The 288,358-nt window shown below is 37.2% G+C and overlaps 8 protein-coding genes and 1 long non-coding RNA gene across 28 annotated transcripts in view; 4 read left to right on the forward strand and 5 right to left on the reverse strand.

The window, feature by feature from the left end:
* Nucleotides 1-34,332: 34,332 nt before the first annotated feature.
* ZNF281 (zinc finger protein 281) lies at nt 34,333-39,562 on the reverse strand. Its single transcript, XM_051625539.1, has one exon. The coding sequence runs from the start codon at nt 39,499-39,501 to the stop codon at nt 36,862-36,864; it is 2,640 nt and encodes an 879-aa protein (XP_051481499.1). The 5' UTR covers nt 39,502-39,562; the 3' UTR covers nt 34,333-36,861.
* A 562-nt stretch (nt 39,563-40,124) lies between these two features.
* Nucleotides 40,125-106,507, reverse strand: KIF14 (kinesin family member 14). The gene is made up of 31 exons (XM_051625156.1): nt 105,408-106,507; nt 104,773-105,027; nt 103,359-103,446; nt 101,214-101,309; nt 100,097-100,149; nt 99,734-99,764; nt 99,275-99,382; nt 98,046-98,162; nt 97,311-97,429; nt 96,758-96,930; nt 96,264-96,411; nt 96,095-96,158; nt 95,703-95,887; nt 94,857-94,959; nt 94,480-94,640; nt 93,492-93,639; nt 92,639-92,791; nt 91,927-92,053; nt 91,254-91,347; nt 90,127-90,265; nt 89,319-89,419; nt 86,865-86,959; nt 86,033-86,254; nt 85,696-85,880; nt 84,953-85,111; nt 84,278-84,397; nt 81,847-81,921; nt 81,081-81,219; nt 80,570-80,941; nt 41,700-41,741; nt 40,125-40,309 (listed from the first exon to the last, which is right to left on the reverse strand). The coding sequence occupies exons 1-31, from the start codon at nt 106,505-106,507 to the stop codon at nt 40,125-40,127; spliced, it is 5,157 nt and encodes a 1,718-aa protein (XP_051481116.1).
* Nucleotides 106,508-110,241: 3,734 nt separating this feature from the next.
* On the reverse strand, nt 110,242-136,560 carry DDX59 (DEAD-box helicase 59). Of its 7 annotated transcripts, none has more exons than XM_051625173.1 (8): nt 136,517-136,560; nt 116,806-117,635; nt 115,154-115,321; nt 114,511-114,600; nt 113,857-114,108; nt 112,841-112,993; nt 112,229-112,357; nt 110,242-110,561 (listed from the first exon to the last, which is right to left on the reverse strand). In XM_051625173.1, exons 2-8 carry the CDS (start codon nt 117,622-117,624, stop codon nt 110,298-110,300), a joined length of 1,875 nt encoding a protein of 624 aa, XP_051481133.1. In that variant the 5' UTR covers nt 117,625-117,635; nt 136,517-136,560; the 3' UTR covers nt 110,242-110,297. The 7 variants fall into 7 exon arrangements, with proteins under 7 accessions (XP_051481133.1, XP_051481138.1, XP_051481132.1 ...); XM_051625178.1 differs by lacking the exon at nt 136,517-136,560 and adding an exon at nt 119,398-120,275 and having other exon boundaries at nt 112,328-112,357; XM_051625172.1 differs by lacking the exon at nt 136,517-136,560 and adding an exon at nt 119,398-120,274.
* A 251-nt stretch (nt 136,561-136,811) lies between these two features.
* CAMSAP2 (calmodulin regulated spectrin associated protein family member 2) lies at nt 136,812-216,053 on the forward strand. 4 transcript variants are annotated; one of them, XM_051625018.1, is made up of 18 exons: nt 136,812-137,530; nt 146,872-147,131; nt 177,469-177,630; nt 178,285-178,368; nt 182,809-182,841; nt 186,995-187,136; nt 190,258-190,397; nt 198,082-198,175; nt 199,202-199,295; nt 201,681-201,751; nt 202,269-202,338; nt 203,095-205,300; nt 206,427-206,563; nt 207,121-207,341; nt 208,370-208,469; nt 210,474-210,589; nt 211,830-211,948; nt 212,748-216,053. In XM_051625018.1, the coding sequence occupies exons 1-18, from the start codon at nt 137,392-137,394 to the stop codon at nt 213,051-213,053; spliced, it is 4,494 nt and encodes a 1,497-aa protein (XP_051480978.1). In that variant the 5' UTR covers nt 136,812-137,391; the 3' UTR covers nt 213,054-216,053. The 4 variants fall into 4 exon arrangements, with proteins under 4 accessions (XP_051480978.1, XP_051480980.1, XP_051480979.1 ...); XM_051625019.1 differs by having other exon boundaries at nt 136,813-137,530; nt 208,397-208,469; XM_051625020.1 differs by lacking the exon at nt 182,809-182,841.
* A 1,710-nt stretch (nt 216,054-217,763) lies between these two features.
* LOC127387064 (uncharacterized) lies at nt 217,764-221,088 on the reverse strand. Its single transcript, XR_007890041.1, has 2 exons — nt 220,854-221,088; nt 217,764-219,999 (listed from the first exon to the last, which is right to left on the reverse strand). It is a non-coding gene; the product is annotated as an uncharacterized LOC127387064 (long non-coding RNA).
* WDR47 (WD repeat domain 47) lies at nt 220,962-245,281 on the forward strand. Of its 3 annotated transcripts, none has more exons than XM_051624963.1 (15): nt 220,962-220,979; nt 226,243-226,409; nt 227,919-228,002; nt 228,551-228,635; nt 229,888-230,690; nt 233,181-233,307; nt 235,522-235,700; nt 235,811-236,068; nt 236,754-236,829; nt 238,010-238,167; nt 240,457-240,626; nt 241,513-241,683; nt 242,038-242,169; nt 242,960-243,178; nt 243,867-245,281. In XM_051624963.1, exons 2-15 carry the CDS (start codon nt 226,252-226,254, stop codon nt 244,007-244,009), a joined length of 2,763 nt encoding a protein of 920 aa, XP_051480923.1. In that variant the 5' UTR covers nt 220,962-220,979; nt 226,243-226,251; the 3' UTR covers nt 244,010-245,281. The 3 variants fall into 3 exon arrangements, with proteins under 3 accessions (XP_051480923.1, XP_051480922.1, XP_051480924.1); XM_051624962.1 differs by lacking the exon at nt 220,962-220,979 and adding an exon at nt 221,300-221,392; XM_051624964.1 differs by lacking the exons at nt 220,962-220,979; nt 226,243-226,409 and having other exon boundaries at nt 227,953-228,014.
* A 557-nt stretch (nt 245,282-245,838) lies between these two features.
* CLCC1 (chloride channel CLIC like 1) lies at nt 245,839-260,557 on the forward strand. 3 transcript variants are annotated; one of them, XM_051625470.1, is made up of 12 exons: nt 245,841-246,018; nt 246,786-246,926; nt 248,656-248,751; nt 249,600-249,707; nt 250,630-250,851; nt 252,028-252,168; nt 253,290-253,383; nt 254,439-254,536; nt 254,618-254,764; nt 255,317-255,604; nt 256,117-256,408; nt 260,277-260,557. In XM_051625470.1, exons 2-11 carry the CDS (start codon nt 246,795-246,797, stop codon nt 256,387-256,389), a joined length of 1,599 nt encoding a protein of 532 aa, XP_051481430.1. In that variant the 5' UTR covers nt 245,841-246,018; nt 246,786-246,794; the 3' UTR covers nt 256,390-256,408; nt 260,277-260,557. The 3 variants fall into 3 exon arrangements, with proteins under 3 accessions (XP_051481432.1, XP_051481430.1, XP_051481431.1); XM_051625471.1 differs by lacking the exon at nt 245,841-246,018 and adding an exon at nt 246,495-246,515; XM_051625472.1 differs by lacking the exon at nt 260,277-260,557 and having other exon boundaries at nt 245,839-246,018; nt 256,122-256,232.
* GPSM2 (G protein signaling modulator 2) overlaps nt 257,904-288,358 on the reverse strand; it is a 37,560-nt gene continuing 7,105 nt past the window's right edge. The window contains exons 1-15 of one of the 5 annotated variants that reach the window (XM_051625463.1): nt 286,443-286,498; nt 275,128-275,442; nt 268,960-269,181; nt 267,754-267,889; nt 267,006-267,148; nt 266,364-266,487; nt 265,966-266,081; nt 264,778-264,933; nt 264,356-264,464; nt 263,912-264,041; nt 263,267-263,337; nt 261,223-261,399; nt 260,259-260,421; nt 259,910-260,127; nt 257,904-258,502 (exon numbers count right to left, since the gene is read on the reverse strand). In XM_051625463.1, coding sequence (XP_051481423.1) covers nt 258,338-258,502; nt 259,910-260,127; nt 260,259-260,421; nt 261,223-261,399; nt 263,267-263,337; nt 263,912-264,041; nt 264,356-264,464; nt 264,778-264,933; nt 265,966-266,081; nt 266,364-266,487; nt 267,006-267,148; nt 267,754-267,889; nt 268,960-269,181; nt 275,128-275,189 — 1,992 coding nt within the window. In that variant the 5' untranslated portion in view covers nt 275,190-275,442; nt 286,443-286,498 and the 3' untranslated portion in view covers nt 257,904-258,337. Of the gene's footprint in view, nt 258,503-259,909; nt 260,128-260,258; nt 260,422-261,222; nt 261,400-263,266; nt 263,338-263,911; nt 264,042-264,355; nt 264,465-264,777; nt 264,934-265,965; nt 266,082-266,363; nt 266,488-267,005; nt 267,149-267,753; nt 267,890-268,959; nt 269,182-275,127; nt 276,759-286,442; nt 286,499-288,358 lie in introns of those variants that run through there. The other 4 variants (XM_051625464.1, XM_051625466.1, XM_051625465.1 and 1 more) reach the window with 4 other exon arrangements.
* Nucleotides 287,624-288,358, forward strand: part of AKNAD1 (AKNA domain containing 1) — a 12,358-nt gene continuing 11,623 nt past the window's right edge. For all 3 annotated transcript variants that reach the window (XM_051625460.1, XM_051625462.1, XM_051625461.1), the window contains exon 1: nt 287,624-288,358. This exon is cut by the window's right edge and continues 360 nt beyond it. In XM_051625460.1, the coding sequence (XP_051481420.1) occupies nt 287,645-288,358 (714 nt within the window). In that variant the 5' untranslated portion in view covers nt 287,624-287,644.

Genomic DNA, 288,358 nt, shown 5'->3' on the forward strand with positions numbered 1-288,358 from the left:
ATTTTAAGTTGCCTAGTTGTTCTCTCTTTTAAAAGTGAAAATGAAGATCAGTCACTCAACCTGAGCGATAGAGTCATTATTTGAAATCTGAATACATATATAAATACTATTGGAACTACATGTTTTTAAATTACTTCCCACCAGCAAAAGAATATATTTGAACTTTCTATCCAATTTCTCTATTTGAAGCATAAGCACCTGATAAATGTGTAAGTGATATACCTTCAGAGACAGCAAAATAAGTAATTACTCCTGGGGGCTATAAGCAGCTAAGTAGCCTGGCTCAATTGTCTTGTCATACCTTATACTCTCAACTCTTTTGTTCTGGTATCCACAAAGCTTTATTAAAGTAGAGTTCAGTCATTTGCTCACTGCAATTCCAACAAACTGAGCCAAATGAACCATGTTCAGCCATCTGGAACCCCTTCCTCCAGAGTTTGCTCCCTTTGGACTGCAGAATCAGTCTATTATCCTGGCATGACATGATCCAGAAACTTGCTACTGCTACAGGACCTCAATTACAATTCCCAGTTCGGGTATTGCTGTCAGGGATTCTGCAATGCAACAGACACTGCATTTGTACCTCACATTACTGCAAAGCTATTAAAGCCTTTGCACTTGGAATTCACAGACAACATTACAGGGGCTACAGACCAGAGAAGAAGTCTGCACTGCCTCAACCAGGTTTAAAGGCAGCCAAGAGCACAGGGGAGGATCAGTAACTCTACAATCAGATGAAGGCAAGGCAAATAGGCAGTCCTCCCCTCTGCCCTGCAGCCAGTTACTGCAGTGATGGCACAGGGTACTCAGCTGAGAACGAGATCAAAGGCACAGATCAATACCAACCCTCCTGGTAGCACTAAGCATTGGACAGATTAGTTAGAAAAAAGGGGAAAAAAAACCCCACCTTGCGCTGGTAACCTGTCCCCTGCTTTTCCCCAAAACACACAAGGGATTTCTAGTGCTGGCAAGTCAATATCCCTTAACCACCTCTGACACTTGATTCAGGGGAAGATGCATGGCCCTCAAAGCTCTTCTCCTACTTGTCAGCCCACAGAACACTCTCAAGTACGCTCAACAGTGGGAGAAGGATGCTCCCAGACTGAGAACCTGATCTCCTGGAAAGAGGACACTGGTTATGCTGCTCCTTCCTCTGCCTAAAAGAGCCCCTTTTGTACTGGTATGCAGGTCAGGGAAAACAAAGAGGGCAAGATGCTGTGGCCAGGCAGCACAATCACAGCATAAATGAAACAATAGGAGTTGACCTAAATATTTAACATGCTTTACCCTTCTGTTACAACAGTAGATACTTATTAAAATCATGGCAAGCAAACACAAAGAGACATTAAGCTGGCAAAATTTTATGAGTTGTAGTCAAGAGAGGTCCTTTCAAACCTGTCCACAGTAACACCAAAGAAGCTTTTCTTTCTTTTTTTCCTGTCAATACCAGCATCCCTAAACCAATCCAGGCTAACGGCATGTAAACCCCACATGAACTCAGAACTCAGTGAATCTTACCATCAAGCATTAGTAGGAAAGTTCATGAGCACCAAGTTGATAGCCTGATTTTTAAAAAAAAAAAACAAAACAGCCAAACAAAAACAAAAAACAACCACAACCACTTATTATCTTAGGACATACATTGTCAGGACAGTTTTCTTTTATTTGGCAAAGTAGGCTGTATGTTAGCAAAGTGTGTGCTATTAATCTTTTTTGTAAAAACAGGAGGGTTGTTTTTTTTTTCTTTTACAGAAGATAGTTTGTCTGGTTATCCACATCGCTTCAAAACAATCACTACACAGTGGCTCTGGCCTCACCAAATAATTTGAAAGCATTCCCTAAGATAAAACAATCAATACAGTCAGCAGCAGGCTTTACAGAAAACCCAGACACCAAAGCTCAAAGATCCAAACCCAATCCTGTTCCTGGGGACTCTCTTCTCAGAAAAGAAAGGCTGCTGCACCAAGGAAGCCTTTCTCCCAAGAGGTTCTCCTGTCTTACTTTAAACAGGAACTAACTAGTTGCGTATTTTCTTTAATGTCCCTACAGAATATAATTACGCCCTTGACCTATAATTTCAATCCTTGACTTAGGTGTTTTTATAGGTAAAAGAGCTTTACTACATTGATAAAGAACTTGATACGAATATTATGAATAACAAGACATGTGATTCTTGAACCGTTCAACAAAGTCACATAACACATCCACACCAAGTCATGTAGAATTTTAAAAAAACACCCTACCAAAAATTACATTTTGCATAAAAGTACAGCAGTTTACTTGGTATCAAGTACTTCTAATAAAGTATTTGTCCAGGCATCCACTGGCTTTTTCTTTTTCCCACTAGGTAAAATGTTATGCCAACTTCAAATCCTTCTATTTTTGTTTTGCAAGTAAAAAATGAACATGTATTAAAGGCTATTTTGTATTCCATTTTTACAGAATAATAGGTTGGTGAGGTTTGGGGTTTTTTCTCTGGGGGATACGACATCACCACAGTGACCCTGTAAACATTTAATATAACTGAAATTTTTCATATGTTTTCGTTTTTGTTTAACATTCCATTGTGTGCTTGCTTTCTATACAAATTCAATTCTTCCTCTAATTAGTGTCAGCTCTATGTGTATTATGCCAAGTTGCAAGATATTTCATGTTCACTTTAAACATCAGGCTCATGGAGAGACACAACTACAGAATGATCCCAACTAAAAAGATTAAATAAAAACAAAGTTCATGATATGAGAAAAAAAGGTTGGAAACAAGCTAAGTGTGTCATCCAGATTCCAAAGCTTGATAACAAGTCCAAAGAATCCAAATCCTATCTTACAGATTAAAAATAAAACTGAAAAACTTTTGAGTCAATTAAGAGATGATTTGTGTTGCATTTTTGGAAGAAGTCTTTGCAAAAAGGGCCATCTCGGTGGTATATTCCATTTCTCACTCTCTACAGGATGATAAACAGACACAAAAAGACAGCAAGAATTGTCACTAGCCCTGTGTATAAATTGTAGTGGCATTACATACATGCTAATACAGCCTTTCCATTTTATTATAAACATATAAGTATGTAATGAATACCTGTACAATTCCTATTTGAAGACAGAAAAGTATTGTCCTTGCCATCCCCATTCTGCAGGTGATGTGCTGAGGTACAGAAGGACTTCTGGCTTATTCAAGCAGTCTCTGATCAAATCAAGTTTCCAAGAGATGTCCAAAATCTTAGAGCACTGCTTTAATCACAAAGAACATTGCTTCTTCTGAAGCTTTCATTCCAACTTCACCTATGAAATAAACAGCAAAACTGGATTTTACAAGCTGCCTAGAATATTTCATACTATGTTTCGATCACTTCATTTGCCTTAGACCTAACAAGAAATGTGAATAATATCAAGTACCAGTTCAATAATGGAAATTAACAAGGAAGAGTTTTGGAGCAGAACTGACCCATCCTAAATCAAGGAAAGCAAAATACCTACTAAAGCTTCAGAGGAGCTTTATTTAATTAAGAACTACAGAATTTGATTCACAGTGATCATTACATGACAAAAATTCAGCCACATCACATTTCAGCCATACTCACTGGACATGGGTTATCCCTCAGCACCGCACATGGCAGTGGTTCAATGCCTCAATGATGGAAGAAGGTCATAGATTACTGTGACCAGTTACCAGCAACAATCATCCAACAAACCACCATCTCCAAGGTCAGCTCTCAAAACAGGTCAGTCAACACTCTATGGCAGAAAGAGAAAGCTGGCAGCAACAGAACAGCTCCCATTCATCCCACCTTGTCTCTAGAACCTATTAATTCAAGCACAATTAAGAACAAATTAATGCCTGAAATGCATTTAACAATATACCCCAAAACAAGCTAAGGATATAACCCTTGCAGCAGCACTATCCTCGTAACAGGAGGTTTTCCTGAGAATCCAAAGAAAACCTGAGCAATTAAATATTTTAATTCCATCTAATGGTACCATAGTACAGTGCTAATTTTCAGAAAAAAAAATACAGCTGTTATACAGAATTTTGTGCCAGAACCTTAAAAAAAAAAAAAGGCATTTAAAACTTTCACAGGTAGAAAAAGAGAAGGGAGAGTGCTCCATCCAGCTGCCCTGCACAGAAATCACTGAAACAAGTCTATCTACCCTTAATTGCATTTCTTCTGAATACAGAAGGTGAGTGTCACACTGGTGAAGCCCTATGTTCTCACAAAAGTAATACACCAAAATGTCACAGTGCAATTTTTGAAGAGTGTTACAGTTTTGTAGTAAGACCTGTTTGCATGAAGAACACGCACAGACTGCTGAGCACATGATACTGTTTGCATGTTATTTATTTAGGTGGCAAATTTCCAATGCTTGCATGCAACACTGAAGATGCACATTTGGATTTGTTTTGTTGAGTTTTTTTTCACATTTAGTCCTCTAACTTTGTTCTGTATTGGAGAAGCAAGATGGTTTATTGAACACAGGTCTTGCAGTCAAATTCCAGGGCTAAGCACTATATCCTCTTATGTGATGTGCCATGAGTCCCCAAAGACCCTGTACTTCAGCTGCACTTCTATAGTATTCCCTACCTCCACAAAGCACTGTGAAAATAAACACATGAATGATTGATAGGTGCTCACATATTATGACAGGAAAAGCTATATGAAGCAGAAAGAAAATTAACATATTCAAAGAGAGGATTACATGTTTCCCAGTTTTTTCAGCATCTGGGATAATGCATTGCTCAAAAATAAAACTGACATTCAAAATACAAACAAGGAAAAAACTATTTTGCTGGCATACATCATAAGCCTTCATAAAATTAATGTTTTGGAGTTTTAATTCATTCAACAAAAGTCTCTTCAGAATTAGGGAGATAAAAGTCCCAGGGAAACAGATTTGCCACAGAAACCACTATTCCTGCTGAATTTGTTAATCAGGTCCCCTCACTGCTAACTAGAGGCACAGAGAGCAGCTCTGCATGAGGCTGACAATGGTGGCAGTGATGAAGTCATGCAGTATCACAGCTTTTTAATCACTAAAAAACCCACCCCATTCCTTTTTTATTTCTCCTCTGCACAATGCTACCATTTCAGGGTACAGGCCTATTGGCAAGCACCGCCAGATCCATAAATTAATTGCTGTTTCTAGGTTAACGTTGACAGGAACTAACAAAGTCTTCAAAAAGATTATTTACTTTGTTTTGGAGCTGACACAAAATTGCTACATAGTGCATTGCAGGAGCACAGTATGAGCAGATCCAGCACTGGTCAGATAGACGGGGTTTGTCACCTAAACCCTACTTATAACAGGAAGGGGGTGGGAAGAAGAGGAAGGGAGAGAGGGAGGACATGAAAGGGCGGAAAAAGAACTACTAGAAGCACCATATAGTATTTCTTGTGCAGATCTAACCTTTGTTATGTGTAGCAATGTAACCTTGGGGGGGATAAAAAAAAAATAAATCAGTAAATAACTTGGGGTACTTTATAAGTGAAGAACACAACAGCACTTCTCTGCACTCTCATCTGGTACACTCAGCTTCATTCATCATTATGGTCTCCTGTCTCTCTCCCCTAGTCAATTGGGACTCAAACTGCGTGGAGAACAGCTCGTTTATCCATGGGGGAATGCAGCATGCTTCACATTGCTAAGGAGCTTCCTGTGATTCTCCATGCCAAAGTATATTATCGCTTTCTTGTGACTCTCAGAAAATAAGAAGGCATTTTTAAAGCCCCTTTAACATTTGTTTGTATTAGAAACACAGTGGAATAGTGATCCAGGATGCTAACAGACCTCTGCCAGCACTATCACATGCATTCTATTTGCAAGCTTAATTCCACAACAAACTCTGGAGTCTGCCTGTAGAATGGAATTACACACACAATGAGATGCATTTAATCTATCACAGGTTACCAACAGAAAGGTGAAAAGCAGTTGGTAAGGCCTTTGGAGATAATAAAGTCAAGGCCCCTTTCTCCAAAAACACTATGCAGGCAAGGTCAAGAAATAGCAATTGGGCAAGTACTCGCTGGGGCAGAGGAAAGGAAAAAATATGCAGCCTTCAAGCAGTAGCATTGACAATATGGCAAAAAAAGAAGAAATAAACATATATCCTCAAAAAGAAGAAAACCCTGGTAAACACAAATAAGTTGTATTTCAGATTATTTCACTGTGATCATAAAAGTGATTTGTAGCAGTAATAGCTGCTAAAAAGGTTGTTCTCCAAAGCAATCTGGCTCGGTCAAAATGCAGAACATTTCTCTAGTACATCCTACTCACAAAAATAATTACTAGAATAACTGAAGACAAACCATCATTGTAAAGTCTTTTCTTTTTTTCCTGGGAAGTTATTAATCAAAACCTCAGCAAATGGCAGACAGCCAGCAAAGGCTTCTGCAGAGTCTGCTCTGCCCCTGGTTAGCAGGAGCTGCAGTGCTCAGCCTGCAGAGTGCAGCAAGGGTTGATGCAGCTGATTTAGACTTGTGTTATGAACTGCCACTCCCTGAGCTGAGTAAGAGAATGTCTGATTTTACACAACCTGACATTTGCCCAATTACTGAAGTTCTGCATATAGAATCCACGTGTGACACTTAAAATCAGTAGCCTGACTTCTGTGTCTGTTTGCATAAAGCATGCAGCAAAGCACAGAACTCTAATGATACCGTTACTTACGTTCACAAACTATTTCTATTGTAATCAATAACGACGTGTCCATTTTAACAAGTTCCCCACCTCACGCTTCTTTCTCCCTACACACACGAGACAAGGTGTGTGCAGGCAACGCAAGGACAGTGGAGACAGTGCTGCCACCTTTTGGTCACATAACAGTGCTGGGGAAAGTCATCTCGTTTTGTCACGGTAAAACCAGGCGTATTGAAAACCGGGTGGGAAGTTGCAAGCACAGCAGGGACCACTTCTGACATTATGGTTTTGGACCTCAGTGACCACGTACATTATATACGAAACAAATGACAAAAAATTTTTGCTTATACTGTTTATCAAAATAGTTCTATATATGCAACTTAAAAGACTTTGAGGGACTTTGAACAAAGGTTATTAAGACTTGAGCTTTAAGTCCAAGGACAAACAATTAGTAGTAAAGCACTTTTGAATATGCAAAATTCAATTTTTTTGCAAAAAAGAGCAGGAAGGATCAGAGACGGGGTGGAAGGGAAAGAAAAGGAAGGCTAATCAAGAAAGTCTGTACTGCACAGTAAAACTGGAAGAGATTTCAAAGGCATATGCTTATTAGTGAGTAATTTATACATATTTTACACTTTGCTTTTATATCTATTTTATAGTGTGCTCACCACTTCTAATCTGTTCTCTTCTGTAAGTCTATTCAAATAGGCAACCAGCTGACACAAAATTCTAAGCTAAAATTTTTATTGCATTGTACAGTGAGTTCAAAATTACAAGAAAAAGGCTTTTGCACATTGCTAATCAAAAGCCTCTTTAGCCAAGTAATCCATATCACAGCCCACTGTGTGATTCACAGAATAACTTCTTTTTCAAGTGTTGATTTGCAGGCAACTTATCATCCAGAAATGGCAAGAAATTGGTTTCTTTTCAGAAACGATTAAATAGCAGCTTCCCTGTAACATCCTGTCAAGGGATCCATACTCAAAAGTTTACATCTACTCATACTTCAGTCTCAGGCTTTCCTCCAAGACCAAACAAAACAGTGAAAGACAGATATCTTCTACAAGTCTGTGTGGACTGCACTGACACTTATTTCAGAATCACCAGAATTGTCCATGCAAGTAATTTTCAGCTCTGAGTGACCTAGATCTGCGAAACAGTGCACCTTATGCCATCATCTCTTGAGCTACCCCAATCTTACTTTCTTGCTCCTTCCTAGTCCTCCCCTCTATGTTTGCTAATTTGAAATTGTTGTTTAATATCAAGTTTTAAATTTTATTTTTCCACCTCCATTTTTAAGTCAATTATTGAGGTCAATGCTGGAGAACCTGGAGCCCCTGCTCAAATCTTCAACTCTGATGCAAAGTAAATAATTACGAGAAAACAAATCAGAGGTTTTAAGAAAAAAATACCATGTCAAGTAAGCATCAGACCCTAAATTTCCTGTCCATGTTGGAAGGTAATAAACCGTCTTCTATTATGTTTAAATGCTCCCAGGCTCTAAATAATCCATTGAGGTTCGGGCTTCCAAAAATTTGAGTTTAACTTCTCAAATTTCCAATCATCTTTGTAACAATAGTTCTCAGCACTGACAAATACTGACTCATAAGAAACATTCAGGGTTTATCGATTTGTCCTAAAGCAGTAATTCCAGGTGGTTCAGATTAGTAACTAAAACCCTACTGTATTAAATTTGTACATACTGCAAAAACTACCTCCATCTCACACAGTTTACAATGTAATGGTTAAAAAAAAAATGCCTGGCATAACCAGACAGGTGCAAAATAAACTTTTTTTTTTTTTTTAAATGCTGGCAAACGATGGGCAGCAAGACACTACTTTCTCTTGCCCATTTTCTGTGCAACTCTCACTGTAAATTAGGAAAGGAATGGTTTGGGTTGGATAAAAAAAAATAGTGGTGAAGTGAAACAAATGAATAGCTGCAGAAAACAACCAGGACCTGACACTCGAGTGCCTTGTGGGGTGCTGTTCATTGCTCACCTCCTACAGGACAAGCTCTGCAAAATCATGAGAAATCAGAGTAACCATCATCATAGTACTATATTGAAAAATGTGTACATAAGTCTGAAAGGGAAAAAAAAATATATATTATATATTAAAAATTATATATATATGTGTATATATACTCTTGCCATATTGATTCACAAATTGGGGGAAGGAGGGAGGGGCTTTTCCTTTGTCTTAACTGAATTCACAACATAGGCATGTACTGCTGCTGACAACCCTCGCCACACAGCACAAAGAAACGCTGTCTCTCTGTGCCAGGAAGAATTCGTTCTCTCCATGAAATGCAACTGGAGAAAGGGCACATGGTATTTCCAGCAGGTGACTCCTCCTCAGTGTCAGGGGAATGATGAGTGACCAGGCTGGCAATTGAAACACCATGCTCTCCACCACTGCCTCCCTTGCTAGGTCTACATGAGCCATTGGCATTAAAATGATCATGAAGTGCTAAGGCCTCAAAAAACTCCCAAAGCAAAGATGCTGCTACTAGGGACACAGCCCCTGGCTTACAGTCACAGAAATTAATAATAATGGGGATTAATCTCATTCAAGGAGTAAAACAACAGTATTTCCACCAACGATCACATCAACAGGGCATCTCAAAACATCCACAGGACCAAAGGATAAAGCATTTACCTTACTTTCACATGGTTTGAAAGGACAAAACCAAAGGTGTGGAACAAAGTCATAATACAGTCATACGCATTTGCCATTGAGTACAGCCTGATACAGACCAAATGTATTTTCCTGAAATATTTTTACTTCTCTTCATTTTTAGCTACTTGAGGCACAATTTGAGGATAGTCCTAAAAACATTAATTTACTATTGGTTTAAATTCTTTTTCCAAGTCTTTGAGTTACATCATACTCCAAGGAAGAAAACACTCTGCTAAAAGCCCATAGTAACAGTCCTTTTACAAGCACTGTAGGAAACACAATTTCTATATCCTGCTCCCTGGTTTTATATTAATTTTTTTTTATATGAGGTAGCATAAACATTATTGTATTTCCTACCGTGTTTAGATAATATCCTGACTTGCTGAAATTATTTTAAGATCTTTGTAAAAAATTGTACCTTTGTGCAAATATTGTGACTTCATCCAGGAGACGTATTTCATTTCTGTGGCTTTGAAATTAAACATCTACCATAAAAAAAAAAAATCACTTCACTAACTCGAAAGATAAAAATTAACCTGTGCTTGTACTGGACTAACAATTAAGCACTTAGAATAACAGAAGAACCAACTGAAAATAACCAAACTACAAGGCATTTTATAAGAATTATGTCAAATAAATTGCTTCCTGCTACAATCATAGTACATCAGCTTGTCTTGCTTTTCTTTCTTCTTTTTACCACTCCAAAACTCATTTAAAAACAAAAACAGTTACTAACTTGTCACACTTTTTTTAAAAATGCAGTTTGAAAAAAATTATCAAGGCAAAACAGTCAACTACATTAATTTTTGATTAAGAAGTTTTGATTAATTGGCTTTGTAATTTATTACGTATACAGATGAAGACAGAAAGGTTATCTTCACCATCCCAGTATACACCTTTCCCTCCATTTCCCATACCACGTAGCTATTATATAAAGTGGATTTTGGTGATTTGGGATTCTTTTTTTCTCCCCTCCCCCCCTTTGGAAGCTTTTTTTTTTCCCCAGAGATGATTGAAAGCAAGTTGCGTAAATTTTAAGATTCACAGTCACATCAACATTGCTCCCTCAAACCTTTTGTTTGACTTCATTAACCACTGTACATTAAAACATTACTTACTTTATTTTCTAATCATATGAAGTTTAAAATAAGAACAGAAGAGGCAATATGATCATTCTTATTTACACTCTTGCTTTTGACATTAAGGATTTCAAATAGAGAGGAGAAAATATGGCAAAAACTGCCTTCTTGTCTGCGGAATTTACATGCTTTACATAGTTTAAAAATATGTGGCTTATTAATGACTGATTCTTCAACCTCTCCAATAAGCTTTTTATTAACATGACAGTCCTTTACTTGCAAGTGTCAAGTAATTTCATACTGTACATTTATCCTTTATGATGTTTAATATAAAAGATAGTACAGTATTTATATCCCTCACAATAAGAGAATGGATTGTTTTAATGTTATACAGCCCAGTTGTGATAAAGAAAGAAGGAACCCTACAAAATGATAAATATTTTCATTAAAAAACTTTAAAACTAAAAGTTCAAAGATATGTTCTCCTCTCTTATATCTTGTCAAAACATGACTTAGGACCCAAAACTAATCTACTTTCAATTTTATTCCATATTTCAGTGCTGTCACAGTACTCAGCAGAGAGTATTGGAATACGATCATTTTTTATTTTGTTGATGTTACAGACAGCTTTATTTCACAAAGCAATCTTATACTATGTCTACCACTGGCAGGTCACAAAGGTCAAATAGTCTATCCTTACAGGTAGAGAGCTTATTAAATGGCACGTCTATTAAACCCAATGGACAACATAAAGAAACATTTCAGCAAAATATTTTTAACATAGTTTGGTGAAGACACAGTCAAAAGGGTATTAAATAATTTGAATCAAGACCAATAAGATTTTTTTTTATACACATCTTCAAAATTTTGCTTCATACAAGGCATTTCAAACAGTAGGAGAAAAACCTGGAAAAAAATGAACTTTGTCTGTACAAATATTTACTTTCTATTATGCATTTACAGCTGCACATTTAGGGCTAGGTGGCTTACCAAAGAGAAGCTTCTGCTTTCTAGGACTGTTATGTAAACATGCTATTTAAAATCATAACGTAATTTATATGGTACCTTTTCAAGCAGTATTTGTAGGTATGTTTTGCATACTAACCCGGATCCTGGTAGGAAAATTCATCAAAAGCAATATATTCTAGTTATTTATTTTCAAATTACATAATTAATCACATGACTGTTTGTGAAAAAGCCAATTACATAAATCAGAAAAATAAAAGAGAATCTTCATACAGTATATTACAAAGTCCATATAATTCTTTTTAAGAGGGTGTATGTTTTGAAAGATTAGAGTGTTTATATAATTGTGATTTTCTTTCTCTTTCTGGCATCATTTCACTAATTGCCAGTTGGATCTTGCTATTTCAATATCTGTATTTGCATGACTGCATTTACAAAAGAATAATAAAATAATGACATCTTTGAATCAGAAACCTATACACTCAGAAGTTCGTCTTTGGACTTAACCCTCGCAGCTCAGAAGATATTCCAGCTGCATTTCTAAATTGTATGTACTTATTTCTGCATAGCTAAAATTCTGAATACTGGTATGCAGCCAGCGGTCTCTCATATACAGTTTATTAGATACAATACTTGGTCTACTGTTACCAGAAGATTCACCTAGTCAGATAATTAATAAGATACAGAAACATAAAACATGAGTTGTTAAAGTTTACAATTACCTTCCCTCACAGCTCCATTCTAAATGCACTGTCCTTGCTTTAACACATAGTAAATCATCTACCTAAATGTATTTGCACCCAATCATTTTTTAAAGTCACAATCTTTGTAGTGTCAACTTGTCAAGGGTCAAAGGGAAGAACAGGCAAGATTCCCAAATCAATCTGCTTGTAGAAACTGTCTCATTTCATTTCAAATTACCTGCTGTGGCTGAAGCAGGCTATGGACAAACTGCCTTCCTCCATAAACCATGACAGCACAGGTCGAACTTATGTGATCATTCATAAGGGGCCAGTCATGCTGGGTCTGTCATTAACTACTTTTAAACTGCTGTGCAGGGTTAAGTGATCTTGCAGGGCAGCAGCAGATATAAATACTATTTGGACAGTTTAATGTCAGGTGACAACTCCTCTGAGACTAAAACCATGTAACCCAATAGTAGTGTTATTGATATAAGGATTAAGGTACTTTGGGACTGTTTCTTGCACTCACAACTTTTCACTTGTTTTCCATATTATTAAGGTATCAAATGCATAACATAACACCCCTTAAGAGGCTCCCTAAAATATTGGCAGCAACACTCACTGTCTTCTGTGGAGGCATTCCCAGTAGGTTTAGTTTTGTCCTTGTGAAACTGCCCAATCCAGCAGAGGATACTGCTCATCCAAGAACATAAATATATTGCAGCAACTAAAAATAAGTCAGGCTGCGTGATTCACAGACAAGGGAAATTGTTCAGAACTGACTCTCCTCAAAGTGAATCTAGACAGATACCAAAAGTCCATATTAAGCAAGATTCCAACTTTCAGACATGGGTGTGGATCTGTTAATTGAACCTGCTACATAGCTAGCCACTAGGCATACAAAAAGATCATTGTATAGATTAATAAACTATACAAGTAATTACTGCATAACTCACTTTGTGTTTCGGTCATTTCTCCTCTGGTCACCATTATACTGATTCTCTCAAATGAACGAGAAAGGTACTTGCTAATAAAGAAAATGAGCCATCATCTTTTTCTACATCTGTGGGGAAAAAAAAGCCACAGAACTGTTCATCCAGTGAATTAAGATGGTTTTGGTTTAAAAAAAAAAAAATTCTTAAAGGATTCTATGATTTTTCCTGATTCTTTCTGCACCATTATATTCTTATTTAATGATTACAGACAGAGATCCAGTATCCTTAATGCATTTGTCTTCAGTCATGAAGTTGATGGGTATTTTTATAAGAACATGCTGGAAAAGACCAGTAATCCAATTTGCTGAGTAAGATAAATTCTTGCTCATCTTAACGTGCACTACTGACCAGCATGATATATATGCAAAACCATACATGCAATGGCACACTCACACAAGAGAGCTGATTTATCAGTGTTTCATAAAGCACAGCTGCCAGGGCACTAAGAAAGAAGAAAATCTTAATCTAACAAAATCCCAAACTCCAAAGCCACTGTAACTTAATGCAGGAGGAAGGAGGGATGAAGAATGTATATGCTTTAAAAAAAAAAGAAAAAGAAAATATCATACACTTTGTTAAGAATTGACTTTGAGGCACACACAATGACATTTTGGAGATCAGCTTTACAGGGGGAACGATGAGGCACAGCAGCTCAGCTGGCATTAGCGATTGCCTCACCCTTTCTACTGAAGTTTGCCCACTGATCACTTAGTGCTCTAACATAGCACCAGGCTTCTCACCAGTAGTTTTTAAAGGACAGCAATATATATCCACATCCACCACTCACGTTCCTTGGTGTTATTTGCCCTTATGCCCCAGCTTCTTCCTTCCAGCTCCAGGCTTCTCACTTAAAATTCCTGACTCTCTGCTGAACAACAGCCGAAAGGATGTCATCAACACAGGAGGATGGGACTAAACAGCAAGTCACTCTTCCTTCATACCTGTGTGCACAACCCTCCACATATGCACAGCATGTATTCAGAAGCTATTTGATGCATCCACAGGTGTGGAAGGCCTAGACTGCCTCAGTCTAGTTCAAAGCCACAGTGAATCAAATGGGAAGGAGACCTTGTCCATAAGGACACAGTTTCCATGCCCATCCCCAGCACTCCAGGCCTGTCCACCTATTCGTTGCAGGGAGGCTCCAATCCACAATTCAAGAACTGCCCATGTGTTCCATTTCTGAGGACTGGGTAAGGCACCTTACCACTCTGGATCAACCTTCAGGTACCTGTCTTGTGATAGACACAATGATCCAATCTCACTTCTTTCTTGCTCTGCTAGATGGAATCACATACAATTTTCAGTTCAGCAAATTCAAATTGCAAACCCCGCTCACTAAATGGTATCTCTACTCAGACCTCTCTCTCAGATCAGACCCAGTTTGCCCCTTACATACCATCTTGTAATTACATTGCTTTGCACTCTCTGCAGTTGTTCCTACCGCTGGCAAGGGTCCTTGCCCCTTGCTGTCAACCTCCAGACTCATTTTTAACATAGACTCCCAGAAAGGCCACTTTTATTGTCTTCTCTTCCTCTTCATGCCTTTGCCCACAGGGAATCCCCATTTCCACCTCAGCTGCCTCAACAAGAGCCACCAGCCCAGTTCATGGTTGTCAAAGAATAAAATATCAGCTGTGGCCACCACACACGTGCAGGTGGGTCCTTGACTGCTGCACTTACTGCTGTGACCCTCTCAGGTACAGTAATGTTATAGTTTCCCAAAGTTTATAATATTTTATTTAGAATAAAATTTCATAGCAATTATTAAACGAATCAGTGACCTTAAATACGTCAGTAAGAGCATTTTAGTTAAGAGAAAACAAAAACAGGAATGTCAAAATTGACAAAACTACTAATTTTACACTTGAAAACAAATGTTTCCAGATAGAATGTTTCAAGCAGTCAAGTAAAATCTTAGGCTATTGACTTTATTTTAACAGTTATTCGCAACTGAAAAGATAGGTATGACAATGTATTTTAATAATGTCAGTCAAAATAGTGGAGTTCTGGCTGTGCTATCATGTTTTTAGCCTTTTGGGGACAAGCTAACACCTTTTTTGAGTTTATAAATCCACTCACACGTAATGAATACTGACATAAAGTGAAATAATAATCCAAACTTATTCCTCTGATAAGAGTAATTTGCATAATTCAGGAAATAACTAACTTTACATTGGATGAAAAAAATTACACTTTGTTAAATTATATATCTATTACAGAAAAAGAAAAGGACATTAGGAAAAAACCAAGACTGATCTCTGTGTGTGAGAATCACAGACATTCACTGCACGGGCCACACAGGTAACACATTTCCAGCTATTTTGTCTACTTCATATCTGATAATAAAACAAAACAAAACACTGCTATGGATGATTCTTGAACTCTGAACAATGGTTTAATGTTAAAAAAGACAACAATGCCAACACTTATAAGCATAAAGAATATGATTTAGGTCTGCAGCTTGGGTTCACTCAATGTGTTTCAAGTCACTTCTATTTTCTACTCTGGAATCTTTGGAAAATCTCCCAAATATGCATATATTTTACCTCCTCTACAGTGATCTTCAGTGCAACAGCCACTGTTCTTTTGGCCATAAAAGCAGAAGAGTGCTTGCTTCAGATTATTTTAGCAAATAATTTGTTATTAAGGCAATCTTCTGCTCAGGAGCTGCAAAGGGTCTGCTACCCTCCATTTCCAGTCTTGCTTTCTAGAACAGCAGTAGAAGTAAAATACCTAACATAAGAGTGCTAAGTACTCCATTTGGAAAAGGGAACGCAGCTCCAACAAAATCTTATGAGTTTATAAATAATACATGCTTACTACTAAAAAAGCCTGCATTCCATAAACAACTACATCAATAACTACTTGAGACAAGCTCAAATGCCATCAAGAAAGACAAAGAAAATGAAGGGAAAGACAAATACTATGTGACTGCCTACCCATCTGGGACAGCTATGAGCAGGTTTTTCTCACTTCCTGTGGTACAGTTTCCTAACCTGTGTAGCAGAGGGAGGCTAAGGACAATTTGGTTTTATGAGGAATCTTGACCAAGCAGGATAGAAAACACATTCTGCTATATGACTCTCCCCCCTTAATTTTTCTTTACATAGTGGTATCAAGAAAATAATTTACCAGGTTCACCACATTCCTGCAACTGCAGTGGTTCATTTTCCAAGACTTATTCATGATACAGCAGCACAGCTACTTCTCCCTTACCTAGGGCAGAAAAATGTGGCATCTAGAGCTTCAGTTCAGCTTCTCCCCAGGCACCTAAACAGGAATTTAACATATTCTTGACAAGCATTTATTGACAGAAGTTATGAAACTCCATCTGCAAAATTATTTTCAGTTAAAAAAGTAGAGTTGAAAGGATAACTAGCTAACCATTTATACAAAACATATAATTAAACAATTAAATTTGTTTGTCACCACAAATTCAGTTCAAAAGCACTACCTGAAAGCTATAATTTCTGCAATACAATTCATCCCTCAAACTGTAAGCCACAGAGTGAAAAATTACATCCAGTATCATAATGATACGGAAAACAACCAACCCTGTTATTGTAGGGATGCAATGATTAGCTTAACCTACAGATATACCTTGCAGCATTGCCTAGTTGGTGGAAATAACAGCAAAATAAAAAATCCCTCTGAGAATCCTTGAATTTCTAACAGTATAAATTAGAGTAAAATTTGTGCAGAAGATACTTCAGTCAACCCCAAAACAATGGGACACGACTCCACTGAATAATAAACGATTGCAGGAATTTTCACGACCTCTCCATGAATGCCGTCAAGTCTGTAGCTCCTGAGGGTTCATTCCTTGCCAAGTCTTTTTCTTTAAGGAAGAATGATTACAGGATGCAACAAGTTTCAAACCTATCCATATGCAGATGTCAGCAAGCATGTACCTTGTTAGTCAACGGGAACAAGTACAGTCGCTTAGATAACAGTATTCAATTACAAGGAATATTTTAATTAAAAACAGATGGCACAGGCTTGATTGAGAAATCAAGTTGCTTGGCAGCTTGACATTAATTTTTGCAAAAAAATTTATTCCCTTAAAAAAATACTGAAGACAACTTCATGAAAACTCCTAGTTCACTGCGGTGTATCTTACATGATGCATTTGAAAAAAAAACAAACAGAAAAAAACCCAAACAACAGAAACACCGACCACCACACCCAAAACAAACCAAAAACCTGGAAAAAAAACAAAACAATAGAAACTAACAACAAAAAAGCATCTTAACCATTACTGTTTTCCTACTGGAAAGAAGGGAAAACATCTGTTGACTATTTTGTAAATCTGCCTTAAGATTTTCATTCAAATCGCAGAAGGCTGAACTTGATTACTTTCAAGGAATGAGACAGGCTTTCTTCCCTCTCTCGGGAAGAAAAAAAAAATCATTGGAAAGAAGATGCAACGGAAATAGGAGATTCAGAGCCTCCGGAGTGAGCAAAGAGGAAGAGGAAAAGGAGCACACGACAAGGGAGGCAGCAGCTTTCCCTCCCCGGCCAGCCCTGCAGAGCAAAGTAGGGGTAGAGTGACTCTGAATATCAGGAAAAACCCCTTTTCTTTCCCAGGGGAGGGTAAAACGCCCAGGCTGCTGCCCCCCGGGCTCTTCAGCAGGTTGTACAACTGCAGCACTTAGCACCTCGTCCAGGTCCTTGCAGTCCTCCAGATCTCCATCTCAAATAGCAGCATGCAAATAAGGATTAATTCCTCTCAACCTAGCACAGGGGCTCCCGCTTTATACGGGAAAGAAAGGTACGTTTACAATTGAGATGTTTTATTTAGCTGTTCGGGTTAAACACATTGACACTGATGCTTAAACAAGCTTTAGAAAATAAAATCCATTGTCACAATAGGAAAAGCAAGTAAATACAACAAAACTGGAAAAAAAAAAAAACAAACAGCCAATTTTCCTCTGCTTAGGATTTTTCCAAGACCACTGTTTATATCCTCGTACTAAGCTTTCCCTATTTAACAAACTGATAAAAGTTAAACCAGCGCAGACCCATGTGTAGACCTTACTATTTTTGTTTTGATGGGCTGGACAAAACTATGAATTACAGGTACGAATAATGCATTTATTTTTAATAAAACAGACCTTGAACTTTCAAAAATAATTTTGAGATAACTAAAAAAAACCCCTTCCATTCAGCATCTAGTTGGAGCAGGTTCCTTTACAACACAGCAGTGATTAGTTTTTCCAAGGAGAGGGATCCCAAAAAAATATTAGGCCATGCAAATTAATGCTTCAAAGCTACATGCTGCAACAAATAAAGAAAATTGCAAACACTGATGTAACTGGGGGCAAGAAGGTAACCAGAGTTTTTATTCAATCAGTTTAACATGAGATGCTGAACTCTTCACCCATGTGAGTTTAGAGCCAAGCAGAAGTCATCTAATTTGATTTTTTTTGTCAATAAAAATTTTGAATTTCCACTACCTGCGATGTCAGGCTGCTTTCAGAAATTAATATTTACTTCAGTCATTCAGTGATGCCTCTGGATCACCCCAGATAAGATATTTATTCCAGCCAACAATTTACCTATCCCTCACTGCCAATTTTTGTGCTTAAGCTCATGCAACTTGAAACTCAAAGCTACTCTGCTCCACAGTGGTTACCTCTGCCGTGCACTGCAAGACCACCTCCCACAGCTAGAAAGTTAATGATATAAAATCCCTACGATGCTGTCAAAGGAAAATAACAGTGCCAGCATGCTGCTAGCAAGCATTTTCTTCACATGAAACGTGTATTATTTTTAGAAAAAAGTTACAGGCACACAAGTCTTAATTTAACTAAGAATTTAAATGCAGATTTTCGTTGCCTGAAGCCGAAAAAAGATAGCTCTTCAAAGACAATCACAATCTTGTACATAAGCCCGTGATACAGGAAAAGAAGAAATCACCCTTCTCTGTGTGTTAAAAGGTCACAATAATAGTTGGACCACCAAAGAAAGCAAGGACAAGAACTATTAGCACACAATGATTCAGGATATGAAAAGGCAAGTGGAGAAAAGCAGAAAGCAAGGCGGCAAGAATCTAAGCAGAGGAAGAGAGAGGAAAATCTCAAATTCTACATTTGAAAACCTACACATTTAATACGAATGTATTAAATCTGAAGGGGAAAAAAGTAGCGTTTAAAGGCAAATAACAAAACAAATTTTCAGGGATTCTTCTAGGTGTCAAAGGTGTGAAATAACATAACTAATAACGCTTCTATTGATATTAGTAATTAATGTCCAACCAATAAATGTTGCCCTTTTTGTTATTCTAAGTATCATAAGCTTTACTAAATATTTAGGCTCTAATTTGCACCTTGCAAATTTCGACCTTCTCTGCAAAGAGATCCTTAAGAGTCATAGCCAGAAAAACTTCAAACCAAGTATTTTGATTGCACCCAGTATTTTAAGAGTTAAGTATCCTCCCCTCTGTTTCAATGCAAGATCATGTTGCTTATATATAATATTGAACTCAGTCCATGCTAATTTAGGCTGTAACTACTTGTTTCAGAGACGGATATTTTTCCTCCTTCCTTTTCAGAACAATGCAGAAAGGAACTAGAAACTTAAAAAGAAAAAATATTTGTGATGATTGAAAAGTCTATAACACAGGTTAAGCAAATTAACACTTAATATATCTCGTATATTCAGGAAAAAAATGTGAATTAATTATTCCTTTATTACATTTTTCCTGTATTGAAAAAAAAAAATCATTTTGGTGCAAATGGGTTGCAATTAGCAACCCTGAGAACTGTAAACTCAATAAAAGCCAGTTTTAACTTTCTTTTTACTGTTTAATTGAAATAGCAATGAAAAGATCAGGTACTTCTAAAAGAGCTTCCATCTAAAAACATGGAAACCAGTCCTGTTTTAATTAAATCTGTTTTTATTAGAATCAATGAAATATAAAAATCCTAAATTAAATGCAAATTAGCATTGCGTTTCCACTATAAAGAGAATATTTTTAAGGTGGGAAGAAACAGGAGACTCTAGCAGCAATTACTACGCAGAGTATGTAAGTATGTATACATTAATCTTTGATTGCAGCTGTTACCTAATTCTGTCACATGAAGCTTCACATGGTCAGTATATATTCCCTCATCTAGCATTCTGTCTAACAATTTCCTAATAACTTTGCCATGTTTCATAGAATTGAAGAAGCTTTGTAAAACTTTTTATTTCAAGGAATGAAAAAAAAGACTAGAAATATGAAGCAGCTAGGCAAGTGTCATTGAATATGTTCCCAAAGGGGAAAAAACATTGTGTTTTCTCACTCAATCTAGTTTTGTGTGTACTTGTCAGTCTAAGAGGAATGAGAAGTAAGGCAAGGTCTTGAGTGACTTTTCTGCAGTTACTTTGCATCCTTAAAGATGTTTATTTCACCAAACGTTTATCTTACTTGCTTTTAACTTTTCAGCTTCTGCTTACAATTCAATATACTGCTTAGATCTGTATGGTTTCTGATGCTCTACCACATAGATACTTGCCACATCCACATACATTTGACTCCTTTGGGCATCCCTGTAAAGACACGAGGGAATTTCTTGGCTGCATTAAAAGGATTTGAGAAAAAAATAAATAAATAAAAAAAAAATCTTCCATGAGCAGCTTCGAAAGTCTGTGCTATAATGCACTGACATGAAAGGGCACAGCAGATTGACAGGCAGCTTGAAGGAAGACTGAAAGGAAAAGAAAGATACATAAACAACACTTTGCTAATTGTGTAGTAAATACAGCTTTTCCCTTGCTACTTTCAGACAGAAAATGCTGCTGGACTCCCATTACCCATGCTTATTATTGTTCACATTGCTATATAATAACTTCACATTTATTATGCACACTACCAAAATACCTATTGTAAGATAGTGCAAGAAGCACAACTTGAAGCACATAAGTTCATTTCTCAGGAAAAACCCTCCAGTTTTATGTCATTTCCTTTTGAACGCTCAGGACTAAGTGAGTCTGTGTTTTATTTTTAACACTCACAGAGTATTTCCAGTAGGTGAATTCTTGGTATATAATGATAATAATCGAGTGCTTCATTTCAGATGCCTTTGTCTCAGACAATTCTTCCATTTCCTTTAAAAAGAAAGCAGCGTGGTGGTATTTGATAACCATTCAGTGAAGCTGCTGCTTGAATTAAAAACAAAATTCATGTAAAGCTAAATGCCACCTATCCTTCACAGGGCTATTCTTTGGGACAGGAAACCGATAGAAATAGGAAAAGGCTTTTTCAAACACAGCCCATCTCTTTTAGAGATGGAGTACTCTTGCAAAAGGGAGGAGCAGCATGAAGTAGAGACCTCATCCCACTCCCCAGGTAGCACCAGGGGAAGAGTGCCCTTGTTTATACTTGCCTGTAAATGCTCAGTTCTAGAATTGTGTTATGCAGCCACTAAACACGAGCAGCCAAATGAACAGCAGAATTATTGCATATATTTTATCCCTGTTTCTGCAAATGTTCTTCCTCTTTGACATCTAGGCAGCCTTTCAGGTGTTCAAGGTCCCTCTACACTTGGCGAAAAATTTGATGCCATGAACTGCCACAATCCAGGGGTAAAAGAAGGTTTCTGCAATGGGGTCCCCCCTACCACTGTCTGGGGGACTTGGGAACATCATCAGAACACAGGACAACACGGACTGAAAGTAGTAACACATCTCAGAGGTGGCACCTCAAAAGAAGAACTGGCTGTAGCTTTTGCTCATGTTAAGTGTACCTGACTGTAGTAAATTCCATTATTTTCCTAGTAGTAATAAAGATACTGAAGTTTAATCAGCATTGATGGTTGACATAATTCTAGAGATTTTTATCTCTTAAGATAACAAAAATAATTCCATGGTTTTGTTTCTCATAAGTCAATTGCTAGGCTGACCTCAAACAGTAAAATTAAGATAAAATTACAGTCTTGTTTCCATTAAGCAATGTTAAACACTCTTTCATCCTCCCCTTCTAGCGAACAGCAAATGCCCCATGCTAATAGATCTCTGCTGAAAACAAGAGCAAAACAGCTGGGCAAAATCATTACTTGAGAAACATAGTCGCTTCTCCCAGGTCCCTTACACAAACCTATACACAGACGTGATTCCAGCCCCCTGCGCCCGTTTCTATAAATAAGAAAGAAGAATATATGTCTGTTAATACCTTGTACAAAGCACATGTCATTCAATCACTGCTGTTATCAGTGGACAATCCCATGAGGTAGAGAAATTTCAAAATGCTACACAGCACAACTCTTTTCCTTACAAACTCTAACACTAACTACAAAATCTACTTTGCTCAAAATAGTTAAGACCTTGGGTCAAGGAGACAGTGGCATTAGCACTCAACAGAAAATGTGCTTCTCTACACTAAAATAGCCACTTAAGCAAGAATGTGGAAATGATTTATCTTGCAATGTTTGAAGTTGGATCTTTACCTCAGCTATGTCATGACTGCACAATCAGTCAGAGGAAGACTGTTACACTTTCATACAAAGAAAAGGATATTCAACTCTTCACTATCAGTATCTAACAAGTAATATTACCTTTCAGAAAATAAGAAAAAGCATAAATATCAGCTAGCGGAAACACATTTATAACAATGGACTTAGAGACCTTCAGTGTGCCAGTCCCCAAATACAAATCTGTGTTTAATATTAGAAAGGTAATGCAATTTCACTGAAAGCTGTTGCATTTAAATAAAACTGTATTTTTAATCCTAAATATTGCAGTGCTATATTAGTGTAAGATAATCAGAAAAATGTTAAACTAAAAATTTAAATTGAAGCTTTATTAATAAAGTCTTGTAAACAGAAACATATTTTGAGGCAATGAAACAGCCAGGTAAGTTTGATTTGGGATTCAGTGATACTGCTTATGCATTCACTATCCTTTAACAGCTGTACAATCTATAGGCAGTTTTATAAGTAGACTTTCCAATTATGCACATTCAATACTAATAGCACTTAAGCATTCACATAGAAAGTTGCAGGATCAGACTCCGCAGAACAACCAGATGGTCTTCTACAGTTATAATGTATTTAGTAAGATCACAAAATTAAGGACTTGTGAGATATTTTTAACCAATTACCCTATTTTCCATAGACCTAATTACCTTTAGAAATCCCCTTCCTTAAGAAATCAATTAAGCTGCTAATATGAAAAGTTAGTAGTCATAACTACGGGCACAAGAGCTTCTACTGGAATTGAGAAAGATGCCAACTTGTGGAGATCTGACTCCAGGATCTGTTTTGCCTCTATAATTTTTACTAATATAGTGTCTAAAAAAAAAAACCTAAATCATTGTATTCCTGAAGAACTAGAAAGTTCTCACATTTATAGACATTCTTTCAGCAAGAAGACCAGAACTGGAAGGAATAATTGGGGAATTAGGGAAGTTTAGCCAAAAACTGTTAGATTTTCTTCTCTTGACCTGTCAAAACTGTGCATATCCTCAAAACCAGTGAAATTCAGATGGTCTTTAGTTGTCCAGTATTTTCAAGGTTTCAGTCATTATTCAGAAAAGTAGCAAGATAGTGATTAAGACAGCACGATCATAGCCATTCCTAACCTGTACATAAGGGCTGGATATTATACATTCTGTGCTTGAATTGCAGTATTTTTGAGAACTCATGGTATTCTTTATTTTAATAGTGCAAATATCAAGACAGGTCTATATATTATCAATGAGGATGGCACAAGACTTCTTGTCAGAAGGGAAAAATCCGTGCATAAATAGAGCAGTGATACTCGACTTTTAAAAGGTCAACTGCAAATGAAGCTCTCTGCCATGACTTCACTTTTATATTAATTCAGAAAAAAAGTCGGTGTAATGAGTTAGAAAGAACAGGCATTACAACTGAAATGATTATTTCCTGGCATACTATACATAATGACATATGTTTGTATCACTTACAGTGATGTCACACATAAATCAAACTACTCATGTTTATGTTTTGAAGAGAGTATCTAAAACCATAAATACTGCTTTTAAGTGAGTATATCAGAGAAAGCACCAACGGCATGACATGGAGGGAAATGAATGCTTGGGCCAGAGGCAACTCCATTCTAAAGGCATAGAAAATATGCCAGCAGACTTGACCTCCTGACCTGAAGTTTTAGATAAAGTACCACAAAAGAAAGGGAAAAATCAGTAATTAAACTAATGAGGAAAAAAACAGGGAAAAAAAAAAAAAAGGAAAACCATGTTGACAATCAATTTGAATTGAGTTTGTCACAGAAAAACACTAGCCCTGTCCTGCTCAGAAGCCCCCACACACACCTGTGCCAGGATAAGTATTTTGTCAGGCTGCAAAGAATAGGATGAAGAGAATCATTTATGTGAAAAATGAGCCTTCTTTTTTATTAGAGACAACAAGCAACCAAGGACTGCAAATTCTCCATTGCAAAGATAAATAAATAAATGAATAAATAGATTTGTATATTTATATTAAAGAAAAAGGTTTTGGAGGGCAACAGAACCCGCTGGGACTTCCACGTACATAACCACACAACTTGCTTATACTGCAGCTCATTCAATTAAATAGCCTTCAAAGGAGTAGATGTCTGATGGATTATGGTATTATAACTGGATAATTTGCAGCACTAGCTCATCCATAGGAATATGGAACTTGCAACATCAGATAAACTAGCTATTGTGTCTGGTCACATAACTTGCCTGAGGCAATGTAATTCCTGATGTTTCAATGGGAGCTGTAGAATGTCCAGTCCATCTCCATTGCTTTTAATACTACTTCAGCTGATTTACTATACCGTAACTAACAGTGTACAGTTTGCCTTCTACAACACTAACCCAAAACCTTTCAAGATCTTGTTGTCAGTAGCTTGTGGTTGCAAAGCTGATGACTCAGGCCGACATTTTCATTAACCACATTTGACACTCTCAGATTCTTTCTGGGCATACACACGCATGAAAATAAATACACACAGTGTTTATTCAGAAAGCTCTGCTCACTTCTAAGAAAAACGCTAATAAAAAATACCTTGTCTTAACATTGCAAAACAGGGAGGAAAAAAAAAGAGCTTTCTCTTTGGAAATCTCTGGTACCCCCAAAGATGACTGAGTTTCAATAGCAATGTATCCTTTGTGTCAGGGGTACACTGCTGCTTATTCTCAAGAAAATCTACTTAAATTAATCCAGATAATATAAACTTCTGAGAAACCATAGTTGGCCCTGTTCCTCCAGTATGTTAGAATATGTGCCTCCTACTTGCTGAGAAGGGTAAAACCAAGCTACCCATGTAAATGTCAGTTAAAAAGTTACATATTATGACAACAGAAAGATGTCCAAATTGCAAGTAACAGCTCTCTGGATCTCATACAGAAGAAATAAAACCTATTACAGAGAACAGGAAATAGTGCAAAGAGACAAGAACTCTGGTGAAACTGGAGCAGAAGGGAAGAACAGAACATGTAGCTGGTTGCAGAAACCAGTCAGGCAAAGAATGCAGGAACAGAAAAAAACAAGATTAGGACAGAAGAAGTTAACACATAAGAGATGATGGAATTAGTAAAGCAGGAGCCAAGAGAGAAAAGAGGCAAAGACCTGTAGAGCAGAGAAACCTGAATGAGATGACTGTGGTAATTTACTTACTGAGTTAAGAACTGCAGTAAGAGAAGCAGGATTAGAACAAGGTAGAAGGAACAAGGGTCAAGTCTGAGATAGCAAGTAAGAGTCTGTCTGCTAGAATGAATGCTTCCTAGTCCATGATGAAGATCAAAATAACCAAGTACACCATTATTAAGATATCAGCATCTACCTGTGAAAACAACTAGTAAAGATATTTTCTCCACTGGTCCTGTTTCATGGAGGGTGACAACCAGCCACTATCGTCAGTTACTCTGCTAGCTCAAATGATAATAGCCCTTGTCATTTAAGGGCTTTTGATCTGCCCCTGAACTAGAACATGACTAGGAAGTTCACCTTGTGGCATTTTGCCTGTTTTCTCAGCTTGCTATTTTAAAAAAGAAAAAAACACAAAACTAAACTAAACACAAACCACCCAAACTAGCAACAAAAAAAACAAACCCAAAAAAACCCCCAAACCAAATCAACAACAACATAAAAAAACACCCAAAAGACCCCCCACCCAGGAAAAACGTATTAACTTGGGAATATGGCTTAGTGCTGAACTTGGTAGAGTAGGGTTAATGGTTGCACTCAATGATCTCAAGGGTCTTTTCCAACCTAAGTGATTGTACAGTTCTATATACAGAAAAACTGTACAAGAATATCAAGATTACAACTTGAAGCCATACATTTGTCCTGAGGCTATTTGTACCTACACTTTGAAATATATAACACCTTTCTATTGCAACATCTCAGGAAATCGGGGATTTTCACCAAAATTTTTAGGGCATTTACATTATGTATACTTGACAAACTAAGTACACACAGGGCATGCACTGAAGAGAGTTTACAAGCATGAAAAATACATCTGTAAGCATAAACCAACGAAGACTTACTGTTTATAGAAGCCAGAAAAGTTGAAGATGGAAATACCGAGTTACTCCAAACAACACCCTCTGATAAACCCCAAGGACTGTGATGAAATCAAGTCTAACAAACAAAATAAGTGTAGAGCACCGAAATGAAAGGCCTATAGCTGGTAAGCGAGAAAGACACCAACATCAGTTAAAAGCCATTACTTACAACTAGTCCTACAATAAGTGTCCAAAAAGTATTAAATATTCCATTATCATTGATAACTTAGCACCACATGGAATCCCAGGATACACTGCAACATCATTTAGCATTACTGCCCTGATCCCGAGACAGCCAGACTAGACTCTCCAAAGACGACCCAAATTACATTGCTGTAATATCCAGCTTTGATTAAGCCTTGAAAAACATCTGGAATACAAAACTTATGTTCCTGCTGTCATCCATTCACTGTATACATTTTAATCCTCATCCTTTTTAATCATTTTTTGCTTTCTGTTTAAAAAAATAAATCTGGCTCAACCAGTCAAGATAATATTTTGCAACAACCAAGCCCGTGACCAGAGCAACAGCTAACAGCAATGCCTGAAAGAGCCTAATGCTGTTACAACTTATCAACAGACTGATAAGATAATGCTCTGTGCCTGCCTTTCTCCAACAGAAAGATTCCAAGTTAAAGTCTGAACCAAAAACAGAAGCTGTATTCTCCCTGCTTTGCTTTTTTCTTTTCTCCTGCATGAGCTCTGAATAAGAGCAGCCTCAAGCAAGGCTATTTAAGCTAAACCTTAGTGAAAAGAAGAAAAAAGCAATTACCATCTCTCAAATCATATGAGTGTTAGCTACATGTTTCCTTATGGTAATCTTCTACAGTTAACAAGAAAGGAAAAAAGGAAAGTAGAATACAAAGAAGCTAACAAGATTTTACTTCAAAATGCTTTCACTGTCTTCTTCATATTTACTAAAAGACTAAGGACAACTTGTCATGGAAAATGCCTACAAATTCAAGCAGGCTCAAGTGTCCAAGTTAGACATCTGAAAACACACTTAACTGCTTAGTACTACATAGTGACAGGATTCCTACCATTGTCTTGAATTGTCTAGCCCATTTGTGCCATTAAACAATGTACTCTCAGGCACCGCACTGTACTGCTTTCTAGAGACAACACTGTCTCCTCAGCACAAAATCTGCAGTTGCTTTTTGGCACAGACCAACAATCGAACAAAACTATAGAGGGTACTCTTGTACTGTGGAGCCCAGGATATGGCCTTAGCAGTGCTGAGTAGACTTCTTGAAGGCTGGAGATGCTTTTCCTGATGCAGCCTTTTTTTGCCAAGAGCATTTTTTGGCTCTTGTTTAGCTTGTTGTCCACCAGGACCCCAAAGTCCTTCTCAGCAAAGCTGCTTTCCAGCCCATTGGCCCCCAGGAAGTACTGATGCCCAGGGTTATTCTTCCCCAGATGCAGGACTGCGCATTTCACTTTGCTGAAGTTCAGCCTGCTAAATGCTTGGCATGGCAGCTTGCAACTTCTACTTCACATTAGCACATTAAGATAAAAAAATAGAAAACATTTGTTTACCGTAACTTTCCTAGCATGTGCAGAAACTGCATAGCACTTGATCTTTACTAAGAATTTACCTCACTCCTTGGTATAATTTTTCCCCCAGAAAAAAAATAAATTGTTTCTGCTTCTACCCCCCAAGGAATTTGACTTGAAGTTGCAAAAATAAAAGGCTCTGGTATCAATTTGGTCAGGTCCTAGCTTATAAAGTAAGCTTTATGGCTGTCTTCTTGTTTGAAGAGGAGAACAAGTTAATTAAATCTTTCTAACCAAATATTAACGTACTGTTCTACATATCTTTTGATCTTTGCATATTAAAGTCATTTCTCACTGCACACAAGGTCTATTATACAGTATTAGCAGATTGTTTTCCTGCGTTACATTTTAAGGACTTAAGATATTATCTAGTTACTGGTATTCCACTCCTTCAGTTTACACAGCTGTGAAATAACATGTTTATACTCTAAACTTATCTTTTCTTTTTTCTCTTTAAAATGCTGTCCCTTTGATGAAACATCTCAAAGAGGCACAATCCCAATCAATCTCCCTGATTCAGGGGCTCACCCAAGGTGTAGCTTTATGGGGGAATAATATTTGCCATTGAGGAAACAACATGCTCTTCAAAAGAACACGTACTCAGGTCCTTGGCTAAAAAAAAAATAATTAAAATATATATATATATAAAAATAAAATTACCAACAACCTATTTCCTGTTTCTACTTCTTTACAGGATTTAATAAATAAATCATTATCTGATCACAGACCACAGTTCAATACCCGACTTCTTACAAAAAAGAATTAATTTCCATTCTCTACCTTGAGTGAACACTTAAGTGTTTGCTCTGCTACACAGGCCTCCCCTCTACAAAAGACAGCACAACTCAGATTGACATTGCTGAAACCTTGAGAAAGTCCTAAACTAGCAGGTGGTTCCATTATTTAAGAATGACAGATGATTCTCTAGAGCTAAAGAAAATTGCTGAGCACTGTAATTCAAAAGCCTCTGCTGAAGTTGGATGGAGCAACATGGTCTCCCCATTAGCAAAAAGCCACAACATTTATGTGCTTTCTGCAAAACATTTTGCTTTTTTATACAGGCCACCAAGCAATTTGAGCCTTCTTATATTTCAGCTCAGTGTATTACAAGCCTACAGTTACACATAAAATAACTGGGAAGTGAATGATGTGAAGATTTGTGATTTTTCTAGATTCACAATTGTAAGATGTTACTGGTAATTTTGAACCCCGCACTGCTGTGTATCCAAAAATCAAAACAGACTACTACAGAGTATCTTAAGAAACCAGAAAGCTCTTTACTGGTCACATGGCATGTCTAGTTTTCTTCTTTTCCCAACTCCTTGCCACACAATTCCTGAATAATATTTATACTGACAAGAAACTCCATTTCTAGATTTTCCAAACTGAGAATTTACAATACATTTTCTTATCTTTTGATTTTGTTCACTGATGGGAAAAGAGGGATCTTCTGCTTTATTTGCGTCCTTTCTGGCAGAGAAATAATTAAAAAAACAGAACAGTTCTTTGAGAAGCTTGTGTCAGCTTCATTGTCAAGACAAAGGTCACTGCATTCCTATTCATGATGACCTACAACTGTACCCATTTAAAGACTTCATTATGCTATATGAGAGAAACCTCTTTCTCAGAGATTTCAATTTAGCTTCATTGTAAAAACAACAGAACATGCAAGCACCAGAAAACAGTGTTAAAAACAGTAAAAAATTGGTAACTTTAGCTACTAGCACTCTTACTCCATTACATCTGTTCTTAAGGTGACTTGTGTGAAGCATGATTTACCAGAGCCATGTAAAACAAAAACCTACTCTTAAAGTGCTTCTCCAAACTCTAAAATAAGCAACCACATTTAGTGTACCTACACAAAAATTATTACAATCTCTCAAAAAAATCTAAGTTCCAGCATCTCGAGATGAGTAATTGGTTTAATCCTCAATCTCCCCAGATTAATACCACATGACTATTATAGAAGTAAACTCAGAAGAAGTTTTAATTCAGAAAGCTCAAGAAATAAACTTTTAAATCACATGTACATTTCATGCAGCCTTAACTCTACACTAAGATCACCAAGTGTACATGTTTAGTGACTGAACATGTCACTGGTTTGATGGATCAAGTACATGAACTGCTTCATGATTTAATTTGACCTAACTTTATAAGGTTGACAAAACTCCTAAGCTACACAGGCTGAATATTTTTAGTGACACATCTCCATTGTTTACATTTTAATAACCCTCCGGACTAAAGCTGGCCAGATCCGATATAGCAGAATTTAGGCACAAATATCTGCATTTCCTTTTCACAACATGAATTCATATTTGGAAATGGTAGGTCCTTAAAAAAACCCTAAGCATTCTAAGAAACAGAGATTGCTGTGCTGCCTCTCACATTTCCAAATAATCGACCACAGCCCAGCTGCAAAAGGGAGGCCTTGTTTTCTCTACTAAGATGGTGTGATTGCCTACTGCCCCTTCAGACATGATCGGGTCATGAGCTTCTACGAGTAAATATGTTACCACTAGCGTGACCAAATTCCAAGCAGATAGCTCACACAATATAAATGCCCTCTTTAGCTGAATAAACTTATCCTTATTAGCTTTGTTTTCCAGTATTAACAAGCTCTAAAATAATGCATTTTTCATTCTAGATATTAATTTTCTTTAATATATAAGAAGATCCATAGGCATATTTTTGCCCACCATAATTTACAGCACCTCAGCAAAACACTTAAGGTGTTTTATTACACCTATACATATTTCCCCATTACAGGAACAAATGAAAGAGTCTAAACCTTGTTGCTCATGGAGTTACATACGGATTTCTTCGTGTTTCTTTCTACTCTTAAAAATAGGTCTGGTTCAGTCCTACTCATCTCAGAACATGACAGCATCCAAAGAAAATCCCATCTGGAAGATTTTTTTCCCCACCAGAAAAAAATATTCAGAATCTTTGAGCAGACTGAACCATCCCTACCATCATCATTGTAACTTCTGGCCACATTTAGCACCCACATATATCAACTCTAACCTTCTATTCACTGGGAAAAGAGCATAAACAGAGAAGTACTATAGACTACAAAGAGAAATCCTAGGATTAAAAACAACCAGTCTTTTGCCCTTTGAGGAAAATAATGAAATCTGTTTTGCCAACAGCACTAAGTAAAGCTACTTTCTGAACAAGAATACAGTAATACTCTGAATGGTAATAACCTCACTTTAGATAGAGCAGGCTTTACCATCAAAGGTGGCACGTGCTACTACAGAATATCTGATGCTTGCAGCAGATCCCACATAATAACCATTATGTGCCTCATTAGTTCCCAAAATGTTTTGCTATTCGTAGCATTAAATAAGAAACTACTTAAAATACATCTCAAGGTAAGAATATATTAATATAATTTTAAAAACTTACTAAATTAATTCTTAATTCTTTCTTTATTTTGAGTCCGGCTAGATAATATTTTATCAAATTTCAGACCAATCCCCAAGTACAGAGGCAGCTTTCTAGTGTGGCATTATACTATTACTTAGGACAACCTTGGGTTTAAAATTGCCAAATCCACTGGAAAGTCAAGAAAAACAAAATAATTTTAAGTATATCAATAGGAAAATACAGTAAGATGCTATATAAAAAAAATTTACATTACTATAAAAATTATGAATCAAACATTATAAATTAAACAATGTCAGAACTAAATCTTCCTTTTAATCCTCAATTCAACCCATTTGTATATGTATTATACAAGAAAAGGGAAAAAATAACCTAGTGATTGAGGCTCCTGAATGTCACTTTAAAGAATTAAATACCCTAATTCCTCAATTTTTGCCCACACACAGTTTGAAACAGCAGAGATCTTACAGAAAGGAACTCACGTTCAATCAGTGTGAAAGAGATGAAATTCCAGTACCTATGCTCCTGGTCACAGGTATCAAAATGAAACTGGACATAATAAAGTGAATTTTTAGCATCAATCTCTAAAAAAATCCTAAGATTTGAATGCATTTATTTTATTTTGTAATGTAGCCAGACATTATTGTCTGTGAGAAAAGTGTTGAAATAAAATTGGGTTTTAACTGCAAGTGCAAAGGAGGACACAAGAAATATGTTTTGAACATGGACAACAAAGTTTATCATAGCTGTTCATTTGGTACACAGGGTATAATACCCTGTGTTCCAAATGCTGTGCACAATACTGCATCTTATTTTCATAAGTACTTGTACAAAAAAAAAATTTGCACAAAAATCACCTCAGGAGACTATTAAGTGAAGACTCTACAGTTTATGTAAGAAGCCAGAAAACAAATTCCAGTATGAGAATATGCAATATATGCCCCATATTGGACATGTTAGAAGAAATTGCCACTTCAACCAACATACTGAGCAATTGTAGTAGCTGTATCTGTTACCCTGAAGGAGCCATCTTGGAGATACAGTCACCAAACTTTCAAATCTCTGCATGTAAAAGCATTTAAAAAATAATCTTAATTTATTATCAGGTTTTCAAAACAGTGATTCAATTGGACAACTGAACAGTGATTTAAAATGGATATCCATCACCTAGTCTAAAGTCCTAGCTTGGGGGAGAATTATTCTGGTTTACTTTTAAAAGCAGCATGGGATGAAAAGGCCAGTGGAAGAAAACAATTTCTTCCTTATAATCTTATTTAGGAAATACATGACCAATTTTTTCAGATGTCTTCCAGCAAAAGATAGTACACGAGTGTGAGACAGACAAAGCCTGGAAAATTCCAGCTCAAATGGTTAAGGATGGTAGTCAGCAGGGGCTGAAAACCAGCAGGGGCTGTAAACAGCATCTTCGATTCTCAAGTGACCCGACTCCCTTCAACACTTACAATAAAAACCAGTGAGGTAGTAACTTACACATTCTCACACAACTTCTCATTTATAACAAACATTTCCATGGTCACAACTGCAACTTGACATGAACAACACTGATTTCTAGTTTGTGGAAAAAAAAAGCAGAAGCATCACTCAGACAAAGATGCTGTTTTTATGCATATAATATTGGGGAGCAGGGAGAGGGATCCAAACAATTGAAACAATGAAAAAAAATCACTAGTGAAATACATATAATTATTCCTGTATCTTCTCAAGGTCTCCATGAGGCATCAGGCAGCTTTTCTTCATCAAAAAGCTGTAATTGTACTCTCCTTTCACACCGTTGTATTTTAAAATATTTTTCATTTCACCAATTTCTTACAATTTCACCCACTACTCTTAAATCTGTGACCAATTTCAGTAATTCAGGAACTACTACAGATATTTAGCTAGCTCTTAGGTTATCTGCAGGCAGGTCAGATGTACTTTTAGGGGCTTGGGACATCCAAACACATTCAGAGTTCACAGTACCATAATGTACTTGCTGAAAACAAAAACACGTTACATGAGCTACTACAATAACAATCGTATCATTTTACGTGCAATTTTATATCACCATGTATATTTATTTTTCTTTATGCTCCTGTTAGTAGTAGGAAAGAGGTTATCATTCCCCTCCTAGAATAACTTAAAAAAAAAAAAAACACACCAAATCCAGGAACTGCAGAGGAGGAAAAAAAAAAAATTCACAGCTGTTTTGCCTTTTTTTTCCTTCTCTCACTGCCACACCCCTAAAGTTTTAGTCAACTTACTGTGTAGTTCTTTCTAATATTTAGCAGACACACACATACCCTGATTTCTACGCATTCTACCATATCCTTAACCTTCATTATTTAATGAAAAAATAATTTTTACTCCATGTTAAATTAGGAAGAGGTCTAGTTCTGTTCTATTTAGAAACATTTTCTAATGACTGCTAAGCTGTGGAAAGAACATACAAAATTCCAATAACATCCCCCTCAAATATTCTGAAATAATTCCTAGCAATGCTCTCAATATTAAACATTTAATAAATCTGACATTTACTTTGGAAAGGTTTCATCCTTATTTGCTTTTCAGCAAGCAAATAATTTTTCCCTTGTCTATGTCAGTGCCTTGATTTAAATTGCTGTCTTCCACTCTTCAATACTCTACTTTTCAACCATTCTGAGACATTCAGCACTGCTACCTACATTCACACGCGAAGTTGAACAAAAAAACAAATTCAGGAAGTCCAAGAACTACCTTCAGATTACCTTAAATGGTTTAAAATGCTTTGTAATATTTTTACTAGGCTTTTCTCACAATGTAGAAATAAGAGCAGGAGAAAAAAAAATCCAACAAAACCAAACAAAAATAAATCAAGAAGACTTTCTAAAATCTTTACTTTGAACAAAACTGTATTATGTGTCATTCTGGATTTCCAGCAATTACAGAAAGTCTTTGAAGTTAACAATATGAAATTTATATATTTTTAACCAAAATTGCATCTATAAAAACACAGGTTTAAAAATACGAGGTTGTACAAACAGTTTAACTTCAGGAAATTTGTTAAGTTTTTGCCTTGGAAGCTAAAGGTATGAGATAGAACCCTGATTTCTAAAACAGTGCATTCAGATTATCTGATCCAAAAAGAAACTTAAGGAAGAAAACAAGCTGAAAACATGCCAGTAAGTCATATTATTCCTTCTCAAATTTTTAACTCCTAACATTTCCTTCATATTCTCAAATGTATGGCTGGATAACAGAAGTGATATCTTTATGATTTTCTGAATAATGGGTTTTATTAGTATTAAGTTAAAGCGAATGGCCAGAACAATACATATGCAACTTCTACTACACACAATATAAAGAATGTAAATTATAACCTCTGTGAAACAAAAGGTACTGAAAAAGCCAACACAATGGTTATGGACTATTCCATCCCTGATAAAAGGCTGTTAGAGAACAGTTGTTGTTTGCTTGTTTAAACTGAAATGTGGTGAAATACATAATCACGTATAAAGAAAAAGTTAATGGAGTTATATGGATTCTATGAGAACAAACTCTAGGTTAGTAAGGAAAAAAAAACAGTTCATTTAGTAAAAGGATATTACAAGTAGGCTCAGGTTTCAATTTTTAGTGGTGAGGGACAACGGGAGAAATTACCCAGGATTTTTGTAACAATTCATTTAATAATACACCACTTTCATAACAGAAGTGTTTAACACTTGCACAATGTTAATAACTTTATTATACATGGAAGCCTGTAATAGGCTGATTACACAATAAGACTGCAAACAACCACTGGTACTTTCCTGATACCAGAAAAGTACATAAGACTGAAACATCACCAAGAGTACATAAAAAACCATCAGCATAAACATCACAAAAATCACATTAAAAAACTAATCAAAAAATACATTTGCAAAAAGTGGTTTAGAGCAGTGCCACTGCCTTTCAGCAGCTTTGAATGGCCACCAGTAGCAGGTTTCCGTGGCTCCACAGGCATCGATCAGGATTCACATATAATAAATAATGTACCACAAAATATACATAAAGTAAGGCAATAATTCCAAAGAAAAGTTCTGTTGATATTAACAAGCCACTCAAGTTCTACTCTTGTAGTTGGTCATCACCAGAAACCTTTGATGGAATTGCAGCCTTAGGCCCTAAAAGCCTGCAATGATGAACTGCTGCAAACCCCTACATCCGTAAAGAGCTCCAGTGACACCAACTGGCACACTGCTGGGCACAGGGGTCCATGTTAGCTGATCCTGATGCAGGACAGGGGCCTTAGTATGTACAATTGGGAGTATATTATTTCTTATCGTACATGGAAACCTTGACATAATTCTACAACACGTGGCTGTTCATTGTTCATCATCTGATGTCATTAAGACATCAGAAAGTACATAAGATACGCGCTTTCTGGAATGTAAATATTTTAAAATACTAGCTATTAACTTTGGGTGAGAGAATGAGTAGGGAAGCAGGAGAATAAAAGGTGTAAATTAAGAGGGGTGAGAAAAGCCCAAGATGAAGTCCAGAGGAATCAGGAGCACAACAAAAGAGAGGAAACCTTATACACTAAAGAATGTGGAAAAGGGGAAGAGCAAGAGACTTGTCTTTTTTGAACCACATATATAAAAAAAAAATGTATCCCAAAAGCATATCTGGAGTATGACTGCAGCTTCATGTTACGGTTCTAATGACAGGAACCAGACACAGACGTCTCTCACGGTTTGTGTCAACAGAATCTCTTTACAGAATTACAGTCTTACACAGGAGTTCTGGGGACATTACTGTTTATATTAAAGCTACCATTCTGGGCTCTTCATACAGACCCAAGAATATTTGCTTCACCTGCCTGGAATGAGCATCACCTGGAAGAACAGGAGTACTTTAAAAGCAACAATATTTAGGTAGCAAAATTCTTTCAGATCAGCCCAGACATAAGAGACAGCAATTTGAAATGTCACAGATCCCTTCATCATATTTGTCACCATTTGTAAATCGGAAGTTCCAATACACTAGTGGTGCATAGAATTCCCATGCTTCATTACACTTTCCTGAGAGTAAAGTAATTAGAATAAACCTTAGTCCTAGGAACAAAGTTAATTTTTTGCATTTTAAACTTTTGGGCTATTCCCTGATGACCTCCATAACGTAAATTTGATTGCTAAACATTGTCACTTGAACAAAAACACTATTTTAATCTATTGATTTTTGATTAAAAACCATAATAAACAGATCTAAAAAAAAATCACACTAACAAACTAAATATGAAAAGTTGCATTGAAAGGGCATGTTACATTATTCTTAATAGGACCGTGTAGAAACATTCCAATGGCAGTGTTGTCAAAGTAAAACAAAATTACATTAATAAGACCCCACAGCCTAGTCACAGTTGGGACCTTACCTGTAACTCTGGCTGGTAGGGGTTTTTACTCGTGTACTACATGGCTCACTTACATCAGACATCATATTTGTATACCCTGAGAAATCTGAGACTGAAGTCCTTACTCTATGGTCCACTTCTCCATTAGAGTTAGTGATAAAAGTCATTGGCACCCTGCTGCCCGACTTAAACTGAGAACCAAACGCTTGTGCAAAGTTCTCGATCTGGTAGGTTGATCTAGGCTCTATGTCCTTCTGAGGATCTATCTGGCTAGTTAACTCCTGAGATGGGATCTGAAAGCTCGTTGAGGATTCTAAGTTTTTCTGTTCCTTCTGGCCAGTCAGTTTCTGAGATGTCGACTGGTAGTTAGATGAAGTCTCCAAGTTTTTCTGTGGATCAATGAGATCATCCAGCTCTTGAGAAGGAGTCAACTGTTGATGCGTAGCCTCCAAGGCAGACAAGTAAAAGCCTGGTTGAGATCCAAGCAACATCCCAAATGGAGGTTTTGGCAACGCAGTTGGCAATACTGAGGTAACAGATTGGCTGAAGCCACACTCAAGTGGAGATGTAGTGTATATCTGTTTGTCTTGAAACAGAGTGTGGTTATGGAGAGTTGAAGACAAGCTAACAAACTGGAAACTGGGTCCAAAAGCAAAACCAGTGCTATTGGTTGTTCTTTCGAAGGCTTGTTGGAGGTATTTGGAGTATTCTTGCAACATGCTTGCCTTATCATTTGAAACAGTTTGAGAGTTGGGGCTCAAGTTTTCTTCCTGAACTATCTCTGAATGTTCTCCTGAGGTGTGCAAGTCCACACGCTGTTCAGTTATACTGAAAGGATCTTCTTTCTGGCTTTCTGATTTGTGAGAGTACTGGTCTAAAAGGCTCTGTAAGACTTCATCAGGAATACCGGACTTGTCGTGGCAAGACTTTATTTCACTATTTAAAGATGCTGAATCAATAAGAGATAATGGAGTTTCATTATCCATAACACTAACACCTGCTGACTGGATGACGGACTGCTGGGAAGTCATGTGTCCGACATTAACTGAAAAGGCACTGTTACTGCTTGCAGTCTGTAGGTATCTTCTCTTCTTTGAAAACTGCATGGCATCATCATAATTGCTACTTATTTGACCTGGTTTACCACCTGTACTTTGGAGAAGCCCAATAGCTTCTACACCAGTATTGGCTACTAGGCCAAGAGAGCCACTCTGTTTCCCCGACAGTGGTTTTTGCCCCAAAATATCTGGCAGTGGTGATACAAAATTAAGGTAATTTTTGTCTGTCTGTTTTCTGCTTCCTTTTTTCAAGACCAATTTTGGCACCTTTTTCTGAAGTTCTTCTATGCCTGTGCCAACTAGACCACCACTGGAAGACACAATAGGAATATCAACTGCATAATTTGGCATGGCCACATTACTTGTAACTTGAGATTCAGTTACTTTGCTGCTACACTTATTTCCTTTGTTTTCAGTGGATATACTTTTTGTTTTACTTTTTCTCCTTGAGGAACTTATATTTCCCTGAGACAACGCAGCCAAGCTACTCATGTTATTTGATGATCCAGGCTCCATTCCAGCACCTGCTTTACCTATGGCTTCACCACATGTTCTTCTGTGCTTCAACAGTCTATCAGTCCTTGAAAAATACTGCTGACAAGTGTCACATTTATATGGCTTTTCTCCACTGTGTGTCCTCTTGTGTCTTTCCATGTGGTACTTCTGGATGAACTTCATACTACACTGGTCACACCCAAAAGGTTTCTCCCTACTGTGGATCTTCTCGTGTCTCTGCAGTAAGTACTTCTGGATGAAACCCATGCTGCACTGGCTGCACTGGAAAGGCCTTTCCCCGGTGTGAATGAGCACATGTCTGCGCAAGTGGTAGGAGCTCCTGAAGGCAGCGCTGCAGTGCTCGCAGACGTGAGGTTTCTGACTGGGGGACGCAATGGCACCTTCCGCATCTCCCACCAGGGGGGGTTTGGACGAAGCACTTGGCTTCCGCTTGGCTTTGATTCCCTGAGATTCTGGCTTTGGCCTCTTTGCCTTCTTGACCTGGGTATCATGCTTTGGCTCACCCGAGCTCCCAGGGGCGCCCTCGCCTCTGCCACTCAGTAACAGGTCTCGGTGGGGATGCTGGTGCAGGTGGTGAAGAAGGCTGAGGTCCTGAATCACACCCTGGCCGGTTCCTTCCCCACCGCTGCTCCCCAGGCCGGGGGGCCTCTCTTCTGCCGCTCCCCCGAAGAGCCCCCCGTAGTGGTGATGGTGCTGCGGCGGCTGCTGCTCCTCCTCCTCGCTGGGTTTCTCTTGCTTGATGCTCACTAGAGACTGCAGAAAGCCCCAGGGGCTCCTCTGCGAGGAGGGAGCGGAGGGGAAAGCCGCCGCCGGCTCCTTCTTGAAAGTCATGTCCTGAGGGGGAGGAGGCGCCGGGGGCTCGGCTGCCACCGTGGAGGAAGCGGCGGCGGAGGCCGGAGGCAACACGCACTGCGGGGGGTGCTGGGCCGCGGGGGGGGGCGCGGCCGCCCGGGTGAAGCTGGTGACCGGGGGCAGGCGGTGGTTGAACATAACCATGCCGGGGGGGAAGGTGGGCTCCATGGCCGCCGCCCTCTTGCTGCCGCTGCTGCTGCCGCCGCCGAGGAAGCCGCTGCCGAGTTTCATCCCCCGGGAAGGCGGGCCGGAGAGGAGGCGCGGCCCAGAGGGGCTGCGGGACCCGCCGCCCGCCCGCCGGACACCGCTGGCTGCCTCGCTGGCGGGCGCCCGCTCAGCGGCTGCCTCCCGCGGCGGCCCGGCTCCCGCCGCCCGGGCGCATCTTCGCCACCCCCACCCGCAACGACGGGCGGCCCCCGGCCCGGGCTGCACTTACGGCTCCCGCCGCCGCCTCCAGTTAAAAATAACGCCGCGTCCGCTCCACAATGGAATTAGCAGCCCCTGCGCCCCGCACTGCACATGCGCGGCGCACAGCACGCTGGGTACGGCCCGGCCGGCCGGGCAGCGCGCGGAAGGACGCGCAGGCGCCGCGGGGCCGGGGGGGCCATGTTGGGGGCGGCAGCGCGCGGGGCCTGCCCGCGGGGCGGCGGGTGCGGCACCGCCCGGGAGCGCCGGCCGGGGCAGCCCGGGCGCTCGGCCCCCCTGCCGCGGGCTGCCGGGAGCCCCGGGCAGCGCCGAGGCGGGAGGAGAGGCCGCGCCGAACACGCGCTTCAGACGTGCCGCCGCGTTACTAAGAATAGAGCCCCCGACATCCTTCCTGACATCAAAGAGCGTGGCGGTTTCCACGCGTGGTGCTAAGCGACCGGTAACGCGCGGGACTGGCGCCGGCCGTGCCGGGCACGCCTGCCTGCGCTGCCAGCTAACGGGACCGGCAGCCACCGCCCTTCCCTCCCCGGGACGCGCTCGGGCTCTAATTGCACCGCAGGTGCAGGCTCACACATGCTGACGTGATTGCCCAACCAAAGGAGACACAAAACACCTGAAACAGGCAGCGTCTGCGTGCTTAGCATGACTAAGTACTCCTTTTAAATGGTGCCGTTTCGGAGATGCTAAATGTAACATTTTAAAACAAAGATCGCAGACTGCCTGTTGCTACTTTGATCTCACAGCAGTGACATTAGTTGCATGAAACGCTACTGAGTCAGTGAAGCTACTCCTAGGGCTAAAACACTAAATCCGAAACAGAATTCTGTTCTAATCTTGCCACTCCAGCAAACTTCTCACACATCACTTCCACACTGATGGTGCACAAGGCATTGGAAATCTTCACCAACTATAAACTGGGAAGCACATCCACCTGGCTCAACTCCTTCCTGGCTGGGAATACAGCACCAGCACATCAGCTGGCCCCTGGCCAGCAGGTACACCTGACCATCAGCTCATGATCCTCTGCTCCCAGCAGTGAACCCCAAGTACAGGACTCTTTGGGACACTGTTACAACAAAACCCATCCTGCTAATAATGCTCCCTGTTTTAGTTACAAGAACTTATAACAGAAACAAGAGACAAGTTCCATTATTATGAAACAGCTTTCTTTTGATGAAAGCAGCCAGGAGATCTTTTTCAATATTTCTCTAGTAGGGGATGCCCCCTTGGATGCCAATAAAACCTAAGTAGAATTCTGCTTCATTTCTAACTATTGACTTTGAAAGCCTCTTATATTTGTGCAGTTTTTTACATCTGAATTCCAAATTCTATGAAAATGAAAACTTCAGAATTACTGTAAGGAATCTTGGAATTGAACATACTAACACTAATTTTTATCATTAAGTTACTGGGAGTAATGGAACAAAATGGATAAATGCCTTATGACTTCCATGCTTTACCTGTATAAAATATTTCCCCTTATGACAGTTCAACCTATAAAGATCAAGTACTTTCCATAAGCCTAACTGCTGCAAAGCCTTGGGTCGTATTTTAGAATCTTAAAAATAAGTAACTGATGTAAAGAATAGAATTTGGTGCAATTTCTGTAGCCAACAAAATTTTTAACTGAAGTAAAACTTGTTCCTTTTATATTTTAAATAGTTTCCTTTAAATAGCATGTAAACTAACAGTTCACTTTAAAATGTAAAGTATGAAAGTTTAGGACTGTCAGGTTTAGTTAAGTGTTAAAAGAAAAACCAGGAATTTAAAAAACTAAAAGCAGCAGTAAAATATTAGTCAATGCCTATGAGAAATGAGTCTGTCCCTTTATTCAGGGTGTCTGTGTTTAATGGTAAGCTGGGATGCATATAAGCTAGTCCAAGCATGAAGGGCAGTAGGACACTCATATGGAAAGCCAACTTTGTCCCTCAGTTATCAAGATAAGAAACCTGTCATTTCTCTCATTCACTCTGTCAGCCTTGAGATACTCCAAGCAGACTTACCTCTGTGTTGTACACCCCATATATCAGGAAGATGAAGAGACCCTGTAAAATAAAATGGAGGGAAAAAGCTGTTAACTCTAATCATTTCAGCAGTAGAAATACCTGAAATAAACTTTCCTGGGAACAGACAAAAGAAGACACACTTCATCAAGGTCAATTTATTTTTCTATTTTTCAACATTATAAGCTGTACCTTGAGCATTTATTTGATAACATGGGGGTGCATCACCTACAGTGTTTGTGGTATTCAGCTGTTTGGCAATGAAAAACTTAGCACCAATAGATCAAAAGCATTAATTAGAAAAACTAATTTTATAATTTAATGGCCTTCTGAACAAAACTGCAAATAAAAATTTAAAAAGTGAAAACACAAAGATGCTAAAACAAATTCAGAAGGAGTAAACATCCCTAATTGTACTTTTTTTAAAACTGAAATTAGGAAAACATACATTACCAAATTCCACACAAAAATATATCCCTGCATATATATTGGCAAATGTATACATCCCACTTAGTTATTTTAGAAATTTAAATAAGTAGTAAGAGATGTATATGAGGACAGAAAAAAGGCATATTCCAAGTAAGCAAATAGTATACATGATTTATCAAAGCTCTTTTAACAGCTTGCCTCAAATTGGTCTATTATCACAGAATCACAGTATCACTTGAGTTGGAAGAGATGTCTAGAGATCATCTAGTCCAAATTATGAGACAAAACAAGCTAGAAACAAACAAAACACTCACTTTAGTGTTTCCAGGATCTAAGTTAACAGTGCAACATGTTACTGATTCCTGAAATCTGCAGGCAGAATCCTGAAAAATACAGGGAAATAACTAGGAAGAACAGAATAGCAAACGGAAATAAAATGTAAAAATAAAGTTTACTGAGAAAATGCTTTTCTAACTCACATTCACCATGTGTTTATAACCTATTTTAAAATTTATTTGTAAAATGATCCTCTTTTGTAATATTAATATTTAAACTGGACACTTAAATATATCAAAAACATAAACCATCACTTTGAGACAGAAAGTCTCATCTGAAAAGAAGCTACATTTGAGTACCAAAGAAATTACAACTTTTTAATTGAACATGCAAATTACTTGAAGATAGCGGGATTAATTCTGGATTTCTCATCAGCAAAACCACTGTGTTATTAGGCAGGGGAGCAGTAAGAGATATCTTACATATATAGTATTTTCATGGATTACCCAATGTCAGCAGAAAATCATTGAGAGAGATAGTGTTTTGCTTAATTCTTTTTGTTTTCTAAAGAAGCCCAAATCTAGTACTTCCTTTCAGTTATTTACAGATTACATCAATGACCTCAACAATAAGTAAAAACAGATTCAAAGAACAGATAACTAAATTTTTTAGTGTAACTTCATATGAAATATACCACAATTATATCATGCTGATCATTTGTAACCAGAACAACCAGAATCCAGAAGCTTGACAACTCAGATAAGTGAATTACTCACATGAAAATTATTTGTAGAATAAAATCACAGTTCTCTCTTCAAATAAAGTGTTAGTGGACCATTCTGATAAGAATCTTTCTCTAAGGTTACAGTCAAATAAGTTTAATTCTGAGATTAAAGTAAATATAGAAGCTATAGGAAGATGAGCACATCATAATTGCATTGAACGTAGGCAATGGGCAGCTGATTAATAACGTGATTCCACATACAGCAACATAAGCAGCATCACAGGTATTTTGTAACTGAATATTCTGCAAAAGAAGTTGTAAACTAAGGCACTTATTACAAAGCTTTTAAAGAAGGGTTAAGTTTATTATAGAGTACTGAAAGCTGCCAGTGAGAGCTTTTAATGTTAATGCTAACGAAACAAAGGTAAATAGTGTAAAAACACAATTTGAGCATTTTAATGTATTTATCTGATCAGAGCCTGCTTTATACATACATTAAAAAATCAGAGGAGGTGTGAAGTGTAGACTCTTATTTCCTCCTATCTTCATTTAAAGTTCTCAGGACTTTAGGGATTTCCCTCCTAGGCAATTGGCTGGAATGGGTAGATGCCATAGGGAGAGGCAGAGAAGAAACAGCTGCTGCTAAGATCTAGGGGAAAAAAAAAATCCCATTTTAGGCTGCTTCCAGAACTGGGAGCAAAACCACACAATGTTTATTATTAAGGTGCTTTTGTAAGTGAAAAGCCTTGCTACAATATTATTACTAAAAAAATACACATTCAAGCCTTCCAACATAGTGGAATGCTTTGTTTTTAACCTAGAAATGAACAAATGTTTTTAATTGCTTCTCAGTCTCTTCTGAAATTTATTAATCTCATATAAGTACAGGTAGACAAACTAGTTAGCTACTTCAGATTGGATATACAGTAATCCTACTGAAAATTCAGAAACACATTATTAGACATTCCAGATCTTAAATTGGCATGCCAAATTTTTGCTTTTCTTGAGCTTGATATCAGCTCATTTAAATATTGAACTGTTAAAGATATGAAGTGCTGTGGACATACTTGTCTTAGTTCTTAATCTTGTAGACCTCTGGGATATTTTTTTGGTCTTCTTTTGTCATTGTGGTGGTGGGTTATTTGCATTAACATAAATAAGTTACGCTAGTAGAACCAGCCCAACAAGAATTTTACTTATTGCTTCAATGAGTTATGAGGTCTTGGCACCCACAATTGATAATGAGGGGAAATTTTTCCACACAACACTGTCATCAACAATTACCTGTACAGTATAGCTTGTGGTCCTTCTGAGATGAAATTAAAGAGGTAAAGATCCTCATGTGGTTTGAAATGTAAAAAGTAATATTGTCTTACATAATTAATAGTTCAGTTTCTTTAACTCATTATTTGCAAAAAATAAGAACTTCTTGGTTTCTACAGTAGGCCAGGCTGTTACTTGTAGTGTGGTTCTGTGAGCAGCTGCCTCAACCGTTCAGTTGCTCAGGCTGGTCAGATGTTCTTTGGCTTCTGGGAATTAAGCAGTGTTGTGATTGAGCTAGCAGTTTTACCCGCAACTGTTTATTACATCTGTTGTTTTGGGTTTTTAAAATAATATTTAATTAAGAAATATAGAAGGAACTTGGGTATTTTTTTGTGTTCTGATAGCCTGTATGAACCCCAGGGGAACTGTAAACACATTATGCAAAGTAGCATATAAACACAGAATAAAGCCATCTCTGCCTTGAAAACATCACAGGCTTCTAGACAAAAAAACTGGCTATGTATGAAGAAAACATAAAAGCACACCTGTAATTTTTCAGGTCTCATGGGAAAGTAGAACATGTTCTTGGTAAATGTCAGCTAGAAGGTGAAGATCTTTGGCTGAGCTGGAATCCTGCCCTTTGGAGACTGAAGAACAGAACTGCTGCCTTCTTAATTACAGTTCTATTTGTCACTCTATGCAGGGCGTAAATGTATTGCTCAGCTTTTAAATCTGGCAAGTCTTAAGAGAATTGTCCTTGCTATCTTGAATAAATCAGTCTATGGACAGTTCTAATCTTTAGCAAGTTTGTCAGGATCTGTTCCAATTTGGGTGGTACCACTGAATGTTGATACTCTTATCAGGAGTTCATTCCGCTTTAGGGCAACAGAAACCTGCATGGCAATTATCAGAAGTTTCTTACCCTGATTTTAACATTTGTCTCTCAAGCTGTTGTGATTTGACATTTCTTAAAAACTTCCTTTCATTCACTTCCTTATTTCATTCACTATTAAACAAGAAATTACAATCAAGTTTTGGTGTGAAGAATGCGTGTGGAATTACTTCATCCTTCTCCTGTTAATTTTTAAGCCTTTGATCTTTCATTTGTTTGACATAACTAAAAAGGATTTTAGAGTTCTCAACTACTAAAATCTGTACTGGGATACTTCAAAAATTCAATTAAAAAAATAGCAAAATATGCATGTAAACACTATATAGAAGAACTGTAGAAGAACTAAAATAAATTAAATACTTTCTTAGTAAATTAAGACCTAATAAAAAAAAATTAAACATTTTAAAGCATGAAATGAAAAAGTTTGCATTGCAAGAAATTTTCTGCTTTATGAGAGAAAGATAGTAGATTACATGCAGGTATACTGAACCAAATCAGCTTATTTTTCATAAATAACTCATGGCAATGGAAACTGAAAATTACAAATATAACTAATTTTATTCACACAGTCTTCCTGTAATCCTAGAACAATTAAAATTTGTCTTGGCAAGAGTAGATTAGGCGTTTGTTTTCAATCCAGACCAATGCTAGAATCTATAACTGAGGAAACTTGTCATATATCAGGGTTTATGCAAAGGATACAAAATTCCAAAATGACAGGATTTTTTTACCAGAGTTGAAGAAGTTAACTGTTAAAGGAAAATTTTCTACCAAGTCTGACATTTGAAACATGACTGTTGTGAAATTTCAAAGTCACTGTCGCATAAGCAACTACTTCAGCTCTTGTAGTTATCACTTGAATTAGTATTTGCAGACTTGGCAAACAGGAGGAGACAATGTGACTTCAGATTTTCTGCCTATAAAACTAGAAGTGATAAAATAACAAGCAGAAATTCTGTAATGCTAGCAAACTAACAGATCCTCAGAAATTTGGTAGTAATGAGCTGTCACAGCAAAGGCCCTGAAGCAAATCAGCAGCCTACCCTGTAAAAGATTTTTTGGAGATTAATTCGTCTTTGCTTCAGTCGAATATAGAACCAGATGATACTTCCTGAGTTCAGAGCCATGTTAAAAGGATTACTTCCATTGATGACAGATGAAGTGGAGATGGGTTGGTGGATTATCACTCTGTATTCCACACCAAGAACCTCTGCAAGAAGTGAAATACAACACTCAAGCTTTGTTCTGTACACGTTGCCACTTAGGCAAATTCATCCTATAATTATAAAAAAGAAAATCAGCAAATAGCTTGAAACAGAAAGTCTGTTTCTTACCCATAGAATCCATTCAAAAAGTGACAATTATTTTGAAACACTAGCTTCTAAAGAAAAGGAACAGCAACAAAAAAAACAAACTTAAGCAGACGAATGGCCTATCATAATTCTTAGAACTTAATTACAGAAAAAAACAAAACCCTGCTGTGGTTACCAGGGATGCTACAGCACCTTTCCTTCTCAGAAACACATGGTGCTAAAGAGCCATATAGGAAATTTTAGATGAAATTATATGCAGTAGAATAACTGGGATCTGGTACATCAAAAGAACAGCTCAGATCCTCCACAGCCTTAGCAAATTAGCATTCCATGTTGCCAAATGCAAGGGTACCCTGACGTTTGTTTTAGATAAAGTCAGCAATAACCTCTCCGCACAAAGGTATGTTTAGAATGATAGGAAATTTTCGTGTTTAAAAAAAAAAAAGGTTGGAAGGGACTTATAAAGGTCATCTGTCCACCTTTCTATTTAAGCAAGGACAGATTTTTAGGTGTCAGACTAAGCTATCATATAGCAAATTTCTGACGTGACTCAAGTATGTAATCTGACAGGTTTTTTTAACCACATCACCAAGGTCCTGTTGGAGAACCTAGATAAGCCTGTGTTGATGTACTTTTTGAGGTCATCAGGGTCCTTTTTTCCACCCCTCTTTAAAGATGGCAATTTGACCTCTGCAATAAGTCTGTAGGCATGATAGTCTGGGCTATAGGATTCATTTTCATTTTCTTAATAGAAATTTAGCATACTATTAAAAGACTTCCTGTTTCTTCTTTTCAGAGTTACACTTTACAAATTGAGATACTCTTTCATAGCATACTGACTGCATGTGAAGCCAAGATGTGAGGCCAGAGGGGGTTTTTTCTGATCAAATTAATTACCATAATCATACCATCATGACATACATGAAATATCTAAAGATTGATTCTGCTCCTATCACAGAGATAGAGGAGATTGTAACACTTCTGATTTTTTTTCAGTAATCTGTTGTTCACACACATACATCCAAAGCGGTTTGAAAAAAAACTAGCACTTAATCAGAGCTTGGTCTTGCTAGGCCTTTGCATCATTACACTGTGATACAAAAAATGTGTTTCTGTGCAATATTGTACTTAGAATACTGACTGTTGGGAAAGAGCTGCGAATTTCATTCTACCTGTTCTCTTTTTTCTTACCTACTTACCAGTTTATAATTTCTTCTAACTGCCACCTATTCCTTGTGCTTGTCATCAGCTAAAAAAATTACTTTCTCTGTTATTAAACCACACTTTCTCATTACATAAGAATTTTTCCAGGTATTTATACTGAGCTAAAGAACATACAAGGAAGTGGATTGTATTTCACCCAAAGAGTTAATCCATGCTCTTTAAAACACTAACATCTCTTTAAAACCTTTTGTATTGAAAAAATTTTGCATTACATTCTCATTCTAAAGGTTGGTCTGCTCCTCTGAAAATGAGTTAACCCACATACAAATAAACCTGATTGTAACATTTCATGTTAAATATGTGCAAGAAACGTTGATTCACACCGCATTGATCTATACTCTGTATTTCTTACATTTACTAATATTTCACAACGTGTTACCAATTTAGTCTAGACCATCCACAGACATTACAATATTGTTAAATATGAGGAGAGAGGAGAAAAATCTGTCTCTTAGGAAATTAATCATTTAGAATTACAATGGTGCAGTTTATACTATAAAGATCACTGTGAGATCTCTATAAGAAAGCTAGAATACAGTCAAAGTTTAATCCTGGTATTATTGTCATTTCCAGTTTTTGCAAACTTTCCAATATTTGCAAATGTTTCTCCACCTTACAGAAACAAACAGGTACATGGACTACAAAAGATTGCAAGGCTGTTACACATGCTGGAAGCTCCTGTGGATTACCCTCCTTTTTGCTATGTAGTAATTTAAAGCCCAAGGTTACAGCTTCTCTGAATCCGTAGAGACCAGAAAAAACTTCAGTCAACTATACTTAACGTAGTCTCTGCTTTTCTAAAATTTCTTCTCTAGGGCTCCTTACAATTAATAGGCAGACCCCTATAAACCTACAGCCAACAGCAAAACACCAGAGTTTTGCCTATTTAAACCAATAGAATCTCTTCGACAGATCTGAAAGCATTTAGAACAGGTGCTCAGACTCTACCCTAAGCATTTTTATTTTAATTAAAACTGTACAATAATCATGATTGTGATCAACAATTCAATGTGTTAGATTTTTTTTTTTAGGCCATGACTCTAAATGGAATCTCTGTAGAAAATATTCCTTTAAGATGTCGAGATATACATACACTTACACAAATTCTAGACGGAGTGCTATTCATCCTAGATTTCATTACTAGCCAAAAAAAACCTCATAAAAGCCTTCCATCTAAATTCTCTCCAGTCAGATGAACTCATGATAGACACTAGAGCTAATCTCCTTATTATGTGACTGAACAGTTTTGCCACATCCTCTCTCCCATTTTTCATGTCACATCAATTTTGTTTGTATTAGATGTAGAGATACACTGTACAAGAAACAGTATTTGAGACCTCATTCCAAGTACATCTTTTCCTCATGCTTTAGGTTCCTGATGCTGCTCCCCTCTATTAGCAGAGGCCTGGTTGGGCTTTCAAATGGGAGTTTTACCTGAGTACAGAGAAGACTTTTGACACACAACAGTATAGTTACTGATAGAAACTCCCTGAATGATTAGAAAAGGGCATTAACACAGGACAGTCCTAAGTGCTATCTCTAGCTCCTCCAGTGCTAGGTCAGTGAATCCTTTTCTTGAATAATACTCACCTTTTCTTATTAGAAGAAGATCACTGCATTTGTGGCCTTTCAGATACGACTGTTGCCTCATTGTTCAGGCCAGAGCAGCTGCCTTAAAAACAAATACAAAACACGTTAATTAAAATTCCTGGTTTTGGGAATTATTTGAATGCTACCTCTTGCCAGATAAGACACATTTCTATTGATTCTTAATTTCTGAGACAAGTAATAATCACTTAGGTCCAGATTTGCAGAAGTCTTCAGACATCTCCACTGTACTGATGTCAAAATAAATCTCAAAATTAGACTGCTCCTACAGGTCTGGGAAATCTTTGATGGGTCTGTGCTATTCAAAACCATATATTAACTTATTGATTATATGGCTGGGGATCTGAAACTCTTAGCAAAATGAAATAGGGTTGTGGGATTTTTTCCCGTTTCTCTGTCTTTTAATCCTTGCTTGCAAGATGGGATCTGGTTTTCATAATAATATGAAAAAAGCTAGTAATATTAGTTTTGTAAATTCCAACTTAGATTTTCAAAGGATAATAATTCAGACTAAAACCCAGATGTTCCCAAACCAAAGATCTAGGTGTCAAATATGCACTAGATTGTTTTGAGAGAGAAAATTAGAAATTTATTCTAAGACTAAAAATGTTAATGTGAAAATACTTTCCAAAGGTCATGCTTACATTCTCTTGATTTTTCCATAGCAAATATGCTCAGTTTACAATTTGATTTCTTTTATGAGCCAACACTACCACATGATTGTGAAAACCATGATGGTTCTGGTTGCTTATTCATAATCAAGCTACCTCAACTATTTAGATTTATACTGTGTGTTGGGTTCCACATATGCCTTTGAAATTCTGCTTTCAATCATGTGCTGTTGCAGTTAGAGTAAAAAACACTATGTTTATGTGCTTTGAATGATTTTTCATAGTTTTTCTGCATACTATGCAATGAAACCTTAAACTGCTCAGCTGATGATGGTAGTTGACCTTCAGAAAAAAATTGAGAAACATAAATATAAAACTGTATCTCAGGTGTAAACAATAAAAAGAACTTGTAGCACTTCACCTTACAAAAAAATCCCAATTAACTGTAAGGCTGTATAAATTAATAACTTTTTCAATCATTGTCTGAAAATAGGCACTGAAATTAATTGATACTTGATGATAGGCACAAAAATCCAGATGTTCACAGTTTTCATGGAAAAATAAACAAAAGCAATTAGGGAGCTAAGTAAGAAAAAAAAGAACACTTAAATTCCATTTAGCTTCTTTTGATTTTTTTTTAAGACCTCATAAAAATATATTTTTAAATTGTGAATTTTAAAAGGTGAGCATATTAAAACAAATTATTTACACCAAAAAACAACGCACATTTTCTAGGTTCTTTCTTAAAAAATAAAAACCACGAAAAAAACCCCTAGAAATTAGATGCAAGTTCATGCGTAATTTCTGTTGAACTGAGTTTGTTTCTGCCCAGCACGAAATAATTAATAGTTCAGTTAAGTAAATTTAAGACGGTAAGGGAAAAAAAAAAGTCTATTTCCACATCAGTTTGCAAATGAGAAAAAGTAATCTAACAACATATTTTATGAAAGCAGTACTTTAAGTTTTATATTTTAAAGAATCATCTCATTTGCCTTTGCATCACCTTTTTCAGTTCTCATTGACCATCCATAATTATCATGGAACACTTGTGCCAGCTTTCCCACTCTTCTCATTGTGTCATCCTCCTCAACATTACACATGTGGTTAGCAAGGAAGGGAAAACAGCCACTCCAGTCGAGACTGATGGCAACATGGGAACAAAGTTATCAGAAAGTCTTCGAGGAAAGGAAAGGAACACAAGAGGAAAGGAAAGAGTCAAACAAGAAGAGGAGCATAGAACTGTGAAGTAGGAGACTGTATCAGGGTGATCAGACAAGTGTGATAAAAATAGGTTAGAACAGATGGGCTAAATGCCAGAAACTTCCTCCCAAACGTAGCCAGCTGAACAATTGTTAAAAGATAACTGTGAAAAGAATCAATGGTTCCACAGCTTTCAAGATTCAATACAGGCTATGAATAGGATATCTGCATAGAACACCACTGGAAAGCAAAAAGGAACAGAGAAAGAAATTAACTAGTTTTCTACAAGTGTCTTCCTTTTCCAGTTGTTTGTTGGGTTTTTTTTACACATTACCAATAATTCCATGTTTAAAGACTCAGCAGCCATTCTCATTTGGCTGTGCATGGCACAACTTTGAATTTACTTGAGCTAACTAGAAGAGCAGACTATAGTGATTCAGGTTCCTTTTGAAAAAAAATTATTAGATCAAAGACTCAATAAATATGTAAAAAAACTCTCAAGTTTACTATTATCTAAAATATTTGTACAATAATTTCAGGGCAAACAATGCTCACAGGGTCTTCTAATAACAACATGAGGGGTTTTTTTTGTTATTGTTCGTTCTTGTTTTGTTTTTGGTTTTTTTTATTCAGTTAAGTCATATTAACAGCATTCTTTTTACGTCAGATTTAATGCTTGGAAACACCCAGTTAGTCTGGAGAACCTGCAGACATAAACAATGCAATGCTGAACGAAAGAGGAGATTTCATATTCTTACCTAATAGCAGTTGTGTTTTTTTCATGTGCCCCCCAAATATTTTACATTTTTCTTCTAGGAAGTATTTTTCACCCTGAAAGGGTAGATTTCATTACATTTTAAATTAAAGAGACGTATTCTAATAGCAATAAGCCATGCCAGCATGTGCATTACCAGACTTACTTGGCAAGTCTTCCAAGCAATCAAAGGCACTTGGTCTTCAGCCTGTTTCTTTGTGGCGTACCCAGGGCATGCACCAATAACCTGCAAACATACAGCTTCGTGTGGCTTCTTTCTACCACATATTAATCAACATGGCACTCATTCCCCTACAGCTAGAGAATACTGAAAAACAAAGATTTTGTTTGCAATTAAGAGACCACTGTGTCCCTAGGGTCTCGGGAGAACCACAATTTTCAATCCAAAGAGGTAATACGTTCAAAGCTCCAACCAGCATTTAATTTTGCTAACAAGCCACTTCAGATGCAACATTGTGTTGCAGCGTTGTATTAAAAGCTGATCGTAAACATAAACAGGGGGAAGTCGATCCTACAGTACATTGAAAAAAGGACAATAAAGAAAAAATTATATAAATAATTTTTACCACAAAAAATATGTTAACATTGCAGTGCTTCAAGAGCACTGGATGGACTCTACTACATTTACTTTCTCAATTTATAAAGTAAAGTAATCCTAGCAAAAAGTTGCCTGAAATTAAGAGTGCTAATTCTTTGTCTGTATAAACTCATTCATCAATACATGCACACCTTGGTACACAGTGTGTTTTGCCTGAGTCTTCTCATATTTTGAAAACATTCTCTGGTATTCCTCGTAATGGATTGGTGCATTACCACACACGTATACACAATATGCAATACTAATTACATTGATGACACAAAACATTTTCTTTGGCTGATAGACTGAGAACAAAAACCCTGACTTAAATGATTACTGCATTAAAAATAATTTGATGTTTAGCTCATTATGGAGCATGTGTAAGAGCTACAGTGCATCTGTTCTGGAACTTCAGGGTTTCTATAGAATCCTGCATGATTTGTTTATGATGTGGTAATGATTGACTGTCAGTTACTAATAAATGGTAAATAAAAAAAGTAACCTGTGATATTAAAGTACTACATTAGCTACATTGTGATTAAATTACAGTAACATCACCAGCTATAAAGCTTTATAGAATCTCCTCAGCCATGCAGTAATTCTCCTAACTATACTATTATGTAGAGCACAAATATTTCTTTGTAAGTCTGAAGCAATACATCAGGGAAGCATTTACTGCTAAAGCTAGATTGAGAGTAAATGCATCTTGGGTTGCTATGAATAAAGCTTTAGCTTCTCATTACTTTATGACAAGACACAGAAATTCACTTTACTTTTCATTTAAGCTTTTCTGCTCCAGTTTATAGATGTATGCCTTCACGCTTTTATTCCCTTCTCGCTTCAGCCGTACGTAATAAATGATTATAAATTTTCACATTTGACCACCTCTCTGCTAGCCTCATGCTTAATGCACAAAGTTAGGAAGCTGCAGGTAAAAATTTCACAAACACTTTTATTTATGATGTTGTCCTTGGTAACGGAAATTTCAATGTACTGAAATGAAAAGTATGATTAAAGGGATACGACGTCCTGACAAGGATAGTAGAGGGCAGCCTTCTATTTCCCACTGAAAATATATAATACTTTTTTGACATCAATTTCATAGAGAATAGACATGGGCTAGTCATGAAAAAAAGACACAAACATGTTTCTAACTTCAGTGTTGTTGTGCTGTCTTAAATTAGACTTATTCCAGAAATATTTTGTCAAAGTAGCTAATTTTGTATAAACAAGATATTGTGCAGTAAAAAAAAAAAGTTAAAAAATTTTACACAAAATTTTAAAGATAAAATACTCTTCTTCTGTTAAGAGAGATATTCTTTTATCATTTCCTCATGTTACTTTTCCTATCATTTTACCACTACAATAGGATTTATTGCTTGGAGCTTCTGTCTGGTTTTGATTCTAAATTCATCTTAGCTAGCTCATATTATCATATACAGCTGAAAGTTTGACATGCTTGGAACACTTTAGAAGTAGTACCCTAATAAAGACTGGTTCATTTTTAATTAAATCCATTTTGTCTTCTCTTTATAAAAATACAAGTTTAAAAACTAAGAGTATATGGCATTAAGAGTACTGATTCTACCTATGGGTGAATGGGTGATTTGAAATAACATTATGGTTTCATTACTAAAATGTATAGTTTTAGATTCCATGAAAAATAAATTAATCTAAAACCTGAAAAGTCATTTTTATCTTCTTGGGCAATTTTTAAAATAAATCACTTTAGTTTACTATCTTAGTCTTAGAAGTGGCACATATCTTTGGCAGATCATATTAAAATAACTTTATAACTTAAAAATAATAATAAAAAATATCACCAAACATCTGCTAGAATTAAACATACAAATATTCTATTCAGTTTCCAATAGCATAGACACAAATATAAAACATTCCTTTGAAATTTCATGTTTATGAAATTAAGAGCTGAACTACCGCGTTCCAGATAATTTAATTATGTTTACATATAATTTTAAAATATTTAATACAGCATTTAGACTTTTTAGGAAACAGACAAACCAACCTATGTAGAGGAAGGGGGATAGATCAGATGTTTTGTACATGAAAAAAATTAACTTTTCCACCCTAAATGACTACTTCGAATCCTGCTTGGATTGGTACAGACTAAAACTTGCTTTTATGCACTGTATATTTAACAACACAAAGATCTTAGCTTATATTCACTGTCAGATGCATCAGGGTACAATTCATAGTGAATGTTTTCTGTAACTAGCATTAACTAGCACAATTAGCAGCCAAATAGTACTGAGCAAACTATTCTTCTAATCCTGTGAATTTCATAAATAACTACCTTAGCAGAGCAACTTCAGCAAGTTATACCTTTTCTTTAACAGCAATAGTGATTTAAAGTAAAAAATCTGGAATATCATATGGGTTTTAAAAAGTTACACTTAGTAAACTCTTGAGCCATTGTTTCCCAAACAAGTGGGCTTTCTACAAATGGATAAACAATTTGATCTGTTGCAGATATTCAGTAACTACGTTAATAAGCAAAAAGCAACCCAAACCAGCATCATACCTTTCTCAATAACAGGAGCCGCAAATATTTTGTGACAGTTTCCATTTGTTGGCTAGCTATCACAGAGCCCTGAAAAATACATTATGTCTTATGTCAGTTATTAAAAAAACACCACAAATTATAATGAAAACAAAATTACTGGCCATTTTCATTTGAATGTCTATCTTAATTCATTTCAGATTTATTGTTACTCTGAGGTTTTACACCTTGATTTTTTTTTTTTCCTCCTACCTTACCACACAATTACAAGCTACTGTGGTCATTTAATCACTGTCATTATAACACCAGCAGTCTACATTGCTGAGCATTCTGCATAGTGTCCTTACTTCGCCATACTCTATTCTAAATGCATTTTAATATTTGCAGTTTGAAACCTGACAAAAAAACACCCAACACCTTAGAGTAGGCATGTGGGATCAATTATGCGAAATAAAGCATACAGGTTAGAAGTACCACAGCAGAGCTCACTTTCTTTTTAACTTGCTAATGTCTCTGACCCCTCTGTTCAAAAGCACTTTAATCAACATTTATATATTACTTTTTTTTAGCCTTACAATTTAACAGGCTGTAAAAAAATGTTTAGCAATCAATTATACATATCAAGTTGACATGCTGCAGGACTGAGGGTCATTTAAGCCTACAGCTACATCTGAAAGAGTTTGGGAAAGCCACATGGGGAACAAACTAGCTTTTCCCTTTTAAACTTGCAAGCAAAAGGACAGCTTAATTAAACCCAATAGAGAGCTTCTCCTCAGCCTTTCTTAAACTCATAGTAATAGCACTAACAACTGTTCTTTTGGGGCTCGAGAGCGTTTTCTTTATGTCTTCAAGCTTCGACTGTGCATACATACAGTGCCAATAAGAAATGTCACAATTAAGTGATCCTATTAGATGAATTTGATTCTGATCGCATGGCCTAATCCAGTGCTGGAACAATAACCTAAATCTGGACCTGGGTACTGATGTCTGGTATGAGATATGGGTCAGTGAACATAAGTGCTCTATTTGTAATCATAAAAAGAGAGATAATGCATAGGATGCTAAACTACTGCTTTGCCTCCCCTTCATCTTATGGCAAAATTGATGGTTCATATTCTCTAGAAGGATAGGGAGAGGATGTGTCTGATTAGAAATCAGAAGTTTGTTTTGACTATGCATCTTTTAAAGAGATTTCTTTCCCCTCTTAGTACTATTTTCAGGAGAACGTCAGTAATAAGAGTAGATTACCCACTGTTCAACTAGGGTACTGCTTTTAGGAGAGGGAGGTCTGCTTCATTATTTTACTAATCAAAACCACTACCCAACCCATTGTAAGTTCTTAGCCCAGCATGGTTTCTCAGACAGCTCCATCTAGTCTTAGGTTTCATAAACATACCAACTTTTAGTTTTTTGAGAATCTCCAGGATGTCATATTCCTTGGAGCTCTTTGCTCTCATCTGCTAAGCTAGCTGGAAAAACAAACAGCTTTGCAGCTTTCCCTGTCACTGTCTCTGATAGGGAACAAGAAACCTCATTTTACAAGGGTTTTACTTTTGCTAATATAAGTTCCATAGCATCTAACAAGGTGAATCACACTCTCTGTTCAGGACCTTCTTGGTAAATCCTTGTGCCTAGTTAAAAAATAAACAAAAGGCCATTTTACTAACATCCTTGTTTTCAGGTAAGTGCTTACTCATAGCACAAGTCAACAAGTAAATGGGAAATACAATTTAGAGGCTTGACTTCATTCTTCTATACTGCAGTCTTCAAAAATAGGATGACTAGAATTCTTCCAGACTGGATATAAAGTGAGAACACAATACATAATCTAAGTGCATCCCATCTCTTCAGAGAGCCTCAGCACAAATGCTGCAGAGCTAGTCAATGTTACAAACACCTCAGATTCCACCTAGCTGACGTTTCAGGGTTGGAAAGGTCCAGGGAAATCTAGACAGATGGTAGCTCTGTCCAAAAATCTTTCACTAAGTAAGCAAGTTGTGCAGTTGTACAAGTTAAATACTAAAATATGTTTTGGTTTAGAAAAGAAGACTTGAAGAATATTTTTATTGCCATATATTTTGGTGGTTCTTAACCTGAACTGAGCATTTGTCTGAATTACTACTGAGACATTGATCTGACTTCAACCTGAAGTTACCAAGGTTTTATAAGACTGCAATAAAGCTTTCTTTGCATTAAGCAGCCAAGCACATAAACATTTTAATGAACTGGTTTTACATGGTTCATTGAGTAGCTCCTAGTCTCCTATAATACAAATCACTTCTCCATCACACTCAGCCCCTTCATACAGGCATTTCTTAGTGTACAAAATGCAAATTGAATAGCAGTTTATGGAAATTCAGCAAATATTACATTCTAGTCAGTATACCTCCCAGTAGTGAAAATGTTTAAGCTGTTATGTCATGTAAAGAAATCTCCAAAAATCACAAGCAATAAAATAGAACTTGTAAAAAAGCAAACACCACAGGTATCACCAAGCAAACTGTAAGGGACCACCATGAAATAAGCTACAACATGGAACTGCAAATGTTTTGGACAATGAGCAACAGTGTTGCCATGGAGTACTAGGGAGCTAAATTGTCATTAATCATAGAACAGACAATATCCCAAACAGATATTTATTTTATATTTACCTAAAGGTTGAAATAAATCATTGAAATAAACATCAGTGTAGACCAAATCTCTTTGGAATAATTAAATTACATTAATGACAAGCATTTTGTTGTATTCTAGTCAACCTTTAAAAAGCAACATGAAAAATATGAAATATTTATTGTTATGTTTTCAAATAGACTTTACAGTACGTTATGTATTTTTGAGATTAAAGATTAGTTGTAACACATGATTTAATAATGAATGCAAATTATAAATGAATATTTAACAAACCATATCACGTTTTATGTCTTTACATATCCTTTGCCATTACTGTGACTGAATGAGAAATGGCTCTGTGATGTATTGTCCTGCTGCCTAGGGCCCTGGTGTTTTCACCTTGATATGGCCTTTAAAATTAATTTGTTAACATTTAAGAACTCATTGTACGAATTGACATAAAGCATTCATAAATCTGTTTATGATTGAATGAGCCATGCACTAATCAGATAATATTTATTTTTTAAATAATTTGTTTAGCCAATTGTTCCATGAAAAAATATTTGGAAATGTTTATTTCCAAATTGAGTTTGGGATTAAGTGGTACTAATGGTACCATAAAGATGTTATATAGTGTTAATATAACCTGAGTATTAAAAACATAATGAATTTGCTATTTATGAACCATTAAGTTTTACCTCAACCCTAGAATAAACTTCCTATCGTTACAGACCTATTAATAACTTCTGTCTTTTTTCTTTCTCTTTAACCTTATTCACTTCTTTGCTTTCCTCTGCATGGTCACTAAGTTATATTTTGATACTTGTAGGCTGAATTTAAATAAGTTTAAAAAAAGGAATATTTTATTCTGGCCAATAATTGTTAGCATTTTGTTGACAATACAGATATTACTACTGACACAGGAAAACAAAGAAAATTTGTTTACTTTTCACTATTAGTTTTTAATGCTGTATCTATCCGTATTAAATTTATTTTGATGTTGCAGATAAAAAATGCAAAGAAATACCAGGGTCCAAGCTTCATCATTTTGTTCATTATAAGTGGCCTAATTCAGAATTCAACTTAAACCAAAATACAGCCACTGTGTGGGAGTTTTACTAAATTCTCTAGCAAGTTTTAGTGACTGAAATAATAAATCTCATGTCTGCCACTGCTCCACTGAGTTAACCACATAGATCACTGTCCTAATTTAATAATCTAGGAACCAGGGTTATTTACAGTAAGTTATAAAAAGAATTTGACTGTTAATGTTTCATATTTACCTAAGATTCTAAATATTTAAGGATTAATAAAAAAGGACCCAAAAAATTTAGAATTCTGATGAGTTTTCTTCTACTCAGCCTTTCAACTCAAGATTTACAAAATGCTTATGTCCAAATAGGGTGTTTAAAGAAGAGAAAATCAGATGTTTGAGGAAAAATATAACAAAATATTAAGAATGGAAAGAGGAAGACAAGCCAGGAAGGATGAGATTCAAAAGGACTGAAGGGCTATGACTAAAGGATATTAAGAAACAATGAAATTATTACCCTTAGGTGAGGAAGAAATTAAAAATAAGAATGAATTTGTTAACGAGTAAGAGAATTCTTACAACAGCAATCCTTACTCTATTCTCCTAGTGTCTGCCTTTTCTGTCTGGACTGCACTATCACAGAGGTTTGTGTGTTCATTTCTTTTTTGATTGTTTACATATTTTCTCACAATTCCCAGGCATCCCTTCTGCTTCCCATCATCCTCTTTCAGACATTTCTCTCTAGTAATTTTTGATATTATTTTCTTCAGATTTCAGTCCCCAGTGCCATATTGATCATCACTGGTCTCTTGTGTTCACTTCAAACTATTACTGACTTAAACTGTGTTACCTTGCAAGACTTATCTCATTAACAATTTGAGGATCTCTCCTATTTAGGATCCATCTCAGTTCAGAATTTTTTTTCATCTTCTCCTTCTTGTGTATTGGGGAAGGTTGCTGCCATCACCAATTCTCCTTCACTTCACAGCTCTTGAAAGAGATCTAAGTGTATCCAGTACTTCATCATGGACTAAAAATACAACTGCTGCTAAATATGTCTTATTTTACATCATTAAAGTCTTTTAAGTATGCTTAATAACTCAGTTCAGACTTCACAATTATTGGCATGAGAAAGCATGGTAGAATCAAGTACTAACTGTCCACTGAGATGGTATATTTCCATGTCCTTGTTTACAGCAAGTTTTGCGATGATGTACTGACTGATCCCAAGTTAACCACAGAACAGTAAAGATAAAAGGTGAGAAAGACAACTGTGTGAGGGTTATTCAGTGTTTGCCCTTGTTTTCATTTTGAAAAGCTACTGTTCTCATGACACACTGTAGCTCTGTGCTCATCTCTTCACATGCCAACACAAGCCAAAACTGAACACTGGACGACAGACTACTTTTCACTCAATAAAACAGCATTTCACTTCTCCATAGTATGTCTTGTGACCCAGGATACTTTTGTTCCAGACCTAAATCTAGAAGGTAACAATCTTGTGTCCCTTTTTTCTCATTTTTTCGTCTCCCATACTGAAACTCAGACTCCCCTCAAACACCTTGTAGCAGTGTTTTATGTGTTGATTGATGGAACAGTTAATACACATGATGCAAAGCATCATACTTTAGAACGGAAGAATTTAAAAAGCCAAAGCTCAGAGATAGCCAGTGACCATCAGACAAGCAGTTTCATAGATTCTGACTCAACTCCCTGCAGCCTGCTTAAAAAGCACACATTAGGTACAGCCTAATGTGCAAGGTAAGTGGTAAGATATTATGCATCGCTGTACACTAAAGCCAAGATCATGAAAAACACTTCACCTGTGACAACATAAAATTTGAGTTAAGGTTCACACAAGCTAACATTATAGTATTATGCTCATATTACATCTGTTCTGCCACACGTCTAGTTACAATCTCTGCTTTGAAAATCAGCAGTTACGTTTGTGGCGACAGAAAAGGAAAGAAGCAAAATTTAGAGACGTGAGAAAACATTATTTAAACTGATAAAGGAAAAATAATGGGCAGTAACCCAACAGCTGCTTCAGAAAGCCATGTTTTCAGCATTACCACCTGGAAACTTAGGAATGAAGAAAACAAAAACAATTCCCAACAGAAGTGTAGACAAAGAGGATAACCCTCCCATAGGAGCACAGCATGATAAGTAGCCACAGGGAGAATCACAGTGATCAGTCAGAAAGGCAGGAGAGTTATTAGCTTAGCCCTGAACCTCCTACTTAATGTGGGGCCAGTGGTGATAGTTAACAGACCCTAGCTAAGGTGACAAGCTTTGGACCTGCTTGAGGAAATCCAATTGCGAAGCAGCCATGAGGAACAATAAGCTAGAAACAGATGTTCCAGCTACCAGGATGTGCACACATTTAACCTGAATATGTAGAAAAAATATTATTTTCTATAGATAAGTGATTTCATCTCCTTCTACAGCTCAGGTACTGTCAGATCTCATTATCCACAGCTAAAGGACTTCCTTCACATTTTGGAATAGATCTTCAATCCAAGCAAAACTGTTTGATAGCTACTGAATGAAGAATTCAAGGCACTAGATTGGTATTCTGGAGGTAACTTTAGTAATCAAGCAAAACCAGGCTATACTTATGGGAATACAGAAAGTTAATTTCACTAGAGTTAAAATAATTGCTAATACCCATTTAACCCTGCATAAACCATCAGGAAACCTAGCTTTCTTTCAGCTGTCAATTCATATTTAGCAACTTATGTTGATTACATTTACTTCTACCAATAAATATCTAGACCACTGCCAAAGTGGGACAGGAACAGGTTTCTCAAAAGGAGTTAATTACACTCACGGGAATTATGCCAAATAAAACAAACAAAATGTCAAAGTCCTATGCTAGTCTTTTGTGCATCTCTGGGCTCCATAGCATATAAAGGAGAGTAAAAAAATCCTATGGGATGCTAATATCATAAATACAATATATACTCTGGTGTACATTTTTCTTTGCAGTTCTATAAATCTAATTAACATTCATGAAAACTATATATGTACCTCAGGAGGAGAATATGCCCCACTATGTTGATTTTTACAAGAAATTTATTATTCTCAAAACACCATATGTCTGTTCCAGATTTCAAATACATCCCATTTTAGGGACATACAACATCCTTAAATAGTTACTTCTAAATTTGTTTATGGTTCTACATTAAAAAATAAAATAAATCAAATATGTATAAGAGAAACGACTACCATTGACTCTGATTTGAAAAACCTATCTTTGAGCACATGGTGAAATATATTTGCAAGCAGCATTTCTTTCTAAGACTTTCTTATCTTCTAAGCCTGCAGAGCTTCAGGGAATAAAAATGAATTAAACTACTCTTCAGTCTCTTAATTTTATGTATTGACAGTAAGTTAAAATGATATGACTGTGTTCACTTTTGCTGTCATTTCCAAAACAAATAATCTCAACAATTTCCAAAATAGTAAGTCCTGAGTTAAAGTTTGTTGATCTTTTTCCCGTAGTGAAGGTATAGTATGAGAAATTACTCTGATATTTAACTTAAAATCAGTTACTTTTCTCCATTAAAATAACATCATAGGAAGGAAAAAGAGATTAGAACATAAAATTTAAAACTTGACTATCTCAACAAAAAGGTATCAACTTAGAAGGACACAAACTCCACAGAAAGGTATGAAACCTTTCTTCACTCTTCAATTCTTTCGACTTCTAAATTTTTTAAAAATCAGAGGTTAATGATAGCAGTTTTCCCTAATTTTAAGCACTTAGGGTTGACATAAGAATTTAGAATTTTTTGTTAAATATAGCTTTGCAGTGCAGTGTTTCTGATAAACACAAGGCAAATTTTTTAAAAAATATGCCTTCAACTTGCTTTAAATAGCAATAATTTGGGGCACATCTGGAGAAAAAAAAAACCTTCATAATTTGGCTTCTACTTTAGAGGAACTTGGTCAAGAGGCCAGGGATCTACCTCTCTTTTCACATAATTGAACTTTTAGTTTCCACCACCTCAAGAAGCTACATGCTTCTCCCAGCTGAACAACAGTACAACTTTCCTAAAATTAAAAAAATAATAATAAAAAAATTGTATGTTCAAACCTGTAGTGAATAAAACAGCTGCTTCATTTGCTTGTAGTAGGAAGTTCTGTTTATTCTATTCTCATTTCTGTCATCATGCACTTGAAAATGGTATCGTTATCAAGGTTTTTTAAGCAACTGTCCTTTTTGTTCATGTAAATAGGTCCCTTTTATTTCTCATGAAATAAAACATCATGTTCAAAGCAGAGTGTAAAAAATTAAACTAATCTTTGAAATCTAAGTAAACTGCCAAAATAAAATGAAATCTGTAAAAATGTATGTTTAAAGCCAAGTATAACTTTCATTACATCTATGTAATATTTGCTTACGATTCATTCAAGTAGCAGAAAGTCTTGCATGCTAGAACAACTGAAATAAGGCTGGTATCTAACAGCAAAGATGCCAAACATGAGTTTCTTGGCAAGTCCAACAGCTAAAACAGCAATATTCTAAAGAATAGGTGTTCCTGCAGGAAATCAATATAGATTTGGGGATTTCATCAGAGAAGAAAACCATATCTGTTGTATACCATGAATTGCAGGGTTCATTCCTCCATTTCTTCACTGAATGCTAAACAGATGTTCTAAAATATATAACCAAAAATATTCAACAAACCAGAAAAGCTTATGTACCACCATCTTCAAAGATGTGCTATGAGGACCTCTAAGAGCAAGGAAACTACTGATTAGGAAAAAACACCAAAAAATAACATTTCTCAATTTTAATCAAGTTTTGCTTCAGTACGATAATATGGAGAACGTAGTCATACATATAGCCATAGAATAGAATTGCCATTCATAGGGCACTTCATGTGAAATTCTTTATGCTGATGAAAATGGGAAGTTGTCATTATCCATATCTTGTACTTAAAGAAGCTGAAAGATGGTGCATTCAGGTAAGAAATGTCAAAATCTCTACCCTGAGTTTTGCTAGCTCAGAGAATCAGGGGCAAGGATAAGTAAAATCAAGATATACTAGTTTCTATAACTATCATCATGCAAGGAAGACATCCTGTTCTCACACGATTGTTTTAAGCTGCCTTGTCACCTCAAATACCTGCTTGTATTTGGATCTTCTAGAGACATTCTTGGCACCTCACAGGCAAGACTTAAAATTCAAACATCTGGATCACACCAAGATGCTTTAGTTGTTCTGCAACCTACTTTCCATGAACTGCAGTGATACATCTTACATCACAGATCAAAACTTGTGTTACTAGCATTAGTAACACAATCCGATCTTCTAATGATGAAAAGACTCTCAACTCCAACCTGTTCAGCAGTTCAATGCCTTATTTTGAACAAAAGTCCAATGCAAACCCTTCCCATCAGCCTGGAAACTGTGCCAGTACATCATTTCAAAACTGGATTAAAACCAAAAATAATTCTGATGCTTGCCTCTCTAGATTCCTCCATAAGTGGGGTAAAGAGGAAAGTTAGTGGCATGTAAAACACAAAGCAAAACATTGTCTGAATATCCAGGTTTACTTCATTGACCAACAGGCAAGTTTGAGGATTACAAAGATGCAATGAACAGCACTTTGTGCAGCCACATTTTAAATAATTGTGGTTATGGTAAGTTCAAAACATATGAGGGAATCTCCTTCACAGCAGTTCACTCCAATGAAAGCCTGCCTAATTTGACAGGGAGAGAAAACAAAAAACCACCACAAAAAACCACTACCTAGGTGCCATAATCTCTACTGAGTCTACCACGAATCACTGGAATCAATATACAAGGAAACAAAAAGAAAGCACATATCAGCTCCAAATGTCCTTACTTTTGTGTGCTTTGATCAGACTTACATTGTTATTTGTTGTGCAATCAAGGTAAGATGCCATTGTTTTAAACTCACCTCAAAATCTAATTTCCTGATCTAATCCTATTTATTGCCAGTGTGAACATTTTTTGCCCTAAAATGACCCAACCATTAATTATTAAATAGGCACTACGTCAGTTTACTGATGCAGATTCCTTTAAGCCTCCAACTAAGCACACAAAAAAATCTTCCTAAAAGCTAAGTGAGGGTCTCACCCACAGAACCTACTTCCTTCAAAGGAGAAAGTCATAAACCAAGATCAAGGCAGCATAGTAATTCTGGAAATTTATAAATTTAATCCTAAATGCCTTCCTTTTACATCAGAAAAGGAAGATGAGTATTAAAAAAAAAAAGCTATTAGATTATTCCCCCAGTAAAGTATTTCTTAACTTGATGATCTGTTGCTTTGTGATATTTGATCATCACATGTTTCATGGAGTATTGCATGAAATAGAAGCAACACAAGTAAAGTTCAGACCAAAATATTATATATCTGTATTTGAAATGCAGATGCATGTCTGTCACAGATGATTGGTGTGTTTAAAGTACAAAGTTGATTGGCACATGCTTTCACTTAATGATGGTAATTACAAAGAATAACAACTCCAAACCACATCTGTTCAATGTAACAATCGTGTTGCGCTATGCAGATTACATTGAGAACTGTCAGAAATGCCAATTTTACCTCAAATCATGCATAAGCACATTTGTAAGACAAGAAACAGATAAATAAGCATCAACGCTTTTCTGTAAACACTTGTTGAAGAGAATAAAAGCTGTTAGCACTGAAGGAAATGATATAACAGTGGATGCTTTCTCTATCAAGCTTGGAATAAGAAATCACAGGAAAAGCAAAAGTGCAAGTTGGGTCTCCAAAGTACAAGTTCCTCTGTAGCAAATCAAAATGTGGAAAACTCAATCACCACACTTCACATGAACAAAATTCATCACACATCTTTCTTTTTTATCAATTCTCCCTTAAAATCTTCATTTTACATGGCTCTAGAAAACATGCACTTTTTAAAGTTTTACTGAATTCAAATATCTACAATACTGTACAAAGAAGAAAGCACAAATCTAAGTTGAGTAAGCACAGGTACAGATTTAGAGGTTATTTTTCCACTCATTCAAGATTATTTTAATGTTCCAAGAAAATAGTGCTTTCAGTACTGTTAATTTTATTTATTGGTTAATTATTTTTTTTTTATTACATAACATTCAAATAAAAATTGAAGCTAAAAGCACTAACTGAAGAAAACTGTAGTAACCAAGTCATAAATACTATGAATTTTTTTTGCTATATCCTAACTGTAGGGGACTTTATTCAAAAGCTGTTTAAGATTCAGGGTCATGTTTTTTCTATAGCAAAGGAGCATAGAATTATAGGCAGGCAGTCATATGATCTCAGACAAGTCATTAATGTAACATGACTGTTTGCTTTTGTATGACAAAAGACATTACACGATACAGCTGACATGCAATATAATTGCAGAATAAATAAATAGCTTGATTTTAAAACAAAAAAGGTTTTTAAATATGTTCCTCAGTAAAATATATTCACAAATGGAAAGAAAAAAAAGGGTTTTTTCTTAAAATCTTTGTAAGTAGTTTTTCACTAGTATGCCTTAGCTGACTCTAAATAAACACCAGAGGAGCTCTCGAAGTATTAAATAAAACATATATATTATGTATAACATAGAAAATATTTATTAATACCATATATAATAGAAACTTGAACATTTTTTTTTGCTTCAAGTATTTGCAAAATTGTCTACACTTGTTCTTCTGAGACTGCCACAGCAGATAAACTGCATACTATCTCAGTGGATCAGGTAGACATCCTGCAGATTTAGTCAAAGAGACTGCCTGTGTGCAACATTTGCTTTAGAGCTTAGCTTTAATTTGCCTGAGTTAGCTTATTTTGATTATTGATTTTTTTTTTTAATTATTTGTAATACTGATAGAGCTGCCTCAGGCATTTAAAGCAAACAGATAAAACAAAAATTACTTACATTGCATAAAGAAATCCCATAAATAGACTATTTGCCAGCTAAAGTACTGTAATCTACAAAATGTCCAGACATCGATGTACAATGGTTTTCATTCTCTCAGCTTATTCAGTTTCCTATAAAATGAAGAAAATATTTTTGTAACTAATAAGAGAGATCTTACAGGACATTAAGTCTCATATCCTCCAAACCATTTCATTACTAGGCAATCCTCCTCAAATCCATGAGTTTACACACAAAGTTTGGATCTAACCCTTATTTTGTGTAAAATCCAAATAGCTCTAGTTTCTGTTAAAACTGTATGACTCCTGTCAAGCTACCTAGCCAAGCATCTGATCATGCTGGTGATCTGAGTTCCATATAAGCAAACCAGAGAAATACTTTTGAAACAAATTCAGAACTTGTAAAACTTGCATTTATAAGTGCCTATAAAATCTACTGAACATTAAAACAAAAATGGCCAACTATCAGGATTTTATACACATTAGCAGTAAAATTAACAATCAGTGATTATTTATTGCAACTGTCAAGCAGAAACAATGATATCACTGAACCAGCAGGTTTGCAAACTGTCACTGTGTGAGCCAGGGTTGAAAGTTCTTTACTAAGGAGTGCACCTGCCCATCAGAACCATTGTTTAACCCTCTCTTCAGGGTACAGCACAGCATGCTTCCTCATGCAGGAGGAAAGGATTCTCCAATATAATATTCTTCATCACAACAATATGTAAGCCTGAACAAATTTTCTCAGAAACAGCTGCTTCTATGGTATCTTGGCATTTGAGTAAATGATTTGCAGAAATTCCACAGGGAAGGAGGTACTTTAAAGGCTGCCAGAGAGTGTGATAGGGCTGGAAGAAGAGTGAAGAGGCACAGCTGTGACAGCTGAAAGCAGGATAAGCTGCCACTGATCTGTTTCTATGCTTATCACAACACCCATTAATCAATTCCAATCACAGCAGGCCCACCAACTAAACTATACTCCACCTCTCAAAAACTGACTACTCAGCCTTGTAATCCTCCTGAAAAATTGTTCATCTGAGAAAATGTCAGAGGGACAGTGTATTTACTTTATTTAAAAAAAAAAATATTCGCACTTTTTAAAAATCAAGCAACAGTTAAAACAGCCACAGGCCTTTCTTCCCCAAATATTCAAAATTTCACTTACTTGATTTTTTTGTGTAATTTTAAATTAAAAGAAAGCATTTAACTTCTGCTTGCTCTAAGTTGTGCCATTGATGATAATTTTAGTGAACTTAAGGTCAACAGTAGACCAATAGTTCAGTATCTTCAAGACAACCTAGAATATAGATTATTTTTATTCTATCATATAAAAAGAGTTTCTTGAAATACAGTTCTCATTAGGTGAAAAAAATCAAAACTAGAACCACATTTAAAATTACAGTACACTGCAGAATGCACCAAATGACACTAGCTGAAACATGTTTAGTTATGTTCGAGTTGATAGTAGGTTTCCCATTATTTTAACAATTTCCTTTAAAAAGTACACTCCCATGGACATGAAAGCTATCATGAATTTGAGTTGTGTTCTGAGGAAAGGGCTGAAGGAACACCACTGCCCACTACTTGCATTCATCACCAGCTCATCTGGATGTGCAAGTTCTGCAGGCTTGGAAGGAGTATGCTAAATTGTTCACTACCTAAGTTGTAGTAATATTTGTTCACTAGAACAACTGAGCAGGCAGCTCTAACATGTCTGCTTGTTCACTGATTTTCTAGTCATTAATGCCTTTTACAGTTCCTGCTTTTGTTGACCCCAGGTCTGTCCACACCAAAACAAAATTGCAGATTCAGAGAATATAACTAAATTTAAAATAGAACAAAGAAAAATATTTCTACCTACTGCAAGTTCCACAAGATGTTAAACAATAACATGGGAACACCTTTCCATAGATGGGAGGGCAAACGTGACTGAGTGCCACCTCTAGGAACAAGAAGTGGACATAATCTGAGTTTCTGACCCCCAGTGCTCTCTGTTACAGAGAATTCAGTTGGGTGTTGACAGGCCAGAAGCTTCAAGCTCAACTAGGCATCAAAGAAAGCACTTAATCAGAAGACTGGCTACTTAAATCTACCACTTGGAAGGATTAAGTGCCCTTCATCTGTATCTTTGCCATGTCAGTTTAAAGCTTGGAAGGAGGTTTTCAGAATAACCAAACAGATATAGAAGGTGGAGTCTCTGTACTATCTAATGGTGTCTGTGCACCAAAAGAACGTGGCAGGTTTTGGAAAATTTCCTAATATAATACAGCACTCAAACAGGTTCCTTATTTATAATATCACTTATAATAGCATAAAATTTACTTGTATGCTCATTATTAAAATTACTTTGTCAATACAAGACTAAGCTATATGTATTGGCATTGCAGAATGTACACAGTGAACATGCTGGGGATATTCTGAACTTAGAATCAAATATAAGTGATAGGGTATTTATAACTATTTTTCTAACACTATGGAAAACTTGGTAACTATGAGAACTGCTAGTAATTTTAATGTGTGTTACCCTCCTACATTTTGTCACCTTCATCATATTGGAGATGTAAGAATTAGTTTTTTTTCTTCCTTGACTTCCCTTTAGAATGGTTACAACTCTTCTTCTAAATGATATTTCTAGGAACAATAGCATATTGTAAAGATACTACCTGTATATTATAATGGGATTTGGAGTGTCAGACTCTGCCTTAATTTCAAAAATCTTTTTCCCTCCCTCCCAGCTGTGTTCAGCTCTAAATTGTTTGCGACAGAGTTTTCCTCTACATTTAGAAAATGCCTACCAAATAGCAAGTATTTACACAAACTATAGAACACATCTTTACCGTAAGCAAATCCCTGATATAGCCTCTGCAGTGGCTGACTGAAAAACCTTTACCCTCCACAAACTACTTTTGCCATCTGATTTTGCTGTTACACTAAAATAGAGATGTGCATATATTTCTCATGTAAAAATAAAGAAGAGAAACTGAACAGAAAAAAAAATTGCTTCCAGGAGACAAAGCACAGGCTAAAAAACTACAGAGAGCATCAATCAAAAAGTCTGCCTACTCTTAATTAATAAAGAAAACATACTAGCATTGAAATCCACTACATACCAGGTTTAGAAGAATTTAACAGGAATGTAATAACTCGGTCATAAACCACCATTCTACATGAATATGGCTTTTATTGACCAGTTATGAGAATAAAACCAGCATTCATAAGCTGTCAGAAGAAATTCACACAAATACTCAAATATTACAGTCAGATTAAGTGACTGCAAAAACATTCAATACAAAAGCTAACTTTGGGCATTCAGAGTTATGTTTTCAATTTTGTAGTAACACGTTTTACTATTGCATCCTATTGTGAATATACAGCCCAAACATAAATGGGAAAAGGAGCTGGTGCACTTCATTGCCTACTAAATTATTACGTTCCTATTGAAAATGCCCGGCAGATGACTCCTTCCACACAAGACACGGAATATTAAGACATTTTTGACAGGGGAATTTCTCTTAAGCAGTAGTCACCCTAATGCTGTGGAACTGCAAACTAGATACATGGCTTCAACCTACTAACACCTACACAAAGGAGAGAAATATTCAGTCACATTATTTCTTTAGCTTCAAACAATATTCCCAATTTAACTTAAATGTACCAGTCACAATAACTTATTTTTAGGTTTATCAGCTTGTACACAACATTTTCACTACTGGTTACAAAACAGTTTTTAAGATATCATGAACAACAAATTCTTGAAATAATTTCCTCCTCCATGTTTATAACATTTTATCTGAAAACTCCAATTACCTGAGAAGTCAGAAGAAAAGCCAGCTATGCTGCTTTTCACCTCTGTGCATTTGTATAGAACAGGTTACTGATGTCTTTACTTCTCTGTGCAGAGAATGCTGGTTAATGCCCTCTCAGGACACAGCTTCACTTGGTTAAAGTGCATCTCACAGAATGATCTTTATTCTCTGGACATCATAGTCTACCAATACAGCATTGTCACTGTTATGTGTCTTGAATGTGTTTTATGTATTATATGTCTTACTGAAGACTCATCTTTCCTAGACCACTGCTGTAAACTAATAGCATGGCAGTGTAGTCTCAAGTACAGTGAAAAGGGGCCATTAAATGGACAGATTAAACAGCAGGTTTCACAGGGGTTCTAAGTGCTCTAAGAACAGCCTCACAAGCTCATCTAACAACACAATTAATAAGCACAAGCTTCTATATTCAAATAATAAAGACTATTTCACTTACAATATAGAAGGATACTGTCTATAGCAGGTTTGCAGTCAACCAAGTTCCTTTACAGTGTTATAGCTGTATCCCTGAAAAGTGTATACTAACTTAGTTAACCTCTTGCAACAACTTACACCTAAGTTATTCCCTAAAGGTTAAAAATACCACCTTAACTAAGCAGATCCTCCTGAATTTAACAATCTATTTATTCAATAAGAGCTGCTCATAAAGATACAATTAGACCACTGATTACCTTTGCAGCTGGGAGATAGGAACCAGCTAATCTAATTGAATACTTTCTCCCCCATTTGTTGAATGAGAAAGTTTCTCACCTTTACACAAAGCACTGAGATCTATGAGAAACATTGTAGATTCTTGTAATTGCAGCTACAAGAGGACATAGTTTTATGATGACTTAATAGCATCAGAAGTTGGAGGAGATAAAGCCATAGCTATTATAAGTATATTAGTACCCTGCAAAGAGAAATCCTCTCTTTAAATTACATCTAATGAAGAATCATAGAATCATCAAATCGCTACGGTTGAAAGGGACCTTATTGATCACCAGGTGATCCTACTTCTGGGTTACCTACTTCTAGCTTTCTAAAAACAAAACACAAAACCAAAAGAGTAACCCCAACTTTAAGTGCAAGACTCAATATATACATCAGGAGACATATCCAATATGGACTTGCCTCATTTGTCTGCAAAAAGCGTATTTAACATTGCTCATTAGTTGAAAAAAAACAAAAAAAAAAGAAAAAAAAGGATTTCTAACTGTTGCTTTCATTTCACATTTACTCATAAGTCTTATTAACCCTTTTATTCCACTGCAATGCCACTACAATACAAACAATTCCAGAAGAATCCCATACTACCAAGACACAATATAACGTTTAAGTTTTTGCAAGCAAAATATTTGAGAAGCTGGATTGCATCATGCCCATTTTTATGCTTTTATTGGACATGTGGGATTGTGAGTAAATGTAGAGTGCTTATTAAACAAGGAATCTCTCCCTCAAAAAAAAAAAAATCCTCACCCCCTCTGACTACCTCACTGATTTATAACCTCACTTTCATAAGAAGCAAAGCCAAGGATGGAGAAAGACAAGAACAGTGTATCTCAGATCTTCTTAGACATTTGGATACAGCAGCAAACTGTGATGTAAGGAGTATTAACAAACCCTAGGGATTATTTTAAAAGGGAAAAATGTTACTAAATAATGGAGTTCCCCTGAAGACATGAACAGGTTCTCCTAGTAATATTTCTCCTATTAAAAGTAATCCTAAATGAACCTGTTTCATCATTAAAACATATTTACAGCAACTTCTATTTTGAAAAGTTAACCTGTTAAAAAACCAAAAGATTGTAAGCTATTTCTTACCTACCAGTTATAACAGGAAGCAACGCAATTTCAGAGTTCCATTCCAAATCTCATCCTCAACCCACTATGTGACTTGGACAGACAAGGAAGAATAAGGAGCCATCCAAGCCCCTGTGTAGCAAAACATGAGTTTACTTGTAAGATTTTGGAGGCTAGAAGTGGCTGAAGAATGAACTTGAAGTTTAATTAATTTGCTTCACTTAGTCATCAGCCCTCCTATCTTTACATTTTCCAATACTAAATCTGAGCCAATAAAATTACTTTTTCTGTGCTATTCATGTGAACCTCACAGGAAAAGTTATCCCTTGAGATTGATTACATAATTAGGCCCACTATTTTAGGAATCCAGTTGTGATATTGATAAAAATTATTATTTTGCTATAGTTGCATAAGCTTTTATATGCCTTTTTTTAATAGTAACTTGAATGCTCTGAAAAAGCTAAACTAAATGTGAAAAAATAAGTTTAGGGTACTAAATATTTTTGCATATAACAACAGCTATCTTCATAATTACAGCTATACTGCAGCTATCATATAATTACTTAAGTGAATATATAACAGAGTATTATCCTGTAAGCTATACAATCAGATTTTTCTAGAGAAATTAATGTTTTACGAACATGGTACGAGTGATAACTTTTACGTAGTGATGATACTCCTTCTATGCCTGGCTAGGAGACGCTGCCTAAAGGGCTGGTAACTGATAGACCCTTGTGAAACACTTCCATCTTGTGGCTGCAATAGGAATAATACAAACTGCCGAATAAGTTGCGACCTGGAATACTAAAAGCAGATACAATCTTCTAGTTAACAGAAAAGCTTAATATTTGACCAAGCTTTTCCACCACCTTACCAGAGGAGAAAGAAAAAAATAAAATATTAAAGCTACCACATGAAATATCTGTCTTCTTGAAACTACTCTTTTCAGGAACCACATGGTATAGGCCAGCAGAACTTTCCTATAATAAAAGAAAGAATCTGAAACTGTCAGTCTAGAAATTTTTGTTTCTATCCATCTTTTTCTGAGAATGCTGTTCAAGGACTGGGCTGACAAGTGGCAGAATTAAAACAGCTAAGAGAATTATGAAAGAAATATTAATAATTGACAAATTGTTTTGGGTAGAGAATTACTGATTCAGCCCTAGCAGTGGGAGACGTTAATTTTACAGCAGAACTATGGAGGGAAGTATTCCAGCTATCCTGAAATACTTGTGGGACGTAGCAGCACACCAGCACAGAAGAACACCAGCAGCTCTTGCTGCTGGAGTATTTTGGGGGTCCGCAATCTAGCAAATGCTACATCTAGAGCACTCCATATGGATACCCCAGAAAACACAAAGCTAGAACCAACTCCCTGAAGTCTCTCTGGGCACCCCACAATTCAGACACCCTCTAATGACAGCATCAGTAGAGGGAAAAAGTACAGGTTCAGCCCTGCAGCATTAGCCACTGCTGTCTAAGATCACTAGGTAGAGGCACAAACAAAAGTTTTATGCAAACAAGAAATAATTTCTTATACTTCATTGTATTAGTCCATTGCTTATCACTTTTGCTACATACAAAAGTCACAGTACTACCTGGATTCCCTCTCTCCTGATAACCAGCAAAATTAGAACAACAAATACACTGCTACACAACAGGATGAATACAAAAGAACACCTTTGCATACTTCCTTTTGGATGGTGTTACATGCTCACAGGGTGTGTGGGGTAACGATATTATAAGAAGTTCACATGTACTATACACACCTCACAACTTGATTAATCATCTTGTGGAAAGAGTCAAGTTTATGATATTAAACTTGCATATTACTGGTCATAATCAAACAAGAACTGAAGGCCAGCTAAGTTAACACCAAAATAAGCTCTTCTGATTTTATCTTCACTAATCAACTACTTAAACAAATGCTTTTAAGAATTTAAGTTGGTATTTTAGGGGTAAGAAGCAGAACTGAAAGAATTTCCTTTTAAGGGGACAGGCAAGGGGCAAAACACAAGACCAACAAATTGAGCCCTATTTATCAGCTTTGCTATCAACTGTTGAGGATGGCTTAGGCATTCAAAAACAGCATTTGTTTTATTCCCCACTTACCCTTCTGACATTGTGAAGTCCCATATGGTCAAGCATTCTTTAAAAACACTTAGGATGCCTACTTACAGCATACTCCAGAACTAAACTGCAGGACAATTTACTTCTGAATCAAAGTATCTGACATGAAATATAATTTACATGTTTCAACTTCACATGTTCTCAACTCACCTTACTTTTTTTGGTCTCCTCATATAAATTACTATCTGTATATGGCCAAGTCGTGATACAAACTACCAATAGAGAAGTTCAGATTTGTTTTTTTGGTGCTCAAAGTCGATTCACATTTTCTTTCCCTCTCTCATGTCTGTTGATCATCGTAATCTTCAATACTTGACATTTATTTAAATTGCTACAAGTAACATTTGAACAAATTCACAGACTTTAAAATATTTTAAATAAGAAAGGAAAATACTCAAGGTCAATTTGTTTAAGTACATTTTTTTACCATGAATGTTTTTCTCTATGCTATACATAACTATATGAAAAAAAAAATTAAACTGCTCAGACAATAGCGTATACCAATGTAAGTGAAGTATTAAAGTAATGTTATTAAGCTACTACAGTTGTGTAAATATTAATCAAGTAATGCTTGCAGTAGGCTTAAAGAATCTGCATGAAAGATGTCAAGTACAGTTTCCATATCCATGTGGGGGGTTGTGTTGTTTTTTTTTTAATTGCAGACGACTATCATGAGTTTTTTCTGATACTCTCCTTCCTTTTCCTCAACTATTAATACATCTTTCTGATTACAATTTACTTAGACTTGCTTTTATTAATACAGATATTAGAAATTAACTCAGATTGAAAGATACCTGAAATAACATTTCTTATGCTGTCTATGGTGCTTGCTGTTGATGAAATGTTAGCTCAGGAGATCTCTTTTTCGGTTTTGTCCTGTTTTCACTACAACAATCAAATTATATTAATGTTTATTAGATTATATATACCATCTCTTATTCTAGCAACAAATGCTAACCTGAACATAAACATACTAAGACAACAAGAACAAGCAAGCAAAAAAGAGGGCAGGAAAAAAATTCAAGAGTAACCAAGTCTTGTTACATATACTGACTTCAAGTCCTAGAAAGAGCAGAAAACTGAAAATATTACAATTGTTTAAATACATAAAAATTAAATTAGGATTTTTTTAAAAAGCAAACAGCCCTTTCTTTGGGAAAATGCATAAACAATCTCAGATCCTACTGAACATCTAAATGGTAATTAAAATGCTGTACTAAAATAATGATAATAACAACAAACTTTAAAAAAAAACTAACCAAACACCCACCTTATCATGGAATCAGAAAAGCTGCAAAACATACAAAAGCAACAGGACTCAGCTAATCACAGTATATTGAAGTATATAAAGAATGATATGAAATTTCCTGCACACAAAATAATAGCTTATATTTGCAGAGATGAATCAGATGTAGTCTTCTCTTCTGCCTGCAGATGCCATTACTGGATCAAATTACATCTAGACTGAAGCTTATTGTTGTTTCTTCATCTGGAGTATTCTCATAAGTCAGTGAGTGCCAGAAGATTTTATTTATACTTATTTTCTAACACAGGTATATGTTCTTTAAAAAGTAAAGCTAGAATGTGCTTTTTAAAAGTACATTTAAATATAACATGTCTCAGTAAAGACAAGCTAACATTGTTTGAAGGCTTCTCAAATAATCCAGTGTTCATAGTCTGAAGTTATACTTCCTTCTAGGACTGTTATCTTTTTTCAGGACCTGAAATAAAGGTGTTTTGTATTCCCAACTATGTATAAAAATGAACAATTTAGTGCCTAATCACCAGTAGACTCCCACAGCTTTACCAATTTCCACAACAAAAATAAACATATTTTCTTTTTTGCAGTGGTTCACCTCATTTATTCATGCTGGATGACAGTGAAATGTGCAATTTTATTTTCCTGCTATCAAATACATAAAAAGAGGCTGAGTTGTAAAAAGCAATAAAGTAGTAGATAAATATTCTCAGAATTATGTATGCTTATTAACATAGTACTATTTTCCCACTCAAGTATAAAACTGAAGAAATACCTATTTCTTACTAATTGCTTTAAGTGACCGCGATTATGAAGATAGTTTACTTCAGTAGTAAGGTTTTTCTTTGTTACATATTTTCAAATGCAATAAGGGTAGAGAAGTTTAATAATAATCCACCTTCCCACTTTATATTTAAAATTGGAACAACCCACTCCTATTTTACTTTTATGTTAGCCAATAAAATCAATGAGTTTAGTACATAAAGTACTAATTACTTTTTACCCAAAATCTGACTGAATAATAAGACAGTACATTAAAGGAAACAACCAACCGTAGAAAAAAAACCCAAACCATAACAACAAAACTCACTAACTACAGATTATATCAGTGCATATAACAAAGTAAAGCCATCATAACCTCACAACCTCATAAACAACACATCCTATTCAGGCCTTTAAACATTGCTTCATGTGCACGTTCCTGACTGTTCACTCAACACGTCTTTCAGGGATGCACAGCTCGACTGTAGATTTGAGAACCTCTGAGCAAAACCAAATTCAAAACCAAAAGTAGTGCCCCCATATTTAGCTCTTAGCAGTACATCAGAACTATAGTGACAAAGCTTCACCCAAATCCATAAAAGCCCCATCCATAAAGGCGTGTGTGAACAGGCTCTGCTGGTACCTGTGGCTGCAGAGGGAGAAACAGTAACCAGAAAACGTTACCCAAAGAGAGAAGTGCACATGCTGAGGGGTACAGCACATCAAAGTCTCTTGGATAAGCCAACACAAGCCTCCACATCAGAGCCATAATCTCTCATTTTTTGCTCCAACTCCACAGCTATGAGTGATTTTTGTGCAGATGCAAATGAAGTGTGAAGGAGCAAGTGAATGTACTACATGAATCTGCTGGAAGTAAATATCTTAATCCTATGAACAGCAGTTAATTAATAAAAACTGTTTTAATAAATATTGGTTGTGAACCCACTCCCATCTCAATTGCCCAAAGATATATTCAACACCAATATATATTCCTGCCAAAGTAATTAACTGTGACATACTAAAGTAAAAACTCTACTTAAAGTGCATTCTTCTGTGTATTAGCACTATCTACCAGAAGCAATCCAGACCCTGACTTTACAGCCAGATCTGCAACAATGTAAGATGGTGAAAATATCTGGACTGTCCTGCACAGCCCTTTATCTCAACAATATCAGGGTCTGCTTCATCTCACCCCTATGCCTAGGTAGCTGATGCAAATACTGTCTTCAGCCATGTGTTTCTCTGCTGAACTGGGCTTAACCCACACCTACGTCCAACTTCTTGGTAAGACTAGTAAAATAACATACCATCCAAATCAATCCATCCCAAAATCTGCCTGCTATGGTCCCAATTCCTTGACATTCATAATTTATAAACAGACTTAGGTATAGTTATAAATATACCTTATGGTATATTACACCAATAGATTACTGGAGCCTCAGCTAGGCTTGTTGATGTATTAATGCCATATGTTATGAGAGCACTAGCTCACTCTGATGATATATAGTCACTGTATATATCGTAAGAACGAAGCACTTCAATGATGTATAACTATAACAAGGGCACCAAGCTGAAGAAAATAGTAGCAGGAGTAGGTTCTGTTAACATAATACTCTAAATTGTGAATATAACAATGTGCATAAGAGAAAGACTGATTAGACATAGCTGGCATGGAGAGGAAAAAAAAAAACCACAACCGAAAAAACCAACAACAGGCAAGCAGCAAGAAGCTATTAGCAACATTTTCACTCATCCTGCAACAGCTAAATTTGATATGATTAAGGGTGCCCATCTGATATCTCAGTTAAAACTCTATCAGAAGCCCACTTCTTTGCATGGTGTCTCTCCTGAGTTTCAGAAAGGCTAGAAACTGAAAGTCAGTTTGAGCTCCAAGTTTGCGTTTCAGCCTTAGAAAGAAGAAAAAACAAAAAAAAATGACAGCCAAAAAAATTATTGTAACACACAGAAGTACAAAACCCAAGATATTTTCTGAGCAATGTTTCTCATTAAATGCAAGAACAAAAGCAAATATGATTAATCATTTGTGCAGATGGAACACCATTAACACACTTGCATAATTTTGCAGTGGGGACTTGGGATAACAACACTATATTTAGTAGCAGAAACTGGAAGGGATTTGAGTATTGTGACATTAATAGGTATAAATTAACTAATGAGTATCCAGTCTCTAAATGTGTACTGTTAAGTGTCTTAATAGAGGAAAGAAAAAGTCTTTTCTTGTTTGGTTTCACTTGTGAGCTACAGAAAACAGTTCTTACTACTTCAGATTTTTAGGCTATGGTATTTCTGCAAGGAAGCAGTACTCTCAGTGACATAGGAAGGTCTCAAAACCCAGTATACACAGAAGGAAACAGACATGAAATTTACATTTAGGGTTGTAAAAATTGTTCATCAGTTACATGATCTAGTTATACTTTTTACAATGCTCACACTTCTATGCATGATTCAGAAGAACCATTTATGTTTTTACAACTTTCAGCCAAACACCAAATAATACATTTACAGAAGTGAAAAATATACAAAGTTTCTCTTCATTTTTAAAGCACTGAAATCTGAACAATGAAAGACACTTGTTAACCCTTGAGCAGACTTCAAAGGCCTAGGAAAGCAATAAAGCAACATCACATAGCATGTGAGAAGGAAATTATAGCTAAATTAAAAACTGCTAAATATTTCTGAGGGCAGCACTGCACTGCAAGACATTTTTTGACAACATGGTAAGGCATATGAGTATTAAGAAAAACATGTGGGTTATTGGTTCAGCATAGTTGTTTCCCTGTTTCCTTAAAAAAAAATCACAGAATAACAGCTTCAATTATAACTACAGTATGGAAATGTTCAAATTAAAAATATTATTGACTCTCTTTACTGTAGTCTTTTCACAGAAAATAGTTCTAAGAGCCTGATATGTTCTCTAAGACTGAAATTATCAAGATGTTGAGCACCTTACCTCAGAAGAAAAAATAACTATGATTATCTGGCTTGGAAGCTTTGATGTATAGGAAAAAACTTTGGATTTATCTTACAAATTTCTCAGCCCTTTTGACAGTCAACTGCGCTAGGTTCAAGGCCTCCTAAAACCAATTATTAAAGAATAAAGACTCAAATTAATTTTCATCCTCACTATTAATTTTCACTGGCTTCAGCCAGAAGACTAAGGGTAAGAGGTTAATCAGTGACTACAGTAAAAAGCACAGGGAAGTAGTTGATTGGGATCAACAGCCTCATGGGATGACTTACCTATTATTTAGAAAGAGCTATGCTTCTAATCCACTGTGAATAGCACTGAAAGTGATTTGAACAATCAAGGGATAATTTACTAGCTAACAACAAAACTCAATATGAACTTACTTCAGATCGAGTTGAAGAGCACCAGCATTGGTACTGCCCAGATTTTGCAATGGGCTACAAAACAACAAAAAAAAGCCTTCATCAAATAAGGTTGTAAAGTACTTGTATCATCTCTCATAGTTTTTCCCTAAAGAAATTAATACAAAGATTGTATTAATGGCTGAGGCTGAACATAATTGAGATTTAAAAAAATGAAAGCCATTTAAAACACTTTGAAACTGCAGTAGCACTGCTAGATTATAATGCAGCAGAGGTGAAGAAACGTTAACAAATAAATTGGTACCCACCATCATCTACCTTTCCAGTATCTAAGATAGGAAGGCATTCTTCTTATCTAACTGTATGCAACATAAATACATGTTACAAATGTCCTTCAAAGGAATCTCCTTCCACTGTTACACAAGAGTCCTAAGTCAAAGGTTTAAGATGAAGAGATGTAAGTGTCCTGCAAAGAGTTTACTGTTTCCTAGTTATTCCCCAACAGTTTTTAGTTTCTCTATTCACATTAGGCCCAATATTTTTTTTACTTACTGCATTAAATTCTAATAAGCTTATGTAATAAATACTTTTATTAAAACAAAAGGCACTGTATTTTGAAGTCTAACAGATCCTTAAGGAATTACATTTTTTCCTGTTAAATTTTTGGTATTTCTTATATAACCATGTCACTTACTTTCACACCACTTACTAATATTAGCAATAAATTTTAGCTTTTGTGATATGTTGCTTTCCCTGAATTTCTGGATAATAGTATATTATACCCATTGTATCCTACCAGGTGAAGGCTCAGCAGTAAATTGAAGTGAAGTCTGGTCTTTGTGTGTGTGTTGTGCAATCTCCTTCTGCTTCCAAACCAACTTAACTTCACCTGATGCAACCTGCCCTCCTCCAGTCTCAGTAGTTTCATTACGAAGAATTTGAGATTTCAGTGATGACTGTCCTTGTTCAAGTTCAAAATTCATAATAAGGGAATCAACCAGAGAGTACAATTCATCCAAGTTCATAATAGGCATGGCTACTTTCTCAATAGGATTGTTTGCAGAAGTAGAAGACAAGGCAAATACACTGCAATAGTTGTTAAAATATCCTGCTATAACACAAATCTTTTCTGTAAAGCTCCTGAGAAGGCTTGTGTTTCTGTACGACTCTATGAAAAACAAAAGCAAAAAAGAATCAAATGCAGCATTTTGCAAGGAGAAACCAAGTAGCCCTCCCTCTCTCCTGCTTTACAGGTCTCCTTTAATCCACAGGTTTCTACCAAGTCACATAATAACCCAGATGAATACCTTGTAAAGTAGAAGAAATTATTTGACAGACTTCATATAGGCACTGCTCCAATTCCAAGTATTTTGCAGCAATGTTAGTGCTTTTCTTTATTTCCTGATACAAAGATTCTTCTTCTGGTAACTGAGATTCTATTTCTTTCTGTATGAATAAAGAGCAATTTAATTAAAAAGCCGAACACATGACCGTATATTAACTATTCAACATGCCTAGTATGGATTCAGTCACATAAAACAACACTGACATAAAATGAAAGTGATGCCAAGTCACAAAACCTAAGATAAAAGAAGTGCAGATTGTTGACAGGAGAAAAAAAAAAAAGTGCAAATGTAGCTGTAAAATCCAGAAAAAGTTTGGTTCTTGGCAAGTAAATTAAATCATCTACCGTGGCTTTTAATTTGTAATATCAATAACTATGGCCTTAATCTACTGCAGTACTTCAAAAAAATTACACTAGCATTTATGAATTTGAGGCTTTCAAGTTAAAAGAAAACAACACAGATGCTCAGGCTGTTCATAATGAACACAAGATGACAGGTAAGATACAAGTACCTCCAGAAATATCTTAAAATTAAAATAAAATAGTTTTTAATGGAAATGCAGCAGCCAGAAAAGTTAGCATTCCAATCACAGGAATGCCATTGAGACAGAAGGAGTTATCATACAACTGTAAACATATAGAGGATAATTTAAACTATTCCTCTTTGCCAAGTCCATCCTTTAAATTTAAATCCCAGAGTCAAAGCACACATGTTGTGAAACACTTACCTTTCTGCAATGAGAGATGTTATTTTCAAGGAATCTGGCTAATGTCACAGCATCATCCTTTATTCGATTTTGAACCTAAGAAGAAACTTTTCATTATATTGTACACTTGGTTCGAAAAAGTACCTTTGTATTTTACAAGGATAACTGTGAACACTGGCATACTAATGAGAAAATATTCAAAAGCAGAAGTAACATTTTCTGCAACATAAGATGCAATTCTTCAAATAAGATGTGAACTGGTAGAAAAAATTGTTAACTATATCTGCAAGGTTTTAAGTAATCTCTTAATATGAGAGGATCGAATGAGACAACTTAAGTATTCATTTAGAGGTTGTTCTGTAACTTTAGTATCACTGCCATTCCAAGTGGAAGGGGTAATCCCTCGTTAGTACCCTGGAGCATTCTCTATCCAACTTCACATTAGTGTCACCAGCAATGAGCACATACAGGAAATGTGCAGCTACAAAGGGATATGCTGCAGGTGACAGCATTATCTGGAAAGCAGACTGCTCAATTCCTTTTGCTGGAACCAAGAAGCATTTGGGATCAGAATATAAAAGATTTTGGGCAGTTTCACTGTTATCCGTAGGATTAAAAATGACAACTGTGAGGACCAGAATAGGAAGAAATTTTTGCTTTCCTTAAGACTGGTTTGAACCCAGGTCATGTATTACAGATTTTTAAGTACTAACAAGTCCTTTGGAAAGAAACATTTTATATAACCCAGCTTATTAAGGATATTGTCTTATTGGCCACAGTTCCGCAAATTTCTCAACTTTGAAAAAAAATAACAAAAATAAAAAGAAGAGGCAGTAGACAGGATTGTTCAAATTCAATTGTCCTTGCATGTTGTCCATAAAAAACATTTATTCAGACTACAAGAGGCAGAAGAAGCCTATATATCCCAACACTGAAAGGAAACACATAGAATATATACATCTAGTACCTTGCTAAAGAACATTTCAATCTTTCCAAAGTATTTCCTTGGAACTCAGCCAGGCTTTCTGTCAAAATGGCTTACTCAGTAAGAAAGTGGTAGCTTGCTTAATGGAATTGTTGTACAGTCACAAATATTTTTAACTATGATGCTTAGTCCTTTTACTTTCCTCTCTATTTTGCATAACTCCCTATAGTGTCTTCCTCATGATTTGTCACCTAAGCATAATAAAAGCAAAAAATAATAGGCTGTAGCTGAAAAAAAGCCCCTTCAGGCAAATACAACCCATTACTGAATTCAGCATGTAATGAGGTCTGTTCTGCTTCAAGTGCCAAAGTATGCTAGACGTACCGATAATGGTATGTTTGTTTCATGAAAAAGTAACTCCTCCCCACAAGAAATCAGGCTTCAACATACTAAAAAACACCCAAATCTATTTGATAAAATATAACTGCTAAACTGCTATCTGGCACAAGGGGTGGAAGTATGCACACATCTGCTTATTATGAGATAGCAGGAATATCTCTTCTTAAAAATTACAAAAATAATTAAATTGAGGTCTTATTATGAGAGATAAAAGCTTCCCATTTACGTAATTCCTTCTCATATTATAATAAACTCAGAAGGTGACAGGAATAACTCATTAATATAGTATAAATAATTTCCTTTACCTTTGCTAGGAAGTGTAATAAACAAATTGCTCAAATTTAAATACCACTGCTGCATGTCAACCTGGACAGTATGTGAACATCAGCTGTGATTTCTATGAATTGTATGAAATCAAGCATGACTTCATTTCATACAATTCAAGTTCTGACTTGTGTGCTATAAACAGTTACTTTAGTAAAATAAGTTCTCTCTAAAGTACCCAGCTCATGGAAGTGCTTCAGCATACACCAAGCGCTAAGCACATGAAAAGACCAGTTATGAAAAGGTAACACTGAACTATTTTAATATCCACATAACAGGCTGTTTCAGACTAGGACTGTAAGAACAATGACAAAATGAATAGTTCAAGCTTTCTATTAATCTTCATGACAATAGCAGTGAGTGTAGCAATAGCAGAGGTGATTACTAATAAAATGTAAAATAAAAATTAACAGGATCATACAATGTTGCATAATAAATATGCAATACTTTTACAAAACAAACTTAACAGAATATAGAATAAAATGTCCACTCGCTCCTTTGCAGCAGTTTTCACATTCTCCCTCTCTTTCATGGTTACACTGAAAATTTACACAAAATGCCCTCCAATGCACAAATTTTTCTAAATAAACATTCAATCTACATACTGATGAAAGGCTAAACATTGTAAAAAATGCTGCAAGATTTTTGTCAATATTCCCACTTGGCACCCATCTCAAACCTGTGTTACTAATCCTGACTATTCCTACTGTAAACATTCTAGACAGAACTGTTAAAAAATAAAAGGACATGCTCAAGTACTTCTAAGATACAGCATTAGATTTTTTTTGTTTTTTTCCATCTCACCTCATTTTGTGGACATTTTGTCATGAGTTCTTTCTGCACCATTCTTGCTCTTTCCTGGACAGTATTAACAAGAAACTCCATCCCTGAGCCTACTCCATCATAAATGGCAAGAACAAAGTCCTTTTAAAACAAAGGTTCAAAGAAATAACTATTAAAGGAATTTATATTACCTAAAACAGTTTTTTCCTAGTGGGCAAGAAATGGGATTTTGTTCAGAGCAAATAGTTCAGTGCTGGTCTATTGTCAGTCACATGTCATTCCTGGACCACAGGGATTCAGCACTTAACCCTCCTTTTCCCAACTTTCTTCAGACTTCTAAAAATTCTATGTAGTACTTAATCACAGATTACTGAAATAAGTATTGAATTTCAGTGAAATAGGTAGACGTGTACCATCTCAGTGCAGATACAATCCTAAAAGCATGGTACTTCTTTCTCTTTATAGGTCAAAATTACACAGATCTGAAGTGCGTTTTTTAAGGGTGAAACACCCAGCAATTTCAAAGGTATTAACACATATATTTTCACCATAAAATCAGAATTTTAGATAAACTCCAAAATTAATTAATGCAGTTGATAAAATTATTATTTGTAAAAATTTGCTTCTGAACACAGTTATTGAAAATACATGTGATGTCAACATTAAAATCACTATTTCTAAACAATATTTTTTCACCTGTAGACTACTTGCAAGAATGTTGTTCTCTTCAGAAAAGGAAATATCCGTTCTTGTGACTACTGCAAAGTGTCCTATGTATTTCATTGTTAATTTTACTGTTTGATTTACTTTGCTACATGCTTCTGTTACCATCGAGGATATATCTGAAGAACATCCCTGAGAAATAAAGGCATACCATTAATTGAAACTAGAAAGCATCTTTGGTCAAAGAGCACACACTTCCTATAAAACACGAGTTTGTAGCACACAGTAGCTTGAGGCATTTTCAGCTTTACATCTTCCTACTTCCATTGGCTTCTCTTCCACAGCTAAAAGAACATACATTGCAATCATAGAGAAGAATAGTATAATTACATGTACACAGTTTAAAAAAATTACTCTTCACAAGGCTGTAAAGTGAACAAGATATATTTGCTCATCACTAATTTATAAGCAGCAGCATTTCACAATCCAACCTAGCATTTGCTTTTGTCACTGCTTGTTCGATTTTCCCTTTTTATTTTTAGAACCTGTGCAATTGTCAGACCCTGGGCACAGGAAGGTCTGCATTGCTCTGACCTAGCATATGTAAGTACCAGTTTAACCAGCAGACATGCAACCTTTGCTGTTCATCTTCCTTAAATGTGTTCATTTGTCATTGCATATGTTGCATATTTAAATGCTTTAAATAAGTCTGTAGTAAATATTGCATTAATGCATAGAACTTGCTCTTCAGAGATTAATTCTTTAATATACTTTACCTGAAATAGTAACTGTAAATAGCCTCCCAAGTTGTTAACTTCCTGTTTTATTTCTTCATCGACTTGTACAGACACATGGCACTTCTGGACATTGTTATGCCAGAGCTTCATTAGAACCACCACTTGGTCAAAAGCAGAGGTAATTCTGATGCTATAGGACCGAGCAGCATGATCAAGTGAGAAAACTACAGGAGAAAGAGATCTATCATAAGGTTGCCCTTGCAAATTATTGCAGGAATCTTAATTCTTCTAATAGACAAACATATGAATGATTGTGCATCTGTAAGACAAGTCATTAGTAATGCTTACTTTAAACTGTTAGGAAAATGAGACTTACAGTTTTCTTGACATTCTTCATCTTGCTGTTCATATGCTTTTGAAATGGCAGAAACTCCAGTAACAATTATAAACAAATTACTTAGGAGACAATCTGCTATGCTTTTTCCTCCTTCATGATTTTGTTCCAGTAAATCTAAAGCTGAACTTACAGATTCTTTGCAAATTCCAGGAAGAAATGATTCAGAAAAGTTGGGGCATGTGCCAGACTTACTCTGTGAACCTGTGTGTTGTAGAAACAAAGCACATTTGGAAGAAACTCTTGAAATTACTGAGCAGTCAGCATGTCTTTAATGACTATTTTATATTGCTTCTTAGGCAATATTCAACTACTCAAAATAGCATGATAGAAAAATGTGTATACAAAATAGAATTCATACAAATTCTACAGTAAAATTCTTTAACAGGAATTAATTTTCTTCAACAATCAAACCTACAGAGAGACAGAAAATAACAAAATTCAGCCAATAACTGAATGCATAATATATTTCGAAAAACTAAAGCATCCAGTACATCAGAAAAAACATTTGTCACATGAGCTATCACCTTTCTCCCATTAACCTGCATAGTTAAGTGGAGTAATGTTTTAGAATTTAGTAAGTGCTATTCAGGAAGTTTTTGCCCTAAGAAATACTAATAAAAAATACAAAAAACCCCAAACAAACCTAATGTTAACAGCTTGACATCATAAATTTAAAGATAGCAACCTAACATTCTTTATTTTGGTTTCCAGTCCACACTATTTTTAAACTACTAGAAGCATACGCTTTTTATACATCTACTAGATTCAAGTTCTCAGTATGAAATGAAGTGTTCTACCATATAGTAACTACCTGATATACAGGAAGTTTGTGTACTCTGAATTGGTTGCAATTTAATTTCAGATAAACATCCAGAAATTCTCTTACTCTTCATGAAACTTCTGCTTCTAGGAAAGGACGGAAAAAGCTTTAGAAGAAAATAACATCTCTCTCCATTCCCACAAAGTTCAGTGAATATTAACAGACATAATGCAAACAAAACAAACATCTATTTTTAATTAATGGAAGAGAAAACATAAACCAGAGTGAAAGCAAGACATTACGGCCCACAGAATGGATCCTACTTACTTTCCTCAAGCTCTTGCTGCTATAAAGCAGGATCTTGATTCCATATTTCCATTTTTAAGCTTCTGATTTACTACTGGATTATTATCTACTACTTGAGACAACACACATTTCTTTCCTACCTACTGGGACCATAGAAAGCAGACATGTTGGTTTGGTTTTTTTTCATCTTGCTTGCTGGGCAGAATCAATTGCTTTTGGAAAGCCAGATGGGAGGGATTTTCTTCTTGGTGTAAGGCAAAGGTTCTTTAAAGTTCTCCATTGCCAGTTAGACAAGCTAACTTAGCTTCTCTAGGTGCTTAGCAGTCAGTGCCCAAGTTCAACTCTTTACAAGAGACCTGTTTAAGAAGCCTCAGCAAGCCTTGAAGCTGTTAAAGAAAAAGCTGGAAGGAAGCTCAACAGGGGCCCCCCAACTTTCATTGTAGCTGCATTTAAGATGAGCCTCCTGCCCTTGGACCTGCCCAAATGCTGCAATTGTGTCATAACCATTTCTATGCCTGCCTATGCATGCCATTGATCTGGACCTGCAGGCTTGACTTCCCAGTTTGATTTGAGACCTTATCACAACAGCTTTGTCAGGCAATCACTGGACTGCAGGCTGACCGTACCAACTGCCCCTGGACTTAATCCTGACTTACTGAGCTGGTTGGCCAGCTTAACCTCAGCCCTGCCTCATCATTACATGCTTACCTGTGGATCTGGACTGTTGGCTGACCCTGGTTACCACTGCACAACTACTCTGCTCACCTCAGGTACTGTGGGACTAAGCCATTTTTCACAAAGGCCCTGCCCAATCTACTCTGTTGCCACCTTAAACCCCTAACTGCCCTTCCCTTTTGAAACAGTCTGTCCTTTATACTCCACGGCACTACATGAGGAGCACCAAATCTTAAAGTAGCACATAAAATTCAATTTATTTCGCCAACACATGCTAATTGCTGTCTATGCAGGATGAAATACTAATTTCCCTTTCCATGTTCAGTTCAGCTTCCCTTTTTGCATTTTTTAAATAAAGCAGAACAAAGCCAAGTACACTTCTGAAATTCAAGAACATGTAATACTATTTCCAGAAAGCAGCATCAGACAACTATTCCAGCATTATTCTACCATTAGAAGAGTATTTAAACTAATAAAAACCAAACTGTTTATCCACTGCATTCTGTTCAGATAACTTGTTTACTTGGGATGGTCAGGAATGCTCTCCGAAACTTCAGAATCAGATAAACTGACATGTTTTCAGCAGACTACCAACAGTCATACAGGCTGCTACCCACCAGCAAAACTATAACTAAGGATCCAATAGCATTTACATTATAAGCCACAGCTTGCAGAAGTTTGCAGTTCAGCTTAAAATATTGTTACAAGGCTAAAACCTCAAATACAAGGTCCCAGAGTAGCTACAATTTACTCCTTAAAATACAAAGCTTTTTGTGAAGAAAACATTTAAAACCATGCATTACACTGCACTGATGGTATCTAGATACATAATTTGAAAGACTTAAACATGTTTTGACAAAATATACTTCTGTGTTTGGAAGAACTTTTGTTGTCCATAAGAAATATAAGAGAATGAATGAACGGAAGAGCTCATGAGGTGGCAAAGTATATGAGTTCAGCACGGATGTGAACAGATGTCCAAGTGTCTATTTAAAATAGCTTGTGTTACTGAATACATGGGTATCTATAACCTTAACCTCTGGGTCCTCTGCAGGTTAAATTAAAAGTCTTGTACTACAGACAGTATCAATTTTCTGAGACAACTTTCTGAAACAATAAGGAATAGCCTTTAATTACCTGCAGCTAGTTGTCAATAGTCATACATACCTTCTGGCACTCAAACATAAATTGCATATATGCTATACCTAATCTCAGAAACATTGCTGGTAGTCCGCTGTTTAACTGCTTCAGTGGCCATGCAATTTTTATTAGCAACATGTTGAAAACTAACAGACATTTCCTAAGTGATGCCAGTAAAGCATAGGAAAGTAACACATTTAAACTTTCCCCCTTCTCACAAATGTATAAATAACTTTTCATTTAATTTTTAACTTTGACATTACAGTAAGGTAAAAGAATTAAGAAATAAAATACTATGTTAGTAGTACAGAAGCAGGTTTAGATAATTACACAAATTTTTTCTTTGTCTTAAGCATAGATATGGGAACTACAAATTATTATCACCTTCTTCTGGAAATAAAGGAAACTGAGGCATCTGAAAGGTCAGGTTCCCATTCATCAGCAGGGTCATAAAATACTTCAGCAGCTTTATTTCTATCATTACTCTGAAAAAATACAGAAAATACAGGAGGAGGAGGGTTAAACAGAAATATTGCAATAATAAGGTATATAACTTATGAAGGTAGATAAACATGTTCTACCAACAGTAAAACAGTAGTTTCAATGTTTTTACTTTTATTAGGATACACAATCTTACACACTTATACACAAAGCTGTTCTTTAAAATAAAACAATTATTTTCTTCAAAATTAAAAAACACCATGAGTTCCTCTAATTAAAAGCAATGGAATTAAAAAAAAGGATTAATGTGCACTTTAAACAAAAAGATTAAAAATGCCTCTTAAAAACTCCCACTGAAGAACCTAAAGCACATACAAACAGTAACAAATTCATTTACCAAAACAAAAAAAATAGATAAGACATAATGAAAATTCAAGTGCTACCTTTAAAAAGTCAAGTTTTCTTCTAGAACAGATAAACAGTTGAACATCCAGCAGAACCACAAAGCAGTCCTTGTTTTACTACTTCACTGTGTACAAAATTACTTGAATAAAGTAATTAATTTCTACTGTCCTCTTTCTGTGAGATGGACAATTGCATGTATTTGTGTTTAATAAAAAAATAATTGTTTCTTCATGTTGAAGATAAAATAATATAAAAACTTCCCAATCTTTTCCTCCTGTATAGTTACAAAAATCTTATCTTGGAGAAAATATTGCTGTTTAGTGGTTTTTCTTCAATTCTTACTGACCTCATAGACTTCTTTCATTGCTGCTAGTTTGCATTCAAATTTCTCTAGGCTCCAGAAAGTTGCTATTCTCAGTTTGATGTTACGAACCTGCACCTGAACAGAAGACGCTGTTCCCGTTTTATCATCAATTTTGTCGTACCTGGGAAATTGACAAAGTTTAAAAAAAAAAAAAGGCAAATACATTATTTATATCATAAAAATAAACAAGGTACTTGTAAGATAGAATTATGAAGAGAATAAAGAATATATAGATAGAAAATTCCATTACAAAAGACAGAAATTGCTTGAAAGATGTCTATCATAAAACATACATAAGTGTAGCCATTATTTTTATGTAAAAGAGAAAGGAATTCCTACATTCAGAGCTACTTGTAGATATTGGCATACAAATTCCTGGCTCTCAAACTTAGGACCAAATACATGCTATGGCATTCTACTGGCAGAGTTCTTGTTGAAGGATGTGAAAAGACAAAATCTGATGAACACAGCAATACCTACACCTACTAGGCAATTCTAGTTTACCTGCATTTACTGTAGCATTTTTTTAAATGATAGTTTCTTCTGCATACATGAAACACCTGACCACTACATAGGTCCACTTCTAGAACACACTTCAGCTAAAATTTGCAAGTAGCATGGCATAGCAAGTGATCTGTGGAATGAAACAGTTTGTCCCAAGCACTCAATATCCATTACATGCATGTTCCAAGGTTTTTACTTTCACCTGCCTCCACTGTGATCCTCTGAACCGAACCTCCTAGTGGTTGGCACATGTTCCCCAGTTTAGTTTTGTCCAAAAGGAATGCAGTTAGTGTGCTTTGGGACCATTTTAATAAGTGAACCAAAGCAGGACAGACATGAGTATCACAAGATTCACCTCCAAATCACATTCGATCCAAAATTAATTGTCGGTAAATATACCTTTAAAGCCTTGATCTAAAATTCAATTCACATTGCCAACTATCAAGGCTAAACTACACACTTAATTGAAGTTAGTTTGGAAAAGTGATTTGCCATGTTCAATTTAACAAACTTATGAGATGAAATACAACCAGCTCCAGCCCCCAATTTATATATTAAAAATCATAATATATACCCCCTCATAATTAGCTAACTAAAATACTCACCTACAGAAAACTGTGTTTTTCCCTAATTCATTACTAATGGTGTTGGCCTCTTTGATCATCACAGATAGCTTCAGAGAATTCCAGTTAAGTGGAACTAATAAGGAATATAGCACATAGTTATGAAGTGGATCAAAAAATATGGTGGAATAAACAATGTGCTGCAGCAACTTCAGAGCAAAATGAAAAAAATCTACAACACAAAAATTTTAATGGAATTTAGCCAACATTTCTGTGAATTCCCAATAAATTGGGAAAAAATTACCCTCCCAGCCAAGGTAACCCTTCATAAAAAGTCATAACTATATATTAGACAAATCTGAGATAGGAAACTAAACAGAATCAATTCTGTTACTCCAGTTTACCCAATGAGTTAACATCTAATGAGTTCAACTTGATGGGAAGAGAACTTCTAAGTAATTGGGGTAAATAGAGACAACAGGTATATCCAGCTAACCACCTTGAGGTGTGACTGAAACTGAGCTTTTAGCCCTGTCTGATGTATATGGCTTTTGAATGGAAAGGATCTTTGCAGTCAAAATGCTCTTCCCGTTCAGGATCTTTTAAGAAGAGTTATAGGACGATAAAAAGCTTCTGGATGTGTATGCACTAAATCCAAGCTCACCAAGCAAAAGAGAAGCTAGCATTGCCCTCACAATGTTGTGTACATACGTACTAGTCAGAGTTTTATTCGCACTTCCACGGTTCTTCTGAAGAGCTTGTATTTCTTCAGCAATCTTCTGCTTCTCAGCTTCCAGAGCTTCAAGTATCTTTGCATGATGAATAGCATGGTCTTCTAGAGCCTGGGAAAAGGAAAAAATAATAAGAAGAATATAATCCAAAATTCTTAATGCTGTTTATTTAAACAAAAATTTTTGTTGCCATCATTTTATGGAATCTCAGAACACAAATTTACATCTGCTATATCAGTATGAAACCCTCCATCTTCAAACTCTAACTGTTTTCTGGTTTGCTTAGACGTTGACATTCTTAAAATAAAATCCTCAAATTAAAAAGAAACAATTTTAAAAATAATTAAGTCATACGTGTTGCAGCAGGCAGGTATCTGTGAACACCAGCCAAAAACCAGGCATTACTTATATTAATGCTCAGAGGCATAACTTCAGGTTCAGGTCACTGAAGCTTGGTACATGAAAAAAGCAGTCCACATTATTTAAGAAGTAAGATCTGCATTAGTTTATCCCCAAATTTAATCTGATATTGTACTCAAAGTATAAACAAAACATCTTTTCTTTTGCATGAAATGATGTAGTAAAATGTTCCAGATACGTTACACCTACAATGTTTTACTAAAAATAACAAAGCACAAAAGAGACACAAAACAAACCACAGTTCATCACCTAAAAAGTACTTTTTTTTTTTTTTACCTGCTTGGTAGCCAAGGTCTCCATTTCTAAACGCTTTTTATTGAAGTGTAGCTCTAGCTCAAGATTTTGCTTTACCCTCTCTAGCTCCTGTATTTTAGTTGCAGCTTTTTGGTTATTCAGTTCTTGGATTTGCTTCTTCCGAGATTCTTCTCTCTAAACATAAAAAAGGACAGATGAGAGGAAGTAAACACTACTTCTGCAGCATTTCTGATCTATCCCTTAGGCAGATACTAAGATTTACTTTCACTTCAATTCATCTAAAATATGCAGCCACTGTGGACTACTCATTCCAGTATCAGCAATGAAAGGTTACAACCCAGCTCACATGCAACACATCATGTCTTCTATAGCACATTTTAGAAATATGATGTTTCATCATTATTATAGTTTGACCATGATGTACTAATCTATGTAAATTTATGTATTGTAGAAGCATTTAAAAGACTACAAAAGCAGCATGCAAATTTGGAAAAAAAAAAGCCACATGAACTAAAAAAATGTGGTAATTAAAAAGTTTCATAATAAGTTAGATTTTTAGGGATTCTTCTTCATATATAAGCTACACCTGTATCAAAATCACACTGGATTACCTTTTTAGTTCCTAGCTAAATCTATAAACCAAAACCCCTAGAGTAATTATGAAGGGAATACCTATTTTACAACTTCTTGTAGTAAGGGTGACTTACTCTTTTTACAGAAGAATGAGGCTTGGCATTCACTAAAATACTGTTGTAATATGCCAGACAAAAAAAAAAAACACAACCCCAAAACAACAAAAAAAACAAATAGAAATTGTGTACTACAGTTTCTGTTTCATTTATATGTTTTATGTAGTAATACAATGGCAACTTACCACCTCTGCTTCTAGTGATTTTATTTTGCTTTCGTAAGCTTCTTTTTGTGAGGTCAGTTCTTGCTGAACCATCTCTTTAGCAATTTGGACACTTTGCATCATTTCTTCCTTGGCTTTGAGTTGTGCCTCTTCAATTTCTGCTTCAAGCCTACAAATAAAAGTAGCACACATTCAGAATGATGGCTTTAATCTCTTGTAGGCTGCATAGAGATTATAGTCTTTTTTTCTTTTACCATGACAGAAGCCTCCAATTTTAACAGTAAATATATGAGGGTTTGGTTTGGGTTTTTCTTAAAAAAACTTCTGTACTTTACCAAGACATTTTTTCTTTCATAGGGAAAATGTAGACACTGGTAAAGATTGAAGACATCCAGAATTTCTAAATCTACTTGATTTCTGCATTTATTATTCATCTTTCACAAAATTAAGAACTGTAATACAAACTTACTAAGTCACACTATGATGCAGACAAATACAATTTAGTTCAATGAATCTTGTGGTTTAATAACTCTCAGGAATCAACCAAGTACAAGTAACACTTAACTGTCTCTCAAATTCTCCACCATCATAGAAGACCGACGTTTTAACTCCATGCTCTTATTTTCCTAAGGCACTTGCTTTTCTAGCTTTAAATCTCTCTAAAACATGCTAAGTTGATCTCAGACTCATTGTGTGCTTGGAGAGAAATGTAAGCTAAGAGATACAATACTTTGAAGACCTCTGGAGCTCGGTGTTTCTTTAAAAGGGGTCTACTTTCTTGACAACTGGACTAGATGATGATCACCTCTCAGGGGTACCTCACCTCATTTCAGTTAAGTCTGGGACTTCCATTTCCATTATGAATGGATTTTAAAACAACCTTGTTATTTTCCAACTTCTCATTATTGCAGAATAACTAATAATCTTTAAGTTTCTTATTTCTTGAACTTACTACATGGTTGCATTAACAAATGAATTTATTTTTAGAACAAGAAGATACAATACTTACTGTGTTCTCTGTGCAATAAGCAGCTCATTCTTTGCAAATTCAAAATCTTTTGGACCAACATGCAACAACGTAGTCCCACAAGATGGCCTTTTAACTTTCTGAACTTCTACTGGATGATTAAACCTGAAATAATGGTCACCCCCAAGGACCACTCGATCACCCTATTTAGAAAAGGGGAAAAAAGTGTGTTCTATAACTTTCAGATCTAGAAGCAAATTTTGCAGTTCTTAGAACATAAAAGGTGGAGCTGGAAATAAAAGAGAAAGAGACAAATCTTTACTGTTTCAGAGTCTTCTAAAAAAAACCCTGCAAGTCTGAAGTTGTAACAAAGCTAAGAGATCCACACATGTATTAGTCTTACCAAATCAATTACTCACATGATGCAGAACTGTTGGTTCTAAAATGCATTTCCCATTCACGTATGTCTTTGCTTCTCTCAGTGGGATAATACTCACTTTACCAACAGTATTTTTTATAACACTGAAAACAAAAAACATTGCAGCATCAGTAGCTTCTGTTCATCAAAAATGATGTTTCTTAATATATTAAAATTAATGCTTTAGATAGTGTTCTGTTATTATTTTTCCAGATGTGGATTGTCTTCATACTACTAAGTTACAACATGCATAATTAATGAGCAACAACCTATGTTTCGGAAGATAATCTCTATTTAAATCTGAGAAAAATGGCTAAAATGGCCCTGGCATCTGAGCATTTCTTTGATAATGCTTGATTCCCCAACATGCCCACATTTTCTAAGCTTTTAGTAATCTATCAGTTAAATTTCTCCCTGCATTTTGTCCATGTATAGAATATCCTTTAAGCAATATTTCTGCAATCTGGCAAAGTAGCTCTCTACTTTAAACTAAAAGTAAGAGCCATCAAGGCATTTCAGTTTCCACTGAACTTAGTGTAAGAAGAGTTATCACACAATATCATTTGATCAGGTCCTTTTCCAGCATTTCTGCAAGAACAGAAAATTTTGCTACATAAATGAAAAAAAAAAAAATATCTTTGTTAACTGACTTCTAGAGAGAACAGAAGCAAGTTAAACCTTAATCTCTGAAAAATACATAAGTTACCCCTAAATATTATTTTCCTGGTTGGAAAACTACATTTTGCAACTGTCAGAAGGAAGAGTGAGTTCAAAAGAAAATGAAGGGTGAGGAAAAAATATTTCATGCTCTCACTTCTAGTAGAAAAAAAGCCAAAACTTTACATACCAATGATCCTCAGCAATTAGTACTCCAGAAAGCTGGATATCATGTTTTGAATTTGGTGTATACCTTCCAACTGTAGTTTCTCCTTCTTTGATCATATACAACAGCACCTCAGAAAGTTGAGGGTCTTCATTGAGATTAACAAGGTTTGGTAAATGATTGTCCATTTTGAATGCAATTCCTGCTTTCTAGGGAAAAGAGAGCTCTGTGTAAAAAACAACTTACTTTGTGCATTCAACTATTGATTTTAAATTTTACTAAGAAATCACAGTAGTCTATTACAGGAAAAGCATTAAGCAAACCAAATCTTACAACTGTTCTCATTCTTCTGAAAGGCTTGCAGAAGTTCTGTTTTCTGTACCATCTCCTACAGAAAGTGAAGAAAGAAAAGGTACCTGCAATTCCCTTATATCTTCTAATTTCCTTTTTTCTGCTTGCTCAAATTTTTCTTTCCAGGCCCTTCACATATTAATTAAGGGGAAAATAAAACAACATATTAGGAGAAAAATTATAGCATGTAATTTTTACCATTTCTGTTTTAAAGAAAGACATTAACAGCCAGACCTTTGCATTTCTGCTATGTCTCTCTCCTGCTGGTGCAATTTCACCCTCAAGGATGTTATTTCCTGCAAATAACGTCTGTATTTTTCAGGATCAGTGTTCATAGCGTTTTTCTGAGCTGCCTTCAGTTTTTCAATTTCAGCTTTCAATTCTACATTAGACAAAGCAGACACAAAGTACACATTAAAACATAGACCAAAATAGTATTTAGACATTTCAGTGCAATACAAGAAAATTCATCCTGTTATTAAATTAAAAATGAAACACCTTTCTCCATTCCAGGTTCTCAAGTACAGCCTAAGACGTCTTCAGAATTTTGGAAAAAAACAACTCACAAAGAAGAATTATAGTTAAAGGAAGATACTTAGGTTGTCTTAGCCTATTTGACAAGCGGTCAGTCAACACAATAGATTATCAGTAATAACAATCTGATTGAGCAATAAATTAAACACACACGCAAATGAAAAACTTTCAAAGACTGCACATGTCAACCTCACCTCTGATTAGCTTGGCATTCACATCTTCATTTACTTTAGCAATGTTGAAAATTGAACAAGCTTGTTTTGCATAGCGAAGAGTGCTGAGTGTTTCTTCTATACTGCTGGCAGCTGGGCTTACTGTGGCAATCATAGCAGTTTGTGAATTTCCACCAAGACTTTCCTTTAACAACCTTCATTTGACAGGAGAGAAGTCAAACCCCAGCCCCCACATTGAAATAAAAATAAAACTTCTCAATCTGAACGGATTAAACACAAGACACCTAGGGTCTTGCTACTTATTTGAGAGTGATTGTTAGCTACTGAAAAAAAATAAAACCAAGTCCTGTTTTTTTTCTTTTTATTATACAACAGACTAATTTCTTCCCTCCATAGGTCATTTGGGAGAGAGAGACAGAGAAAGAAAGTGATGCCTCCCAAATAGAAGAGGAATCCACAATCTGAGGAAGCCTCTACTTCTGTATAAAAAATTTGGAACATAGCAAGTTCTGTACATATTCTATACATATACATATTTTTTATATATATACATACATATACATTCTATACATACCAAGTAAGGACAGATTCCCGGTAAGGAATAAAAGTTTTCTTTCCATTTAGAGATTGTTTTGCAAGTGCAGAAATAACCTTTCCAAGGGTTAACAGTGATTTATTGATACTCACACCCTCCTACACAAAGCAAAAATGAAAATAATTATAATACAGTTGTGTTTTCTTGTGTGATATTATTGACTGTACTGTTGTTTTTAATTGTGCTTATTCATTGTATGGTAAAGCTACACCATATTAAGCATCATATTAAACATCAACATTTTAAAAATTACAATAAAATGCAAGAGTATCCCAGATGATCTTCATCTGGAAACAACAGAGAACCCTGACTTTAAAATATCAAACTTACGGAGGCATCTTCAAAAGAAGTCTTTTAATAGAAACTCTGTTTATGTAAATTCCCAAAAAAGGGACAAGCCCAAACTCCATGTGATATCTGAGTCACAAATTTCAAAGTCAAAAGGACAGTTCTGCCTCATTCCTTCTAAAGGATCATGGGGCCTGCACAGCACAGGGAATGCTGTCCTCAGCAAGATCTGGCCTGCCATACCACACAGTCCAAACAGCTCCTTAGGGCCATCCACTCTCACTAGCAAAACGTTATGCAATACTTAATAGCATAAGGACTACGTATCCTTTTTAACTACAGTTCTTGCCCAAGAGTCCTGGTAGATGAGGATACTTGGAGTTCAGGGGTGTTCTTTCGAGCCACAGATTTCCAATTTTGGTTTACCTTCAGCCTTTCTCCAGTGGTCTGAGCTCTTGAACAGCATTCACTACCAGCTAGATCAATTAGATTTATGTGACTGGTAAGCCTATGATCACATTGTTCTTCATCCACAAATTCTACCTGGAAAAAAGGGAGATATTTCCATTAAAATTAAAAAAAAAAAAAAAAGCCTGAGGACCAGCAGAAATCTAACTAGCTGTTCTCTTCAAATACATCAAAATTTGACACTTCCATTTACTTTTTAGCATTATAGTGTCATGTACATCTTTTGAAGGAGACTAAGCTCAGACTTTCAACGATAGTATCAATTATTTGCAGTTGAATAACTGTATAAACATAAGCTGCATAAACAACAGATGAACAAACTTTGGGTTTGGGTCAGATGTTTGACTATGGCAGCCACCCAATACCCAGGGAAATCAGTAAGTTGTTACAGACTTAGACCAATGAAGATCAGGTAAGTAGTCAGTGGAAAGCCCCCAGACTAGTTCTGACAGAAATTATCTAGTGGGGAGAATAGTGAGGGGAAGAAGGAAGGAGAATAATCAGGAACTGGACTCAAAAATTAAACTGACCAAGAAAAAAACCACCAAACTAAGTTATCTGTGAATGGAGAAAATTGACAGACTGTAGAATTCTGAGGAACTCTACCTATTTCACTTCTGTTTTGAGATTCATCTCACTAAATCAGGTTTTGTCTCTCACACATCTGTCAACCAGATGAGTTGCAGTCCCTATATTCTGGAGGCACCTGGATGAGTGAGGTATCCTGAAGCAAAGAAACATTTACTCCATGAACTGAGTTGAAACTGAGCAGAAACTGCAACTCCCACCATTGTCCCCGCTTATCACCTGCAGGAACTCAGCACAGCTATCCACCTTGCACAGCCTAATCTTTTAAAAAGTTGGAATGTGTTGGCAGCAGCATGAAATTAGATCTAGTCTCAATTGAAATTCTAGTTGCATCTCAGAACTCACACTTAGAAGCTTGAATCTATTACTAGATCTACCAGTCTAGATAAATTTTTATGTCCTCTGTAAATATACATTAGACAGAAACATCAGAATCTACTCACAGCATGTAAAATAAAACAATTTTTGCTGTGTACAAAGCCATGCTAACATGCCCTGTGCTTTACTCATCTTCAAGTATATTCTCACAATTTTTTAAACAGCACATGAAACCACCTTTTACTACCTGATTTGAATGGATATAAAGCACTCAGCAATACCTTGGTTTGTGTCATGACAAGGGTAAAGACAGAATGAGATCTAGAGCTCTTGTCATTCATTACTGTAGAAGCTGTTGCTCTCTGCTTATTTCCTAGTTCAAGCCAACTCTGTAAAAGACAAAAGTCAGGATGTAAAACCAAAACCTTCTTTGGGCAGTTAACCGAAGACTAAAATGTCTGCAAATAAAGGTATTAACACAAATTAATAGTCTATAAGGGAGGAATTAAAAATTAAGAGATAACCACGTGAAGAGAGTGATCCTTGCCTGTATACATCTACTTAGTTCCATTATATAGGAATAACTTTGTTATCCTTCTATAAAATCAGCTGAAATATCATAAGACTACTGGGCAGTCTCATAAGCTTTTTCTTTCCAACTGTGGAATTTAGTTTTCAGAATTAAAAAAGCAGCAAGTAGAAATATCTTTATTTCCTTTTGGTAACCAAGTAGGTCTTACCTGGATATCAGAGTAAGAATTGACAACATTCCTAAAATGGGGGAAAAAGAAAAGTTTGAGTTCATACCACTTTCATTCTACAGTTTTCCCTATTGCCTGAGTTCTCCATTTTCCCCAGTTACACAGAAAATACAACTCGTCTTGAGACTTCCACACTTACTTCACTAGAGCAATACACTAAAGGAAATATGCCGGGTCAAGCTAGAGATGGGTACGCATTTTTTTAAAACTTCGCGATACTAAGTTCTTGACTGATATACTGGTGAGCACACAAGCTTTCACAAAACTTAAAAATAAGAATTAACACACTCTCTTTCAGGATTACACCATGCATCTCTTGAAAAGAAAACAGTTAAGACTTACACTGTCAGGCCTTCCACATATGGTCCTAACACTGGATGTTCTCTTACACGAAGCTGGTGAGAATAATTTTTTAAGATAAATTATTAGGAGTGCATTAGTTAGACCTAGCACTAAGGAATATCTTAACACTAAAAGAAAACCTATTCACATCCCTAGCTTGACATTTATCATCAACAGGATTTAGCATGAATCAACTAGTACAGTATTTTCAGGACAGTACCAGAACTGGATTTTTCCACCTGCCTGAGGAATCACAGCAGACAGCATCAGACCGTTGCATGCAGAGCTAACTGCAAGAACACACATCTTATACAAGGTATTTTACATAAGAAAATATCTTTTCTGCAACATAAATCTATTATGTTTCCCAGGTAAGTTGCTTAGCTCTGAAAGTTATTTTCCATCTTGGTGCTAATTTCTTAAACACTAGTAGTTTTCTGTAGCTGGTCAATGTAAAAATACAGTGGAAACGAAGAGGGGAGAAATTCTCCCTTTGCAATTATTACATTTTTCATTAATATACTATGGATTGCAATTAGATATGTAGAGTCAACAGCAAACAGATATCCTAGTAGATAAACTATACACAGATTTTCAGAAAGTGAAAGGACATTTTGGTGCTGAGAACTGAAGAGACTGATGGATCAAATACAATTAGACAAATACATTTTTCTTTCCCCAAAAACCACTGGCAGCCTCCTGATACCGTCTTTCTTCCATTTTAGAACTCCATCTCAGTTACAAGATTGTAACTCAAATTATATTGCACAGAAAAGTCTTAATATAGGAGAACTACATAAATAATACTCTAAGGGAGTTTTTTATAAAGGGTTCTAAGATCATCTTCATTTGGCAAATAAGTAGAGGTGTTAACAATTTCTGGGAGATTCTACTGAACCATTTTGTTGGGGGTTTTTTGCTTAGCATTTCTCAAGTGCCAAATATTTTGCTTGAAGTCATATAGTGATTTTTTTTTTACTTGAATTCCATTATTCATAGCAATCTAAGGTACTTAGATAACAAAACAATGATCACTCATCATTTTTGCATTTTTGTTTACAGATTAGATGCCACTGCTTTGAGATTTTGCATATGATAGTTTCTGTGAGGAACTTACTTGTTTCTTCTGTCCACTTTCAGCTTTAAAGACAAGCAAGTCATGAATTTTCTCATTGTATACTTCAAAAAAGCTCATTTCAAGATGATACAAAATCTAAAAAAATTAATAAGAGTTAACATAGTCCAGAAAACAATTTCACCAACTTTTTTTTTTTTTTTAATTAACCTAGATTTCCAGACCCTGCTATTCAACATTACAAGCATTTTTACCGGAGGAGCATTCCAAGAGACCTCTTATTGCCAAAACAATTTTTTTAATCCATCTATAGCAATTCCCAGATGATAGCTATCATGCTTATAAATATATATACACATTCACCTCAGAAGCACATGAAAACATAGTTTTGTTTGCTCCTGCAGTAGTTCAGTAGTTTCATTCCCTTAGAGACCGAACTTCTACGGCATGACATGTAACAGCCAAGGCACAGACTGATGTCAACATCCTAACATGGCACAAAATGAACTAATGGAAAGATACACCTTGATTCTACCTATAGCAATTTCAGGAAGTACTGAACACCAAACATTTCAAGAAAACACACCCCCTTCCTCTGAAGGCATCCAGGTTTTTGTGTGGTTTTTTTTTTACATTAAAATGGAATTTAATTTAATGGTCAAGGAAGATAGCAGCAAAAAAAAAAAACCCTAAAACATCCAAGTCCAAAAAAAAGATGGAAGCAACTTGCAGCAACAGAATGCATAGGCAATGGAATAACAAACATAAACATACCTAACAGGTTTGCATTGTTTAGAAGTTATACTCTCTAGTCAAACTTAGTAATAAATAACTTTGAGATTTCTCAGTGTCTATCAAATTCACTGCAGGATCAGAATATTACATGTTCACCATTATTAGGATCCAAAGTCAAGAATTAAAGCATTAAAAAATAAAACAATCTTCATTAGCTAAAAATATAAAAGTTTGTCTGCATATGCTCAACCAAACGTTATGGTTCACTGACCTGAGAGTCAGTCCTTACACACATGGAAAAACATACAAAGAGAGGAAAGAATACAAAGATCAGCCTTTGACACCAGAATTCTTTGCATCAGATACCGCTTTTCTAAGAAAGAGTGTAAATATAAGCTTCTGACTATTTTCAAAATTTTAAGAGACATTCAGAGTTTTTAACCACAAATCATGATTAGTGTTATTACTACAAAAAGCTTTAGGTGCACAATTCAAATCTCAGGTACTGTAATCAAGCTGGTTCTTCAATAGTTATTCCGTACCAGAAATTCAGTCTTAGAACACCTTTAAAAACAGCCAGACAGGAAAACAAACATACCTGAAGAACTCCCACAAACAAAACCCCTACCCGCCTGCATTCTCAGTCCCGGTCTTTTTTTAAAAGAGTAGGTTTCTTTAAAAAATTGACAATTTAAGTTCTGTCTCCAATTATGATTCTTTAAATTTTTCTTTCCCACACTAATTGGGGTAGAAACAGAATGTAACCCCTTGTTAAAACACTCGGGAAAGGATGACTACTTTGTTGCTTTTAAATCCATATAACCATAGCCAAGGGACAAGACTTCAAAACAAAATACATTGTGATAAGATAAAACATTCCACACCCCACCCAGAAGACCACTCTTTCATATAGTTACATGCAGATAAAGATCTGTTCTCAAAACATTATTTACAATGAAAATTTTAAATTATTTTTTAAAAATCCAGGTGGAGGTAGCTGATTTTTTTTCAGGAAGAATACTGAGCTAGAGCACTGAATTAGAACACTATGTGACAATGTTTAATTCACATTTTTTAGTTCTATTTTATATGCCTCCATTGAAAGTAAGGAAACCCTTAGGATTTATTTTTACCTCTCCTCACCTAAATCTTATCTAGTAAGACATGCTATGTAGAGGAAAGAATCCTAGTCTAGTGACACATCAAAAATATCATGTCCATATTTCTTTTTTACTTTGTCCTTAAGGAAGCAAAACAATGTTGATTTGGACTATTTAAGGAACCCTGTTAATCAGAGTTACTTGCAGAAGTAAGGTTGAATCAGCAAAAGAATACAGACTTGATTGAATGGATCAGCACTAAGGTTTGCAAATGAATGAAATGGATACCAAAATACTGTAACACATCAGTTTCCTTGCAATTCAGTGTAGGTCAATAGCATAATCACACTACCTGTTGCTTGTCCATTTGTGCTATTTGAGTGAAAAGATCTTCACAAAGTCTTGGAATTATTCCTTGGTCTTCATCAAATCCCATCATCCTGTAGTTAGAAAACCCACTAGTTCAGTTTTGTAACCCTCTATAATTAGTTTTAATATTTCCTATATATCTCTCAAGTTGAAATGCCATATGCTTCTAAGTTATACAAGTAATAAGCAACAGAAATAAACCTGATCTAAGCTTGTGCTTGTTTGACTCCAGCGAGTTGGACAAGATAATGTCCAGAGGTCTTCTTTATTTCATCCATTGATAAATGGGTTGAAAACCTATTTCAAACTAAAACCCTACAGCAATAGAAGAGTAAGTTGTACTATAAACAGTAAATCTACAGATGATTGATATCCTAACACAAATGCATTTTATATTCTCTGCACTCTGCCAAAGCCTCTCTCCACCTCTGGCATAGAAGAGAGTCATACAGCTGCACCATGTTGTTGTCAGCAGAAGTTTGTTGTGTGGACCTGACCTGATCAAACAATTAATACTGCTGTTAGTTTCAGCCTTGCTGAAAATACAAAGGGGTAAGTGATTGGCCACCTAGAGATAGAGGACAAGCAAAACACACAACAAAACTGCAAAAGAGAACAATTGCAACACTGAGCTTATCTTTCTTTTAGGCCAAGGTAAATAAACATTACAAGTTAAAAGAGAGTTCCCACTTAAAAAGAAAATCTTACCATTGTATATATTCAATGATAAATTTACTAAAATCATAAAATTGTGATAAGCTGCATAGAAACATTTCTGATCCTCAACATTTAAAAGTATACAGTACTTCATGGGAATTATAAAGCTCATAGAACTGATTTTAATAGATGCATGGTTAGAAACAAGAGTCACTAGACATTCTAGATAAAAATACACACAAGATATATAAATTTGGGTATAAACCCTCAAAACATTATTTTTCTGGGTAAAGATTAGATTTCAAATTAGCAGTGTCACAAATATATGGATTTATTTATTTACTTATAGTTCTGAAACAGTCAGGGCCAGAATTAGAACAGTCTCATAAAGCTATTTTCCAAAAAAATTATAATATGCTTTAGAAGATGTCAATTCATGTACAAAATAACAGTGCTGTTCAACAGCACTGAGAGAGTCTTCACTAAAATCCCTCGAAGGAGCTTGTATTTACTTCACTAGGCATAGAAAGGGTTAGTGTCAGATACATAAAAATATTCTACAGCTAACCTTCTCCCAATTATTAGAAACATTACTTTGTTGTTTTTAAAAATTTTTTTAAAAACATTTAAACACAATTCAGTAACTATTACATCTATTTCATATAGTCTCTTTTCATGACTTCACATTGCATTACAATTGGCTCCTACAGAATTTTAACAATCAGCTTTTAGAAACTTACGTGTATGATTTTCCAGAACCAGTCTGTCCATAAGCAAAAAGACAAGTGTTATATCCCTCAAACGCTCTTTCTAAGAGTGGTACTGCCAAAGTTTTATAAATCATTCCTTGGCTTGCAAAATTAGGATGACACTTGTCAAAAGACCAGAAAGAGAAGTCATAACTGAAGATATAAACTTGGTTTGTAGCTGGATTTTGTACAGTTGTCTCTGAACCACTCATGGAGATTACAGGGAATGAGTTTTCATTTTCCTCTCTGAATAGAAAGGGGGGAAACAAAAAAATTACAAAGCATAAACCACATAGCTTAAGTTAGTAGTTTCAATCAACTGCCTTACAGAAAACAAAAGGTTCAGTAATCATTGTTAAAAAAACATTTGATGAACATACTAAGTATTCAAGCTCAAAATACTTCAGCTAATGGATATGTAAAAAATGGCCCCAAGCACCTATAAAGTGAATTCAATCTCTTAACAAAATATTTATCTTGATGTTGCATGAAATATCAGCTAATATCAAAGTATGTATTACATCCTTATTGAGTCAATGATTAGACAATTTAAACAATACAAAGTAGAAATCAACATACACTGTAAAAGCTACTATCAGGATAAGAAACAAGCCTAGGACACAGACCTGTTATTGAAAGGCCGTACACGCACTGCTACAATCACTTTACTGTTCTCCACTTCGAAAACATCTTTCTCAGAGCTATGCCTCTCTGCTGGAGTTCCTGTGTTCTCCTTTGGTTTTGAGCTTCTAGTCATGGAAGGAGAGCTGGAGACACTAGTAACCTTTCTGGCTATTATTGGAAGATGAGCTGTTCGTTTATTTGAAGCAGACAAAGACGATTGATCCTGAGAAGTGCTGTTCTTTGGTGTGACATTAAACCCTTCTGTTGAACCTTTTGATGTTCTTGGTCTTTCTGAACTGTTTGGTTTTATAATCAAGTGTTGCAACCTTTGCTTTCCAGCTAGCTTATTTATATCACCTTTTCCATGCAGCTGTTCTCCTGGTATCCTATTAATGTATTTTGAGGTAAGTAATAGTTCTGATTTAAGATCTTCATTTTCAAATTTTGTCTTAGGAGTATTTGTCCTATATTTTAAACACATGCAGCTATCATTGTGATGGAGACCATCAACAAAGCCAGTGAAATCCTTGCTGTTGAAGTTACACAACTTCGTACTTGACTGACCCTCAGCTAACTTAAAGCTTGGTTTAACATCATGGCTATCATTGTTACTAATATTTGGTGGATGCGCAGTCTTGTAATTTCTTTGTGCAGCAGAGTCACTATTTTCTATCGGAGGCACAGTATTCTCATTAATTTTCTTCTTCTCTATAGAGCCAGTCCTCATACGCCTCCGGAGAGTGAGTTTCTCTGTTTGTGTATTTTCCATGCCTCCTGATGTGTTCGTACGCAATTGTTCACTACTGGACCCTGATCTTTTGCTTAGTCCAGTTCTCCTCTGGAGTGTTAACCTGCCTTCAGGTTTAAATGTAGTTGATGTGTCATTCACTTTTTTACAGGCTGAAATGATGTAGGTCCTATTTACTTCCTCAGTCTTATTCTGAGAACATGAAAGAAGAACATCCTTTTCTTCTCCTGACACTTGTGATTTCAGTTGCTGCCCAGAGGTTTTGCTGCCAGTATTCTCTGAAGAAGTCTTCTGCAAAGTGGTAGTATGTTGTGCCTCAGAGGCACCTCTTGAGGGAACAGTGTAAATAGGCATTTTGTATTCCAGCAAGTTGATACTAGGTTTTCAATAATTACTACACCTTTATTAAAAGCCCATTTCTAGTTTTTTTCCTCTTATGGAATCTGGGGAGATAAAGCAAAAATTAATTACGATGCTCACATCCAGTGCAAGTTCTGTTTTCGAGCACAGAGGGCTCTTTGCATATATTGCAGTAAATATTTGTCCCCAAACACCCAAACATTACTAAAAATTACTACCCCATTTCACCTTCAACACTCAAATAAAAGCACCATTCTTCTATATTTGAATGACTGCTTTCTTCCAAGTGGTCTACTGTGAACCCCAAAGAAAAGGAATTCAAGATAATTCCTCCAATCACTCAACTGTTCAGCTCTTAGTATTTCACAACTAACAGACTCCATTAGAAAAATAAAATTATTGTTTAATTGGAAGTCTGTGAACACAAAGCTGATTTTTTCAGGATTTTGATAAAGAATATAAACCCATTCTCAGAACAAGACAGTTAATAAAGACCACTATTACAATATATTTGGATGTTATTTTACTTCACTATAGCACATACACACCTAGCAAAACAAAAAGATACCTAGCCTAGGGACAGAAGAAAAACTGTAAAATGTATTTTACATCCTTTCTACACTTAGATATTTAGAAAGCTGTATACATCCCAGCTGTATAGAAAAGTGTTATTTCACTGTTGCATATGGATTATATTTATCCCATTGCTACAGGTTTGACATCACTACCCACTAGACTTGCCAGCTGCAATTCATTTGCTGTTAAGAGTCAACAAGAAATCCCCTGTCTTAGATACTTCAACAATTACATATATCATTAACAAAAGCAGCAGATTGTCAGAGGGAAAAAAGAAAAGCAAGATGAGAGCTGCAGAAGCAACCATTTAGTCATTGCTCCAATACGAGTTTATTTTCATGCTACACTTTCAAGTTGCAACTTTTGGAGTACTCTCAGAGTTTATGCAATTATGTGTGCTTCTACACATGGCATGACTGCACAGAGCTTTCATAGCTCAAAAGTTAAGAGGAAAGTTTCAAGACTTTGCTCAATCCAGTTTGAAACAGGAAACTACTTAGGGCACACAAATTGTAAAAATAAGCACTTTGTGGTTTCATCTAGCAGTCAACAAACAAACAATTCATGGCTCAGCATCATGTTTCTTGAAGTGTTTTCTGAAAAGTCTGTCATTTCCATTCAGCTTTCAAATAAGTAGGGTAAGAACAGAAGTTCTCCCCTGCGATTGCCACAGCTGTGCCTTGTTAACATACTAAAGCTTTCCTGGAGAAAACATAAACCTTCCCACTGAAAATGCTTTCACTCTAAAATAAAGGGTTCAAGACTTGTTAAAAGCACACTTGTTGCTCACTTTTAATATATAACAAATATGAAATAGAGATGAAACCCAGGTGCTGAAAGCTGGGTGAAAACGCAGGAAAAACTGATGTTTTACGACCCTTCAGTAAACCTACCCTCTCCAGACGAGCCCCCGCAAAACTCAAGACAGCCACAGATAAAGCACAGGTGGTGTTTTCCTCCCACCGCGCTGAGGCGCCCCGGAACCCCGTCGGGTGGCCGAGCCCGCCCGAGGCCCAGGGAGAAGCGACAGTGGCGGCCGGTCTCGCGTCTGAGCCCGAGAGGACTGCGGGACAAACGGCGCCCAGAGCCCGGACCCCGCGCTGCCCGCCCCGTTCTGCGGCTCCCGGCGGGAAGGCCCAGCCGTGCCGCAGCCAGGCGCAGGCCCAGGACACCCACCGGCCGGCTCGGAGCGGGGATCCCGGTCCCGGTCCCGGTCCCGTCCCTCCCCTCAGGCAGAGCCGCCTCAACCGCCGCCCTCGCGCTGCTGCAGCCTCGGCGCGCGCCCCCTCGCTGCCCCGTTTGAACGCGCGGGCCCCGCGGGGATTGGCTCCCGCCCGGCTGCGTCACCAGGGGCGGCCCCGCGCGCCGCCGCCTGCCCCGGGAGCGCCGCGCGGCCCCGCGAGCCCGGGCGGGCCCGGCCCGTCCGGGCAGGGGTGCCCCGAGAGCCGGGCGGGCCCCGCGGCTGCCCTGCCCGGAGCCTTTCCTACCCCCCAGGAAGGCCCCGCTGCCGACGACCGGCGGCTGGCGGGCAGGAAGCCCGGCGCAGCCCCGCTCTACCCGCCGGTCCGCTCAGCGGGGTACGGCACCGGGCTGGGCTCGGGAGGCAGCGCTCACCAACCGACCCCTCAGAAGAAACGGGATTACTGAGAAGTTAGAGGCTTGCGTGATGAAAATATCAAGTGCCACTACATGAAATCGCCACAAGAAGTAAAACGGGTCCCTTGCTGAAGGGTGTCCGCACTTCAGAAGAAATGTGGAACTTAGATACACGGCGGACAACCGACTTACTACCAAAAAAAAGCTTAAGAACAAATTCCAGTAGAGGGAGACAAAAGACAAAGCACGGGGTAGAGCGGGTGTGGTTAAAAACTTGTGGTTTTCCCCATGTGAGAATATGTTAAACTAGTAGCAACAGTGCAGAAATAACAGAAAATAGTAGAAATAATAAGTTTCATATTTCAGATTACCAGACTTGATGGTAGGAGTTTTTCATTACTACATTTACTACATAAATGTGTTATTGTTAAAGAATCCTTGGGACCAGTGCACCAGTTGTCATCTGTCTTGCAGCAGGAGAAACCTACTGGTTTTGTTTCTAGTTGGGGGAAAAAATCATCAGCTACTTAGCTTTTAAAAATTAGTTTGCTAGCAAGTCAGCATCTCCTGTTGCTGTCCTTTGACCAAAGAGTAAACATACAATGTAGAGGGCTAACATCCAACCACCTGGGACATCTCAGCCTGCCAAAAAGGAATGGTGTATCACAATAGCATGAAAGGTCTGATGAAACCAATTTCTCAAGCCTCAGTCTAAAAGAAAAGAAAAAAAACAGTTTTGATGGTGACCTCTCTCAGAAGGAATTCAACACTATCTTAATATGGCTTTGGTCTCATTTCCAGAAAAAAAATGAAACAGCATCTGGGGGCAGAGAATGGCAACCTTTATGCTCACATGTGTAGCAAATAAGCAAATATGATCCATTACACATTAACTGTTTTTCATGACATAAGAATACAAATTTCATATTTATGTGGTTTATCCTATTTCTGTGTAATTAAGTTATACTAGTAACTGAGTATTTCTGCTACTGCAAAGTGCTCGAGCAGGACTTGTAAATGGTCCACAGGCACTAAAGGAGAAACTAAACTTTCAGTACAGTTTACAAACAAAACTTGTATATACAATCACAAGAAATCCCCAGAGAGCATACACAGGATTCTGAGAAATGTTTCCTGTGGAAGTTTTCATGTAAACTAACAGGAAAAGATTGAGACTAACTGTGGCCAACTATATTTTTTTCTTTTTTTTTTTTTCAAGGGGGAGGGAGGAGTGTCTGTTGCAAAGATCTTACCTCAATATAATGAAATAAAAATCACCACCATTACCAATCATGTGTTTCACAAGAAGTCTGAAATGATGATTCAGCAATATTAAAACAAAATAAAAAGTATCTTCAGAGTTTATGTCGCAAACAAGATCAAAGACTATTGGTTTTGAAAAAGGGTTTTACATAGAGTATTTGTACAAGGCACTACTGTACTTCAAACACACAATAGTCTGCATTTCAAAATAAAGACAAGATAAAAATGAGACTCCTTTACAAACTTAATATTTAAACTTCTTTTAAAAAAAGATAATATGCAAGACATCAGAATTCCATGTTTATTTTTAATAACACTTTCATTATAGTTACATAACTATAAATATATATTACCTCTGAGAATTATTTTTGTCATGTTTTTTAATAATGTCCATAATATTATCTCCTGTTACAAGGCTATTCTGTAAATGTTTAAGTCTCTGCTGTTCCCTTCTCTTTTGGTCATGAAGATAAGGGGAATTAAGCAGCTGTGGGGGAAGAATGGTGCCTGTTGGTTTTACTCTCTTCACAACATCCCAAAAGAGCTTCTTGCTGTTGTTATTGATAAAAGTAATTGCAGTTCCACTGTGACCCAATCTCCCTGCTCTTCCAACCTGAAATAGCAAAAACTCATTTTTAGTTATCAATATTAAATGGAATTCATCATATTCATATATCCTTGAAGTTTATTTTCTGTTGCAGAACAGCAAGTAATTTAAGCAACAACTCCAAATCTCCCTATCTGATCCTCTAAGCACAAAGTTTTATTAAACTTCCTGAGATCAAGGTACACAAATCTGAAGCTTTTGCTTAAATGTATCTAAAGTAACTTGCCTGTGGGACCTATCAGAAGTCTATAACCTATGGGCAAAAACTTAGGTCCCAACAAAATGTTTCAAAAAGCACCACATAAATCCACGTACCTTGTATCAAGAACTAAACATACAAGCATGACCACAAAAATGTCCTTTGCTTCCAATGTTCTAGTAACTTCAAATTATTTATCAATATTATCCAAAATGCTTGAACAAATTAGAAAAGATTCTCCAAAGACTCTCTATTTAGGAACAGATAGCATGTTAATATTGGTATAGTTTTGATGCTAGGAAAGACCATTTTTATTTATTTAATACTTGCTTGAAACTGTAGCCAAGAGATCATTAAAAAAACTGAGAAGTGCACTGCATGCATTAATACAGACTACTCCAGGAGTGTGTGAGCCTGGATGACTTCCAAAGGTCCTTCCCACCAAGTCAGAACAGGGCTAACTTCAAAGCTAGGCCAGTTCGTTCAAGGCCTTCTCCTATGGAGTTTTGAGTGTCTCTAAGCACAAAGGTCCCACAACCCCTCTGAGCAGCCTGTTCCACTGCCCAACTCCTCTCGCTGGCAAAAACATTTTTTGCTGTTGACAGTCCAGAATTCCCCTTGCAGCAAGTCGTGACCATTCACTCTCATCCTTTCACTGTGCATCTCTAAGAGTCTGTCCCTGTCTCCTCTGTAACTGCCCATTATCAAATAGAAAACAGCAATTAACTCTACTCCAGCCCAAAGAAGCACATTTTCCTGTGCCTTTTCACATGTGTACCAGCCCCCTGCCTTTGTCAGGACTTGCTCCAGTTTCTTGTCTTTTCTAGAGATGGTCTCAAAACTGGATGTACTAGTAAAGTACTGTGGATTCCTAAGTGCCAAAAAGAGGGAAATTATTAGTTCTCTTGATTTGCTAGCCAAACTAGGGTCTCTGTACATACACATAAATACACACACATATATGCAACACACACTTTTTAAAAGTAAGAAATCCCCAGCAAAATTATCAGAGGAAATACCAGACTAGGAAGATGGAATGAAAATAAAGTTCACGCCTGCTTTCCTGCTTGTATTACACACATATCCCACTCCATGGATGAGCTGCCACAGAAAGAGGGAAATTGGGCTTTTCTTCACACCAATAGTAAAGACACAATAAACTCTACTTTCTGTAGACTCAAAATGATAGAAGAGAATACGAACTAGGAAGAACAGTACTGCAAATATGACTGATATGAGAACACTGTACTAGGTTTTAGTAACTTACATAGGAGATGCAAGAACAGCATTCTAAATTTTAGTAATCTACTTAAGAGACTTGTGGAAAAGATATTCAGCACTTTCCTTTTCTACAAAAGCAACATTCTGAAGAGAAAAGTAATCTTTATGTTTACATTTAAATTTAGATTTCCATAGGTGGATGTCATATTTCAGTATACTTTTCAACTAGTGCTTTCACAGTTCATTTATTTACCTGATGTACATATTCATCCATACTTGAAGGCATATCAAAATTTACTACCAGTTTGACATTGACAAGGTCAAGCCCTCGTCCAAGGACTCCAGTACTTACTATAACTTCATACTTCTCTTGAAGTAATCCCTGGCAAGGGAGGAATAAACAAAAATTAATTATTTCTTATATTTTGCACCTCTCAAAGCATAGGTTAGGGTTAGTTACACAGTACAAGAACACAGCCAGTGGGATTATTCTCTTGCAGGAGAATGGTCCCCCTGTATTCTTGATTTAAATAGGAATATAATTCACAGAGCTAATTAAAGAGAGATCAAACCCACAATTTTAATTAAAAAAAGAAAGTGATTTAAAGTTAAATGCATATTAAAATTCCCATTTCAAAGCAAACAACCTAGCAAATAGTCCCCAGTATTTATCTGCATTTAAAATGGCATTATCTACAGTTTTGTTTGGTTCCATCTGTCTCCTCTCTCCCAGCAAAACTCCAGTTTTTTACTGCAGAAAAGCAATAAATGACAACTTTCAAATTGATTCAAATTAAGCCACCTTTAAAAAAAAAATGGCGATTCTAAATCTGTCAAAACCCCCATAATTTTAGGAGGAACAAACCTGTAGTATTTCTGTTCTTTCCACCTGAGACTTTTCAGAATGCATAGCTGTACATTGCAATCCTGTAATCTTATGAACAGCATCACTCAACAGATCTGCTCCTAGCTTACAGTCCACAAAGACCAACACTGGAGGCTTGAAGAGTTTCTTATCCTGTAAAATTAAACAGTTCTTGTAAGAAGGTATTACAACAGTTTGCTGCTCATCAGCAGCAACTTGGATTACATTTCTTCTGCACATTATCTCTAATATTAACAATGCTTTCTTTCAGATGAATAAATGTTCTTAGACTAGATTAAGAAGGAACAAGATACCAGCCATGAAACTACACCAATCCATACATCATAAACATATAATGATTTGTAGACTCAGAACCCAAGATTATATCACTACATACATTTTTAGAAGCCAGAAACTTAGTTTCTTCAAATGTTACTTAGTAATTCTGAATTTCAAGTTCTGAGGTTCAGTTAGAGATTCTTACCTACTTCTTAGATAACCTCAGCCAAGACTCCAACATTCCCTGCCCCCTAAGTACACAGATTAGTATTAAAGTCAAGAAATAACTAAATTAGCTTTCTCACTGGTTTCTTTAATGACTTTTAAAATTACAAACCACTCCCAGGCCATAAAGCATCTATTCTTAAATTGTCACAGAACTTCCTTTAAAACTGTCAGGACTTTAAAGAAAGTCCTTATCCCTCTACCACTCGGATAACCAGTACAGATATTGGGGATGCCCCACTGTGAATCACAAAATAAAGTATTACTTTTTAACTTGTATCCCACCACAAGAACCTAGGTTGCTGCTGCACAGTAGGTGCGAGCAACAGGATTGGAGTTACCCCGGAAATGACCATTAAAGCTCCTATAACTACTGAGCTAGTTAGTACAGTTATATGCTCAACCTCACTCCACCTCTTCACTACATACAGATTAGAATTAAAGATAACCTGACAGAGATGTGTAAAGACATGAACTTTAAGCTGTTCTTATGAGAAAAGTATTACACTTACATTCAGTATTTCAAACAGTTTTTTCTTTTTAGATGGCTCTTCTACCCACAAGATAATCTGGCGGACATGGGAACATGGCAGGTTCTTTTCTCCAACTGTTATTCTTACAAAATCATGCAGAAGTTGATTTGCTAAGTGCTCAATGCCCACTGGAATTGTGGCTGACACCAGTATGGTTTGATGTTCATGAGAGATGTCTTCCAAAATATCCAACACTTGCTGCTGGAAACCCATTTTTAACATGGTATCCACCTAAGTGAAAAATACCAGATTTGTACCAGATTTTTCTATAAACAGCAGAATCCTGAAAATCAATTGATAGAAGAACAATAATGTGTATAATTGGCATGTAATAATCCAAATGCAGGAGTATTTTCAGTTAGAAGAAAAGCTAAGAGATAAAATTAAAAACAAGTTATAATTAAAAACCAGTTCACACTGGTCTCGCAGTATTATCCTGTCAGGTATTTAAGTCTATTATAGCCAACAGAAACATGTTCTTCAAACACATTTTAAATGGTGTTAAAATATGCTTTTTTATTTTAAGAACTGTATTTTGTCTTTATAAGGAACACTCTGTGTGTTGAATCAGCTTGACTAGCCATGCACATTGCCTCTGTATAGGCAATACAGCCCTAATAATTAAAAACTTACTTCATCCACCACTACAATTTTTATGCCATGCAGTCGAACAGAACTTTGCTTTAAAATCTCCAGAAGTCTTCCAGGTGTTGCTATTATAACCTAAAAAAAAAAGAGACAAACAAACAACAACAACAAAAAAACATGACTTAGAAATTCCCTGAAAGGACAGATGACTGTCCTACAAAAATGGTAAAGTTATAGGTGAGAAGAGCATTAATTAGTGAAATTACTTGCATTTGAATAAGTCTTAAAAGTTTTATAGATAACTTAATAAATTATAAAGCTTCAAAAGGAAATGGACCTTATAGAACTCTAACCAAAGTGTCTAAACAGAAGCAATGCAATCTGCACTAAAAAGAAACTATTTTTGTTGTCTAATAAAATTATATATTTCAATTTTTGAAAGCAGTCATGTCATGCATGAAGTTCTTCAAAACCAAAAAGCTATTACATATTTAGTCAGAAGTCAAAATGTTAATAAAATATTTGCATTTCTGTAAAATTTTCAAGAACTAACAATTATTGTAGTAGTTTGGACTCTGGAAAAACACGTATTTTTGTTTTCATACACATCAACAGTAACATCCCTCTTTTCTGTCAATGTCATGAAAACACAGCTCTCCACAAGATCTCTACAAGTGACAGTCCTTACCTTAACACTTTGCTTGAGACGGTGAAGCTGTGGTGGCAGTGGTAAACCTCCTACCAGGAGAACTGTTCTCATGTTTGGTAAACCAGCCATCAGTTCTTTAGCTTGTCTCTCTATCTGAACTGCCAACTCCCTCGTTGGTGCCAAAATAAGGGCAGATGGAGTTTCTGTCTAGAAAGAGGGTGAGAAATCTGTTGAACGTGGAATTGCTTTATTATTTAAATAACAAGCTTTCAAGATTAAACCTCCCAATATTAAAATATAAAGTATACAGTGCAGCTACTGTGGATACAATTAAGACTGTAACACCTCTTCTGTCTAAAGACAGAAGGGAGAAAGGGATCATACCTTTCATGATGCAGGCCAAAGAAGTCTATACCTCAATTACTCAACTCAAAAATTAATGCATGCATAAATACACTGTTAGAATAGCTTCCTGACCAAAAAAAGAAAAGGCCCAGAAAGCTAGTAACTAATTTATAAAGACTGCTTTTTTCAATTGCAGTTATTGCATTGAATCTGTAAAATATTCAGACTAAATGCCATATGAACTCAAAACACAGAAATGCTATTTGACATGAGATAATTTTAAAAAAAAGTTTTTACAAGTTTTTATATTATAGGAAGATACTATTTTCCTTTACTGTCTTGCACACCACTATGTAAAAACAAAGAATGATAAAGATTATGTAGAGAAATTTAATATTATTCATCAAAGCTCAAATTTTGTGCACTCTATTATAAGCATATAACTGTCTTGCAGACATTCTCAAAACTAATGCTATGGTGCTTTACAGATTAAAAGAGTTACTTAAATAATTGCTAAAAATAATCATTAAATAATAATTACTCAAAATAATTAGTTACTTAAATAATGTTTAAATTATTCATTTGAAAAAATTACACATTCATGTTTGTGTGTGTGAATATATATGTATCTATAAAGGCACCTAAACAGTTCAAAACAACATCTAGAATTAGGTCCAAAATTTTCTAATACATTCGTATGCATCCCTTTTTAAATAAAACCACTGAAACAAAAAGCAATGCTGCACCACACACAAGGTACAGAACACTATTTGTTTTTCATCATACATTCATGTCCTTACAAAACAAGTGTCTTCTGATTTTTTTTTCCCCATAGCATGAAAGGGGAGACTGTATAATTGGAGGATTTCAGAAAAATATATTTTACAAATTATATTATCCCAAATTCCTGTAGTTTTTTGATGGTCAGCTGAACATATTCCAGTAGAAATTACTCCGAAATCATGCAAATACAAAAAATAACCCCCTTTCAGCCATCTGATAGATCAAGATATAGGAACAACTTCTTGCAGAGTGCCTGGAATTATTTTCACTTTCTAAGTCATTTAGGAAGTTTACCACAGAATTGAGTTAGCTTTATTTAAAAGCAGAAACTGTACACTACTAACAGGGTTGCTCTATCTCCTGACCAAAGTGAAAAAACATTCAAAGTCATTAAAAATAATCAACACCTCCCTCCTCTCCAAGAACCAATGCTCCATCACTCAAAAAATAAAATGTATCACTGAATGTCAACAAAAAACATTGCAATTGCATTGCCAGTTATGTTGGGAATCCAAGAGCCAGAGTTGCAAACCACTTTCTCTAAACATACAAACTTTCATTACCTCTTTCAAAACCTTCATAGTAACAGGGAGTAGAAACGCTGCTGTTTTTCCCGAACCTGTGTCTGCACTAGCCACAATATCCCTCCCTAGTAGTCCAACAGGGATCATCTGCATTTGGATGGGAGTTGGGACTTCATAGCCAGAATTCTTTAAATTATGATTTAAAGTTTCAGGAAAACCACAGTGTTCAAACTCTACAATAGGTCTTGGAACTTCCTGTCCCTGTACAGCAATACCTAGCTGCAGTTTAAGGTTCTCAATCTGCTCGTCTCGCAAGCCTAAAATAAAGGAATGATCTTTGTAGAAATAAGGTGTATTAAGCAGGTAAGTTTCTGCCTGAGATTCTGCTGCTGTGAGTTGATCAGATTTTAGCTTTTTTTCCTCTTCTTGAGCTTGTAGAAGGTGTTTGGCTTTACATTCCAAGCTACAAACATCTTCATCTGTTTTATCACAGATGTACTCTCCGTAGCGTCCACACACAACACATACAGGTTCTCCAGGTTCTGCCCAACGCTGGGATTTGCTGAAGGATTTTATGGGTTCTTCTGAAGAGCTGCCTTCATCAGTATTTTGGTTGTCCTTTCCCAAAGTTGTGCTAGCAACACCAAGATCTTCAACTACAGTTTCTGCGTGTTCTTGTACAACTTGATTCAAACTACATCCTGAAGCAGAAGTTCCTGTTCCAGCTGACTTACAGTCGTTAAACTCGGTGGTCTCCTCTAGCCAAGATCCTCCAGAAGACAATTTATTTTTCTTAGTGGTACAACTTTTATTCTCATCAGCAGTCCTCTTCACTTTAACAGATCTTGGTAAAAACATGCTTCAGTACACTAGAAAGAAAATTGTTACAGCTGTTAGAAACTACTACTATTGAGAAAAGTACATTTCACTGTTACCACAAAAAAATAAGTCCAGGAAATATATTTGCAAACCTACAAACCAACTCTCAGTCTCTGAAAAGATCTAGAAACACCTTGTTTTAAAATTATTTTGGTCTTACCAATGTTGATGCAATGTAAAGAAATACTAACAGTGGAAGTTTTCAGTATTAGACATCTGTATTTGAATTAAAACTTGATTTTCATTATGTCTGGAAGTCACCCTTTTTGATAGTCACATATAAACCTTTGGACAGCTTAGCTGTTTCGAAGGTAAGATACAGAAGCAAAACATGCATTCTTCTAAGCTATGAAAAAAAACCCCAAAGAAACAGAATCATCAATTCTGAAAAAGATGTGAAATTTAGTGCGGGTCACATCCAAGACCACTCTTTTTATTGTTTTTCAAAGTTGACCCAAATATAAAAAGACTTACATGACCAATTTACCAAATCTCTACTGTAATACAAGGAAGTCGAATTAAGTGTCCATAAATAACCTTTTATATTCTCAAGCTCTCAGCAGTTGACTCTCAAAGTGTCAGATGTCCTCACCAATCGTTTGTAATGGCACAATCGCCAAAGGCGGTAGACAAAATAGTGTCATTCTGAGTGAATCGTACTACCAGTCTCTGTCAACTGCTCTTTTCATCAGCTTTCTAAAAATACATAAAGCTACCTCTGCGTTGTTCTTCTGTGTAACTCAGCAGCCCTGGGGCCGGCGAGACCCCCACGGGTGGGACAAGCTCTGCCACCGGGTTCAGGAAGCCCGGGCAGACCCGAGCCTGCAGGGAGGCTGCTCCCTCCCCTTTCAATCAGGAGCCAGATCTCACCGCATTAATTTCTCGCGCCTGACGAGCACTTGCCACAACAAACCTTGTTACAAACCGAGTAACCATTCGGGTGGGTGGAGCACACCGTGCTGGCCGAGAGCGCCAGGCTGGCGAGCCCGCCGCCCGGAGCGCAGCGCGGCGGGTGCCGTCCTGCCGGGGCCGCTGCCCGCGGGGCTCCGCGCCGCACGCCCTGCCCCCGCCCTCCTCTCCGGCAGCGCCCACACACCCCAGGGGAGAGCACGACGGCGCGGAGCCGGTTCTATCCCCCCGCCGCCCTGCCCGCGCCCCCGCCTCACGGTTGCCAGGCGGAGCCCTGTCCGCACCTCCTCCTCGCCAGCGGCGGAATCCGCCTCAGGCAGCGCTGCCGACCGGCCGGCCGCGCCGCCGCTGCCTCTCATCACAAAATGGCGGCGGCCCCAGACGGGCAGCGCCGGGCGGGCGGCGGAAGAGGGAGCAGCCGCGGGGAGGGCGCGGCGGCGACGGGACGAGCCGATAGAAGAGGAAACACGGGGCGGGGGCTCAGGGCCGCACGGGAAGCAGCGGCGCGGCGCACCCGGCCAGAGGCGAAACCTGCCCGGGCGCCCGCTGCTTTCCGGCGGGAGAGCCGCGGCGTCCCGGGGCAGGTCTGCGGGGGGAGCTCGCCCCGCCTGCCCCTCCCGCAGCTACAGCCCGCGCTGCCGGGCGCTACACACACACACGTATTTACATCACGGGGAAAACATGTTATTACTGCACACGATGGAGGCACAAGGTATGTGAAGTAAGTACCCAGCGCGTGCCTTGACCTACTTACACCACTTAGAAAGGTACGATGAGAGCGCTGTTCATACACTGCAAATTGAATTAGTTATTTTTATTCTTTTCCATAATGCATAAGCATACCTTATTTATGCTGTGTCACAACGCACGAGAACACCAAAGTTGGTCCCGTTTTACTACAGGGCAGGAGAGACTTCCGCTTAAAGCTGTGCTCTGCGAGACAGCCGAGGCGCGCCCACTGCAGCAGCGCCACTGCCCCGGGCGAGCCCTGCTCGTGGGCAGCAGGACGAAGGCTTGGATATGCGTCCAGAGACGGCTGATGGTTTTAGCTGCTTGGCCATTGTCAACAGGGTGGTCACCGATACTCCCTTTCTTTCCAAGGACCTGCCTCGCCAGGAGGAGGTGATCCAACCTGTTCCAGGTACTCCCTCGCAACATCAGGACCCTGAGGTGGTGTCACTGTGTCTACACCATTTGTAGGAGGTCCTGGTTTTAAGCACAAGCAGGAAGATCAGAGCATTTCCAAAGTAAAAGTATGCCCTATTGCCATAAATGATTTGGTGATGGGAAAGATACCTTGCTGGGAGCTATCTGGGTTGGTGTACTCCCAAGAACTCCAGATACTCAAAAACGTATTGTTCCTTTCCTCCCTCCCTCCAACATTGATTCCATTAGCCTGAAGGCATCCACATTGATGAGGAGCTTCATTTTCTTTCTGACATATTACTTTTGTTGGTGACCATCACTACTGTTTCCTGCTAAAATGGAGAGTCCATAAATACTAGCAGCCCCTTAGAAGCAGTTTAATGGCAGTCCAGAGAAACAGTTGGAGGACCCAGTGCAAATGGGGTTAAAACACAAAGCTGGGGGCTTTAAAGCAGCTGGCTGCAGCATTCCGTAACATTTAAGTCCAGTCAGACTTGAAGTATGTATGCTGTATTTCTCTCTCACAGGTTGCCACAGCAGCAAGACAAAGTTAGTGCAAATACAGAGTTTTGGTCTGTGTGGGATTTTTAATTACTTGGTACAATTGGAAGAGACGAGCTTCTGGAAAGATTAAATGGGCATTTCTAGGCATGAAAAATTGTCTGGCACGTTTCACCCACACTCCATACATTGTTCATTCTCTGTGAAAATCACCACCTTTCTCTGATTCAGCCTCTCCCATTCCCCTTTGTTTGCACTAACTTTATTTTCTTCATTTTCCCTCCCAAAGAGCTTCTAACATAGGCTAATTTCCTTTTCTTACTTCCATTTTTACAAAGTCATTTCCTGGAATTCAAAACATTTGCTAAATAAAGAACAATTCAACAATATTCAATATGATACAAAATGCTTCATACTCTCTATAGATGAAGTCCATATATGAAAATGTAAATATCCTATATATATCAGCTATTTTTTTTTTTGCTAACAGTATATTTCTGTGACAGAAATATTAATCTAATGGAAACAAGTGAATCTAAAGAAAATTAAAGTACGTTTTTATACAATAAAAACACCATCGTTTTGTTGAACATTACAATTCTGCCCTCACCTGCCATAAGAGAACATTTTGCACATTTTGATTACACAGAAACATTCGGCTCTTAAATAATACTATCTATCCTGTAATACAGCAACCTGGCATTTTTGTTCATTGTACATATTTCTACTCTTCTAAGCTGCAAAATGCAGGAGTCTAGCATATGTATTTCTGTGGAAGAAAGAATGTAGTCAGTGGGTGTATTCCATGATTCACTTACGGATGCATGACAGGTAAAATTCAGACAGACAAATGCAAACCTAGGCACACAGACAAGTATCTTGATGTTGAGTACAAAACGGCAGGCTCTGAATTGGCCATTACTGTTCAGAAGCAAGATATTAAGAGGGGTGACTTTGTTAAAGCACTGGTTCAGAGTGCAACAGAAGTCAGAAAAATAAAGTTATATGCTAGGAAATACTAGGATAGGTATACAGAACATTAACTGACAGCTCACCTATATGAATTCTCCTTGTAACTGGGGTTTCCCCATCACTCAGTTCCCCTGTCTGAGAAAGGCTACAGTAGGTCTTGAAATTAAGTTTTAGAAAAGGACTCCTGGGATATTCAGAGGTGTGAAAGGGCTCCCATGGAAGAAAACTGTGTAAATTCATCAGTCTGAAAGAGAGATAACTGAGGAACCTTGAGTGGCTCATAAAGGCTGGACAGCTATTAGTAGTTCCTTCTTTCTTCCAACAAAATGACCAGGAGTCAAGTATTTACAAAAGAATTTACAACATGGATTTTTTTTCAGCAATTGCTTTGCTGTCTGTATTCGTAAGTATATGACGTTCTCCAAATTAATAGCATACATGTTGTGCATTGAAATCATAATATGCTTTATAGTAAGTGCTCACAACTAAAAAGGAGTGCAAGCTTCCACAGAATGTAGTATGTTATTCTTTATTTACATGAAAAAGTGTATCAGGATAGATGTTCCAAAAACTCTTCTGGAAGAGATACAGTGTTTTGTGAGCTTACTAAAGAAATAAATTTTTTTTACTTTTTTTTTTTTTTTTTTCCCCTGGAATAAAGCATAAGCATTCTAGTCCAGTCACTTTTCTAAGATTTTTTAGAATGCCGATATGTGTAAGAGTAGTAGATAGCCCATCCTCTCAGCTCTTGATACTGCTAATCAAATTTAAAGCAAGTTACATTTTAATAAGATTTCTGAACTTCAAGTTTTGTACCTTCAGAGTTCACCAGATTGTACCAAATGTCCCCAGACAAGATGCTCTCAAATATCCTACTATAGTTTTGTCTTGGTATTCTTGCTTCTGGAAACTAGTTAATTCAAGCACTGACTGAATAAAGTTGGGTTTAAGTCCTGTTAGAAAACCATGAACAACAAGGACAGTCATTATTGCATGTTCTGGACAATCTATCTGGGAATGTCTGAATGGAAAAATCTTAGGATTTCCAGGTAACGTTTAAAAGAAGAAGTAGAATCTGTGTTTTATAAATGCACATTGTTATTTCATTTACTTACTCTTCAGAGTAACTTCTAAGATAAATATTAGGAGCTACAGAAACATAACAATGCACACACAAACGTGTACAAAAGGATTAATACATGTTGACATAGATCTACTACATAATACAGCAACAGATTCTTTCAACTTTATGCAAATTTATCTTAGAAAAAACAAGATAGTAACTATTGATTAAAAGTAAAAATAAATAATTAAAACAGTAATACAAGCACAAATTATAAATACTAAGGTATCCCATTTTTTGGTCTATTTTAAATTGTATCAAGAAGACTTGTCCATATTTACTCATGGTTTCTATATGAAATATACAGAAAAAAAGTGTGGTATCTTAGATTCCTGCCCTCACTTAAAAACAGATGCTTTGCCCTACGACATCTCAGAGCCATCAACCAACCTTTCCCACCACTTGCAAATAATAATTTAGTAAATCAAGACTGGATTAAAGCAGGACACTGAAATACCCCTATTTCCAGGCACACTAAATCCATAAGAAACAAGTGTTCTGCATACTAGTTCAGAGATGGTATCACAAGCACTTCAAGCAGCTGCTTGACTGTAGCACATGCCTTGGCTCTCCACAGTGATACCTGCCAGAGTGACCCCATTAACTAAACACTGTACCAGAACACAACCTGTGGGCACCTCTCCATCAAGCTGGCAAGCAAGGTGCTCTTGAGTTTCATACAGTTATTTGATTGACAGATAAATACATCCCAAAGGGTTCGTGTCCAAAACATTTCAATACAGTGCATGATAAGTTTCCTTTGTAGCAAAAATATCCTCATGTCATATCCAAATTTTCCACCTAGAGTGAGGTCCTAGTGTATGCAAAACTATTGAGAATGCACAAATGAAGAGCTCAAATAGCACATAATGGGTCTCTCCCACAAGGGGCAAATGTCAGTACTGACACACCTGAAAATTAAAATGTGCCTCAAAAGAAGATGTCTCATCAAGAATAGTTTTGGGTTTTCTTTAGGCTATTAATTATTTTAAATATCTTAATATGTATCCTATGTATCATTATTCTAAACTAAGGAATCCAAATGCCTCAATGTTGTTATTTTTATGTAATAATGAAGAGCATGAAGTTGATGAAGATGTCACTTGAAGAATAAAAATTCTAACTTTTTAAAACTCTTTTTAAAATCATGCCACAATATATGTAATTTAACAAAACATCCGCTGTTTGAGTGAAGGTGTGGAGGAATGTCTCCCACTCAGAAAGTATGGAAGTTTGTTTACCTGCGGATTGGGCCTGTGTCTGCTCCACTTGATGATATGAAGCTAAATATTTTCTGTTTCTTCAATGTTTAGGAATTTTGAAGTCACTCAGCAGGTTTGTAGGTAGGTGGTCAACAGCAGCTCTAACCCAAAACATACTTAATGAATAGTTCTTTGACTGAAGGAATCAGTGAGTCAATGACTCCACTGGTTTCTGAATTACAGCTTTAAGGGAACCACACAGGAAAAATCCAGATAATCTAAAAACAAATAATGGTGGTTAACCATTAGCCAGTCAATTCTGCTAATATTCATATAAAATGTCCTGGTTTAGTACAGGTATTGCATGCAGCATACTTATTCCGTGACCTAGTTTTTCTAATTTTGCTTAAGCTTTTGGAAAGTAAATAATCAGTGAAAGAAGCCTTGGACTAAGATTTTCAGGCTTCCTGAGCATCCAATTTGTTTCATCTTAAGGAAATATTGGTCAATATAAGTCTCCACAAAAATCTGTGGTAAAATTGGAATTAAAAAAACCAAACACTAATTAAATGTGAATTCTTAAAGCATTTTACTAAGTCTTTAAAAAAAATAAAATTAAATTAAAAAAAAAAAAGGTGAACCACAGTCCTGCCCTGAAGACCCAGCATTAAATGCCACAGGTCCACAGGGAAATAGCTGTATAGGGCAAATCACGCAAAAATTATGAACATAATTAATATATGTGATTATATGTTCAAATACCACATATAATATTCACTTCAAGAACTTAGGATCACCATAGCCTTAGTGTAACTGTAAAATCTACAGCAAATACATTTACCAACTTCTTTGTACAAAGACGCAGAGTAGCTTTTTCCAATTATAAGGCATGATTTTAGGATATTCAAGTAATATAAATTGACTTACAAATCACTATGAGACTTACAGAACAAGGATTTGCTAAAAAGAAAGCAAGGACAATTGCAAATTTCCAGGTAGTTCAGTAACCAGTAAAATGGAACCCAGATTCTTAGAGAATTCTGGTAGAAATTAACAGGATTAAATAAATCTTGAAATACAACTTCATTAAAGGTGCAGAATTATTAAATAAAAATTCTTTCCTTTCACAAAAGGATGGGAGAGGAAGAAAAAAAATAATCCACAAGAGACAACAGGAATAATTAAGGTCCAGCATGACCAATGTGTGGTCAATGTGTATTGCCACCTGTCCCCTCAATAAACTCTCCTTCCAATTGTATCACTTCTTAAGAGATGAGGACGGTTATAATTAATCAGCAAGTATGACAAACATAACACTGCATTTGTATCACTGGGAGACAGGTGGAATAAGCACAGTTACAATCCACTAGTGTGACAGACTGAAGTAAAAATCTGCATCATAAGCCTTTTTAGTAAATGGATCATAAATTTCTCTTTCCACTTCTAAAGCTCCTACCAGCATTGCTAGTTTTGAGACCAGAAACCACTGTACCAAGGAATGGTCTGGAAAACATGCAAGAGAGCTGCTAGAAACTACTTTTTACCAGTTGCCCTGTTAACATCTGTGCCAATATTAGTCATTGGGTTTAACCTTCCTACTTCCCTACGATACATTTGGTCCCTCTTCTGTCTCTAGATGAATTCTTAAATTGGCCTAGTTGAATGTCTGACACAAAAATTAAGGGACATGGAAAGGTTTTCACGGCAGCTACAAAAAGCCAACTCACTGCTGCCAGAGTAAAAGGCAAATTCAGGATGTCCCCACTACTGAGTGACTGCCAGCTGTGAATATTGCCTTTGGAAGCATTTGGCAGCTGTTGCAGAACAGAGGATCCTTCCAGTCCCTGCACCTTCTGCTAGTAGAGGGCTTGGTGGCTACACAGCTCCAGGAATCAGGCCTCAAAAGCTTTATTTACATCAGCCTTCACCGCTGCTCTAAGAGACTGTTACTGTTGGATTTTAGCCTACAGATTTTTAAATTTCTCAAACGTCATTCTTTGTGTATAGAATATTCAATGCAGCCCTAATAGTTTAATTTTTAAATAGACCTTGTGGATATTTTCTTTCCACTGACTCATCCTGCAGGTCTTTGATATTAATTTTGCAGACCCGTGGTGTACTTGGCATTAATTTCACTAGCACATATCTTGGCCATGTGTTAAAAAAGACATTGTTCATGACTGCTAAGCAAATGAGAGGATAAAAGAATTGTGAGTTAGTTTACAAAAAAAAAAAAGTTGCACCTTCAGCTAAAATCCTTTCCAAAAGGATTGGAATGCAATATCAATATTTGGTCATCATTTGTCCATGACTTTTTAAACAGAAAGGTATACTAGATGGCTTTAATTTCAGAGGGCAAACCATTTTTTACTCTTTTCTCCAAAATGTGTGCATCAATTTAATTGTTCCTTCCTTAGATGTGTTTCTTCTCTATTTACTTCATGCATAGAAAAGAATGAGTGAAAATATTGTTAGCATTTGCTATGGTTAATGCTCTTCCTCCCCATGACATCCTTTTCAGAAACTCTAAAAACCATAAACCTGGGAAGCTGTAAAAATACAGCTAAAGTTTCTTGCCAGTTCCTCCCTTCTAAATAATGTACAGCCATTTGTGACAACCCAGAGCCTTTTTCTATCACCTGGGAGGTCATGGTTTTCACTAGCTTTAGAAAATAACATAGTGGTAAAGAAGCAATCTGAACCTGGTCTTAGCATGACTATACTTCTGTCCCATGAATTGTAATATGCAATATACTGTTTATGCTGGCTGCACTGCTGGCCTCAGAAATTATTCATTGTGTCATTTACCTGTGATTTCAAGAACTGTTCAACCCCTTTAATTATTTAGAAAATAATTTTCTAAACATTTTGATGTAAAAATGAACTAAAGTACCCTAACAAGTGGTAGAACTTTTTCTGAAAATGTATTTCAATATAGTTAATCATGCCATGATTAAGTCAATACCAAACCAATACACTACTCAAATGTTAAGAATTTAAATCACTTACGTAATCTGTAAGGGAAAACACCTTTAAATTCTAGTAATTCCATTTGCTTCTCTATTTTTCTTACTTCATCAATGAAAAGAACTATCATTAATGTGATAATATATTTAAACTAATTAATCCTTGCACTTGGATATTCATTCATGACAAAAATGAACTGTCCTCCCAGGCAAATGCTACTGTTTACATAAATGTATTAACAGTCATCCTACTGAGAAAAAAAAAAGAGTAAGTTACAGGTTGAGGAATGACAAAGTAACAGGACTGAACAGAAGGTCTCAGCATTATTTATACCAATCTTCTGGCATAAAGTTCCTAGCCTGTGAGGGAGTAAAAAAGGCTTTAGGCTATTTCTCAATGTGGGAATACCAACATCCCATGCATCAGTCCAAAGACAGATGAGGTAAACGAGGAGAGAGCCAAGTGTGTGCAAATCCAAAACTGACCTTACCCTCAGCCTTAAGGGTCCGCATCTGAATACTTACAATGTCAAAGCTTGGCTCTACTTACAGGTTTTTCAGGTAGCTCTCTTACTTACACTCTTCTGAGAAAACCCAGTTCAGACAAAATTACTGAGCTCCTACTTCAATTCTAGCTAAATCAATCCTTCCTGGTACCAGGATATCAATTAAAAATATCCCCTCAAATCCAACCAGAGAAGTAGAAAGGACTCATCTGAAAACAGCTTCCACTCCATCCCCTCATGGAAGTACAGCCAAACTCCCACCTACCTAAAACAAGATGAAGACATTCTCAGAACATGATTTGTATCCTCTGATCAGGGAATGGCACTGTACCAAACAGTGAATATTGTAGGGATCTTTCTCATAAAGATTGTCCTTATAAAGCTCTGTAGGGAAGTACAGTATTAAAGAAGTAAATACAAAACTACAGTACATTTATCTTAAGGGATAAATATGAAACTCAGTATCAGTAATTAAGTTTTACTGTGTAAAATACAGAATGTTGTTTTCTGTTTTAAGCTGGATATACCAGCAAATCCAAGAAAGGAGTGAGAAAACTGAGGACTTGAAAGCACTGAATAAGTGAAAATACTAATAAACACTAATTATACGAGACTTTTGTATTCAAGATACCCAAAAGAAATGAGAATACATCACAATGTTAAAAAAACCCACATAAATCCTTTAACTCTTTCTTGAGCTTTTGCTTCTTTGAATCACTTGAAGTTGTTAAAAATGCTAAGCAGACTAACTTCTCCACTTCTAATGACGTGATGGCACTAAGTTGTCCATCTGTGGTTTAACTGCACAATTCAGGACCACAGACTGCTGAAGTTAAACCAAAGGATTTGTCCTTCTGAAATTCAGCTAGTTTTCTAAACTTTGCTGTGAGGACAGACAATGCATTAGCTCAACTTGATAAAGCACAATATCTATTAAAAAAGACAGCAGGCCACAAAAGTGCAACATATCTCTTGCTACCACCCTTGAATGACTGCTCCCTATGCTTTTTATTAGAAAGATTCAGAGATGCCAGTAACCTTACAGCTGGTGACTGTAATAACAGAGGGGTAACAAGACAGAAATAATGAATGCCTCCTTGTTAAGCAGTTTTGTTTGTGCTGTTCCAAGAAAGCTCTGCCAAGAACTTTCCATGCAAACCTTATTTTTCTGGGATTTGTAACTTGGCTGCAAAAAAAATGCAGCATGATAGATAATGCCCAGTTCAAAATAATTCAGATTACAAGTTTTAAAGGACATTTTTAAGTTTTGGAATAAATTAAATTTACACTAAAAAAGGTAAACAATTCTACGCTTCATATATATTTTTAGGTGCTTTATTAAAAAAAAAAACACAACAACAACCAAACAAACCCTCTGGTTAGCAAGTTTGTACCTCAGATCATTATTTAATACTAAAAAGTAAAAAAAACATTGAAGTCTGAAGTGTTGCAGTGTGAAAGACTTCTGTGGTGTATGGTTAACATTCCACTGACGTGTATTTTATTTTTAAGGAAGACTGTATTAAATATATATGAAGCACCCATGGAATTTTATCTGCTAAAAAATTCAGTGGATTAAATCTGTGCTAATTCCTAATACAACTCAGCTGACTTGGGTATAAGGCCAAGTTGTGTACAAACTGGCTAAGTGATTCTTACATACGATTCTTACAAAACATAAGCCCAGAATTTCCATGTCAAATTATGTGGGGCTGTTTTTGTTTTGTTTTAACCAAATGATTCAAACCTTTTGCAAACATGTAAAAATCCAATTTCGGTGTTCCCTTTTTCTTTTTTGGCACATGACCCATCAGGACAGGGTCATTTTCTACAGTTCCTTACCAAAGCAGTATTGTTTCCTGCAGTAAATAGCAAGATACATTCAAATTAGATTTCAGGCACAACACAGATTGCAGCCCAAGCTAAGGAAACTGTCTTTCAGGCAATAGCCAGGTATCAAGAAGCAAGAAGGCTATGAGCCTGAGCTGTGAAAAAATGGTGGCTTAGGCTTGTGCCTAAGAGGAAGAAACCTCCCAGCAATGCAAAACTAAAAGAGACAATCAAAACATATCAACAAATTGTAAAACTGTTCTGATTATATTTGGTGAGATCATTTCAAAGGCAACACTGGAACAGGGCCAGAAAACACCACAAAACGGAGTAGCTTAGAAATATTTCTGCTCATTTTCTTGATTAACTGGGGCTTTCCCTCAGGAAAGTTTGCCTAGAGCACATTATCCCCCAGAATATCTCTATCTACTTTACAGTTCGAGACAGATTAATGCTAATCCTATGGAACAACAGTTCCTCTGAGATGGTCTGCAATTCAGCCAAAAATTCTGGGTATAAAAGGATTTATCATTCTTGAGGAGTTCGGGTGAACTGGAGTAAGTCATCACACTCAGATTCTCATTTTGTTCAGCTCTAGAGTAACCTAAACTTGCAGGGGAACAGCTCCCCTTGGCATTAACTATGTAAATACTTTTAAAAAGAGCACCACTGCACTATAGAAGAACCTGAGTGAGGAAAAGACATGGCTAGCCAGACAAGAGGCAAGCAAGAACAAAGAGCTCCTATCAGATCAGTGGAACTTGGAGCAAACAGACAAGGTAGTGAAGACTTCTGCAGTACTGACACTGCTGTGCAAGAAGCTACAAAGGTAGTCTGTGGTTACAAAAGGGTGTTGGCCCTGTGAAGCACAACATGCCTTCCTTTAATGATTAAAGAACCAGCAGAAGCACAGACAGAGCCACCTCCATGCAGATGGCTCTTAACCTGTTGATACACAGGAAAGCTGCTCTCTAGCAGCAGGGAGAGGATATTTCTGTGGGGCTGGGCTCTCTTAAGTAATGAAATCAGAGCACTGTAATAATATCAAATTCTTTTTTATTACTGTTTGCCTAGTCTTAGAGTATCTAAAACTTGAGCATTCCGACTCTGAGCTAAGATTGTTCATCACTTTGTTCTGCATTTTGACTGTGATATCCTGGCCTCTGACTAGAACATCTACGAACTGCTCCAATATAAACAGCATTTATAAATCTCATTTTTTAATCCTCCTTATTATTTAATCCTTATTTTTTAAGTATCCCACCTCCAGTTCATCTCATTACTCAAAGTCAAATAATATTCCTAAATATACCACTACAATACCACTTAAGACCTTGGTGGTAAAAGATAATAAAACACAGCAGTGTGCCCTACACCTTGGATACACTTCTTACTGAGCCAGTTTTGCTTCCCCATCTCATCTCATGACCATGACTTACTGCTTTTTCCACTTCTGAAAGAGCATACTACCAGCTGGGACAAGGACTCTGAAGGACTCTGAAGTACCCAATTTCAGAAGTTACACTATGCATAGCAAAATACTCAGCCAAACAAGCTGGACCTGTATCAACACAAGGGTTAATGGCAAAGAAATCTGTTTTCTTACCCTACATTCTCCAATCAGGCAATTGCTTCCTCTCTCTTAAGAACAAATAGAAAAGGAGGAAAGAGCGCTATGCAAACAGAAGAGACTTGCCAGACCAAAGGGAAACTAATAGGTAGATCATAGAATCATATAATGGTTTGGTCAAAGATCATCCAGTTCCAAGCCCCTTGCATGGGCAGGGACACCTTCCACTAGACCAGGTTGCTCCAAGCCCCATCCAACCTGGCCCTGAACACTTCCCAGGTATGGGGCATCCACAACCTTCCCAGGCAACCTGTGCCAGTGTCTCACTATCCTTACACTAAAGAATTTCTTCCTTACGTCTGATCTAAATCTACCTTCTTCCAGTTTATAAAGATTACCCCTCCAGTGTAAAACCATACACACCAACAAGCTCCCATTCTTGTACAAAAATCTCCAGGGATTACTTTTGTTGGTTCATACACTGAATCAACACAGTGTCTACTAGCACACTCTTCCCCAGGCTAGTTCTTGCCTCATTTAGTAAATTATCATCCATGACTGTTAAAATAAACCCTGCACTATCAGGGATTATGAAGTATTGTGCACAAGTGGGAGTCCCAGCTGTACTTTGTTTCAGACTGCTTCCAGGGCAGCAGCCATCACAACTAGGGTTCAAACATTCCCTGAACAGAAAGTCCAGTGATTTGAAATGGAAACTACACATAGGATTAACCTAAAGCTTAAAATCCTTGTTGTAGCCAAGTTTTTATTGATAGATATATATATGCACATTTAATTTAAGGCAACTATTAAAATAATTGTTTCTCTTTCCATGTTTCTTATGTACAGTGAAACAGGGGAGTATTTAAATCAAATTATACTACATGAGGCTTAGACATCCCATACATTTGTGTATATTGAAAATGTTTTCCAATTAACTATAAGGTATGCATCTTGCAAAGCTACTCAGAAAATAATATAAACAAGTTAGGCCAAAAGATAATTAAATGTAACAGAGTTCTAAGCACTCAGGTTGTGATGACCTGACATAATCATAATGTCCAAGGCCACCAAGGGTCACAATGCATAACTGGTTACAATAAAAGTCTTCATACACACTTTCCACAGCCACTTTTTAAATGGTGTACCACCTATTTACACCTGCTCCCTAAAGTAATAATAAAAAATTCCTAAATAACATGCAGTTTCTCTGTAAGTTACGAAAAACAGAGAAACTGCCTAAAAATTCAGTGAAAAGCTGGATTATGTTTCAAAGAAGAGACATAGAAAAAAACCCACAACAACCTTCCTCAGGTAGTCTCCTATGCTATTCTCTTTCTTTCCTCTCCTCATTTATCTTCACTACCACCCCTCCCAACATTAGTTCTAGACACCAGAATTTTACTGTTCTAGCATAGCTTTCTCTCCTATTTACTGCTGTTCTCATTCAGACACACATGGGCTTCAGTGGAAGCTGAAAGCAGGGCCAAAAGATGGGAAAATGAAGTCTATTCATGCTCCACTAATAAATCATGTGCGTGCTCAAAACAAATGAGCTTTTATGAACGTTCAGATCTTTCTTCACATGTAGAAGCAGAATGAAAAAAAACCCAGCCAGTCACTTGAATGGAGTATAGTTCAACAGCAAAAAGTGCACAATTTAGTATTCACTCTGATTCAGACTTAGTGACGAAGTACTGCTAACTCATTTAAACTTCTTATACCTGAATGCACAATTTGAAAACTAGTTATGCCCATCTTCCTCTGAACTGGAGCACAAATAAAGCATTATCTAACAGCTACCATAATGGTAATAATATTGCATTTTATTTTTGTACAAAGTGTTTTTCTGAGTATAAATTTCCCACCATAGATTCGTTTTACAGTGCAGCTAAGCTAGCTCTAGCATTTACATTCATAAAATCATGCATAGGATTTTCCTTAGAAGACATGTTAGGCACTATGTGGTCATAAAAAACATAGTACACAGATTTCACTTAATGAAAGAGAATAGGATCTATTCCATATGTTTTAAAGTGTATAATAAAAAATGTCAGTTATGGTAATGTATTCACTCATGGACAACCTAGCAACAGTGGAATGTCAAGAAGAAAGCATTGGAATTAGGGAGCCTTGCACAGCACACTTGGGAAAAGAAGTCACCTAAAACCTCTAGCACAAGTGCAATTCCAGGAGATGGTCAAGGGGGCTCAAGATGTAGATTTTTTTTTTTCCCCACTTGATGGACCTACGTTAGGTCAAAGCCAAGTTCAGGAAATAAAACCTGTAGCATCCACGTATTAAGAGATGTGACTGTTAGGTATCACATTTGATTCTCATTGGGCAGCTTTCGGGTTGTGCAGATTTCAGTAGTAAATGAGCCAAAATAGCTATTACTCCACCTTTTTCCTTTTCTTGATTTTTAACCGTATCAAAAATCACTGAGAATCCAAGTAAAATGTCATACAAATCTTTATTTTCCCTTTGACCCATGATTCTACTAGAATCTGTAAAGTTGGCAAACTGTCTTCCCTTTTAAATGCCTCAGCACTTCGTGATTACAAATTAAAGGAAGAATTTGAAAGACAATAACTATGTAACTGTTCTTGTACTTTTGTATCATCCTGAAACAGGAAAAACATACTCCCTCCAAAACCATGCTCTGTGAAAACCCCTAGCTTGTACAAACTACATACATGCATTTCAGTAATAATGCCAAAGGAATTTAATAATTCAATCACCTGCTTGGCAATACCTATTTACAGTTATAATTTCTTAACTCTTACAGTTTTATTGGTTTTACCATTACTTATAAATAAGTTTAATAAAATACTGTAAGTTTAAGAGGCTGGAGTATCAGTAATTTCATTTAACAAGTAATCTTTAGGCTGCAATAACGTTACAGAATCATTTGTGGATCACCACACACCCAACACAAAACCTGCTGAAGTCACCAAGCACGCTTCTTAAGGATCACACCCAGACACGACTGGTTCTTGGTTTGTATATTGACAGTCTGACAGGACCACATCAAGTTGTGCTGCCTCTTTGCCAGAGGTTACATGCCACAGGGCGCACCCCTCCCCTCAACCATGACCATTTCTAGAATGACTGATATCCTCTAAACTTTGTCCGACACCAAGACTGAAGCATTAAACGGCAGGATAGTTGCTGTGAACTGCTGTTTTTGGATTTGCCCCAACACAACCAGCTAATCTGAAATGGGAAGTTTTACTACCCTTTGTAAGAAGTCTGATGTCTGTCCACTAGCACTGAGCTTGGTATTGTTAATGTAAAATATTTTACCTTTATCATCAAGCATTGTGAATAGACATGAACATTCTCTGCAACCTAGCGCCAGCCTGAATTTAGCCTAAGAGCATCTACTCTACACATAGCCTCTTCAGACACCAAGTAAATCTCAAACCAATTGAAAAAACATACATAAAATTGTTAGTCAAGGCTCATTCCACTATCTCCCAAGCTTCACACTATTAGCAACAACTGTCACCAGACCATTATTCATAGCTTCATGGTCATAATTGTTCCTATTGCCTGACACTGACTACAGGCTTGGTACACCCACTATTTAAATGGCTAGACACGACATTGAAGAATCAGGCCTATGATGTAATTACAGAATAAAACTGGTCAAGTGGGTTTCTAATTTGGGGTAGATGGAGGGAGGGGAATGGAAGGGAAAAGGTAGGTAAGGAAGGTAATAAATAAATAAATAAATATGTGAGCTGCTTGTTATAATCCTTAACACTCTGCCTTTCCACTTGGAATGAACTTTAAAGTATAAAATATTTTACATCAGAAAGATTGTGTACAGAAAAGAGTATTACTATTTAAAATATTTAAAGATTAATAAGCAGGAGCAGAGAAGAATGGGATAACTCTTTCACTTACACATATTTCATGTGTATGCATTCACTTCTAAGATCAATGTGCAAATTAAAAAACCACTTTGATTGCTGTCATCACAACACAGCTTTTACAGATTTTGTTCTGTGATTCTGAACAGGTTTCATTGATACAAAAGCCACACCCACACATTTTTCTGCATTTTAAATTAGACCAGTAGCAATGTCCATGTGTGTACCTGCCCATAATCGTAACTATTGCCATTTTTTAGATGCTGTCTCTAAAAAAAATAAAATAAAATAAAAGAAGCAGGGGGGGGGGGAAGAAAGTAACTGTTTCAAGAAAGAAGGGACCACAGTTTTATTGTCTTCAGGTACGTCACTAGTCTCAATGTATAATACAGTACATACATATGTATGTTTTATAGGAGTACATTAAATTTAACTGATGACTCCTTATTCAGATTATGCCTCATTTCTGTAAAAAGGTGTTTCTAAAAGTTTTGTATTATTTTATAGGGATTAGTTTTTAATCTTTTGATGTCTCAAACTGAAACCTATATCCATCATAGCTAAACAATGGCCTTAGTTTTCCTAAACATGCTTTCCTGCAGGTTGCTCTAATTTTTAGGTATTCTCTTAGCCATAAAAAATGCATTGGGATCTGGATCTCTATATATTTTTATAGTGCTAATAATTTAATGTTTTAAAGATTATGAATTCCAGGTGTTTGTTGTTAAATATACACAGGAGAGTGATACTCTTCCTGAATAGAGAGATGATTTCCAAGTCTCACCTGTACATTAATTTGGTACTATTATTCATTCCTATTTCTGCTGCAGAGGATCAGGAACTTCAGTCAAAATTGTCCTAAAGGAAGGATTTCTGAACTTTCCTCCTCCCCTCCCTTGTGCTGAATACCACCACCAGCAGCTCCTGGTTTTGTAGGTACCACTTATGAGTGGTATGCATGACTATTTGGGAATCCCATGCCAGAGAGCATGTGGGGAAACAGCAATAACCTCTTCGAGTGACCTCCACAACCTTTCATTTACTCATTACTGGTAAATATAGATTCATGTCAGTAAAATTGTAAAGTACACAGAGGTCTCATAATAATATTTGTATTATTGTGCACATGAAGTGCTAGAAGCATATATAGCCACATAACAATGGAAAATCTCTGTCCAGATCAATTCATAGTCCAGTTCAAACCCAAAGGAGTAGCAGTTCAGATATTATTTAAAACCTTACAATGTCATGCTAAGACATGCTAAGACTGTACCTAAATATTCTTTACCAGACTCAGTGGAGAGTTTGGGAAAACACTCATAAATTACCACAAAGGTAAAAAACAAACAAACAAAAAACCTCAACAAGTTAACTAACAATTACTCTAAGTCAAGAGAAGTCCTTTAGTGACCCTAGAAACCTCAGACAGATTAAAAACGAAGTACAAAAAGAAACTATTATTTTTTGGCAGAACAACTTCTTTGAACTGGCTCACCATACAGCTGGTAGAGCTCCCAGGCTGGCACAGAAGGAGGGCACAATTCTACATTAATCCATCTAAAAAGCATTTGTTGCCCAAAAGCACAAATGTAGCATCCCTTGGGGCTGCTGGTCACCCCACGGCACGGTGCCCGCGCAAAGGGCAGGCAGGGCGGCTGGTCCCCCGCACGGCCACACCCTCAGACCCGCACCTAAAGCTAACTCATCCAAATCTGATTGAACGCAAGTCGTTCATCACCTAGTTATTAGTTTCTACCCTGCCTAATACTTTCCACACAGGCCTCGGTTAAAGCGATGTTAACCAGCCCAGGTACTTGTGAGCGAGGCAGCAGATGGGCTCTAGGTTCAGTTGTTACTACTACCTGTTATTACAGGTATTACGTGAACAGGCCCTGAGAAGGCTGTCATCCTTCTACCCGCGCACTCGAGGAGCTATGTACAGACGCAGTTTAAGTCAGGAGGGAAAGCACACCTGGGCGGGAGGAGCCCGCCTCCCCGGCAGCGCTCCCCGCTCCGCCCCGCGCGGCCCGGGCCGCGGGGCTGCCCCGCACCGAACCGGCCGCAGGCTCCTCAAACATCCCTTTCGTGCCAGGCACGGCACAGCCCCAGCGCTGGGGCCGATCCCAGCCTTCCCAGATGACGCCGCAAAAAGCCAACGGCTGCGCGCGGGAAAGCCCGCCCGGCACGGCTGCGGAAAAGCACGGCAGCGGGTGGGCCCCGCGGCCGAGGGACACCGCCCTTCTCCCCGCGGCCAGGCACCCCCCTTACCGGCGGGAAACCCTCCTCCCCTCCGCCGCTGCCGCCGGGTCCAGGCCGGGCCCGCCCGCGCTCCCCCCGCCTCCCCACCCCGCCCGCGGCGACGCGCGCGCCCCGCGCCAGGAGCCCCCTGAGGCGCCGGGGCGGCCACGTGACCGGAGGGCGGCCCCCGGAGCCGGCCCCGCCCGGGCGGGGAGGCGGCGGCGCTCGCAGCCCCGGCGCATGCGCAGCTGCGTCTCGCCCATCCAGTGCGGCAGCCGCGGTGGGAGCCGCAGCGGCAGCGGCTGAGGAGCCGGAGCGCGGGGCCGGGGGCGGCCGGGGCAGCGCCCGGGCGCGGGGCAGCGGCGGGGGAGCTGGCAGCGCTCCCGGGCCGCTCTAGGCCGCCGGGGAGGCGAGGCGGCGCGACGGGCTGCGCGGCGTTTTAGGGCCGGTCCCGGCGTTTTGACATCTCGGAGCCTTCGCTGGGGCCGGGAAGGGCCGCGTCCCGGCCGCTGCGGCGGCCTTGCCGGCCGCTCCCGCCGCCTTGCCGGCCGCTCCCGCCCTGGGCCGCAGGGCTGGCGGCCGCGGCGGCCTGGGGAGCCCAGCCCTGGCCAGAGGGTCTCCGCGGGGAAGGGGCGGCTGGTGCCGCCGGAGGCCGTTTTTCGGAGGGTGGGGGTCGGCGGCGTGAGTGAATTGAGACAAAGAGCGAGGAGGAAGACGAAGAGGACACTCGGGCTCTGCCACATTCCTGTGCAGAGGAAGGCGAGAGGCGGCGTTAGCCCTTTACGGACAGCTGGGTTCAGCTTTGCCCTCAGCTGCTGCCGGCGTATTTACAGACGCCTCTCCCGGCCGCGGGAGGAGAAGGAAGAACCATGTAAGTTCCCGGTTGTCAGGGGTCCTGTGAGAAGATGGGGGATGCCGCAGACGCCAAGGAGATGAAGAAGACTTTCATTGTCCCTGCCATCAAACCCTTTGACCATTATGATTTCTCCCGGGCAAAAATCGCCTGTAATCTCGCCTGGCTGGTGGCCAAAGCCTTTGGGACAGGTAGGTGGCGTCTTCTTCATCCCTTTCTTTGATGCTGGTTCCTGCTTGGTTGCTTCGCTCCTGAGGACGTGCGAGCCTTTTCCTGAGGAGCTGGGAAGGGGGGTAGGAGGTGCGTAGGAAAATATTTTGGTCTGTTCCCTCACCTTTACGTTCTCTTACAACGTGTGAGTCGTTTTGGTCTTCTTTTGTTTTCCTTTTATTGCCTGTAACCTTTTTGTAGTAGTACTGCTGTTTCCATTAGTGAGTAAATTTTGTGTATTGCAGCTAATATAATTTTATTTGAGGGACTGAACTCAGTAAATAGTTTTGGTTTTATTTCTTGGGTCACACTTCTAGAATGTGAAAAAACAACAGCAATCCACGTTTGTTTGTTGTCTCGTCAATTTTCCTAATGTTGTTTAAGAGCTGAATTGGGGGCTAGCAATGGAAATGGATGTGTGCTGTTAGTTCTGACATATGTGACAGTAGCCTGTGGCCATTTGAGTGGTTAAGCAGTAAGAAGGTTTTCAGGATAAAGAGCATTTAATGCCAGATTTTGGCCTGCACAATACTGAAGGCTCTCCTTCTCAGTAAACGTAAATGGAATTGATTGTAATGCCTTTGAAAGGCATTACTGCTCTGTCTTTGAGAACCTGGGCCTTGAGGAATACCAGACCTCTTACTCTCTGCCGGAAATATGGCAGGATCTTGAGGAATAGCAGGTTTACAGAGGTCTTCTGAGGGAAGCATTTTTAGAATTTACCAAGCTGGTTTGTTTGGTTTCTTGTTTTAAATGTAGTTGTATCATTTATTTTTCTGTTGAATAAAAGTAGGATTTTTCTTGGGAAGATGAGATAGGTATTACTAACTGTCAACACTTCTATCTCTATTCTAGGGCATTGGTATTTTTACCCCTATTCCTAGAACAACAGGAAAAGGTTCCTTTTTCTGGAATTTTGCACCTTTTTTATTTAGGGACATTGCTAGGTATTGGAACAGGGTTAAAGGTATGCCTAAGCTACTTTCAAAGTGGTTGAACCTAGTGAAATTTCAGTAAGGTTACTAACTATTGAAATGAAGTGCATGATCATCACTCTAAAAAGTAAAAAAGATCTAAATACTCTTTCCACATGAAGATTTGTCAATAAGTTCTGCTTGCTTTGCTTTGTGAAATCTGATCAAGTACATAATATTTTTATGCATGGCTTTGTTAGCTATGCAGACATGAGAGGTGAAGCAGTAGTAGTGAAAATTCTTGGAAGTAAGTACTTGATTCAACATTTAAAGAGATGGTTGTATTTTTAGGTAGCTTGGTTCTATAGGTTCTACTCATGGGGTTCTAGGTGTACAATGCTTGTGCAGTTATATAACCCAGCATTCTGACCTGAAAGCCTTTTTCTGCTGGTGTTTCACAAATACTTGATCTGTAGTTGAAATGTCTTGACTTATATTGGTTGAGTTTCTATTGGATGTGTAAGCTACTTGTAGGATACTTTTCTGCTACTTTCTCTAGAAGGTGATCCAAACCAAACTTTTTTTCTTTTTTTCTTTTTTTTTTTCCATTATTGGGGTAGTTCCAAGATGCACGAATCAAACATGATTAGAGAAGATAATAGCTACATCTGCCCTCCAAATACTGGCATAATGTAATACTAGGAAGAGAGGTAATTGTACACAATAGTAGTGTTTCTGACCTCTCAGTTCTTCCACTAGGTTAGTATCACTAGTAGCCTCAAAGAAGAGTTTGTGGCTGAAGTAGGGAAAAACAGTATACAGGACTTCCATGTCTGCAATACAGACACTTCCTTTATACTTGGAGCAAAGGAGGAGAACTGACCTTCACCTTTTTCCACGAAGGAAGGAAGTTTGGATTTGTTAAATTACTTGTTTTAGTTCTTTGGAGTGGATCACGACCTCACTTGTGTCTTCTTGCTATTGCTGTGTGCATTTGTACAAAGGAATTATGAGGGATAATTAGTTTGTTAATGGGTGCTGCATTTTATTTCTTATCCCCAAAAAGTTGTAATTCCTGAAGTAGAGAGGGGAAGTGAAGGATTTTTTTTCCCTGCCCTCTCTGAAATAAATTAATGCCATTAATTTTAATTTAAAAAAAGTAAGTTGTTGCAATCATGTATCCATTGCAGAAATAGAAATCTTCACATATCAAATGGACACACCTTTCAGTGGACATATATTACATTCTTAAAAAAAGGCTTTCAAATAGGTCTTGTTTGTTAACAGTTAGTAGTGGCTTTTGCTGTTTGATGATTGATATCTACATCCAAAAGCTGAGAGACCAGTTGTATATTGCTGTTGTCCTCAGTGGAGCTGTAAGAATAGAGTCTGGCCTGCAACACAGGAAAGTCAAAGTAAGTTGTCTTACTAGTAAGGAGTCTTAAGAGAGTAACAGTTATGTTGAAGGCATCTTATATGAAGAATTAAAAAAAAACCAAACAACTTATTGAAGACACCATTTATATTTAGCTGTTGAGGGAGCTTTTGATTTTGTGCCTTGATATTTTGCTGCAGGAAAACACATCAGTGTTAGGAGAGTCAGGTTTTGTAGTAATACAATTATTTAAACGACACAAGTTACAGTAACTGAAAGGGGAAAAAACTAACAGTAAGTGTGAAGTATAAAAGAGGGAGTGCTGTCCCAATACTGGAAGTTAACTGTTTCACTATAGAAAAACAGCTTTCCAAAGAAGTGGTTGAGCTGTATTGTTATGATATGCTTCGACTTAAAAATATAGCATGACCTTCTTCATGAGTAATTTTTAAAAGGTCTTTATGTTGCATCCTTTGTCTTTTTAAAAACTTCTGAAACAACAGAAGTCTATGTCATTGTTTTGAAGATTTGCCTTCTCACTCTACTATAGTCATAGAAAATGTGGCTGGAAAATTTGTTACCCATCTGCTGTCCTAAAGACAGGCTGAGCTAAATATACATTGCTCCTGACAGATGTTTGTTTAGCCTGTTTTTTGAAAATCTGTAATTATAGAGATTCCAGAGTATGTCTTCTAGTCAGTTTGAATCTGTATTTATCTCTAGATTTTAGAACAGCATAATAATGTCAGTAGTTTTTGCTACATTGTAAACGCATTACTTGTGTTACTCCCAGTGAATGTGAGAATGGTGAGCTTGATAACACCTTCCACATAATAGAAACAATGTCTCCTCTGTTCTGCAGTTTAGACAAAACAGGCGTTTTTCAACTTCATATTCGAGACTCTGCCAGTTGTGGACTCTGTTTTGCGGTTTTCGTGGGTTTTTTTCCTGTATCTTTTTCTGTGGTCAGTTTTGCATTAATTCTGTACTTAAATCTTGATCTAATAGTCCAGCTAAACCCTTACCAGTACAGGGTAAACTTGAAAAATTACTTCATCTTTCCAACCTGTAATACTCTCATTTATTCAGAGAATATGATGTTTGTCATTTTTGCATCAGCTTAGAATTGTTGACTCATTCAGTCTGTGAATCATTGTAGCTCCCATATCTTTCTCTGCAGAACTGCTGCCTACTCAGTTGTTCCCATCTTGTAATTGTATGGTTCTATGTTACTGATTTGCAGCTATGCTTGTGTAACTGCATCCTATTTCAAACCTCTTTATTAAAATCATATTGAATTACAATTTTGTCCTCCAAAATACTTTTAATCCCTTTGTATCTTGAAGTCGCTTCTCTAGAACCGCAGCTAGTGTGAATGAAAATACTAATTCTTGAACCTTGACATACACATTCTTCCCATTTGATAGGGGACCTCCAAGTGTTCTTAGCAAATTGTTTTATGGACAGCTTTGTATCTAATTTTCAATTACTAAGTTAAGAATATCTCTATGTATGATTCTCAGAAAACTATGGGAACAATTTTAAAGCAGAGTTGAATCTGTTGCTGCTCTGCTATCTAGACAACATTTTATCTTGCTATAGTAATAGATTTGACTGGTTTAACAAGAGGGTTTTTTGACAGGAGTAAACTAAAAACTAAATAATAGCTGCACATCTGAGTGGTTGTCCTAAACATTGTTGTGGTTTCTGCAGTCAAAATAAAATAGACCATTCACCTTCTAAACATTAAGTTTGTCCTTTATATGTGACTGAAGCAATAGATCACAAATGGCATAATCTGCAACTACACATTACTCAGAAACTTAAAAATAGCTTTCTCTTGATGATTAATATTTTCAGAATTCATATGCAGCTACTTAGTGCTGTTAGCAGATGTTGCTAGTAGAATCATGAAGAGAGGAAGTGAACATTGTGTATCTGACAGAAACAAGTTTTAGCTAAGTACTCTCATCTGTTGTACTGGGTGTTGCAGGCCAGACCATCTATCAATCTTTATAGTTTAGAAGTAATTTCTTTACTTTTACTCAGTATGGCAACTAGCAAAAACTTGCACAAGAGTTTGGAGTATAAAAGCAAATATTTTAGGTTCTTGAGAGGTAATTTTTTAAAATGTCTTTGCGTTGCCTCTCTAAGCTAGCTGCTGACAAATTGGTACTTTGGTTGGTCCTACTAAAATCAGTTGATTGGACTAATGATCTTCTGAGATGGTATTTCTCATATCTTAGCTGATATATTACTGCCCAGTAATTAAGTCCATTAAGATCTGGCATGAATTCATCTACTGGTTTGCCCTAGGAAGTGGTTAAAGGTATTAGTCAGAATTTTCATGAAATAATTCTGCATTAAATTTTGATTTTTCTACCGTTAGTTTTTTCCTTCATGTCTTTGATTGACATTGGTAACTTGTAGAGATGGAAGTTTACTAGATTAAGGCTTAAACTGGCCTTGTGACTCCCAGGAATTATGTATATTTAATTAGAACACCCATGGTGAAATAACTTATTTATATTATCCTTCAGGAGTAGAAAAAAGATCTTTTTGGCAAAGGCTTCTAAGCTTTTGGACTTCCTTAATGCAAACATTAATCTGGAATTGTTCACTCAAACTTGAAAAGCTCAGTAGTGTATAACTCAAAGGATTGTATTCATCTGTGTGGAAGGCTGGAAACTTTACAGAAGAACAGTTTCTTTTTAAATAGAGTGTAGGCTTTTCACAGTAATACAAGTCATTTTTTCCAATGAGGAATTAATACTGTCCTCCAAGGAGTAATTCACACCTTTGCAGAGAGTTTTGCTTGTAACGCAACTTTTAAAGGTAAATTCAGGGCTTGTAGCCATGAATTATATTTAGATACTATTTTTCCTTCCCTTTAAGATGGTCCATTTAAATGGAAAATTAAGTTACGATTCTGTCTTATGGTGGGGAGAAATAATAACCCTTAGTTTGCTTTAAAGCTTGGAATAAGTAGTTTAATTGTTTTTTCTCAGAAGAGAGCATCTGCAGGGCTTTTGAGGCCATTATAATTTATGGAAAAAATTACCTGAAGATGAGTTAAATACTGTTTCAAAGTTAGCCTTATTCTTAAAATCAGGTTATTGCTTTGGGCTATGTAGTCTTTCCTTTTTGTTCTTTTTCCCTGTCCATTGAATATGTACATAGCTGTGAAGAGAATCAATGAAGCTAAATATTTACAAATTTCAGAAAGTAAGACTTTTTTTTTTTAAACCTAGACCAAGAAAATATTTCCAAGATTGGAACCTGTGGTTATGTTGACAACTTTAGGAAAAAACTAGTGTGAAAGCAGTCTCTGGAGATCATCTCATTTAATCTCCTGCTCCAAAGAAGAGCTGGCTTTGAATTTAGAAGAGGTTTCTCAGAGCCTTGTCCACTCAAGTTCTTCAAGTCCTTGTGGATTGTGGTTACGTAGCTGGTTCCCCAGGCAACCTGTGCCTGTGCTTAGCTGTTCCTGCTGTGTAGAATTTTTTTACTTATTTCCAGTTGAAATTTCCCTTGGGACAGCTTGTTACCACTGCCTTTTGTCACTTGACTGCACAATTCAAGTCCATGTTTCTGAAACCTTGGGTGTTGTAGGTGTGTGGCTAGGTGCTCCGATCACCTTTCCGGCAGAAATGTGCCCAGTTTCCTTGGTCTCATCTCTATTTTGTGTGTTTGACTCACAAACTCAAGTGTCCCAAATACATTTCTCAAACATAATTGCTGTACTTAGCCACGAATTTCAAGGTCAAATGGTACTTTGTAGCAGTATGTGCAACCAGGTATTTATTTTAAAACTGTTTATTTGCTTGGAGTTTATTCTTGAAAGACTCTTGTCAGCTGGGTAAAGGAAAGGGATGGTTAAAATGCTTATATTGGGAACTAGTGTTAAAATTCTTCTGTGCTTAACAGAGATGTTTAATAATCTCCAATCCTGCCCAAATTGTTAAGAAAAGCTTTTGACTCTGTTGGTTGCCTTGATAATCTGCTGAGAACTGGATGTAGCCTTGAAATTGCCCTCCATGGGACTGCAGCGGCAACACATAGCAATCCTGGAAGGGCTGTTACTTTGAGATCTGTAACAAGAAGAGCTTCTTCTATGTCTAGCTGCTGCACTTTGTTCTAGTTCAAACAAACAAACAAAAACCCCCACAATTTGGAACTTCTATTAAGATTTATTCTGATATCAAACAGTTTGATACATGTTATAAATGTGGAAAAGTACATGTGTTTCTGTTTGTGCAAAGGGAACTCTGGTGGCAATTTTTGTGAAGACTTCTGATCTTATTGCAGCAGGGATTCCTTATTTGTATGCTTTCATATATTTTGTTTTTATAAATTAAGATTGTCTGTAGTCACAGTTTCTCTTCCTTGCTCCTTGTTTCTGCAAATTCTAATAAATTTCTGGTTTTATTTTTATGAACAGCGATAAGTTTCTATTCCAGATTATTTTTTGTGAACACCAGTGAAGTTGCTTCTACTATATTTTTCAGAAGCAGAAATATACTTTTATAAATAATTCTGTTTGCCTTTGATAGTTACAATCTTGATTATTTTCATTTTTTTCAGTGTATTGAGGCATATTATTACTAAACCCCAGTAGTGGATATCATCTTTCATGATAAATGCATTTATTGCTTCTTATCTTGTCACTTTAGGGTCCGTTTCAGTGATACAGAAGATCAGAAATTTACTCATTAACAGGCAAAGGGTTTGTTATTTCCTGTCTTTGGTTTCTCTTCAGGCTCAAATTTGTTATTGTCTTCAGTGATTCTAAAACCTGGAGTATGTGACTTCAGTTTATACTTAGCAGAACTGCTCTTGAAAAGGGAATGAGGCTTTCTTAGGTTCTCAAAGAAATTACAAATTGCTTTATCTCTTCTTCTGTGTTGCCCCTTGCCCATCTAACTTCCCATGTGATTCAAAAAGGGTGTGTGTTTTGCTTTCATAAAAGGCAAAATCTGCTGCCTGTGAATTGAGATATTTTAAAAAGAAGTTTTCTAGTGCTCTCTAGCTTGAGGAAGTAGCATGAAGATGCTTTAAGAGTTGGTATATGGAATTCTAGAGGATAAAGTCAAGAGGACTGAGCTCCTGGTACTGAGGTGGATCATGAGGGACTTCAGACATAATGAATATTTAAATACACAATGTATGGACAAACAGGAAAAAGAAAGAAGGACAGGAAGAATTGAAGTAGATAAACATAATCCCTAGGGAAAGCAGCTCATGGAGTTCCTTAATTGTAAATGCTCTTTATAGTGCTTGATGACTGGAGGTCCTATAGAGTGAGTAAGTAGGGCTGGGAAGTGGCAAGAGAAGATGGTAATATCATTGCCTGACATAGGTAGATCTATTGTAAAGTAGTTTTGTTATTATCTTGTAAAAAAGTAATGCTGTTACACATTAGGTTCGTATTTTAAAGGACAAAATATTTTTGAACACAGTTTATTTTGCTCTGTATTCTAAAGCAGAGCTGTCAGCTTTCTATCCAAATTTACGCTCCCGGTTTAAGTAAATTTTAGGCTATGCCTCTCTTTCTCTTGATATTCTGAACTGGTAAATAAGAAGCACTATCCATTTTTAGCATCCTTAAGACATTTAAAGTATGTGTTAGTGTTTCTTTCCCTTTTTGTACTCGATAGTGCATGTCTCCTTTCACAGCTAGAAGGCAGCTAGCCCTTCTTCCAAAGCCCATAATGGAAGCACATGAGCTGCAATAGAGTATGCATGAGGAAGAAGATAATCTATCATTATCTTGTGATGGCATGTTCTGGTTTTTCTCTCTCTCCTGCTCCACCCTCATTAGGCTTTTTACTCCACCCTCTGCTTCAAACCTTGTCTCTTCAGCCATTTACCCAGCTGGATGCAAAGGGGAGATAGGAACCTAGAGTTGCATCACTGTTGTCCAATTAGTTTTTTCCTTGTAGCAATTAATTAGGCTTTTCCATTTGGGCTCAGGAAAATAATCGCATGCTCTTTATCCCACAAATGCTGTTGGCCTAACTAATTTTGCTACAATGGAGAGTAAAATTCTTTCACAGGGAAAATGTGTGTTACATCTAAAAATGCAAAGTCTGAAACCATGTTTAAGTTATTTTCCACTTAACCAGTGATTTAATTTCATTTGATCGTGTATTTAATTAATTTATAATTATTACTTTTGTGGTAGACAACTATTATATAGTCTGCGTGTATTGTGTTGTGTCAAGTATGTAGAAAAACTGTTAGATTGTCTTAGAATGCTAATTTTGGGGTTAAAATCTCAGCATAAATTTGACAGAATCTTGCATACCTTTCTGTGGGTGCTAAGCCAGTTAATGGAAAAAGTGGGAAAACCACAATATTGAGGCAAAGTCAGTAACACAAATAAGCAAGTAAGATTTCAGTATTTTGTCAGATGGAAGTTGATTCTGCCCCCATTATTTTTTCATTCTTTTAATTCAAGTAAATTAACCATGTATTTATATTTACCTGCTGAATTGTCATCATTCTGTGATGTATGACCTTTGAAATATGTAGTATAGTAATCAAATTTCTCTTGCTTATATGAAACCTAGAAGGCAGCTGAGTGAATCTTGTCCTGTTTAATAATTCTGTGCTAAATTCTGTTCCATTCTTGTTTTATTACTTTTGTGTTTAAATGGGTGTTGTTCTGTCTTTATATATTTGACCTGTGTAATGTTGTGCCAAAGGAAATTAGAATGTTTTTGGCATGTATTTGGAGAAGCCAGGAAATTTTTAAGTAATACTGCTGCGAACCACAGGTTGGTCTTCTGGTGTGGCTTTTGCAGTGTGGAACTCTCCTTGAATTTTTTTTAAGTTTCTATTTATAGGTCAAGTGATACCTTTGTATGCAGTTTTCCCCAGTAACATGATGACTGGTAAAGACTCTGGCCTTCCCTAGGATATGCTTTCTTTAGCATAATTTTGAGTTCATACATGTAAAAAAAAAAACTAATATCGTATCTACACTTTCTGATACTGAGTAATGGTGTTTGTTTTTTTTTTTGCTTTGTAGAAAATGTTCCAGAAGAACTACGAGAACCTTTTTACACAGACCAGTATGACCAGGAACACATTAAACCACCTGTTGTTAATTTGCTGCTATCTGCAGAGCTCTACTGTCGTGCTGGGAGCCTTATTCTAAAGAGTGATGCTGCAAAACCACTCCTAGGTCATGATGCTGTTATACAAGCACTGGCACAAAAAGGCCTTTATGTCACTGACCAAGAAAAGTTAGTGACGGAAAGAGATCTTCACAAAAAACCAATTCAGATGGTGAGTGTTTAAAGCTTGTATGTTACATTTTTTCCGTTGTTCTGTGTACTCCTAGTAACTACTTACCTGTCTTTAACATGTGTCACTGTGTTGAAGAATTTTTCTCAGGAGTTAAATGTGATTCGTTACTGGGAGGTTCATGATTGGTTTTGCTTTGTCCATCTCCTCCCAGCTGACAGTGCAGGTGTATTTCCTCTCTACTAGTGCTTGAGAACACCTGTTATTCCATTAGTTTAAGTTTTAAATTTTTAAGTATAGCAGTGACAATATGATCAGTTTGATTTCAGTTTTAGAGCAGTGGCTGTCAGTGAATGTTTCTGTGTTGGAAACGTGGTTTGAAAATAGGTTGGGTTGTTTTGTTGTTGTTGTGGGTTTTTTTGTGGTTCCCTCCTTAGAGAAATCTTTTGTTAAAAGCTTAAAAAAAAAAGGTTTTTGTGATACAGGCAATTCAACTCAATAACATTCAGCAGTCACCAGTTACATATTAAGCTAATGTGTAAAACACATGGCAATGGTATATTCTTTCATGGAGACTTATAATAATATGTCTTTGCTTTATACAACTGCTAATTAAAACATTAGTTTGACAGATGAATGTATTGCTAAGCTCCTCATTTGTGGATTTTTTTTCTTGACTGGAGCTGAGTTTAGAAAAAAAAAAAGGTCTGCAAAAAGCATTGCTATATACAGCCAATCCTTTCTCTAGGTTGAAGATTCAGTTATATTTAACGTGAAGTATTTAGACTTTTTTGTTTAATATTTGATATAAAAAGTAATTTAACAAAGTATGAGACTACAAAGGCTGAGCTGACTACTTCTGTTCATGTATGAACCATAAGCTTGCTCATTTGAAAATACAAGCAAATTTTATTGTGGAATCAATGAAACTGATGTTCCTACTTTATTTGGAGATATTTATAACACAATCTGGTTTTTCAGATTAGAATACATTTGAGACAAGGAATAAAATCACTAATAGAGAAAGAAATTCTGTGTATTTTTCTGTCATCCATTAGCTGATGAATTTAGACTTTGTAGTCTAGTTTACCTGGGGTTGTTTTTGCTTGAATCTGCCCTCTGGAGTTGCCTGACTTTCTATTTTCAGTCCTTTGGTGCTTTTATGGTCAGTGACCTGTAGCTGTTGGTAGAATGGAAATGTGTGAAAATTAATACAGCTGTGTTTTTATTGTCAGCTTACTAGCCTCTTGTATTCACTGACATGTGAGAAGACTAACAAGTATTAGGCAGAATATAACTAGAGTCTCTAATTTGATCAGTTGGTATCAACTGATAAATTGCAGAGGCTTTACAATTGCGACATCAAAACTACTAATTAGTACTTAATGATTTATTCCATACAGTATTGCCAAGAAGTATTATGCCTCTTGGTTTGCACAAATGTTTTTTAGAAGCTACTGTAGTCAGTTACTGTGGTATAAAGACTAAGTTCTTTACATCTACTTGTTTACTATTTTTCATTTGAAAATCAGTTCCTGTTCATAGAATGCTTTAGATCTGAAGATAAAAATATTTCAACAATAAGTAATAAAACTAGTCAAGACACTTTTTCCTTATGATTAAGCTGTGATCAGTGAATGCAGGTAACTTGAAGTCTTGCCAGTCTCTTTTTTTGATCTTGATAAGCTTTTAAAAAGGAGATCTTGGCAAAGAACAAGTGGCATTTTAGTAAAAGAGGCTGTGGATAGCTAATAAAAGGCATACTCAAGTTATAGAAAACTTGCAGAGCAGTTGCAGCAGTCATGGATGGTTTTGTTCTTGCCTCTGAAGGAAGATAAGTTTACTGACTTGCTTCTATGAACCTGTGGTTTTCCCATTCGATTTGCTTTATTTGATCCCTTTCCAGAGGAGCTGTAAGAGGCGTCTCTTTTCAGAGTTGTGAGTTCAGAAAATGTGCGAGCGTTCTCTAGTTTGGTTTGCTGAACTTTAATTCAGGAATTAATGTTGTCTAAAATGCATTTCAATAGCAATTTTGTGTTTTCCTGGTTTTTGAGCGGGTGTTTGTGTCTAACTTTCATGTGTTGTTTGGGTATAGTCCATCAAGTCAAGCAATATAGTTAAGCAATTCAACTATCAGTGTCATGACAATTGCCATCCCCAGATTCCTACTCTGCCCAGTTTACTTGTCCCCACTTGTACCAGCATAGGATGAGTGTACTGCTGCTGTTGAGTTGGTTCACAAGCAGCTGGCCACGACAATGAGAGGGAACACTGGAAACACAGCTGGCTTGGGCGAAAGGGAGGCCATGTCTAAAACAATTTCTACCACAGAAATGACTGTAAAACTGTAGTCTTGATAATAATACTCTGAGTCCAAGACTTTTAATTTGTCATGCCATGCTCGTATCCCTATCCAAGATCCTAAGAGCGATGCTATATTTTAATTGGGAAGTCTTGGCCTTTTTCCTTATGATACGATTGGCAAAGTTGGCAGAAACTTTAAAATCTGGCCGTTGCAGTATTAACAGAGTCTTAAAATTATCGGCTTGATGTCTTCCAGTACCTTTTCCTAGTGTTCCATATGTCACAGCTTCAACAAGTCTTACAAAGTAATGTGTCTATCTTGTTTTAGAGAATGGAATGATTTTTTTTCTTTGCAATTATATAGAACAGAAAGTTTGCATGTGTGATTAACTCATACATTCCTCTGGTAGACCAGATTGTAAAAACTCTGTTGAATCCAATTTTGAGTAATTTAGGAGAAAACGGTATGGTAGTCCTTCTCTTTGCTTGCCTGGCTTCCCCATAAGTAGGGAAAGGTTATTAGTATTTGTTAGAGGACATTTATTGCTGTCTGTTCAGATGTACTGCATTTCTATAGCTAATAGGAGGTGTTATACTATAAAATTAAAGGGTGGATAGAGGTTTGAGTATTGAATGATTTAACGTTACTTGCACTTTATAAAGCATGTAGCTGCAGTCTACAGACTTGAAAATTCTTGCACTGTATGTTTGTAGCAGTGGTGGCTGTGATTAATTATTGATTTACTTCATGTTTGACTACTTACTAAACAGACATGTCAAATTTTGGCCTTCCTTGTTTCTTAGACAGCTATAACTGAAGCCTTTTCTAGGAAGCACCGTGTATATTGAAGTCTTTGAAAAGTGTATTAAAGTGAAGTTTTTATTTATGCACTGGGGTCAGGATAGATAGTAGTTTCCTTCTTAGCACGACTGAGTTGGCTGAGTCAGTGTCTAGTTTGAGAAGCTGCAAATATTTGTTAGTGTGTATATAGCTGTGTATACATATGTGTGTGTATGTATGTAAAAATTAGTTTCCTGCGGTGCAATGCGATTAGGAGGGAGGCACATAAGAAATTAACACACAGTAACAGGAGGAAAGACTTCTGTGAAAGCCTCCCCTGTGTAGGGGTAAGGAAGTGCATGTGGAGTCTGTTGTGTTTTAGTCTCTTATGTTTGGTTTGGTCACGTGTCTTTTATGTTTGTGTTTCTGATAAAAGCAAATATTCTTTAGACTTGCTCTGATTTAAAAACTTACAATCTCTCAAGGACAGTTTCAGTTATATCTTGTGGTAACACTATAGAATTATTCAGTGGTAACTATTTTTGTTCTTGATTTGTTGCAAGCTATAAGAACTTAATTCTATTTTTATTTTTGGTAAATCTTCTTATTTGATAGGATCATCTTGTAGCCTTTATCTTTTGATAGGGGAGCAAAAGAACCAAATACCATGTTATTACTCTTCAGGCTGAAATTCATATAGTCTTGGCTCTGCTTCATTAGATTTTAAACAGTGCAGAAATAGTCTAGAGCTTGGAATTGAAATAATGTTGAACCAAGAATCGGAGTCTTTTTCTCCTGAAAAAATTTATTTTCAGGTCATGTGTCCAAGAGGAATTAAAAGGTTATGAAAGCTAAGTTGCAAAAATATGAGTAATACGTATTTCAGTTGACAAGTTCCTGTTGCATTTGAGCAAAAAAAATCTGTCTTAAGCAGGGACTTCCAGATGGAAATCATATGTGAGATTTTGACAGGCTACAGAAATCAGAAATAACTTAAGAATTCAGCATAGTTTTTATATTCATACAGTAATAGCGTTACATTGCTTCTAGATAAAATACCCATCGATCACTGTTCAAGTCAAGATTAACTTTTAAATTTCTGTATTGATTTATGCCTCTTAAATTAAATATTTATTTCATGAGCCAAAACTGACTTAAACCTTCATAAGCATATTTGATCTCTTTGTGTTTGAAAAACATTTATGTCTGTTCTTACAGGACAAACCAGAAGAGACTTTAAGGCAAGTTTCTGCATTATGCCCATCATTTTATATCAACTGAATAATGTATTTGACAAGCCCAATCCTTTTACAAGAATTCTGATATTTCATCAGGCTGGCTGTTTTTTATTCATAGACTGGTGTTCTCTTTCATTTTGTCTTAAGTGGAGAGAAGAATAAATAGATTCAGTAAGGAATTAATAAATGCTTTCCTTCCCCAAGTCCCTGCAATGCACTTCTGCCTTTTGGGGAAGAGCATAAAGAATCAGCATCTTGGTTCTTTGCTGCCTGATATTCTGCAGGGAAACTGAGGTTCTATAATTACCCAAGCTGTGGACTTTGGTACTGCCCAGTCTCTGTTCCTAATGTGGCAGAGCCAAGACCAACTAAATTAAAAAAAAAAAAAAAAGGCAGTTTTATATATTTAGTTCTTAAGTAAAACATAGGAACTAAAAGAAAAAAGTTTAGTGAATACCCTACATATAAATATTATTTCCAGGAAATATGCCATACTTAGAAATATTTTTGTATCATCTTCTTAATATGGAAAAATACAAAAAACATACTAAGCATAATGCAATTTAAAGAGTAACTCTTGTGTAAGTTTGAACTCTAATTTGGAAAAATACTGTTGCAGACAAATGTCAACCAGCTGAATAGCTACCTTAAACTTACACCCGTGCATAATTATTTTTGAAAAGTACTAGCATGAATCAAGATACACTTAAATCCTCTCTATACTTGCACAATTGTCAACCAAGCTGTGAAGGGAGTGAGAGGCTCCAGTGAAACCCCAGCAGTAAGTCTGTAACAGCCAGTAGGATTAAAAATTTTTACCTCCCTAATTCTGAGACGTAATTGTTGTGTATGGGTTTTTAATATAAAAAGTGGTGTGTTGTCTTCCAAATTTTTTATCCATTTAGCTTCAAATTACCTTCTTCCTTGAAGATGTCTTATGTGTGCAAGACTGGCAGTAATTGTCTCAGTAGTGGTCTGTGAATCTGGGCTGTAACAGAGATATAATGAGGTGTGCCTGTATTGGCTTTTTTAGTATTGATCAGGAGCGTGCTTTTGAGGTAAACCTCCACATTTCTCCTGGTTACTACACTTCTGATTTGCATTATGGAGTCATCTGGGAAGCATGATCTGGTTTTCTTTTAGCAACTAAACGGGAAGGTGGGCTCTAGGATCACACCTATAGTAGCCCATGTGCCAAGGGGTATTCATTTCCCGGGACTCCAGTAGAGCTGACTTAAGTGAATCCCCTAAGAAGGGAGTAGAGGCAATTTCTGGGACCCAGTTTTGCTTTTCTGTTGTGCAGTATTAATTGCTAAATCAGTCATAGGCTGAGGAGTTTATAGTGCTGGTGGATTTGGATATGGATTAATAGTGTTCGTTTTGTACCCATAATCTGTACCAGAATCTGCATCTCTTTCTGGATAAAACACCAGACAGTAAGTGGTTAACTCATCCTGCAATCCAGATTTTTGGTCTCTCTAGCAGACTGCAATCATTTGAAATGACAGTCCTTCTCATCAGGGGAGTATTTATCCTTGATGAAGGACTCCAGCAGCTCACCCAGTTAGCTTGCAGCTACATGCTGCAGTCTCTGCGTTTTCATGCTGTAGAATTCCTTTAACTCTGTAGGGCAACAAAAAGTGTACAAAACACTTACTAGAACAAAGAAATAAGATGTGGCTTCTGCCCTGAAGAATTTTTTTCTGGTTTTAGGCATGATGTAACAAGTTTCCATTCCTATGCTGTTGTGAATTGCTTCTTAGATGAAGACATGTAAAAAGAATTTGCAGTTACTTGACTTGAGCCCATAGGTACCACAATTTGTTAGTTAAAACACCAGATTCTAGTATTAACCTACTTGTGATATTTATTTAAGCATCTTGCATAGTAGTATGTTGCACTAAAAATTACAATAATAAGCAATTATAGTGGTGAAACAGGACCTAAGTTTAGTCTCATGTGCCTCATAGAACTCGTCATCTGTGGCTTAAGGTTCCATACTTTTTTTCTCAATTCCTGCTGTAGGCACTAGGTTTCAGACTTGTCTTCACATACATTACTTTTAAGGTTCTTATTTGCTTGAAAACAGTGATGCAGTATTTTTGCTGGCCTTGTTGTGTTAGATATACCACGTCATTTTAGGCACGTTGCACAAACCTATGTTTGACACAGTTAAACAATGTGGATACAGAGCTCCTTCAAGCACGAGATGTCAGTTCATGCTTTGGTCACAGTAACTGCTACAACTCTTCATAAAGTTTATTCTGCTCTTACCATTTAAACTTATAACTTAGTGTCCTGTTAGCTTTTTTCATGCTGCTTATGTTGACTCATAACATGGGTATTTTGTTTTGCCTGCTACTTGTTTTTAATTATGTTTGTCTTGCATTTAGAAAATGTTTTTTCTGTGTCATGTAAATAGCAGTGACTTAGGATATGTTCTGTGGTATGCTTGTGTAATATTTAGTGTGCACAAAACAAATACAGGTTATCAGTGTGCGTCATACTCAGGTTTGGTTTAGTTCTGTAATTTTCTGGGACTAAAGACTGTATTTAATATAGGCCTGTTCCTTTTCCGAAATTGAACTCTGATTATTTGCTACTAATGCCATTCTTTTGTACTAAAAATTATTAGCTTCAATACAGTCAGATGGAGTCACTTCTGTCTTAGTGCAAACCAGTAAAAAAAATCCTGAAGATGAAATAACATTACACAATTAAATTGTTCTGTGCTTACTTTTATTCATATGTATCTTAGCCTACTAATAAATGAAAAGAATAATGGTCTTTAGTGTAATTTTTTTATTAGAAAGCTCTCTTGTGGGAAAAGAGATATATTTATTTTTAGAGCATCAGTTTTGGAAATCTGTTTAACAAGGACTATCTACAAATAAAAATAGGATTTAACTCCAAAAGATCACATAGATGTCTGTAGCAGAAATTTGTGGAAGACTTAGGTAACCACAGAGTTCTCTGCAGCATCCTTTGGGTTTTTGCGAATGCTGTCAGCTCAACTTGTGCACCAAATGCAGCAATTAATGCAGATGGAAGCAGAGCTACTGACACTAAAGTTATGTCTGCGAAGAATACAAAGTAGGAATTGTTTGCTGGTCCTTTCCAGCAAGCCTAATGCTAAAATAACCTGATCCCATCCCCTTTCATGTTTGCAGCTCTCCCCACAGAAGAAAACTGAAAACTTTGTGTTTCTCTACCTTTTTTTTTTTTGTTACCTTTTTTTCTTCCTGCATCCTTAATTGCTGTACAAAAATCTGTGTAGGATTTTGGTCTTATTCATGATTCCAGCAATGTAGCTGGCATTTCAAATTTGTATCACTGAGAATCCTTGCATGGAAAATAAAAAAATCTGATTGTTCTTTTTAACAGCTCTTGTAGGATTCTTTTCAGTTGTGCAGAGCTGTAAAACAGACTGTGCTGCTTGTGTTACAGTGAAAGTGTATTCTCAGAACTGCTGTGAAATCCCTGATCTGTACAAAGCTGGCCTTAACACTTGCCTTTGCCATGTGAATGTAGTAGGCAATGATCATAAGTAGACACACATTATGTAGTGTTTGTTTTAATGTAGGATTGTGGTAATTGCACTTAATCTTATACTAAAATGAAAAAATAATGTAGCTTATCTTCCAGTTGAGATGCATAATATATGGAATAAACCAAATTGCTGCTGTTAGAATGAAGACAGGAAATAAAGTGAACTTCAGAAGGCAGGAATACCTCCTGATGTCCATCCAGTCTTGGGCCTTTCATGAGAAGATGAAGCAATACATCCTTTATTGGATGTTTTCACTTCAACTTGCTCACTTCTTGGTAATTAGGAGATATTGGGTGCTGTGAGGGCAGAAAAAAATTAGCTGGTATTCTTATGCCTTGAGCAAACCGAAGTTTTGGTTCAAAAGTGCTTCTGTGATTGTAGTCTTAGTGTTGGTTCTTATGCTGCTGTTAACCTGGGAAGGGGGAGACATGGGGGTGTGGTTTAATTACAAGAACAACAGCTGAAAAACGGACAAGAATGCCACGCCCAAAGCCCAACAAGGAAAAACAGTTGAAAGGAGATACAAATTATGAAGGAAAGATGGTATGAATTAAAGTCTGTGATGAATGCCAGATACCATGTAGAAGGTGCTTTTTATACAAGTCAGCAAATTTTCATTAACCTTGAAAGAGATACTGTTTTGTTAAACAGTTTAAGAAGATTTTCTTCCTGTTTCAACAGCACTGTTAAGGAGTGTGCTTCAGCTTTTGGCTGTTGGTTTGCAGCTGCAGACTTTTTGTATCTCTTTAAATATGTGGAAAGGTTATTTAAATATTTAGGAATGGTCTTGCTTCTGCTACGTTAAGTATATTCTGGAGTATAGTAGCTAAGCTGTTTAGATAAAGAAGAATCTATTAATAATTTTACAGCCTACCTAGAAGGTATTTCTTAATCAGTTTACTTAAGTTATGCTAAGAGAAATATTTCTTACTAACCTTCTTCGGGATAGGGGAAAGCTAAAAATCTTGTATGACTGTAGCAGGCAGTTAGTTTAAGAGCACCACTTTCTTCCTATTATGGAAAATAGTGAGCTGCTTTTAGCAGGAGGTGTGGGTCTGTCATGTAAACATAAGGAGAGCTTCACTACCAGCTCTGTGTAGTACAGAGAGCAACAAGAGGACACAACCGCACTGACTGTTGAAGGGATACAGTTTGTACTCCCCATAATGCAGCAGCTGCTCCAGTGTAGTACAAAAGAAAACTGCTAGTCTGCATTTGTTAATCTGCACCCATAAATCTGGCAATCTGCCTGCACTTATCAGCAGAAGGCACACTCTGTCATCACAGTAGCTGTATCATAACATTCAAGTCTTTGTTCTTACAAAGACACTGGAATTTAACAGCATTATGGGATTATTATTTTTTTTTCCTGAAGTGGAATGAAAAAATTCTGTAAGGTCTCCCTAGCACATTTACTCTTTTAATTGACATTTGGAGACATGCAGTAGATAGCAGTGTACTTCAGTCATTTATGTGAATTGGTACATTTTCTATGAACCGTTAAGTTTTGATGAACTAGTAGGAAACTCTTAGTACCTTGCAGAAATATATCTCCAAATTACTGAAAGAAAAATTCAATATAATTGGTCCTATGTAAATAAAACAAGTGAAGACTTGCATTAAAACATTATCTGGTAACTTGTTAAACTATTTAAGTTACAAACTGACTGTAATAGTACTATTTAACAAATTAACTGTCTACTCTAAATGTGGAAGATTTTCAGCTTTCCTCCATCCATCTGAAGAAGGTCATTAGGAAGGGTGTCTCCCACTATAACAGATTTTGCCTTCCTGAACCACTAATCTAAGACCAGTACATAAACAACGAATTCTACCTCTTTTTGAGATCCTACAACTTAATAGTTTTACCAGTCAGTTGATAAGACTGATGACATCTCTCAAACGTTGAAATGGCAAGAGTGCTTTATAAGCTTTAAGTTGGATATTTGAAACACAATTTAGAACATGTTGCAGTCAAGTATTATTTAATAAGTATATACAATGTGAAGCATAAATCCCAATTTGTTTAACTGTTGGGTTTGATAAAAATAGTGGCAGGTTAAATTTTTTTGAGCTCTAGGAGATTAAAAATTAAAAGAAAAGCAGAGTGAATATGTAGATATTGGGTAAGCATATAATGATGGATCAGTTTAATTTTACATTACATAATTATTAAATGTATACCATATGTTATATGAAGTCTCATATAGGGACAGTTATGTTTCTTAAATATGAAAATGATATGTCTGTTATTATTAAAGGGTCCCTATGTATTTTGAAGTCAGTTGCACAGTGGCACTGGGGTAAAAATCTACTAAAGTAGATGCCAATGTAGTGCTGTTGAAAACAGCTAGAAAATGCAGTCTGTATCACGAACTGCGTTTGCTGAGAGGTTTAGTTACAGAAGCTGTACCCACTTTACTCTGTTTTTACTGACACTGACCTGCTGACCAATAATTTATAAATTAATTTCTGGAGTTTGGGGACAATGTGGTCTTTATTTTACCATATCCTCAGTCTGAAGAACTCTATCATCAGAAAGTCTCCTTTTTAATAAATTTCTATCTAAACTCTTTTCTGCAATAACAGCGCCTTATTTTCTACCTGTTTACTGTGCACTTGAAGAACCTATTTAGGGTGAAATACAGGACCACATGGTGTTGCATCCTAACACATAAAAGTAAAAAAATGGAATGGACAAAAATATTGAGGGAAGTATAATTCAGTTGAGTTTTGAACAGGTGTTACTTTCTTTATTTCTGTACCCCTTCTAACTCCCTCACTCCCAAAAGCATAACCAAACCTGTCTTAACAATGTTTAGAAGTTCCGTGTAAATACATGTTTGTGTATGCAAGGTTAAAATAAAACCACAGTGGTGTGACTGCACACAGAAAGACTAAGTTACTGTAGTTCAGTATGTCATTTTGTCAGGGAAGCTTCATCAGGTCTATATTGCAGCATTCTTTACGACTTTTACCTTTGCAGATAGGTGCCTGCAAAGGATGAGATTATTCAGATTCTTGCTTTTAGTTTTTCTTCAGCAACAGGAAGAAGTACAGAGAAAACTTAGACGGTTGAGAAGTAAAATAGTATGGTAGTGATGTAACTTACAAAGAAATATTGTGCAGACACTAGCAAAGAACTTCAAGAGAGAAGAAAATCCTGATGCTGAAGTTCTACTCAAATGATTTATTTACTGAACTTGCTATCAGTTTTAGTATATGTCATGTCCTGCAAAGTGGGCACGGCTCCCCAGAGGTGGGGGGACCAAATTAAATACCATGTTTCACAAAGTGGGCACAGGTACAGTTCCCCAGAAGTGGGGGTTGTCCCAGGGAGATTCAGATCCAGTCCTCCTTTCTTAGTTGGTCTCTTTTAGCAACCCATTCATCAAGATAAACCTCTGGCATTCTCTGCACAGTAGCGGAAGAGTAGAACCGTTATTCAGGAGGCTCATACAAAACATTACTTAAAGTTGACTAAGATTATAAAGTTTGTCTAAAACAAACACACAACAGTATCACTCCCAAAGCAACAGATGACAACTAGCAGAACTTAGCAAAATGGTACTCTCAAAACAACAGGTTACAACCAACAGAACTTAGCAATATAGAAATTGCTACCTTTATGTGCTGATAATAAGGCTAGAAACAGAGAGAAAGAAGGAGAATGAGACATGAAGAGGGACAGAGTCAGAGATGAAGAAAGAGGAGATAGGAAAGATACCACCACCCTTGAATCCAGTGACCATCTCAGCATGATGTTGTGGTCCTTGGGTGGTGGGCATGTGCCCCGAGCATTTCGAGTTTGCCTTTTATGGCGCCTGGCCCCACATCTCCTGGTGAGTTTTAACCTACTTTGCTCAGGTTCAGTGTTGGATTTGGGAATGTTCTGGAAATGAGTTGCTGGGGCACAGGGATCCAGGTGATCACTTGGCCCCCCCCATCCAGGTTGACCGAGCAGTGACCTTTATTTCCACACACGCGCTTTGTCCTTAGACAGGAAAGTGGTCTTTCACAACGTGGCACTGTGCCTCCACGGGTATTGTCTTGCTGGCCACTGTTCTTTAGCAAGTAAGGACAGTGTCCAGTTTATCATGGTGGTTACTGAACGAGGGACTCTCCTTGTGAGAACAGGTTCCAGATGGCTTATCAAATGAGGACCCCACTCAAACACCATGTCCAGTTTGTCAGGGAGACTTTTTTGAGACAGCTGTTTTTTCTGGGACTCTACAGTAATTAGAGAATGATGACATCAATCAAATTGCTCCAGTGTCTTCTAAGGTATTATGGTGTCCCCAGGTACTCTCCAGTACTTGTTTTTCATTATTGGTACTTAGCATCATTAATTGTATTTTGTCTATGTTAGCACATGCATGTGCCTGAAAATTCTTCGTTTTCCAGGTCAAAGCTTTAGGGAAAAAAAAAACAATCCTGCTAAAGTGCTGTGTACTAACAACAATGACAAAAAAAATATATAATAACCATATACCTCTAGACATTGAGGGGTAATTTTTTCTGGTTTTCCCAGAACATAGGGAAACAGAACTTACCTAACAGGCTACTCATGGCTTGGTTTATTGGCTTGTCCTGGCTATGGGGGAGGGAGATGGATAATACAGCCTGGCTTGTTCTAACAAGATTTGATGACTTAATTACTTAACAGAATTATGCTCTTATTGTACACATGGCTGTGGTGTCAATTATTTTAGGTTACTTTTCTTAAGCAACTTTAAACTTATCTTTTTCTAGAGATGATAGTACCTTTCTGATTAGCTTGAGGGTTTTTTTTAGCTCAATGTTGCTTGAGACTCTTCTTACCCTTCCGAATTTAGAGGGAGAACTGATCGCTCTACTCATCTGATTCATCTTCCTTAGCAACCTTTCCTTCAGATTTTGCATTCTGTTCAAACCTGATCAGTGATGAGTTATTCTTAAAGGCTATTGGTAAAAATACTAAGAGATGGCAAACTGATGACTAATCCCTGTGTTGTTCACTGGAAAATGCAGCTATTAATTTCTGATTCTGTGTTCAGAGTTGCATTTTCAGCTTAGTTGACTGGATTATAAATCAGTTTAATGTATCCAGAGTTAATTCTATTCAATCAGCATGCATTAGTATCAAGTTAGATGCCCTGCACTCGTAATGAGAGTCTTGCACTTTTCAGTTACATTTATAAGTGAATTTAATAAGTGGTTTATGTTCTCTACGTTCATGTTTGAATTAGCATTATATTTTAATTTTTACTTTTATAAATCAAGCTGCTTGTTGACTCTGGAATTATTTTGCATGAGATCAGAAGGATGTGGGGCCTTAAAATTATGTATATTGTCTGTTGACTCTCAAAAAAAAAAAATCCACCAACATTACTTAGTTTGTTCTAATCTTTTGGAATGTCCCAAATATTCTTAGAGTTAGGGAAAGAGTAGCTCGTTATGTACAGAGAGATGCCCTTTAAAATCTCTCGTAATTTTAAATATATAGTTGTTTTTTCTTATTTACTGTAGACTCTTTCTTGAAAAAGATGAAAAATATTAGTATCAGCTTGCAGGTCACTATGTATACCTGTCATTGAATTTACATGTTTCTGTGTAGGCCATTGTCCTGGTTTGAGGACAGCCATAACTTCTTGTTCTTAAGTGCAATGAGTGTTCTCAGTCGTAAAAGAAATGAGCTCCTAGCCATCATTTTATGGCTGAAACCTTGGACAGCAGCACCAGAGACTACCAGCACTGACTGTCATTGGGAAAGGTAGTAACAGCATCACTTTTTGCTGCTTGGTTTATAGTTATTTTCAGATAATATTAATCTTAACTACCATTTTGATGGGTACATTAAAGTTAAAATCATGCAAGACTGTTTTCATATTATTTTAATTATTTATTTTTTTAATAGTATCATCCCTTTTGTTGTCTTATCCAAACTGTAGTCCCCTAGGGATTTTTTCCGGTTAGTTCTGTCATCTGGAAAAATACTGTTCTTACAGTGTAACTAAATTTGCCTTTAAGTTTTCCTGAAGGCATAAACAGTTGATTTTTTTGTTCTTTGCATTGGTTCTGTAGCTTTCCCAACCCTTCTTTGAAAAGTAATTAAAATATTATCTGAATTTGCAAGTTTAATCCTAGTCAAATGATATTTTTTTCTTTTGTTCCACTTATGGATGGCCTGTATCTATCTTCTGCTGGTTATTTATTTTACAAATTATTTATCGTAAAAGTTCTTACAAGCATTTTGGCAATAGCTGCTGGACTAGAGGAGGGGAAGCCAAATTCACTTCTTTGCTGAAGGAAAGGCTGAAGTGCAAACCAAATAGCTGTGGACTCTGATGAGTTTCCTTCCTGAGCCCGCACATCTTGAGAATAGTTCAAGAAGGCCCTAAGGATGTAAGTCTGAGCAAAAATGGGAGACATTAGAGCGCTCAGGATGGGAATGAGATCTGTTGAGAGACGGAGTGATGCCTGGGTTGGAGGAGAAATGAAGTTAATCCTGAGACCAGAGCACACTGTCCATCAGTCCACAATGCTTTGTTGTCATAGCACAACTTAACTTCTTTCCACTTTTCTTCTTTTAGTTAGCAAAAGATAACCAGAGCCAAGTGCTTGGAGATGCTTCCATTGTGTTATCCAAAAGGCATCATCAATCTGTCATGACCCCAATAAAGCAGAGAGCTGCAGATCTGTGCGTAGGCATGGTGTGACAAAACCTATTGCCAGGAATATCTTTTTCCTGAAGGATGATAAATTTTTTTTCTTCCACAGCATAACTCCCACCACTCCTCCTCTGCTTCTTGCAATGGCATCAGTGTACATGGTACTTTACAGATTAAAATAATATATTAGCATGTCTTGTTGCCAATGGATTAGTATTGTCTCTTAACTTACTGTCATAATTACAGGGGGCAAAATCATAGATTGTGATTAATGCAAGAAAAGAGTAAATAAAATTATGGATTATAAGAATTGAACTTAATGTTATTCTAGTTATACGTGACACTGATAACTGATACCAGTTATTAGTATGACACTAAGTTCAAATGGAATTAAATGATAAAATGTTTAAGTAAAGGTTAGCTTTGAGATGTAACAAACTGACAAGTTCTGAGGTGCACAGCTGGGGGAAATGCCTTTCTTTGAGAAGTGCTATGTTGCTGTGCACTATATGAGGGGGAGAAAATATTTTGTTCATATTTTTCAATTGGCATGGGAGCTACAGAACAAGGAAATTGCTTTTCTTTACAAATTTGGCAGTTGTTTATCTTCAGGACTTTCCATCATTGTGCTGCCAGCAGCATTGCAACTAAAACAGTAACAGATGAGAGTCACAACTTGTTCTTGTCTAAGCCCTGTTCATTACAATAGCAGGTCCATATGCAGGAAAGATGGATTGGAACTCTTCTATTACAGAATAAGTGACACTTCCAAATGGGAAAACTTGTTGAAAATCAGAGGCATTCAGAGAACTTAATCTTAAATTATTGCTTGAATTTGAGTAGTCTTCAAATGGGAAATGAGTTATTTTTTTGACTAAACATTATCTGAGGCATGCAAATATGGTGAATATTGTCTCAGCATTTTCAGTTGTCCAGAGTTGTACAACACACCTTTAAAACTGCCTCTCAATTTTCAGTTGAAAAGGCTGAATGTTTTTATGTAGGTAGTATTTACTAAAACAACACAGCAGGTTATTTCCTTTTATCAGCTTTTCCAGTTCTATTCTAACTGAAATTGACAGGTTTTAATTCTTTATTAAATTTTTTTCACAAATACTGTGACTACACACAAATCACTGTTTTCTACAGTATTTTTAGTGGAAGCAGTTTCAAAGACCTTCATCTACAGTTCTTAGATGTTGAGACTCTTCTTCCTTTGTAGCATTTATCCCACAATTTAATTTGTTTTAGTTTGCTGCTTTTGTCTCAGTCTTTAGCTGTGAGCTGTGTGATTCAGGATGGATTTCTTTTCAATGATAATAATGAGCATGTGCTGCTAGATATTAGTGCTTTGCCAAATATTTTAAGTAGGTTTCTCTTAGTTTTATGATTTTTCAGAAGGTTAGTTTTATAACAGCATTGGAATGACTGTTCCCTAATGGGGAGAAAGGGGGAAAAGTGAATTAGGCTTTTGTCTGGAATTAGTTATCACAAACTAATAATACAAACAAGTTGTCTTCCGCATATTCTTCTGTCTCACATATAAAACTCACACCTTTTTGTCTGTGTGTTGAAAGCTAACTGCTTGGAACTATCAAGATAAATGCACTTTGAGTGAAAGTTTATTTTATTCCTGTAATTTTAAATGTTGTTTTTGTTATGTATTGTTTAACTTTTTTCTTAACTTCTTTAAGTCCAGTGTACAGTCTCAAAGGTTAACATTCCTACTTGCTGTTATGATAAGGAATGTAACCAGATTGACCCTGTTACATATTTGCAGGACCTGTTTTTGCAATCTTTTAGATATTTCAGATGCATTTTTAGAGGATGCAACCAGCTGCATTTGCATAAACAGTTTGAACCTGATTATATGCTGAAAGCTAAATTATATTTTGAGGTGAAATTTTTGAAAGCTTGGTAGGTTACTTTTTTCCCCCTGGTTTAGATTGTTGTAAATTTCAATATACAGAAGGTAGTGCTTAAGATAGAGCTGCTTCCTGTTTCAGTGAAGTGTTTATTAAATTATTCAAATACAGAATGAAATCTTACCTGTATATGTATTTATTTTTGTGAAAGCTGTTTGTCTTCATTTCATCAAGCAGTTTGTTTTATCATAATTATATAGCAGTATATTTGCAAATATGAATACATTCACTACTATATCTTGGCAGTACATACGTTATCAGTAATTAGGAGAGAATTAAATTGTTTAATCTAGTGTCATGTTGAACGACCAGGGTGTAATGGCAAGTTTTCATGTTAGATTAGGGTAACAGTAAAACGAAAAGGTCCCAAGTTTATTAACAGCTGAACAAGACTTGTTAGGCAATTGTCTGGAACAAAAAACAACTGATGTTGGAAATTGTTTATTCCCTTAAAATCTGTTCAAAACCAACCAATTTCTAATATAGAGAGTATCTATAAAAACTAGATTGAATGTATTGTTTCTATATCACATTGTGCACAGAAAAAAGTAAAAAAAAAATAGTGCAATGCTAAATATGTTGCCATGTGTAGTCTTGTGACTGAAAAAAGTGTGATATTAATCTCCAAATATGACTTCCTGTCTCATTCACTTCCAAAAAGGAACATGCTGTTTGAATGAATGATTCACATTGTTTAAAGTCTGTTGTAACATAATTTACTACATACACTGAAAGCTACACTGACATCTTATTCCTATACATAATTGTGTGTGTGTAAATGGGTGTGATGGAAGACTGCTATTGGACCAAATCTACAAGTAGGGAATTAGGACATTAAGAATGTGAAAGGCCTTAAGTTTTAGTTCACTTAGCATTAGGTAACACTTTTAATATGTTAACTGGCTTCTATTGACTTGTTACTATGGTTGCAAAATGAAGTGTCACTGCTTCTATGACAGAGATGACCATCCGAAGATAAGCATCCAGAAGTTAAAGATCACAAAATTACTGAACACAGGGGTGAGGCTGTGTGCATTAAGCTGGCTACCAGGGACAAATTAATTAAATCTTATTTTCTTATTTTTTTCCTTGCCCTCCCACCATAACCTTAAAATAGCAATAAAAAGAAGATCCTGTTGCATGGAATTAGATTAGCATGCATTTCAGTCACCAGAACCTGTAGCTACATCATATGTGGCTGTACTATTTGATTTAATGGAGTAGCAGGCTTTCATATGGTTTGTAAATCATTTAATAGACAAGAAGTATGTGCAGATCCATATTTTGCATACCTCTAGTGGTGAGACTTAAGGAGTGTTGGATTTTATATCAGCTTGTTCAGATTAGTATGTTTTGGTGATTATGTGCTTGCTTTGCTATGGCCAAGCCCTGATTTTTCCAGTTCACGTCCCCATCTTACACTATAACACAATTTTTGTTCAAAATCCAAAAAGTTAAGATAAAGGCAGCGTTCAAAATAGCTTTTCTAGTTTGTCAGTGATACACCTAGAATTGCCAGAAGAATTTACAGTTTATATAAAGAGAATCCCAGTATAGCCATTTAGGGATTAATTTGAAATCTGTTATAAAGGTCCTGAATGATAGAAGTATTTTAAATAGTATCGAAGGTGAAAGTTAAAAGAATGGCTGTTATCATGCCTTTTCTCTGTTTGAACCACTCTGTAGTCCTAGCCAAAGCTGTCTGGTAGATCAGTGTGGTTCAGTTGCCTGCCAGCCAGCAGTGGATGTGGGAAACATGTGTCTGAGCAGCAAACTCTGTGAAAAGTGCTTCCTGCTGCGGCTGCAGCGTCCTGTCGTACGGCCTGATACGCTGCTCTTGTGCCTGGGTGAAGGATGGAGCTGGAAGCACATTTCCTGTTGGGTGACCTAGGATGGTACAAGGAAGGTGCAGTTTATAATGCACAAAGAAAGGACTGTACCTCTGGTCTGTAGTAGCTGCTCTGGTTGAACCTCTCTATGCTTGTTCTTTGGAAGTACAAAACTGATTTTACTACATCTGAGATCACTCACTTCTGTACCCATACCTTTCTTCTGTTGTGGGATAATAAAACAATGTTTTAAATTAATGTGTCTGCCATAGCTGTATTTTATACACTAGGTACACATTCTTTACTGGAAGCTAAAATATCAAGACCAAATACCTGTGTTCAGAGAGAAACAGTGTTAAAAAGGTGATTTAATAGTTGAGGGTCATATATGGGGATCGTTCCTTCTGTCAAACCAACGATTTAATCATTATGCAAAGGGCTTGTGTGGTTTCTGGACAGCACTTAACTACTGTCCTTGGAAGCACAGCAAATACATTCCAGTAATCACCGTCTTAAGTAATTGGAATATGTTAGTTATAAAATTAAAGGTTAGAGTTATCATTTTTCATGTTACTGTTTTGTGGTTTTATGTTTAGCTGCTTTCTCTGTTTTGTTTCATTTATCAGCCTGGCCACTTACTCAGCTTGGCTTATTTGTGGAGAAAAGGAGGAGTCATATTTTGCCAAATAAAATAGTTGTTTACTACAATGTGAATGGGTTATTGCTGCAACTGACTTGACTGTTTTGAGAGCTACTAATTGTGTAACACCTCCTGGAATAACATGAACCAAAAAAGCATGAGGACTGAGAACATGATTGTGTGTTATATTGTTTTAAATAGGCTTACAAACCGTCAGTTCTTTCATTACCAAAGGGAGGTAGTGGAGGGGAGAGACTTTTCTGATTCATTTTTGTACCATAAATATGTCAGTTTACCAACAGATATTTGTGAAAGATGAGAATCGCCATCGTTTTACCTTAGTTGTCAGTTAATTGAGAAGTAATCCCTAGTTCACAGTGGTCTCCAGTTCTATTTTAATTCTTTGGAAAACAACATTCTAGTCTTTTCTGTGTGTAGGCCACAAGCTAATTACCTTTTTCATTTTTTAAAAATAAAGATTTATTGGAAAGAAAATGTGCTTATTGAATATTATATAATCTCCATAACCATTTTTCATGCCTTTACCAAAATAACATTTAAGAAAAGCTATAGTTACTGTTTTGCTGACCTTCTTATTTTTATGAAAAGCTGCTTAAAGAAAGACACTGCTTAAATTCTAGGTTATTTGAAGTGTAGTGATGGTTGAGAACAGATGTATTGTAGGTAGCCAATCCTTAGCACAACCCTTTTTTTGTCTACTAGTCTACTCCTGTTGATCTGCAGCAGTTCCTGATGCAGATATAGGCCTGTATGGTACTAGCTTAGCAGAAGCTTGTAGTGATGGGAACTACAGCTAGATGTCCTGCAGAAATCTACAACAGTGGGTGAAGTAGACATCCCTGGGTGCAAGTAGTCTATTAAAAAGATTATTGGTACAGCAGGGGCTCTGTGAAAGCATGCAAATTGATTTTCCTGAAGTATAAATTATACACCTGTGTAGGCATATAATAAAATATATGTAATATATATGTAATAGGTATATAAGAGGTACTCTGTACTGAGTACAGAGTTAGTTGGGAAGATGAAAAAAAGATCATAAAGTTTAAAGTAATATAATTGTTCTGTCTGTGTGTGCATATGTACTAGTCTTTCTCTGAAGAAGCCCTACTTTGCTTTGGGGATTCAAAATCCATCTTAAAGCTTGGTGTCTATTCTGGATTAACTGAATAATTGGAAAGGCTTTTTCATAGATTTATCAAAACAAGCATAATGTGCTTTTTCCACTTCTGCTATAACATTGCTGTGGACCATGTTCTCATTTAGCAGCCACTGTTGTGGCTGGCTGGCCACAGTGGTTTAATAAATAGATGAAAAAATGTCATTCAGCTGTCTGACTTAGTAACACAGCTAGTCAGCAGCTTGTCTCTTACAGGGTTTTACTACATTAACAGCCATAGAGAAACAGGTTTCTTGTGATCAGTATATAATTTTCTGTGTCTATTTAAATTTCTTTAATGCTGCTGATAGAGTTGGTTTAAGTAGGAGACTGGGAAATTTCTTTTGACCTTAGCTGATATTTTAGAATAAAATGTTTGGCAAGGTTCATTTCACTCTCATGTCTTACTGTGCTGTGTTATGGTCAATAAACTCTGCACTCCTGTAAACCTTGAAGGAAAAAGTTAAATAACTCCTATTCTTAATGTAACTGCCATTACAGTAATGAGTGTGATGACCTTATTTCTCTGCCCTTTTTACCCTTTTTATGGTTGGTAAAGAAATGTCAAGGAAATGATCAGGAGCCTGTCCACATGCAAATGTAGGGAAAATTCATATGTATTCATAGAAAAATTGAAGGTTGTTTGGTTTTTTTTGTAGGAAGTATGCTGAAATGAACAGACAGTGTTTTGATTTCTTTAGCCAATGTTTTCCTAGATCTACAAAGAAATCTAAGCCTAAGAAAAATTGTTATGTTTCTCTCCTAAAATCAACAGTTTAACAAAAATCACAAAAATTCTTCGTAGGGCCTTTAGCAGCAGCTTTATTAAAATATGATGATACTTGATATGTGACAGAATACAGTTGTCCCTAGGTCTTGGATGTCTATGTATCAGAAGCACTAGCTTCAACACTAAGTTTTTTGTTTTATCTAGGATGCTAAAAGATACAACTTTCCCCAACATAAAACAAAAATACAAATTTGGACCAAGAAGGACGGCCACCTTTCAAAAATGAAGATGAGTTTTGCAGCAAAACCCCAGGTCTCTTGTTTATAATTAAAGGTTATTCTTAACATGCCTTCCCCAAGTAATTTAAGTCTGTATTTTTGCAGTATTGTATTTTGGCAAGAATCTCACATAAGTTCCAACCCAGAGCCTCATTTCTTGAGAAAACTGAGTAGAGTGTAGGAGTTGAAATCTTAGTCTGGAATGTCAATCCCAGAACTGTGCATATGCAGCCTTCTCACTGTCAGTTTAATAAATGAAAGGTTAAAAAAATGACATGAAAGTATACATAGAAAAGCAGAACAAAGTTTTAAGGAGCTTGTTCAGATGAACATGTAGGAACCTTGTATTGGCTCTTCAAGCAAAAATTTACACTTGTTTCTTCCTTTTGAAAGACAGCATCCAATTTATTTTTGAGTTCTAACACCATATTGTAACAACTTAGGTTCTATGTGGCAGGCTGGATTAAACTAGATTAAAGTCTGCACCTTTTTATACTTTCTTTGAAGGTATTCTGAATTTATACCAGAGCAGCGTGGCAACATGCACTGTTCAGCTGGGCTTTGGGTGAGCTGCAGGCTTTTTAGTAACAATCCTGGAATTTAGCTGGACATTTCCATGGATGATTTGCCCCTACTTTGATGCTTTTTTGCTTTGAGAAATGAGGGAACCGTAGCTAACTTTTTCTCTCTGCTTCTAGGAAAGCAGTGTTCTGAGTTGACCTTCATGAAAAAGAAAAATTAAAAAAAAAATAACTTGACACAAATATAGTGATACTGAGCACACGGTATTTGAAGCCAGTACGAGCTAGAAAGTCTTTCTCTACATTTTAGCTTAGCCATGTATTTACCATGAGGCTGGGATTTTGTACTGAAAAGGATACCGGCTGACTTTTAACATGATGGAAGACATTCGGTGATTGCCCATAGAGGCTGTAGGATCTCCATCCTCATTGATACTAAAAATTGGTCTAGAGAAGTCCTTGTGAAACCTGAGCTAGTTGGAGTTGCTTTGGGGCAGGGGGTTAGTCTTAAGTTTTCCTAGGTTTCAAAGTTCTTTCATATATTATTTGACTTCCTTTCCAGCAAATTATAGAAAATGAGAAATTTCTTACATGTTTTCTCAAACTGAGACTCATTTTAAATTGCAGTGAGTAATCAACCTTCCAATCTGTCATGTCAAACACAGTAATTGAACAAACCAGTGTACTATGCTGTTCATGACTGTCGTTAAAGCATCATTTTTCTCTCACTCTGATTAGTACTGTGTGCAGAAGAGCTTGTTATTAAAACTCAGTTCATTGTAACTCAGGGTGGCTGGACAGTAAAAAGAGATGTCAGATGTTTAGAATTATGTAAAATTAGAGAAATTATATAAAATAAGGGGAAATCTTACTAATTTATTGTTGTGATATCAAGTTGATGGCATGACTTCTACCAGATGGGTCTTTTACATTCATTCAATGCTTTAAACCTTACAGGGATTGTGAGATCAAGTGTCACTTGACCTCACTTGTAAGATCAAAGTCACTAGCTAGTTTCATATTAAGACAGAAGCGCAGATTAGTCAGAAAGCATGTTGTATCAGTTACCCAAGCAACAAAAGCTGGCATTCAAAAATGACTACCAATATTTAACTGTGAAGTGGATCCACTAGAAGTTTGTTGCAAAGTTTCAAAACTAGTCTGCTCTGGTAACATACTGAGCAGTGGCTCTCAGTGGCTTTGTCGGTGGGACTTAGTAGCATGCTGTGGTGCAGTGCCAGGTGAAGTCATGCACTGGAGAAGACATGCCTGTGTTTCCTCTTCCACTCTCATTTCTGTGAATTAGGACCCCAGTCCTACACATAGTCTTATTTTGCGATCTCAGCCTATTTTCTCTCTTTCTGTTTCTAGCTTCCTCTTATGTTCCTATAGCACATCACCCAAATCTGAACTCTTCACCCCAAATTATGTAGGAGCCCAGCTTGTCTTGTCACTCTTCCTGAACCTCCACGAGGAAGTGGTAGTTCTCCAGCACTCCTAAGGCTGTTTTCCTTTAGCAGATGTTCTGAGATGAATGGGCTTGTATACTTCCTGGTGATAACTGCCTCTGAAGGTGTTTTAGCTGAGCTGCCAGAGAAGTTAAACCACTGCTTTTAATGTCATTACTATGCAGGTATGAGTGAGTCAGGAAGAAGGAACTTCTTTTCATTTATATATGGATATAGTTGTTTTATAACTGAAGCCGTTTCTCTTTTTCCCACTCCTATCTTCTTCAAAGATTGGTGGAGATTGTTACAACAGAAGAAATTCAGGTAGTGTTTTGTGTAATAACTGCTTCTTCTTGGTTTAAATGTCCAGAGTTTAAGAGCAAGGAGACAATGCATGTAACAAAAAAAGTAACAAAATGTAAAAGTAAAAAAATGTAACAAAAGTTTTTGTAAGGGATTTTTGTTTCTGGTTTATCTGGACAAGATTTTACAGTGACATCAAGGAAAATCCTTAATTATCTGAAAAAAGACCTAAATATTTTAAGAGGTTTGAGGCTTATGTGGTGCTATGTATTCATCTAAACATATGTAACTATCTCGTTATCAGTTATCCTACATTTATTTTTCATATTATTTTAACCAGTCCAGCTACAAATATTTTATTTTTGAAACATGGCATACTTGGCATAAGAACTGAAATTCTTTCATGGTTTTTACCATTAGGCAATTAATTCTTCCAGCAAACAGGGTACAGGCAACTTCTGGTGTAATTGGTAAGTATATTAGGGGGAAAAAAATTGAAGAGCAGGTACTCTGAAAACAAAATATGGCAAAATAAAAATAATGTGAGCACCATTTGCTGGTTCTTGATTCCAGTGTGTTTTGTATCAGTGTTTTGTTTCACTAGACCTGGAGGGGGGCATGGTCTCACTTGGCTATATGGATCAGAAGGAATCCAGGAATCTCTGCTAAGTATATAATTAAGATTCAGTTAATAGATCAAATCACTACATTTCTTAACAAGCATGATGAGGAAACCTTAGGTGGAAGAAGTGCTATCAAAATGCCTAACTCAACAAGCACCTGGACTTAATAAATATATTTTTAATAAGATAGTAACTTTTCCCATGTCAGATGTGTATAATCAGTCAAATAATGGTGTTTTATATATATTCATATAATCAAAAACTATATTAAAAAGTTAACCAAATGCTGGTCATAATAAATGTTGACACTATAAAACCATTCCCTCTACCTTGCAGAACCTGCTATGATATGTTTAGCATGACTCAATAATTCTTGTTCTTGCTGAACAAGCATCTGATCAGAGTCAAGCGCTTGTTCCGCTTGAAAATGCGAGGAGGAGGTAGTTCATCGTGATCATTCCATTGCAGGACAAGAATAACTAGGCAACTGAGGTTATTTTAAAATTGTACTAGGCATAAGTATAGTGCGAAGTTAGAAAAGGATAAGGTCCAAAAATCATCAAATGGGGCAGAACTGTCTACTTCAGCCTGCTGTATTTGGTTGATTGAAGTATTTTTAAAATGCTGTTTCTTTCATAGCATCAGAGTTCTCTTCAGTTAGCTATGTGAATGTTGGTGAAATGAAGCGGTAGCTTTGAAATTTGAAGTAGAGTTCTAGCCTCTTGACTCTGCTCATGGATTCCTTCCTCACCTCCTGCAGCATTGAGCCTTAGCCTGTGTTTTTGCTGAGCTGTAATTCTGTAGTTTTCCAGTCTTAGTTGAGATTTGGAATGTAGGTGGTTATCTCATTATGCTAGCAAATTCATGTGAGACTAGTGATCCAGGGAGGGTCTTTGGGGAACCCCACCTGGGCTCTAAAGCTGCTTAGCCTCTTCAAACTGTGTTCTCAGAATCTGCAAGAGACCTGAGTTCAGAGACGTGAGTTCAGCAGGGTACGGGAGGAGATCCCCACAGGCAAACCTTTTCACTGCAGTTGTTCTGTATGTTGAATCCCTTACTTGTCTGCTGTTCCTGTCTTTTATTCTGCTTATCAGCAACCCTGTTTCTACCTGTTTTTTCTCTTTAAGTACATGTCCAATAATGGTTATTCCATATGATCAGTATCTTATAGGAGTTATAAACTCAGTGACTGTTTTTGTGGGGATGATCTCTGTCTTAGTCACTGTATTATCTTTCTAGTTTTGTTTCTTTGCTCTGTCTTGTTAAGAATCAATCTGTGGTGATTATCATGCAATGAAAAGTAACATTAAGTTAAGAACTGGTATATACTGGCAGAAAGTTAATGGGAATTTCAGTTTAAGAAATGTTCCTTATAGTTAGCATTAAGAAAACAGTTCTTTTTAGGAGTACACTGAACCTTCAACGTAGTTGAATCTTACTTGCTTACTTGTATGCAATGTCTTCAGGGTAAGTTTCATCAAGTCCGTGGAATGTACTGTGTACTTAAATCAAGTAACTGGCTAAATTTACTTGGTTTTATTTTGAGCAATATCTGGATCCAAAACTTCTGTTTTCAGCAGGTAGAAACAGTTGGTTACATGTACAGCTATTGGTACAAAGGTCATATAAATATTATCCCAGCTAATTTTAGAGAGCTGATCTCTGATGTTCTTTGCTAGAATGTCCTTTCCAGTGTAGGCAAAATCTTCAGGGAATTTATCTAGAAATGTGTGTGTTGTGCAAGTGAGAGCTACAGTGTGAAGACTTTACTTTTTTTTTAAATATTACTAAATTCTTTAACAAAATTCTTGCAAAAAAAAATTCAAAACATGACCAACTTCCATAAAAAGAAAAATACATATTCCCATTTACAAAAGCTATGTCCTGTCAAAGATAAAATATCATTTCCAAAGCATAGTGACTAGGGGACTTTTTCTTTCAATAAAAGACTCTAAGGAAAGTGTGATTTATTGATTTATTTATTTTAGCATGAGGATGACAATTACATCCTCTGTGTTCTTTCTTCCTGATAATTTCTTCAAGCACCGTAGTAGGGAATGGTTTTGTCTGTGATTTTTTTAAAGGGTCATGCCAAAAGAGAACTTGTGACTTGAACGGATGTTAGGTATAGATTAAGAGCTGTCTATAATATGCAGTATAAATCCATAAGTATCTGTGTTAAAGTATCATATACATCTTCTGCGTAGTACACTTTTAATGAAGTTCTTTGTGACTTGGAGGTGGAGCAAGCTCCATAATCAAAGATGAGACAGGCAGAGAAAGCATTAGCAGTCATGGTCAGAATAGTTCTTCTTCTACAGGTCGGTAAGCTTCTTAGTGAACTATTCAGCAGTATAATGTGAAGCTGTGGAACCTACATTACAGGGCAGAAACTAATGAGTAATCACATAAGACTGAAAGATTACTGAGTTAAAACTCTGGTGTTCTGTGCAGTGTGTAGCTGGGAAAGACAAAACCACATTTGTGCCTTAGAAAACAAAATACCTCTAAGAATTCAGCATTTTGTATTTTTTAATATTTGTAGTTTGCCATGGAAGAGTGCAGTACTTTACACCATTGTAGTGAAATGATCCAAGAATGAAACTATTTTTTAATTGGCTTAAACCAGATCTCTGTGTAACATTTTGTGATAAAGCAGTGTGTTACTTCTTGAGTTGTTCGCTGCTGCTGTGTTGATTTGGATTTTTTTTTAAGTATTTTTTGGTACTGTACTCTATTGCTTAATATGTTAGTGATTTTTAATTATTTCTCTCATTAAAAAGTTGTGGTGGTGGTTGTTTTTTTTTTAAACCATACCTCTGTATTTCAAATATGCTGTGCTGCAGTTCTGGATATGGGAGGTAATAGCATGAAATCCTGATGTTTGTTTGTTTTTTTCATGCTGCATGTCAGAATGCTGATATCTTGGAGGAAATAGCATTTAGAGTACCATGTCTGGTACCAGGCATCAGCAGCTCCTGAGGAGTTCCTTCAGGCATTGTGTTACAGGCTTGTCCAGAGAAAGAAGCTACTGCTGATCATCAGATCCTAGTTTGTGCCCAGGTCAGAATGGTACCTGTATTTCTCCTTCAGGAATGAAAGGTTATTTCCTCATGTCATAATTCAGGGCAATTGTGGATCCAACTAGTAGAAGTTACGTCTCTCTCTTGCTTTTTTAGCTGGACCTAAAATAAACTGTTTCAGTGAGAGACGTATAAAAATTTGCACTTCATTTACTATTAGTAGAACTTGAAAAAAAATGCTTTTTGAGAACTTGAGCAGTTGTGCTGATAAACCCTGTTATTTGGAACAGTAGGGTGTTATTTTTGTTGGAAACTGCTATTTTATGTACAAGTTGCCTTGTGTGCTTATTTGGTTGCTTGCCATTTTCTGGGGGAAAAACCCATAGACGTTACTAGTTTTAAGTGTTTTTAGTAAAGAAATTAGTTATAAAATAAAGTTTGATTTTGCAAATCGGGAAAAATAGCAGTGTCATAGTTTGTTTCTAGGATAATGGAAGCAAGTTGACTCAAATTCTTCTTTTTATCATTCCTATTTAATAAAAAAAAATCTCCTTTTGAACGTCCTGCCTGGATTATAAAGAAAATAATTTGGAGTTTCTTTTGAGACTCTGAAGATGCTTGTATTTGGTAGCTTAAATAAAATAGACTTGTGGCACAGATCCAGTCAGTGTGGGTAAAATTTTATATACACTTGGTTTTGATTGTACAGAGTATTGTATTACTTAAGGTCATTCTTTTCATTATTGACTATGTTTGATTAAGTAGTTTGCAGTTCATTAATACTTTGCTAGAAATACTGAAAATGTGACTTAGCTAGCTAGTTGTAAATAATTTTCTTAATGCATTTATAATGTATTGATCTCGGTGGCAGTTCTAGCAGCAGTGGCTTTCTCTCTCAATTGGTAGGCCACTTCATAGGCATGATCAATTTTTGCAGGCAAACTGATAATCTGCTCTGGGAGAGCTGCCAGTGATTGCTTTTCTTGCAGGACAGTCTCAGAGCACAGACACAGTAGACAGTGAACTGGTTGTGAATCACCAGTTGGGGAAGAAGATTCTGCTTCCAAACGTGCTTGGAGCTTCCTTGACTGTCAGACCTCAAGTTGGAAGGCTGTGTTCACCCCTTGGGCAGAGGGTGAAAAGGATCCTCTTGGGCAGCAGGCAGTCTGACTGGTTCTAGATGAACGTATGAGTCTTAGCACACCTCTAGCAGTAGCATTTTGTATGGGGCCACTCTTAGGTCTGGCTGGAAAATGTGTTGTGCACTGCCTCAATTTAGAAAGCAAATCCAGCATTTTCTTCCTGTTGTAATATCTCCATTTCATTTTCTGGGGAAGTTGTGGAAATGGCACAAGGTTTTAACCCAAGTACCATTCAGTCTAGGCAACAAAGATATAGCAAGGAAAGACCATTAAAGCCATTGCCAGAGACAATCCAAGTCTTCACTTTTTACTTCCTGTTCTGCACCTGCTCAACTACCCTTGTGCAGTCTGAGCTGGAAACCCCTGCAGAACTGCATGGATTTGTATGGCTGACCAAGACTCTGCAATCTCTCGCATGGTTTTGGGACTTTACCATGTGGTACTCTATCTGAACTCTGCACTGCATTTCTTGGCCAACAAAGAAGCTACTCTTTTGTGTCTATGTATAGAATTGCCAAATTTCAGATGGGAGTGCAGATTCCTCAGAAGGCAGATCATGGGCAACATTTACTGTCTTTTCCTACTTAAATACTTTGGGTGGCAAGAATTCAGCTCCCCAGCTCTTTCCATCTGTCACACCCTAGAACTTGTATCAGTAGTTGTCCACTAAAGGTCTGTAAATAAACTCATAAGGCAGATGCATATGGTGAGAAGAGTTTATTCAGAATAAGTCTACCCACAGTGGCAGGAGTGAAGAGGTGCTCGTTCTTAGCCTAGCTGTGCTGTTTGTGCTAGGAGTGTGGATGGAGTGTGTGGCATCAGGAGTCCGTGAGGTCACATCCAGGGTCCAACAAGAATAAGCTTATCCCAGGAAGGATGGCTGTCAGGAACAGTTTTGTCAATATCTTGAGTAGTTAAAATAAGAAGAGTTTGCTTTTTTCTGTCAAACAAAGCAACTAAACTGCATTTTAAAAAGGAGTATGTGCTGCTGCCTGCTTCCAAGGCCAGCATTGTCACTTTCACCAGTGACACAAACACTAACAGCAGCACAAAATCTGTATCTGTTAATCTTTTTCCTGCTGGGAATTCTGCAATAAAATATGTGCATGTACTACCTTAATTACAGTGATTAGGTAGCATGTTGCTGAGTGAGTCATGTTGTTTATTGCTGTTGCCATAGCTGTTATAGCTACCTTGTGAGATGTTTGAATGAATATTTTTTATAAAATTGAAGTGATGGTGTTAACAAGTGTTTGGGGTCTCTGTTTGCATAGAGAGCTGTGATTAAAGGCAGTGTTTTTAAAAATACTGTCTTAAAAGTTGTTCTGGTTCATGGAAAATATTGCTTAATATTTGGAAAGCTCTTGCTGTTCTTATAAAGCAGAAGCAAATCTGTTTAGCTATAGGCACTGCCACTATAAACCGCCATAATTTTCTTATTCATTTACAAGAATCTAATGTGATCCTGGTTGTTACACTACTTTTTGTTGTTGTTTTTGGGAGTTTGTTTGTTTTTAATTGTTACAACCTATGAAATATCCATTGTCTCTCAATACATAACACCAGGAGAAACATACATTGTTTTCTAAGAGAAGCTATCTTTTCTTTATCAATATATGCTTATCTTAAACCTGGTTTTGCATATGTATACAATAATTAGTTCACTAGAAGAACAATAAATATTTTCTATAATTTTGTTTTTTGTACTTAGTATAATTGCGTCTTCTTCCTGGATTATGTCTTTAAAAATAGATAGACTTACACTTATTAACGCAGCATTTTCACTATAATTAAGATTGTTTACCAAAGAGTCTCAGCTTTTATTTCCAGTACAAATAACACTGATCAGGCATGGGTTTTTGTTTTCACTAGGGCTAAAAAATTTAAAACATCTCTTTAGATCTGTTAGAAGTGATGTAATGTTTGAATAATTGAAACTGTTTATTTTTTTCATTTCCAATTCTTTATTTTTGGTGTTAATTTTGTTACAGAAGTTATTTTAAGCTTTTTTTTTTAGCTTAGTGTCCCTGTGGTTTGCATTACATTTTTTAATCTGTTAGGTCTTCATTTGTCTTTCATTTAAATGCTGACAACCAGATAGAATATTTGCAGCATTTACAGTTTTGTTCTTTGCATGTATTGTGGCTACGTTCAGAAACAACATATAAGAAAGTGATCTTTTGCAGACTAATGAGGTGTTGCTGCTTCTCTTTGTAGAGTGCTCACTTGGCCATGATTGATACCCTTATGATGGCATATACTGTAGAGATGGTCAGTGTTGAGAAGGTGATTGCATGTACTCAGCAGTATTCATCCTTCTTCCAAGCTACAGATCTACCATATGACATTGAGGATGCTGTCATGTACTGGATAAACAAGGTATGAGTACTGGAAAAGCAAGCTGTGATTTTCTTTGTAGTCTATATGATTTGATTAGAGTAAGTTATGTATGTATGTAGATATATCAACACTGTGTCTGATACAGGCTGTTCCTTCTGCTGTGTGTGGGTAGTAAAAAGCAAAGTTTGCAGAAATAGGTTAAATATGTAATTTGAACTGAATAAATGGGAAGTCTGAATAAAATACTGTAACATACATTACATATGACCTGTTAGCAGTCATGGTCATGTTGACAGCTGCTCAAGAGTGTCTTGTCTCTTTAAGAGTTGTCATTCTATTGTGTAATTTATCATGATTTAAAACCACGGTATTCTGTTTGTATTTCAACACATATTGCTTGGAGTGATGATCTACCTTCACTGCATAACAAAATCAAGCTAACAAGGATACAGTTAATCAAATGTGATGAGGCATAATAAGGGGCGGGATAGTTTGTACAATGTAAAGCTAACAACTAGTGAACTAGTGTCCCCGGACTGCATCTGAAACCAAAATTTGCTGATTAAGCTTCAGGGCTATCATCTGAAATATTTGTTTAATCTTTTTATTTAATTAGTAATAGTAGTTTATAGAATTTTTGGAAACTTGTAATTTCTATCACGTGTTTCTTAGAATAAGCTGTTTTGTCTCTAGGTAAATGAACATTTGAAAGACATCATGGAACAGGAACAAAAACTAAAAGAGCATCACAGTGCAGAATCTGCAGGAGGTCAAAAGGTAGGTGTAGGAGTTAAAATGTTTTAAACAAGAGTAAGCATTTATCTATAAACAAAACCAATTTGCGTTGAGTATGTATACGTAAATATACTTTTGCAGACATTGAACTTGTAACTGCTTGTTAAAGAAAGCAAACTTTTAGTATTGTCATTTTCTTACTAGCTTTATAATTTCAATAAAAATATCCATTTAAATGTAGCACTAAGAGTTGCACTGTTTATTCCCAGTTGTTCTGTTTGACAAATAAATCTTTGATAGCAAGGAGACATCTGTTATGCTAGTCCTAAGGAATTTCTGAAGATTAATGAATACTTCTTAATCGATTAAAACTAGTCAGATCTGATATGAAAAAGACCCCCATATATTTCCTTGTCAACTACATGTGTCTCAAAAGATATCTGTATGTGGCATCATCAGAAGCATTGCTTTGGCTATGATCCAAAATATTTATTACAGGTTTTAATATATGTATATTATAAAAACACATTGGTTTATATCCTTTCCTAACCGGATTTTTTTTTCCTTTTGTTTGTGGAGCTCAGTTAATTAAGTAGCATTATACCCATCGAAATACATCAGGATAACATAGAGTTCCAGAGTATGTAAAATTGCTTGCTTCAGAATGAAGTAATTTTTCCTATTGTGATGTAATTATTATTGGGGAATTGGTAATCAGTTTGAATCCTTTGCTATTATCTCTGCACTTGAATGCACAACAGGTTTCCTAGCTACTGCAAGGCTGTAAACCTAGTGCTGGCCCTTGTCTGTTTTCTTGTAAGCTGCTATCTCCTTCCCGATGCTGCTCTGAAGGAGTTGCAGGTTACTTGACTAGAGTAGAAGTTCAGCTTCAAAAAACATGAACTCAGTGAATGTTCTTGGACTTGTGGTTTCTTTTTAAGTATAAGGAATGATGAAGGCTAATTAGTAAGTATGCAATTCGGCAACAGAAAATGGTATTTTTACAATAGCAGCGTGACCCTGGTTGTTTTTCAGCTCCCAACTGCTGCTTTTATTTTTGTTTTGTTTTGAATCTTAGCATGAAGAGGAACAGGAATGTTTCATTGTGTTTCTTTTCTGTGTTCCACCATGCTTTTCAGGTTAAGGCTCTGTTTTGTTATTTACGTTCTTCATGTTAACCAACACAGTGTAAGAAACTTTGCAATCTCCCTTCTGGTCTAGCCAAACACCTTTGGATATTTAAGTTTCAGAGTTTAAGATGTAGTCAGACTTCGAATCTGAACTAAATATAAATTAAGTATGCCTCATCTGATGATTTACAGAGATGGCCAAACAAACATGGGAAGAATATATAATTCTAGTAATTAGGGAAAGCTTTTCTTTAATTTATGGCCAAGAAGCAACAAAGTTATCTACATAAAAGGTGAAAAAAAGTTAATGAGTAGACTTTTATATTACTTTATAATTTCTCACTGATAAATTATCAGTTGTGAAAAATAATTTCAGCATAATCCTCAAACCTGCCAGGTAAATGCCTTACTATCTTGCTAGAAATTTGCAGTGAACCTTTTTGCAATAAACAATATCTAATTTTCTAAAAATTGTATGTGTCGTATGTACAGATTAATAAATGATGCAACTGATAAGATATACCTATTTTCTATTTATGGATAGATAAAACCAGTATTAACAGATTATGAGATTGCTTTTGTTTTCCTTCACTTTCTTATGCTGCTAGCTTCCTGTAGAAGATAAGAGAGGAAGGAGTATGTATGGTTTTTAGTTCCAGGTAGCCAACCCCTCTGTGCATCTTGATCAGCCGGTGATTTGTGGTAACCTCATCTTTGTCTGGTAGAGTTTCTGCATCTTCTTTCAGAATTAGGATTTCAAATTTTGTAGTGAATAGATTTGGTTTTCAGGCTGACGTGGAATAATATGTAGTGAATGTACAGTTGCACTGGTTAAACTACTAATTTTCTATGTAGTTGAATCTTTCTCAAAACCTGTTCTTTTTCCATCTGCTTTTGTGATTTAGACTGTATCAGTCTTAGCAGGTTTGAGCCAGATCGATGAGAGAAAAACATGTAAGAGTCTTCATCCAAAGACAGAATTCTTGAAACGTTTTAAAAATTAGTTTAACCAGTGCAACTTTTTGTGTGAAGGTAAAAACACTAACACCATAGTTCCACTTTCAATTTCATGTGTCATAAATCCACACTGCTAGCAAAAGCTAACCTACCAAGAAGAAAAGTTTGTAGCTGGATCAACTTGGTCCAATTAATGCAACTAATGCACAGCTGCATGTACAAAAATGATGGTGCAAGGAAGACAGCAGAAATGAGTATTTAATGAAGGGCATGATTACAATTTTTTGGCATCGGAGGAGGAACTTCTATGGAGTTAAATGTATGTCTTTTTATTTAATTAGTTAAGATTAGACAATCTTTTTGTAATACTGTAAGCCCTCAACATGAGAGTCTGTTTTGTTCCTTCATTTTGTTTCATGATTGAATTTTTTCTTTTTAAACATCGGGAGAAGTCAGTCAGGATTCTCTGCTTACTATGTTTTACAGTGACTGATTTTTAGTAAGTTCTGAGTGAAAAAAGTTTATTCCTGTTGTTGTAAAGTGCCAGTTCAGCAGCTGAAATCCCATTATGTTGTTTAAGAGATTTCAGCTTTTCTTATCTATTTTCTATAAATGTCCTTACAAAGTGTGTATTTATAAGTATTAGAGTATGTTTGAATGTAAAGTTTGTTATCTTCAGTCTTTCAGCCTCTTGAAGCATATTCATAGTCATCTCAGCCATTTTGTCTCAGCTAGTTTTGAGTTCAGTTTGTACTGTTACAGAGAGCTGGTCTTTGGAATCGAAACAAGTGTCTGCTTTTTTCCAAGGAGTTCTTCAGCCTGTCGTTACATAGAGATTGATGGACCTTTTGAGTCCATGTCTGAAATGCTCTTCACCTTGATAAATCAAAGAAGAATGTTGCTATCAGTTATTAAGTAGATTAATAGGCAACCCAGGTCTGATCTCAGTTGTTCTACCTGAAAAAGATTCAGGTTTAAAATTCCTGATTGCAGTTGAAAATTAAGATAATTTGTTTTGATATTCATGTGCTTTTTCACACATGAACTGTATTTCAGTGAGGTGAAGAAAAACTGAACCCTATGCAAAGTGCTTCAGTTGGGTGTGGTGGAAATGTCTAGAGCCACACATGAACATGTCTTGTTCATTTTTCCTAAGAAGCTTTGGGATTCTCCACGGTAACAGTCCAGTTAAATGGAGGAGAATAATGTTGAAAATAGTCGTGTTACTAATGCACACCCAGCTTTCCCACATAAGAGCTTTGTTTCATTACTGAAATTATTTTAAGGGTTTTATAGAAGCTCAGTATCTTAACAATGATGTAAAATAATAAGCTTCCATAGCAATTTTTTCTATAGTAGTTTTAAAACTGCTTTTTCACCATTTGCAGAAGACATTTATCTTTATTTAAAAAAAAAATAAATCTTACCTACACTTTGGTAATTGGTTTAATTTTTTGAATTTCTGCAGTGAAATCAATAGAGTGGTGAGGTTTTCTTTGTGTATTTATAATACTGCTACACAATGGTTTTTCTCTTAATAGTAGAGGTGACATGCCAGACTAGTGTATAGAGTTACAGAAAAATTCAGTCACTTCAGTCTGCTTAGGATTAAGCTTTTAGATCAAATTTTGTATTTGTAAAACTTTTTTTTTTTAACTTGGTGTAGTATTTTTTGATCACATATGAGATTAGAATTGTATGTGTCAGTTCTGATAATTTCTTTTCCAGTAGCCAAAACTACATCTACATTTCAGGTCATTGCACATCATGCAGCTGATGCTAATGTGATTTGCCATTGCCTAAATATAATTGCCTGCACCTCTTGTTGTTCTGAAAGCTATTGTATGATTGTTTTAAAATATCATTCAATGTTATAAACATAACTGTTTGGCTTGAAGTAACTAATGCAAACTTCACTGCAGTTGGTTGTACTGTACTACAGTGTGTTGATACGTTTTTTTCATTGCTTTAGCCTCCCTGCTTCCCCATATGTGCTGCTGGAGTTCATTTTGATACTTGTGATATCATGACTTCAAGTCTCAAATGAATTCTTCAGTCGGATTGCATATATAGAGTACGATTAGATGTGTGAAAGCAGTAAATAGAACCTCACTGATCTGACAATCTTATCTGTTCATGTGGGAAAATTACAATGTTGGTCTACAAAGACTGCAGACAATTTTTCTCCAGTGTTATTTCTGCTAATTAGTTCAAAATGCAGAGGTTACAGTGCACTAATGCTTACCATTAAATTACAATTCACTGTTATGCAAAACTGAGAATGTTAAAGAAAATTGCTTTGTAAAAGTGATTTATGAAATCTGATAAATTATTCCTTTTTTTTTTTTCCTTTGCTTTTTGCTTTTATTCTTTTTTCCTACTGCTTCCTCTGAAGTCTCCTACCAAATGGTTTTGGAAACTGGTTCCTGTAAGTTTGCCCAAATGCTTCAATTTGATCAAATAGCTTATTTTGGGAATGGCTTTGTCCATGTCATGCTGATCTAATCATTCATTTCATTTAGCTCTACAAGATAATTTTATAGGAGATTGCTCTGCAAAAGTGTTCATAATACAGGAGCTTCTTTTGCAAGTTAATCTGTGCAAAATAAATGTAAGATGTGATACTGGATAATGGATTATGTTTCAAGCAGTCAAGTTTTCTATGGGTTTGTAGAAGGCAGTGCTACTTTTAAGCAACTAATGTCAAGTTATCAGATTTTTTGCAAACTACATTTTCATAAGCTTTCACTAAACACATCCTATTTGATTCTGATTCTTGTAAATAAAAAGAGACTTGCAGAAATAGTTTTTGGTTGTTGATGCTATATGGAATCTGAAATTCTCTTACTTGTTTTAACAATATGCAATCATACTATTTGTCTAGAACTCCCTGATTTTTTAGCTGATTTAAGACTAAGGTTAACCTCTTCCCACACAAAGTAACCCAAAGCAGTCTACATTTAATGACACTGTAATTTCACTAAAAGCAATAAAAAGTAACTGTTCAGGTCTGCAATTATAAAAAAGCTTATTTTCTCTGTGCTGTGTCACCTTGGTGTTACTGTGACTTTCCTCTATCGTATAGTAATTCACCCCTGAAATGCATTCAGATTGTTTATCCTACAACAGGTTTGGCTGGGACCAAAATAGTCAGCTGTTCAGGTATATGCAGAATTGAATACTTCTGGTCTGAATTCCAAAGAACTAATTCTGATCTATCTTTGATCTAAGGATTACCAAAAAACTGGTCTAGCAGCCCCTCAGATATTTGTTGTAATAACTAGTAAAAAATTGATCATAGATTGCAAAGAGAATTAAAAATAAGGCGGTTGCATGAAGGCGACAGCAGAAATCACTTGGTGTCTGGAAAACCAGTTTAAAAATACTGTCTTTAGCAGACTAATCGGTATTCAAATTTGTCTTTAATGCTTATATATTACAGTTGTGACACACACAAATACACTGCTTTTCATGGTATAGTCCTTCCATTTTGGTTTGGAATTAAGATAGCATAGTTAAATGGAGGGGATAATGAAAAAAACAAAACAAAACAAAAAAACAACTGTGATCAAAAATTTAAGCACTTTTTGGGGATTAGATTTCTACAAAATAAGCTGGCTACTTCAATGCAGTTTCATAATGTGGTTTTGTCCTATTTTTGCCTAAGGTGTTAGTTTACTAATGATTCTCTTCCATTGCACAAAAATTGTATCCAAATAGAAAATATTAAATCTATTGAACAGCTAACTCCAATTTGCCTGCCAGTTGTCCCTAAACAACTTGACCTGGTGCAGTTTATGTACCTTTGAGCTTGTTAGTTTAGTAGACATAAAGTTAAAAGCCAAGTGCTACTAATAGTATAGTAGGAAGACTGTGTTTCAAGCTGCTCTGAGTTCAATCAGTCTTCTGGTCTCTCCCCTTTATGTAGAGTGAGTGTTTCATAGTGAGAGATATTCCTGAGCATAGAGGCAGCTGAAAACTTAGTCTGAGAGGTAAATTCCTAACATGTTATTTACTATATGGTAAATACAGAAGAGCTTTTATTATTAATTATTAACTTAGAATACAAATGAGCACTTATGATAGAGTAGCTGGAGTGCTGTTGGTTTGTCTTTAGCTGACCTTGTTTATTTGCAAGTGTCTCGACTAAACCTAGGCTTGTTTAAGTGAAAGAAGCTCAAAGAAGTTAAATCAGACTGGTTTTAGATCTAAGAAACAAGATGACTGTATTAGCATTTAAGTTTAAATAAGCACTAGAGCTTATAAAAAATATAAAGCTTCATCTTTTGCATTATTGCATTCATACTTAGTAGCAAACATTGCAACTCATGGGAAGAGTTTCTTCAAATGGAAGTTTATTAAAAATGTAGTGCAATTACCATGTCTTTTATTTTTCAGTGTAATTTCTTTTAGCTTTTCAACCAAATAGAAACATGATACCTGCTATATCCTAATGAACCTAGCATATCTGGTTATGTAAGTCTGTTTTTTCTGAAGCATTGTGCCTGGCATACAGTCTACAATGAATTAAGTCCTCTTTCTAGGTCCACTTTAATGATGTGACACAGTTTTCAGCATCTGCAGGCACTGTTCATAAGGCCAGTGAAGGCATCGTTGAAGTGACAGACTTTTTCACAGGATTTGCTGTGCAAGATCACTGTATTATCAATTTCAGATATTTTTTTAACAGTCCATTAAAAAGATGCTATTTAGAAGAATAAATAAATTACACAGGGCTTGTTGGACCCTGATGTTAGATTTTCATAATTAAATAGTAATATGTCATGGACTAATTTCAGTCATTTTGAGGAGGAAGTTCTTCAACAAATTAACATGGAATTTTCATCATAGTGGATCATTGGATTGCAGTGAAGTGAAAAAGAACAAACATCCACTGCAAGCATAATTGACCTATTTAGCTGGAAGTAGTAGGGAGTATCACTAACCTAGGGAAAAGAATATTAATAATGCATGAAACACTAATGTGATTTTTTTGGTGTGTGTTAGTGAATATTTCCCATAACATGCACAAAAGGCATTTTCGTTTTTATACAGCATACTTGACACAAATAGCAGTATGCTTCAAGTATGAAATAAAGGCTCTCAGGGATTTCTTTTAAATATTAATTGGTTAAAGTATAAGTTCTCTGGGCCAAATACAAGCCCTTTATTTTTCTAGAACTGATGTATCTGCTGTTGACAGATTAGACTTGTACTTCTCAGCCCAGTTAGAAGACACTGACATTCTCTAAAGATAATCCCATGTGATCCTTGACAGAAATCCAGTGACAGTTACATACAGCCTTCATGGTTATTCTGCGGTTCTACTGACTTTTTTTGCCAGCAAAGTTAGCTTAAATGATTCCCACTCCACCCATAAAACCTCCAGCCCTATATACTAATTCAGTACAGAAACTGAGGAGAGAGGTGCTGTAGTTAAATCAGTGGTCCTACCATGCAGCCCCAGCAGCAGTTGTTCCAGCACAGCCAAAAGATGAAGAGCAGGAGATAGGAACTGTCGGCTTCGGCTTTGCTAGGAAGAGTAATGTCCACAAAGACTTTTCAGAGTCCCTACAGGGTGACTTCCAGTATAGTTCTGCATAAATGAATGAAAATAGCATAAAATTACCTCAGAAACACTCTTGGCATCATAAGCAGTTCTGTGGTAGGAATAGAAAAAATAATGCTTCGTTACGGTTTTAAAAATAAGTCTTACTAAATAAGACTAAAAAATTAAAGTCTATATCACTTTCTTTCACCTCCATTTATTTTTCCAGGAGGAAGTGAAAAGAAACTAAGAATTATTAATAATTTTTTTTACGGAAGCCTCCCCACCCCCAGTTTTTTCTTTTTTTTTTTTAATAAAATAAGTAAATAATTGAAAAAGTGAACCCATGAAGAATATATTGACTGCAGATAAATGCTGTCTGAGTATTCTGAGCTGTACACTGAATTTTATGCACAGAGTTGTTTATCAAAATATTTCCTTTCATAAGTGAGCCACTGTGTGGTCATAACACTTGACCATTAATGCTTCTCTGTGTTTACAACTGCTTATAGTGACATATGCTAGTAATAAAAATGGAATTGATCAAATATAGATTTCTTTGTTTCCCAATTTGCCATTAAGCCAGTTATATGAATGAGATTGGGGCAAGATTCTTAGGTGTGTTAACTCAGTGTCATTTGACTTGCCAGTAAACTGAAGTTACACTAGCTAAGGATGTGTCTCATTGTGTTTGCACACAGATAATTTTTCATGTATAGCAGTAAGTGTTGAATGCTAATTAAGGTATATGATGTTATTTAATTCACTGTGCTATACAGAGATCATAAAAAATAGGTGATCTTGAAGGAAAGGCTCAATATTAGCATTGTAGGTTCCTTTCCTCTTAGATATAATTCATGCCAGTCAAAATGGGGTATAATGTGAGTAGTTGTAGGAAATTTAGCACTGAGAATATTGAGGTATTTATTGAATACTGCTTTTTCACAAAGAGTGTAAAACTTATGGTATGAATCTATTTCTTAATATGTTTCAGAGCCTTTGTCTCTCTAAATTTCTTCATTGTATATTGTAGGCTCGTTACAGGAAGGAGCAAACATTGCTTAAACAGCTGCCCTGCATTCCGTTGGTGGAGAATCTGCTGAAAGATGGTACAGATGGTTGTGCTCTAGCAGCCCTGATCCACTTCTACTGTCCAGATATTGTTAAACTGGAGGGTATGTCTAACGTGTCTCTCAGCTAGTGAACATATGTCCATAAAAGTTTAAATGTCTGTGTGAAGGAAGCTACTTAAATATGATATTCAGGAAGCCTAATTTGAGTGTAGTGGGTCCAATATTAACTTTGTGCCTGTTTATATTTACATTTAAATAAAAGTATCCAAGGTGTCTTTCCATGTTGTGCTTACTTTTATATTCTCATGCTAGGATGAACATACTAAGATATATTATTACAGATCTGACTGTGGCAACACATTTGCCTGTGTGCTATGAAACTTGAAAACACCTGGAAAACTCTTACTCTTGAAGCTGCAGAAGTGCTTTCTTGTGAATCTTAGCAATTATAAATTCGAAACATGGAAGAGGCTAGAGTTAGTTAAGCTCTGCAGAGCTGCACAGCATGACAAATAGTTGCTCTGTGTTCTGAGCTTTTAGTTCATGTCATAGTTACTTATATCATTTATGGAGTAAACAAAAATATATCATGTAGAATGTATTGGTGTCATGCTCTTCTATAACAGCAATTGTTTGTGATTATGAGCAGTTTCATCTTGTTCTTTTGCTCAGTGGCCTGGTTAAAGTTGTATCTTCCTCTTGGCAACTAAGAGCCTCATGTAGTTGTAAAATGTCTTGGCAGCTAACACCCGTCATTTTCTGCCTGTGTTCTGTCCGTGATACCTTTGATGTCGTGGGAACACTTAGACAGAAACATCCTGAGAAATCCAGGAATAAGAACACGGGTATAAAGCTTGCTAAGGACTGAAACCTGGAATTCATATACACAAACACTTTATAGAAAGCTTCCAGCACAGTAGGCGTTGAAGATGAAAGATACTAAAATGCATGTATTCACCATTCTTTGGGTGGGAAATTTGAAAAATACAGCTTTTGATTTACATAGGTGTTGCAGCCAATTGTATACTATTGTATGTGACTAGGGGAGAGTTAAAACTTGGGTAGTGTTGAAGGGGGGCAACATCTATTTCCTTCTTACTATTTTACCATGGCTGAAAATACTGACAGACCCAAAGGTCTTTTACAGATTGTGTGACTACATATTATACCTATCAGCAGATTGCTCCAGCATCTGACTTTAAATAAGCCAAGGCACATGTTGTCTTCAAAACTTCAGTTTTAATATTCATGTTAGGTGTCCTGACATCATCTTCCCTAAAGATACAGAAAGGTGCATGTCATTGTCTACAAAGTAAATTCAAAGATACTCTGAAGCAACTAGAAGCACTTTAAAAAGGCTTTGCCCATCTTCCCTGTATTTAAATAATGTAATTTTGGTGCAAGTCAAGTTTCACTGAGATTTGATTCTATACTGGAACTGAGGAAGGCAGGTAATAAAAATGGATATGCAAAAATGCTTTCAAATACATTAACAAAAAAGAAAAAAATACTAATCTAGAGCTCTCTGTAGTCTGAAATAGATTTTCTTTTCATTAAGACTTTATTTAACTTTCAAATCTTGGCTTCCTTCAAGGGATACAGGACTAGAAAGGACTCCCTATGTCAGTGAGCCAAGAAATCGGCTATTGAGTGACATTGTATAATCCCTTTCATGAATTTATCATGTTCTATCTTAAAACTGTCTAGCTCTTTAAAATATGTACTCTTCTTTCAAACTGTTGCAGAGCTCCATCATTTTACATGGTTTTAAATCTTGCTCTAGTTTTCTACCTAAGTGTGCTTGTAGCCTGCCTGTGTGCCTTTGTTCTTCCAGCAGTGCCCTTTGGCTTGAATATCTTCTCCTCATCTGATGTCAACCTTTTTGATATATTTTCTTTTTTTGTTTTGCCCAGGCTACTGAATTAAGCTTTTTCAGTCTCTCCTTCTGAAGTAGATTTACCATTCCTGTTATTATCCTCAGTAGTCTTCCTCTGCAACTAGTCCACTTTTGGTTCATCTTTCTTGATTATGGATGGTCATAATTGTACTCAGACATCCAGACTGGCATCTCATTGCTGCTTTGTACAGTGCTTCTATGTTGCCACTGGAAATTAGCTGCATGATGCTTAAAGCTCATAAACATTGGCTAATGCACAATAACCTCCTGCTCTCTGTCACACTTTCAGCTAGTGAATTACATTAGAATTTCCCTAGATCAAAATTCTCACTTCACATTTTGCTTTACTAGTTTCAATCCCATTTCAGTCAGTTTAGTGAAACATATTTTCATGATCATCATCTGTGGGGTTGGGTTGATGGAATGATGGAATATCATGAAAGTAGATTCTTTGTCTGAAAAAGGAATCCTAAATAACTTAAAACTTAGGTGGAACTCTGTCAAACACTGCTGCTTTAGAAATAAAATCTGATGCATACTCTGGAAGTATATTTAATTTTTTTTTCATTCACTCTACAAGGACTGGGTTTTATTCAAGGAAGTTTTTATTGCTACTTAATTTCCCAAGAAGCAGTCATAAAACGACAACAGGAGGTAAACTGGGCATAAATAGTATTCAGACAATGCTGTGTGACTACACTAGTCTGTTCACTGTTACCATTTCGTTGTCTTTAAATAGCACTTTCAAACAGAGTATGGAAATTCATATATGAGAGACTTCAGATCCTTGTAAAGTCTAACTCCATGAGGGCAAATACATAAGATTAATCAGATGCTGAGGGGTTTTTTTGGGGGAAGATTGGGAGTTAATAGCATTAAAATGTACTCTCAGATCCCTATGCAAAGACAAAGAACTAGTATGTATGGAAAACTTTGTGGAAAAAAATGCATTTCCTATTACCATTGCTGTATAGAAAAAAAATCTTCTTTTAAATAATGTGTATTACTGGTTAAATATGGTTTTTCATTATATGGAAATAGCAGGAGTTAGAGCATAGCTTCCATTTTCACTAAAGGCAAAACAGGGAAAATTAAACTTGTCAGTAATGAAAAAACAAAATTAATGTTTGAAAAAATATCTAAAGATATGAAAAGTAGAGTAATTTCTTAAGTTTAGGAAATAGAAAAATAATAAGCTCCTGGGGGGGGGGGGGGAAATCATGTTTGAATTTATACAGAAAAAGGTCCAGAATCCACAGAAGCAAAAAGCACTTTTTTGAAAATCTGTAACTATATCTAATCTTTATTTCTGTTCTTCCTTTTTAGATATTTGTTTGAAGGAGACAATGTCATTGGCTGACAGCTTGTATAATCTACAATTGATTCAAGAGTTTTGTCAAGAGTACCTTAACCAGTGTTGCCATTTTAGTCTTGAGGATATGCTCTATGCAGCTTCCTCAATAAAGGTAAGTAAATAAATTAAAAGAATGAGTTCAGCACCCACACAGCTGTTTTGCTAATGATATGTTTAGTCTTTTTTGGTCTGCTGCTATGTGAAAAAGTATGTTACATCTCTTGTGGTGTAGCATGCTACAAACAAATTTCAGCAGCTTGTAAAACCACCTTCTTTTGGCAGTTACGTTGTTATAATAATTTCAAAATATTTTTTTAAAAGAACATGTGAAAGTATATAAACTGATTTTGTGCAAAACTGTTTCACAGTTTGTCGTGCTTATTAATTATTTGTTAGCTCAAGAATGTAATCAGTGATATTTCTGGTCAAATGTAATAGTGATCAGCATTAGTTTAAATTTATTAAAGTTTAAAACCAGGAAAAAATATTGAAGAGTTCTTCATGGAATTATTATTCTTCATACTCATTTCTGTGTACACAGTAATTTAATGTTTTTTTGCCTTAAACCTTTTCCACTTTTGTAAAAAACTGTAAAATTTCTGAGTTAATTTCATTGAAAAATCTGATGGTTTTATGCCCAGAACACAAGCAGGAGTGTAAGTCCAACAAATACAGTTGCTTGAATAAGTAATTTTTAGCCATTTGAAGATTTTGCTCTTTTGGGAAGAGGGGAGAGAAAAATTTTGCTTATTCTATAATTTTTTAAGCCTGTGTGGAAATACACAGAGTAATTGAATTATTTCTTGCCTAATTGTAACTTTTTCATTCTTGTGTTTCTGTAAGACTTTCTTCTCTATAAAATGCGCTTCATTTGCTTAAGGTTCCTGTGGGCCTGCCTTTAGGGAATGAAATATTTTTATGGAATCAGCATATCCATTGCAGATGGGATGTAATTGGTTTCTAAATATCTGGGTCATTTCTCTGCTTTTATGATCTTTACAGCAATCTCACCAGCTGAGTCACAGAGGCCAGAGCTTGAATACAGCTTTGTTGTCTCTTGTAGGGTTGAACCCAATCCTTTCCCCATAAGTAATTAACTGCCAGAGTGAGTAAGGGTAGTAGGACCAGACCCTGGTAATCTAGACTACCTAGCTGTTGCTGTTTTGTATATACAAAGGTGTGTAGTGGCTGCTTTCCTTCAGCTTTTGGTGTTTTTAAATTTCAGATATGGGAATCTACCTACCTAGGTGTAAAAAAGCTGCTGCATTGCAGTCCCTCTTCAGTTTCCAAACATGCAGTTTTGCAACCATATTTTAAATGATCTTGAGTAGGGCTCCCTCACTGCATTTAGGTTTGTTTTGACTGCATACAGATAAATGGAATAAATGGATTTCATTATTCTTTGTTTCTTTTCATTTCATTACAATTACTGATACATTTTTTATAATAATGGTTTGAATTATTTCAGATCAGTATGCACTACAAGCTTCAGTTTTAACAAAGTAACTGTATTAAATACTTTGTCAATATCCCAATGCATCAGACTACACTTTTAAAATGCTACAGGTAATTTTGCTGTTTCTGAACACTTTTTTTAAAGGGCATTTAGAGTTCTTTCAAAGATGTAGAGTATTTCTAGAACTGAGAAAGCCCTTTTGTGATCGTGTTTTTACAAGTTGCTGTGGTGTGGATACTTATTTAGATGTAAATGTTACAAAGAAAGGCTGCCAAGTTTTTCTTCTCAAACTTGGCATGGGAACTGGCTAGTACTAAAATTTGCTTTTTCCAGTGTTAGAATTAATTTGCTTTCAAAATAAATTCCCAGTTAAAGAGCTCTTTCTTAGTTTTCCAATGCATCTGATTAGAATATGTTTTAATAAATGTACACATTCTCCAAAGAATTTCATTGTAGCTTTGAAAAGCTTCTATTGTGAATGGCTATTTTACACAGTTAATGTAAATAGTTAATATAAGTCACCTTTATCTCAGTTTAAAAAATTTATGTGGTATGAAGTTATAGGATTTATAGAAGCATGTTTTGTTTTTAGGTGTCTTTGTTATTCACCAAAATCTTCAATTTGTTTTCAGGGTGAGTCATACTGTCACATAGGTGGCACTGTGCTTTCAGATAAAGGTCTGGTACTGTCATAGTGATGACAGAAAGAATAAAAAGATGCAAACTACTGATACATTGCAGAAAAAAAGCCTAAGGAAAAAAAATACAGCTGAGTTTTTGGGATAACAGTGCTCTGTCTTGTGTGGTCCTAGAAATTACACTAGGTGTCCTGACTTCATTGTAGTCTTTGAGAAGGAAGGGAGCAGAGCCTCTTGAAAGCAATCAATCACAAAGTGCATACCTTACATTCTTTACTGGGCACACTGCACTGTCCTATTACATTAAATCAAGGTAGGATGTAGATGATATATGATACAGAAATTTAATGCAGGACTTGACCAAGGTGATTGTGCCCACTTTTAGCTTTCCATTCAAAACACACAGAAACAGATTCAGATTATTTTAAAATGTCACTTAACAAGCATCCAGAATATTTGATATAAGGCTCAGATTTTGCAGCAGATGAAAATGTTGACTTAGTTCTGTTTTAGCACAGGAGAAGAATAAGCTTTGTCTGGATTTCTAAACAGCTTTAATGTGTCACAATCAAGTGAACCAGAAAATAAGTTCTGTTGCCACTCCTCCTCTAAGAAAAATATATTTGTGAAGTTCTTCATAAGATGTTTACTAAGGCAGGGCTACTGAAGTTACAGGAAAAAAATACTTGAGTACATTCCATGGATATTTGAGGGATACTAAGGGACGATCCTTGTTCCTGGATGTTTTCCTTTGAGACAGGAAATGCAAATAGAGATTACGTAAGAAATAATCACGGTGTTTTTCTGAATCCTCCCTACATATTTAACAAGAGGAAAGAACAGAATATCTTGGGTTCTCCTTGGTTGTGCAGATAGGTTTTTTTGCCCTGATCTCTTCCCTTTTCCTGTAAACTGCTTTAACCTGGTAAAGATTTTCTTGTGGGTTTTTTTTTAAATATCTTGTTCTTCACCTGTATCCGGGAAATTACACAGAACTGAAAGAGATGGTTTATTGTGTCTTGACGTGCACACGTTCTGCCTATCCAAAGAACAAGTTTGTAGAAATTGAAGAACTTGCGTGACGTACCATCACAGGCAGCATGAACCATCCTGCAGAACAGTACAGCTTCTTCATTCCATTGACTCAACAGTTGATTAGCACTGCAGTGTGTAGTCAATATGTAGCTTTTGTGGCTTGAATAAAGGTCTCTTGCTGTGCGTAATTCCTGAAAAGATGTAAGGCACATGTTTGGATGCTGACTAGAAAGAAAAAAATGCATGTCACATGTTCCATTTGTCATGTGAGCTATATGTTGAAAGTATTTCTAACAGAGGAAAAATACATCTTTAGTTGTATATGATTATATTCTTGATATTTTTAGATAATTATGTGCTAGTTTGTTCTAGTAGGACCACAGGGTTCAGACCTCAGAACAAGTCATTTATGAGATTAACTGTCAAAGAGCATACTGGCAGACTTGAATTATTCTATGTTTACCATGATTTGAGAGCTCACATAGGAACTGGGCACTGAATCAGTTGACACACTTCTGGAAAAGTGTCCATAAAGGCGCTCCAAGAGTCACCTGTCTCTTTAGGGGTGTCTATACATAGAATCATGTACTCTTTGTCTGCATATAGCAGCTACTGCCCTTATGTTGTGGTGAGCGTTATACAACCCACTGTTGACACTAGCATCCTGCTATTCTCAGTGTGTGGATTCTTGGGGATTCACCAGGGCCGCAAGTCTCTACAGCCGCTGGGTTCCTGGGAGACTTTGATGTGCTGCCCCTCACTCAGCCTGAGGGCTTCTCTCTTTGGCTGCTGTTCTCTGATAACTGTAGAGTCTGCTGCAGAAGACAGATGAATACAGAATGAAGCTTTCTGAATGTGAAATGGAGCAAATCTGAGAAATGGTGATTATCTCTCATCTGTGAAAGGCATTCCTCTGACCTAAATGTGGGGCAGACTCTAAACTCTGCAAAATCACAACTGAGCACAGGGAATAGGTACCTTATTTTGGCATTTAGTTACTAGCCCGAGCAGACAGAACAAGCATTTGTGCTGTCAAAGGCTCAGTAGGACAAATGGAGATGCTGGTTCCAGAACTTCCTTTTTTCTTCTTTTTCTTTCACTGCTGAATTGAACAGGAGATTATATCTAAAGGTTTTTTTAAATACTAAAAATATTTATTGTATTTGAACTTTCTGAATACTTGCATTTTCTGATGTCATGTTAATGGTGACTTCATAAACAACATAAGCAGAAGTTATAATCAGAACTGTGTCCTCTGTGATATGATAGTGTTCAAATATGTCAAATAGATAAATCCCAGAAATTAAGGGCTACACAGTGTCCACAAGTATTGTGCAGCTTTTCCTTCAATCTTGATTTAAATAAAAACCACAAGCATTGCCAGTCAGACTGCTCACCCAAGTCTGAACTTGAGATGAAGCCCCTGTAAGTGCGTGTAGCACTCCCTAGGGACCTGGGAGAGCAGCTGGCTGTGTTTGGTGAGGCAATTAGATACGTACGGTGGGAGTCCATCCAGGGATTAATTCCCATCTGGCTGGTTCAAAGTATCTGGGATCAGGAATGAATAGGATTCAACCAGGGAACAGTTCCTTAAGAGAATATTTCTCTCCTGAGAGGGACCAAATGTTCCTGACTTATTATTTAAAGGGAAGCAGCATGGATTACTGTTGTTAACCAGCCTGTTTACCTAATTCTTTGTTCTGGTCTGAAATAAGACATACTGGAGTTTTCAACTTGAGTTATTGTGGCAGGAGATATGACAAACTGGTAGTGCATGGATCATACACAGAAGTGTAATTTGGCCTTTTCCAGAGAGTTTGAAACATTCCAGTTTTCTTTAATCTTAATACGTTTATGTCAGCACTTTCGTAACACATAAACTATAGATTTGTGTTTGAGGTAACTGGGCTGCTAAACAGAAATTTTTATGTGCATCATGATACAAATTTTGCAGTGTATTTTTATGCTCATTTTGAGAAAATTCCTAGGAGCATCTTTCTGGTCAATTTTAGTGCTTTTCCATTCAGTGGAAAATGCTTTTCCATTCAATTTTTTCAAACCTGATTACAAATTATTTGTGTCATTTAGGTATATACAAGCTTGTAGTTAATATTCTATGAATGTGGAAATCTAAAACCTGTAAATATTAGAAGGATATAATTTAAGTTGCCTGATTGGACTTGTAATTTCTGTTAGCTAACAGGATTTACAAAATAATTGTGTTTTTTAAATTGTGGAGGGGGAATAGAGATAATAAAATAATGTATCTCTTTTGTACAAAATTTTATAAAGCAGGCTAGCTCACATCTCCCTTTGTTACAGAAGCAAGTAATGACCTTAGATTTTGTACTCAGAATATGGGAATAAGATAATCTTCTGAAATCTGGTGGACAGAAAGATTTTTATTTTACTGAAGCAGAAAACACAGTAGGTAAAATGTAACCAGTAGTGCAGCTGAATATATGCAACTAATGAACAGTCTGCAAATATTAAATGGAAAAAGTAAATCAGTGTTTAGCAAATGAAAGCATCTATGAAGCTGCAAGTCTGCCATCTGCTGTTCAGTGGTTTTGAGCCAGTCTGAACTGCTCAGAGCTTAGTTTATTTTTAGTACTATTGGAATACTGTTACACTTCTGAATATTTTTGTGTGATAATCATGTGACAAGCTATTAGAACTCTTGTCAGCATAATTAAGGTAAAATCTATTGATCATCTATGTACATTCTTTCTAGTCCTGGGTAGCAGGATTACTGCAGACCCACAGTTAGTTTTTCCAAAATATTAAGTTATTAACCATCAGTCTTCCCCTTTGATCATTATTATTAATGACCCTTTCTGACTAATAATAACCTGGGAGAAAATGAATTTTCTGTTGTGATGTTTTACCATCAGACATCTAAAGGAGCCCGAGTTTTAAACAGGCTGTGCAGCCAACAGTTTAATTTCTGCTTCAGGAAATACCACTCTGTTGATTTTGAAAAAACAAGCTGTCTAGGAATAGTTCAGGACTGCATAGAAGATATTCTCAGAAGGAATGTCTGAGTCCTTCAGAACACAGTCATGCTATTAAATGCAGCATTTCAACAGAATAAATTGGTGTCGTAAAATATAATATTATTTCACATGGGCACAAAGCTGTAGTTAATTTTTTGTAGCAAGAAATTCAATTTTAAAAGATAAAGGTTTGATTTTTTTCATTCTTAAAGAAAAATAAAAAGGGAAAAAGTATCTGATAGTTCAGTGTCAAAATGCTGTTTTCCTCAAGTACATAAAGTTTTATAGGCCCAGATAGTAATAAAGACTTCTTTTTAAAAAGGTCACATGGAAGTATATTTCTGGGTTTCAAAATTAGTTCATAAGTTGCAAGTTGTTTTTAGTTTGTAAAAATTAAACCAACAAGTTTGTTAATTTATGTTTTCCCATTTAAGCTGTATGAAATGTTAAATGAAAATAGCATGAAGTGGAGAAAATAAACCGGATATTAGAAATTATTCAGTGTTAATGACATGAAAAAGTGACTAAGGACACTTGCTTTTGTAAGTATTGTTAGCTAGATGTTACTGGGTTTTACTGTAGAAAGAGTTTCTTTAAACTGTTTTAAGAAGTTGTTTAACTATGGTTTCCCAATTCGATGCCTAAGTAGAGGTTTGCATTGTGTACATTTTGAGGCTTCCTAAGACTGGTGACACAAACCTAAAGTCTGTGCACCTGCTTGAGTCAGCTCAGGCCTGGATGCTGGTTGATCTCATTCAGTTGGTATTTCCAAATATGAGGTTGCACTGAACCAAGTGGATGTAGCAGTTTAGAACTATGATAATTCGGCCTCTGAGCCCTTCAGCATTCATAGTCAACAAACCTGGTGTTTTGTTCTTCTTATTATATGCCCTTAGAGCAGAAACTGCTGCTGTTCCTTCTGACTGGTTTTCCTCTCCATCTGTATTTTTATTGTAGTTCATGTCCCCAGTTCTTTCTTCCTTTCCACTTTTTTTTCCCCTTGTGTTGAATCTGGCTCACACTTCTGTGTTTCACAGCTGTGTATGAGAAAATACAGCAGGAAGATGTGTCAGCAATAGATTAAGTGTTCGTAAACCTCTGGAACCAAAACTTTGTTCTAGCCTGCATTGAACAAAAGCTGCTGGTGGTTTTTATTTTGCATTAAAAATTTAGAATTTTGGGTAGATCTTCACAAATAAGGCAGAAAGCACATACTTGACACGAAGGCCTACCTCAGACAAAAAATTCCTACAGTAGAAGAAAGGGCTGCCAGAGTTTTTCATGTTAAAAAGTCCTGAAACTTTTATTGCATATCCTTGCAAAACCAGGTTTTCACTACTCGTTATGGAAAAGGCTGATGTTTTTGACAGACTTCATTTTCCACCTATGCTGTACCTCTCTGTCCTGCCTGCGAGACATCAGGCCAAAGCATATGCTTATTATGAAGGATTTCAACCCAAACGGTTACAGTCTGGTCAAGTTATGTGTGTTAGATAGTTGGTGCTACAGGTCAGTCTTGCTGATCTCATTTTATTTTCTAAGAAATTGGTAGAGAAGAGATTGTAAACTGGATGAATGCAGAGGCATATCCTGAATGCTGCCTAATCCATTTGCAGGCTTGTGTTTTAACATAATTTTTTATATATATTTTTTTTTTTTTCCTTTGGGTAGAGCAACTACATGGTGTTCATGGCAGAATTGTTCTGGTGGTTTGAAGTGGTGAAGCCATCATTTGTACAACCTCGTGTTGTTGTGCATCCCCAAGGTAATTATATGAAGGATCAGTTCTAATATGCAGGTGTTTAATATGTATGTGTACAGATTGTCATTGTGTTCACAAATATAGTGAATGTTTTCATTAACAGGATTTTGTGCTGTACAACCCCCCGAAAGAAGGAGCAAAGTACTCTTTCCTCATCTTCATCTCATCTCATAAATCATAATTAGAATTTGTTGTCTATTACCAAAAAATCATGTACATTGTTGTGGTATAATCACTTGCAAATTTCCTTGACCTAAACAAGGGAATCCATGTATGGGGGATTACAAACATAATAAGGAGCCAAGAATACAATTCATCTGGAAGAGCTTGTATTGCACAGAGAAGGTACCAAGAGAAAGAAACAGAAATATAACTCTGGGAAAAGTGAACAGATAGTTTATTTTAATTTTTGCATGTTGTGCCTAGGTTCAGTCTTCAATCAGTAAATTGTCAAATTTGAAAATCCACCTGCCAGGTATATCTTGAGATATGTTAGTGAATCCAGAGTCACAGTAACTTAAAGATTCATCCAGTAGTGCTGTAATTGTTTCTCTAAGAGCTAGGGAAGAGATTTTCATTGTGTGGCCTTTATACCTTTTTTCATTTATACACTTTATAACAAATACAAATCTGATTTATAATTTTAAATATTGCTAACTAATTTAGGATATGACCAAAATACTATTTTCTAGCTGAAAAATCATTCTGACGATTTGAGGTTATTGATTTTTGCTGAAAAGATTGCTTGCTTTTAATTTTGTGGCTCTTTTTCAGTTTTTTTCTTTATGGTTTCCTCACTTGCTTTTTCTAGTAATTGTTGTCATTCTCCATTTCCTTAATGTCAATATGGGAGCTTTGGAGGAGGTAAAGCTGAAAGGAAGTTACTGCATTTTACCCTAAATAATGGAACTAATGAAATTCTTTCAAGTTTTTGAAATCATTACTTCAGATTATTTCAGACAGCTTTTCTACTATGGATTTTAACTGAATACTAAGCTATGGTAACTAGAATTTTGTTCTTTCTGGCAGCTGAACCTGCAAAAGATGCAGCTTCTGCTCACAGCTTGAATGCTAACAGAAGAAATTATGTGGATGGCCCATCTGGTTCTGATTTTGTAGCCAGGTAATAATGTCAGAGAATCACTAGTACTGTTTCACAGTCTTCTCCTTTCTATTAAAAATTAAAAGCAAATTTTCATGTCATTTTGTTGCCTTTTTGCAGTGCTCAAGGATTGAGTTACCAAATAAAATCTGTAGAATTTTGTGGAAGACCCCATAGTTCAGCTATTTCCTCCACTTCCCAGTTGCATAGCAGACAACCTGTTCATATTGTGCAGGTCATGTTTGCCACTGATGGCTTGCTGGCTTCTGAAACAGCCCTTACCCTCCAGCAGAGAAGTGTTAGGGGGTCTCCTCATTCCCTTCAGTTCCATGTGGAGCTGCTGAAGCCATTAGCCATACATTCATCCCTAGTCTGACAAATTCTGTCAGTGACATAGTGTCTGTTTCATCCAAATAAATTTGCCTTTTCTCTAAACATGTAGATTTTGTTTGTGCAGATGGTTTTGGCCTCTAAACTGAAGCGGACTGATTAGATGTTTTATGATAAGCATCTGACTTCAATTCATAACCACTTACAAAAGCCTTTACAATTCTTAGTGCCATTACTATTCCAAATTTAACCCATAAGTCTCGTAAGTTGACCCCAGTGTATTTTGTAATAATGCTCATGTCTCTGGAGACATGTTCAGAGGTAAAGTAAAAATAATGGTGAACCCTTATGGGTGGTGGATTGCATATTGTCCTAGCTCTTGTCTCTGCAAGTGATGAATGTGTTAGAGTATTATGAGAGCAATCCATGGGTAATAGAGAAAGCTGTGTCTTTCCTCGGACACCCATGTACTTCATCCAACTTGATGATAGTTCACTGCATTGTAGGACAAAGGAAGGGCCCAAGAATTTATCTCAGATGGTAGGAATGTGCAGGTCCACTAGCAGAACAGACCTGACTGCCAGATGTTATGGTCCTGGCCTTCTTGCACTAATTGCATGTTACTGCCGCTTGAGTGTTAGACGTTGTCTTTTCAGCGTACAAAGACCAAAAAAAATAACCCAGTTGGAAAAAGTGAGTGTTTTTCTGCTGGCTTCACTTAGGGAAATGAGTCAGAGGTTTGGATGGAGAGCCAGTCCAGTGCAGAGGAGAGAGTGGGACTGTGGCAGCAAGCAGTTATGATGTCTGAGGTTGCCATGGAACCACAGTCATGGTGCCAAAGTCAGTGTTTTATTGAGGAAAAATTAATTGTAGAGATTTTCTTTGTGGTAGCAAATTTTCACAGACTGCAGGATGAAATTTTGAATACATGGGGTTTTTTTAAGATGACTTACAGACATAATGATTTAAAAATTTTCACAGAAATCTCAAATGCTATTTAAAACAGAGATGCCATGTAGCTAGTGTGTAGTGCTATTAATACAAAAATCAGGAATGTCAGAGAACCTATTTTGAATAATTTTATATATATTTATGAAATATGTTTTTGGAGATTGTAAAACAACAGTATTTTTCTTCGGCTGACCTGAATATTTCCATAAATGTTATTTAGAAACTATAAAAGCCCTAAACAAATATTTTTAAAATTACTGGTTGAAAAGGGCAGATTGGGAGTGTGCTTTTCAACTCAGGTACAAAATTCAAAACATGAAAGGATTTAATCCAGCACATTTTTGAAGTCTGCCTTCTTTAGAGATGTTTTACATACAAGTACATCCATCTTTGTGTATGTGTCTTTATACTGATCCTGAAGAAGCACCTTGATCACAACACTGAATTATGTGAATCCTATTCTGGATTAACACAGCTAATCTATTACAGCCTTTCTCTATGAACAAAAAAAAAAAGAAGTATCTATTGTCAGTAGAAACAGAGAAAATCTTTGTAATTACTTGTTTAGTAGTGAATATCTTATTTGCATTTATAAAGTTGTGTCTGTCACAAAATCTCCTTTATACACTTTTAGTGCATATTGCAGTCCAGACTCAAAGTAGATGTTTCAGACTAAACAACTGAAAAGAGACTTGCATGAAAAGTGGGTGATATTATCTGCAGTCACTCAGTTTTGAGGCTAGCAGGAACTGGCTCATTTTGTTAATATTGATGTTTGGGGTTTTTGCTAAATCAAACCTAAAAATGAGAACCTTCTAATAATGACATTTACATGAAATAAATCAGGAGACAAGTATGTTAACCAAACACTGCTATGTGGCCATTTATGTAGGAGAAATACATTTTTTACTTTTTGTGTCTATCTGCAATAGGTCTAATTAAAGGTAATAATGATGTTCTCTACTTAATAAATTAGTGTTTCAAGAGAAGAATTATACTCCACATTCCTCCCTGTCACAAAAAATAAATCTGTTTTTGTGTTGGCCCAAGGCACAAAGTCTGGTTGTCCTTTTGTTATGTGGCTTTTGGTGTATTTCTTATAAGTTAATGTCTCTTGCTTTATAGATTGGAGAGTCCAACTTATAAACCATCTCACCAACTGCATACACCCCAGCAGCCTTATTCATCTGTTCCAGGTAACAATTTACAAATGGGCGGAAGAGGCAATGAGACAGGGTTGCTTCTGACTAAATTGCTATCCTGCTTATATTTATTCAAACATTATTTATGCAGAAATTACTGGGAGAGCTTTACATGAAAGGCTAATGGATGAGTTCTGTAATTTATAAAATCTACAAATGAGAAGTCTGTGTTTGTACCTCTTACGTTGTGGATTTTATTTTTTTTATTTGACTTCTGCTTTGATTATATGGAATATGGCTTTCAAAAAGTATTTGTAGTATTTGTATATGTTAATAGTATTTTTAGCTTATTTTACTTAATAGGAAATTCTTTGAGGGATGAGGGCTATAATGTATATTCAGGATGAACTTGACTGAGTTGCTCTACTTTGTATGCTTAATATAAAAACAGTATTATTACCATTACAGTGTTCTAGGCAGTGAAGCAAAATAATTTGTTAAAGTAACAGCAGACCATGTTAAAATCACTTCTCATAGCAGTTAACTTGGGTTCTATTTTAATTTCACTTAGGAGTCATCCGAAGGTCCACATCAATGTCTTACGTAGATGGTTATGTAGGGACCTGGCCCAAAGAAAAAAGGTAAGTAGTCTTACAATAGGAGTTGGTTAAAAAATTATTATGTATTGGTCTTAAATAGTAAAAAATGCTCCATTGTAGTTTGGATTTTCAGAATCCCATAATCAGAGCCCTTATAAGTGACTTGCAAAAGTAGAAAAAGAAAGATAAATCTGTATCACAGATTAAGAACTCAGTAATAGGAAGCAAACTTCAGAAATCCATTTTTTACATTAAAATGAGGTATATTTGAGATACTTGAATTGTTGGCATTAAGCAGGTTTACATTTACTCATGCAATCAACAGTTGTAAGAGTCATGTGGCCAATGAGCTCAGTAGTACTTAAACTTGTATTATTTTGTGGATAGTAAGAACAATCAAGCTTAATGTTTTGTTTTTCACTTAAAGTAGTCATAAGCCCTTAATCTGTAGGGTGTAAACTGAAATAAAAGTGGTGGGCTATTCAGTAAGTAAAATTGTGTATCTTTTCACACCTTCCTCCTGATCTCCTATGGCAATTCCTATATTCCTGAAGTGCAAAGTTAAAGTCCTGAAGTTCAAAACTAATAAAAAGCATTGGCTATTTCTAAAGAAAATGTTATGTTCTATTTTATGTGCATTTTTATGTATTATGTTTGCATACGAAGCTAGGAAAATACAGTACTCTTAACAGTGCCTTTAATAGTACAGTCTTAATATAATCTTAAAACAGAATGTCAATATTTCATTATTATTATTAATGATTGCTCAGTTACCAACTTTATTTTTATCTCTATTAGGTCATCATTACATGGAGTTTCATTTGACATTTCTTTTGACAAAGAAAAAAGCATTCCTGTAACTACTCCAAACAAAGGCATTACCAGATCTGTGAGCAATGAAGGCCTTACACTAAGTGTCAACCGTGTGCCGAAACATAGCAGGAAGAATCTGTCCTTCAAACCAGTAAATGGAGAAGAGGAAAATGAAAATATTGAAGAAGAAAAGGACGTGATAGCTCATAAAGACACAAAGGCCAATCAGTCTCTTAACACAAATCAAAGAAATGCCAACGAGAGCTACAGGTTTCCAAATGGAGCTCTGCAAAACAGGGCAGTTTTGGATGATTTTGGCAATCAGATTGCAACACCAAGCATTGAAGAGGCTTTGCAGATAATTCATGACACTGAAAAATCTCCCAGAGTTATCCAACCAGACCAAGTTACAAATGGGTTCTTTCTTCACAATCAGGAAATGAGCATCTTGAATTCAAACATTAAACCAAATCAGTCCACCCCTGATATAATTACAGACACAAAAGGTGCTTTGAGTCCTGTGACTGACAATACAGAAGTAGATACTGGAATACATGTCCCTTCAGAAGATATTCCAGAGACTATGGATGAGGATTCTTCTTTGAGAGATTATACTGTAAGCATGGACTCTGACATGGAAGAACCATCTAAATTTCTCCAGGATTATGACATCCGAGCTAGCAATCACAGAGATCAGTTAAGTCCCTGTCCCAGCTCAGTAAGTACTAAATCACAGGCAGGCAGCAGTGCTTCTTCAAGTTCAGGGGTTAAAATGACTAGCTTTGCAGAGCAGAAATTCAGGAAGCTGAATCACACAGATAGCAGAAGCAGTGGAAGCAGTTCTCAGAAAACCACACCAGAAGGTTCTGAGCTGAACATCCCTCATGTGGTTGCTTGGACTCATATTCCTGAGGAGACATCTGTTCCTCAAGGAAGAGACACTACACAGTTACTGGCTTCTGAAATGGTGCATCTTAGGATGAAGCTAGAGGAAAAGAGGCGAGCCATTGAAGCACAGAAGAAGAAAGTTGAAGCTGCGTTCACAAAGCAGCGGCAGAAAATGGGAAGAACAGCATTTCTTAATGTTGTTAAAAAGAAAGGTGATGGAGTATCACCCCTCCGAGAAGAAGCAGCAGGAGCTGAAGATGAGAAGGTATTCACTGACAGTAATCGTTTGAAAGAAAAAGAAGCTCAAAAATCAGATGAACAAACAAGTAAGTCTTCAGAATCAATAAAAGAAAACCCTGAAAATTCTCATAGCAAATGGTTAAAGTCTTCTGCTACTCCTACAGATGCTGAAAAGCAATGGAATTTAGCAAGCCCCTCGGAAGAAAATCTTAATGAAGGAGATATCTTAGAATATACAAAATCTATTGAAAAACTAAATTCTTCCCTACACTTTCTACAACAAGAAATGCAACGTCTGTCTCTTCAACAGGAGATGTTGATGCAAATGAGAGAGCAGCAGGCTTGGGTTATTTCTCCTCCTCAGCCTTCTCCTCAGAAGCAAATTCGGGACTTTAAGTCTTCCTCAAGACAAATGGGAACTCCATCTCCTGTTGCACCTTTCTCACAGGAATCTCCTCGCTCTACTCATCAATCTCCACAGTCTTCCAACAGGAAGAGTGCCTCTTTTCACATTAAAATGCAAAGGACTCCTAGGCCAAATGAACTGAAAATAACACCTCTAAATCGTACCTTGACTGCCCCACGGTCTGTGGATAGTCTTCCTCGTTTGAGGAGATTTTCTCCAAGTCAGGTTCCCATTCAGACTAGATCATTTGTTTGCTTTGGAGATGATGGTGAGCATATAGGTGAACCACAGGTAAGGGGAAATCTTTTGAAGGAAGTCAAGCCTACAGAAGAAGTAGCAAAAGAAGAAGGACCAAAATTGCCCAAACAGTGTGAACAGAAGTTGGAGGAAAAGGAGATTAAGCCTATTGAATCAAATGTTTCTGAAGTATTATCGCAGCCTATCACAGAAACTGTCTGTCTCACCCCAAATGAAGATCAGCTAAGCCAACCAATTTTACCAACATCAGCTCCCAAAACAGCTAGCTTAATTGAAGTTTCTCTGTCAGACTTGAAGCCACCAGAAAAAAATGAAGTATCTGTTGAGAAATATGAAGGTGAGAGTGATAGAGAACAACTTGAGGATGACCAGAAAGTGTGTTGTGGATTCTTTTTTAAGGTAAGAAAAGCAGTGGATGTGTATGTCTGCTATTAGCTTCCTTTGAAAGGGAAATTCTGTAATTCCGATACAGATTTCAGTAGTGACTGAAAGTGACTTTCAAGTCAGAGCAGATAGTTCTGCAACTCTTAATGTGCAAGCATATGTTTTGTATTTGATTATTAATTTGGCATCAGAGGAGTGGTAAGATTCTACCATACTGTAATTCTGAGTGTGCTAGAGTATCCCTTTCCATTCATAGCTGTGGCAGAATACTTGGGGTTTTTGGTGAGGAAGATGCATGCTGAATGTACGTTTATTTTTAATTTAAGCTTTGGTGACCTTAATGAAGCATGCATGCATCTCACTTGCACTTCCCTATCCCACCCCTAAATTTAACTAAAAGTTTTTGAAGTACATAACAGTTTACATTTTTTTTTTAAGTGTTGAATTTCTCTGAGTTGCACTTTAGAGAGCCTTTTTCCATCTCTTGGCTGGCTAAGGAGTATAGTCTTCCAAGACTCCCTTTTGAAGTTGAGATTTGGGAGGATTCCCTGTTTGTCTTATTAAAGACTAATATTCAGACAGACTTTTTAACTATAATGTACCTTGTAAGAGAGTCGTCTAGACACTGGAAGCCATCACGATTTTGAATTTCCATTTTGGAATACCCTAAAATCTTGTACCACGTATCCGAGATGTGCCTTTCTGGTCTGGAAACATTGCTCAGTTCTAACAAAATATCTGGCTCAATCAGCAGAAGTTACTTCTACATGCTGCGTAGTTACTGCTCTTTGTGATAAATTACCTTCATCTCCATGCACGTAGGATCTTCCAAAGCTGAATTCAGGAGTTTATGCAGTGTGGGATCTGACTCCACACTGCAATATTTCGCTTAGCAAGTTTCCCCATATCAGTGTTGAATTTTATGTTTGACTTAGAAGAAAAAATTCCTTTATGAGAAGTTTTTTGTAGTCTTAAAAAAAATCTTTTAAAATAAACTTACTTCAAGTATTGCAAAAGTATGTTAGAGTATTGCAACCCAGTTTACAGAATTAAGTGTGTAATGACTTGGCAAAAATAATTTGCTGAATTTAGAGATCTTAATATTTTTGGGTCCTTTTCCTTCAAATACTGTTGCTGCTAGGATGATCAAAAGGCAGAAAATGATATGGCAATGAAACGAGCAGCATTATTGGAGAAGCGTTTGAGAAGGGAAAGAGAGACTCTGCTTCGAAAGCAGCAGCTGGAAGCAGAACTAGAACATAAGAAGGAAGAGACAAGGTAAAACTACATGTCCTGATGCAAGTGATCAGTAACAGTGAATGTAAAAATATCTGATTTAGATAAAAATGGAACTTTCACGTCAAAAAGTTGCATCTTAATATCCTGGATATTTAATCCTAGAGTTAGATGCACTGACAAGCCCAGCTGAAGACACATGCCAGCTGGTCCTGCAAAATCAGCAAGTGGCATCAGTTTGTAGCTCAGGCTGGACAGACGAAGCCTACTGGCCTGAGAGAAGCTCCTCAGAGCACTGCCCTGACCTGCACTTTCTATTTTAAGGGAGAGCACATCACTTGGGGCTTCTTTCTGCACAAATGCACACTGCTCACTCAATTACAGCAGTAAAGCTAATAAACATGGTTTTGATTTTACTAGTAACAGCATCCCAAAAAGTTTAACTGTCTGAAAATGTTAAAAAGAAAAAAGTTCCTCTTATTAATGTGTGAGAATTTTCAGGTTAAAAAATCTGATACCTGCATTGTCCTCACTGTGCTAGGTAAAAACTGTTAATTTGGAGAGTTTCCACTGCTAAATGTATTTGATAACTTGTTTAGACGCAAGACAGAAGAAGAACGTCAGAAGAAAGAGGATGAACGAGCACGGCGGGAATTTATTAAGCAGGAATATATGAGAAGGAAACAACTAAAGCTTATGGAAGACATGGATACTGTCATAAAGCCACGTTCCCTCTCAATCAAACAAAAAAAGCCACGTCCAAAATCTATTCACAGAGATCATATTGAATCGCCTAAGACTCCAATCAAAGGTCCACCAGGTAACAAATGTTCTTGAGGAGAGAGTCTGTTCATGATAGAACACCAGCTTGGTTTTTGGTACTAACAAGCACGTGCATTTATTCGTGTCTTGTGCTAAATTGAAGCAGCATGTGACCAAACTGGAAAGCAAAATTTGCTTAACTGAAGTGAAAAGATGAATGCCACCTACCTGCTATGCATGCATACATATATCAACAAACAAAAAAAGTTAACTGTATGAAAACCCAGTGGAAGCAACAGTGTGTTGCAAGTTTAATACAGACCCATGTATTCTTTGTCAATCTCTTCTTGCACCTGTAGAGCTAAAATGAGTAAAAGTTGAGAGATAAGAGATCAATAAATAAAATTGAGATTATTAATACTTAAACTCCTGCTTAATACAGACAAAATTAAAATGAAAAGTTACTGTTCTATATCTTGGAGGTTTTTTCTATTTTTCTTGTTTACCTACTGCATGTGTAATTATGAACATAGCAACACTAATGATGTGGGAAAATTAAGCATTCTTTTAGGTATCACATAATTGCAGTAATGATTGGAAGAAGTGTTGCCACTTTACAATTAGAAAAAAGCAACTAGGCTGCTCTGTGATCATTTTTGTTACAACAGAGTATAGCCTTGTTATTCTGCTGCATTTTGTGTAGCTGCTTCCCTCCATCTTTCAGTGTAAAGTATTCCTGTAACACCTTCTAAGAATCCATCCCAAGCTTTAAATTAAGTCTCTTTAAGCTCTGTTTCATGAGAACTTATTAACTTCAATGGCATTCTTTGATTTGCATAGTGCCAATATTCCCATGTCCATGCTTCACAGTAATGCTTAGTCTGAGACCATCCCAGGTGGCTGTAAATGCTTGGGTGTCAGCAAGCATTTAGATGAAGTGCACCCCCTATGCAAGTACATCATACATGGGTGTAAGAGTCTTTTACAGAAAAGCTCTTACTGACTTTCTGATGCTGGTGTTGGGTCTAATGAACAGACTCATACTACTTGCATAGGTTTATAAGCCTTAACTTTGTTTTTATCCAGGTTCACAGCTTTATCGTGTTTTTTCAGTATCTAGTCTTTCATTGGCATCGCTGAATACAGGGGACAATGAGAGTGTGCAGTCAGGCAAGAGAACACCAAGGTAAAGCTAAAACAAGAGTTTCATTTATTATAATTTTATAATCAATTATGTAAAACTTGCATGAATTTTCAAAAGGTCGTATATATGTTGTGTACTCCAAGAGCAGGTATGCTTTCCTGACTTGAGACATGGGTTGTTTCCACTTGTCAGGCATTAGAGCAGCAAGCCATGATCATTTGTTTCGCAAATTCTATCAAGTAAACCAGTTGGGCAGCCATAAATGAGGTCAAAACAAAATGCTGTTTACACAGCCTCTTTAAGTTGCTTGCTTGTATTTAAGTCTTAACTTGTGGGTATTTTATTAAACCTGTATGCTACATGTAGCTACATAGCTTCTTTCTTTTTTTAATATAGAAGTTTCTTTTCTGTTTTTATTTCTCTTTAGAAGTCATACCAGGGAAGTGTTAACTGTTCACTAGAACTTCGGACTTTTCCAAACACCTGAATGTATTTTGTATTAAAAAACACCTAACAATGAAATTAAAGGTTATAAAAATAACAGAAAATTCATTTTATGTACAAAATCTGTATTATAATTCTGAGGAAAATTATTTCTGTGTAGCTACTTAATTATATTCAGCTAAATACTACTTTTAAATAGATAAGAAATAAGGAAGAAAGACAAACTAGGAAGAAGGGTTTGATAAGGAGCACTGCATGTAACAATATCATGTCATGTTTTCATGACCACTATGCATCACTCACTCATCAACTCTTGACATGTCTCCAGCTGGTTTCAGTTGACTTTCCAGTTACCCTGATGTCTTGAGAACTGACTTACTGGTTATTACATAAGGAATTTTAGTGAAATTATCCAAGTATCCTAACATCTCTTGTTATCTTTTAAAAACTGATCAGTTCTAATTGAGAGGGGGATTTCTTCCAGCTATTTTAGCTATTAGAAAAGGTTTCATGTAGCTTATCCACACAGACTTTAAAGGAGATGACCCCTATCTGTGTAGTTTTAATTGTACAGCACTTGTGATGAACAGTACATCTTCCTCTAGTTTTGTATTTGATTTAGAGCCTTAAGAGGTTTAAAATATGATAAAATTCTGTGCAAACTGCTGAAAGCAACAGAGTTGAAAGAATTTCAGTATCCTTCCAGACCCATACTTTCACCTCTTCTTCGTGTCAGATTTGTCTTTTGATGATCACACTGAGTGAGTTTTAGTGGTACCTCTGAGATCTCCTTCATGCCAGTGCTAATCACCAAAGCTGTAGAATATATTATAAATTTAATTTTAATCTACTGATGATTTTGCTAGATGTTAGCATGTAGATAAATGCTATTATAAAACCTTCTTTTTCCTTCTTTTGTTAGTAGAAAAGCTTTCATTTCAAGCTGAAAATTTGACTGGCTTTTGCAGTAGCCACAATCAAAAAAACTTTAAATATCTTGTAATAATTTAAGAAAATACTACAATCTTGCTTAGACCTTTAAGTGCAAAGCTATTCATGATTGGCTACTGACACAGCCTGAAGAATTACAGTGCCAGAAGTTACAGCTTGTGAAAAAGATGAGAAAGGAAATTGGTTTGCTGTCCTAAATACAGCAGTTTTCACTGCCAATTGTTGTAATAAGTATAAATTAACTAAATTTTTACATCACATTCATCATTCTATCAGGAACTGGATTATTTGCTACATGATGTGTCAATGTTTTGCTAGTACCAATGTAAAAGTAACTGAATTTCCACTTAGTAGTAATGTTCCACAGCCTAGAATATCTGTTAGGTTTCTGTCCCTCAGATGTAGCTCAAAAACTTACTAGCACCAACCTCACTTAAATACTAGCTTCTTGCATCACTCAAAGTAATTTGTCCAGAACATGAACTCAGTTATCCATTAATTTCTACTGTAAATATCATACACTCAGTTTCATAGTCTACAATTTAAATCCTTGTGTTCTACCTTAATATAGTTTGCCTTCCTTTCATATAAGAAAGCTTCTTTGCTGAACATCGTAATTTTTTTAAAATAGATTTTTAAATTAATGTCTAGGTCTGAGTCTGTGGAAGGATTCTTATCTCCAAGTCGCTGTGGTAGTCGTAACGGAGAAAAAGATTGGGAAAATGCATCTACAACCTCTTCAGTTGCCTCTGCTACAGAGTACACAGGTTAGTGGCCACAATGCTCAGAAACCTGGCTATTAGTGGTTCTGTGCAGGAAAAGTTTTTAGTTCTTTGCTGCTTATTAAAAACTTTACAACCTGATATCTAATTCTTTATTATGTAGTAAGTCTTCATACATTTTCTCCTAATATACAGCACGTGATATTGCAAAGACCTTGCATCATCAGGATTATAAAAGCTCCATTTTTGCCCACCTATTAACACTTTGTTTGATAAAGACTAAAATAACATTAGGTGTTTTCAATAAACTTATAGCAAGATCAGATTTGATTGATGGGGCTGCATAGCTCTCTCTGTGCTGGCAAATGTTGGTTTTGAAAATAATCTCTTCTCCATTCTGCTAAAATGACTACAGTCTGGAAAGGCATAGTGTTCATTCTGAAAATGGAGAGTACTTACCTGCTTCTAAACCATGAAACCTCAGTCAGTTTGTCCCACGTGAATGTCAAATTAAATTACAAGAGGGATAGTGAGACTTTGCCTGGGTGGTCTTGCTCAGTTTTCTCCTGAAGACCCATAGTGCTGAAGATCATCTTTTAATTATTCTTATGTAAAGCTTATTTTTAAATGAAGGAATGCACAGTTCCTGGGAATGGAACAGAAGGCTTTTTTTTCACGTGGTTTAGTATCTTTACTGTCAGTCAGATTTCACACAGCTTTTTTTGTGTTGATTCTAGCCTTTTTTCCCAAGGCATAGACAAACTGAGATACAATCTTAAATTTAATTGGCAATTGCTTGTATATTATGTTCCTTTCTAAGACCTGGAATTGGTATTTACATGTTGTTTTTTTCAAATGGTCTTGATAGAAGTATGCATATATTTCAGAAATTAAAACAGAGGAGACATGGCATCAGCTTCATTTTTATACCTCTCACCCTTGAAATCACAGGGTATAGATGAAGAAAAAGAAATAATTTTCTCCCTCATAGATGACTGAAATTTTAGTTTAAAAATACAAAACGTTTTGTTGTTCATAGAAAAGGTCCTCTGAGAGAAAATATATTTACCAAGAGTGCCAATAATAATTATTTAATAATGAAAGACACATTTGTAAGCTAATTCAGTAACATTTTACTTGTTTGTGAAACTTGTGGTCTCTAGCCTAATTCTCTTTTACTCCTGATTTGTATTTTTATGCATACCAGAAGTGCTTCACAATGTTTAATGTAACTATTTCTTGGCTTATTGATTAACTTAGCTGAGTTGTCATTCCTCCTCCATAGGACCAAAGCTCTTCAAAGAACCCAGTGCTAAATCCAATAAGTATATAATTCAGAATGCATTGGCACATTGCTGCTTGGCTGGAAAAGTAAATGAAGGTCAAAAGAAAAAGATACTGGAGGTAAGTATATTTATCCCCTAAAAGTATAAACATCTAAGTCAAACCATGCTGCCTTCTCTGTCTTTTTTGTTGCTTTTTGGAAATAACAAGTGAGAAATCAAGGCAGCCTCTTTCAGTTCAAGTAACTGGGAGTGTAATAACCTCCAAAAATCCCAGGAAAGAACAGTTGTAAGAAGGTCATGCTTAACTCTAGGTTGCAGCTTATGGCACTTGGTAGAAGCTGTATGTGTTCAAGGCTTAAGTCCTGTAGAAGTCGTGTTGGGTGGAATAGGAATCTGAAGATTTCAGCTAATAAAGAACTTTTGCTAAATGCACTTGAATTGACTTTATGGTTTGACCAAACTCGAATGGATTTAGGGATGACCAAAACCCCATTTTAGCACTAGAGCATCTTTCAGGCACATCTAGACATATCTAAATTTCCCATTCCCAAATATGCAACTATTAGACCTGCTTGATGTAATGGATCAAAAAAATTTTATTTGGTCTACAAAGTATTTGTTAGGATGTCTGTTACTGAGGTATAGCTAAATGAGTTTATCTGAAATTGTCCAAATAAATAAGGTTTTTCATGAGAAAGACATCTGACTAGCTTAGCAAAATTCAGATCTGTGAATCTTAACAAATTGTAATGATTGAAAAAAAGGTCTTTTAAGTGGGAAGAGTTATACATAAGTTTCAGCTCTGATAGAAAAGAAATTAAAAACTACAATCCAATTAGTCTGAATATTTTCTAATTACAATGCAAAATTCATATTGTGAATTTCTTTCTTTCTTTCTTTCTTTCTTTCTTTTACAGGAAATGGAAAAATCTGATGCCAATAATTTCTTAATCTTGTTCCGGGATTCAGGCTGCCAGTTCAGATCTCTATATACATACTGCCCTGATACTGAAGAAATCAGTAAATTAACAGGAATAGGTCCAAAATCTATCACAAAGAAAATGATAGAGGGACTGTATAAATACAACTCTGACAGGAAGCAGTTTAGCCACATACCTGCTAAAACTTTGTCTGCCAGTGTTGATGCAATTACTATTCACAGCCATTTGTGGCAAACCAAGAGACCAGTAACTCCTAAGAAACTTTTACCCACCAAGGCATAATAGATGGAAAAAAATTTGCTTCAGACAATTATGATAAACTTGCACTTCATCTTTACTGCCTATAGGAAATAGATTTCTAGTTGCCAACAAGACTCTTAGAACTTAAAACTGGACACCAAGTTCTATTATCATATCCAACTGGAATGTAAACACAATGTTTAGGAGTGCAGAAGATTATCACTGAGGTGAATAATTATGATTGATTATGGAAATGTCTGACTTGTGTGGAGATTTGTATGTGCTAATACAATATATAGAGTATATTTGCTCTGTATTTTTATTAGATACACTGAAGCACTGAATGTTCATCTTTAGTGACTCAAACTACATTTTTTTACATCTGTTGCCTTATATGTTTGTATTTGTGCTTGTCTTGAAATATTTTTTCTTCCACTAAAGAAATACTTCTTAATATTCTTAATACCCTTCAAGTTTGCATACTGACTTACTGTAAAGACTAAATAAGAACTTGTATGTCACTGAAGAACAGTGGGTTTGTTCTATGAGATCCTTTTTGTGTGCTGTAATACAATCAAGATTAATTCCCCTGAGTATTTATAATTCTTTTTCAATTAAATAATAGTGATTCGCTTATAGACTAAACAGTAAAGGAAAAACCTTTGAACTGTTTGAAGTTTCCTTCAAATGGATTATTTAACAACTCAGGGTATAGTTAGGTGATGCAATTATTCCTGTTTCAGAAAGTTACCGCCTGAGATGTAATGACTGACCACATGCATGTTCATAATGCCATTAAAATGCAAAGTAAAAAGATTTGGTAGATCTCTAAAACAGTGTAAGCAAATGTGCATTATTTTGCATTGTTCCAGATGAAGAGCGAGCACACAGTCAGGTACAGCTTCTCCAAGGAAGGAATAGGAACTTGTGAAACATTCAGAACTAGGTCCTTGATGTTTGCCTGACAGAACACTAAAAACATTCAGAAGAATCACAGAAGTCACTAGGTCACAGATCTTTCAGATGTCATGTATCTAATTCCCATTGATTTTAAGATCCAGGCCACTGTCTGTTCTTCCTGCCTTCAGATCTACCAGCTCAGACTTGAATAAATTTTCAAGGGAACAGACTTCTGATGAGAATTACCAGTGTGTCATAGTAAGTTGTTTTCTTGACACAATCTAACAGATGATGTCTTGTGACACTTAGAGAGTTTAAATACATATAGCCAAAAATGCCTAAATGACATTTCAATAAATTCATAGTACAACCATTTACAAAAACGCACTCTAGGTATATTTCAGTATTATTTATAAAGGGCTGCATTTTATTTCAAAACAGTGTTTGATTATTTTATGGATCACTATTCTGTTTCAGTGTTTGTTTATCTTATAATTTGCTTTTAACATAGCACTGTTCTGAAAAAAAGAAACAAAAAAAACCAAAAAACAAAAAAACACTACAGACTTGAAGCCTCCCCTAAATCTGTGGCTATTTTGATAATGTACACCAGAGGATTTGTTGGGGGAAAAAAAAATCTCATTCTCAGGAAACGACTTGAATGATTTGTGATTCTGTTCTGTTTCAGTGTTGTGACAACTACATTAACATAAGACAGTATTGTGCTGTAAGTATGTAGTCCATTCTGTTTCATGGGGAGACTAAAACGATGTTCGCGTTTCTCTCATTAAACTGCTTTGAGAGAAACTACTACGATGTGCTCATTTACTCCTATGACAGATGCACAGGAATGAGATGTCATTCAGCAGTTTAGAACAGTACTTTTTTTAAATTATTTTAAGGCCTTAGGCATCAATGCATCTGGGTTATAAACATTTTCTCAAAAATGCTGTCAGTTTTACTGTAATTTATGTTCTTATATTTATGTATATTTGTTAAAATTGTAAAAAAAAAAAAGAAAAAAACACTTTAAAATACATGTTTAATATGTATGTGGCTCAAAACTATTTGTGATTAGCTGATTCCTACTGTTTGCATGTATATCACCAGGATATGTAACTCTTATATTTCAAGTGTATACATATTGTGTATATAGGATATAAATAATATTAAAAAGGGGGAAAGAGGGTTTGCACATTCTGCCTGTTAGACAGTTCCTATGATCACTATTGTAGGAACATCTTGCATAATAATATGAAACTGTGTATAATATACAGTGATCCAAGAAACCAGGAGGTTGGAATTAATTGATACACAAATGGTGAATAACTTCAAATGAAGTTTTATCGTGGGAGGCTTTTAGTTTCTAAAATCTGTACTATAATTTAACTGAAGATTTGCAACACCCTAAAGACACAGAATCAATCTAATCAAAGTGAGCTTAAATAGATGACAGGAATTCTTTGAGTAATTTTCAATGTATCTGAATGTATTATGAAAACTACGTTTGTCAACAGGTTAAGGATTTGTGCAATGTCTAAAAGTAGAATGTGAATAATGCAGTTGAAAATTTCATTGCTCGCAGTATTAAGTTTTACTTAATACAGGAAAAGTAAAGCTAGATGCGCTTTTCCTTTTTAAGCCTGCAAATTTTCTAATTACAGTGGGTCTTTGGTTGGGATCATGTTTAAAAAAGAAAAATAAAATTTAAAAAAAAAAGAAAAAAAAGGAAGCTTTCCATAAAGGCCAGTATTTATCACTGACCTTTTCAGTACACACTGGTGCTTTCATCAGGGGTATTGTTATTGTTGCTATGACTGAATTGCCAAACTCTTGTCTTAGTTTTGGAGCAAAATCTCATATTCTAACAGTCATAATAGCTACTGAATTTTTTTTCTAATGTTAGTATGACTGTTAGTTTTTATTATTTGGCTGTTTAAAGCCAAATTCAGCTATTTAATTATGATTTAATGGGCACTGTTGAAAAATGTACAGTGTATTGTGTGCTTACTTGTCCACTTCTATGGAGCATAGCTTCCATATTTTTTTCAAATGCTGTGCTGTAAAATATTGTCATTGCTACTTCTGTGGTACAGTGTAGTTTTTTCCTTTCATTTAAATAAAAGCATGGCACCAAACAGACATTTTTGTTTTCTTGCTTACATCTAAGTATAAACTGAAATTGTAAAAAGTTCACCTTGACGTTTAAATCTTGTTTCTTCTAGTATTTCAGGAACATAGAAATTGTAGGAAGTATGCATAATTTTTATTTCTCCTTTTGTTCCCCATTGTTTGTCTTACTTTCACGTATAATTTAGCTTTCTGAGGTTATCAGAGGGAGGCTGTTGAAGAATTAGGCTTCTCATTTCATTCTTGGGAACAACATGGTGTTACCCTGTTCTCTTCAGAAGCAAGTGCCACATTCGCAAGTCAACCAATAACCTCTCTGGTTAGCTTCCATTGTTCCAAAACCACAGAAGCTGACTGGATGGTGTGATAGGATTGCTGCAGATGGAAAGGGTTTAAAGATTAAGTCTTCATCAAGACAGCTAATAAAGAATATGACTTTTAGTGAAATAACTTCTACTTATTAGTGGTGCAGTCTTGAACAGAAATAGTATTAAAAAAATAAGGTGTATCTTCCAGATTGGTAAATTAGCTAATTTTTTTCTGTTACAAATTATGTCTTTTTTGGGCGTTTGTGTTGTCCTGCTGGGTTGCAGAGCAAGAGCAAGGATTTCTTGAAAGGAGATGTGACCTCACTGCACTGTGAACAGAGAGACTGAATTGCTGGGCCAACTTAGGCAGATAAAGAATCTCTAAATTTCAGAGCTATTCAGAGGGCAGCTTCAAGGATACAGGAAATCTTGATAGTAGTGTTTTTAGTACAGAATTGAAAACCAATGTGGATGAAAATGAATAGCCTTCCCTCCTTCCCCCAAAACTGGTTATTTTTCAGCCAGCTCAATCGGTTCCCTGTATGGCATCACAACAGGCTGGCACAAGCAAGGAATTCTGTTGAAATACAAACACCCAGTTGCACCCAGTAAAGCTACCTTTTTCAGTGGTGAGCCTGGCTCAAAATCCTCATCTACAAAACAGCCTTTGTACAGACATGCTTTAGAACAGACTTAGTGTTCTCTGTCCTTCAGCAAGTAACACCATACTTAAGAAACTTGAGATCACACCCTGGTTAATTTGACAGAATATGATGGTTCCCTGTGTCTAAATTTGTACAGAAGTTGTGAATCAAAACTTGTGCAGTGATGGGATCCAGCGCGGAGATCTGGAATCACCAACTGGAGAATAATCTGTTACAGTTGGAACTGAAGATGTATCACCACACAAAGGTAATGTAAAAAATAGCTTTGTCTCTCAAATCCAGCTGTACTGATCAGGTGTGGAAGTCAGGTAGCTTCTTTCCAACAACTTAATAAATAAAGACACAGCTTTGTAAGAGCTAAACCTCTGACTACTTAAATATTTTCAAATAGCAAATTAGCATTTCTTTGCTGCCTTGTTACTAATTTAATGACCTGAATAAGCAGCTAGAATAATTGTGACTAGAAAGATCTATCTTGATGGCCACAGCCCTCTACATCTGCTTTTACAATTTTTAATTAACCCACAACAAACAAATTAAACCCCCCCCCTCCCACAAATTATCTTATTGCATGTCTAGATGGCAGAAAAAGAAGTCAGTAGTTTTAACACGCACAGCATCCATGTTCATTTATAAGCAATTTTTTTTAAAAAAGCAAACTATTCCATTTAGGAAAAATGTGAAGTATGTTTGTGTATGCATACACATAAATGCATGTATACTTTCTGACTTACTTGCTGACACACAGATGGAAAAAGAAATACACTTTATTTAGACAAACACAGCAAAGAGTTAAATATGATAGCGAGGTTAGCTTGTTTCCTTTTAGGGAGAGAGAAAAGCAGCTACCTAGTTTGTTCTACACTCCAAACTATTGGTTTTTGTAAGGGGCAGGGAAGGACTATACAAAGAACACATTTAAGAGCTAGTACAAACTCTTGGGGAGGTGGAATTCTTTACACCAGGCTTTTTATCAAACTTGAGAATTCCAGAATAATACTGATGGATGCTAGACAGAACTGCCTGTCATCAGAAAAGCTAGTAATGAGGATTTCAGGAAAGGACAGAAACAGTAGAAAAGAGTTCAGCATTCCACCAAAATACATTATTTAAAACTTTCTTCAGACTTAACATTAGGAACAACTAAATATATAAAATATTTTTGAGTAATTAATTCTCCATTAACAAATTTGTTAAGATACTGAAAGAATTTTTTCATGGAAGATGTGTTTTAAGGCTTTAGTTAAGGGTATGTGAACTCCATGAAGACATACAAGGTAATATCTATAGTCATTTTGGTGTCACTGTTAATCTGCTAATGGAGCTTAGCAGAAAGACATGAAGCTTTCCAGCAAGGCAGCTCTGTCTCTTCCTTTCTACATCATCACCAATCTAAATGTCTGCATTACAAGACCTGGCAAGGCCCCACAAGCCTGCAATTATTTAAATTACCTGAAGCTAGATTTTATTTTGGCTTGCTATTTTTCATGTTTAAGCTACCTGAAACTGGACTATGATGCTGACGTAAACAGTTCTCCTATAGATTATGCAATCATTTTGCTGAATTGTCACTCCAAAGTTCTGGAAATCCTTTCTTCAAATGAGTGAAAACTATTTCCAGAAGTAAAGTTTTAAACTGAATTTTTTTTTGCAAATTTTTACAAGATCATGTAAACATAACAGGTAGAGAGTTCGAAGTCTCTGTTACAATTACTAAAAATTGGGGGATTGGCCTGTTTTTATGATGACAACACAAAGATGCTTTGCACAAACTCCTGTACTCTGCTGGCACACCTTGTGCCAGGTTAGCGCTGGTGATTAATTCTGAGCGTATTTCCAGCCCCGCTGACATTGTCTGGGGCCACCTATAACCTCTGTAAAATAGTCACACAATTATTTTCTTTTCTGAAGTGTTCCCAGAGCAGACTGCAGTGCTGTCCTGTCACTAGGCAATGCAGAACTCCTCCTCTACTGATCCTGATTTTCAAGCTCTCTAAAACCCACACCCAACAGCTTTGCTATTCATGGGAGTTACCCTCTTGGCATGGCAATAATGACTAGGGAGTTCAAAGCAACCTGAGACAATTCCAAGACATCCTTCCATGCCTGAGTAGTTATGAACAAATGGAGAACAGGGTCTTACGTCTGCCCTTTTTTCAACAGGATGCTACTATGTATCCTCTCCAAATATTTAAGAGGAGTGTGATTGCCCTCCCAAGCGAGTGCATCAAGTAATGCTGCCTATTCTTCCATACCACTGCCTGAGGATGGCTACTTGGTTCTTGAAATCTCTTTCCAGACTGTAGGAATTTGCTACTTCCTTGTGGAAGGTCTGACATTCTGAGCAGGAAATGGAATAAATTTAAATTAAAAGTTTACTCTTCCTTTCAGGCCTGTATCTGGGGGGAAGCTATACTTCTCTTTCATCCCTTAACTCTTGCCCTCCAGAGGTAGTCTCACAGATCTGATCGGAGGATTTCCAGTGGAAAGGAAGTTATGGCACAAAAGATAGGTAAACGACAGTAACAGCACTGGAAAATCAGGATTAAATTTAAAAGCATGTGTGTTTATCCAGTGGTTTGTAGATTAAAAAAAAGTTTTAAATGGACTTTTCTTACACAAGTCTGTGTTCAGCAAAGTTATGCATACAGCTTTGTTTAGATAAAGTAATCTTGGTTTTCTGCACTCCCTCTGATTTGTCATCTCTGTTACATGTATTGGGAAACAGTTTCATTTCTATAATTACATTTTCCATTAATCGGTGCCTCCAAAGACAACTAAGCAACAAGTGATAGCTTTATAAGAAAATGAAAGGATTCTGTGTTCTACTAGTGAACAGAGACCTTCCTTGGATGTGATGCTGGGACTCAGTGTTACAGAAGGAACCATCCAGTTCCACCTTTCTCTCTTGTCCTTGGCAGAGTCGCTGCTGTGCAGCCAGGTGGCACTCCTCGCTGGATGGCCTTCCAGACGTTCTCTGTGTTCCTTTTCAGAAAGAAGAGAGAAAAACATTCCACGCTTCAGCTGATCCTCAGCAAGGCAGTTCGCAAGCAGACTTGAACTCACTCTGGTTCTTGACATTTTTAACCATCAGTGTGACAGGGAATCCAGTTCAGCTTCAGTTCAATCCCTGCTAACCTTCCTTGGACTGCTGATACATGTCACACATGCACACGTGCATAATTAAAACAAAATAAATTAAAAATAGGTCTCTGGTACATCCTTTGTTAGAACATTGTCACCACCTCCTTTTGCCAAGGCCTGCCAATGCACTGCTGCATACATACATACATACATACATGCAAGGGGTTTGTCCAAGTGCTAGAATTTAGCATAATTTTCTGTGTCTCATCTCACAACTGCATCTAAACACAGCAAAAGCTTATTAACCGTTCACCATGATCGTTCCTAGATGCCATCATCTTCTGATAATTACAAGAATGTCTTAAACGCAACCAAAAGTCAAATTTTATATAAATACTTCATAAAATATATGCATAGCACATGTACACACGATTTCCGTCACTAACAGTCTCGAGAGGTGGGAGGCTGCAAAAACACACCCAAGGGACCAAGGCTGGTCTGAAACGGGGCAGCAGCTCCCGCAGCCGCCGCGGGTCCCGCCAAGGAGCCCCGAGGTGTCAGTTTTCGGGCCGGGCAGGGCAGAGGGGCTGCGCGGCGGGCCAGGCCGGGCCCACAGGCCTCTGAGGGCCGGGGGACCAGCCCCGCTGCCCCGCGGACACAGCCCTTTGTGCGGGGACACCGCGCCCCACGCAAGCTGTCCCCGCAGCTCCCCTCCCCGTCAGAAAACCCGTCCCTGCCACCGCCAGCGAGCTCACCGAGGCACGGGCCGGCCCCGCCCGCGGGGGAGGCGCCGGGAGCCTGGGAAAGCGGCGGGCGGGGAAGCTGAGCCGCTCCCCCGGGACAGGCCCGGAGCCGCCGCGGAGGTTCGCAGGAGGACACCGGTGGGCCCGCGCTTGTCGGGGCTGGCAGCTGCGGCCGCGCCGGCTCACCCCGCCCGGCCGCGGCCCCTCCCGCGGTTCCCGCAGCCCCAGGGCGCGGAGGGGGCGCGGCCGGGCCCGCCAGCCCCGCCGCTAACAAAGCGCGGCCCGCCCCGCCCCGCCCCGCCCGGCGGTGCCACCATCTGTTCCTCCCCTCCCCTCCCCGCCGGGCCGGCCTCGCCCGCCCTCTTTCGCTCTCCTCAGACGGCGGCGCGGGGCGGGGCGGGGCGCGGCGCGGGGCAGTCAGCGCGGAGCGGGTGGCAGCCGCAGCGCGCAGCGAGACCCCGACACCGGGCCCGGGCCCGCCCCGAGGCCTGCCGCCATCTTCCCCTGCCGCCCCGCGGGTGACGGCGTGAACGGGCCGCCGGGCCCCTCCGGTGGGTGCGGCGGGCGGGACGGAAGGCGGGGGCCGCGCCGCGGAGGGGCCGGGATTGACCCGGCAGGAGGGGCCGAGCCGGGGCGGGCTGACTGCGCGGGGCGGCGGGGCAGGGGCTGCCGCTGCTGCGCCGTGAGGTGGGCGCTGCCCGGCGGCTTCGCCGGCTCTGGGGCCGCCTGGGCGAGGGGCCGCCCGCCTCCGCGCCCCGGCCCCGGCTTGAGGGCACCGCCGTGCCGCGCGGGCCGCCTGCCGCTTCCCCCGCCCAGGGCAGCATGGCCCCGGCTGCCGGCGACGCCCGACCTCCACCGTCTCTTTGTTGTGGCGTCCCCGGGCGGAGCGGCGGGCCCGGCCGGGCCGCGGTGACCGGCGCGATGCGTGCCCGGGCCCGGCCGTGGCAACGGGGCGGGCGCGGCGGCGGGAGCGGGGTGAGGGCTGCGCCCGGGCTGCTCCCGAGGAGCGTCGGCTCCTCTGCGGCCCTGTCTGCTGCTGGTGCTGAGCTGACATTCCCGAAATGCTAATGCGGACTCGGTGCTGTGTAATTAAAGAGTGTGGTTGTTTTGAACCCTTTCCGCATCCGAGGTGGATTTCGTGTGGAATCGCACGTGAGGAAGGAAGAAAAAAAAAAAGGAGCAAGGAGGGGTGTTGTTTTTTGGTTTTTAGTCGAAATGTAATAATTTCTAGCGTCCATCATTTGTTTGGGTTTTTTGCTGTTGGAAGTCTTGCATGTTTTGATGTCACCCTTTTGGCAGTCGTGGTGCAGAACGCCCTGGGTGAGGTGTGCGCCTGGTAGCAGGGACTGGTGACCGTGCAGGCTCTGCCGGGCACCGCCGCGGCGCGGTGGGATCAGGATTGCTGGGGTGGCTCCGGAACAACCGCTGATCTGACCGGGGTGAAAAAATGGGTTACTGGAGGGCGAGTCGGTGAAAAATCTCTGTGAGGAAGAAAAGACCGGTGTGTCAGAGAGCACCTCTTTGCTGTGTATTGGAGTAGAAAAAGGTTTAAATTACAGGGTTCAGCTGTGCCAAGTTTGGTGAAGGTTTTCTGTTAAGCCTTTATATGTTCAGTATAGTTCATTTGAAGGAATTAATTCTGTGATCTCTTAGGGTAAAATGGGTGTTGGGAAGTTGCACCAGCAGCTGTGGGAATCAGCTGTAGTAAAATTGGCCTATAGACGTTTTTTTGGGGGGTAAACTCTTGATATAGAATATCTGGAAGATGATAGAGAGCACATCAGAAACAGAGACACTAGGTACTGACAGGCCCCCGAGCCCCCTGTGGGGTCTGTGTAGGCAGAACTCTGGGGTGGCCCCTGGGCAGGCCCAGGAGTCCTGTGTAGGTGCCTGTGGGATGGATTACAAGGTGAAATAATGCAAAACAGCCAGCTTTCTAAAGATGTTACTTCACATTTGGTTTTTGTGTGGCAACATAGCTCCCCAGGATGCAGGCGTTGTGGGTATGCATTGCAGCTGTCACTGAAGTCAGTGAGCCAGGCCTTCTCATTAGGCATCGCTTCTCCCTCTAAATGTATCATCTCTCTCAGGATAGCACTTAAGATTTGAACTCTAATATTTCTTTCTAATATTTCTGAGTAGTTAGATATTTTTTATTTTTATACTTTGCCTGCTTTTGCGAAAGCAGATTTTATACTATTAGCAAGTGATATATTTGACATGATAAGTTACATAGGAATAATGCTTGTTTTAGAATTTCACTATTTACTTGTTTTCTGGAATATTAAACCTTATTTTAACTTTCTATCATGCATAAGCATTTTACATTTCTTCTAAGGGAGGTGACATAGGAAGAGAGACTACCTAGACATGATTTTTAGACGCTTCTAGTTTACAAATGTTTTCCTGAAATAATATATTTATATACATAAATTTATATATATGTATTTGAAATAATTGTTTTCTATGCTTATAACACCATGGGAGAATTGTTACTGTTAGCATGTTTTTAGAGCATGAATGAGAACAGAACAAAAATGAAGCCTCTCTCTGGAAAATTTAGGAGTAGATAGTCTATGTTCAAAAGAGCTTTTTTAAACAGCATCTTGTCTATTGAAGCTATGGAGAAAAGATATGTGAGGCTTGTGACAAGAAGTTGTGGGGTTTTTTTCCTTGATGTAGTTTGATTAGGAGGAAAACAAATTTAAATACAGAGCTAGGAGAAGGTAGTAGAGGGGAGTAGACAGGAGAAAGAAGAAAGGGGGGCAGGAGTGGAAATAGGGTGTTCTGGAAAGACTGGGTAAGATAAAGGTTGTTACAAAAACCTGGTTTGTACAAGGCACCTGGAATGTTAAGCTCTCATACTAATCTACTGTCATTTGTACCTCAAGCTAATGCTGTGCTTCAATCATTCTTGAGTATTAGTGTTTTAGATGATGAGATTGTGACGTTGTGTGCCATATGTGCTGGCAGACAGCAATGAAGTTGGATGGACCAAAGATGCAGTTTGAGCTCTCATCCTGAGTTTCCCTGCTGTTCTTTGCTTTTTAATTATTATTTGGTGTATTTATATGCATACATGTATGCATACTGAATGTTAGAAAAATTAATACATGTTGTAGGGAGCGATGTGTAACCCTATGTATATTTATAATTACACAGTAGTGCTGCTTATTGTTTTAGCAGCATATTGCTTATAAGAGTAATCTGAGGTCACCAACCAAAAAAAAAAAAAAGTGAAAATCTGCTCTAGTAGGTTTAAGTGTTCTTTTCTAGCTATTTGTGTTGATCTGAGAGCAAATGCACAATAAATATTTTCATAGTAATGTTAATGTATAAGCTTATCAGTGTGCTTTGCTCCTCAGATATTCAGTATCCAAACTATGTTTGGACATGATATTTTTCTTAACAGGGCCCCAAAAGTGCTGTTACTAGTCCCATATTAAATACGAATATAGAGGGTGCCGATCCTCCTTTATCCTAATTTATGTGAGCAGTATAAGTGAAGTAAGTGAAGTGCTAGAATTGGCAAAGGCTTTATGTTCAGGTCAAACCTGTTTTTTTTAAACCTACAACGGAAAATGGAAGACAACTCCTTGCAGATGCTAGATTTTACTTAATGTAGTTGTACTATTGTGCTCATTATTCCATCAATAGAATGTATAAATAAATTATTGTATCACAATCTTGGAAGCTACATAAGGTGGCTTCCTGTTTAGTCTTGAGACCACTAGATACAGCTGGAAAGAAAGCTGAACTTTGGTGTTCCTTTCTTCAAAGGGAGCCTTAGTCTGATTTTTTCTAGTAGTTTTCTGATGGGGAGTCTCAGTATAGCTTTGCCTAAGCTTTACTTTGTCTTTTCGCAAGGAAGTTCATTTAATTTATATGAAAACCACCAATGCCATAAAACATTATAAAAGAGAAAAGCAAGTGCATTAGGTGAGTTTGGGAATTAAGACGTTAATACTAAACTTCTGGTTAAATTTCTCTTGACTTTTTCTTTCCGTTTGAAAGGGTAGGGTTTAATTTTTCTCTGGGACCAAAAATCCTTATCCGGTTGCCAAAAGGGAAGTTGAAATAGTTCTAAAACATAAGGAAAAGACAACTTTCTGCAAGTTCTGGCTTTGAATTTGTGTGTCTGTCTGCTTGCTTTCCTGCAGCAAAGCTTTCTGCAAGCCAGATTTATTTTTTTTCCTTGGGCTTCACTAGCCAAGAGTGGACATGTAGTTTCTGGGTGTGTCTTTCATGAGACCCATCAAAATAGTTAGTGATGGGAATCTTCTGTGACTAAAATAAGAATTAAACCTAATTTTAAAAAAGAAGTTAGACCGTTTCATCTGGCACAGTTACGTCCCTGTTGTTCCAAAGTAAACTACACTGCTATAATCAAATGGTTTTCTAATCAAGTGTTCTTGCAAAAACTTCCTCAGAAAAAGTTGGCATAGAACTACAGGGAAGATGGAAAGCTTGGGGATTTAGATGCTGTAACACAAAAAACTCTATTATCAATGCCTCATTTTTTGCATCCCTTCAAGTTCATTAGCATTGGTTTATGATCATCAGTGAGAAGTTTCACTGGAGTATTTGTCTCTTCCCTTCTTCTCCAGTAATTAATTTCTTGTTAATACTTTGATTGTCTTATTTTGATTATTCAAACTTACTATGTTTGTTCTTTGATTTCTTATTAACAGTTTTTGTGTGTCTTTCCTAATACGAGACAGATAACTAGCTTATGGACTCCCAATTTTCCAAGACTGAGTTTGTGCATTCACATAATCATTACATTAAGACTTTCCTAACTGCCAGAAAACAAAGATCTGTCAGTTCTTTGTGTCAGCATTAGTGCCCTTCTCTCTGGATAAATAAATGCTTAACTGAGGCATGGATCAGAGGAGCAGTCTAGCTAACTGTTCATCTCCATTGTGGCTGCCATGGTGTGGTGGCTGGGTACGTGGGGCTGAGTGCAGGGGTGAGAAGAGGCACTGCCCCATTCTGTTTTAACAAGGCTTTAATGGAATTTTTCCTGATGTGAAATCTCACTCTGGCAGGCTCTAGAAATTTTTTAACACCTCCTGATGAGGCAGTGATACCTGGCTTGGCTGTGCTACAGGGTTTCTCCCCGCACCTCCAGGTAGTTTTCAGCAGGTCAAGTTGGGAGCTCCAGCTGTAGAGTCTTTTTAAGTTGTTATTAAAAAAAAAAAAAAAGTTGAACAGGTTCTACATTAAGTCAGCCTTAAGGAAACATGCAAGACTCAACCAGAAGCAGAACTTATTTTAGGTTTCCTAAGTGAAGTACATGCTATAAATGTGTTTGTTTTGGGTTTTTTTTTTGAGCCAATGTTTGTTAACCAAGCATAAAATCAGATGTTGATCATAGCTAAAATTCTCTCTTCCCTTTTAGGCTGCCATCATGACGGCCGAAGAAACAGTAAATGTGAAAGAAGCAGAGATAATTAAACTAATACTAGATTTTCTGAACTCAAGGAAACTCCATATCAGTATGCTGGCACTTGAGAAAGAAAGTGGGGTCATTAATGGCTTGTTTTCAGATGACATGCTTTTTCTAAGGTAGGACTTATTTCTCTGGTGCGTAAATACTACATATATAAGAACACATAGTTGGACTGTGAGCACCCCCATGCCACTAAACAGGAGGTCTTCTGCCCTTACCTTATTCTGCTTCCTGATCCAAATTCTGTGGTCCAGCCCTGTGTCGTGTTCCAGCTCTGAAGTTAATTACATCCTTCTATGAGCCACTTGAAGTAACTGACTAGGCATCATCCACTTATGTTGAGTTAGATTTTGTTTATTCATTCATTTTAACTAGGTTATTTTTTTGGCGTGCTAATAATTAAAGTGGAAAGGAGTCTTAACAAGTGCCAGTGTCAGTTCAGAGTAAGCCATGGAAAGCACACAAGCAGGAATAGGATGGGACAACAAGATCTGTTGGCATCGATGATCTGTTATTACCTGCTTACCATGTCATGTGGAACTGAATATGTAGTTTATTGATTTGTGAAATAAATAAACTAATTTGTCAATATTCTAGCACTAAGATCTAGGATGAGTGGAGTGGTTTCCAAACCTTTTTCCCAAAATACTACCTGCATTACAGAGTAACACATATATTTCTCTTAAATTTAACAATATGAAAAGGGTCTCTGCTATCATCAAGGCATGAGCGTTGGTGTGATTTACCATTTGAATTATTGACCTCAACATTATTATAAAGAGCGACTGTAGATGTACATTAGTTCTTTGGCATTGCTCTTCTGTATTTCATGCCAAAGATAATAACTTTGTAGGAGCATGAGAAGATAATTTATCCAGCTGTTCTTAAAACAAAAAAAATACATTCTATCACGGAACAGGATTTTTCACCTGGCTTCCCTTTTGATTAAAATTAGGAGTGTTGAAAGAAAGTGAAATGAAAGAAATAAAGATTGAAGTTATTAATCGTATTTGTTTGTTTCATTCTTAGCTTAGTGGAGTGTACATCTAATGAGAAACTTGCCCCTTCCTTGTAGAGAGAGCTCTGTGTGATATGAAGATAAGAAGAAATTTAACTAATCCATCCATGCAGTCTAGCCCAGTGGTCTTGGAGCTCTTGTGCCTGGCATATGTAATTCCTGCCAAGCTGTTCCTCTTTCTTTCCTAATATTGAAGCTGTGTGTTTTCCCACTGTCTTTATAAAATAGGCTATGCAGTATTTATACAAATAGAATTAACTCCTTTTGAAGTTTGCTTTCATTCTTCAGGATGTATTCAGAGAATCAATATATTTATTAATACTCTTGAAGTAAGATTTAAAAAAAAAAATAAATTACAGGTAAAGCAGGATACACAGGATCATTTTGTCTGTTTTGTCCTTCCAGTATGCAGTTATTTTTACAAAATATTGAAAAAGGACTTGGATTTTGCTCTTATTACTAGTGATATCAGTTATCTTGTCATCTGTGCAAAGCATTAACTTTTCAGAGGAGGATGATCACCAGTTGTGTATTTAAATGAACTGCTTATTTAGAAAGAGGAAGAATTTTCTTGTCCAGTGAAATTAAAGTGACTTTCTTTTACTAGGCAATTGATTCTTGATGGTCAGTGGGATGAGGTTCTTCAATTTATTCAGCCTCTTGAATGTATGGAAAAATTCGACAAGAAAAGGTAAACTAGAATGTATGTCAGATTTCAATTTTTTGAGTTGTGAAAAATACATGAAAGTCTAAATATTGTGTATGAAAACAGTAGCCCTGAGTTTTTCACCTTTGTTTCTGTTTTTTCTAACCTAAAGTTCCTAACGTGTCTGCATTTGTTTTTTAACTTAAACTGTGAAAAATATGTACACACTATATGTAATGAGTTTTCATTTGCTTTAGGAATGGTGCATATTGACCTGTCTTTTTATAGTTGGCTGCTCTGTCATATTTCTATTCAATAAATGAGTATTGTTGCTATGCTTTTTTTCTCATTAGCCTTCCAGGATTTTTAATGTACTATTTCTGAAAGCAGTAATTGAAAAAGACATTTCCTGTCTTCCTGTCATTGAAAAATTATTTTGTGGTTACCAATTTGTTAAAATTTGAGATCAGAATTCCTTGATGTTGCAATTTATATGCCTACCTCAAATATTTGCTGTAAAATACTCTGCTTGTCTGGAAAATAATGTTTGACTACTGGATCAAGATGTAGAGTATTTCACTTCTCACCTGCAGATTTCGGTACATTATAATGAAGCAGAAGTTCTTGGAAGCCTTATGTGTAAACAATGCCATGTCAGCGGAAGATGAGCCTCAGCACGTAAGAATTGTCTTTGGTTTGAGAATTTTTTTGTTGTTAAGAAGCCTCTTGAGATACTCTGATTAAAGGCAGAGCAGAAGCTCCCAGCACTGAATACACAAATTTTAGCTGTTGCCAAATGGTTTCATAAACAATGGAAAAAATAATTGGTATCCTCTGGAAAGGAATGTGGTTCCCAGGTCTCAAGAAGTATGTACACAAGGGTTGCTTGAAACTCAGCAGCATAGATCAGTGACCATGTGTTGTGTTTGTGGTCCTGATCCTGAGATTTCCTTTAGGCCATTATGCTAAAGTACACGGCTCTTTTTTCGGAAGTGTTCTGAAGCAAGCTTTGGGGGCACAGAAGTGTATTGTCCTAATCAGAAACAGGTGAAAGATTCCAATTTGAATTAATGTTAACATGATTTCTGTTGCTTTTAGAGAGAAAGGACAATTGTTTCTTTGGAGATGAATAATTCAATCTGCATACTGTTACTAGATAGAAATAGAGAAAAAAAATCAGATTTATGTCCTTTATTTTTTGCTTTGAATGTTACTGAATGTGTTGGCATGTTGTGGGTGAAAGGCTACTGTACAGAGCAAGTGCTAGGTAGCATGGTTAAGTGGGGATTTTATAATTTTTTTAATCTTTGTAAATTGGTGTTTTTACTTAGATGTATTTAATGTTGTTCTTGGCTTATAGCTATCAACAAGCTTTGTAATGAAGTCCTCTCTTCATTTGGAGGTCTTCTGAAAACTTCTGGAACTTTTTTAACATTTTTGATTGAAGATCAGAAAATTTCAATGTAAAAGCCAGCTCAAAGTTGCTGATCACTGGAAATTACAAAAATCTACAAGTCTTTTATAACTTATGCCAATAACTTTTCATAGAAAAAAAAGGGAAAAGTCAGTCAGTTGGCTGTGATAATGGAAGTAACCTTCTGTGCTACAATAGAATTGAAACTGCTTAGCTACAGATTTAAAATGTTAAGCCTATCAAACCTGCAATGACATGAAAAAATTCCGTAGCTCTGTAGAAAATGGGTGGGGGATTTTGGGAAGTCAAAGCGTCCAGGAATTTGGCTCTGTTGTAACTACATTTGCATCAGCAATTTCAGCCTCCATATTCTCTGCTATTTTAATTAAAAGATAAACAGTAATAGTAATAAAGGAATGATAGACAAATTCTGCTACTGCCTGTTCTTCAATTTACTGTTTTACTGTAGAAACAAATATGTGCTACAAACTACTGTTACTGTTAATATTTCTGTAGCTGGAGTTCACAATGCGAGAGGCTGTACAGTGCCTACATGCCTTGGAAGAATATTGTCCCTCTAAGGAAGACTACAGTAAACTCTGCTTGCTGCTGACGCTGCCTCGCTTGACCAACCATGCAGAATTCAAGGACTGGAATCCCAGCACTGCACGGGTTCACTGCTTTGAAGAAGCCTGCGTCATGGTGGCAGAGTTTATTCCTGCTGATAGGAAGCTGAGTGAGGCTGGCTTCAAAGCAAGTAACAATCGTTTATTTCAGCTTGTAATGAAGGGACTGCTTTATGAGTGTTGTGTGGAATTCTGTCAGAGTAAAGCAACAGGAGAAGAAATCACAGAAAGTGAAGTGTTGCTGGGCATTGATCTCTTGTGTGGTAATGGATGTGATGACTTGGACCTTAGCTTATTGTCATGGCTGCAGAATCTGCCGGCCACTGTTTTTTCTTGTGCTTTTGAGCAGAAGATGCTTAATATTCATGTTGATAAACTCCTCAAGCCTACGAAAGCTGCATATGCTGATCTTTTGACACCTCTGATCAGCAAACTGTCTCCTTACCCATCGTCCCCAATGAGACGGCCTCAGTCAGCAGATGCCTACATGACCCGCTCCTTAAACCCTGCCTTGGATGGGCTGTCGTGTGGATTAACAAACCATGACAAGCGAGTCACAGACCTTGGGACCAAAACTTCTCCAATGTCACACTCCTTTGCTAATTTCCATTACCCAGGAGTACAGAATCTCAGCCGAAGTCTCATGCTTGAGAATACTGAGTGTCACAGCATTTTTGAAGAGTCACCTGAGCGGTAAGGGCAACTGTAGCTTTATTTTTACCTTGAATTATGTTGCACTTTATATTACTGGGTTCTTAGCTGCCCGTGAACATAATTTTAATATTGAAACATAAATTGATTGGTTACCTTTTGTTGCAATTAAAACTGTATTCAAGGTATTTTCTTCCTTACGCTTTTATTATCAAAACAGATTTTCATATTTGATCTTGAGCCTTATGGATATAGACTGGATGTCCTTGAGGTTTAAATCCTAGTGCAGAGTACAGACACGCTCTGATTCTGTAATAAGAGTATAGCAAAGATTTGTATTCAGTATTACTGAATTATTTCTTTCTAGATTAATAAATGGAGACAGTGGAATAGCTGTAACTCCCATCTTCTTTCCCCACCCCATTTTGTCATCAAGTGCCTGTGAATTTTGGTCCTGACACTGTCAATAATGAAGTATACTTAAAAAATTTAGGTATATAAATAGTTCAAATTATATCAGTGGAGATGACAAAATCCTGTCATTGTAGTATTCCTCTATCTCTTAAATTGTTATTATAGCAGTTCAACTTAAATATTTACTTCGCATTTTCCAAACCAAATCTGAACAAGGCAGCTAAATGTATTATGTTTTTTTATATTGGACTTGGAGATAGTTGGGTTATGATATCTGTGAATGCTATGAAAAATTTCTTTTAATGCAATGCAGACTGCAAAACTGACTTACTTCCTTTGTCAAGAACTAAACCCTGTATGAAAACTTTGCAGCTTTTACCTTGTGAGAGAAAAGTCTGGTAACTAGGAGAAATGGTACTTGTCAGCTAACTTAGCATGTTTTTGCTTGGCCTTTATTTTGATGAGCGGTTCTGCGCCTTTCTGACTTTTATATCCATGCTGCTCTAGAAAGCATCTGCCAGCTTTTTTGGCTGTTGGAGAACAATTTGGGTAACTAGCACTGCAGTTGAGTGCCCTGGCCAGCAGAGGACACTTCTAGAGCTGTGGTATTCAGTCCTGGCTGAAGTTGATGACAACGTCTATTGGTTTTGCCTTTCAGCCATATTATGTATTTGTGTTAACTAAACAAAAAAGAAAAAGACCATCATACTGATGTCACTTCACCAATGATAATGGAACTTGTTACAGTGTATCTTAATGCTTATCTTGAAAGGAGCTGTTTTAGTTGATTCTAAATGATCCACTTTAAATCTTTGGGTTTACCAGCATCTTCACAACTGGAGTATTTGTGAATAGCTTAAGTCTTACAAAAGTATCCCTTGTGTTACATTTTTTTAAGTGTCTCTTCTGAAGATACTAATAAATTGTACTAGTTTTACTGATCTGTATGCACAAACCTTAACACTTGTTTGTGTAGCACAATGGTAAAAATTATTATTGAAAGCTGTTTGTTTCCCTTTTCAATATTAGAGTACTAGAATAATTCTGCACAAATAGAGTAATCTTGTGGGCTAAATAAATGGTAAGTTGCTGCAGTTCTTCTTTATGTAGGCTTTTTCATGTGATGTTAAGTGAAGTTTATAGTTCTTAATGTGTTTTTTCATTAATTAATGCATCTCTTGAAAGTTAGAATTACGTTAAGCGGTCAGACCTGCAGTTTTCAAGAAGGCATTCTATTTTTCAGGAGAAAATCAAGCTTGAGATCAAGTTTCAGTGTTTGTAAGGGTGAAAGCTGGAAAGCTGAGCTTTATGTAAATCTGGCGCTTACTTCTTCTTTCACCTGACAGAAATACGGAATTTCTTTTTTAAGTTGTATTCAGGAAGCAATTACTTATATTTTAGTCAGCTAAATTACGTTTGTTACACAGTTAACCAAAAAGTTTAACTTCTTAAAGATCCTTGCTCCAAGTCACTGAGTAAAGAAACTTTTACATGGATAAAACTGAAGGTTTTATCCAAGGTTTTTAATGTGTTCTGCATACTTACTGATTGCTAAAGCGTTTTGGAAAGAGTTCAATGCAGAATTACTTATATAATACAAGAATAGCAAAGCTGATATAAATGTTTTCCTGTGTAGCACTTTCAGGAATGTTCAGCTGGTGGATGCTGAACATAGTTTAAATTTAGATTGGTAGTGGTAATTAAACTAGTATCTTACAGAAGACGTTGGTCACATAGTATATCTGGTGCACTCCATACACATAATTGCTTTGAAAACAGGAGATACTGAAAAAATTGTTAGTTAAAGGGTATATAATTCACATCTAGGGATAGAAAGGCATGGAATTTGAGTATCCCATGGTGTTAAGGCTTTTTGGAAAATGTGCAAACAAAGCACACTGACTGTGCTCTTTGTTTGGTAGGAGTTTTGTTTAGTGTAACCCACTGCAAGTGGCATTTTTCCCTAAGCAGTATCTTTAGTTTTATGTGACTTAAGTAGTTTCCATATTTGTGTTATCAGATTTTACTCTAGAATGTTATTTTTCTCTGCCTAGCAGGGGTTTTTCTTCTCTTAATTTTTCTCAGTTAAGCATCTCTTCTTTTCCATGTTGCTACCAGAAGTGATACTCCTGTGGAACCACAGCATCCTGTCAGCAGTGAGACTTTGTGCCAGAGTTCAGTTCCAGAAAATGAACCACTTAATGGAGCACAGAGTCAGGGATCAGCCAAACAAGAGAAAAATGAGGTAGTGGTTGTTTGTTTAAAAATAACGAGGCTCTTTGAGCTGTGTTCTGATCACTTCATAATGATTTGCCTTTGTGTTGAGTACTTCATGCATGACAACGGGTTGCTTTGAATCTTGTTTTTACTATAGTGAAAATACAGTATTGCATCTTGCAAAAGAAAAGAAGCTACTCTCTTTTTTCCATTGTATGAACTTCTACTGTCATTTGAGTCTGTAATGCAGCTGATTAGTGTGCCTTCTCGTGTCAGCAGTGTTGCTGAACTGTTGTGTATGCCTTTAAAAAATAATAAAAAAAAAGCTTTGCAGTAATGCTTAAGAATCCTGTTAGTGTTTTAGTGAGGAATCTGGCATAGAACCTGCAATTTATGGCGTTAACACCAAGTTCCATAGGTCGTTTTACATAATTTTCTGTCTACAACATAGAGAAATGAAAATTGGATAATTCTCTAGTAAATGTGTCTTTGCAATTCAGAATCCCAACAGCATAACCTTTTTTTTGGATTCATTTTTGAAGGCTTGTGCTATGACTGTCCTCTTCCTTTTTTCTCCATGACTGCAAACGTAGGAAACAATGAAAACAGTTACCTATTCTATTCCTTTTCCACAGTTTGAAATATCTGTCTCTTCATTCAGTAAGGATTAATAACACAGAGTATGCAGTCTGTTTTGTGTGCAGACTCCAGTTTGGTTTTCTGATGTGAACTTTGTCTTGACTTAATGACATCTCTGTGGTAGTGAAAACCAGTCTAGTCTTGACAGGGCTATATGCTTGCAGACTCTGGATACTTGAATGAGGCAATGGGGCTATTGGAGGATTAAAGAAGTCCTCCAAACTCAAGGACTTTGCTGAGTAACTTATCTGCTGCAACAGTGTTGTATATGCATTAAGCAGAAGGAGAAAAGAGCTTTGCTTGTTGTATAATGGAGTAGCATTCAAAAGGCAAGAAATCAGATGCGGAATTTGTAGGAGAGTATGAAGACAGGAGATGCTGTGCTATAGGTCAAGATTTTGGCCAGACCGTTACACACAAGTGTAAAAGAATGTTGTACCCAGCCCAATTTCACCTTGTTTTGTTTTCAACATTGTAGTGGTGTAAGTGTATACCTGTGCGAGTAAGAAACACTTTGCTTCTTTTCATACGTTTGTTTGCATTGCTTCTGTAGGGATTAAGCTAGAAGCCACAGTTCATTGAGTTGTGCATCTGGGCAACATTTTTTAGGTGTTTGGGTAACTAGCTCATAATCCAAAGGATCAAAGGATTTAATCCAATGGCAACAAACAAGTATGAGTCATGGAAAAAAGTACAGATAAGAATGTACCTGTTGCATAGAAGGATTATAACCTAGTGACTAGAGAATAGTTAATGTGTTTGATACACGGAGACTGAATGCTTTCTAGACTTCAGAAGATAACTTCAGAGTTTCTAAATTGAAGCAAGGGCTCAGGAAACCTAAGATGGTAAACTTCTTAGGAATGCAACAGCACTAGGAAATCCATTATAAACCAAAAAATTATTGTGTCAGAGAAGACAAAATTGTAATATATCTATTTAGAAGAAATGCAAAGGCACATAGGAAGAAAGACCCTCTGCATGAATTGTCTGAACTAGCACAGACTTCTAAGAATGTCCTTATACAACTTAGAATCACTAGTTGACAAAGATGTCACTTTGAAGAACAAACAAACAAACAAAAAACAGGGTTTTTTCTTTTCTTTTACTACTTTTTTCCTACTACTTGTTAAATAGGCAGTTAAGGGTTTTTTTTTTTCTTTAGAAAATGCATGGCACTTCACTGTTGATATTTTGGCTTTGGACTAAAGTGTTTTTGTTTTTCTATAGGATATTTTTGCTTGTCCATTTTTAACATGTTCTCAGCTGTTTTATCATGCTAGCATTTGGAACTAGTAGCATAGAGAGAAAGTGAAGATTGGGGAATTCAGAAAGCAGTGAGTCCTCGGAAATTTTGTAGGAAAGAGGAGTCTCCTGAATTATGGCAGAAGTACTTCAACAGTGAATAGCACCAGCTGGCAGTGATTTACTTTAATATGTAAATTTTATCTGGTTTTGAGGAAGCATGAAAGCATTGCTCCTCAAACAAAAATCTGCTGGCCTTTGATGCCTGTATTGAAATAACAAACCAGAAAGTTAATATTTAGGTGCAATACCACAATTACCTATCTAATTTTCATCAGTAATGCTCATTTCTTTTTAGCTTCGTGATTCAACAGAGCAATTTCAGGAATATTACAGACAAAGACTACGTTACCAGCAACACTTAGAACAGAAAGAGCAACAACGACAGTTGTACCAGCAAATGTTGTTGGAAGGAGGTGTAAACCAAGAAGATGGAGCTGACCAGCCACAGAATCTTACTGAACAGTTTCTTAACAGGTTGGGGGGTTTTGTTGATTCTCCCTCTACCCACTCCTATTGCTCCTCCAGTTCTCATAATAATCTGGTTTGGTGGTCTTTGTCTTTTTTTCCTTGTTATTTGTTACTAGGTCTATCCAGAAACTAGGAGAATTAAATATAGGTATGGACAGTCTTGGAAATGATGTACAGACACTTAGCCAGCAATGTAATGGGAGCAAAGGGAATGCATCTACCAATCCAGCAAGTAACTTTGCATCAGCACCTTCAGATGCTAGTCAGAGGACAGCAACAGAAAGCCAAAATGTTAATACAAGCACTCCTCGAAAGCGCGGATCAGCTAACCAGATACCCTTTCCTGAGGAGTCCCCTGTACAGGGGAACCAGCCGTAAGTTACTTGAGACTGCTCAGGACTGGAAATACCCTTCTGTTAGCATTGTGGGAGTGGCTGTTTGTATTTATTTTTAGTTATCAAATTAATTTGTCGCTGAACAGAGGTATTTAGCTCATTATCAGTGTTTACTATATATTTTAATAGGGATTATAATTATTATTTTTTTAAGACACCAGACATGAGAAATAGTGGTTATTTGTTATGGTTTACAATTTATTCTTATGTTTAATTTCAGACTTTTAATTCCATCTTAAATGTATAGTTCTTGTTCATTTTATGTTCTGTTAAGTTTTTGAAAGTTTTTATTGTAAAATACAAATTAGATGGAGAGAGAGGCAGGGCAGAGCGGAAACTGGATTTCTTTTGTTAACTAAAGGTAGTGTGGTCCTGAAAGCAACAACAGTTTTTCCACTGATGTTTGTATGTGTGTGTCTGCATATATATGTTATGGAATGAAAACAAGTATTTTTAACTTGCCTTCACTTGTTCAGTGCCTGAAGTTGCTGCAAAAACAGCAAACCCTTGTGCAAATAATAGTTTAATGATAAAGAATCAGACACATGTAACACTTGTCCACACAAATTAGTCTGTTCTGAAAATGACTGAAACAAATCTATCCCTGCTCTTGTTTTTTTTCCTGCCTTGTTGTGAATTGGATCTCTTCCCCAAATCAAAATAGTGCATCAGAACATGCTGTCACTCAGGCACAGCTGGAAGACTCTTCAGGGAATTTAAGTAGGACAAGAGGCGATGAGGTAAGTTATCCTTATTGTCCTTTACAAGTTGTGTTTTCACAAGTTTCATTATTTAATCCTGAGTATGTGACATCCTCTTACTGTTAATAGAATGAATTTTGGTTGATGCAGTACCTACAGAATCACTGAGCTTGGAAGGGACATCTGAAGACTGAGTTCAAATCCACTGCTCAAAGGAAGGTCAATGAGAGCAGGTTGTGCTGGGCCAAATTGAGTTTTCAGTATCTCCAAGAATGGAGACTTCGCAACCTCTGTGGACCACCTGTTCATGTCTGACCACTCTCCTACTGTTTGTAAAACAAAAACAAAGTTTAAGTGGAATTCCCTGTATTTCAGTTTGTGTTCATTGCCTCTTAGCATTTCACTGGGCACCACTTGTCAGTCTTGCTCCATGTTTTTTACTCCTCCTGTCAGGTATTTACATACACTGAGATTTCCATGCATGCACCCTTAAAAGCCTTTCTGATTTCAAGGCCAAACAGTCTCGGCTCTCTCTGGTTCTCCTTGTGCAACTTTAGATTCCAATGGGATGCCTTTTACACACATTGTTTTGTGTTTTACAGGTTGAAACTTTGATTGTTGGAGTCAAGTCATTATGGTCTGAGTTTAGGAAAATAATTTTGCAATAACTGTATGCCAAAGTTTATGCATCAAATAAAAATGAAAATTTTAGAAAGGTGGTGATGAAGTAAAAAAAACACAAACAAACAAACAAAAACTTAGCCTAATTTAATGGTAACTTCATGTTATCTACAGGCTGGAAAGCTGATTCTTATGTTTAGTATTAAATTTGTTTTATAAACTTTGTTTATGACTTGGAATGTTTTCTGTAAAAATCCAGCTTTGTTCCCCTTTCAAGTTTCAAACAAGTAAACTGTAATATCATAACGCTGAGATGGGCTGTCCAGAAAAACAAAAGCTATTGGAATCCTGGAGGGAGAATGAGAAATGTTAATCTAATGTTAGCTTAAAGTGAGTTGAAGAAAGTAACTTTTTGAAGTATTCTGTTCCTTGACGTGGAGTGGACGTTGTTTTACAAATCTTTAATTTGTAAATCTACTGCTACTTATCAATACTTTGGTGCAATAGTTTTACATTATTCTTCAGAACAGTCACATCCATTTCTAAATGTCCAGTTTTATGCTGAAGAACTTAATTTGACTGTTACCTCTTTGTACAGGATGACAAATCAAAAAAGCAGTTCATTTGCATTAATACTCTGGAAGACACACAAGCTGTCAGAGCTGTAGCCTTTCATCCCAGTGGGAGTTTATATGCTGTTGGCTCCAACTCTAAAACTTTGAGAGTGTGTGCCTATCCAGAAGTAATTGACCCAAGGTATGGAAGTTTGTATAAGAATTTTGTTTTCTGTATCATAGTACTTTTTTCTGCTGTAGCTACTGATATCTGTACATTGCATACCTTAAGTTTATTTTGTAAACAGGCCAGTGCTCTCCTTAGACATCTGAACTTCTAAACAGAAAAGATCATCTGGTAAAGAATTTGTGTATTTGTGAGGTAATTCTTTACTCTCTTCTGTTAGTGGCAAGATGCATTGCCACAATACTACACGATTCTTTATAAAAGTGTCATTTTTGACTCAGTGGATGGGGGTGGGGTTTCTGTGTTTACTGTGACTGCTTCTGGTTTTGGTATTCCAGCTGTAAGAGCAGGAGAAAGCAGCTGTCAGTTCCCAAGCCAGCACAAATTTGGCTTCATGAGATGCACTTTATGTCAAGAGGACAGACTTAACAGTAGAGAAAGCAGTATCTTCTTCAACTTTTACAGCAAAATATACAGTCTTGGCCTGTTGTTACTATAAACACTCTGTTCCTTGACAGGAAAAGTACTATTTGTGGTTAATTGCGAGTCTTCTCTGTTTTTTTTAATAGGAGCAGAAGAAATGTTTTTTTCACTTGGATGTAAATATTGCCATTTCAATAGCCATCTCCTTGTCTCTCTGCTCCAGTTATTTATTTTCTTAGAGGAGAGAGGAAGTGCAGGCACCTAAAACATGACAATTTCAGAAGGAGCTACAAGTAGGCAGAGACTCTTATCTGGGACAGCTTCTCAGTTTAGGACTCATGTTCAGGCTTCCAAAGTGTTCAAAAAGTAATCTGATGTTTTTTCTTTTCCTCCTTAAATATCATCAATAAGGTAGCCTTTGAAGTTTAATTCCAAAATATTTATTGGCAATGTATGAAACAAGAAAACAGTTGACTTCTCTGATACCCAGTGCAAGTTCACTTGCTGGGCTTGAGGCCCAGGCAACATCCTCTTTATCAGTAAACAGTGCAAAACATTTTCAGTGAACGAATGCTTCTTTTTATCTAACTGTGATCTGTTGTCACACAGCTTGTTATTCTAACCACTGGGAAAGGTTAGAGGATTCTGCAGCCTTAGACTCTGGTTACAGTGGATGATTGGATGTGACAAGTGACATTGTGCATCTGAATGTAAAAGGAATACTGAGATTTCCTAATTTTCTGAACTCTTACTTCTTCGTCTTACTGTGTTTTTCACTGTGCTTACAGTCTGACAAAAACATGTCATCATGGGATTTACAAGTCAGCAGAGATTACATTATCTTAAAGATACTCTAATCTTTGTAACAACCTGAGTCTAGACAAATTTTTTGTGTGTTTTTCAAAAATCTACAGTTCTGTAGAGTATCTGGTAAATAGCAGTTGTTTAATTGTACATCTGCATTTTGGGTGGACTTCATAAAGTTTTTTAAATTGTCCCTGAAACTGATGTGTGATTTGGGACAGGTTGACTTCATTTGATTGGGTTTTTTTTTTCCTTTTTTCTGAAGGTGTAATAGTAGTGTGCTTTTTTCACATTTGAGATTAAAGACTGATAGAAGCACATTACAATTCTGCAGATGTTACTCAAATAAGCAGTTCTTCCACACTGCTGACTGGGAGCATATGCTCTCTGTGCTGGGCAAATGCTCCCGTGTTCTGACAAAGTCAATGGTTCTCTGCTGCCTCCCCCTCTTAACAAATATTGTGACTCCAACCTCTGAGTGGGATGAAGGCATTAGGCCATTTCAGAAGCTTCGTAGTGTGTGTTGAATGGTGATTCTGATTTAGGCTAATCTGTCATGAATTTGTTCTCTGGCAACAAATAAAATTAGCTTCCATGTAGATTTATTTATGCCTGCATTAACACTTAATGATGAAGGTGTGTGCCTTGTGAGCTTTCTTGGTCTACTGTTGCTTAATTGATCTCAAGCATGTTCAAAAGTGGCCACAGGATCAAGATGTTGAAGTGTGAAGGATGTAGAGAAAAATCCCACCAATTTAAGACTCTGGGGGCAAGGTTTCATTGTATGTAGCTAGTAATTACTGTATTTTATCTGTATCAACTCTTTAGAGATGAAGGGACTTCGTAAATTCTTCGTGTCTGATCACAAACTCAGTGGAAAGATGATGAAAAAACTGAGAAAACGGGTTGGAGAAGATGCTTTTGTCTTAGATCACATGTAAACAGTCAATGCAAACAGTCATACGTATTTTATGTTACCTAAAACAATAGAAAAAGTATTTTCCTTTTAGGATACATTGTTTCCTTATAAAAAAAAAAAAGTAAAATGGATATTTTTCTTTTTCCTTTTTTCTCCAGTGCTTATAATACTCCTAAACAACCTGCAGTTCGCTTCAAAAGGAACAAGCATCATAAAGGATCAATCTACTGTGTAGCCTGGAGTCCCTGTGGACAGCTGTTAGCTACTGGTTCTAATGATAAATATGTGAAAGTACTGCCTTTTAATGCAGAAACTTGTAATGCAACAGGTAGTGTGTCTGTATTTAATGAATTTTATTTTCAATTATGAAAATGCAATAATTTTAATTATTCTGTATTTGGAGAAGCCATTCAAATATGTTGGTTTTGGATAATAGGTTTTGTTATTTTTATTCTTACGCATTTATTATCTTAGTCTCCTTTGTAGTCTCTGTCCAGCAAAAGAGCCACTGGTTAGGGATTTTCTTTTGGATTTTGCTTGCTTTGAGTTTTTTGTTGGTTTGCGTTTTGGTTTTGTTTTGCAAGGTATTGTTTTGTTGTGCTGTCTTCTGTTAGAGATTTTTCAGATGTGGTAGAACAGGCAGATATTCTTACCCAACTCCAGCTCTTGACGGTCAGTAAGAATAGATTTCCACTTCCAGTTCCCCCTCTTCTTGCCTAGTTATGTCAACTTCTCCTCCATCTTACTAGTTAAGACTTTCCTCCCCACAAATACTATGTTCCATGCCCAGCCTTCCTAATCAACACAGTGAGCATGGCTCTTATGTTTTCTGTTTTGAACTTAGGCCACCTTGTCCTGGTCAGTGTTATCAATGATCCCTCCCTCCTGGTGGAGAAAGCCTTCTTAGTTTTACTGTAGTTTACAAAAAGAAGTGAATGTACTCCATAATCATTGGCTGGAATTAGTCATGGAGATGGTCCATGTGCTTGTTGCTAACTTGAGGAGCTGTATGAAGCTTAAGCAACACTCAGTAAAAATAAGATTCTTTCTGATTTTATTTGAGATCTTAGTAACTTTTCAGTGGACTCTATGGAAAGTGCAAAACAATGTTTATACTGGCCTAAAATATTCTGTGTTACCACTGTAGCTGCTTTTAAAGATTGCAGAGATAACAGTGATAAATGACATTTTTTGGTTTTTTATACTTATTTTAGGACCAGATTTGGAGTTCAGCATGCATGATGGGACAATCAGAGACCTTGCTTTTATGGAAGGCCCTGAAAGTGGTGGTGCTATATTAATAAGTGCTGGAGCAGGGGACTGCAATATTTATACAACAGATTGTCAGCGAGGACAAGGCCTGCATGCTCTGAGTGGTCACACTGGTGCGTATATTGTTGCTTCTCTCTCACATTCTTAAAGTTGGTGGCTTGTTTGCTTTTCTTAATGTTGTTGTGATTTTGTTTCTAGCAAGACTTTTTCATCTCCACATTGCTCTTGAGGTATTTGGTTGGGAGGTGTTTGTTTTTAAATACACTGGCTATTCATAACATGGAGGGAGTGGATAACTTCATTCCAGAGAAGATGCAAAGCTGGTTGCACTTCCGGCATTTTAGATCATGCAACATGCAGGTTTTCCATAGGACTGTTAAATCTCTGAATGCAGAAATACAATCAGAACCGTAATATGTCGTTATTTGATTAATGATGTTTAATTAAATAAGCTGTCTTGTTCACAGGTCATATTTTAGCACTTTATACATGGAGTGGCTGGATGATTGCATCTGGATCCCAAGACAAGACTGTAAGATTCTGGGATCTGAGAGTGCCAAGCTGTGTTCGTGTTGTGGGAACAACGTTTCATGGAACAGGTAAGACTTGCTACTCTGCTTCTAATCATTCTGGTGTCATAATGTACTTTAAAGATGTCTAGTATAGAGTTAAATTCAAGGGGGGTTTGTGTCACAGAATGGAGGCCTGGCTTTAGAAGAAGTTGTGAGGATATCTCAACCTCTGTGTTGTGTTTTTTGGTTTTATTTTAAAAAGTAATATTTACTTCAAAAGTTGGCTAGTTCTTTGCCTTGTGATTTTCAAACAAACTCTTCCAAGCACATTAAAATATAACACAACATGATATTTTTCAGAATCAAAGGAAGGGATGGGAAGGAGCAGCCATTTTTGCAAGTCACCAACATACTGTGTGGAAATCTGCCAAGGAATCCTTAAGGACCACTTGGGTTCAGATTTGTTTCTTGAAAACTTTTTTGGGAGGACAATAAATTAGAATTAGGAGGGGGGTCATTCCTTGTGTTTCATAAACAGTGACTTCATTTCCTGTGATGAAGCCCATACTTTTTCTCATGCAGCTTTAATAGTGGCTTTGCTGCCATCCCAGTCTGACTTAGAGCTTCAGGATTGTAAGTGCTAGGCCATACAGATTTTCTTATTTTAAGATACAAGCTGCTAGGTACGTTCACCTTAATTTTAAGGCCAGCATTCAGTATTCTCACATAATGTATAGTCTGGCTTTAAAAAAAAAAAAAACACAACAAAAACAACAACGGAAAAAAAAACCACAAAAAACCAACAAAAAACAACTTGGCTATTGCACAAATGTAAATAAATATAATATGTGCCTGTTGGGGTTTATTTTCTCTGTAGGAAGTGCTGTAGCCTCAGTAGCTGTTGATCCTAGTGGTCGTCTCCTGGCCACAGGGCAAGAGGACTCCAGCTGCATGTTGTACGATATTCGAGGAGGACGAATGGTGCAGAGTTACCATCCCCATTCCAGTGACGTGCGCTCCGTCCGCTTCTCCCCAGGGGCACACTACTTGCTGACAGGATCATATGATATGAAAATAAAGGTGACAGACTTGCAAGGTAACATATTACAAAGGATACTCGGTTAATTTTCAATTTGGTGCTTTTAATTTTGAATTTGTAAGAGAACAGCTTGGCTCAAAGATGAGGTTTTAGGGGAAAAAGGGTAGAGCTTTGAAGGGCAGGAGATGGATATACATTTCATGGTTTCTGTTCACAATTACTCAGTTGTGTTGTTAAGAATGTAGGTTGTGAACTAAGTCTTTGGGGGTTGGTCTGATTATGATAAAAGAACTGTAGCCTGATGAGATGGCCATTGCTTCCAGGCAGCATTCATAAAAGTGACCCTTTGAAAAAAAAAAGAAATATAATAATCATGCTACTAACTTTTATTGGGAAGAGCTAGGAAGAAAAAAGATACCAGGTGTATCTAATCGACATTATTTTTTTGGACCATTACATTTTAATCACATTGTGTAAGAACTGAATATCTGTATTTTAAAGTTATGCTATGTCCAGTAATTCTTAAAAACCAAAGCACTTGGGCCTTGTGTTACTTTCTGTGTGTGTGATGGGGTAGGAGTGGTGGTCATGGGAAGTGTCAAGTATGTTTCTTAAGGTGAAAAACATATGTAAGCTGTACTAAAAAAGAGAAAAAACAAACGAAAAAAAACACACCACCCCAAAATACAAAGAGCTGGGGTAAAAATTCATGAAATTACTAATAGTCTCTGTTCCTCTGTCATAGGGGACCTCACGAAGCAGCTTCCTCTTATGGTGGTAGGAGAGCACAAGGACAAAGTTATTCAATGCAGGTGGCATACACAAGATCTTTCCTTCTTGTCATCTTCTGCAGACAGAACTGTCACCCTTTGGACCTACAATGGCTAGAGTGCAAACAAAGGCAACCTATGCAGCTAAAGCACAGAGACCTGAGACTACAGAACTGTAAAAACAAAGTAATAATAAGTAGGCATTGCGGGAGCAGCAGTTGAGTGGGAGAGTGTTACATCAAGAGGAGGGGCACTTGTCACAGATTTTTCTGGTTTCTAGGAGGTCTTGGTGTTTTTAGTATATTCTTTTGCAGTGCTTTCAGTCTTCCATGTGAACTCATGCTGCTGTGACCTATTGTAGTCTTGTTGCCAAAGTCTGAGGAGAACTCTTATGTTGTCGATGTGCACTCAAAGTAACAAGAATGATGTGTTTACAGTTTGGTATTAATTGCATTCCTTGATCTTTGCCTCAATAAGAATTTTATATAGAAACTTAAGTTGAACAACACTTTATTCAAGTCTGTATGTAACTAGTTCTACATGCACATAAAAGATAAATTACTTCCACTGTTTTTTCAGATTTGTTACATTAATCACTTCTCAACAAGACTTCAAACTTTAACATCTCCAAAAGTTCAACTTTTTTAGTGTAAAATCCTAAACGTTGAAGGTGACTAGGCAGTAACCACATCTTGATCATGGTCCATTATATAGTGTGGGGTTTTTTCTTTCTTTACATCTAAACTGAGGGAAGTGTTGCCACTTTTATTACATGACATTGTTTTGGACTAGCTAACATGTTGGAGGGGAAAAAGGCAAAATATTGTTGGAGTTATTTGTTTTGCGTTTTTTTTTTGCTGTAGAAACAAAATATTTTACTTTTTGAGTGCAACAGAATACCTCTGTATAATGTACTGTAGAAAAGAGTGGATTGGCAGCAGTTGTCACAGTGAGCTTAATGGCTATCAGTTTTTCAAGTCAAAGGGATACCATTAATGCTATAAAAGAAACCAGCATGGCTTAAAATGCTATGTCTGCATGATAATTTCAGAATTAAATTGTTTAAATTCCCAGTTCAGAAGCCTATCTGAATTTTATTTCTTGCACTGTTTATGTATGGGAAATTTCAGTTTTATTTCTACAAAACTTTAGATTCTAATGTTTATGTATTGTTATATTTTCGTATTGTACAGTTCCTTTTACTTTTAAAAATATAAACCTTAAGCATTAGGTTATTTATTTATTTGAACTGCAGTTAAGTTTTTGATTCTCTTGGTTACTAAATTATATGTGCACTGTAGCAAGCATTTTTAACTATCGTACAAAAGTGGAAAGGTAACTATAGAAGTGTATCTGTGCTATAATTTCAATAAAGACCTCCAACACCTGCCACTCTCTCACCTGTTACTTGGGATTCTCAGCTTGTAACTGTATGTCAAAATCTGTTGCATGCCTGGAACTGCAGAAGCCGTTAGATCCTTGATCCCACGTCCAGGCAGCTGGTTGCAGTGTGCTGCAGTAATACAAATATTTAAATACTCAATTCCTTAAATGAATTTTTTTTTAACTAGTGTCTTTAGAGCGAGGCTTTAGCTCTCTATGTGTTGTTTTATCTCTCAGCCTCTCGTGAGTCTGAGCTGGTCTGAGGTGGAACTCCCAACCCTTTGTCTTTTTCCTGTGCGCCAAAACTAACACATTAAATCCCTGCGCAGGACACGACAGGAGCCGCCGGGGCCGCTGGTCAAGCTGGAATTGCTGCCGCTTCCTCCCTTGCAGGTCTGGGGGGTTTGGCTGGGTCAGCGCTCCCCGTTCCCGCTCCCCGTTCCCGCTCCCCGTTCCCGCTCCCCGTTCCCGCTCCTCCCCGGGATCCCGATGCTCTCGCGCTCCCGGAGGGCGGGGCTCAGGCGCCCGCACGCGCCCCCCCACCCCCCCACGCGCGCCCGCGGCTCGCGCCGCCGGAGGGCGGGAGCGGCCGCCCCGGCGCTGCGGGCGGGGCCGGGCCCGGGCGGAGAGCGGCGGGAACGCAGGCGTAAGGGCGAGGAGCGGGGCGGCCACCGCACCCGCTGCTGGAGCCTGGCGATGCGGGGCCGCCGGCGGGGCGGGCCGAGACGCTCTGCGGCCCCTCAGGTACCGGCGGGGCAGGGGCCGGAGGGCGGGCCGCGGCGGGGCCGCGCTGAGGCGGCGGGGCCGGGGGCTGAGGCGCGAGCGTCCGGGCCCTGAGGCCGCGTCGCGTTGAGCGGGCGCGGAGGAGGTGGGAGCGAGGAACGGGCTGGAGGGCCCCTGTCTTCTGGAGCCGTGGCGTTGGTATTCGGGATCAACAAGGCGAAACGGGAGGAGGGAGGGACGTACGTGGCGGTTTCTCTTTGGTGGCCGTGTCAGTGTTTGCGGCGTTCGGCCTCTGGCCTGGTCGGCCGGGGCGCTGCGGCCGCGGCCCAGGCGGCCTGAGCGGGACCCGCGGGGCAGCGGCCTCGCGTGGGGCTTGTTGGGGCGGGTCGAGGTGGCAGCGCCGTGGCTGCTGCCCGGGCAGGGCGTGAGTATCCTGGCGGCCTTTCTGAGTGTCCGTGTATCGCTTCTGTGATCGTAGTGCCAGACCCTTGTCTTGGAGGATTCTGCGCCGTCTGATGGTACTAGCAGTGCTGAACTCTGCTCTACACCCGCTGATAACTGCAGCCAGGCGTATTGATCCAGCCCTATAATACAGTTGAATTGTTGTGCATTCTTGCTAGTGTTTTCTTTAGGAAAAAAGTTACATAAGTGAAGTCTAACCTGCTTAATGGAGAGCTGTTTTTAAACAATGCTGGAGAGTGCTTTTTTTTTCTTGTCGACTTGTTTTGTGTATTTTGTACAATGTCTTACATACTGAACTGAATATTTTAATTTCTTGTTCTGTTTAGTGATACAAGATGCTGTTTACTTTGGTATTGTGTGCAGTTGTGCTAACGGGGAGTGGGAAGGTTCAAGATGATGAATGGATTGACCCCACGGATATGCTCAATTATGATGCAGCATCGGGAGCAATGAGAAGGCCTTACAAGGTAGAAGAAGAAAGGGTGCATGAGTATGTGTCCTTCCCACACAGACCCTCAGCCACATGCAGTCGAAAGATTGCCCTTAATTCTTGAAGTTAAAAAACAGTAGAATTATGGTATTTTTAACATCTCAAAGGTTATATTTGAATCTGTGCACAGAGAAGCATTAAGAAAAAAAAGGCTATCTACATGATTAAAGGTAATGAGCTTAGGGCCAGTTACTGACAAGTTTCTGTTACACAGTGATCAAGTCACAGGAACTAGGCTTTTTATTTTCTCACAGGTGGTAGTTGGCTGATTTATGCAGGTTGTGGCTCCATAAGTGGTTTCTCTGAGAGATACTGGGTTAAGCAGCTCTTGCTACTCTGAAGTACAGTGTTAAATATCTTGAAAATTAAGTTCATAACTGATAAAAATTGGTGGAGTTAAGCTGAATTATTGTATATTACTTGAAATATCCAGTTTCCAAGGGTTATGGGAATTAACCCTGTTTATTGTATGATAAAAGTCAGTGGCATTTTGTAATGCTGGGCATCAGACAGACTTTTTGGAAGGAGGATCAGAAAAGGGATTGAGTGCTGTACTGTTAATTATTTGTAAACATTGAGGAGAGGATGAAATATGAAAAGCTGTTTTTAACATGATAACTCATGCTCCTGCCATGTACGTGGGGGAAACTGTCACATGTGTTATCTTTTCCATACCTGCACAGGTGAGACTGTAAACTCTGGTTGGTAGTAAGAGCGCCCTTGGCTTTTGTCATCAGCTTTCAGGTTTGGTTTTGCAGTCTTGAATAAAACCATTTTAACGCTTCAGAACATAATTTTCTGAAGCAAAAATGCGAACTGCATGATTTCTCTCCAGAGTTCCTTCTCAGCCTCCACCTGCCCCAAGTCCACATGTTGATCATTAGTATCCCTAAAATTCAGTAACAAGCTTTGGAGTCTTTAAAATTAGTGCCTAACTGCTTCAGCTTTTATAAAAAAATTGTTAGGAGTTCTACTGTTGTCTCATATGGAAGTAGAACTGCATCTTAAAGAAGAATGACAGCTTTGGGGTAATCAATCTTTTCAGGATTTCTTTTCTGCTCTGCAGTGAGAGGTGTTAGGTTGGCAGGCTGTGTGGGCCAGCCACATTCTCAGAACTTCCTCTCAGCACCAGTCTGTGTGATGCTGCACTTCCTTTTGGAGACTCCTCCATGTGCCTACCTGGCTGTGTAGAACCACTGCTAAAACTGACTCTGAGCAATTAACAGAAAAAATGGGAAGGTGTTTCAGAGTAAAGAGGGGACATGAAAGGCATGCAGCCCAGATGGGGTTTTGTGTTTGCTTTCAGTCTGGCTGGCTGCGTGGCCAGTTGGACTGCAAATTGGTCTGGCTGAAAACTGCCCCGTTGCTTGCTGAGTCAGTTTTTAGCCAGTCCAGGTTATCTAATCTGATGCACTGCGTGTGGCTCACCAGCACTCAGAGGAGGGGAAAGGGCAGGTGGGGGAGGAAGGAGCACAGCCTCACCTTCTGAAGGCAGTGTGCATTTAGATAAACTTAAAGCTATTTTGTTTGGAGCCCAAAATAACAGCAGAGAGGCAGCTGGAGTATTGTTGGGAGAGTATTAGCAGCACAGACCAACACACAGGTTTCAGCTTCTTTTGAAGTCATCTGTCTATAGAAGTGTAACATGGCATATGGATCAAATTTCTTTGTTTCTAAAAATATGTGGGTTTCTTATGTGATTTTAGGCAAATTATCATGGCTCTGAGGATAAGAGTGTGGATACAGTCAGTACTGAAATCCTACCAAGTTGTTCCAGGGAAGTAGATTCCTTGCAACGGAAGGTTTGTTGTGTGATATTTTTCTGTTTTTATAGTTTGTGCTTTCTGATGATGCTTTTCTGGATACTATAGAACAGGTGAATTGCTGGCATATTTGTGAGAGACTATGGATTATATAGGGAGCACCTCTGTATTCAGAGGAGAGACTGGAAGTGGTTTAAACTCAATTCCAAGTTGCTGATCTGCCTACCAAGGTCTGTGTCCTAAAATGTTTTACAGTGTAGCAGAGGTTGATGGAAGTTCTGTGCTTCTAGCCAGTGTCAGCACTCTCATCTTGAGGTGTTGATGTTACATCATGCTGCCAAAACTAACAAACCTGGCCTTACATTTTCAGGTTGTTGAGTTCTGTTGGATTTTAAGGGGTGGGTTGTGGGTGTGGAGAGCACATTAGTGGCTGATGTGCCATCCAGCACAGCAGCTGCCATACAGCGATGCTTGTGTAGCTACCAGGGCTCTCACTTCCCTCAGCCATTTGGAGACCCAATGGGATATGGAATTTTAATGTTGCTTTATCTATTTAGTATGTTTTACAGTTCTCCATCTCTTTTTTTTTTTTTCCACCCCCCTCTGATGTAAACTTAAATTTTAAGGAGATTCAGTTTCTAGTCATACTGAGGTTACTATTCAACCCATATAATGAACAGATTTGAAATCTCCCGTACTGGCCAGTCCCATGGAAAGTAGTATCTTCAGCACCTGCACATGCTTTTATCTGATGTATTTATCATGGGATTATTACTCAACTAAAGACACATGCCTCTGTTAATCCCGAGTTTAATGTGTTGGTAGGGTTCTTGTTTTTGAACAAGGTGGTTTGAGCGAGATGGGAATAAAATGTCTTGCTGTTGCAGCTTGCAGAATGCTTGGAGCGGAATGCCAGATCACGGGAAAGCCGCAGCTTTTATATTTTTAAGCGGTACTTGAATAAGATTTTAAATGAAGCTGGGAAACTTGGCCTTGTAAGTATTTGAACAGTCATTAAAATTAATTGAAATTCATAGTACTATTGTATGTGTTTTTCACAGTTATCAAGTATTGATAATTAATCTGACCTACTTGAATTTAAAATTAAGGGAACTGAATTGCAAAGGAAAAAATGCTAGAAGTGTGTGCAGCCAGTACCGCCATCGGCAGCCGTGTTTGCTGAGGAGAGACAGTTGCCATTTGATCTGTTAAGTATCCAAAGGAAGACTGTGTCAATTCAGAGTGTGTATCTAAATGCATATTGCTGGGATGCACCTATAGTAACACCCTGTTCAGTTCATGTTTATGGTTGTTAAAAGAGCCAAATTTTGTTTGTTTGTAGACCTCTTAGGCCTTTTAGACTCTACCATGTTAACCATCCAGGGATAGTAGCTTATAAGAGTTTGCATATGAGAACCACCTTATTACTTCATTTGGAGATTTTTTTTTTCCTATTAAAGGTAAAGGACTTTTTTGGAATTTTTGCAACAAGCAAAATGACTGTTTAACAAAGAACATTACATTCAGCAATGTGAAATTTCTTACTTCAGTATGTCATAGCTTCTGTCTATATTATGCAGCCATGATTGGGGCACACTTAATGCATCAGTAATTAATGCTTTTTAATGAGAAGTGGTTCTAAAATTCTAATAGGTGAGATAACCCACTTCATTTTTCAGGTTTTTGCTGTAGAATCGAAAGAGTACAAAGAACTTGAGTTTCTGTTTTGTATAGTTTGGAAGAACAAACAGAAAAGTTACAGAATCATAGTGTATTCCCCTGCCTTCATCCTGCAGTCTGCTTCAGAAAGGTGCTGGTACATAATGAGGTTTTTGTATATGGATACAGGTATTTGTTATTTACTTCTATTTCCAGATAAGCAGCTTTAATTATTGTTTTGCTTTGCTTTTTATTCAGCCTGAGGAAAACGTGGGCCATGTCCATTATGATGCTGAGATCATCCTTACAAGACAGACATATTTGGAGATCCTCAGGTTTCTCAATGAGGAAACTTGGCAGTCAGGTGCTGTGGATGATGCACTTAGTGATATTTTGATCAACTTTAAGCACCATGACTATGAAGCTTGGCACTGGAGATTTGAAGACACTTTTGGAATTGATCTATATAATCTGTTTATGGTAAGAGAAAAAGAAAGGTTTTCTTGTTGTTGCTTTTTAAGTGCTGTTTTCTCCAGGTTTTTTTGTGCAAGTCTAGCCAGTGGGAATCACCATCTTAACACCCAATGTAAACCAGTTCTTTCCATTGTATTTAGAATGAGTCAGTCATTTTATTTCATGGTTGCTGAAGGCAGAGGTTATGTATTAACATGAAGCAAGAATTCATGTTTTTTTATTCCTGTGGTCATCTTTGTCTTATTGTAGCTTTGCAGTTTTTTCTGGTATCCCTTTTTTTTTTTTTTCTTTCCCGTCCTTTATATCTGTGTTGTGTGAATCATCAGACTGTAGTACTTTCTTACCACTTAAAGTGACAACAGGTATGTTATAAATTTTCCAGATTTGTCTCTTTTCTAATAGATGCTGAAGCCATTGGCTTCTGCAGGAGTTGGAATATATTTATATTGAGACAAGTATATATTTGAGGTCTTAGGTTTTATAGGCTAGAGGTTTTTGTGAATTTTCTGGAAAAGAATTGGATGTGTTGGCGAGGAGAGCATGAAAATGCCATATGTGGAAATGCCATATTCTATGAAATGGAATTATGAAGTGCTAAGATGAGGATCTAGAATAAGCCGAAGCTCGCTGAATACATCTTTTGAAAACATGCTAGCATTTTATGCTGATGTGATCTTGAAAGTATCCTGTCTAGTTTTGAGACAGTCTGTGGAAGCCAAATAAAAAAAGCAAGTTGTCAGTAGCATAACCTCCCTGTCATGGTCCTTGGGTGGAAAGAGACTGCAAAGAGCTTCTCTGAAGTCTATTAGTTAGTCTCTTAACCAGACTGCAGGAGTTGGCAGCAGCAGTTCTGTGGTTTATACTGGGCACATAGTACTCAAACACTGAATTACATCGATCTTGTAATTTAGAAGTATGGTAGGTAACATGATAAATATTACAAGGAAAAAGTAACTAAATACGAACGAAATTATCAAGTGCAATGTAAGGCTGTGATAGGAGTAACTATTAGCAGTACCATGAAACTTTACTGCCTTGTGCTGCTGCAGATGTCCTATGAAGGCAAGGAAAGATTCTCTCAACTGTTCTGTGTAAAACCAAAAGTTGGCAGTTCCTTCACATTGGCAGTAAGCTTGGAAAATTCCAAATATGGATCGTAATTTTATCCTGTTTTCTTTTCAGATACTCTTGTGCTTAGTGTGCATCGTAGTTGTCATAGCCACAGAGCTCTGGACACACATTCATTGGTTTGTTCAGCTAAAACGTGTCTTATTGATAAGTTTTCTCATCAGTTTTGCATGGAATTGGCTTTACCTGTATAAGGTAAGTTGCTCTGAAACCTTAATGGCTCTTAAGCTTAAAATTTTACAGTAATGAAAGAGTTAAGGTTATTTAGTTCCTCTAGTTAGTTCATATAAAACAACGATTGACTGCAAAATAAAGGGATGAACAGTTTATTTTGCATGTTGGTAGGTGTATTAGGCTTAAAGAACAGAAAACACCCTGCCAACTTTAATCCTGCCACAGAGGCACAGAAATTCATAAGGCAGTAGATTGTAATTTCAGTGCATGGGCAAGGGAGACATGAATGCTGTCTAAAGCAGCTTGGTAGAAAAGTCTTACAAAAACATATTGTGGGGTTCTTTTTCTTTCTAAAGATTCCCTGGATTAAACTGTATTTAATGTGTGAGAGACCAGAGATAAACGTTTCATTAATGGTGAGGAAGTACCTGACTGTACAAAGGTATTGATTTTAATAAGGAGGAAATGATGCTGCTAGGTCATAGCCCAAGCTCAGAATCTCCGTCCTCACATCTTGTCACTGGAATTTTACTGCAGCTTGTCAGACCCAGGAATAGCAGATTGCCAGTGGGGAGGTGGCTCTTGAACATGAGTGCACTGCCATGCAGAGCACTTGGATTCAGTCAGTGAAGGATGTCAGAGTTTTTCAACAGATTATTTGACTTAATTTTTTCTCTTTGACAATCAGTGGCAAACTAAGGCAAAATAAGAATGAATACAGGTATTTGTTAATGGGATGTAAAAAATAAGAGAAAATGTCCAGATGTTTTAATTAGTAATTGCATGGCAGCTGTCTCTGTTTTTAATCCAGAAACATTTTAAAGAAACAAGATGTCACATGGCTTTTGCCCTGAACTGTCTCTGAATACTGGAGTTAGCTCCTCTGATAGTTCAGACTCCATTTGGAGAACAGCTCAGAGGTAGCCATGTTGCTAGCCTTTATCCAGTCCCAGGAAGTACTTAGAAATTTAACTGTGAAATTGTTTAGCTAGCAAACTTTTCTTAGGAACCGATTCACTCAGGTAATTATTCCAAACCTGCTCAGAGCTCATTGTTGGCTCAGGCTCAGTGCTACACAATGCAGGTGCCTGTGCTCAGCAGCACCTTGTTTTGTTCTATAAGGAATTCTTCTTCTCCCACAGCTGGCCTTTGCACAGCACCAGGCAGAAATTGCAAAAATGGGGCAGTTTGATAATATCTGTGCTGAGAAGCTGGACTGGAGAGAAAGTCTTCTTGGTAAATATTTGTTTCATTAATCTGTTATAGCATTTAAGATTACAAAACATTCAGTAATGGTATCTAAGAATACTCTTAATTTCTTCATGAGCAGTACATTGAATCATCTTCAGCAACACATGATTATGTGCTTTTACTATTTTTTCCATTCCACAAGACTTCCTTTCCAGGCCTTTGAAGGAGAGCTGATCACAAAACTGTGCATGTGAGCATGTCATGGTGTTAATTCTGCATATTTATCCTTATATTCTTATCTTGTGTTTTCCCAGCTCCCCTCCCCCAGTACCATTCAGTGCTGTTCAGTGAAGATAGGAGGGCAGAACTCAGGGAAAAAAAAAATGGTTGTTTTCATTTTTCAGACCTGCAAGTACAGCAAACCAGAAATTAGATCTGTAACTACTTACTCTAGTTTAGTTATACTTACAGAGAGATCTCAATTTTTTTGTTAGCCTTTATCCAGTGCTACAGCAGGTAGGTTAATGATGGCAACGCTTAGTCAGAGTGCTTGTCATGGTCTTGCCTCTAGATGTATTGGCTCTGATTGCTGTGTTTATGTCAGATTTCAATGGTTTGTGTTCTGACTGCACTAAAATCAAACTGCAGAAGCACTGATATCATAACTTACTTGTTTAAAGTTCGCTTAAGAAGTAAGACTTCCTAACTAAAATAGTATCTTGAAATCTAGCGAGAAAAATAGCCATTTGTAATCTACTTGCAGCCTGGCAGATGAGTAGTAACACTCAGAATTACTTCTGTTTCAGTAACTGTGGACTTCTGATACTTCTAGGGAGTAAGTTAATCTAATAAGAACAATTCTGTTGATTAAACATGGGAAAACCTCTGTTCTCTTTCTTTCCCCCCTTCTTCTTGCATCGCCATGACTAGATAAACTACACTGCTGAGCTACTCTCAGATTTTAAAAAACAAATTTGAGCTTTGAACTGTATCTGGAAGAGTTATTTTCCATCTATAACTGAAATGCCACTTCCTGTATTACTGCTGTGTCATAAAATACATCTTTTACAGCAGTAAAAGTGTCTCTGCTTTGGCTACAGAGTGGCTCAGAAGTAAATGGACGTTTCAGGATGATCCCTGTCAGAAGTACTATGAAACTCTACTAGTAAATCCTGTTCTGCTGGTCCCACCAACAAAGGTATATACCCAAGCCTATAGAGACCCTTCATGTTTTTGTTTGCAATCAGTGACAACATTGTGTTTCTATTTATTTTTGTAGGCATTGGCAATTACTTTCACCAACTTTGTAACTGAGCCTTTGAAGCACGTAGGACAAGGTATTGGTGAATTCATCAAAGCACTTATGAAGGAGATACCACTTATTCTGCAGATTCCAGTGCTAATTATGATGGCACTGGCTGTTCTGGTTTGTATACATTTATCTTACATTTAAAAGCTCAGTTTTATTTTTTCTGTCTTAAACTTATTTATATTTAAGTATTATTTATTATATTATTTATTTGTACTACTGAAGATATTTCTCAGCACAGATGAAATTATTTCTACAAGGGCACTTTTTCTTGAAAAAAATCTTTATAGTACAGTTGGTTTAGCCATTAGAATAGGTAAGTTTGTATTTAAATCACATCTCTCCCTCCCCACATGGGATGAAATAGCATTAAACTGCTTTAATTTTTAGACTCCATGATAGTTTATTGCAGCTTAGTTCCCATTTCTTCGGTGTCATTACACACTGGTGCATATAATGGGCATTCTGTGCATGGAGGCTCTGAGGCGGGGCCTTTCCAGCACATTTACTGTAGCATCAAAAGTGAACTACAGTAGCTGTATTTATTGTAGCTGTTCTGATCACCTGAGCTTTCCTTCCAGTGTTCACAGAGACTTGATTTGGAATTCTCTGTGACAACTGGATGCTGCAAATATTTGGTGTTAAGTTTTGGGTTTTTTCCTCCCCCAGGCTTTCTGCTATGGTGCAGGATCATCAGTGTCTGTGTTAAGATACTTAACGTCTTCTCAGAAGAAGAGTCCTCCTTTGCCTGAAAGTCATCAGAACATAGACTTTGGGCACTATGATGGGAGTGAATCAGATGGCTATTATTTGCAGAATCTTCCCTATGTTCATAGACGACCTTCTGACAGAGGAGATGCTCCTGTGAGGCCAGGAAATGGCAGAACCCCTGACGTGGTGCATACAACCCAAGTGCCAGACACGCAAGTAGAAGAGTCTCACAAACCAGAACCTGGTGTATGTTAGTCCTGTGTTAATTAGATTTCAGTGTCATCTGCTAGAACGTGTTTGAACAACAACCTTAAGCCTGGTTTTTGGAAAAGGGAGTTAAGGAAGTACCTGTTCCCTGGTGGAACAGTTCAGTAGAGGCATCTTGGGCATATTTTGCACAAATATTGTGCAGTGGCCAACTCTGGCAGGAGCCTACTGAATTGAAACTACCTTTACATTAAAGCCTTAAATAACCTCTGTTTTGAGAGACAGAGTACTTATGCCAGCCTGAGCAACAGTGATTACCCCAGAGGAAAGGCAGGGAAAGGAAGTAGTGTTGACTTTTCTGTAAACTACAGAAAATGAAAAACAATTTAAAAAAAAGTTTAAAAATAGACTTATACTCTAGCTTTGCTTATTTACATGTTTCCCTGGGACAAAACTATACCAGTTCTGCCTTTTGAGCTGAGATGCACCTTAAGCAACAGATACCATCACTTTAGATTGCTTGATTAATAGCTTATTATTAATTTTTACAGAATAGATTGCACACTGAGTCTGAAGTTCCTAGACTAGAAACTATCACAGCTGAAAACCTTACTGAAGAACATATACTTGAGCAGCAGAAACAGGAGACAGGTAAAGCAGAGCAAGAGACTGGAGAAGACTGTGATCCTAATAAAAACCTCAGAGAGAAAACTCCTGCAATGGAACCATGCAAAGAGCCGAGCAGCAGTTCTCACAGGACTCCCAGGAAGGAAACTACAGAAGAAGAGGAGCAGGTCTCACGTGACTCACCAGGAGGAGACTAAGGAAGCCCCAAGGCTTGCTGTAAGTGTTGTCTGATCTTTAGTTGTCACATTCTTGCTAGCTCTGCTCGCGTTCTCAAATCTAGAAAAGCAAACGTGCGAGCTGATGGGAACTCACCTTTGGTCAGAGCACTGGTCTGCACAGATGTAAGGTGGGGTTTTAAAAACTGAGACTGAGTATACGTACTACTTCTGGAATTTGAAATAAGTATGTTGTTACGTTAGGCCTGTTTTCTTGGCTGCTTTTACTATCTGTGGCATCTTGCTGGTTGTTTGAAATCAAATGTATGTTAGAAGTTTTCAGTAAAACTAGATATTTGGTGGTGAGAAAGCACTGGTACTCTGATCTAGCAGACTTAAGCCTCATCAGGTCACTGTCACACACTGAAGAAAGTTGCTGGTGTTCATGCAGTGCACATGAGACTGATCACAGCTCAGATAGATGCCCCCAAACTATCTTTTGGTTTATAGTATTTAAAATCAGTTTTAAGTAAGTATAATTGCTGGTGTCAGCTTAATTTTCTAATTTGCAGAGGAGTGAGAAGCTGATGTTGCATCACGTGTTTTTTAGGGTGATTCCAAGCTGAACAGGGAATAGGAAGCACTCAGTAAAAGTTCCAATTACCATCACAATAAACTGATCATAACACATGATTTTTGGAATAATTTTTCTAGCATTTCTCCTGAAAAGCTGAAAGTTTTAGTTTCAGTGGGAATCAATTTTGGTGCTAAAAAGCTGCAAGAAAATGTAGAATTTTCAGCAACTGTAAAAGTTTGAATTACGTGGAGCCTGTATCTGTTTAACTATTCTTGGGAATGACATTTCATGCTGAAGCTAAAATTTGCTGTAGATTCTTCTCTAGGGGTATAGGACTTGAATTAAAAATTCACATCATTTATAAATACCTGAAGTGAACAGTTTGCCACCCTTGGTGTTAAAATCAGTGGCTTCTAACTCAGCGACACCTACCTGAAAAATAACATGTAGCTTTCAGGGTTCTGAAGACCTGCCTCAGTACAGGTATCTCCTGAGGGCAAGACTAAGTTATAACTGTTGTGCCCAAGATCTACCCCAGCATAGCACGTCCTTACCGAGAGAAGCAGTGGTAGCTGAGGTCAGGTACTGAGCAGCACACACACATTAACTCTTCATTGCATTTTAAATTCCATCACAGCAGGAATTAAGTGATGTCCAGGGTAGTTCACAGGAAGTGTCCACCAGCCCTGTGATTCCTTAGTGCATGGACTGCTATGGTGATGGACTTGTACCACACAAGCAGTGCCAGCTGTTACTTAAAACCAATATTTATCTTCTTAAATACTTATCTTCTTAAAAACAACTCTTCTGATTGTAAAACTCTGCTAAGTAACACAGGAAACACTTAACTAAGCACTACAAAAAAACCCAGCATGTTTTCAAAAGACTGTTTTTGTAGTAAAGAGAAATAAAACTAGGGTTTGTTGGGGGTTTTTTGTTTTTAAGTAACAATGATTTGAGAAACAAAGACAGACTTAAGTACTGAAGTTATTTCTCTATTTTTTTTTTATTTAAAAAAAAGTATAAAAGAAAACAGGACCTTTTTTCAGGAAGGTACAAATCAGAACAAAAAAATTATCAAGCTTTCTTTAAAAAGAACATAGAAATGTAGGTCTTAAACTAGATAGAGACAGTGGTAGAATCCACACATCAGCAATGAGAATACCTTGACAGGGAAAAAAATTACATTACTGTTCCTAGCCTAGATACATTTAAGAGGGAGATGATCCAGTAATTGGTATCTTGGACACTGCGAAAAACAGTGGCAAGTAATTCCTGGTTATTTATACAAAGATTATCCAAAAGGGGACAAAACTACTAATTGCACTATTCTGTAAAAAGGCATGTATGTTTTTACAGCAAACAAAAATAATAACTAGGATGCTACTGTACAGTATGCACCTGTTTCTTTCTTCAGCTGGAATTTGGTCCCTTTATAGTTGAAGGTAAATGGACTCTCTGTTCATCCATTCTCTTAGCTTGTGACCGTAAAATCAGGCTGAAAAAATCCTCATCTGGTACAGTTGGTCCTTTCACAGATGATGGAGGTGCACATCTTTGATCATCCAGTCTGGAACCCTACAGACAGACCAAGCAATAAAGCTGCATCTTTACAGGAATATATATAATATGTGAACAATCTAAGAGCAAAATTACTAGAAGCTTTTGTTTTCAGATTTAAAGCTATTAACAAGGATTTGATTTGTAAGTTTTGTTTTGAGTTAAACTTGTGAAATCATTAAGATTGCAACGTATAGCTAAAATGGTGCCTCCAAACCAGTTGTTCACCAGTATCTGTAATTTAGTTCTTGTTCATATTGCAAAATGAGATTTACAGGTCCTTTGTCCAGAAGAAGAATTTTATCATTAGTACTTGATACTTCTGGTCTCATATAACAGAAAATATGGTTGTCTTCCTTCCCTTATACAGGGGGTAAACAACAGCCACACTGTTGTCAGCTATTGAGATAAAGGCGCACATTAATCACAGTGTTACAGAGCAGGTCGCTAACACCCTGAGACAGCTTCCACCCTCTCCTCAGTCTGTGCAGGTCACCTGAGGAGCAGTGTGGCTTCCAGTCTTGGGTGGACCTTGGACAGTCACCTTTGAGACAAGAAGTTTCAAAAGTCAGACACCCTTTTGTGCTTCTGTTTAAAAACACAGCAGCATCCATAATGACTGAGGGAGTTAAATTTTTCCATTCCTTTCTCTCTCTCAAGTACAGTCAGCCATCACAGTATGTTTGCTGCATATAGTGCATGGGAAGAGACAAAATCTATCATATTAGACTTGAGGAAGTAAACAGAGAAGCTGCTAAAACAGAACATGGCATTGCATCAGCTTGGTGAACACTGTCACTGTAGACTCAATTCCAGGTGCTGTTAACATACTTACTTACCTTTGGAGAACTCAGAATCTGAATTTTCTATTTTGAGATCCTTATTAACCCATGAGGCAAAACACCCAAGTCTTTTTAATTACATTATTTTTTGTCTAATTGGTATAGATACCAGGCTCTAATTGACAACAGACCCCTCATTTCTGTATTGCTATGAAGTACTATTTAAACTTAACATAACTGGAATGATGATCACTATCACCACTAAAACTCTGGTACTGAATTGTTTCACTTGGTAAGTTAGGACTCCTGGAATATCAAGTGTCCTCCTAAGAAGCCAGGTCTAAACACTTCTTCTTAAAACCATTTTACATACTCCTTTTAATAGCCTCACTCATTTTCCTTCCCTTTTTCAGCATTTGTTGTTTTAAATGGATAACATGTTATACCAAAATTATATCTACTGGACACAGGTAAATTTGGAAAAAAAAAAATCCACCTTGAAAAAATCCAATTTTTTTGTTCTGTATGTTCTTCCTTATCTGGCAAATCAATTTGTGTCTTAAAACACATGATATTAAACAGCAGAATACACAAATAAAATCCCCAAAGACTCAGAATCTGAAGAATTTTGTAAACAACTCACCTGACATTTTATCAATATATCAAAGAAGTCATCGTCTAGTTCCCTGCTGTTACTTGCCATGAGGTGGCTGAGGACCGAGCGGCTGCTGTGCTGGCTCAGCCGAAGCCCGGGCAGGTGACTGAAGCTGGCGCGCTGGTCGTCCAGCCGGCGGCTCTGGGAGCTGGCAAGTAGGTCTAGGAATTCATCTGTGTGGGGTGAGACTACAGAAGTAGAAAAAGCTGGGGAGGAGGAGTAACACAAGTTAGTCTAGAAATAAGTTCCTTTCCATAGCAAGTCTGGCATGCACATACATTTTTTAAACTTGGCAGGAACTACAGTCAGATACGGATTTTACTTTTTTAAAAATTACATTTTCTCATTGTTTTAGGTGGAGTAGAGGACATTGCCACCGAAGCAGCTGAGAATCTGTTCTTCTCCTGGAAGTGGTATCTCTGATCATCCATCCTGTTACTCTGGAATCGGCTCAGCAAATCAAAGAACCCTTCATCTGCCATTGTCTCTCGACTGTTTTTCTGAAGAAGAAAGAAGAGTTTAGGGGTATTTGGAACTCAGGAGTGCCTAAGCCAGGAGAACTGCACCACAGGTTCAATCCAGCAGTGTGATTGGCATTTGTGTATCTAAAATCCATTAAATTAATTTTTTTAGTCACCCATTTCTAGAGAAAGAAATTTATCATAAGAGGAAATGCTAATAATAATATGGCAAGCATTTTTGGAAGGTAAAATATATTAGAAATGTTTCATTCTCTGAAACAGAAAGAATTGAACAGAAAAATCAGCATAACTGGAATTATTCCTCCTCAGCTGTGAAGCCACCAAAACCCCCAACGCCACAAAATAAAAAACCCAGGAAGGACAATGAAAAGTTTCCATTGTCTCCTCAGGCCTGTGGTCAAAAGCTCTCATCTCTCACCTAGATCAAATTACTCCTTTCCTTCATTTTTAAATTACTTCTGTCAAGAGTGCAATAACCTAAAAAAAAGGTTAAAAATCTCTCCCATTGTCTGAACCAGAAAAAGTATATTTTTTTTTAAGTTGTAAGAAGCAGGGTCTAGCAGAAACCTGGAAATAAAATCCATGTGAAAGCTGAGCTGTAATTTTAGAAAAATCCACCAAGAAAATGTTCCAATAGTAGGAAAAGCTTAAAGTTGGCACCACTGCCTGAGACAGCTGCAGAATGGCAGGTTCTGCATCAGTTTACAGAGCCACCCTGTTCAGATCAAGTAAAACTGAAATGGGCAGCTGGACTCTTCCATAATTCTGATCAGACCAAGATGTGCAAAAGCCATGATCTCCACAGCTCGCCAAACCTACCCTCTGAGAGTTTGGATGTCGATGATCAATAGAATTACTGGCATCCTGCAAAACTTTGGAAGTGGTGCCGTTTTTGTACTTTTTGCCTTTTAGTCGATTTACAAAATGTAGTTTTGCTGAAGGTTTGGCAACCAGTGGTTTCTGTTTAGCAAGAATCTCACTGTTCCAGTTCTGAACCTAAGAAAACAAGAGTTAGGAAATTAACCCTTCTGATTGTAGTGACCTATACTGTTAACTCTTATTTGCAGCTTCTTTCCCTCCCCAGACTGAGGCAGTTTTACCTTATTTTCCGTTATCCAACCATAAGGATGTGAGAACGTAGGTTTTGGTTCTATTACTTGGCATGTGGTTATTGAGTTCTTGGTACCTGAAGCAGGTTAGTACTGCTACTGATCAGTCTGAAAACTGAACAGTAGTGTGACACCTGATGAATTAAAATGTCATCAAATAGTCTAGTCTATGTAATCAAACACACTGAAGTTTTCCTTGCTGAACTGTAGGTAATGTAAACATTCAAATGCAGACACAGCTGGCATTTCCCACCTGACATTCTTGTCATTGGAAATAAAATTAAAAATCCATACTGAGTGTTAGACAAAAAAAAAACCCTTACACAAATCCCGATACTCAACCAGACTCTTGTGAAGTCCTTGATATACACAAAATTCCAAGTAAAGATTGGAAAGAGAGGAGAATGCCAGCACAAGAGCCAACAGGAGTAACCATCTTGTTTCACTGAGCAACACAATGGACTGCTTTATCCCCTGACAGATTTTCCCTAAATTCTCTTGTAAAATAAACAGAATTCTTCACAAAACAAACAGCTTTCTCTAAAACTGACAAACTCTTACAATAACTGAATAAAACCCTGTTTTTTTTTCATGATTGAATATGAGAAGTTGAGAAGACAGTCACCAGTCTTTCAGCAACACTGCCTACTTAAATGGATTGCCTTTTAACAGCACATTTAAGATCAGCACAGATTCCAACTCTAAGGAGATGGTATCCTGTACAATCAAACCATAACACTTGTGTCAAACGTTGTTCTATATATCAAAGACATTTGTGGAACGAATTTTCAGAATCTGCTCAATGAGTATCTTGGAAAAAGCCCTTTATAAGAGCTAATCTGCAATCTAGGTTAATACTTCATTACAGAAATCCATATGAAACATTTGACTATATTTTAGGACACAGACCATCACAGGCTATATACTTTAAAAGATATCACTGGTAAATAGTTTCAGAGAGTAAGAAAATACAGTGGATACTGGCCAAAAGCTTAGAGGTTCCCTGCAGAGGACTCACCCTGGACTAAGCAATCTTTTTAAAATCAGTACACAAAGAAGCTCTTAAGCATCAGAGCTGACTTCAGCTGTACCAGCTGGCCAGATCCAAGCTTTGTGATTTACTTTCCTATTTGATAAACACAATGGCAGGCTTTGCATCACTTGACGAGAAGGGAAATAAATATCCCAGTGTGAAAGGAAAAAACAGCAATTTCAGTCTGCCACCGCAGTAATTTCTGTGGAGCTACCAGCCCAGTGTTTAAAGGCAGACAGAATATGAAGGATATCTCTCAGAGATTGACACATGCATTTTAATGAAGAACTCCCCACTAAAAGAGATTTATCTGAGCTTGGGAGGAAGGTTATTTACCTATCTGTGACTTCTGAAAGAGCATCTTTACTCAAGACAGATGTTGCAACTCCTTATGGCTAACAAGTTGGTTAAAATCCCAAAGTGAAAAACAGACAGGTATTTTAAGTGCCTATAAAATTCCTGTAACAAAAAAAGTGTTCAGTACAGCTCAGCTAAAGCTTAGGAATTTTACTTTGAATCACTTTCATGCCACAACTGCAAAATGCTATTAAAGAGGAGATTGCAGGGATTCCTTTGACACACACTACAGGACCCCCTTCTTACTTATGAGGGGAGTAAAGCTTCCCATAAACCACTGTGTATGTGAGATGCTGACTGTTACCTACACAACAAAAGCATTATTTGTCACATTGCAGAAACAGAAAGAAGGAAAAGTGCCAACCTTTTCTGGTGTTAATTTCATAAGTTCCATGTTTTCCATGCTGTGGCGGCGTCCTACTCTCGGTCTGGTACCTTCAGGAAAGAATCAAATTCATGTTTTTATCACAAGGATTTACAGTGTCACCCTCAAAGCTGAAGCTGTACTCAGCTGAGGTCCAAGATACAGCAATTCTGAGTTCCAAAATAGTGCAGTTAAATAAACAAAAATAAGCAGAGAATAAGCAAAACACTAGTAAAAGCAGCCTTCAAAACCACCAATCTAAGGTACGTAAGTCACTTTCATGCGACACGAGAAGCACCACAGATCTCTGAACAGAGGAACATCAAATGAACTGGGCTCTACTGTAACGCCCAGTGTTGCCAAGATGGTAGGAATTGAAAAGGAAAGACCTAATTTGGCACCAGATTCATCTCCCACCTTAAAAAGATTTTTTTAAAGAAGGGGGAGGAACAATCAGAAACATTATATGAAGAAACTAAGCAGTAACCTGGGATTTATAATATAGCTGAAGCAGTCCAATACTGCAGAAACCACCTTTTTTGCTGATAGGGTAAAACGTGCAGAGTCGACCAGTAGTTAGAAAAGGACACAACAGATTTTTTTTGAAGGTCACCATTAGAAACGAGTGCAGAAAGAGACACGCACCATTCAGACTCTTATCTACTGCCTGGCTTTCTGACATCATGGAGTTGTTTGTGCTGTAGCTTAATCCAAGAACCATCTGAAGATCTGAGAGATTAAGTCTAGCAGTGAGTTCTCCACTTCTATCTCCTACCTGCAAGCACACAAAATCAGCAGTTCTATTACTGTAACAAAGTATACACACAGGTGTATGTATATATGAGAGAAAAAGGCTGAAAAAGATTTCCTCTTTGAAAACTGAATCATCTTTTTAATCAAGTAGATAACAACTAAAAGGTACAAACCAAAGCCTGAAATAATCCCTGCTGGTCTACTAACTTAGATTCCATGCTGATATTATTTAGGGATTGCACAAGGACTAAGGAGACAGTTGCAGGACACACCTCCTTAGAACCACTGTGTAAGAGCAAAAACTAACAGTCAACATAGAGAGTATGAAAGTCCTACCTCTCTTGAAATCTCCAAGTGTCTCTCTGCAAAATGCATAGCTTGGTCATGATTCCCCAGAGCAGTATATGCATTCCCTAAACTCCAGCATGCTCTTCCTTCACCAATTCTGTAAAAAATAAAAGTTTTCAGTTATACCTTTACTGGTTGAACACTAGGGGTCACGTTTTCATACTGTTGCAACAGGAAAACTGCTTGCTGAGAAATATAAAGTCTATCATCAGAAACCATTCCAACATCAACACATTAAGTATTGTATTTAAAGGAATGTGATCTCAGACTCATTATACCTTGATACCTCCCCATATGAAAACCAAAGCCCAGCATAGTAGGGAATTGCATTAATTCAGGTGCCTTATACAGCACAAGGGCAGCAGAGTTAGAGGCAACAGGACTTGGTTTCTGTGTCTCTTAGGACTTACTTATCATTTAATTCCTGAGCAATCACAAGGTGTTTCAAGTGGTAATCAATTGCTTTTTCATAGTCTTGAAGCAAAGTGTATGTGTTCCCAAGGCTGTAGCAGGCCTGTGCTTCCACAGCTCTGTCTTTAAGCTGTCGAGCCAGCTGTAACGTCCTCCTGAAAGAAAGAGTCAGTCACCTCAAAAGTCACTGTAAGGAAAGGTTTCTAGAAGAATACTTGCACAACTGAAAATCAGTTACACAAATTAAACAATTCAGGATACTGGGCTGGCAAATTAGCTGATAACAAATTACTACACTGTAAACTTAAGATTTTAAGCACCTGTCTTCCACTCCCCTCCAATGCAACCTATTTCCATTTACTGCATTAGAGAGCAGACTGATCCCTCAACCAGCATCTTCTAATTCTAATTTGTTGTTTAATCAATAATTCACAGCAGTTTTCCTGACAGTATGCACTGGAAAGAGTTTAGTACCAGCATTACAATAAATTATTCATATTCACCACCATCATGAGCAAGACAGACCTATAACCACCAAGTCAGCCTGCCCCTGCTGGATAAGAAGAATTTGAGTGTTAAGAGGAATCTGCTCAGTATTGAGGCTTTTTCTCCCTTTCAGAAAGAACAGGTAAGCTCTGAAATCCACCTAAGATGCTAACAACACTTGTACTGTATCTTTGCTGAGTTGGCATTTTCCCAAGTTACATTACAGCAGCAACTGCTTAGTGGTGCAGATATCAAGGAAAAAAGGTCTGGATTGAAAGTAAAGACTAAATATGTAAAAATCATGTTGATGTGCACCAGCCATCTCACTGGTGAGTATACCTGAGCCAGCTACCCAGTTCAGGTCATTCCAGAACTTGCTAAGAGCTACAACAGTAATGCCTGGTCCTAGAGTAAAGGGGAATAAATGCATATCAACAGAAGGATGTCTGCAGTGCTGAGAAGAATCTATTTAAGGTAACAAAAGTGAAAGAAATTAAAAATATTAATGCTGCCCCTCCCTTAAAAGAATCAGAATGGTTAAGCTACTACAGAAAAACGTTACTGTTGCTGAACAATGCAGCTCTTTAAAAAGTGTGTGTTGAAGAGATGGCACTTCTACAGTGAGCTGAAGTACCAGGCACAAGAGAAGTAAACGGAAAAAATGAAAAGGTATAAATTACACTTATAAGTAGTCAACTAACTTGTAGTATTCAGAAGCAGTTTCAAATTCACCCAGGAATATGTAGGCGTTGCCAAGATTGCTGTATGCTCTTCTTTCCGCTGATCTATCACCAAATTCTTTTGCAATTAGGAGACGCTTAAAAACGTGAAATAATTGCGTTATTTACTCAATTTTGTACTTTGTAACAGACATTTTGTTACAGAAATGCATGCTCGTAGTTACTCCACTGTGCATCTGTATCTGTTCTTCAGGCAAACAATACTTGAAAAGAACAGCCAAACTTGAAGCTTGCCATTAAGATTTAAAACTTGCATTAAAAAGCCTGGAACAAGATCCAACACAAGATATGTACTTACTGCCAGGAGCAACCGGTGATATTTTGCTAGAACAGCATTCCTTACTAGCACATTGTTGTACCTGTTCATGAGCTAAAACTGCACTCCTGAAGTTGCCCAGAAGATAGTGTGTGTTTCCCAGATTTCCAAAGGCACGTCCTTGTGCTGCTCTATCACCCAGCTCTGTTACTATTGTCAGGTTTTCCCTGTTTTGGAGGAAGTGAAAAGGGGAAGAATAGTGAATTTTCAGAGGGTTTTTTCTTACGGTCATTCATATAATTTTTTTTAAAAATCTTTCCGTTTATGTAAAGGAAAAGGAAGAGGTATTCTCTGCCTTGGCCTATTTTGTCTTTATGCAACCACAATTTTCCACTCAGTAGGAAACATTTCCTGTGAGATACTGAACTTAACTGCATTCTTACTCAAGCTGGTGTGCTTGCTTCTACAGCTACATTATACACGAGTATGAAGAGGTCCTATTGTCTCAGTCTGGTTTGAAGAGTAATACTGGATTCTAACCTAAGGGAAGGATTTACCTGGTATTAAGAGGTACACTAAAAATGAGAGCATAATGAAAATGTGCCCTTTCCAGTTTAAAAGGGAAAAAATTCTCAGATACCCCTGCTGTGAACAGAAATGTGCTCATGACACCACAAATCACAGTTCTCTATTGAACTAGATTATCATATCCTCTTAATCGCCAACATTTAGAGATACTACTTACTCATAATAATCTGCAGCTTTTTGTAAAGCATTTTTCACATCATCTGGAAGTTCCCCTGGATCATGAGTCCCAGCACTAGCTACATTTTTCCCTTTAGAGTGATAGACATTTCCCAGATTATATAGTGCTCTGGCTTCTCCAACCTAAACCAAAAGTAAAAATAAAGCTTTAGAATTGTCTGCTTCCAAGTCTTGTGTCACAACAACTATTAGTACAATCCACAGATGGGAAAAAAAGTTAAGGAGTTGTCAACACGTGCTCTGCCCATTCTGAACATGTTCTTATCACCCATTTTACTCTCACCCAGTCATGTCCCTCAATGAATTTCCTTTTGAGGTGCAAGATACATAATAACTCAAGGCCAATTATCATTAAAAACTGAAGGAAAAAAAACACCAAACCACAAAACAGGGTAGTATTTATTAATCTGGTCCTATAAGGCCAGGTTGGATGAGGTTTTGTGCAACCTGGTCTAGTGGTAGGGTTCCCTGCTCATGGCAGGGGGGTTGGAACTAGATGGTCTTTAAAGTCCCTTCCAACCTTAATGATTCTATTTCTATGATTCTAAAATCTTCCAAGTGCAAACAGCCATCTTGCAACTAACAGACTCTTACTGTTTAGAAGAAATAACTGAATATTCAGTATTTACGTCCCTCTGCAAGGTGTCACACTCACTACCAATACAACAGGGTTCAGTAATATGTATTAGCAGTTGCAGATTATTTCCAGATTCCCAAGCAATGCTTACCTTATCATTAAGCTCTCTGGAAATATCCAGATGTCTTTGACAACAAACAATAGCTTCTTCAAAATTCCCAAGTACCTTTAAGGTGTTGCCCAGATTCCCACTAGCTTTAGCTTCTCCCAGTAGATCTCCAATTGTCCTAAAATTGCAGAAATAAAGCACCCAGTAAATAGTATGTAATTTGAAACTAAGCAGATGAGCAATGTCTGGTAGACAATTAGAAGAGTTTATTAAAAGAAATTATAACCATGTAAATGCAAATGTTTTCAGTTCATTTTATATCTAAAATGCACCCACATATTGTTACGTTAATTCTATTGATGCCGTTTGTGCAAATGTCAGTATTCATGGTATTGATCAGCTTTTTAACATTAAAAAAACCCACTTCTTTTAGGAAGAGAATAAAGAGAAAATTCTTAATGATTATATGGAAAGACAGTGCCAGCATTAGAAAGAAAAGTTTAAGAGGTTTAACTGTTTCTACACTTTACTTGACTATGATAAGTCTTGTATTACTTACAAGACATGCCAGTCTCCCAGAAAGCTCAGAGTTAGTATAACATTTCTAGCTTCTGAATGAGACTAAGGCAAAAGACTGACACTGAACCACTCAAACTGACTGACACTTGGGAGTAACATAACAAAACAAGTTCCAATGAGGTTACAATACTTGAGCAGGTTAAGGCAGGGAGAACAGATTTGTGCCTAAACTGAGGTTAAGCACATTAGGTGCCTGTGTCTTTTATTAGATCTATACCAAATCATTGAAAGTCAGATCCATAAATACCATATGAAATGCGTAGGGTTTTTAGATGTCACAATATTGTATTGTGAGTTTTACACAGAGAAACACGAATGAGTTTGGTCTAGTAAGCAAGAGACACAGCTTAACATTCTGGAGAACTGGAAAGACTGTGTTTTAGACACAGGAAAGGGTAAAGAAAGGGTGGATTTAAATAAACTACTTAAGTATCCAAAAACCTGGAGAGGCCTCAGTCAGTACAAGGATTATGGGGCTAGACTGAGCATTAGCTCCCAGGTTAAAGGGCAGTCGAGTTACCTGCCAGGCCCCCTGGCCCTCTGCGATCACCCCATTCTCTCATTATCAGGTGTTAATGGCAGGATTTGGTAGGAAAATGAACAGTCAGCTGCTCATCTCTACAAGAATAGGATGAAAGGAGAACATGGTAAATAAAGACACAAGATTACCTCGCAAGAGTTAAATCATGGTGATGGTATTCCAAGGCCTTGGCATATTCATGCAAGTAGAAATAGGCATTGCCTAACTGGCTGTAAATCGCACTGAGTGTTTTTAAATCTTCAGTTCCAACCTGAACAGCTGCTTCAAAGAAAGATACACCAGCTCGGCAATCCCCAGCTTTACACAGACGCTCACCTTCCAAAGCCAGCTCTAGACAGGAAGCCTCCATCCTGCAGAATTTAAGTGAAAAGAAAAATGGTCATTCTAAATGTAGTACTTTGTCCAATAACCTGAGTTCTGAAGAGGGTATTTTACTCAGAGGGTCTCTGTTTGTTCAGAACAGAAGTCAGCACCACAGTACAAGCAATGAGCTCGGTACAATAATATTACAGAAATTAAATCATAGAATCATAGAGTGGTTAAGGTTGGAAGGGACCTTAAAGATCATCAGGTTCCAACCTCCCTGCTATGAGCAGGGACAATTCACACTCTCTCTAAGTCTCAGGGAACAACAAAATGTATGTCAATTCAAGTTACTCAACTGAGATCCCATATTTCCATAAGTCACTAGCATTTTTTTTTATTATTAAGAGCAAAAAATTGTGTCATTATAAAGGTACAAAAATACAAAATACTCTACTGCTACCCATTGATTAATTTATAGCAGAATTTGCAGAAGGTTACATTTGAACAATGAAGAAAGATGATGTCAAGAGAACTGCAGCTGCCAACAAACATTAACACATATTTTTGCTACTGTGAATTCAGGTGTACAAAAGGTAACATTCTAGTAAGTGTTAATTATTATATACAAACATTTCTGACTTTCCACTTTTGAGATGCAAGGGAGGTAGGGGAGAGGAGAATGAGAAGGAAGAAGAGTTAAAGCAATACAGTTCTCTAGGTTTTTCAAGATATATGTATTTTTGAAAGCTTGCCAGAACACTATCATTCTACTTTTAAAAGTTTTCTTCAAATAGAAAGCCCAGTAAGAGACATTGTGTAAGAGTTTAAAAAGTGTGTGTTAATACTGCCACAATTTGTATATTGTTTTGAATTTTTCAAGATGGATTACATAGTAAGCAATAAGGCTTGCACTCCAAAACAGAACATTTTATGTAATTAAAGATATCCTTGTCCTGTCATAATTTGATATTTACCTGGTTGTAAGTACGAACCTTTTAAAATTCTATTTCTAAAACCATTTCCCTTCATATGCACAGATCAGTAATAGCAACAGTCAAATGTCTGCTGTTCTAAGTTATTTTAATGGCAACACCAGAAGACAGCTGTTTTGATAGGACAAAGTGATTAAGTATTTGACATACCTGAAATGTTTCCATTCCTTAATTTTTTCTAAATCAGAAAAAATAGGTTATACAACATTCTACTCGAATCTGAGCAAGAAGGAAATATTTTTTGAAAAATCCACTGACTTTCAAGAGAACTAGAAGAATTTGTATCATAAGTAAAACAAGCTACCAACACAAAACAGCACCATACCTGTTGGTCTTCGATGTTCCACAATTTAAGCACAACGAGATGACAGACATGTTTAACTTTTGCAATTAACAATACAATATACTTGGTAGTTGCTAAAAATGCAGACAGCAAATTATAACTCTGGCATGAAGTTCTTCCCAGGCCCAACTTCTCAGGTTGGATATCCATAACACATACGGTATTTTTAAGTTTGGAAACTCTTCTCAGAGAAATTAAAGCATTCCTATTTGCTAGAACATACAATCCCTTTTTTATTACACTGTACACATGTTGAATGGAAGAGAGAAAAAGGCAGAAATGATTAAGTACAGTTAAGTACAGGCAGAAATGATTACAACATCAGCAACGGGAGGTTTAAGACTTAAAACACTTCATTAGGTAATCTTAATCCTATCCAAAGAGGTTCTCTCCGGGCATCTCAGTTAACTGACATGTCCAATTAAAGTGACGGCTAGACACCATGGTGCCCCTTAGTGTGAAGATTTAGACCATTACACAATCACACTCATTGATTTAGACTTTTAGCTTGAATTGGAAAAAACCCTGAAAAGGGTAGAGCTTTCAGCAAAATGTCTGTGTGACATAGTAATAGTCCAAATGCTATAGTGGAGTCCAGTTCTGTAGGTTAAAAAATTTATGTTTTGATTTGCAACTGTGATGCATCAGCCATCTAATCAATTAAGAAAAGGCACAGTTTAAAAATGCAAAAAGACAGTATCAGAGGATGCTATGGACCAGCCATCTTCCTGATATACGGCATTCAATTAATTTCACACTATGCCAAAGACTGCCCAATGCCAAGGCAGCATTACCATTTATTTCATCAGCGAACTTGAAACACAATCTTTTGACTTTGCATCCAAACTTAGTGTAACTTATAAAAATGAATGATTTGGGTTTTTTCATACAGAACGTAAATATCTCATAAGCTAAGGCCTATACCCTTATAATTATGTCCTAAGTACAGTGTTCCAATTCAACCAGAATTACAGGAAATAAGTAAGAATGGCAATTAGTAATTGGTTAAGTAAAAAAGAAAGCAAAATTGAATACTGCTCTTGAGTGCAACTCTATAAAATTGTGTTAACAGTTTGCTAGAATTTGTACAATAAACTAAAGCTACTATTCCATTTGGATCCATTCTTACTGACCTTTTACAATTTCAAAGTCTAAATAAGCTATAAAAGCCAAAAGAACAAAGAAAATGAAATGTTTTATTTCCAAAGTTGCCTCTATGCCATGTGAATATTTTATTCACCTTGCATAAGAGCTATGAAATAATTATTTTACAAGTTAGCTAGGCTTATCCATCAAGTACCAAAACTGGACTCAGAAGAGGTTTGGTTTTGGTTTGTTTGGGGTTTTTTTTCCTCCATTACTTAAAGGACCACTATGAAAAATGACACAATTTTTTTCTTTCTTCTTTCTTTTTCTTCTTTAAAAGATTTACAAAGGTGTTCTCCAGTCAAAAAACAATCACCTCTTAGGAATATTTAAACTGTCACTACTAACAGTGAAATAGCATGTTGGCAGACTAGACTAGGTTATCAATGTTTTAGGAAGTCATGAAATAGTTACAAGGAGAATATGAAATTACTTTCTCTGTTCCCAGGGCTGAATTGAATTACTTACTTATTCAACACCCAATGGCTTAACAAAAGACACATTGAATCCGCAGAAATGAGATGAGAACAAGGCCCATTCATCTGTGTACTCCTAATGAAATTCCATTCCTGCTAAACAGGATCATGTTCTTCCAGATATTACTGTGGAAATACTCATACAGGACTTCATTCTGTTATTCTGTTTATAGCTGCCTGGACCTGTTCTCTGGAAGGCTGGCATCTCCTGAATAATTTCTCATTTGTAAAACTACCTCATCCTTATCTGTGCCTGTAAGCTTTTTACCTTGCCTGGCTCCCTTTTTTTTTTTACCCTTCTCTCCCCTTCCACCCCCTATTCTTGTTCTTCTCCCACCCTCTTCACATTCCCTTTCAAACCTTTATAAGAATAGAAACCCTGTATTCATCTGCCTCTACCCTAGCCTCCCATTTTGGAGTCTCCCTTTCTTCAGCTGTTCTCATCTTACAATAAAGAACAGAAAACTGGTAAGAAACAAGGCAACAGAAGAAGGCAAGTAGACTCATTGATTACTACAGTCTCTAAACCCAGTTAGTTTAGTTTTACTTTGCTCAGTTCCCACTAAGAGGATTTTTTGCTATTGAGGAGGAACAGGGCTGCCATGCAGTTTTCCATTAAACGTCAATTGATACACATAACACACCTAGACACAGAACAACAACAAAAACCCTGTTGTATACTTTGATTCAGATGCATAATATTATTATAGGATGCTGTGGCATTAGTAAAGATTACATACTGTTTCTGACTCCTGCCCCTCTTCTTGGGAAGAGGAATACATAATGCAGAAGCAGTATCACCACACTGACCACCCCAAACTGAACTACACCACCACTGCAACATTGTGCTTTGTCAAACTAAGCCTGATGTCAAACTTACAAAGAAAACAACACACAAACATGCACAAAGAAACCACACACCTGAATTCTGGGTTCTTTTTTCTCCAGTCAAGATAAAAACAGTTACAAGTTTCAGGTGTATGAATTTAGCAGACCAAGACAAACAAAAAGGTTCTGTAAATATTTACTCTATAAACGACTTATTAGTCCCATATATTAATGTCAGCATCTTATTTTCAGTCACTAAACAACTGCTTCCTTTCACCAGCATAAGGCTTTTTGTAGTTGCTGAAGTGATGCTGGTCAGCTACACTGGGGAGAAGGAAACAGCTTGCACAGTAAGAAACAGCTCATAATAAAGCCTGTCCTTAGGAGCAGGCCACCAGCTTCTTTTTAAAGCCAGTTCTATTGAAATTCCAGTGGGAAGGAAAGTCTGAGAGCCAAATGAGGTTGGGACAACACCTGTGGTTAAAAAAATTTTTAAAACTGATAAACAACACCACCTCTCCCAGTAATTTATGACCTACTCCTTCCTGCATTAGATTTTTATCTACAATCAGATAAAATATTTTGAAATCATTGATGCTAAATTAGATAATCATAAAATTCCAGTTGAATATACTGAATGAATTTGCAGCTTATCTAAGTTTCAGAAAATTTTAAGATTTTTTAAAACTTAAAATAATTACGCTTGGATGTTTTTTAAATATTCATCAGATTACAGTTATTACAGAAAGGTTTAATAAGGTCATCAATATTTTTAGTATTAATTCATGTTATTCAATCCTGTACTGAAATACAGCGTAAAGTAGGTAATACGTTTTTTGCCCTGACTGTGCTTGCCAATACCTCTGAAGTTATTTTTGGCTTGTTAATTTAAACCAGACAATTGGCTATGCCACCTTCTCCATCCGTTTACTTCTATAATAGTACCCTGAACTGCTCCTGCTTTTATTGAAGAGAGAGCACAAGATCTTCTACAGCTGTCTGGGGAATACCAAAAGCATCAGCAACAGCGTGGGTAGGCATGTCACAGGAATCCTGGGAGTTAGATGCATTCAAGAAACACAACACAGAAGAAATACCACGCTCACACACATAAAGAATCCTTTTGTCAAAGTCACCATATAAAGAATTTAGCAAAATAAATTAAAAAAAAAAAAGAGCAGAGAGTGAATTTGTTTACTTGCTAATTTTCTCCCCACTGACCATGAAAAAGCTCCTCCTGCCAACTGCACTGCTACCCAAAACAAACGTTGTACATTAAATGGAAGCACAGACCAATCTAACACTTTCAGAACTTTTCCAGAATTCACGTTAAGCCGTCACATCTGCTGTCTTACAAATAAGGGTAGTGCTTTAGTTTAGTTAGCAAGGAAAAGGCTTCCAAAGCAAGGATGACAAGCGGAGAGTGGGGAGAGTAGACACTAAGAATCATGCTTTTTATTTGTTTTCAGTACAATCATTGCAGTGTTCCTGGGTCCATTCCTATTGAATGTGCTGCAAGATTTACCCTTCCAAACACCAGCCATCCAAACACCACACACGACACAATGCCTCTGTTGTTCAGATTCATTAGAGGGAGTCTGCAGTACTAACATAGTGTTCCATGTCTATAAAGGGGATCCCAGAATAAAAATTATTAAAGCTATCAGAAGGGAAATAATATTTCCTCTTAACTTGCAGTAACAGTAATTTTTTAGTCGAAGGTAGCAAACCATTTCTATCTGTTAATAAAATCTCTTCATTTGAAGCAAGGAAAACATTGCTCCTTGTGACAGTGCACCTAAAAATCTATCACTCATAGAAGCAGTAATGGAAACAAGCACAGAGAGCTTCAGCAGACAAAACTCAACAATTGCACATGGAGCCCAAAGGTTAAAAGGAGAGCAAGCAGCTATTACCATGCAGGGATCATACTTCATATCATGCTACCAAAAATAAAAATACAGACAATCATGTATTATTCTACAAACACACACAGTTCCAATGCTATACACTCATGTAATTACACTAATGCAATTTACAACAGAAGTGAGTTTTCATTGTTCAGAAAGATAAAGAAAAGCAAAAAATGTGGGTTTAGCTTTGTTTCAGTAACATTAGTAACAGAGACACCAGACTATTTGTTGCAACTTGTTTAGTTTTCTAATATTAACAGCACTTATCCATACTAAATGATTACAGTCTTACCTGTATCGCACATGAAAGGAGCGATCTTCAGGCATGCTTATCAAAACATTACTTTCCTCCATTGGGTTGCATTATCAGTAGAGAAAACAATACTGTTCTGTAGCAGGGTAAGTACTTCACTATGGAGAACTGTTGTCAGAACACCATTCCAGTTAGTATATTAATAAAGTTGGAGCACAGATATTCTAAGCTCCTGTTGAAAAACTCTTCTTTTTTACTAAGGTAAGGAGGTCACTGTCAGACACATCTTAAACCTTCAGAAACATGTTCAGGTTCTTTCATCTCTGGCCCTTTAAGCTCCGTTCAGCTGCATTTCTGCAAAGGGAACACAAGATGCTTGGCTTGAAGTCTCATAGTCAGTTAATAACTCATAACCATCTGCAGCTGATGTAAAAGCATAACACTACTCCTACCAAGCAGGAAGCATCAACCAAGAACTGAAAGTCAGAGCCAAAGCCTTCTACATACCGCACAAGTGAGAAAGGAAAGAAAGCTTAAAAAAAATGCTCTCTTTTCTGTTGGAAACTTTGAGTAATTTACCCTTGTTAGTGTTCTTTGGCCTCATGAAGTCACAAAGTCTACAGAATTAAAGGTATAATATTAAACAGATCACAAACTGCTTTAAATGTAAACAGTACTGCTGAAACCCTGACAAGTTTGCTGAAGTCCAACACTAGTCAGAACTGGCTGACACAAACCCATTTGGAGATCACCCATTCTGGACATCAGCCCACTCAGAACATTATGAGCACAGCAGAGGTTTAAGCTCTATTCCCCTTTTGCCTCCCCGCTCCCAAAAGAAAAGAGGAGGTATATGGGCTAGGGGTTTTGGGTTTGTTTGGGTGTTTTTACACTGGCTTAATATTCAAAAAGCTGCAGAATTGTAATAAGGGCTCCAAACTCTGTTTCAAAAGCGAATGCAGCAGCTGGCATTTAGGCCTTAGACATGTTTAGGCTGGCAGGGAAAAGAGTAACAGAAAAGCAACTCTGTTATCAAAAGTTTACCCACTTTTAAGTATTTTTTTGTAGAGGAGTTGACATATTTATTGCTCAGAACTAATACTACCTTTCTTTGCAAGTAAACATACATTCATCTAATTCACAAATGTATATTTCATCAAGAGACTGCAGATATGTCAGAAGATCAGAGCAAGGCTCAGATTTAAAGCTGTCACCAGAAGAAAATGCAACCCTCTCTATTTTCAACTGTCCATGTAGGCAATGTCTTTCCTCTCATTAGTTTTATCAGGTACCAGCTGTGAAGACTCATGTTTCCTAACATACTCTACCTTGACAGCATCCCTCCAACAAACCAACCACATTATTCCAGGCAAACAACTATTTTGCCCTTCCATGCTTATCATTAGAATTGTCTGGCATCAACAGGTAGGTGTGGGTGTATTTTTGCAATTATCAAGTGTGACACATGCAGTTTACAATACCATTGCAACCCACATGCTGGGAAGACTGTGTTACAAGTACTTAATGTCCGGAAGTTTGTCCAAGCCTCAAATGAGATACCTCATACAAGCAGAGATAGCTGAAAGACATCGAGTCTACAACAATGGCCCCTGAGCATTCCTGGTGCTCAGCAAATGCAAGGGAATTCAAAGTTCTCTTCTACAGATGGATATACTTGTGCATATTATTACATGCCACAAACTAAAAAAGTGTGTACTTTGGGAATTGACACAGATCATTAAATAACTGTGTAATTTGCTTGTATATTTATACTGTAATTGTAACTAACTGAACAATGTGTTTTAAGAAGCTTTTTCAAAAATAAAAAGCCAATTTAAAGAAAAAAGTTAAGTACATCAGAACAACTGTGTTTATTTAAATGTAAGTTATTTTTAGCAGTACATTTCACATCAGCTGTTTAAAACTCCATTTTATCTGAGCTACACTTCTGTCGTCACACTTAACATCATCCTTTGACCGATGCCACCATCTCCCTCCAGCTGGAACCATTACACCAGTTTGAACCATTAATTACACCAGCCTCCTTCCCTCCTTACTGGCCATACTGCACATTCCGTGTCTTGGGAGGGTGACAGACACACCCAAGTTGGCTAACTCATCATGACCACAGATCCAACAAAAATTACTGGGTCTGGTCTTCACACCTCACTTCCTTCACCTGAAACTCATTAGGATGTCAAGTTATGCCTTCAGCCACACCAACATGTAATCAGTAAACAAACTTAAAGCATATTAATTAGAGTGGTGAATTCAAAATTCAGGAGGTGGAAATTGATGAACCCTTCTATACACAGTATCTTTCAGGCGTAAACTGGCCTTGGGAGGATTACAGTAGATCAGACTAAGCCTTGCTCTTTCAGTTGATGCACCTTAACTATTCAGAACATCTCTGTGTAACCAAACCTTTCCCGAACCGGTGATCTACATGGAACTGAGTCAGAGGGCAGAACACTGCCACAGAAAAGCCTAGTGAATGAACAGAAATCAGGAGGTCTGCTTTATTGGCATATCTAACAGCAAAATGGGCTTTCTCCTCAACTTGCATTTTTTATTAAAACTTCACATAGCATGAAAAAAAGCACTTGGTTCATATTAGGAAAAAATAATGGTATTAATGCAAAGTAGATTCTTTACATTTGTTCTTTCCACACTTCTAAACAATGTAAAATCTGTAGCCATGTTAAAGAGCTGTTTTTCAAGACAGTAAAAACTGAAAACTGAAGTTGCACACAAAACTTTGAAATGCACAATTTAACTATTCCAGCTATCAAATGCAGGAAGTACTAGCTTCATTGTAATTTCAAGGAAGCAAAAAAAAGCACACAGAAGAAAGACTGAGGATCCTTCCAAAGTAGAAAACTAAATTGGTGTTACTAATTACACAGCGGTATGAGACCAATACCACCACCCCTGAAATCAAAAAAAAGCAAGGCAGAGGTTAGGCAATCAAATGTGGCAGCCAGTTTATACCCCACAATAGGCAAATGATGCTCTTTACAAACTCTTTATTAGGAGAAAATGGTGAGCCATAGCTAGGGCTCATCCACCCTGTCTATAGACAGCTAAAGGATCTTCAATTAAACTACCTGCAAAAAGCTAACTTGGCCTCAATTAAATGTTTGACAGAGGTAAGTACATCTTCAGATGAAGTCACTTTCCATTCTTTTCTATTAAATCAGATTTATATAGAAGCTGTATAGATATTGAAGCTTGGGGTTTGCATGGCATAGCATTCTAAGACTGAATTCTTTACTAAATTCTAAACTACTTTTAACTTGATTCTCTGAAATTGTATAAAAGTCCATTAATTTCTACACATTTTTAGAATGAAATGAAAAAAAAAAAATTAAAATACTGATGTTAGATACTGAACAGAATCCCACATAACAATGCTTTAAAAAGTAAAACTCTACCACGCTTGCACTTACTCAGTATTCTTCATAAAACTATTGTGTTCTCAGAAAGGAAATCAAGGCCTAATGGTTGACATTCAAAGACAGTACAATTTCATCTTCCATTAACATCAGTGGACTGAATCCGCGATATATATATGCTAAGACCTGAATAAAGCTCACTCTGAAGAAAAATCATGGAAAAAACCAGGACTCCCATCTTCAATTCTGATCAGTATATTTCAAACCCCTGACAACAGTAAAACAATGGCTGTAATTTCATTCTCAAAAGCCTGTTACGCAAGCTAATTGTCCTACTTACAACTTCCAGACAAGCGTTTCATGTTTTAAGGCATTTTCCATTTCAGAAAAGATTTTATTCCATATTGTGAATTTTATCACAATACAAGTGACTACTTGTAAGAGGGGATCATGCAGATACAAGAAACACTGTACTAAGCCCAGTGTGATTACTTTTGTCAGCTTAATTTTAAACTCATCTCTGCACCACTTTTGACAGTTCAACAGCTGATTAGCAGAGAGCACATACAAACCACCTTCACTGATGAAGCGAATTTCAGGTTTTATTCAGCATCAGTGATGACAAGGAGCAATACCTGCTCTGAAATACTGCCTTTTCTCCTCGTGGATTTATATATGGAGCAGATACCCCCAGAATAAACTAGGCTTCTTGCAAAGGCCTGTCTTAGCAGCATGCGCCATACCAGCAGCATACAAGCATACCTTCCATCATATAATCCAAGCGCAGCTCACATCAGACATTAACAACTTGCATCTCAAAGACAGAAGAGGAAAACTGACATTTGTAAACTACCCCAAACACTCCTCCTAGGTACGAGTCTAATAAAGCAGATCCTGTGGCGCTTGTAATCACTGCAGAGCACGGGAAAGACCCAGCCTAACACATCCTATGTTATCAGACCAATTTGACAAGCTGCAAAGGAATTAATATCACTATCTAATATTCTTCATTCAGATGCTTCCTCCTCCACCCCAATTATGTTCACCATGCTGCCTTATAAATACAGGCCCATATGAAACTAAGACAGATTACTGAATGTTGCAGACAATCCTAAATGGGTGGAAACGGTGCACCATTGTGTGGCTTTGGGCCTCAAGTGATGTTCCTTCAACAAAACAGGAATTCTATCAACACACTGCTCCACAAGCCTGGAATTTTGCTTACAGAAGTGGTATATAACAGACATACTAATAGAAGAAGGAATATGAAGTTTCCTCTCCTTTGCCTGAATCATGTGGGCAGTGCTATCTTTTATATATTAAATCATCAGCTCCTTACTGGAAAGAGAATAAAAAATTGCAACTGACAGTGTGAGGCGAGATGGGTGTCCTGGTCAAGCTAGGAATTTTATTGCCAGAACAGCTAAATGCGTAGATAACTACTTTTTATGAAATCAAAATAACAGAATTACTACAGTGAGGTATGGAAACTTGACTACATTATCTATGAAATATTTCATGTCCCTTCTTAGCCAATTAATGCCCAAGACTTAACTACTTCAGTATAACCAACAGTCTTTCCAGTCAGTCAACAGAAGCGCAGAGGTTATAAAACAGTAGGAAAATACTAATAATAGGAGCCATGACATTCATTAGACTCCCCCTCAAAAAATTAAAATAATTGCTAAATGAAAAATTACACAATTACTATCATTATCTGTCATGAACTCCTGAATGATCCAACTGATTATACTATTCACTTCTCTTCCCAATTTTTTTCTAGCACTGTATTTACCCACATGGAAGAATTGGCTATTTGTCCAAGTACTTTAATTTACTCACCAATTTATTTTAATAAAGTCACCAATATTACTGCAAGAGGAGAAACCCCCTAGCGACAAAGAAGTATGCACAAAACAGCCCAAGCTAGACCAAAGTAGTACTGTAAAAGAATTTTATTGAAAATATTAATAACTCTATGAAATAAATTAATGAAACTATTGCATAAAAACCCACAACTACTTTGCAATATTAAATACATAATTATAAATCATACTAGTTTATAAAACGCTATTTATATTTCTTAATCTTTAAAAAAGGTCCTAGCAATGAGATCCTTCTCAATCTTGAGGTAATTTCAAAGTAAAGATCTAAGAGGTGGCAAGCATCTATGAGTCAAATTTTGCTCACAATGAAGTGAGGACCTGACCACATCCACAGCTGAAAATGAAAGCATGGACTTGAATTCAGTGCTAGAGAAACAAAAGATGCAAACCACAGTCCAGCATGCATTATCTAATTGCTAATATGGTCCTGCATTGTGATAGACTTGGTAACAGTGGAGATATTTAGTTTACCATCCTATTTCTAAGAACATTGTTTGCTTGTGGTTTCCTTTACTTCTCTGATTATCTAAACCAAATGAACCTTGCTGCATGGTGGGTTCTAAACACAAGTAAGAGAAGGTTTATTTCCTCTGGCTAATTCCTCCACTCACATCTCTTTTGGTATGTCAGACAAAATGCCTTGGCTTATACGATATTCTCTTAAAGGCAAAAAAAAGCACCTAGGAACACTTCTACATGCCCTCTTAACATCTCCTGTACATGTCCTTTTAAATTCTGTAAATCCTTTTTGTTCTCTTCCCCCTTCAGTTGATAAAGGGCTGTGCAAATGCTTCCTTTAACACATAAGCATTGCTTAGCATTATTTTCAATATTACCTATAATTACCAACCTTAAAACACAAGCAGTCTTAATAACACAAGTTATTTTCCCCAATCATAAAAAAACTATTCCAAACAATCATGATAACTGATCCCAAAAGCATCTTCCTTCTCTAAGCCAGAAAGAAGCTCACCTCCATTCTCATGGGTTATTTTTTTTTCCTATTACATGAAATACCTAAGCAGTAGATAAAAACTGCACATACACTACACAACAAGAGAAACTTTTATCATACCAAAACCTGAAAAAAAATTAAAAACTTTCAGTTAAGGAACATTTACATTTCTGGCAAGGATCTGGTACCTCTACACACACTAAACACCCTGTTTTCACCCAGCAATCAGATTGAAACGTAAATACATACCTTAAAATGGAATCATTAAGAGCAGAGGGAGATGCCAGAATCTTATGAGAATGATGCAATATGTAAGTGACAAAAAAACATATATCCTGGTTGCTAGTATATTCAGAGCACTGTCATAGTTCCGGTCCAACCCTATTAACTTCAGTAAATGCAAAGATGCCTTATTAGGCATAGCAAACGTATAGTGTAAGTTTGAAAATACAAATATTTAAGGCATCTGGCAATGACGAAGGTCACAGAGGGACTCATAGTCTTCAAATTAACACAGACAAAACCAAACAAACAGCTAGCACACAATTCCACTAAGCAGAACAACACAAAGGAGCAATAAATGCACCTATCAGACTGATACCAGTGTTCAGTGATTCAACAGTATACCTCTGTGCCTGTATCACAAAGTAGCTTTCAAGAATAGAACATCCTTTTCCTAAGAGAATCAGTATTTAGTTAGAAATCAGCTTGCTATTTAATGTATGTACTTACTGTCTACTGTGCAAATTAAAGAACTGGGTGTAGCTAAGTGACCACAAGGATTTTTTTATTATAAGGATATTCCAGCAGATAGTTTACGTAAGCAATCTATTTAAATTCTGAAGTAAGGAAGTTCCACACTATGACAAAATAAGAAAGAAAGAGACCACGAAGTGCCAGCAGAATATAACTAATATTCCCATAATAAGATTAATAAGACACTGAAAATTCTAAATGCAACAAGATTAAGATTTCAGATACAAGAAGACAGCAGAATAACATCCTCCCTTTGTCTTAAAAAAAGTTGTAATAGCTCAGAATTTTTCACATATTTGATACATCGAGGTATTAGGAGTCTTTAACTATTTTTTTATCAGAATGAATTATAAATTTTTGCATATTGTCACTCATAGGCTGAAAACAAGTACTGTGCTGCCCTCTTTCCAAGCATCCAACAACTCAAGAGATCTGCAATTTCGAAGTGCTTAAATGCCACAATAGACTTCAGTGATGTTTCACAGTAAAGTAATAACTTGTGATCCTTTTATTCTTAGCATAAGTTGAAATCAGATTACCAGAAAAATCATTAAGAGTTTTGTTACCAAGTTCTGAACATAAATTTGAACCTTGCTCCTTCAGCTTATTAGGGACAATCTCATCACGCAAATTAACATATACTAGATCTCAGGCCTCTGCCACCCAACAAGACATTCACTCAAGCACTGCACCTTCAGTTTGGGAAATGAAGCATGTGAAAAGAACACCATAATGGAAACATTCAGCACAAAATGTTGACTATTTGCACTTAAGCTGACTGAGTAAGTTGATCACAAATCTGTCCAATAAATGTTCTGTTTAGCGCAGCTCCTTCTTGTCATGCAAGATCTCCTAAAAAGAGATGCTGGTGACTAAGAAAACAGGCAGATTGCAGAAGTATCTTGCAGAGAAAGACAAAGATTAACCTTAAGATTCTATAAATAAAATATACTCTTAGAAAAACACATCAGCAACTTAAGTGGAGTGATATAGCTGCTGTATCAAATTTTGTGTTTCACACTGTGACACTCACTCACAGGTTAAGTAGGCATTCAACACTCCAGCAAGCTGGAGCAGATGGAGCTCTCATAGAACCTGCATGACACAACCAAAATGATCCATGATGAATTAAGGCATGGCATATAACCTATGCCCCTCAGTTCGGAAGAATTAACAGCAAATATTAACTCTGCCTTTGCAATTGTGTATCTACAGCTGAACAACATATGGCTACAACCTGTAAAAACTGTAAATGTGTGCAATGAGCACATACTACAGCGAGAAGAAGACATTTTTTCTTATGTTTGGTTCCTACAGACACAGTTTATTTATGCCACATCCCCTGTGTAGATTAAAGAAAAACAGTATTTCTTGAGATGCAAAGTTGTAAACTACTTTGCATGCTTATTCTAACTTCGGGATGCAGATGCAAATGTATTCAGAAGCTGGTCAATGCATTTTCTTTCAGTCTGTGTAATGAACACTGAACCATTATGCCTCCACCATCCATAGATTCATGCACTCTAAGTACACATCATCACACAAACACAAGTGGTCACAAGAGAATATTCTGTCCGCTAACAAAAGATCTCTAGGTATGGTGCAGGCACCAAAGTCTTGCATGCAAGGAACAAAATTCCTAACAGTAGAAAAACTGGTAGAAAAACTGAAATAGTTAAGAAATAAGAATGACTTAGAGAAGTTTCTTTGTAAATAATGTATGGCTCATATTCCCTGTAATTCAGCTGCATTAGTTTTTCATTGCTATTAGTAAAAGTTTTATAATACACCAAAGTTCTATTATATGAAAAAGGATATTCTTCAAACACTGCCAAATTTGAGTCCCAAGAAGCATCGTGACATTAATAATCTGTTCAATACTATTTAAGTTTCAGACCATCTCTTACCAGTTTTTCCACTTTCATTTTTCCTGTGTGTTATACCCCTAATGTTGTGGTCTTCCATGAAATAACACTTGATTTCTTGATATGATCTTTGTATTGCTGGCTTGCTTTTAGATGCCTAAATAAAAGTTAAGGGTTTGGGTTTTTTCCTTTACCTGGTATCTACCTATTCTTTCATTAACAGGAATAATAATAGCAGTAACAGGTTCATCTTTCAGAAAGTCGAAAGGTCAACACTTACTCCTTAAATATAAACAATCCCATTAAGATGTTAACTTTAAAGACTACTAAAAGCAAGACCATAGCTACCAGATGAGGGCCAGAATGACTAAGCTGTGGAAAGAGAAATTGATCACACAACTGCTACAAAAAACCTGAATGACAAAAAGAGATAAGGAACAAATATTTTTGCTATTAAATTTAAAAAGTGGAAAACTAGGATAAACTAAAAATTATCCTATTTCAAGCAAAACAGAAGAATCCAGATAAACTGTAAAACAAGAAAAACTCTCCACGTGTTCAACAGTTTAAACTACGGACAGAAAGCATTTATTTTTAGAAAAACTATCCATTGCTTAATAAAAGTTTTCCTTCCTAAGTAAAAGGGAGCCAAGCTGCTCCCTAAATCATATTACAGGTGCGGAACTGAAGACCCATTTTCAAAACTCAGTTGCTGTCCTCTGCCACAGGCCAAAAGAAACAGGTGTTGTATCTTTTTCACAATGTTTTTAACTCAAAATTAATACTAGAACAGACTGGGTTACTGACTACCAAAAGAAAATCTAACTGCAGAAAGAACTGTTGTCTCTACATGTCTCACAGAAAAAAAAATTTAAAAAATTAACAAATTAAGTCAAGTGACAGTAGGAGCACAAGAACAAAACAGTAAAACGGGTTCAAAAATTTAAACTAATCATCAAATTCTTAAGTAACTCTCCAGCAAGAGTAGCAGGAATGTACAAACCTAAGTAGTTTTAAACTGCTTGAAAGACTTACAAAAGTATTTAAATAACAGTATTTTAAATAAAGCAATGGACAAGACCCACACAGGTTTCTCGTAGTCCTGTTGTAAATTACAGGTCAGTTTTGTCTTAGCTTTACAGGGAAGTAACTGCAAATATAAAGTCCTTCCTGCCAAAGAGGGATGTAAAATCACAGTTCAAAAGTCTAGGAAATCATTAATGGGACAAGTAAGAAGGAACCTTGGTACAGGCCTACAAATTAGTTTAAATGTACAATAAAATATATGAGCCAAGAATTTAGAAGAACTGCATTATGAGGAAGCCCTTTTGCTGAGATTTTCAGCTCAAATAAAATTATTACTTAAACAAAATGTATTGGAGTTTTCAGATAAAATTTAAGAAGGGCCTGGAATATCTTAACTGATCTTTTTGAGATGCAAGACTGAGTACATTCTTCTAAATTCTGAGATGGCTGCATAGCTCTCCATGGCAACCCAGGATGCAGGCACCCTGCAGCGGGCTGGCAAGAATCTAACAACAGTACATTCAGCTAAAAAAGCTTCTAAGGCTAAAGGAAGGCCGCAACTTCAAGGTGAGGTATAATCTGTATATTTTCAATCAGGTCAATAAAAAAAATAAAGGATTGCTGAATAACTATGCTCCTCCATTCAAAAACTGGGTAAGAAAAACAAGGGTAGGAACTAGACCAGCAAAGGCACTGGTCCCGTAGGTAACTCAGACTAGGTGTGGTATAATTTGAGTTCAGATATGACACAAAATAATGTTAACTCCAATTCATTAAGTTTGGAGCTTTTTCCCTGTGTACTTCACTCTTCACAGTATGCTCGCAGCTCTTTTTTTCATGTCACATTAATAGCCTGTTTCATTCCCCCCCTTTAAAATTATATTTACTATTTATTGCCCATATCTATCTTGCTAAGCACAGCACAGCCGATTAAAGATATCCGATGTAGTATATTTTTCTACTAACTTAGAGAAACAAGGGTGACCTTTCCACAACATACAAACAGTAAAGGATGGTTGGATGGCCATGTCTTAATTCGTTTCCAAGTATGTGAAGCTGACGACTGACAGAACTACCACTTAAAGTCAAAACACTCGGCTTCAGACACCAACAGCGGCCTTCCAAAGCCCACTACACGGTAAGTTTACTCCCCAACCCCTCAGGCTCAGAATCGGCTCGGCGATCAAGGCCGCCGCAGCCTCGTGAAGCGCGGGACGGAGCAGCCGGAGCCGCCCGCCGGCGGCGCGAGCGCAGGTGCCGGCAGAGGCAGGTCCCCCCTAGGCCGCCACCGCGGCTGCGGCCGCACAGCCCGCACTCCCGGCTCCCAGCGCTCGCCGCTGCCACCACGACCCGACTCCCGCCCCAGCCGCCGCCGGCCTCCCGGCGGGGACCGGTCCGGGGCGCCCCTTCCCGTCCGGGGCGCCCCTTCCCGCCCGGGCCGCGCCGCGCCCCCCGCCTCGCCCCCCCTCACCTCACCCGCCGCGGGGCGGCCGCTGCCTGACGGGCCGGCGCGCGGCAGCTCCAGCGCCAGTGCCGCCGCGGGGCGGGGCAACGGCCGCTCACGCGCAGCCGCTCTTCGAACGCACCAATCCCCGCGCGCCCCCGCTGACCGGGCGGGGCCAACGGCTCCCGAACCTGCGCGCGCCCCGCCCCGCCCGGAGGCCGCGTCATTCGCACCGGCCAATGCGGGAGCGGGCACGCGGGGAGCGGGGGCACCGCGGCCGGGCCGTGGCGCTCCCCCGGGGCGCGGGCCGCCCGGGCATGGCGCTCCTCCCAGGGCCCCGCGGCCCGGCCATGGCGCTCCTCCCAGGGTGCGGGCTGCCCGGCCATGGCACTCCCCCCAGGGTGCGGGCCGCCCGGCAGCCGCGCTCGGGTTACCGGGGGATAAGCGGACACCGCAGCGCCCGCCGCGCACCTGGCGTCCCCGCGGGCCCCGCCCCCTCCCCAGGCGGCTGTAGGGGACAGCGCTCGGTCCTGTGCCCCCAAGAGCGCAAGGGCAGCTGAGCCCAAGCCCCCCGCCCAGCAGCTCCGTGGGAGCTTTCACAAACGCTTCGCTGCCCGCCGAGCACCACAGCGCAGAGGCGGGCAGCTGTGCTATAGCCTACAGGAACTGCTGCTGTAAGTTCCCTTCTTTCTGCTTATACTGACTGCAGCTCAGGTGAAACATCTTATTTTATGAAGCTGACAAGACTGTACGTTACTTCAGCGTCAATTAATTGCGTTTTATCTGATGAAAGGGGATGAGAAATAGATTTTCAAAAGTTTAGTGATTTTTCTCTGGGGTAGAGGTTGAAAAAACACATTATGGTGGGGAGGTGAAGTGTGAGAAATTGTATTTTATTACTTTTTCAGTTTTTAACTGAGGTTGAATTCTAGTACCACCCTTGGCCTTGTTACCAAGAGGTTTTTGCATATAATACTACGGAGGGATTAACAAGCACAGTTACCTTGCACTGAGCTCAATTCTTTTCCCATTGCTTTTGGCATTTGTCAGGGGGATGGTTCTGAAAGATCTACAGCAGATACAAGACATAAATATATCTCATTCTCAAATGTATTTAAGTGCATAAAATAATTACTACTCATATGTTACAGATTTTGGTCCATGTAAGAATAAAAGCTCTATAAAAAAATAGGAGAAGCAATGGTATTCTTATTCTACATAAACTGGATATGGAGACTACAAAAAAGTATGAACTGTCAGACTGGATGAAAACTCACATGAACAGTTCATTTTCAGATGAATTAGGCTGCATCACAGATGCAACTGATGAGGAACAAGATGGCTTACCTTACGATGAAGACGTAGGAATAACCTGTAAATACAATAATTCAGATAATTTGAACAACTGTATTTGTAGAAAAGCTATTTCTGGTATTTTAAACTTAGCCTGTTCTGAAGATAACGTAAAAGCAACAGCAAATTATGAAACTCATCCACAGCCTGAAGAATTCCTCGGTCACTTTAGAGGTGCCATAGGATTAACAGCAGTTTCAGTTGAAAGGCCTGGAAGAGAAGCCTCCTTTAAGGAGGAATTACGTGTTGGTGGTTTTAGTGAACCAGATAGCAAAGAACATCCACCTAACTCAAAAATGTCCAATGTCTTTCTGCGTCATTTTTCTAAGGGAGAGTTAATAAGCACACACCAGTTAATTGAATACGAGACAATACCAGAGACCTCCATTACTGAAAGTATCAATGACACAGTGAACAAACCTGAGCCTTCAGAACACGACCAAGGCCCTGCAGCGCATGAACAACGGGCAGCCAGCTTTGAAGAGGACCACTCAGACATGCAGGAGGAAGTAAACACTAGTGATAAAAATCAAAATTCTCTAAATGAAAATAGATGCATCTCAAAGAAACCTATTTCTTCTACTGGTAAG

The sequence above is a fragment of the Apus apus genome, chromosome 7 (assembly GCF_020740795.1).
Source record: "Apus apus isolate bApuApu2 chromosome 7, bApuApu2.pri.cur, whole genome shotgun sequence".
In the NCBI taxonomy this organism is placed as follows: Eukaryota; Metazoa; Chordata; class Aves; order Apodiformes; family Apodidae; genus Apus; species Apus apus.

Coding starts and splice junctions, on each gene's coding strand:
- ZNF281 (XM_051625539.1), bottom strand. CDS start 39,501: ATGAAACTCGGCAGCGGCTTCCTCGGCGGCGGCAGCAGCAGCGGCAGC.
- KIF14 (XM_051625156.1), bottom strand. CDS start 106,507: ATGCCTATTTACACTGTTCCCTCAAGAGGTGCCTCTGAGGCACAACAT. Junction 98,163..99,274: donor TTGTCATGACACAAACCAAG/GTATTGCTGAGT, acceptor CCTTTTTTCCAG/GTAGAATTTGTGGATGAAGA. Junction 85,112..85,695: donor ATTTACAGTTACTATTTCAG/GTAAAGTATATT, acceptor TTTATTTCTCAG/GGATGTTCTTCAGATATATC.
- DDX59 (XM_051625173.1), bottom strand. CDS start 117,624: ATGTTTTTACCAAGATCTGTTAAAGTGAAGAGGACTGCTGATGAGAAT. Junction 114,601..115,153: donor GTCTCAAGCAAAGTGTTAAG/GTAAGGACTGTC, acceptor TTTTTTTTTTAG/GTTATAATAGCAACACCTGG. Junction 110,562..112,228: donor TGGATGAATATGTACATCAG/GTAAATAAATGA, acceptor TTGCTATTTCAG/GTTGGAAGAGCAGGGAGATT.
- CAMSAP2 (XM_051625018.1), top strand. CDS start 137,392: ATGGGGGATGCCGCAGACGCCAAGGAGATGAAGAAGACTTTCATTGTC. Junction 137,531..146,871: donor GGCCAAAGCCTTTGGGACAG/GTAGGTGGCGTC, acceptor TTTGCTTTGTAG/AAAATGTTCCAGAAGAACTA. Junction 177,631..178,284: donor TCATGTACTGGATAAACAAG/GTATGAGTACTG, acceptor TTTTGTCTCTAG/GTAAATGAACATTTGAAAGA.
- WDR47 (XM_051624963.1), top strand. CDS start 226,252: ATGACGGCCGAAGAAACAGTAAATGTGAAAGAAGCAGAGATAATTAAA. Junction 228,003..228,550: donor GAAAAATTCGACAAGAAAAG/GTAAACTAGAAT, acceptor TCTCACCTGCAG/ATTTCGGTACATTATAATGA. Junction 241,684..242,037: donor TGCTCTGAGTGGTCACACTG/GTGCGTATATTG, acceptor TCTTGTTCACAG/GTCATATTTTAGCACTTTAT.
- CLCC1 (XM_051625470.1), top strand. CDS start 246,795: ATGCTGTTTACTTTGGTATTGTGTGCAGTTGTGCTAACGGGGAGTGGG. Junction 254,765..255,316: donor TGATGGCACTGGCTGTTCTG/GTTTGTATACAT, acceptor TTCCTCCCCCAG/GCTTTCTGCTATGGTGCAGG. Junction 255,605..256,116: donor CTCACAAACCAGAACCTGGT/GTATGTTAGTCC, acceptor TAATTTTTACAG/AATAGATTGCACACTGAGTC.